Source organism: Esox lucius, chromosome 3 (assembly GCF_011004845.1).
Source record: "Esox lucius isolate fEsoLuc1 chromosome 3, fEsoLuc1.pri, whole genome shotgun sequence".
Taxonomy (NCBI): Eukaryota; Metazoa; Chordata; class Actinopteri; order Esociformes; family Esocidae; genus Esox; species Esox lucius.
Window position 1 is genome coordinate 25,024,979 of NC_047571.1, and position 244,347 is coordinate 25,269,325.

The 244,347-nt window shown below is 41.2% G+C and overlaps 15 protein-coding genes across 50 annotated transcripts in view; 6 read left to right on the top strand and 9 right to left on the bottom strand.

Annotated features, from left to right (window-relative positions):
* ptmab (prothymosin alpha b) overlaps positions 1-3,984 on the bottom strand; it is a 5,151-nt gene extending 1,167 nt beyond the window's left edge. The window contains exons 1-3 of one of the 3 annotated variants that reach the window (XM_010892144.3): positions 3,887-3,984; positions 813-875; positions 1-38 (exon numbers count right to left, since the gene is read on the bottom strand). The exon at positions 1-38 is cut by the window's left edge and continues 41 nt beyond it. In XM_010892144.3, the coding sequence (XP_010890446.1) occupies positions 1-38; positions 813-875; positions 3,887-3,910 (125 nt within the window). In that variant the 5' untranslated portion in view covers positions 3,911-3,984. Of the gene's footprint in view, positions 39-812; positions 876-1,941; positions 2,000-3,030; positions 3,201-3,886 lie in introns of those variants that run through there. The other 2 variants (XM_010892134.4, XM_010892152.3) reach the window with 2 other exon arrangements.
* Positions 3,985-24,510: 20,526 nt separating this feature from the next.
* Positions 24,511-34,111, bottom strand: phb2a (prohibitin 2a). Of its 3 annotated transcripts, none has more exons than XM_010892173.3 (11): positions 34,024-34,111; positions 33,381-33,510; positions 31,499-31,583; positions 31,061-31,140; positions 30,628-30,812; positions 30,408-30,537; positions 28,637-28,740; positions 27,779-27,856; positions 26,599-26,681; positions 25,922-26,277; positions 24,511-25,354 (listed from the first exon to the last, which is right to left on the bottom strand). In XM_010892173.3, the coding sequence occupies exons 1-10, from the start codon at positions 34,042-34,044 to the stop codon at positions 25,929-25,931; spliced, it is 1,245 nt and encodes a 414-aa protein (XP_010890475.1). In that variant the 5' UTR covers positions 34,045-34,111; the 3' UTR covers positions 24,511-25,354; positions 25,922-25,928. The 3 variants fall into 3 exon arrangements, with proteins under 3 accessions (XP_010890475.1, XP_019901150.1, XP_010890481.1); XM_020045591.2 differs by lacking the exon at positions 34,024-34,111 and adding an exon at positions 33,616-33,723; XM_010892179.4 differs by lacking the exons at positions 25,922-26,277; positions 34,024-34,111 and adding an exon at positions 33,616-33,722.
* Positions 34,112-47,489: 13,378 nt separating this feature from the next.
* On the top strand, positions 47,490-87,595 carry pex5lb (peroxisomal biogenesis factor 5-like b). Of its 2 annotated transcripts, XM_020042234.3 has the most exons (15): positions 47,490-48,036; positions 66,292-66,378; positions 72,613-72,727; positions 72,836-72,919; positions 73,161-73,391; positions 75,815-75,944; positions 76,207-76,294; positions 76,540-76,638; positions 81,521-81,637; positions 83,270-83,413; positions 83,659-83,729; positions 84,490-84,705; positions 85,522-85,687; positions 85,771-85,928; positions 86,577-87,595. In XM_020042234.3, the coding sequence occupies exons 1-15, from the start codon at positions 48,022-48,024 to the stop codon at positions 86,773-86,775; spliced, it is 1,920 nt and encodes a 639-aa protein (XP_019897793.2). In that variant the 5' UTR covers positions 47,490-48,021; the 3' UTR covers positions 86,776-87,595. The 2 variants fall into 2 exon arrangements, with proteins under 2 accessions (XP_019897793.2, XP_034147394.1); XM_034291503.1 differs by lacking the exon at positions 72,836-72,919 and having other exon boundaries at positions 47,492-48,036.
* A 6,557-nt stretch (positions 87,596-94,152) lies between these two features.
* On the bottom strand, positions 94,153-106,345 carry mfn1a (mitofusin 1a). 11 transcript variants are annotated; one of them, XM_034291493.1, is made up of 19 exons: positions 106,012-106,345; positions 105,866-105,924; positions 105,623-105,746; positions 104,527-104,662; positions 104,082-104,319; positions 103,847-103,971; positions 103,076-103,184; positions 102,654-102,761; positions 102,072-102,234; positions 101,788-101,855; positions 101,578-101,699; positions 101,153-101,279; positions 100,748-100,852; positions 97,961-98,063; positions 96,887-97,113; positions 96,410-96,541; positions 95,983-96,206; positions 94,717-94,851; positions 94,153-94,358 (listed from the first exon to the last, which is right to left on the bottom strand). In XM_034291493.1, the coding sequence occupies exons 3-19, from the start codon at positions 105,735-105,737 to the stop codon at positions 94,289-94,291; spliced, it is 2,307 nt and encodes a 768-aa protein (XP_034147384.1). In that variant the 5' UTR covers positions 105,738-105,746; positions 105,866-105,924; positions 106,012-106,345; the 3' UTR covers positions 94,153-94,288. The 11 variants fall into 11 exon arrangements, with proteins under 11 accessions (XP_034147384.1, XP_034147385.1, XP_034147387.1 ...); XM_034291494.1 differs by having other exon boundaries at positions 97,961-98,060; positions 105,866-106,345; XM_034291496.1 differs by having other exon boundaries at positions 96,410-96,517; positions 105,866-106,345.
* Positions 106,346-108,121: 1,776 nt separating this feature from the next.
* On the top strand, positions 108,122-124,057 carry si:ch1073-184j22.1 (erythroferrone). 2 transcript variants are annotated; one of them, XM_010892215.5, is made up of 9 exons: positions 108,122-108,484; positions 109,107-109,589; positions 109,842-109,958; positions 111,247-111,361; positions 117,716-117,843; positions 119,251-119,362; positions 119,874-119,955; positions 121,905-121,983; positions 122,259-124,057. In XM_010892215.5, exons 2-9 carry the CDS (start codon positions 109,437-109,439, stop codon positions 122,355-122,357), a joined length of 885 nt encoding a protein of 294 aa, XP_010890517.1. In that variant the 5' UTR covers positions 108,122-108,484; positions 109,107-109,436; the 3' UTR covers positions 122,358-124,057. The 2 variants fall into 2 exon arrangements, with proteins under 2 accessions (XP_010890517.1, XP_010890525.1); XM_010892223.5 differs by having other exon boundaries at positions 109,361-109,589.
* Positions 124,058-124,521: 464 nt separating this feature from the next.
* Positions 124,522-130,360, bottom strand: si:ch1073-184j22.2 (dual specificity protein phosphatase 18). The gene is made up of 2 exons (XM_020042526.3): positions 130,105-130,360; positions 124,522-128,642 (listed from the first exon to the last, which is right to left on the bottom strand). Exon 2 carries the CDS (start codon positions 128,634-128,636, stop codon positions 128,049-128,051), a length of 588 nt encoding a protein of 195 aa, XP_019898085.1. The 5' UTR covers positions 128,637-128,642; positions 130,105-130,360; the 3' UTR covers positions 124,522-128,048.
* Positions 130,361-131,490: 1,130 nt separating this feature from the next.
* Positions 131,491-132,552, top strand: sft2d3 (SFT2 domain containing 3). Its single transcript, XM_010892237.3, has one exon. It carries the CDS (start codon positions 131,585-131,587, stop codon positions 132,269-132,271), a length of 687 nt encoding a protein of 228 aa, XP_010890539.2. The 5' UTR covers positions 131,491-131,584; the 3' UTR covers positions 132,272-132,552.
* Positions 132,553-133,427: 875 nt separating this feature from the next.
* Positions 133,428-155,938, bottom strand: wdr33 (WD repeat domain 33). 6 transcript variants are annotated; one of them, XM_034289037.1, is made up of 23 exons: positions 155,736-155,938; positions 150,788-151,002; positions 150,098-150,166; positions 149,780-149,884; positions 149,291-149,386; positions 149,011-149,162; positions 146,240-146,337; positions 143,169-143,295; positions 142,604-142,758; positions 142,308-142,386; positions 142,073-142,183; positions 141,522-141,616; positions 141,268-141,354; positions 140,959-141,098; positions 140,731-140,841; positions 139,201-139,941; positions 138,165-138,225; positions 137,482-137,806; positions 136,712-136,804; positions 135,821-135,987; positions 135,515-135,622; positions 134,941-135,135; positions 133,428-134,749 (listed from the first exon to the last, which is right to left on the bottom strand). In XM_034289037.1, exons 2-23 carry the CDS (start codon positions 150,989-150,991, stop codon positions 134,634-134,636), a joined length of 3,435 nt encoding a protein of 1,144 aa, XP_034144928.1. In that variant the 5' UTR covers positions 150,992-151,002; positions 155,736-155,938; the 3' UTR covers positions 133,428-134,633. The 6 variants fall into 6 exon arrangements, with proteins under 6 accessions (XP_034144928.1, XP_034144931.1, XP_034144927.1 ...); XM_034289040.1 differs by having other exon boundaries at positions 135,515-135,624; positions 135,820-135,987; positions 140,959-141,092; positions 155,736-155,937; XM_034289036.1 differs by having other exon boundaries at positions 135,515-135,624; positions 135,820-135,987; positions 137,482-137,803; positions 155,736-155,937.
* A 2,940-nt stretch (positions 155,939-158,878) lies between these two features.
* dusp28 (dual specificity phosphatase 28) lies at positions 158,879-164,450 on the top strand. Of its 4 annotated transcripts, XM_034289059.1 has the most exons (3): positions 158,879-158,984; positions 159,396-159,665; positions 162,340-164,450. In XM_034289059.1, exons 1-3 carry the CDS (start codon positions 158,934-158,936, stop codon positions 162,454-162,456), a joined length of 438 nt encoding a protein of 145 aa, XP_034144950.1. In that variant the 5' UTR covers positions 158,879-158,933; the 3' UTR covers positions 162,457-164,450. The 4 variants fall into 4 exon arrangements, with proteins under 4 accessions (XP_034144950.1, XP_010890639.1, XP_010890630.1 ...); XM_010892337.5 differs by having other exon boundaries at positions 158,879-159,669; XM_010892328.5 differs by having other exon boundaries at positions 158,879-159,665.
* proca (protein C (inactivator of coagulation factors Va and VIIIa), a) lies at positions 164,441-169,179 on the bottom strand. The gene is made up of 9 exons (XM_010892350.3): positions 169,072-169,179; positions 168,539-168,638; positions 167,985-168,142; positions 167,885-167,909; positions 167,581-167,691; positions 167,184-167,324; positions 166,817-166,935; positions 166,530-166,647; positions 164,441-165,067 (listed from the first exon to the last, which is right to left on the bottom strand). Exons 2-9 carry the CDS (start codon positions 168,606-168,608, stop codon positions 164,499-164,501), a joined length of 1,311 nt encoding a protein of 436 aa, XP_010890652.2. The 5' UTR covers positions 168,609-168,638; positions 169,072-169,179; the 3' UTR covers positions 164,441-164,498.
* Positions 169,180-173,209: 4,030 nt separating this feature from the next.
* Positions 173,210-176,684, top strand: LOC105023708 (inner ear-specific collagen). The gene is made up of 5 exons (XM_010893118.2): positions 173,210-173,247; positions 174,354-174,792; positions 175,082-175,162; positions 175,323-175,403; positions 175,518-176,684. The coding sequence occupies exons 1-5, from the start codon at positions 173,221-173,223 to the stop codon at positions 176,465-176,467; spliced, it is 1,578 nt and encodes a 525-aa protein (XP_010891420.2). The 5' UTR covers positions 173,210-173,220; the 3' UTR covers positions 176,468-176,684.
* Positions 176,685-181,558: 4,874 nt separating this feature from the next.
* On the bottom strand, positions 181,559-190,792 carry saga (S-antigen; retina and pineal gland (arrestin) a). Of its 2 annotated transcripts, XM_020042245.2 has the most exons (16): positions 190,663-190,792; positions 189,954-190,034; positions 188,956-189,016; positions 188,483-188,527; positions 187,367-187,566; positions 187,069-187,128; positions 186,846-186,913; positions 186,068-186,203; positions 185,276-185,360; positions 184,892-184,964; positions 184,617-184,754; positions 184,193-184,270; positions 183,857-183,871; positions 183,688-183,740; positions 183,556-183,565; positions 181,559-182,183 (listed from the first exon to the last, which is right to left on the bottom strand). In XM_020042245.2, the coding sequence occupies exons 2-16, from the start codon at positions 189,996-189,998 to the stop codon at positions 182,075-182,077; spliced, it is 1,176 nt and encodes a 391-aa protein (XP_019897804.1). In that variant the 5' UTR covers positions 189,999-190,034; positions 190,663-190,792; the 3' UTR covers positions 181,559-182,074. The 2 variants fall into 2 exon arrangements, with proteins under 2 accessions (XP_019897804.1, XP_034144505.1); XM_034288614.1 differs by lacking the exon at positions 190,663-190,792 and having other exon boundaries at positions 188,956-189,075.
* Positions 190,793-193,832: 3,040 nt separating this feature from the next.
* cldn15la (claudin 15-like a) lies at positions 193,833-196,824 on the bottom strand. Its single transcript, XM_010892374.5, has 5 exons — positions 196,328-196,824; positions 195,376-195,540; positions 195,036-195,117; positions 194,750-194,863; positions 193,833-194,304 (listed from the first exon to the last, which is right to left on the bottom strand). The coding sequence occupies exons 1-5, from the start codon at positions 196,542-196,544 to the stop codon at positions 194,226-194,228; spliced, it is 657 nt and encodes a 218-aa protein (XP_010890676.2). The 5' UTR covers positions 196,545-196,824; the 3' UTR covers positions 193,833-194,225.
* A 7,231-nt stretch (positions 196,825-204,055) lies between these two features.
* crfb16 (cytokine receptor family member B16) lies at positions 204,056-218,433 on the top strand. 2 transcript variants are annotated; one of them, XM_010892388.4, is made up of 7 exons: positions 204,056-204,531; positions 212,859-212,982; positions 214,753-214,943; positions 215,209-215,333; positions 215,589-215,730; positions 216,108-216,259; positions 216,406-218,433. In XM_010892388.4, exons 1-7 carry the CDS (start codon positions 204,468-204,470, stop codon positions 216,535-216,537), a joined length of 930 nt encoding a protein of 309 aa, XP_010890690.2. In that variant the 5' UTR covers positions 204,056-204,467; the 3' UTR covers positions 216,538-218,433. The 2 variants fall into 2 exon arrangements, with proteins under 2 accessions (XP_010890690.2, XP_019900958.3); XM_020045399.3 differs by having other exon boundaries at positions 216,108-218,433.
* A 101-nt stretch (positions 218,434-218,534) lies between these two features.
* Positions 218,535-229,926, bottom strand: slc39a6 (solute carrier family 39 member 6). 10 transcript variants are annotated; one of them, XM_010892408.5, is made up of 13 exons: positions 229,851-229,926; positions 227,680-227,857; positions 226,618-227,233; positions 225,844-225,997; positions 224,819-224,947; positions 224,557-224,726; positions 223,676-223,873; positions 223,189-223,273; positions 222,738-222,860; positions 222,086-222,493; positions 221,640-221,720; positions 220,918-221,108; positions 218,535-220,141 (listed from the first exon to the last, which is right to left on the bottom strand). In XM_010892408.5, the coding sequence occupies exons 2-13, from the start codon at positions 227,850-227,852 to the stop codon at positions 219,989-219,991; spliced, it is 2,481 nt and encodes an 826-aa protein (XP_010890710.2). In that variant the 5' UTR covers positions 227,853-227,857; positions 229,851-229,926; the 3' UTR covers positions 218,535-219,988. The 10 variants fall into 10 exon arrangements, with proteins under 10 accessions (XP_010890710.2, XP_034147225.1, XP_019900955.2 ...); XM_034291334.1 differs by having other exon boundaries at positions 227,680-227,854; positions 229,851-229,868; XM_020045396.3 differs by having other exon boundaries at positions 229,754-229,866.
* Positions 229,927-244,347: the final 14,421 nt, after the last annotated feature.

Sequence of the window (244,347 nt, forward strand, 5' to 3'; positions counted from 1 at the left end):
TCATCATCTATCTCTGGCTCTCCATTTTCCTCATTCTCCTATTAGAGAAAAAAAATACAAAAATGTAAATACAAACCCGGTTTCTGTTTCATTGATTTTACCCTTGATTTTAACCTCTTCCGATTTCATAATGCCCAATGTGTGAATAAGCCCACAACCGTGATGCTGCATCTTCCTGAAGAGGGTCAACCAGAACATGTCCTCCTAAGTACGTCCTGCCAAGCCATTCTACTTCCTTCTGGACAGGAAGAGTAGCTAATGCTACTGTAGCGTCTAATGGGGATTTAAAAAACTAAATCATCGCACCACTTGCTGAAACAGGAAGTTACCTGTGAAAACGACACAATTGGGAAAAAAGGAGATTCTCTGGCCTGAGACTACAACTGAGCTTTCAGACACCCAACCCACCTCAAGAAGACACCATACCACCCAGTCTACAGCCTAACCCTTGTTTGCGTCACCCTCTATGAAAATCTCAGTCAATGTTGACATGCCATGATCAACATTCACACTCCTTACCACAAAGAAGCGGCTGTACTGCAGGGCAGTGGCTCGCAACAAGGCAGTATTCGGATGGTTACAATTATTTACTCAATTTACAGTATTGAACATTACAAAAAAGTATATTTCCTTAACTCAATTATAACGGTTTGCAAATATTATAAGACTGGCTTCTTCAAATTAAGATAAGACTGACCTTTGATTTGAATTTAGGTTTTTCACAGCCTTGTTTGGGACAATGTTATTGGGGGGGAAAATGATTTATAGGTCTAACAAGACATAAGTAAGCAATATGTTTATTGTAAACAAACCTTTCCATTAGTGGCAGTTTTGCCATTCTCCTTCTCTTCACTGAGTTTTTTCTCTTTCAGGTCCTAAGGGAAACACGTGAAAACTGTTATTACATTATTACAGGAATGTGTGATTACTATAATCCTTATCTCCACATCAAAGACAACACAAACCAACCTCAATTGTGGAGAATTAAGTATTTTTAAAGTTGTCATAAGCCTAACTACATATCTGATAAGATTAAAAGTCACCATGCGTTAAACACCGTGCATTTCAATTGAAAACCACTGAGCATTGACATCACATTGGTATCTGCATTGATTTTATTTTACTTTGCCTGTCCGTTCCACTCCCGCCCACTTTATATGATCGGATACTTAGATTCTGTTTGTGAACGTTTGGGTACTGTAGTTCGACAAGTTTCCAAGCACGAAATACTACTGATAGACACGCCCGGGGGGAAACTGCAATACCCAGGGTGCATAGTTAGATTTAAATACTAACGCTGATGGAAGACCAGCTTGAACGAGGTTGGCCAATTTAACTGTGGTTTAAAGGGACAATAGAAAACGACACATGGCATATTGGGGACCATGCAAGCAGTTAAGTGTGAACAGATTTCCTAACGCTATAAACCCACAAAAAAGTTGCCTTAGTAAATGTGGCCTATTTAGCTCACCAATAGTAAAGCGTCATTTATACCAACCCATGTGTAGCCTACTCTATAAGATTTCGTATTGTCTCATTATGAAATTATTACTTCATGGTGTCCTTTGTTTTACAGATGAGACTGTTCATGTCGTCTGTGCGACCGTCTATTTGAAATAGTGTCCCTGGTTCCATTTTATGTTATAGTCCTTAAGCCGTTAATCAGCATTATCTCCGCACAACCTCCTTAATACATACAGCTAGTAGTAGACAAATATACTTATGGTATCTGAGCGTACAATGTCTGTTGACAGAAACAAATGTGGGCCATTTCCCAGACAAAAAATGTATTCAGAATAGTACTACGCTATTCACTATGGGTTCATAAAATGCTATAGGCTGCTGTGAGTAAAGTCTTCACTTCCCGACATTGGCTCAGTAAGGTAATAACGGACACACATGTAGCCTAGTTGATCAGGTCATCTTTGATATGGAGCTCACCATCAATACTGGACACCAAATATAAATTCAGATTAAAGCAGCGACGGTCGAATGCAGTCATCAGGAAGCAGATTTAGTTTGAAAACAACTCGCACTACATCACACCACAACTAAACTCAATCAATTACAGCAAACTAGATCAACACAAAAAACAGGCTACGGAAACTGCGGCGAGTGGAGACCATTCTAATAATGATTCTCCCTGGCGCCCGGAGTGGCGCGTCGTCGGGAAATGATCAAAAATATAGGTCCGATAAATGAGAACATCCAATCATAATCTAAGCCGACGTCAATTTAGTATGCTAATGTTGACATGTATACCTCAAAGGTTAAAATCAATCTTTTTTTCTACATGCAGTAGACTATTAGTTATCCATGGTGATAGGTTACCCATTCAAAGGAGTAGCAATCAAAAAGACCGGTGAACTTCTCGATCAGCGAGCTCTGAAAATCATATTTGCCCTATATCTCAAGTACTGCGATACTTTCATATACTCATAAACAAGTGAGGTAAACAAGCATATTTCCTAATATGAAGTTGGACACAATCCATTTTGCTTTCATTGTAAACCCTTCAACAAAGTAAATACCTCCAGGATCGACTAACATGGACGAAATGCATTTGTAAATTAATTTAGAATACACAAGATTGCTAAATGAACACACTTTGGGTTGTTTAAGTTAGATGAACTATGGTGTGCAATTTTATTTTAATTCACAACTAACATCGTTTTTACAAACATGCCAGGTCGTTTCAGAATGAACCCAACACGCTTGTATAAACAAAGAACCCGCTCAGACTGTTGCCACTCCGGACAATGACGGCTGCTTCCTAATGCAGGATTTCATAAAGCGGACGTGAGAACGCTAGTTACGTATAATTCCACATCATCAGCTTCAAGATTATTTCAGAAGTATAGTTACTGCGAGGCTTCTATACAGTATAGTCGGTTTTCAGAACGCATTTGCTCATTTATAATTAAACACACTTTGAATGAAAGCGCGAACCAAGAAAACGTGTAAACTATAAGTCTTCAGCCTACGAAATCAAATTCAATAGGTTTATATATCCAAGAGGTTCTCTCTTACCTTGGTGGGGATATCCGAAACAGAGTCTACTTTTGTGTCTGCCATTTTTATAATCACTCCAATAAAACAGAAGAGTGGAAACGAAAGGTAAATAAATTAGGTGTTCTGTTCTCGGCTATGTCTCAAATAGTATTATACTGTGCCAGTGGCCAATCTTAGAAACCACCGAGGCTGTAATATAGTGTTGTGGGCGGAATAAAGAAGGTAGCTAAAGAGATTTCATTGGCCAGCGTTTTTGCGCGTTGGAGTGGAAGAGTGGATAGTATTTCCAAACCCACACTAGAACACACCCCTTTTACAATCTCTGACTCACTAACGGTCCATTTGTCGGATTTGTACACCACTATCATAGTCTGATATAACACGACGTTAAATCGACAATATATCGTGTGCCTTGCCCCATTTCACAACGATATAGACGCAGAGTAGGTCTAGTACTCGGATAGGCTACCATACCGCCTACAATTAAGCGTCATCGGAAAGGTTGTTCTTTGATTGATTGATATTGTGTTCGGCAATAGTGACTTTTACTAATTCCACCTGCAGAATAGGTTGGGCGCCATTGCGCGACTGAAAATTTGTCGTCACCATCCTTGACTACAGCCCTAGTATGGACAAGCTGCTTTGAACGATAATTTGTAGTCTGGTTACCTAATTTCGGAATGTATACTACAGCAGGTAAATGTTTAACAAGGTTAGAACGAACTATAGTGATAAACTCGAGTGGTCGTAGAAAACAACCTCATTATAAGACATTAACCGCGGCACATTGATTTAATGTTAACCAATATGTAGTGGGATTTAAATATAAGATATTGAAATAGGTTATATTTGGATGGCATAATATATAGCCTACACACAACCGTAGGTCTGGGTGCATCTTTCTGGAAAGCGTATTTTCTCTTCCTCTTCGAATCGATGCTCACCACGGAAAAGGTTAAGTGTGAAACCAAAAGCGATAGACCGAGTGCAAATATATTTAGAACCTTGAACGCACGCGCATTTTTTGAGAAAACGTGTTATTCTTACCGACTATGGTTATTATTACAAGCTGGTTACCCTATGTATAAGACAAAGCGGCAAACTGCCGACATGGAGCAGTCACCGTTTGAGTGGGGGGAGGGGACTAGACTGTCGGATAACCAAACGTTGCGTTCATAACAAGAAGGAAGCCGGGGAAATGACCAGGCTGTGTGCGTTCATGCTGAATTTATAATGGGAAACATGCTACATAAACCATTAGGCTGAAGCAAAGCTCACAAGCAAGTGTATCGTGTTAAAAACACGTAGATGGATACTTTCATATCTATAATGCCCTGCTATCGAGGTCAACCTTTATTGGTCACTGGCTGATTCCTCAAACGTGTCCAAACTATTCCACGGAGGGCCGTGTGTCTGCAGGTTTTCTATCTCTCCTTGTACTTGATTGACTAATTAGGTTACTAATTGGTTAGTTTCTACCCTCACCTGGTTGTGTAGGTGTAAACTGGGAACCAATTTAGAGGAAAAAACAAAAACCTGCAGACACATGGCCCTCCGTGGAATGGTTTGGACACCCCTGCTCTAACGAAATCGTTGGTCATGTGTTGATAGATCCACATCAGACTGATATACACTCACCTAAAGGATTATTAGGAACACCATACTAATACTGTGTTTGACCCCCTTTCGCCTTCAGAACTGCCTTAATTCTACGTGGCATTGATTCAACAAGGTGCTGAAAGCATTCTTTAGAAATCGAGACTCATCAGACCAGGCAACATTCTTCCAGTCTTCAACTGTCCAATTTTGGTGAGCTTTGTAGCCTCTTTTTCCTATTTGTAGTGGAGATGAGGGGTACCCGGTGGGGTCTTCTGCTGTTGTAGCCCATCCGCCTCAAGGTTGTGCGTGTTGTGGTTTCACAAATGCTTTGCTGCATACCTTGGTTGTAACGAGTGGTTATTTCAGTCAAAGTTGCTCTTCTATCAGCTTGAATCAGTCGGCCCATTCTCCTCTGACCTCTAGCATCAACAAGGCATTTTCGCCCACAGGACTGCCGCATACTGGATGTTTTTCCCTTTTCACACCATTCTTTGTAAACCCTAGAAATGGTTGTGCGTGAAAATCCCAGTAACTGAGCAGATTGTGAAATACTCAGACCGGCCCGTTTGGCACCAACAACCATGCCACGCTCAAAATTACATAAATCACCTTTCTTTCCCATTCTGATATTCAGTTTGGAGTTCAGGAGATTGTCTTGACCAGGACCACACCCCTAAATGCATTGAAGCAACTGCCGTGTGATTGGTTGATTAAATAATTGCATTAATGAGAAAATGAACAGGTGTTCCTAATAATCCTTTTGGTGAGTGTAGACTGATTATTGCAATGGTATGTTATATAGAGGTGCCAGGGCATATTTGTTCAAGTATCGCTTTAGCCATTTAGTGCAGTGTTTTTCAACCCTGCTCCTCGAGGCACACTACCCTGCATGTTATAGATCTCTCCCTGCTCTATCACACCTGATTCAAATGATCAGCTCATTATCAAGCCCTTGATGAGCTACATCAGGTATGTTTGGGCAGAGAGAGATCTAAAACACGCAGGGCGGCTTGCCTTGAGCAGGGTTGAAAAACATTGCTTTAGTGTCAGCCTGCTGTCCTTATTGAACTAAAATAACAGGTGGAATAATATGTCCATGGTAGCCATCTCCGGCATATCTGAAGAGTACAATAGTGGACATGCCCCTATATATTTTTGTTTATGGTGCCTGTAAGTGCACGGGCTGTCCCGTTGAGGGAATATGATCAGGTCTCCAACTGGGTTATTAGGAGTGATGAGACAATTAAGTTAACTGAAGCAAGATGTCCCACCCAGGTGACTACATTAAAATGTACTACGCCCTCAATGGCAATGTCCACACGAAAACTGCCTTTTGGTTACCAGAGGCCTCTATTCCTCTCTATGGTTGCCAATTTCTGTAAAAATCAGCTTGGACGCTGAGCATTCTACTGTTGGGTACTATGGATGTTCATCAGAAATAATGGTCACTGACAAGTATTGGAAGTGGATTTTTGAGGGCCATGGTCTGTTATTCGAGTTTCCTTCCTCCATTTCTTGCTTCCTGTCGTCTTATTGATCTAACATGTTACTGGTATGTACAGCATACATAAATGGAAAAAACCTGCAATAGAGCCATTGTTTCTAAATTGCCACAGTCTTATGATCATCATGTTTACTGTTTTTTTAAATGCAACATTTCCAGCACAATTTGGTCCAATCAGATTAAATGCTTAATCTAATCGTATAGGCCATAGAAAACCAAATTGAAGATTCTTCAGTACACACACCTGATTACTAGGGCCCATCCATTTTCCCAGTGATCTATTATTATTTCAGTCTTGAGTAGTTGACAAGAAAATAAATCTATGGGTGGGTTTTTCGCTGCACTGATTAACCAATCTAGTAAATGTTTAGGAGTAGTTAAGATTGAATGTCGACCTTTAATTATTCCGGTTGGATATCTCTAGAGATTCACCTACAACCTCAAGAGACAACTTCAGAGACTTTAGAGACTCACCTACATCTTCAGAGACTTTAGAGACTCAGCTACATTTTTGAAGATTTAGAGACTCACCTATATATATGAATCTCTAAAGTAAAATAAAGAGGCAGTGATGACTTTGCTCCAAACCTAAATGCTTTGCATTGTTGTTTATGTATCTTGTAGTTTCAACAGTGGTTACATCCATCCATCTCCTCTTGTTTTCTCTCATAACTACAATTAAACTCTGTTTCCGTTTTTAAAATCACCAATGGCCTCAGTTAAGTTAGACAACAATATGTTTTTCATATTCGGTTTTTAATTTTCAATAAATTGGCAACCAGTTCTAAAAACATGTTTTTGCTTTGGGGAACTGTGTGTAGATTGATAGTCCTCGGTCAACAGTATCTTTCCCAGAACATTTTAGGCCAAAATCTGGTTGTCTCAGCCTAAAACCGCTATATTGTAACAGAAAATGATCTAGTACCAATTTAACATTGTAGTTTGAGGAACTGCACTATCTGATTTTCTTCTTAACTTTTTGAAAATATATTTTTTTTGTCTTTCACAATGAGTTAGTTAAAACTATAAAAAAGTTGTTCATCCACTCCTTTTTTGTGTGAAGGAACATCTTTTACACAGGCAGTGTTCTTCCAGGTTCCTTTTTTAATGGTTCTTCCAGGTTAATGAGCCTAAAACGTTATTATTTATGACAATGATGCCTATATACCAGGAGTTTCCTAACACCCTAAAGGGAAAAACGTATGAAATGTAACTTAATGTAATTTCATTAAAACATTTTGAGGCTTGCAAAGCTGGTGGAACCGGAATCTTGAAGGACCTGACCTCAGTAAAGGGTTATACATGGAGCCAAAAAGGGTTTGCCTGTGGACAGAAATACGCACATTATTATACTATGCATCTACAAGTTTACTGAAAAGCCTTTGTTTGTTGTAACTGTGTGCAGAAGATCTAAACATTAACAAGTAAATCATTTCTTACTCTTTAGTATCTCACAGCTGCTGAGTTAAGAAATAATGGCAAACACCCATGTGTATGCAGAGAAGCAGACTTTTAGTGTGCATGTCAGAACCTGTTAAAGTGATGTCTACGGACGGCAGAAAGCTTCACGCCACAATGGTCTTGCCCCAAACCCTCAGGGGATAGTCGGCACACCTGAAAAAGTTCTAAACAACATATCTTCTTCATAATTTAGGCAGCTTGTGATGTTACATTGTCGCCCTCTATCGTAATAATGGGAGTACAGCAGCTCCTGTAAATATCCTAGAGAAAACCAGTCTGCTGTTAACAAAAGTAATTTTTCCCATTAATATGCATTATACTTTAGATTCAATATTAACTTGGATATTTTCCTGATTCAGTAGTAGCCTACTTGCAGTAGCAAATATTAAAATCAAACTTTAGTTATAAAGCAAATTTCTTACAACATGCATTTCACGGCGCTTTAAAAGGTAAAAGTCAAAATAAAAACAGTTAACATATAATGCTTTGATAAAATGTATGAATTACAGTAAAGATATAAATACAATTTAAAAAAAGAAGTTAAAACAAAGGGGATAAATGACTAGATAATATTAAGGCAAGTTGAAGAAAATCTTAGAAAGTCATGCAAAAAAGGTGTACCTTAAGTCCTTTTAAAAATATATCAATAGATGATCTGGCAAGATGGTCCAAAGGACTGGTCCATAGTGGCTGAAAGAGGCTTCACCCCCCTTGACCCTTGGGACAACCAAAAGACCAGTAACAGATGTTCTGAGGGAGCAACCAGTCACATCCAAAAACAACATCAGACATGTATTGAGGTGAAAGGCCCTGTAGTGCTTTAACATTCAAAAGGGCAATCTTTTTCTATTGATTCTAAAATTCACAGGCAGCCAATGTAGTATCTTTAAAATATGTGTTACGTGTTCTCTCTTCGGTATCGTTAAGAACATATGCAGCTGCATTTTGAATTAATTGCAACTTTGCCAATACTTTTAGTTAAGGCCAGAGTTGTAATAGTGGAGTCTGCTGGTGATAAATGCATGAATCAGTCTCTCAGTGTTTGCCTGGCAGGGAAACGGACAGACCTTTGCTATAATCCTTAATCTGTAACATAGTCACACTTGTGACTATGATTATGTCTGTATTTATAAAATGGAGCTCCCGCCATCTTATATATAATGTTTGGAGTTCATGTTCGGAAGTGGAAGTTGAGGTTAGAATCACCCACTCTCTGTCAGTCTCTGGTTCCTTTTAATGACAGCCAAACACACACAAATACACAGGGCGCAAGAGTGTTGTATGAAAATTAAGCCAAACATATTGAAAACTAGGAAACTAAAAAGGTTTTGATTATTGGTAACCAAGGTCCAAAGAGAGGAACTGAGTGCTCATTTAATTTCTCTTAAATAACACTCATCCCATTAAAGAAAAACATTTGTGATTTTGTGTCACCTGACCTTTGAGGCCCAGATCAGACAAGTGACAAAAACAGCTTTTTACCGTTTAATAAGAAGAAATAGCTTTCATCTTGGCGGGTAAACTGTATGTTTTTAAGACCAATTCAAAACCCAAGACTGCAAAATGGCAAGTACATATTAAGTTTGCTTATAGTTCTTCCATACAAATTTGGAGGTCTGAAAAACTATGTTTTGCATTGGAGCATGATCTGACCTTATTTTAGGTACCAAAAATATTAAGGCTTTTAATTTTTTGTTTATTAAAAGCCTCAATATTTCTAAGCCTGTCTCTTTCTGTGTGTTTATCTGTAAATAAACATTCAATTAAACACAATGGGATTTAAACACAGTGCAGAAACTTAGAGATTAATACATTACAAATTGTGTTAAGAACATTTGCAAGTATTTGGTATCTCTAGGGAAAATAAATCTTAATTTCTTGTTGCACATCTCATTGGAATATACAGTAACAAACAACCCCAATCCCTGTGACAACCAACCCCATTATAGGGTTGGTTGTCACACTTTCTCAGCATGTATTTCATGTCATATTACTTCATGTTAAAACACGTTATGCTGAAAAAAGTTATATTAATTCAAACCCAAGACCACACATGTTGGACCAATACAGAAACTAGTCTTCTGTAATATTCTGGTGCTGAGAAATACTGGCAAGAGTAAAAAGTGTGACATCCTTGTTTCCACACAACTACCTAAGACAGGCATGGGCAACTGGCACCCCTGACCCCCTTTTTGTGTGGCCCTCCGATTAATTTAGAAAACAGTAAAAGGATATACACACACACACAAAAATAAATATATAATGTTTAACCTTAAATTTGTTGTAAAGTTAGTATTGGAACCAAAATATATGCCTGAAACAAAACATGAAAAATACTTTTTTATCATTTTTTGCATGTTTACATATAAAACAGTAATTTCAGGGTCTCAGCAATCGGTTGTGATGTCTTTCGAAGTGTAGCTGAGGGTGTGCTGATGTTTGAGCCATAAAACACTTGATGAAACCTATTACAGAAGTCTCTGTACCAGCCAAAATATCAAAGCAGTGAAAACAGCCATAAAACCTATAGCATACAGAAGGTTTACGCATTTAATAACATGGCAGTGAACACGCTGAATCACAGGAGAAATTAACAGAGCGGGAAAAGTTGATCAATATTTAAAAATTTCCCAGATATACAGCTCCGGAAAAGATTAAGAGACCACTGCACCTTTTTCTTTCCTTTCCAAAAAAGTTGAAAAGGAAGGTTTTCAGTGAGGAACAGAAGGGTTAAAATTAAGATACTTTTCAACTATTTTGGAAAGGAAAGAAAAAGGTGCAGTGGCCTCTTAAAGGAGCTGTACATTAACTAACATTAGACATAGTGTTCCTTTAATGCATTTGTCAATAATTACATACAATACATGGACGTGTGTGTGTGTGTGTTCCAAGTTAATCTGCGGCCCCCGGATGACCAATACATAAATTGTGGCCCCCACCACCATCCAAGTTTCCCATCCCTGACCTAAGACTTGGTTGGTTTGGCACTCCTCGTCATTGATTAAGCCAGAGCACACGACTCAATAGCCACTGTAAAGAAAACATGCATTATTTTCCCATTTACATTAGATACGTCTTCATGCCATTTAACTAACCCAAGTAGCTAGCATAAAAACATATAAGGTGCCTAAAGCTGTGTTTCTGTACGAGGCCGGTTTTGCATACAGCTTCGCTGATGCAGTTTGCTGTCCACACAAGCCCTTAACATTGTACAGATTTTAGGCGTTCTACCTTTTTTGGTACTAGATAGTATTCTCTCTCAAGTGATCTACGAAGCGCACCCTAGAAAAACAGGAAAATGTCCGCATTTGGAAACCACCAACACGGTGCCACAACCTGAGTAACTTTGGCTTGTTCACTGCGTAGGGAACACGGCTACAAACAGCAAATCTGGAGCTTTTTAAGACAATGTATTATCATCTCCACATACAAAAAAACGTCTTATATTTCCTGAAACTACCAGGGCAGGCCACCTCCCTTGCCTCTTTAACTCCTCCGGAGGGGATTTCTCTGGTTAAAACCCCCTCATCCCCCTGGCTGACACCCACCGAGCTGCAGAGAACGAGCGGTCACATGACTTGACTCTGCCCCAAGGGCTTGTATAGCTGGGGTGCCAGTGACTTTCATTTTGCCGTCTTCATCTTGTTCTCTGTCTCTTGTCTCCTCCCTCCCAACAGTCTCTCTTCCTTCCTCTCTATTGTTCAATCTCAAATTCCTCGCCTTTCTCTCTCTGCTTCTGTCTACATCCTCTAACCGTCCTCTATCCATAGAGCCAGTATCGCTCTAAGCCTGTACCCCATTCATACTCAGCATACTCTAGCAGCCCCCGATCCACATGATCTATCTCACTGCACCCCTCTACAGGCTCAAAGAGCGTTCTTGTGTTATTTCTTAGAGCGTATACCAAGTACGGAAGTCAACGGTAATTGTTCATGTGATTCCAAACCTAAGAACGCAAAATGGAAAAGATGTGCTAGGTTTACCGAGTGAAATTATGTTAGCGTACCCTACTTGGAAAGTCTGGAAAACGAAGCATGCATTTGGAGCAGATTGGAGCACACTTTTTCCACGTACTTCGTTCCCATTATTCATTGCGACTCGTCTTACTCGCACGGGGAACTACTACGGAAGAAGAGTATCCGTAGCTCACCGGTCATTCACCATCGTTGATTTACGGTTAACAACGTTATTTGTAAATTCTATGTATTCAGTTTAAGAAAAAATGAAACCAACTTGTCGTTCATCGTAGCAGATTGTACTTTTTCCATATTGAAGAGAGTAGCTAATTATTGCAAGCTAGTAACCGAAAATAGTTTTCCGACCTATATATAATTGTTAAAGTTGGCTAACATTTATCTTATTTCTCTTGTGTAACATAAACGTACAATTATTAAAGGCTGTTTTGGGGGCAAGGTCAAAACCAGAAGCTCTATGCGGGGAAGAGAAATGTTGCCATGTTTGCTAGTCGTGAGGATATTATTATCGTGAGTACGTATTTGCGTTCACATTATGCTCTTTGGGTCTTCTCAGAAGAGCACACTTGACAGAACGGGACGCAAGTACTTATTTTCAAACAGCCGCTGTCTCTTCCCCCATCTACATTCTCAGTCTTCCTCTGCCTCATCCACATACTCTGTTTCTCTTTACCTCTTTCACATTTGCTTTCTCTTTTGGATCCCCTCCTCCCCACATCCTATATCTTCCTCTCTATAGCTTTTCAATCTCTCATTTCACCTGTCTCAACATGTCTCACTCCTTCCTGCTATTTTGGTACTCGGGACAGTAACTTTAATCTCTAAATACTGACATTATACTTTTAAAATAAAGGAATGTAAGTACTCAGAAAAGATGAGAAAAGAGGTCATGAAAAATGTCATTGTTTTATCTTTAACTACATATAGTGACTTTGACGCTACACTTAGCAAGTTATCAGACTCTCTCAGTGACTTATTGATTAGAGGCCAATGACAAAGTCAACAACTTTTCAGGCTGTCTTTGGGGACTTTTGTTACTGAGTTTGTAAGGTTTTGATTGTTCTGTTCTGCCACAAATGAAAGTGGGAGACGCTGTCTGTGCAACAGAAGTCACAGCAATGGAACAAAATGCGGCAGGGCTTGACAACGCTCCGGTTTTGACAGTGATGCTCCTGTTGGGAGACAGTGACACTCAAAACAAGGTGAAATCATAAAAATAAACACGTAAAAAAGCAAGCAAGCCATCTTCTAGAAATATGGAATAACAGGGCCTCGTTATAACTTAAGAACCCATGTAGACAGTTTTGCTTCATAAGATTGTTCCATATACTATTTTGATGGAAGTGTGCTCTATACACAAAATCTGAATATATTGACATCAGTGATTTACAGTACATCCTCATGCACTGTTGCAATTACTAAGTCTGGCCAGATCCATAGAACATGGTACAAACATCACTGTCTTTTCAATTGGTTGTTACCTACTGAAAAATACATTGATATTTGTTCCATGGACCTAGCCAGGGGCACAATGCTTACTACAGGAATGAAAGTTTAAGAAGACCGAACTGGATAAAATGATAGAAGGTAGTCCTTAAAGACATAAGATTAATCATCAATTATTTGGTTTAGAAATATATCACATTTTGTACAATCAGTTATTTAGTATGTTTGCTGGGACTGAACAGTATGTTAGTATGTTTTATTTTACGGTATCTCACAAAAGTGAGTACACCCCTCACATTTTTGAAAATATTTGATAATATCTGACAGCCATGCAGACCAATTTGATGTATTGTGTGGTGTATGTTCTGAGCACTGACAGGCTGACCCCCCACCCCTTCAGCCTCTGCAGCAACCTCTGGATATGACCTCTAGATAGGATGCTGAGCACGTGCTCTCAACATCTTTGGTCAACCATGGCGAGGCCTGTTCTGAGTGGAACCTGTCCTGTTAAACCGCTGTATGGTCTTGGCCACTGTGCTGCAGCTCAGTTTCAGGGTCTTGGCAACCTTCTTATAGCCTAGGCCATCTTTATGTAGATTAACAATTCTTTTTTTCAAATCCTCAGAGAGTTTTTTGCCATGAGGTGCCATGTTGAACTTCCAGTGACCAGAATGAGGGAGTGTGAGAGCGATAACACCAAATTTAACACACCTGCTCCCCATTCACACCTGAGACCTTGTAACACTAACGAGTCACATGACACCGGGGAGGGAAAATGGCTAATTGGGCCCAATTTGGAAATTTTCACTTAGGGGTGTACTCACTTTTGTTGCTAGCGGTTTAGACATTCATGGCTGTGTGTTGAGTTATTTTGAGGGGACAGCAAATTTACACTGTTATACAAGCTGCACACTCACTACTTTACATTGTAGCAAAGTGTCATTTCTTCACATGAAAGGATATACTCAAATATTTACAAAAATGTGAGGGGTCTACTCACTTTTATGAGATACTGTATATTTGCTATTTAACAAGGCTATATGTAGACCTGCAGTGATTAGAGAGGAATGTGTAACCTTGTGAAGTAACACTTCCTGTTGCTCTACTAAGCTCTTTGTGAGTGATGGATATTAGTTTGTTGTTAGTCAGCCGAACAGTAAGTCAGGGAATATTGTTACCTGTATGTTCTTGTGCACAGTTTCTTGACACTTTCAACCAGCTAACCACTGCAAGTTCACACAACAAAATAATCTGGCATCTTGAGTCTTGTTTGATATGTCTTGGAAAATATAACGTAATGTAAACAAGCCCAAAGGCAGGATTTTACTGACTATTGGTTCTGATCTTAAACATGTATAAAAAAATGTAATCTATAATCTTTAGCCAACAACAGTACTGAAATGCCTTAATTATTTTGTGGATAATAAAGGCATTTATGAATAATAAAGCATGCACAATAATTCAGAATGTGTTTTTTTTTTTTTTTATAATTTTTCTTTTTCATGCTAAGGTCAACTACCCACTTAATGGCCCGTATTAAAATATGTCTAAAGCTCTACTTAAGACAATTTAAAGTGATTATTCAATTCCAGTATAGATTTGACGTGTCAGTTTGGGGAAACATAATATTACGTACATACATACATACATGACATTCTATTGAATGAGGTGATAATAGTGTCAGTTAGTAATCTGTGAGGTGACTTGTTGCCATCTACTGCTCACAACTCAACATCACTTTACCCATGCTTTATCTTTGCCTGGTTACCCAAACTCATTGTTCCAAATAAGTGTCATGCCTACAAATGTTTCTTCTCAGAAATGAGTCTGGATCTGACCCTCTTGAATAATTTCTAGAATGTGAAGTAAAGTGGCTAAATGGCAAATAATCAGAAATAACTTCAGTGATGGCAATCTCAGACTAAAGTATGTAGCAAACATAAGGGCAGTGGTCTGTTTAAGTCATCAGATAATCCGTACTACAAGTTATAAATGATCAGGTTATAAATTATATAAACCAATAGAAAACAATAACCCTTAAACTATTCATCCATTAGTTTTCATAATAACTTTCACAAACATCCAACCATTTTTATCACCATCACAATTCAACAAATATTATATTTTGAATTCTGTTACTGTTTAATTGTAAACTAATATCTAGTTAAAATTAGCTTGCACAACATTCTAAGGCAATGCTTTTAAACATACTTGCATTCATGAAAGAAATTGTGAAGGGTCTCTGACAAATACTGGAAATGGAAAAACAAAAGAAAATCCGGCTGGACCAGTTCTGCTTCTTGAATGTGTGAGAAACTGGGTGCGAACTTTGGTCAAAGACACCTAATGAATGTAGACACCCAAATCACAGACCCCCCGACCATTCTTTTTTGATTGAGGCTGTTACATTTCTGTTAGCTCAATACCCCCACTACAAAGTGCTTTTTTTCTGTACAGAGCAGGGCAGGTGGGGATGGCTGCGAGTGGCTGTGCACCCATAAAAACATGGGTGCATGTTCATTTGATGTGTGTCTTCATAGAGGAAATCAATGGAAATAGATTTAATAGAATGGGAGTCCCAATCCATGTCAGTGATTGGCCTGTTATTCATTTTATTTCTATGCATTTGCTCCTGTCTGATAAGTGAAATCTAGATAGATACCATTTAAAAACGGGGCCTTGTTGGTAACAAACCAAGATACTGTCCTGCGAGAGTGTAGCAAGATTCTACTACTCAATGGCTCTCAAGTACTACGAAAATGATAGTCTATAAAACTCCTTTACTTTACCAATTTGGAAACATGACACCAACAGGGCTATAGCTTTGGAACATTTACATCTTAGCTGATACTCTTACCCAGAAAATCCTATTTTCTGTATATCCTTTCCCTAGAGTGCAAAATGTCTCTTCCTGCTTTTCATAATTCATGCAATCGGCTGTGAAGTGTCACACCCAGTGGGTGCGCAGAATTTGGTGCTTAGGACCTGATTTTGATGTGTAGGCAATACACACCTGGAAGCTGGGGTCCTATCAGGGAAACCACTAAGCAAGTCTATGTTTTTTGTTTGGGGAGAAGACTATCTGCAGGTAGTTTATTGTTATCTGAGTACTTGGAAAAAGGGTGTATGCCCAGCAAACAGGTGACATTACAAAACCTCCTGACAGTCCCACACATCTTAACTCATTTCATTTTTCTGGGGTACAGCCCATGGTGAAATATAGTCTACTGCACCCACATGCCATTATTTATTAACATCCATAAATGTTTTTTCCCATAGAAAGCACACAATATTTCAGTCAAATTGCATTTCAATTTTTAAATGACTTAGCCAGAACAATTGTGTTCAAACATTATCTATGATGACAAAACATTCAATGCAATGGAGTCCTTATTTATTATAATTTATTAGGTCATTGCTAAATGCTTACTTGACTTTGTTCAACAGTATCAGATTTGTATTTTGTGTTTATTCAATTGGTTACAAATTGGGTTGTCACTGTATGACATTTCCAGAGCATCTCAGGAGAGAAACATTTTTTTTTTGATTGTAATGTTTTTACTGTGCTTCCATGACACTACTTGCAAACCCCTTTCACAGCAACTAAAATGGAGGTTTGAGGTGGAGAGAACACTGAGATCTGAAGGATGGAAAGTGAAGCATAAAATCAGGAATGAATCAGAGTCAAAAACTGGATTAGGAGTCGGGATCTACAGTAATTTAAGAGTATCAGTTCCCTGAGAATCTTTTGAGTAATCCATTGTTTATCCCAGCTTTTATTTGAAGTTATTTGTGCAGGTATTGGTTTCACCATTTTGATATAACAACAATTTCTGTACATTATGTACATAATATTTAAGTGCACAAATGTTTTGAGACAGATCAATATAATGCCCAAACCAAGCAATTATGTTTAGTATTTCATAGCATATCCTTTGCAAAATAACTATTGATCCAATCAGACACATCATCCCTGGTAATGCTCGGTTAGGCCTGTACTGCAGCCAATTTCTGGCTAGATGTTTTCCTGTGGCAGCCATACCTGACCGAGCTGTAACACTCACTGCACCATATTGTACTGATGTTCCAGATGTGTGTCTGTGGCTCTTAGGCCGCGTTCTTCACCATACGCTCCTTTTGCCGTCACTATGGTATGTTAATCATTCTTATTTGACAAATCCACAACTTACCTCCTGACGAGTGTTCTTGATCGGTCGGTCGTTTGGCTCCTTCATTATGATGAGCATTCTTCAGTTATCCACTGTAGATGGTTTCCCTGGTCTACGGGACAGTTTGTCATTGCTGGGTTTACCAGTGTTTTCCTTCTTTTAAATGACGTTCCAATTGTTTTATTTTTCCTTTATTTATACTGGAAAGTCATGTTGAGAACTAGGTCTCTTTTGATCTTGCTGTATGACGGAAGTGTATCAAAGACAATGACGAGCGCAAAAGATAGCACAGTAATAAAACACAATGTTGCATGATAATATACGATGCTGATGCATGCGTATGTAACACCATAGTCAAGCACTGACATAAAAGTGTCCTGTAGTTTATTTTCTGAGCTGAGAAGACATACATGATTTTTGAGCATTTTGATGTTCAGCTTTTCACCCTACTCAGCAATAAGTGTTAAAAAGGAGAGATGATCATCCACAGCATTGGCAAAATCATTCACAACCAGGCTGATTGCGGTAATAGTTGTGTCCATGTCTAAAACCAGATATTGGTTCAATATGCAATTGTCAGATTAAAGAACCCAACTGTATGTTTACCAGCGACTCCAGAATTTTAGCAAAGCAAGACAGTTTACCGACAGGTCAGTAATTATCAAAGTCTTAGATTTTGGCTTTGATTCTGATTATTTTCTTCTTTACATATTTTTCAGCCTTATAATAGCTTGCTTGACTTTTATTGACACATCAGTAGTCCTAATTCTGACAGACATTATTAGCAGACTTCATGGGCAAATGCAAACATTTAAAGACTAAGCATTGACAGCTCTCGTAGGCCTGCAATGACATGATAGAACACAGCCGACTAACCAGAAACACACTAAGCCAATTGACAACCGTTAACCTAACCTTTGATAACCGTTAACCTAACCTTTGACAACCGTTAACCTAACCTTTGATAACCGTTAACCTAACCTTTGACAACCGTTAACCTAACCTTTGATAACTGTTAACCTAATCCTAATAACCTTTCATTCTTGACCTAACCCCAACTGTAACTTTTACCCTAAATCTAACCCCTTAAGGGTTAAGGCAGAAAATACCCTTTTTCTAATTTTGACCAGATATTTTCTGTGTTTTACATTTCTTCACAAGGATGTTTTGGAACTCACAAAGTGAACGTTTAAATCCTGTACACACACAAACATGTTTCTATTTCTAGTCTACTGGTAACTTGAAACCTAAACCTAACCCAAAAATCCATGTTCCCTATCCCCTAACCCTAAGTCTCACCCTAAACACACCCTTAACCTAACCTAACCTCAGTAACGTAACCTTTATACCTAAATTTAACCCAAACTGTAACTGGTAATGCCTAAACCTAAAAGTAATCCACATTTTAACACGTTGCCAAATTGTAGGTTATATCCTAAACCTAACCCCTAAGCCGGCAATTACACGTTTCTTTAGTGGGGACCTGCCCAAGAAATGTGTGGGGACTGATTTTTAGATCTGACAATTTATGTGGGGACTTTGGGTCCCCTGAAGACCTGGATCACTCTCTCTTTCAGATAATGCAGTATAATATGCTTCTAAAATTAACAACAGCAATAGAATCCAGGAAAACAGTCATTCCCTGTCAACTTTTGTTGCTGGAGGCTTTAAACTTCCATTGGTCCTTCCTCTCCCTCGTCCCAGAACCATACATGGGTTTGGCTGAGTTGATACTCCAAATGGATAGGCAGTCTTAGGACCTAGGGCAATGTGCCCCAGAGAAGAGGATCAAGAGGGATGGATGGGCGTTGTCCTGAACAAACAGAGGGAATATCTAATTGCATCCTCTTTGTGTCGTCTCTCCTCATCTCCTTCTCAAAACCTATTGGGGGACAATGTAAAAGGGAAAGGACTTCTGGCATTCTCATCCAGGTTTTTTTTTTAAAATGGAGATGAGGTGAGAAAACATGAGAAGTACGCGTTAGAGATCTTCCTATACACTTATGTGCTAGTTTTACAAGACCCACGGTAGATGGATTGTCAACTGACACTTCCAGTTGCACAACTTTAAAAGAGAACTCTATTTCCCCCTGAGGAGAAAACAAATATTTGAGAGAGCTTCACAGGGGTGGAACAGTGAAGAATGAGGAAATGTTGACTTCTCTGCTGCAACAGACTGTTTAAAGACTAGTGGTTAGGAATACATTCAGTAATGTTTGTTTGGTCAGTAAACGGCCAGCTATGCACTCTGACGCTTACTTAGAGCATCTGAGGTCCTGGAACCGAATTAAGGATTGGTTGGGAATACTGGACCTTCCTGTTCCAAATTACAGCCTTTCAACAACCACGGGTTTAAAGTTGCTGTTTAAATAAGAATAACATGGGAAATCTGAGTGTCTTGTCTTATGGACATCAAACATTCTTCTTGTGCATGTGGTGTCACATTGACCTCAGCTCTACTGGCAGAACTGTTATTTTCTTTGTTGCTATAATTGTACTTCACTAGACTACATTGCCTGGGGTACTGAGTCAGGTGGAGGAGGTTCACACCGGACCCACTTCCTGAATCACAGAAACAAAGCACTGAGTGGTAGTGCTCCACATGGGAGTGTTTGTGGAGAAACGGAACAGAAGATAAGAACAGTCTCACTCACTTCTTCTATGGATATGAAGCAGGAGCCCTCAAAAATGTTATAAGCCTTGAGCTGAGATCTTGCTTGTCATTTAAAGTAAAACCTTTGGATAGACTCAAGTCGCTGTGTTTTGTACTTAGGGGTTTCAAAAAAATTAAACAAATCCCTGTCATTCCTTTTTGAAAGCTTAAAGGTAATTGAGTAGTGGATGTGAGTGAACGTGCAAACTGCCTTCTCCGCGAGCAATTCTTCCATAAATATAGAAAACAAGAATAATTGAATCATGCGGGTTGCGACTTGGATGCAATGCTTGCAAGATACACTGACGGTCAATCAGAGTCAAAGAAATCAGTCAGTGGCCTCATTATCTTTTCTTCGGTGGGTAATTTGAGAACCTCCAAAGAGACAAAGTGAGTATGACAGAACACCACGTTCAGAACTAGAGCACCGGGCACTGTTGTTTAATCCCCATTGGACCTCCCTAATGAGGCTAGCAGGGAAAAAATAAGCAGGTTAATTAGCTAAATCTGCTCTGCAAATTAAGTGTCGGGCCTAAACCAGTGGTGGCTGGCACATATTCAACAATCCTGGAGGGGACGAGGAGAGACTAATCTGCATATCTCAGACAGGTTATTGATAACCGGGTGAACCCACTCGGAATGACAGGCAAATGGGATATGGAACTGGAATTCTGAGGGTGGCACTGGGATGGCCTGCAGAGAGACAGACGATTCTGTGAAGTTCCAGATGGGAATACCAGGACCCCTGCTACACCATACACAGCAATCCCCGATTCTACGTTGCTGATGCACTGATACCAATGCACACACCCAGCGTTGTGGAGGTCTTACCAGAGGTGTCGCTGGGATCACAGGACATTCGGTGCATGCCTATTCAAAACAGGGTTTTGAATATACATGCTAGAAGAACATTTCGAAGTGCATGCTAGTGGCATGTACGCAAACACTGTCATAACGTGCCCTTATGAGGCTTCGCACCAGCGGCTAAACTCCAGTCATGTCAAGCACCCAGGCCAGTCAAACACATAATTCTCCTATTTCCATTTATAGTTTTTTTTGTTTTATGTTACATTCAGAAAATACCTAGGCTTCTTTTAGAGTTAAACCCCTCAGTCACGACAAACAAAAGAAATAAACACATAAATATGAAAAACACACATTTAGAAAAGCAGTCACGTTGAAAATAAAAAGGTCATTTATCAAATATTTGAATTGTCACCAAAACATCCAGCTCAGGGTTATTTTGCAAAGCATTCCACGAGGCAGCAAAAGGCAGTTTTACCTGTCTCTGGCTGAGCCCACGGTATCTCTAGCCAGTCTTTAGAGTGCATTTAATAACTGCTGAAATTGCATTTCATATCTGAGGTAAGCATTACAGCATTATAAACAAATGTCCCCCAACGTCTGGCCCTTCTGAAAGACACAGTCCCAGTTAACTGAAATCTATAAAAAACATTGAGGATTAAAGTTTACACCAGTAATCAAACGCAAAACTCCATAATAGACTGTGTCCAGGGACTTCAGTGCTGGTTTCAGAGTGTTTACTGACTGGTTACTGACTAAGGCATGCATATACAGCACTTTTTGGAAGCCATGTCCAATCTCCAAGGACATTATAAAAATGACAACAGATTCAGTGAGTATTTTGACCACAGTGTGGAAATGTAATGAAAATCACAGAAGCCTAAAGTTTTTAAGTGTACTGGCCTTTAAAAAAGACAATACGTGGACGTCAAAATCACCATCAGCGTTTGGTCTCAATCGCCAGGGCCGGAATGTTTCGAGCAATCCCAACAGAGGGGTCAATACAGCATATGCACAGTGTTCAGGACACGCAGGGTTTACATCCACACAGAGATGAGACATGCATAAGATGCAGAATGGCCTGTGGAAAATTTTCCTCTCACAGCAAAAAACTAAAAGCCCGCCCCAAACATGTCACTGTGCTGTCTTCAGAGCCTCCGGGAGTGCCACAGCAATCACGGGATCCAGTTTGATCTAACAACGACAGCGAATCGCTGGTCACGTGTGAGCTAGCGTTTCCATGGAGATGCACCAGCTGAACGGTAATCCGTCCTTGTTTAATGCGCTGCAGAAAAAAAGGGGGAGGTGTGTGTGAGATCTCTCCGCTGTATCTAAAGCTGCAGAACACACACACACTCTCCCCCTCCCCCCACCAACTGATAGCAAATTTGCAATCATGCACATCAACACAGAGCCACTAGGAGATTTGTAATTTATGTTGATTTTTTTTTTATTAAAATGTGTTCATGACTAGAGTTACACTTAATGTTATTTCACTGACCCACAATCAGTTATGATTTTTTTTTAATATCAGCAATGGGGAAACTGCAGCATTTACTTTCCTTTAGAAGAGGAGATGAACATGATTAATAAATGGGAGGAATTTTATCGTGCCTCGTTAAATTCATTTTAGGATTTCTATACAATCTTGTAACAAAAAAACATTTGTGTTTCTTTACCTCAAGAAATCCAGAGCTTTGACAGACTAGCATCATTCAAATTGTAGAGAGAGAGAAACCTGATTGGCTGAGAAACAGAGTGGGCGGTTAAATGGAGCCAATGCCAAGCTCATTTTCTTTCCCAACCCCTTTAGCTTATGAATATTCAGTTAATCTTCCCGCTTGCTAGTCAAGAGAGAAATTCCACATTGCAATTTGACCCTGCAAGGCGCATGCTTTCAAAAGCCATTATCCACAGTTATTAACTACCCTGAAGAGTTATCTTGCTAACGCTTGGTACAGGTATGTGAATAGAACACAATGGATGAGGTGAATATGCAAATAAGAACATAAAGTACAGACCTTACAAGATGATGGCCTGTTTTTACAAAATGCATTTCTATCATTTGTGCCATTCCACCTTCCTGAACAGACCCTAGAGCCTTGTGAAATGCACACAACCTGTAAATCATCCTACTTCGCTCCCATCTTGTCTTTCATCTTTAGGAACGTGCCCTACTTTGTCTGCAGATTTGTAGCTTGAAAGACAATAAAAATGTATGTTTCAAATGGTTGATGCTACTAGCCAGTTAATAGTAGCGATTTCTAACTAAGCACTCAAACAATGATCTCTTTAAGGGGGTGAAAAACAAAACAAAATCAATCAGGAGTCAATAAAGCAACAATTAGATCTCATTATGAATACTGATGTTACTGAAAACTTAAGTAGCTTACAGCTACACAGATAAAGTTGTTTATGAGTGCAATGTTCCAATGGAAATGCATGTACTTCAGCTGTACTAAAATGTTTCGAGTATCCTCATGAGAGAAAAGCTTTAAGACAGTGCCCTCCACTAATATTGGCACCGTTGGTAAATATATGAGCTAAATGGGCTGATTGTTTTTGCTCTTGGTCTTTCTTTCAAAAATATTCACAAAAATCTTATCTTTAATTAAAAACAAATGTGAGGAATTAACATACATGTACCACAATTATTGGCACAGTGGAAATTCTTATGAATTTAATTTAACTGAATTATATTCCCATTCATGTTTTACATTAAGTTCACCTGAGTACTTAGGAGCACAAGTGGTAAGCCATGATGTTCTGTTTCACTGGGTATAAATATGAGGTGACACACAAGCTAAATTCCTATAGTCATTCGTCACTGTGAGAAAGACCTGAGAATACAGTTGTGTGACATCAGGTTCTTGAGCCTCACAAATCAGCAAATGGCTATAAAAAGAGCTCAACGATTACATTTGTCCATTTCCACTATCAGGGCAATAATTAAGAAGTTTAAAGCAACTGAAAATGTTAAGAATCAGCCTGGAGGATGTCTGTCTATGGGTCGAGTGGCCAAAGGATCACAGTTGGAGAACTGCAGACGTTAGTTGGGTCTTAGGGTCAGAAAGTGTCAAAACTACGACCAGACGCCATCTACATAAGCACATGTTGTTTGAGAGGGTTGTAGTAAAAAGCCTCTGCTGTCATCAAACTCAAGACCCTACAGTTTGCAAAATGTTACTGGAGCTTTCGATGGGACCAGGTTCTATGGTCAGATAAGAGCAAAAGGGAGCCTTTTGGAAACAAGAGGTGGGTTTGGTGTAGACAAAGATGGCAACGACGGAAAAGTAGCGCATCCCCACTGAGGTATGGTGGTGGATCATTAATGTTGTGAGGCTGTTTTTGTTCCAAAGGCCCTGGAGAGCTTGTTAGGATATATGGTATCATGGAAACCATCAAAGACCAGCAAATATTAAATCCAAACCTGACTGCCTCTGCCAGAAAGCGGACCACGGTTGGATCTTACGGCAGGACAATGGTCCAAAGCGCACCTCAAAAATCAAACCTTTTTCACTGACAGACTCAAGGTTTTGCCATGGCCATCCCAGTCACCGGACCTAAATCCCATAGAAAAACTGTGGGATGAGCTGAAGAGGAGAGTCCACAAGGGTGGATGTCAAAATCTGGAGAGATTCTGTATGGAGGAATGGTCTCAGATACAACATGTAACAACTAGGGATGGCAAGGTAAGAGAACTCAGAGCTGTCATCTTAAAAACAATTCTCAAATGTGTGCTAAGAATACATTACATTTAATTGTATTAAAAGGTTAGACTTCTGAATATTTTGAATGAAAGTTACTTAATGTCCACTGCCAGTTTTGCTCATATTTACCTAAGGTGCCAAAAGCAGAGGGCACTGAATAAGGGATTAACTTTGATACTTAAATTATAAATACAGTTGTGCTCCAAAAACACAAATGTTTATTTATCCAAACCCAATTGGAATGCTTTAGGATTAACAGAGTAATGAGGACCTCCAGAGTCAAGCAGAAGAGACCATATACACAATGTTTACATTAAGGTCAACTGTAAATTGAATACAAGAATGATTATATTTGGGTACGTTCAGCTGTAACATTTCATAACACAGGATGTTATTTTTCCACCATAAGACACTTCATTTCACACAGTCATAACACAGGAGGATCCCATTAACTCATATATATAAAAAAAAAAAGCGAGTGTTACAGAATACAAATGTAAAACTGCAAGTGATTTAGTGTCCTTGAGTCATTTCTACTCAAACCAGTGTCAGTTTCCCAAAAGCTACCAAGTATAGATCTAGAATCTGGTCTCCTTGTCCATGTGTGTTACAGTCTTCTAAAAGGCAAAACAAGATCGTAAATCAGCACTCCTACTCTCAACGGGGCCAAGAGCTAGACACTGTGTAACAAAGTTGGTTCTCAACACCAGTCCTTTCAGTCATCCTTCGTGCTGGCCCATTACAACTCCAGTTCAATCTGGTTTCAATGTATCAGTTTTTCATTCAATTTGAATACAAAGTAAAACCAGGCAACTATCTGAAACATGATATCAAACGTGACACAGGCCAATTGGACATAACAGCCTTCAATGTGTGAATAACTCTGTAGAAACTGTATACACAGCCATCTTCCAGGACGAGGGTTGAGAAGCACAGTGTCGTTGAGGAACATGAAATTGATGAAACCGAAAGTTCGGAATGCACAATTCAGAGATGCTTCCTTTTACTTCCGCATCGATAAACTGAAAGAGAAGAGAAAAAGGGTAAATGAAACAGTAGACCTAGTACATCTTAACAGACAAAGCAGCACACGATGATACACAAGACCACATTCCTGAGATACATTGTGACTTTAGCGCCTTTCTCCTCCTCTCCATGTGTTTTGACTCCCCATTTTGGATCACGCCATGCCTCGTTGCAGCAGCTCCCAGTGGGCGGGTGGGATAGTCAATCAGGAGACGTGTTCTCCTCGGCACGTCAAGCAAAGACGTTCTGCTTCTCGTCACGTCACACGCTCAACCGGGAGGTTCCCATCGAAAGCAAAGCGCTCGGAGGAAAACTCGCTCCCCAGCCAGCACCACAAAGACTCGGAGGCACAACGAGGTAAGGCGACCCGGTGAAACACCTCACCACCCACCCTGGACGTTGACGAGCCCCGGGCACTAACGTTCCGCTACCATCAAGATTTAAACTCCTGATCACAGCGACACAGCTGTACCGTTTATCAAAGTGCCAATCTTTCTTGTGGATGTCATCTATTCAAATCTCTTTACCATTTGGTAAGAAATGTAATTACCCAACCCACGCACCCTATGTTCAAGCTTCGCCATTGTCCTCCTCGTCCCCAGGGCCCGCCTCCTTGATATCAGGGGCCTGGTCTGCTCCCGACCCAAATGTCCCTGGAACGGCGACCATCTCGGGGATCTTCAACACTTGTTCCTTCTCAAACTCTGGAACAATGGTCTCTGGGGTTGTTAATTGTTCCTCAAACTCTGGAAGAGTCCCTGGAACAGCCATGCTAACAATTTCTGCGCTCTTCAAGTCTTGTTCTTCCCCAAACTCTGGAACGGTCATCTCAAGGGTCGTCAATTCTCTCTCAATCTCTGGCAAATCTGTGGGGACCATCTGAGGGCTCGACCAGCCTACATCTCCCAACCTGTTTAGACTGTTGGGGCATTTAAAGCAGGCCTTGACAGTAATCTCTACCGCTGGCTCACCTTCGCTGTTGGTTGCACTTATCTTAACATACTTGTTTATAATATTTCCATTTCCAATACTACCCTTTTATATTTTTCATGCACAGACTATGCTAATAATAGTTTAAATAATTCTGGTTTGTGTTAAAAAACATAGATAGTCAGCATTAGCCTCTTATTGGACTAAGACCAAGAAGTCCCATCCAGTTTCACACGTTTATTTGGGTGCCTAATGAACAGAACCAATGTAAACAGGAACAATTTGGGGGGGGAAACAAAAGGAAACATACTTGCTGAAGTTGTTGCTGGTGTCCTGGAGGTTCAGGACCAGGTTGTCTGCACTCAGGTAAACCTTGTTCTGTGATGTCGCCACCTAAAGGATGAGGAGTAGTCAGCTGACAAACTATGGGAGTGCTTACATCAAATCGCAGCTCAAAGCTTTGCTGAGGGCTCTATCCCATACATTACTAACCAATAGCTTTAAAGTCCTATTTATTGAATTAACACGGCATCTATGAGACAGACTTAAAAAGGTACAATCATGTACCACATGTATTTGATTGAGAATGTAAATAAGCACGCTAATTCAGAAACATTCTCCCCTCAGGCTCAAATGGTGCACTTTCGCCCAATCGTTTAACAGGGCCTGCATTCGATCTGCGTGACACACGTCATTCATGAGTCTGCGTAGTCCATCTGTGCAACACGCGTCACGTGAGCAGACAGGCATGCGTTGTCTGTGTAATGTGCATCACAAATGTCACAACAGCCCTGCTTTCTTAAATCAGAACTTTGTCTTTGGCCCTTGCAATGTTCAGCCTGATTTTGTGGCAGAAACATTTGAAGATACTCATGTATGGTTAGTCTAGAGCCCCTCCCTTCACCCAGAACACCTGTCTTCTATGAGCAAGTCCTCCTCATGACACCCCATAATTAGCCAAATGCACCATTTAATTCAGACATTCTATTTTCAAAGAGCTCTAACACAAAAAGGGCATATCATGTTCACAATTCCAACCTGGTGGAAAGACTTTAATACAAACACCAACCAGAGAAACATCAGGACACTATTAAGTGTCCCTTTTAACTAATCTGTTTAGAAACAGGGGCCACCCTTTCCACCTGTATGTACGGGATGCCCTTCAGCTTAAACGCTACATCAATAGGGCATTATCCCAGACAGATGTCCAGGAGACAGTAAATCCCATTGTTAATCTTGTTCAAACGCAAATGCTTAGGGCAAGAAAAAGTGATAGTGCGCCATCTAGTAGGGCAAGGAAAATCACTGCTACGGCCATGTTTTACTAAACTTCCTTGTTTGAGGGAATCCCAACTAACAAATTACAAGGCATAATAATGTTTCCACCAAATAGCCTCCACTAAATGTACCTGGTCCGATTAGGGAAGGGCAGAATGGAATATACATTGCTACAGTATTGAAACCATGATTAACTAACTAGATATCCTTACCGTCTTCGCAATGTTCTGAGCAGCTCTGATCTTTCGGAGTTTCAGGTAGCCAGGGTTCTTTGTCACAGCTCGGCCCAACTGTCGTTACACAAACAAGAACAGGCAAAACGGTTAATGTCGACAATCTTGGTTCCACTATATAACTTAGGATATAGCCTCGAGGAAGTCCCTGGCAGTGACAGACTTGAGAGCAAGTATCAAGATATTGATGCAGTGTCTACAAAAACTCCCTGGTAGTGTGGGAATCTAGGATTTATATGCACATTTTATAAAAGACAGGTAGATCAAATTGAAATCTGATGGATTAAGGTGAGAAGTGAAATTGGAAGCACTGTATGCCAACTGCTAAATAATGGACATAGTTATATGCATAACTCAATAATAGGACTTTAAGTGACAGACTGGCTGGCATTCCTCCACAGACCGGTAGTGGTCTGCAGACTGGGGTTTGAGAAACGGCCTCCACCCTTCTATAATGCAGCTAAGACCATAATCACATCATTAAGGTGATAGTGAAGTTACGGATGCGTTACTGGTGAAGACAACCATGTTCAACATTCCCTATGCATGATAAAGTCAATGATGAAATATAAAGAATCCGAGTGATTTGGGACCAGCTGTTCCTTACCAACATGCCTGTCAAGGCTGTCCCCGCAGATACTGTAACACTGCCTCACACTAGGTGTTAGCCCAACAAATTACCTCAGCCCTCTAAGGCAGAATCAATATGGTATAGGCTATTCTACTACACTTATCAGCACCTTTCAAATATACAGATGTACTAAGGTCAGGAAGAGATTTTAGGACGGGGTAAAGCAGCGGGTTTGTTTGACTGCTGCATTCCTACCCAGAGCTCACCATTTTAGCAGCTTCAGCCTCTCCTTCAGCCTGGATGATCTTCTGCCGCTGGTCCTGCAGGGCTTTTTCCACATAGAAGAAGGCCCTCTGCGCCTCCTGCTGGGCTGAGATGCAGGAAGAGATGGTCACATTACCAACACGGGTGTCGGCAGGGTTTCAGCTCAAACGTTCATTGGGACTGCTTTTTGGATCGTGCTTCGCGGCGTCAGGCCCGGGACACCGTGGAGTCACTGAATTCTGCACTGCATCTCAGAACTCTAAAAGGAGTGTGTCAGGCCATCTGAGACGAAGTACATGTGGGTAACGCAGCAACACTGACCCAAAACACACAAACTAGCCGGTCAGAACAGCCAAAAGCAATGATAAAAAGTACTATTGGTATGGCCTAATGTCACAGATTTAAAGCAGCTGTGTATGGATGACTGTGCCAGATTCACTCTACAGCAACATGAAACCATCAACAACTACAGGAGGGGTTTGGATGCAGTCAATGCAGCTAAAAAAAAAGGTGTCACCTTTTCACCAAAAAGCATTTGGAATTGCATAACTTTTTTAAAATTAATTAAATATAATAATTGTTGTCCGTTCAAATAGGTTCCCTTTATTTGGAATATTGTTTTGGTTGACGATCAGAGAACACACTGAAAACGTCCAAAACATCTGAGAAAAATCTAAAAGGGGACCAACACTGTCATGGCACTAATATGGTATCACTGTTGGACTGACGGACCACCCCTTGTTAAATAGCATAGTGGTTAGAGACCATTAGGGCCTGCATTCGAATCTCGTTACGCTCAAAGCAAATTATGCATTAGGATTTATTCCAGAGACAAAAACTGAGCTGGCTACAATCTTCAGTAGCGGCATTATAGCAGGCCTAAAACAAAACTTCACGGTTATATTGCGACTATTTCTGGTGGATTTTCAAAGTAAGCATCCGTGCATGATTCCAAATAAAAAGGCTAGATATATAGGCTTGATAAAAACCACTTGGCCAGTAAAAGAGGGGTTTCCACAATTATCTAATCTTTTCACTTGACGAAAAAGTCAGTTATCATCGCCTACATTGATAGTTATTGTATCAATGTAATTCACAAATGAAAAAAAGGTTTTTGTGCCGTGAAATAGCTTTGTCTGTGTTAAGCTCATATGCAGTCTCACCTAGCAAATGCTCAAATCTTATGACTGTTCCAAGTAGTAAGTTAATAGACACTAGTAAGCATATTACTGGCTAATAAACTGTTAAAACAGCCAGTTGCAAAAGCCACACATTTCATAGATGCCATTTGTGGTGGAGGTAAACTTAAATGTTAGGCAGTTTAACACAATGCTTAATGGTGTCTAGTGAAATATTCAAACTTGGCATGATGTTAATGATTGACAATATGATCTAATGTCGAGATGCTAAACAGGGCACACATATAGCACCGTGGTGTAGTGTTTAAAGACACAGCCCACTCAAGTGGGAGACCCAGCATTACAGGGCAACAACATTTATCACTTAATTGTGGGCCGGCTGAACTAGGCTTGCCTGGTTCCTTTTATGGTTCTTTGTTGTTTAGGTTTACAACAAAATTGCTTCCCCCACAAAAGAATCCCCCAGTCCATTCCATTCAAATCAGACAGGAACGTGTTCAATTCCTATATTTAGCATTTCAAACCCGACTGTAGCAACATTGTCCCTATACACTGCACTGATTCAGACCAGTGCCCGTAGGTGTCTGGTGAAAAGCAGTGCACTGCATTTGGAATTACCAGTGTGCTTCCTCACCAACTTGCTTGGCCTCCACGGCGGCTGTGTACTCCTTGCTGAAGCTCAGCTCTGTGATGGCCACATCATCCAGGATGATGTTGAAATCCTTTGCCCGTTCAAATAGCTCCCGTCGAATCATGAGGGACACCTGAAGACAAAAGAAACATTTCAATCATTAAAAAAAGGAGACATTCCTCCCCCCCCCCCCAGCATCCCCCAAAACCATCCGCCTGTATACCTGAGCTCTCTGCGTGATGAGCTGTGAGGCGTTGAACTTGGCCACCACGCTCTTCAGCACCTCATTGACGATGGATGGCAGCACCCTTTCATCGTAGTCTTTGCCTAGCTGCTGGTACATGGCAGGCAAGTTGGAGGCCACAGGACGAGACAGCACACGCAGGGCGATGTTCACCATCTGCAGGTCTGTACCAGGACAACACCAGTCAACAAACGAATCCCAGAGCAGATTAACTGAAAAATCTGTCCCGCCTTTCAGCAATTAACCCTAATTGGTCACGGGATGCCATAAAGGCTGAACGCATGTTACATGTATTGCCATTTTGATAAATATTATCTGGGAGGGGTCTCAGGATGGATGAGAGACACACATGTTAAATAGTTCTAATACAGTCATATCAGTAAGAGAGAACACATCAAAAATATGAAGTCACCTTTGCTTCCTGTTAAGGAGGATATCTTCCTTGGTCTCGCCCGTATGTCATAGATGATTGGGTACTGGAACCATGGTATCCTGTCAATGAGAACATGGATTAAGATATAGTGGTTAAGAACATTGGGCCAGCAAACCAAAAGGTTACTCACTAATCCCTGAGCTGACAATGTCAAAGAAAATCTGTTCCAGGGCCCTTGAGCAAGGTACTTCCTAATTGCTCTGGATAAGAGTGTCTACTAATCGGCAAAAATAATGACAAAAAAAAAGTTATAAATACGTAACACAGCCTTGCTTAAAGAGTCCAAAGATAACGTGTCTCCCATTGTTAGCAACCAGAAAGCATTAAAATGTTCAGCATAGACAACACTGGAAGTCCAACCCTATTGAGCCAAATAAACAAAAGGTCAAAATGTCAGCAACAAGGATGAACACCTACCTAAAGTGGAGGCCCTCAGCAAGCACCGTGTCCATCTGCATCCCACCAATCCTGTTGAAGATGATGGCCCTCTGTCCACCTTCCACTAACAAAGAGGGAACAACACATTCAAATCTGTTGCATCACAGTCCAGAGCAGGGGTCAGAAATGAGAGCTACTTTAAGAAATGCTCTTACAAATTAGTAGTGTATATGTGATGACATAACTCCTTGATTGTTATGTAGCTGAAACCAATGTAGTATTAATGTTAGATTTTCTTTCCATTGGGGAAGAACATCATTAATCAATCAGCACTTGGTGGATGCAAACAAACTGCTTTGATACAATAAAATACTCTAAGTTAACACGTAATCCAAACTGCATTCCGTAGCGAATAGCTTTAAGATGTATTTTTCCTCGATTGGTGTGTCATAATTTCCTGCTGGGTTACTACCAGCTCTGCTTTGTGGGGGGGTTGGTAGATAGCATATCAGCTCATCACCCTCTACTGACACCTAGTAATATTTCCACCCCCTTCTCAACTGAACGCAAAGTGTTTTTACACTACTACCCAGCAAGTCCACCCACTCACCAATATTGGCACCAGAGTTAGTAGATCCATACAGAACAGTTGGACAACTGCTGCTTCAAGATTAATCTGTTGAAGTTCTGTGGTGAGGCAGATAACACTGCACACGGAGGTCCTTTTATGGATTGCGCACATGCTAGAGCGGGAAAACATGCTAGAAATAATTTTGCCAGTGTGTTTCTGTTAGTGACGTAACAGAAGTGGGATTATTTGAAGACCCCTGTTAGCTTTGTTTTGAGATATAACAGCAGAACAAGTGAAAACTGCATGTACTTCAGGATTGTTCTGCAAGCAACTCAAACTGTGAGCTACTAGTAGCGTCTCCAGTGTTGTTTTGGTCATTCCTATGTCAGGAAAAGCTGTGGTTGCAACAAACAATTGGATTTGATAACTGGGCACTGCTCTGAAGCAAATGACCCCTTCTTCCATAACCATCTATCAATTAAGAAAACCAGCACAGGATATGACATGCTCTAACAAAATGGCAAGGTGTCTATACTGTACTCCTACACAGAAATAGTTCAGTAGCTAACTTCTAGAGGTGGTCCATTAATAATAAAAAATGTACTGCCATGCATGTAAAAGGTAATATATGGTTTGTCAGCAAACAAATACAAGCATTGAAGTGTGAGGATTAACTTTGTTTCTAATAATGCAGGTACCAAAATGTGCATTCAGGTCATCTCCGTTGCATTCCTCTTGGGCACAAACAGTGTGTTGTAAAGAACAAACACTGGGTGCCAACTTTTAATAGTGTAAGAACAGCTTTGATGCCCGAGGCTCTATAGGAAACCAACCATACCGAGATCACACAGAAGCCATCCAGCCTACAAATGGCCCATGGTGGTGATACTCCGTTGAAGCCTGCTTACACCATAGCCTTCTAGCCTACAAATGCCCCCTAGTGGTGATACTACACACTAACAGCTCACACCAAATTGTTCAAGTTAACGACCACCCCCTTGTGGTTATACTACATAACAGACTGCTTTACACCAAAGCCCATGTCACATGGCAATTTCTAAAGTGAAGGATGTTTTTTTTCCTATTTTATTTTTCCTTTGTTTATGCATGTACCTTTTTGTCATCTTCGTTATTCCTGTTTATACTATAGATAAAAAAACACCCAACCGTGCTTTCTATGTAAAAAGTTCTGTGTTGCCAATATGCCCGTTTGAAACACTTGAAAAGGTATCACCTTGGCCAACATTTTCAATTGATTTCCATATTACTCTACAAATTGAATCCTCATCATTTGTTGACACCCAGCGAATAAGACACTGCAAACAACAGACATTACAGCTCATCATGTACCTGTGTATGTGGCTTCCTTGACTGCATAGGCAAGTGCTCCTGCTCCTATAAGCAGCTTTAGCCCCAGACCTGCACCCCTTGGACCAGAGCCCATCCTGTCAGAATAGGCCTTGAACTGCCCTAGCAAACCCTATAAACACGGGAAGACAACGAGGAAAAAACAACTTTAGCTCAAACAGTGACAATTCACAGGACTTCCCGAGATCATTAAATAATAAAAGACGTTATCTAGTACCAATATCTTCACTGACATCTTTGCCACCGGTAACCTACAAATGCATTCAGTGATTGAGAACATGTGCACTTAAATCACAAAAGAAGGGGGTGTGGACTAGTGGATGAGGCTTGTCCGCGTACCATTAGTAAAATAACAACACGTGACATTTGTTACGGAGAAATATTTATGCCTGGTTAACATAATGTATAACAACATTTATAAAACAATATTTAACTTCAGTTTATCTCACTGTATATAGATTTTTATTTATGAACATAGACAACTTGGTTGGTCTCACGCCTTCCATTCTGACTACTGCATGATGTGTAATAACACAATACATAAGGAATCATACTGCACTGATATTATTAGCTGAAGAAATTATTTAAATGTATCTACCACAATTACATCAGAAAGTTAACTTACAGCGCGATTTTTTTCAGCCATGCTGCTGTCTTCTAGAAAACGTACTAACTGAAATCAACTCCAAGGTCGCGTGTGATGAAAGAAACACTTCCTGTAGGCGGTGCATCATGGGAAATGTAGGCTATATTTAGTTACATATTTATTTATGTAGTTTATTTTTAAGCAATGCTGAACAGCAATGCTGAACGGCAAGCAGAGGCTTAAATTGCAAACATTCTAGTATTATGCCGATCCAGTATGTTGGATTGATGTTAGACGTAAACATGAAAATAAAATGTGAATACAGCAATACCAGTAATGAAATCTTCAGATTGATTTGTTGGTAGACAGCTACACTATATTTTACACATTCCTCACACAGATCTAGGGCAGCCGGGTTGCGGTAAATTATGCATGGTGTAGATTAGCAAATGAAAATTTTTGATATCTGCAGGACACTTGAGGTTGACACTGTGGCCATATGGCGTCTAGTCTAGGTGTCTCTCCTCAAAGACGTACCTGATTAAATTAGATTACAATGCCTACATATTGTCCCCCAAGAATGTGAGGAAAAATAAGTGAATGCATTGATGAACTGTAAGGTGCAAGCGATAATGGGATTTTCTATCGAAATGACTAAAATGTACACGTTTGAGGAGAGAAAGGCAGATAGGATGACTGTAAACACAACTACAGGGCTGTTGACGTGTCATCTCACAGGAGATGGCAGCACACCACCATAGGTAGTTTGTGGCTAACTTACAGCTTACTCCTGTCACTAAATGACCCAGACTGTTGTCGTGCAAGTTAATATGGGGTATTCTGTCTTTTGTTGTACTGTCTTTAATGTGCGTCTTTAGATGCTGTTATTTTCATTCTGTTTATATTTTTGTATGTATGTATTGTGTGCATGATGAAGATGTCATTGAACGTAAGAGTTTGTAAGATTTGTTGGTCTGGATTGTCTCTTTCATCGCGGATCCCTGGTCTAGGTGTTGTCATAAATAAACAAATAAACACACGAATGGAAGTTGTTTCTTTGACATGCGGATTACTGTGTGTCAAATGGATGGACACGAGATGTGGACAGACGTGACAAATTCCCTTCGCATTTATAAACGGGAACATCCGTAATGCACAGGCATGAACATTACAACCTGTTAATTGATGTAACTGAATCGCAAGTTCAGGAGCTTGCAGAAACAACTTCTTAATGTCTGTGTATCACACTCATCCACCAAATACACATATAAATACACAATCATCAATAAATATGTCTACAATTTTGCAATAATGCACGGTCATTATGATGACTCCTAGAGTTTCCCTAGTGAACTTATTCAGATGTCATGACCCCACCACTTCTTGAGACATCTCCTCAGCACTTTCCGAGTGATGTTTGCTGAGGTCAGCAGGAGAACAGATGGTGAGGGTACAACACTCCTGACAGAGAGGGATTTTTTAAAACCATTTTATTTAACATTATTACGATCCCTATTAGCATATGCCTTTGCAACAGCTTGTCTGCCTGGAGTCCAACACAAAATAAAATAGTCTATTCAAATATATACGCTAATATTTACTTTAATGTACTGTAAATCTACATACAGTCTCTATGTTTTCCCAGTCCCCATTGTGCTGTGAAGTTTTGTTTTGTTCTTCAAAAGCAAATGCTGCAGTTTGCTTAAACATTTTTAGAGGTATTTCCTACATGTGATAATGACTCTCTATAATATCCTGCATTCATTTTCATCTTGGGGACTGTTAAAATGGCCTTGGTAGCTTGGTAGGCCTTGGTATGTTTGTCCGAGTTGTATGTTAATTGATTTTACAGACAATTTTATATATATTTATTTAACATATTAACTGATGCAGAGAGAGAGGGGGTATAAAGAGAAAGACCGGAAGAGGGCGATATAGAGAGGCTAGAGAGTGGAGTGAGAGAGGAGAAAAAAGAGAGAGTAACAAAGAGAGACGGGGTGAGGGGAGAATGGAAAGAGGGACTAGTTTTCAACATTTACAGCATACAAAAAAGACTGACCTCTACATCCCACAAACCTCCCCATCGTCACAGACACCTGGCCACCTGCCAGAGACCTTTCCTGACACCAGCGTGGGTTGCCAGATTCCAGGCGTTTCCCGAAACTTCTGACGACCGACCATTCTGGCCGTAGCATGGTACCAACTGAGCGGATTGAGTAGTTATTTGATTACTCTAAAATCCGACAGCATCAAGAGATTAGAGAAAGCTGGTCAAATCAGTGTATTTACGTTGAAACATGTTTCACAGAAATCATAGTTTTTGTCCAGACTAAACAAAAAACAATGCCTTTGCACCTGGTTCAAATGTGATGGATAGATACCGCTATAGTGGTAATATATACCGACCCATTTAATTCCATGGTTTGTCCAACAGTGAACATGGTTGTGAATTGGAAGACCGCTATTTTTCATTTGTTTACCAAAGTAGTCAATCTGTTTTTAATCAGTTCCTTTTTGATTGTATGGTACAACATGTTTTTTTTCTCATCAAGTGCATCCATTCAACAGACTTGTAATGGAGAAGCGCAGCTCTCATCATAAGCCTTACCTTTCACATGCTAAAAATATCAACCCGACCTTCACTTCTCTGATTCTATGCTCTTCATTGCACTGAGCCAAATGATTAACACTTCCTTCTTGCAAAAAAAACATTAACAGCTATGAAGAAACATTAAATGGACATTAGACCGGTCGTCCCAAAGCACACTCATCTGGTATGTATAAGTGGCATAAGCGGGACTATCATAGGCTGTGTAAGGGCTTATTTGACAATGAGAGTGCTGCATCAGATGACCTGGCCTCCACAATCGACTTCAAACCAATTGAGATGATCAGCAGATTGAAGGAAAATCAGCCAACATGTGCTTAGCACATATGGGAACTTCTTCAAGACTGTTGGAAAAGCATTCCAGGTGACTACATCATACAGTGGGTTGAGAGAATGTGAAGTGTGACAAGATGTCATCAAGGCAAAAGGGTGGCTACTTTGAAGAATCTAAAATCCAATTGTATTTTCATTTGTTAAAAATATTTTGATTTTGCTATTATTCTACAAAGTGGGACATAGTTCAAATAGAGAAATACCCTTGAATGAGTATATTTGTCCAATTATGTATGTAAACAGTCACTGGAGTTCATGGTCCACCCAACTTAACACTGTGAGGACGTCTCTGTAAGGGGAGTGTGGTCAGTGGTTTATAATACACTGGACATTAATCACTTGGACTCTAACAATTTTTCTGGGCCACATGAGCTCACGTGCGGGTACAGAGAGACAGCATGACACTGGTGACATAAACACAGAGGCTGTCTCTCTTTTTGATGAAAATATCCTGCTACACATCGGTATGGTGGAGTGCACAGCTGTTGGTGGTGATAGCAATTTCTGGAACATGGTTACAGAGATGTTCTTCAGATATTCCAAATTGGGCTGTGTCCAAACTGCATCGCTATCGGAGAGTCTTTAATAAAATACTGGTTGAATTAGGCCATGAAACAAGCACCTTTATGAGAAATTATCATCATTTATTTGGAAAAGGTCTAATAATAGAAAATGATCCAAATAGGCTGTGTGACTACTGGGTGTGGGAAACAGATTTTAAGCGTTAGGAGTACCTTTATTGTTTCTCAAGTCGCCAAGCAGGTTTATTTATTACTTCTAAAAGGATTATTAAAGTGATAAAGAAACTGAATTGGGCTAAACAGGCAAAGATTGGTCAGAAATGCAGAACCAAATGTGTCCTTTGGTCTGTAAACAAAACATGGAGGATTAACCACCAATTCCTGGAATTAAGTCAGATAATTTGCAGAGAGGTAGAGAGGTAGAGTGAAAAACAGCTGGAAAATATAAGGGAGAGAGAGAAAGAGGCTGAAAAAAGTTATAGATGGATTCATCATCCGTCTGCATTATTTATCATACTCACAACAGCCCCTAAAATGACTGGAAAACATTTATGGACTCATCTGTGGATATAGGTCCATTAATCACGATAACAAATCCTATTTGTGTAAGACCACTGTAAATTGTTCTTTCATTGTGTAGCGCTAATGGATTCATCACCTAGCCTGCACAGTTTGTGCAAGCAGTTGCTACATTTGGAGATGGACCGATTTTGCCTCGTGTGTGGGCATCACGTTCACATAACACACAACATCTGGCCAGCTGGGGAAAGCAGATTATAGACGGCTTACATCGCTCACTTACTGAAGTCCTATGTTGGTTAACACTGCAGAATCTGAAGCCTAACGCACATTGACATGGAGAGCGCATAGAAATAGAAGTACCCATGGCAGAACTGTCGAACTGCAGTGACCTTTACTATGTGTGCCGTCCTGGTATTTCTGTTTCATTTTGAGGTCTGTGCCATACAGGCTACTCCTTGTTCCCACAGCAAAAAATTGCATAAGCTTTTATGAGCCTGGCATAGCTGGATTGACACACAGTGAAAATGATCGGGTTAAATATCAATTCTGGGATCTTAAGCACTATTCTTTTTGACATGTTAAAAAAAAAATGTGTGACAGTTGGTCATGTACAGGTCACATACAGTTATAGTCAAACAGCACAACAGTTGTCTGTGTGTCAAATTGCCAGAACAGGCGGGTATATTAAAGGAATATAAAAATCCCAATTTGACTGAATTAAAATGAATTATTAAAGAAAACACACACCATGGCAGGACAGTTCACCAACACAAAGCAGGAAGTGTAGTATAGGTGCATACAACTGTGAACCAACAATACATACAACCAAAATCAAGATGCTATTAAACAACCGGCAATCAAAAATGAACACAGCAAAACACTGTGCGAATCAACTCCACTACTCCTCATGACAAACCAATAGGACAACACAAAGGTCATGAAGAGGTTATGTCATAGAATCGCTTCACAATTTGGCAGGACATTACAACATATCTGCATTGCTCGGGGAGCAGCCCTTCTGAGCCCCATGAAAAATTCCCATTAAAAACATTTACTTCAAAAACCGAGGTTTAAATATACATAAATATATATATGTGTGTGTGTGTGTAAATATATATATATATATATATATATATGTGTGCTTTTTGATGGGCATATGGAATGTTCCTTCAATGCTGTATCCCTCCTTCCAGTGTTGCCATCCTGCAGTTGAGACAGAGCAGGTTGGCACTCTGTTCTCCAGCTCAGCAGGAGAGCCACAGAGCTTGAGCCGAGCCAAGTGACAACACGTCAGAATACAGGCAACATTCAATTAAAGCAAACACCAACGCTGCCTTGTCCTCTGCCCGAAAGAAGCCGTGATATTGTTGGGCACTCCGGCAATATCTTAAGTCACTCTGCTGTTGTTTGATCATGTCAAATCTCACAGGTGCAGAGCTTTTAAAGAGGGTGAGATGCTTCTGTTAATTTCCGCTGTCATTGTGTTCTTAGGCACTTTAACCAAAATATATGGTTAAAGAGGCAATCTATGATTTAGATGTCTGTTTTGGACTATCAAACTATTTAAAATTCCAAGAGAAATCTGAAATATCAAGCACCTTTTTCTGAGATTGCAGCTACTAGTCTATTTGGGAATTGTCTCATCTTTGCACAGTCAGATGTAGCAACATTTGACATTTCTTCTGCTCAAGCTCTGTCAAGTATAATGGACAGCAATCTTCAAGTAATTCCACAAATGTTTGATTAGATTTAGGTTAGGGTTCTAAGTGCAATAGTTTTTTGTTCCTTTGCCACTCCACTGTAGCATTGGTGGTCTTCTTGATATGTTAATATCTGTTCCAGCTAGACCTTTCTTGCAGTAGGCATCAGGGATTATCTGTACCTTGCTCCAATCCCAGACTATGTGAAACATCCCCACAGCATGATGTTGCCACCATTGTTTGACAACTAATTTTATCTGGGTGATATTTGGGTGATGTTTGGTTTGCACCAAAGTAACACTTTTGCATTTATGTCAAAGTTATATTTTTGCTGAGCTGTGGTAACATTCACGGCTCCATGCAGATATGCAGCTCATTCCTGGATAGCAGGGTTCAATACATGTTACTATCCTTTACCACAAGAACAGATGCATTTTGTTTGGTCAGACCACAAAACAGTTTTCCACATATGGGTATCTAAAGCAAATTGCTAAGAAAAAAAAAGAATATGTAGAGATGTATCATCCACTACCTCGTTTTACACAATAACAAATGTGACAGCCTGGTCCCAGCTGTTTTTGCTGTCAACTGTTATGCCTATACGATTTGAGTTGAGTGTTAACTAAATACAAGAAGGAGCTCTTTAACCCGTTTCGTGATTTGAGGCTGCCTAATCTGCGTTCCACTAATCCCATTACTCTGATGTGACATGTGGGGGAAAACAGTGGGCACCTGTAGTGGAAAAGTGGACATGCCTGAGATGAGGTGACTAATTAGGGATAACATAGCTGTCAAATCTCTGGCTAATCAACCACAATAACAGCCCTGCCGAAGCATTCTTCCAAAATGGAACCTTGTATAGTGTTTTTCCGTGGTTTCCAGTGAAGGTCCTAAATGCAAGGTCCAAAATCTCAATAGAAGTTACAGTTGCTGTTCTACAAAGTTCTTTCACAATTATTTCCATTTCATAAATAAAACCACTTCTTCTGAACAAGTTGTACAATCAATCATACAGAGCTATTGATGTTTTCCAGTCCTGGTACATGAAAGAAAGGTCAACCATGAACTTCCCACGAAGCCCCTCGGTAACACACAGCAAAAACAGATTGCTAACATTCATAACAAGGGCCACTTTTTTCAGCCACAGCATCTGGATATGAGATTAACTCTCTCCGTTTACCGGCAACAGAAACATCAGACTTCAATAATTTAATGATAATCCTAATGCCAAACTGAAATGTGTCTTTAATCTAGAGGGTCTCTCTTCCAGTAGGCAGAGGGTAGACGAGCTGTACAGGTCAGTCACAACAAAAAGTCCTGCCATCTGAACAATATATTTTGATGTGCTGTGACCCAAAGCAACCATCTGACCCATAGAAACTGGTAAAGTTATGCTCACCACTTCAAGCTACCTCCAACAGGATAACTGCCAGACGAAAACAACTGTTATATCCTGCTAAATGGATGCATCACCAGAACATTTGAGAATATTATGTAACTGATAATTTCCAATTATGTAATATGCTCACTACCAATTATATTTAAAGTAATTATATATCAATTCTACATACAGACTTATTCAACTTTATGCAACCAGTTTAAACATATTAAATAATATATATGTTATGCCAGACTGAGGCATTTATCAAGTTACAACTTGTATTTCAGAGTAGATATATTTCTTCATACATACACACATGGCACGAACACACACACATACACACAGTTATGAGCACTTAAAAGAATGGGGATGTCATAATCACCATGGGACAAAGGAAAAATGGCCTGGAAGCAATTTGGCAAGTCTGTTGAGCCCTAAATGCACCTCAACAAACTAGTGCAGTTGTTCAGTAAAATTGTTGCATTCCAAGCGGGCTAAAATTGGGTAGGAAATAAAGTACGTTTCTCCAAGATTGTGAAATACTGCACTAAAAATATTGCAATGTTGTGATTGCACTAATCCGCTGTACCTACACCAAACCAAAATGTTTTCATAGCTTCATAGCTTTTGTCTTCATATACCTTTTGAATAGTAAGCACATTTGCTTTCAGCTCTATCATAGACAGGTTGGTCATTTTGCAACAAATTAATCTGCGGCAGAATAACTGTCAATTCCAACATTTAAACAGTATTTTGTCTCCAAATGTTTATTGTAACAATACAATAAGCACTTATTGTATCTAAAATTATAACACAGTTGATTAATTTGCAAGCAAAATTGCCATATTAGAATGTGTCAATTAGCATAGACCTGAAATGTCAAACAACCAAAAACAAGACATCAAGGTAGCTTAAACAAACCATCTACGATCCTGCCACATGGCAGCTTCTTGTCATTGTAACTAGCTGTATGAAATCATAACAACCCATGGTTTCTACACACAGTATTGTTGATAAAAACATGTTTACACATGGGTGTAGAAACACTGCAATACTTAATAATATTGTATTGCGAGGTCTCTGCTAATTTCCGACAGTGAGTGTTATCACTTGGTTTTTAAAGATGAATAGACAAACAACAGAAATGTCATAATGAAGGAGAACCATTAATCACAGATCATTTCTTAAGTAGCATGAGCATAAAAATATTTTACCTCACACTGCATGCAATTTATACTGACATCTCTCATGATCAATTTGACATCATCATAACATGTTCAGGTTTCGGTTTATACAACCGAAGTATAAAAACTAAAATATAATATTTATAAGATATTTTTGTTGATTTTAAAGATTAAAGTTACGTTTTGAAGTTACCTCTTTCCTTTCCAAAAAGGTGGAAAAGGAAGGTTTTGAGTGAGGAACAGAAGGGTTCAATTTGCAGTGGTCTCTTAATTTTAACCCTTCTGATCCTCACTCAAAACCTTCTTTGGAAAGGAAAGAAAAAGGTGCAGCGGTCTCTTCATTTTTTCCGGAAATGTATGTTCTGTTCATTCATCCCCACATGTCGTCTATTACCAGCAGCACCATTACACCAAGATAAGTACAATACTAAGTATGTGTTGTGTTGGCTAATTTTACCAGCCACTCTAACCTATATCCCCCCCGCCCATGCCTCACGAAGGGCTACAGCTGTGGGCCCCTTGGTGGTTCCCTTCAAACCAGCTGGGGATCCGCGTTTAGAAAACCCTCAGCTACACCAACACATTCTGCAAAATAGACACAGCATTTAAAGTTACGCTTAAGAAGTACAATTTAATAAAAGCCACATCACTAATTTCACTGGGATGCCTGATATTCTCTTGCCACTGCACAGAAGATCTTGTACAGTAAATGCAGTGAAAACCCCAGGTGACAGAATGAATAGGGGGAGTTAATTTCTCAGTTCAATGGATTTAATCAGACTATTCTTGTCTGAGCAAATTGGAGCATGATTGCTCATCTGCCCTCAACTGCTGGATGTTTTTGCTAAGTTAGATATTAGCTGCTTCTAACAAGGAAGATTCTCAAACTTTTTGTGCTTTAGGGAATAGAAAAGCATGGCTTTTTTCCTCTGTGGAAAGCTTGGGGAAATAAAATGACTTACCATTGCCTTTTAATTAATGCACATTTTTCAATATAATGTATCTGTGATTTGTACCACGCTAACACGTAATTGTTTTTAGGCAGTCATAACATGGCCCATCAAGTGTTCTTTTTCAGAGAATTGGGGCCATGAAATACAATTAAGAGATAAAAATAACAAACATACACAACACACAAAAATATGTAAAATTAGGTCAACCAAATACAGTAAAATTTAAATATGATTTACCATACCATACCATCTTATTCCGCTTATCCGGGGCCGGGTCGCGAGGGCAGCAGTCTAAGCAGGGATGCCCAGACTTCCCTCTCCCCAGACACTTCCTCCAGCTCTTCCGGGGGGACACCGAGGCGTTCCCAGGCCAGCCGGGAGACATAGTCCCTCCAGCGTGTCCTAGGTCTTCCCCGGGGTCTCCTCCCGGTGGGACGGGACCGGAACACCTTCCCAGGAAGGCGTTCCGGAGGCATCCGAAACAGATGCCCAAGCCACCTCAGCTGACCCCTCTCAATGTGGAGGAGCAGCGGCTCTACTCTGAGCTCCTCCCGGGTGACCGAGCTTCTCACCCTATCTCTAAGGGATCGCCCGGCCACCCTGCGGAGAAAGCTCATTTCGGCCGCCTGTATCCGGGATCTTGTCCTTTCGGTCATGACCCAAAGCTCATGACCATAGGTGAGAGTAGGAACGTAGATTGACCGGTAAATCGAGAGCTTCGCCTTGCGGCTCAGCTCTTTCTTCACCACGACAGACCAATACATCAACCGCAGTACTGCAGAAGCTGCACCGATCCGTCTGTCAATCTCCCGTTCCTTCCTTCCCTCACTCGTGAACAGGACCCCTAGATACTTAAACTCCTCCACTTGAGGCAGGCACTCTCCACCAACCTGAAGTGGGCAAGCCACCCTTTTCCGACTGAGGACCATGGCCTCGGATTTGGAGGTACTGATTTTCATCCCCACCGCTTCACACTCGGCTGCAAACCGTCCAAGTGCATGCTGAAGGTCCTGGCTTGAAGGGGCCAACACGACAACATCATCCACAAAGAGCAGAGACGAAATCGTGTGGTCCCCAAACCTGACACCCTCCGGCCCCTGGCTGCGCCTAGAAATTCTGTCCATAAAAATTACGAACAGAACCGGTGACAAAGGGCAGCCCTGCCGGAGTCCAACATGCACAGGGAACAAGTCTGACTTACTGCCGGCAATGCGGACCAAGCTCCTGCTTCGGTCGTACAGGGACCTGACAGCCCTTAGCAAGGGACCCAGGACCCCATATTCCCGAAGCACCCTCCACAGGATGCCGCGAGGGACACAGTCGAATGCCTTCTCCAAATCCACAAAACACATGTGGATTGGTTGGGCAAACTCCCATGAACCCTCCATCACCCTGTAGAGGGTATAGAGCTGGTCCAGTGTTCATGGGAGTTTGCCCAACCAATAAATATGATTTGGAGGGATTAAAATACTGTAAGTTAGAATTTGAATGCCAGGGTTCTGGAGAGGAGAATACGGCCGATAGTAGAACCTCGGATTCAGGAGGAACAGTGTGGTTTTCGTCCGGGCCGTGGAACACTGGACCAGCTCTATACCCTCTACGGAGTGTTGGAGGGTTCATGGGAGTTTGCCCAACCAATCCACATGTGTTTTGTGGATTTGGAGAAGGCATTTGACTGTGTCCCTCGCGGCATCTTGTGGAGGGTGCTTGGGGAATATGGGGTCCTGGGTCCTTTGCTAAGGGCTGTCAGGTCCCTGTACAACCGAAGCAGGAGCTTGGTCCGCATTGCCGGCAGTAAGTCAGACTTGTTCCCTGTGCATGTTGGACTCCGGCAGGGCTGCCCTTTGTCACCGGTTCTGTTCGTAATTTTTATGGACAGAATTTCTAGGCGCAGCCAGGGGCCGGAGGGTGTCAGGTTTGGGGACCACACAATTTCGTCTCTGCTCTTTGCAGATGATGTTGTCGTGTTGGCCCCTTCTAACCAGGACCTTCAGCATGCGCTGGGACGGTTTGCAGCCGAGTGTGAAGCGGTGGGGATGAAAATCAGTACCTCCAAATCCGAGGCCATGGTCCTCAGTCGGAAAAGGGTGGCTTGCCCACTTCAGGTTGGTGGAGAGTGCCTGCCTCAAGTGGAGGAGTTTAAGTATCTAGGGATCTTGTTCACGAGTGAGGGAAGGATGGAACGGGAGATTGACAGACGGATCGGTGCAGCTTCTGCAGTAATGCAGTCGATGTTTCGGTCTGTCGTGGTGAAGAAAGAGCTGAGCCGCAAGGCGAAGCTCTCGATTTACCAGTCAATCTACGTTCCTACTCTCACCTATGGTCATGAGCTTTGGGTCATGACCGAAAGGACAAGATCCCGGATACAGGTGGCCGAAATGAGCTTTCTCCGCAGGGTGGCCGGGCGATCCCTTAGAGATAGGGTGAGAAGCTCGGTCACCCGGGAGGAGCTCAGAGTAGAGCCGCTGCTCCTCCACATCGAGAGGGGTCAGCTGAGGTGGCTTGGGCATCTGTTTCGGATGCCTCCGGAACGCCTTCCTGGGAAGGTGTTCCGGTCCCGTCCCACCGGGAGGAGACCCCGGGGAAGACCTAGGACACGCTGGAGGGACTATGTCTCCCGGCTGGCCTGGGAACGCCTCGGTGTCCCCCCGGAAGAGCTGGAGGAAGTGTCTGGGGTGAGGGAAGTCTGGGCATCCCTGCTTAGACTGCTGCCCCCGCGACCCGGCCCCGGATAAGCGGAAGAAGATGATATGGTATGGTAAGTTAGAATATAATTGGAAAGTTTATGAAAACATTAAAGAAGATGTGTATAGAAGACATTTTGCCACAGCCCCTTTCAGTACTTCTTGCACAGTTTTTGGGCACCAGAGCGGGAAACAGAAGATACACGTGTTTCTGAGAGTCATATGTTTAAGTTTTAAGAATAACTAGTAACTCTAACTCTTTGAACACTTTATTCCGGTTTGTAGGTGTAAAATAGAAAGCCAACTGCTAACTAAGCGTTATTACAATCAGTGGGACTTTCTCATGTGGGATTTGCCGTGGAGAACAGAAAGGCACTCCTCCTTGGACCAGCACTAATCCATGGGCATGGGTTTGAGAAAGGCTTCTCTAGAACAAACCATCTTTGGGGTTGGTCAAGATAAATGAAGAGTGATTTTTAGGATGAATAAATTAAACTACACCTCTTGCAAAGATTGCACCATCCTCCTACAGAGTCCTGTAGGGTTCATAGCACAGAAAAAATACAAAAATATCTTGGGTAAATAAATCAGTGATTTAATAATAACATTTAACTAAAACCTTTACATTTAACCCATCTTAATATGTTGCTCAATGTATATGTAGCTTAAATGAGGAAAACCCAAATATTGAAAACTGAATTATTTAAATAACTTTTGACAACAGTTTTTTATTTTATTTTAGGAATGTGCCGTTTAACATGCACTGAGATTTTTAGCCAAGTTACGCTGCCACGTCATGTCTGTGTGTGAGGATAAGTGCCCCATGCCATCACAACCATTTAAACCGTTTAACCATTGTGCGCCCATCAAATTTACAACCCTCCGGACACCTGCGTGGACAAAAATGTACACGTACAATAAACTGATATAAAATATTTATACATTAATATTTTTTTCAGCTTTTTTTTCTCCATAAATCTCTTAAACAACTTGAAACCTGCTCAAAACAACCAAACATTCAATCATTTTCAGGATTTTAACCCTTTAAATGCCAGTTTGATTGTTTGAATTACCTCATTTATTGCAAAGAATCATTAAAAAAGTAATTTTTTCCATGTAATAAATAGTAGGGGCATGGGGCTTTGGTGGTTATTAGAGTCTTGGATATGTCAAAGATTAGCAACCAAATTGATTTGATTGCATTAGTATATTTTATGTAGTGCCATATACTCCCTCTGGACACCTTCGTGGACAAAAATGTCCCATTGACTTCCATAAAAAAAAAATAATAATATCACTGCAATTAGAGCATAAAACCATGCATTCTGTAATGTGAGCATTTCATTTTGTATTAAATGCAAATTAATCATTTTAAAATCATACAATGTGATTTTGTAGATTTTAGTTTTAGATTCCGTCTCTCACAGTTGATGTGTACCTATGATAAAAAGACCTCTACATGCTTTGTAAGTAGGAAAACCTGCAACATCGGCAGTGTATCAAATACTTGTTCTCCCCACTGTATTAATGTTACTGCACAGTACCATTGATTTTCTATGGTACTGCGCTAAAACCAACTGCGATCACTGGTAGGGTAATTGTTGTGATAATGAAATGTCATAAAATATGCATGTTTTTGCCGAGCCTTATCAAAAGAGCATCTCGGGCTAACGGGATCTCTCACGTGGATTCAGACTGTATTCTCGTTCATTACGGGATGGCACGTGAGCCTACGAGTTGGCTTGAGCGGTCCCTCTGGTTGAGTTAAGGAGATGGGACAAGGGAAGCTACATTCATTCTACCCTCGAGAGAAGATAGCCTCGGGAGCACAATACAAATACTGCAATTGTGAAAATATTGAAAAAAGGACCCGTGCGTCTCAGAGAGAATACGTTAGTTTGTAATAAAATGTGCCGTATTTGACAAACACGAGTGTTGAGTAGTGGCCCAACACCGAGTGTTGACTAGTGGTCCGGGACCTCTCGTCACCGATGGGGTAGCAGCTGGATTCGAAACCGAGCGTCAACTCCTAGTTCAGTACCAACGCAAGGGACAGCTCCTTATCTGTCGAAGCCTTATATGGTGAAAACGTTCACCAAGTGCTGAAATAGTATTTTCGACTTCAACAATCTGCTTCCAATTTGCCTGAACATGTACCAGGTGCAGGTAAGCATCAGATTTTTAAGAATTTCACCAAAATACAGTTTTTAACGGTATAATGTGACACGTGTAGGCTAGGCTACATAACCTAGAATACTAAAAGCGATTACAGCCTAGAGATTTTGGGACATTTTTAATTCATTTTCGTTAATAAACATGCTTTATGTGGGCATTAATTAGGTGTTTTTGAAAAAGTAACATTAAAAACCGCTCTGTGCCTAAATAACCTTTACTTTAAGAGACAAACCAAGTTGCCTTTTGGTTAATTAAACGGACAGGTTTGAATGGCCCTTTTTTTGATTGAGGGAAAGGCGTGATCTGGTTTCTAGTGGACCACTTCTGGTTTCTAGTGGACGCCTTAGGTAAGATATCGTTCATTACATGTGTCTTCAAAAAAAAAACACATGCTAATTCCTGCTCTCTGAATTATAGTTTTCTCAAAATAAAACCACCTGATTTCACAGATAGGTCTATGCTTACCTTTTAGATTTTAGCTGCACTGTGCTCTTCTGTATTAAAACCATTCGGACAAGGCAGACTTACACAACACTTGAGAAGAATTATCCTGAGCCATCCCTTAATGAATATGAAGAATCAGCTGACAAGCATGACAGGTGGTTAAGCTTTGGTTTCTATGATTGATTTTAATTTATTAAAAACTCAAAGGAAGTGCATTTTTTGTCACATTTTGTAAAATGTTATCTGGTAGCTACCAACATCTCAAACTCCTCAAACTACACTGAGGTAGAAAATATATTTGGACACTATTTGTCAGCCGTTAGATTTTATCGTATTATGGTATCTAATCAACGCAGAGTGATCAGACCAGGTACAATAGTGAGGTAGGGGAGTGGAGAAGAGGGTACAAAATAGGCTACACTTTAGGATTGAGAAAGGATACTGATGTGAGAACATTCAATTCAGTGCTGGTCATCCAAAACTTGTCTTTGATTAGTTTCTGTGTGATTTAAATGCAAAACTATGTTAATGTGGGACAGATGAACTCCTGAATGTGCTGATAAGTGAAATTAGTCAATTACTTATCTACCAGGGAGAGAAAAAAAACAATAGTTCTTGTCTCCGGACCTCAAGGCTTTGATTAATCCTGCATTACAAAGTGATGGTACAGTCCCCACAACACAACACAACACCCTCACTGATGTTGCTCTTCTGTAGCTGAAATGTATAAAATGTAATTTCTATTACAGATCCATACATACATTTCCTTTTTGATCATGGTGAAAACTCAAAAGGGAGACAGTTTTATTGCTCAGATGCACTTTTGTTGGTGTGTTGACAGGGCTAGTTTAATTCCCAGAAACTTCCACCTAAGTACACTGAGTCTGTTTAGTAAATAGATTGGGATAGATTGGATTAATCTACCATCCAGTCATGTGACACAGTAACTGCCTCCTCAGCCATCCTCCCTCTTCAAGATGTGTCCTGTCCTACCCAGACATGGGATTTTAAACTATGATTACTTTATTCAGTAAGGTGACTCCTATCACTCCCACTGAAATCTGTTTGCCTACACCAGTTTCTCAACCCTGCTCCTGGATGCCCCCCTGCCCTGCATGTTTTACACCTCTCCCTGCCCTAACATACCTGATGTAGCTCATGAAGGACTTGATAATGAGATGATCATTTGAATCAGGTGTGACAGAGCAGGGAGAGATCTAAAACATTCAGGGCAGGAGGGCGCCAAGGAGCAGGGGTTGAGAAACACTAAAGGGCCTACACCAATAACAACAAGTTTTAAATGTTAATACATAAAGGTCCCAGGCACTAAATTCTATGAAACTAATTCTATCAAATTAGCGATATTGTGATATTGTGACCAGGTCTTCTTTAAAATTTCAAACTAAAGTTTTGTTTTATTATTTATTGCTTTACCTGTCTTTTATCAAAGATATGATACAATTATTCATTTGTATTTGTTTTATTGTTTAGGAAAATATTTTTTTGACCCTGATTTCAATCGTATTTGTAAGTGCACGTGATGAGGGTGATTTGTCCACTGACTCCTTATCTCAGCGTTTGCTTGACAGCATGGCTTGTGGGCATCTTACAGCAAAACTAAGCCCATACACTTGTGCCAGAGACTCTCCAGATTTGAATGAAGTTACTTATTAGTTTGTAGCTCCAACCATATGGTCATGGCCATTGTCCACGTGACAAGACAACAGCCACTGACGACTCTGGAGAGAGTGGGCTGTACATAAGGCTCTGTTTTTCTGAGCTGAAAACGGTGACAACCAGGGCCTGGCTCGACCATTTTGATTGATGTATACCACACTTTTGTATTAGTGATGTCTCGTTAATGCAGCTCACCACCACAAAAGGGCGACAAATGACGTGTTCTGGTAATGCATTTACCGTATCGGCTTATATCGCCAGGTGTGCAAGATTCTGCTGAACAAGGTAAAAGAAAGATGGTGCGTCCAGCACAACAGAATTAGGAGTCCCACAATGACCAAACTCAATCACGCCCACGCAATGTGTATTTATCTATTACCCCCCCCCCCCCCCCCCCCACACCCCTCCAGGACACTTTGTCATGTCATGTTTGCACGCATAACTGTCAAATCCAACTTTATTTATATAGAACAATTCTTACAAAATTGCATTTCAAACTGTTTAGAGGTGAGTCTGATACATGGCCTACACTGTATAATTATAATGAACACAATAATTATAATAAGACTACAATCATTTTATTTTCAACATCTAAGTCAGACTGTGGCCTTTAAGGCTTGGTGATGTACAGTATAGAGGAGGCGACAAAGGGTGGGCAGAACACTACATCTGACGTTTGCTCTACTGTTTCTTGAAGACCAGGCTTTTGGGGGTAGAAGATAATGATACAGATTCACTGGTGTAGAGGACACATGCAGTCCCTGCAAGTTGGCTTTGTCCCGGACCTCTGGGGGCCCATGGGCCTATCATGTTGTCCTATAATCTATGTTTTTGTTGTCCTATAATCTACCTGGTTGAGTCAAGCAGTAAATATGAATATCATTTTCATGCAAATTTGACATAATCAGTCTGCTGAATAACATGTAAATGAAATTTCAAAAACCCAACCTCATTCAGGTTTGACTTGGACAGGAGAGTGTGCGCGTCACTTGAACAAGTTATTGCTAGCTAGTGGACAAAGACAACCGATCTCAAAACCTGCATTGCTGCCCGACAGACATAACTATGTCAAAGCCTAGGCTGTCATTAATGTCCTTCCATCTACAGTTTATGGAACAAGTTTGATTTTTGAAAGCGCCTTCATAGTTCATTTATGGTCAGGTCAAGGTGTTGTTGCTGAAGAAGAAATTTTTTTTGGAACAATGTTGTCTGTTTTTAAAACAATGATCACAAGAGAATAAATGCCTTTTCATTTTGACAGTGAATGCATTTTCGGAATGGTGCTTCCATAAAAAATGAATGACATATTATTTACTAAAATTAAATGTGAAAACGACTTCCGGTACTTGACTGGAGGTCGGTGGCACAGTAGTCAAAGATAATACGACCTTGATTTGATCACACAAATTTAGCAGAGGATCTAACTTCACAGCAGTAAATGAAGCGTCTGACAATTTGCCAAAAAGAAAATCTACCACTTACCTGCTAGGATTGTTTTCACATTCTCATATATGTATGCTTCTATCCTAACTGTGAACCAACTGTTAATGTTTCCATCCATAAGAAGAATATTACAATGTGGAAGTGGAACACTGCTTCTAAGTAAAAACCACTAATATGACCAGAAGTCTTTTCAGCCTTGTTCAGAGAAGGAAATGGAGAGTGAAAACACCCCATTTACAACTACATGCTGTTAAGTGCATTGGGACTCATTTTATTCCCAGAGGTCTCAATCTTCCAAATTGTCAGGACAATACAATGCATTGTCATTTGATTGTTCAGCCAATGCTTACACTTTCACACCTTTGCTGAGGAAAAAATCCCTTGGACCCACATTCCATTTGAACCAGTAAAGCATAAAAACTCTCAGACAAAACGTTCATACAACCTAAAAGCATCCAGACAGGTCTGGCACCTCCTTTTTGAGAGAATACATCTTGTGTATTTGGCTGTTTCGTAGCTGTTGAACTATTACTAGTATTGTGGACAGTGTTGGGAACAGTATTGTGGAGAGTATTGTTGTGGACAGTATTGTGGACAGTGTTATTGTGGACAGTATTATGGACAGTATTGTGTTGTGGACACTGTTGAGGACAGTATTATGGACAGTATTGTGTTGTGGACACTGTTGAGGACAGTATTATGGACAGTATTACGGACAGTATTGTTGTGATTGTTGTATTGTTATGAATTAGAATTATGCTGCCTGTTTTCTGGGAAGTGCCTGTAAGTAATCTAGTGTTATCTGTAATGCTCAATTTGGAATGATGGAAGTTATGGTAATGGAGATGAGCTAAATTGTTTTAAAGCAATCTGTTTGTGTCTCTGCACAGTAACCAAGCCCTCCCGAATAGAAGATAACATTGAGGCTCCATTCAAACTGTGTCGCTGTAGAAGTACAGATTGCGCAATGCACTTTAAAAGCACATTTACGATTAAGCTGACATATGCGGCCATGAATGAAGTCTCTGCTACAGTCAACACTGCCTTTAAATTTCAATCACACTACAACCTTGAACTTCTGTTATATGAATTCAATTAAGCCTTTAAGCCTGAGATACACCTGCATGTTAGTGCCAGTAATAACATTGTGGCCTTTGAAATAGAATTGAAGTGTTTGCTATTCACATTAATGGGGGCGTTGGCGCAGCATTGTCAGTAGTTTCAGTCTATGTGAATACAAATCCAATGACTCAACATCATTCCAAACTCCGTATTTATGGCCTCCATTGGAGCAGCGTTCTAAGCCATGCCTCCGGCACGCATATGTTGCTGCAGTGTGGCTTTGAAAAACGACCCAGTGCTGTTCCAGCAAGAAATCTGTTCATACTAAAATGCCCCACAACGCACTTTCAACAAAGGAGATTTAACATACAAAAAGCCTGAGAGATGTATATGTCATTACAGAATCAGGCTAGACTTGTATCAGTCTCTGGTTGTGTGTCTAGACAGACAGACGGACAGAGCAGGAGGAGGGAGAGGGCAGCCAGAGATGTCCTATGTAAAATATAAATGGTTTCATTCATTAGAGTCATTAACTACCCTTTGGATTAGCTAATGATAGACCAAAAATGTGTGTGTATGTGTATGTTTGTATCTATTTCATGTCTTTGGACAGAAGGGTATAGAGTTGGAGAGCTGTCAGCCTCTCAGCTGACACACTAAAGCCTAAAACACAATAAATGATTTATGATTAGTGGGTTCTTTGGAGAAAAATAAGTAAAGAATTTGCCTGTTGCGGACAATATTGTTAACAGTGTTGTGGACAGCGTTGTGGACAGTATTGTTTTGGACAGTATTGTGGACAGCGTTGTGGACAGCGTTGTGGACAGCGTTGTGGACAGTATTGTTTTGGACAGTATTGTGGACAGCGTTGTGGACAGCGTTGTGGGCAGTATTGTGGACAATATTGTGGAGAGTACTGTTGTTGACAGGGATGTTGTTGACTGTCCACCACAGTCTCCACAATACTGTCCAAACACTGTCCTATTGTGGACCGTGTTGTTGTGCACAGTATTATTGTGGACAGTGTTGTTGTGGACAGTGTTGTTGTGGACAGTATTGTGGACAGTGTTGCAGTGGACAGTATTATTGTGGACAGTGGTGTTGTGGACAGAGTTGTAGTGGACAGTATTGTGTTAAGGACAGTGTTGTGGACAGTATTATGGACAGTATTGTGTTGTGGACAGTGTTGTGGACAGTATTGTTGTCGACTGTACTGTGTTGTGGACAGTGTTGTGGACAGTGTTGTGGACAGTGTTGTGGACATTATCATGTACAGTGTTGTGGACAGTATTGTGGACAGTATGGTTGTGGACAGAGTTGTTGTGGACAGTATTGTTGTGGACAGTATGGTTGTGGACAGTGTTGTTGTGGACAGTATTGTTGTGGAGAGTATTGTGGACAGTATTGTGTTGTGGACAGTATTGTTGTCGACTGTACTGTGTTGTGGACAGTGTTGTGGACATTTTCATGAACAATGTTGTGGACAGTATTGTGGACAGTCTTGTTGTGGACAGTATTATTGTGGACAGTGGTGTTGTGGACAGGATTGTTGTTGACAGTATTGTGTTAGGGACAGTGTTGTGGACAGTGTTATGGACAGTATTGTGTTGTGGACAGTGTTGTGGACATTATCATGAATAATGTTGTGGACAGTATTGTTGTGGACAGAGTTGTTTGGACAGTATTGTGGACAGTTTTGTAGTGGACAGTATTATTGTGGACAGTGTTGTGGACAGAGTTGTGGACAGTATTGTGGACAGTGTTGTTGTGGACAGTATTATTGTGGACAGTGGTGTTGTGGACAGGATTGTTGTTGACAGTATTGTGTTAGGGACAGTGTTGTGGACAGTATTATGGACAGTATTGTGTTGTGGACAGTATTGTTGTCGAATGTACTGTGTTGTGGACAGTATTGTGGACAGCAGTGTTGTGGACAGTATTGTGGACAGCAGTGTTGTGGACAGTATTGTGGAGAGTGTTGTGGACAGTGTTGTTTTGGACAGTATTGTGGACAGTATTGTTGTGGACAGTATTGTTGTGGACAGAGTTGTTTGGACAGTATTGTGGACAGTTTTGTAGTGGACAGTATTATTGTGGACAGTGTTGTGGACAGAGTTGTGGACAGTATTGTGGACAGTGTTGTTGTGGACAGTATTATTGTGGACAGTGGTGTTGTGGACAGGATTGTTGTTGACAGTATTGTGTTAGGGACAGTGTTGTGGACAGTATTATGGACAGTATTGTGTTGTGGACAGTATTGTTGTCGAATGTACTGTGTTGTGGACAGTATTGTGGACAGCAGTGTTGTGGACAGTATTGTGGACAGCAGTGTTGTGGACAGTATTGTGGAGAGTGTTGTGGACAGTGTTGTTTTGGACAGTATTGTGGACAGTATTGTTGTGGACAGTTTTGTTGTGGACAGTGTTGTAGACAGTATTGTGGGCAGTATTGTGGAAAGTATTGTTGTGGGCAGTTTTGTTGGGGACAGTATTGTAGACAGTATTGTGGGCAGTATTGTGGACAGTGTTGTTGTGGACAGTGCTGTTGTGGTAGTTAATTGGTTAGACAAATGTAAATACCTGTGGCATTGATGGACAAATAGAATGTTTTTGCAGCAGTGAGCCGAAGAGCTTCTGACTTGGGATCAAAATGTCACAGAGTCACCTCCCAGGTGGTCTGCCGGCTGTGTGTGTGCCCTTCAAATGAAGCACTCATCCTTCATGGCCATACTTCATATCGACCGCATCAACGGAAAATTACATACCTACGGAACTCGCTTGAGATAAGAAGTATAAATGATAGATTTGGACCACACACTGGGCTTTATACTGTATGTTTTAGACGCTTCTTTGGCATGAGTGGGGATTTCTAATGAGCAGCTAGTGTGACCAGAATGGGGCAAATATGACCTTGGTGCTGAAATGAATGCAAGACACTGAAGGCTTGAGGCTAAAATGTCTTTTCTCAAGAGGCTGTGTGAGGAGAAGAGTATCCCTGTAGGACTATGCTATTTGCAATATAGTACTTTGTCTCCAGAAATAATGGATTTAAGGGCTTAGGGCTGGATTCAATGCATCAGTGAACCCATCAATTCAGGCTATAATTGTTGTGGTCCTATTGACAGTTGGTGTAGGTCATCACACAGTTTATTTGTAACAGACTCTTTCCAATCATATAATGGCAGGTGCATACTCCACTCTTAAGTTTCTGGTATTATTTTGAGAGTAGACAAAAGTGTGCTGCTTTTTAAGTGACTGTTTGATAATCAGTCAATCACTGTGTTTATGGCACATGGTGAGGTAATACATAGTAGCAGTTGTATGACCTAGGCCCTTGGAGATCATAGGCTACTAAATAAATATGGGTTAGACTGTATGTAATATAGGTAATACTGTACGTAATATATGATTAATTGATAATAAAAACGTGCTGGCTTGCATCATATGAATGTGTACCTGCTGAGAAAAGGAGTAGACATCATTATACGTTTCAATGTGTACTGCCGTTTCAATTAACTGTCGGTTTACATCTTCGTCATTTTAAATGTTTGTGTAGTTAGTTGTCTATAATTTTCTTGGCCTTTCCTCCTTTGTTATTGGAATAAAAAAAAATACCATTACGGTTTTGCTCACTGTTTGTTTTACCAAGATGCTGTACTGGACTGTATGTTCTGATTTACTTTAACCGCTGCTCTCTCTGACAGGACTTTGACAAAGCAAGGGGCACGCCAAACAAAGGCAGATTTATTTATGAATAGCAGGAGAGCAGACACAGTTCATGTTACATAAACCAATTAAAGTTTTATACATCAAGACTGCAGCAGAAAAAAACGTTTTTGATACGTAAGTTTGTTTCCAAATTACGAGTAAAATACAAATAAAAAGAGCAAATCATGTATCCCTATATTTAATTGAAAATAGTACAAAGACAACATATCAAAGTTTGAAACTGACAAATGTTATTGTTTTGGAAGAATTTCATTTTGAATTTGATGCCAGCAACACGTTGGTACAATACTGTATACAGTTGGTACAATGGCACTGTGTTGCATCACCTGTTCTTTTAACAATACTCTGTAAGTGTTTTGGAACTGAGGAGACCAATTGCTGTTGTTTTGCAAGTGAAATGTATTCCCACTCTTGCTTGATATAGGATTGCAGCTGTTTAACAGTTCGATGTCGATGTTTTCCATTGTTTTCAATAGGGAACAGGTCTGAACTGCAGGCAGGCCAGTTTAGCACCCATACTTTTTTACTAAGGAGCCATGCTGTTGTGATACATGCAGAATGTGGTTTGGCATTGACTTGCTGAAATAAGCAAGGCCTTCCTTGAAAAAAACGGCACGTGGATGGCAGCATATGCTGCTCCAAAACCTGTATATATCGTTCAGCATTAATGGTGCCTTCACAGATGTTCAAGTCACCCATGCCATGTGCACTAATGCACCCCCATACCATCATGGATGCTGGCTTTTGAACTGTGCGCTGATAACAAGCTCTCTCCTCTTTAACCCGGAGGACGCAGTGTCATGATTCCCAAAAATAATTTCACATTTTGATTTGTCAGACCACAGGAGAGTTTTCCACTTCACTTCAATTCATGAGCTCGGGCCCAGATAAAGTGACAGTGTTTCTGGATCTTGATTATGTATGGCTTCTTCTTTGCATGTTAGAGTTCTAACTTGCATTTGTGGATGCAGCGATGTACTGTGTTCAAAGACAATGGTTTTCGGAAGTGTTCTTGAGCCCATGCATTGATGTCCATTACAGAATTTTGTCTATTTTTAATGCAGTGCTGTCTGAGGGCCCGAAGATCACGGCCATCCAATATTGTTTTTCGGGCTTGTCCCTTGCATACAGAGATTTCTCCAGATTCTCTGAATCGTTTAATAATATCATGTACCACAGGTGTTGAGATCCCAAAAAGTTTAGCAATTTTTCATTGAGAAATGTTATTCTTAAATTGCTTGAACTATTTGCCCATCCAGTCTTTCACAGAATGGTGAACCCCTTCCCATCCTCACGTCTGACAGACCCATACTCTCTGGGATGCTCTTTTAATACACAATAAGGTTACAACACTGTTGCCAATTAACCTAATTAGTTGTGTGATATTCCATCAGATTTAGTTTTTTAGCATTACACAACATTTTCAGTCTTTTGTTGCCTCTGTCCCAAATTTTTTGAAACGTGTTGCTGGCATCAAATTCAAAGTGGGCATATATTTTTCCAGAAACAATAAAATGTCTCAGTTTCAACATTTGATATGTTGTCTTTGTACTATTTTCTATTGATTACAGGGTTTAGATAATTTGCGCATCATTGCATTCTGTTTTTATTTACATTTTAAGCAGCGTCACACATTTTTGGAAAAGGGGTTGTAAATTAATGTTACTCTGTGTGGTCTTGCAAACAGCCATCAATTCACATGTAAATACAATTTGTTCTACAGACAGAAATTGTACCAAACAGATCATTTAAATGAAGTATACAGTAGCTGGGTTACTAGTCGCTAGGTTTGTTTTCATAAAAGACAATGTCATCGGCATATACAGGTGCTGGTCATAAAATTAGAATATCATCAAAAAGTTTATTTATTTATTCCATTCAAAAAGTGAAACTTGTATAATGTATACATTCATTCCACACAGACTGATATATTTCAAGTGTTTATTTCTTTTTATTTTGATGATTATAACTGACAACTAATGAAAACCCCAAATTCAGTATCTCAGAAAATTTGAATATTGTGAAAAGGTTCAATATTGAAGACACCTGGTGCCACACTCTAATCAGCTAATTAACCCAAAACACCTGCAAAGGCCTTTAAATGGTTTCTCAGTCTAGTTCTGTAGGCAACACAATCATGGGGAAGACTGCTGACTTGACAGCTATCCAAAAGACGACCATTGACACTGTGCACAAGGAGGGCAAGACAGAAAAGGTCATAGCTAAAGAGGCTGGCTGTTCACAGAGCTCTGTGTCCAAGCACATCAATAGAGAGGCGAAGGGAAGGAAAAGATGTGGTAGAAAAAAGTGTACAAGCAATAGGGATAACCGCACCCTGGAGAGGATTGTGAAACAAAACCCATTCAAAAATGTGGGGGAGAGTGGACTGCAGCTGGAGTCAGTACTTCAAGAACCATCACGCACAGACATATACAAGACATGGGTTTCAGCTGTCGCATTCCTTGTGTCAAGCCACTCTTGAACAAGACACAGCGTCAGAAGCATCTCGCCTAGGCTAAAGACAAAAAGGATTGGACTACTGCTGAGTTATGTTCTCTGATGAAAGTACATTTTGCATTTGCTTTGGAAATCAAGGTCCCAGAGTCTGGAGGAAGAGAGGAGAGGCACAGAATCCACGTTGCTTGAAGTCCAGTGTAAAGTTTCCACAGTCAGTGGTTTGGGGTGCCATGTCATCTGCTGGTGTTGGTCTACTGTGTTTTCAGAGGTCCAAGGTCAACGCAGCCGTCTACCAGGAAGTTTCAGAGCACTTCATGCTTCCTGCTGCTGACCAACTTTATGGAGATGCAGATTTCATTTTCCAACAGGACTTGGCACCTGCACACAGTGCCATAGCTTCCAGTACCTGGTTTAAGGACCATGGTATCCCTGTTCTTAATTGGCCAGCAAACTCGCCTGACCTTAACCCTATAGAAAATCTATGGGGTATTGTGAAGAGGAATGCGATACGCCAGACCCAACAATGCAGAAGAGCTGAAGGCCACTATCAGAGCAACCTGGGCTCTCATAACACCTGAGCAGTGCCACAGACAGATCGACTCCATGCCACGCCGCATTGCTGCAGTAATTCAGGCAAAAGGAGCCCCGACTAAGTATTGAGTGCTGTACATGCTCATACTTTTCCTGTTCATACTATTCAGTTGGCCAACATTTCAAAAAAAAATTTTTTTGTATTGGTCTTAAGTAATATTCAAATTTTCTGAGATACGGAATTTGGGAGTTTCATTAGTTGTCAGTTATAATCATCACAATTAAAAGAAATATATCAGTCGGTGTGTAATGAATGAATATAATATACAAGTTTAACTTTTTGAATGAAATTACTGAAATAAATCAACTTTTTGATGATATTCTAATTTTATGACCAGCACCTGTAGTATTGGTTAGAGCAGTGTTTCTCACTGCTAATTAAACGCAATTACAAAAAAATAATCAGCAAAACAACTTATTTCCATGCAGACAAAACATCACAGATCATGAGTCATAATGTCCAGCTAGTTTTAAGGGGATATCAGGGTATATTACATACTTTAATATGTGAGAGAAAACAAGTTTCTTCTTCACTGAGCACCAGACTGTCATTAGAATTCATTCATATAACAGTTGTCCCCCACACAATAGTGTTATAAAACTCAGAACAGCCCACCCACCAGGGTCTTTGTAAAGCCAATTGTTTGATTCTTGGTCTTTTACAAATATTACTAGATGTTGCACCCAGTGTGTCCCAGTATTCTGATATTGGATATGGAGGAATCATAGAAATTCCAAAGTGAATACAAGGCAATGCAGTTATTTTAATTACAGAAATGCGAGACCGGAAATATAATGGTGACTTTGCCCATCTATTTAAATCTCATTCAGTCTTATTAAAAAAAAAAGAGGGAACATTTACCCAAACGTTTTCGACATAGAGTATGCAAGCTATTTCAGTGTCCCTGGATTTGTTTAGGGGCAACAAATCTGATTTCTGCCAGTTTGTCAGCAACTCTAAACCTCTCATTTGTGTTGCTTGCACCAAGACTGTTTCAGACCCTTTTTGGATCTGAATCTCAATCATAGAACCTCCTGGGACAGAGCTCTGTTCTGGATGAAGTTTTAGACTCTGTGAAGTCAGGCTCAAGAGACAGTGGTGATGAAACCAGGCCTTGTAGGCCAGGCTTTATCAAAGTAAAAACGTTGCCCTTTGTTTTGTCTGCCCTGCTGGCCTTAGGAAATGAAAGATAGTCTTGTATGTTTCAAAGAGGGCTCCACAAACAAATACTGGCAAATTAAAATTATTTTTCTTCAAAATTCACATACTTACATTTCAGGAATTTTGGAGGAGCAGACAGAAAACACATCAGTAGACTATTGCATGCCTAATGTTCCACCATTTTAATAAGATTTGTATTTTTATCCTGATTTTGTAACTATTTTATTAATTTGATCATTATTGCTTAATGGTAATGAATTATTTGAACTTGAAAATAATCTTCGGAATTAATCTTCAATGTAATTTCCTTGAGCAGATGTAATCACTGGGTGTTAACGGAGATGAATTGAGTTAAAGTGCTGTCGCAGGCCTGCAATTTATCTGGGATTTCAACCCTGGCTTTCAGTCCATTGAGCTCAACGCATTGGCCAACACTGGGAATAACGGATGATGCAGTTGAGTGCACATGTGGATAAGCAAATCTTTCTTTGACATAAAAAAATTATTTATGTAAGATTGTATGATCTACAGTGGATGGTGAATTGGAAAATGCCTCAAGGTGGTTGAACTTTTTCTTATTAAAATCCTGCATTTGCAGATTCAAAAATTGCTACCTTTGAAGAAAGCTTTATGCTATCACAAGTAACCGCTGTCATAATCATTGACCTAAACCACGTCAATTAACATTTGATTGTGGATAGTGAGGACACATAAAGGGCTGGTCTTCGGCCTGTGATTGTGCTGCCTACGATCTCGATTAGGACGCACTTAACAACAACACTAATCAGGGATATTTTTTGGGGGGATAGTGTTTATTTCTCCCTGTTTACTTCAGTTTTGTGTATTCTGAACACGACCCTGAAAAAAGAGCCTCAGTGTTTAGCTAGGAAAATGTCCTCTCCAATCTCCTCTAGGGCATCTGTACTGTAGTTACATTCACAGAGAATCAGGCAGAAATAACCACAGGAGGGATGCTCTCATACAAGATTAATTAGAATGAGTGCTGCCAGTTTACTGCTGGTTATAAATACATAAAACCTTTGGGATAAAACATTTTAAATCAACATTTTTTCACCCGACACAATGAAGAGAAGTGTCCCAACGTCTACTGTTGATCTTGGCTTGTTTTCAGGTTGTTGGAAACCATTGCCTCTTATAAACATGCTTAAGAGCAAAGTGTTGAAAAGCGTAATGAAGAATAATTTATATCAATTTCAATTATTAATTTCTCCCATAATTCATAAAACCATAGAACCTTTCAATGTCTAAAATTCCTTGAGGGAAATGTCCATCTTACTCCATCATTTGGCCTTGCAGGAAATGCACAGCAACTGAATTAAAATTCCCTTATCTTTAAACATCCCCCTCTGTTTAATATATTCCCTACAATATGACAACAGATGCCCAAATGTTTCATCAACTGTACACTCTGGACACAAACCATTTATATGCTTAACAACCAACTTCAACGATGTATTAAATATACAGTTCCCAAGAAGCAATCTGGAAAACATTGCTGCCTTTTTCCTAATCCGCCCTTTTAATCTTGGCCCACCAACCTGCCTTTGAAGGGCATATAAATGCCTACACTTAGGCCAAACCCTACATGCCTACCATTTATGGGGGTAATGAAAAAATGGCAGCACCAGCACTTCCAGCTAAAGTTTATGATACACCAAAGCCACGTGCCCAGCTCCCATTCATTTCAAATCAATAAGTAGCGTCGACAAGTGCAGCGGAAGGCTGAGCTGCGTGATTCAGGCTTGGGAAGCAGTTTACTATTTTGACTGTTATTACTACCCTTGCATATTATCAATCACCGAGGTTGCTGTTATGTTTTGCTGCAATCTCTTGCCCGTTGGACAACCAAAGTTCTATCCCAAATCATCCTCTGTAGGACAACCAGAGTTGATCACAAATCATCCTCTGTTGGACAACCAGAGTTGATCACAAATGAACATCTAAATACATGTTCTGTTTCTAAATGTGAGTATTCTGAATAATTACAAAACAGATTTAGTAATTATTCACCTCTGACTAAAATCATGAAACATTATTGGATTATACACATCACTGCCGGCTCTAGCCTTTTGGGGGCCCCAAGCAAAATTTAATTTGGGCCCACGCTGCCCTATTGGTCGATGGCTCCCTAGCATTTGGAGGCACCCTAGCAGTTGAGGGCCCTAAGCACCTGGTGCTTCTTTTTTGAGAAGATATGTTTATCAGTGTACAAGGCCACAACAGTTTTTTTGTTCTTCATTGTTCACTGCAATTGATCTATCTAGTATTGAAGTCTGTACATATACACTGGTGAATAAGCCTGGCCTGAAAATGTGGAGGCCCTTGCAATACAAAATAATCTGTGGATTTAAGAGATTCTTGATTAAAGAACTAAATCCAGATATTGTTTCTCATTATGGGATATGATTACTTGAGATAATAGGATTGGTCACTCTTGCTTTAAATGATTGATGATTAATAATTGACTGACACTGACTATGCAATACCTGACTATGGAATTATACGATATCCCATTAAATGTGTGCCTTCTGGGCACAAGTGACCAACACGTGAATATTGAATCAAAACGTAACTTATCTTAAAGACTTATCTTAAAGTAACTAAGTAACTTAATGCATTATTTTCTACAGCAAGTAACGTAAGTTACATTCCCTAACAGATCCCTACCCATGCCAATACAAAAACCACCTCTGGTCTCTTAGAATCCTAACCCCTGCTTTTCTGAATATACAGTAAACCCCCAGCTATCCTTGGTTCCACATTCGTGAACTCAAGTATCTGGGGAAATGTTTCAAGAAGTCCGAAATTCTAAAAGCGCGCAAATCTGGTTAATTGCATGTTTTTATGTATATTTTATGTATATTATTTTATATACATTTAATGTATTTATACGTGTTTTATATCTTATATATGCTAATCAAAAAAGTTATAAAGTGAAAAATATAAAGAAAAAAAAAAAAAATATATATATATATAAAGTAAACTGCACCATTACAGGGGTGCGTCACTTATCCACGATTTTCCACGTCCGCGAGGGTTGGCAGAACCGATCCCTCACGGATACGGGGGATGTACTGTAGCTAGAAAGGACAAAAAATGTACTTGAAACTTTATTAACTATGAATGAGTTGTGTGGTAATCCCACCTAGCAAGCATCAGATGAAAGCAATAACTACAGGTCACTCTGGATGACAGTGTCTGGTAAAAAGTAATTGTAAGTGTAAATGCTAACAACACTAACATGCAGTTAAGAGTTTAATTTACATCATTAGCAGACTTAGCAGCAGTGATGATAAGCATGTGTTTGCAGTGCCCGGTACACAATAAAATGGAGTATAAATTTGTAGTAATTCAGTAACGTTGTTTAAATAACTTGAGGTCAGGACTTCCAATCAAATGCAGATTATTTGATTGGCGGATTTGCTATCCAGTCTGCATGTAATTCTGACTCAGCCATTGCTATTGGGACCTATGATACGGTTGAGTTGCAAAAGTGATGCATCATTTTACGGGTGTGTTTCATTTGGGTCTAATCAGATGCTGATGGAAAAAAAGATCAGCTTGACTCAGCACTACTGGGAGTCTCAACGGTTGGAGCTAGAATGTTAGATCAGCACACGGCAGGTTTATTTTTAGGTCTGAGGTGCGACGGCTGCTCCCAAACCAAAACAATACTGAAGTGCTTCACCGATGCATCAGATGAATGCAAGGGTAAGACAGTTGGAGAGTGAGATAAAAAGGGTAAGTCACACACTGTAGACAAACAGAGAGGCATATAAGACGAAAGCCAAATATCCATCCCCCCGAAAAAGTTTTGACTATATTTAGGATGCTCACTCATCACAAGCCTAAAGTTCACATGGAGACGACCCATTAGTGCCGGCTCTAGTCTTTTAGGGCCCTTGAGCCAAATGTGTATTGGGGCCCCCTCTCCCCTATCGGTCGAGGGCTCCCAGGCAGTCGGAGGCCCCCTAGCGGTCAAGGGCCCTAAGGGACTGCTTATGTCGCTTATGCCTGGAGTCGGCCCTGCGACCCAGGCCTGAGCCAGCAAAACTGCAGAAGACTTTTAAAGTCCAAAGTAAGATAACTTTGAACAGTTGAGGAGAGGAGTAATATTGTTAGTGCAGTATTTCACAGTCTTACAGAAACATCCAGCATATCTCGCATAACTTCTTTATGTGAAAATATTTATTATAGCACAAGATCACAGGATTGGTTAGTACTTGATACACCAAGGGTAGCTCTTGAACTAGGTAAAACCACCTTTACTTTGTTTATTTTGCTATCTATAACTACTTCTAACACAATACTTTATTTCCTACCAAATTTGAGGCCGCTTGGAATGCAACAATTTTACTGAACAACTGCACTAGTTTGTTGAGGTGAATTTAGGGCTCAACAGACTTGCCAAATTGCTTCCAGGCCATTTTTCCTTTGTCCCATGGTGATTATGACATCCCCATTCTTTTAAGTGCTCATAACTGTGTGTATGTGTGTGTGTTCGTGCCATGTGTGTATGTATGAAGAAATATATCTACTCTGAAATACAAGTTGTAACTTGATAAATGCCTCAGTCTGGCATAACATATATATTATTTAATATGTTTAAACTGGTTGCATAAAGTTTAATAGACCAAATCAAATGGTCTGTGTAGAATTTTTTGGGGAGCTGTTGGCATAACTTAAACTGTTGGTTATACTTATAAACTTATACTGGTGGTGATAAACAGATGAATCAGAATATCATAGAGCCAGAACGTACAGATGTGGTTACTGATGCCTTCCTCTCAGGTACTCACACATAAAGGAAGATGATCTAGTAATGAGGTTGCAAAAAACCCAGTTGGATTTTGGTTATCTGTTTTGGATGACTTTGCTTATTGATCTACTGATACACCTGAATACCACACTATCCAGGTATTACACAAAAAATATTCTGGAAATGATATTACCTTGAACCAAGCTGGATTCAAAGGTAAATAAAAGTACAAGATAGGTACTACACTGAATGATGGATTATCAAATCAATCCTGACAAATTAAGTTGTTTCTTACATGGTTGCCTAATTCATCTTAGGATGAAAGGGTCAGTCCAACCAGTTATAATAAGCTTTGAACTCTGGACCTCGAAGCCAGTTCCACTGCTTTTTTTCATTGTTCTCCTCTAATCAGGGACCGACTTTGAACTGGCACACCAGGGGGGTGCAATTAATTATCAGGTAGAGCAGAGAACCAGCAGGCTCCGGACCTTGTAGGGTAAGATTTGAATAAACCTGCCCTATATGCCTTTTTTTCTGTCATCATCTGAACATGAACAGTATATTAAGTAATTCCTTTAAGGTGACATACATTCATTCAGATTTGTTTGGTGGACCAACATTTTAAGTTATTTCAAATTGCCTATGTAATTATTTGGAACAGCAGCCTACAATTTCCATTAAAACCATAGGAATTGAATGACTAGAATGGTCATTTACATTGAAATCAATGTTCTTTTTCACATGTACAAGCTGCTATGAAAGGGGACCCATTCGTGCACAGTCAAACTGCTAGTCTGAGGGGCTTGTTTTTAGTCTAAGAATCTATGGTTAAAACAGACTGAAGTGGAATAGAAACTATTTGTCACCACTGACACAAGTCATTGTTGATCTCACTGTTATAGGGGAAAGGGGAAAGGGCTGTTGCCATGGTGCTGAAGGAGCTTCCGGGTAAAAAGGCATCCTCTGAAGGGAACACTGTGACAACCAAGGTGGGCATGATGTCCACCAAAAGGAAGCAGCAATCAAGCACTTCCTGGTTTGGTATATTGTACATCACTGTGCTTTTTTGCTTTGATTTCTTTGCTTAGCAGACAACAGAAACTGCAAGCCAACGTAACTTTTGTGGCTTAGAAGTTTGCACATATTTTTATACAGCCTGATAGTCAGTGAACAAATGCAGGGTAAATTCCCTTCTGGATGTAGGTCCCGAAATCTAGGTTTGGATGATTTCAACATTTCTACATTGGACAGTTCGGTTATGGAATGTGTTTTGACACACAAATGCCTTGGGATTTGGGAACATGAAAATCTATCTTTTAAAACAGACATTGCTGAGTTTGTTGAGAAGCTAAAGATACATTTTTTTTCTTTTAGAGCAAGAAATCCTGTCTGTCTTCTCAGCATAGAAATGAAATAGTTTAAGCCCTCCCATCGTGTGCATAACATCTTATGATTGCTACCTGGTTTCCCACATCAAAGAATATTGTTTTTAAATACCATTTACTAATAATTTAAGGAGGTTTTATCTATTCTGAACAAATATCGTAAGGAAACATGGTGTTGAATCCATGAAAAGTCATGAAAAGTATTTATACGCACAAAAAGGTTATGTTGCACATACATTTGTTTGCATTCTGTTAGTGAGTATTTCTCCTTTGCCAAAAACATCTATCCAATTGACAGATATGGCAGAAATTGTTGCATATTGCATTTATATTCATGTTGATTGTACTGACCAGAGGTTTGTATTGACAGCTTATAAGGAAATTCATCCCTGCAGTTACAAGGCCTCACTGCCAGCTGCTGTCAGATTTAGATCACCATTGTCTTCCCTTTCTTACTCCCTTGACACTGTCATGCTGCTACTGTCACTAACATTACACCTGCTGTATCAATCTCCTCATGCTGCTGATGTCACTGTCACTAATGTTACACCTATCAATCTCCTCATGCTGCTGATGTCACTGTCACTAATGTTACACCTATCAATCTCCTCATGCTGCTGATGTCACTGTCACTAATGTTACACCTATCAATCTCCTCATGCTGCTGATGTCACTGTCACTAATGTTACACCTATCAATCTCCTCATGCTGCTGATGTCACTGTCACTAATGTTACGCCTATCAATCTCCTTGTGCTGATGGTGTCACTGTCACCAACGTTACACCTATCAATCTCTTCATATTATTTAACACCTTTGTTTTGTCAACGGCACATATTTTATTTGCTTTTATTTTGTGAAAACAGAGATATCTATGTTTCATTTTTATGTTACGTCAGATTTGAGCTAACTAGCAGGCAGTTCTAACATTATGGCCCTTCCATCACAGATTAGTTAATGCTAAATATGCATATGAAATCATGTATCAAATTCAGATGTTAATCACTAATCAATCCCAAAATGCCTATTTTTCTACACTAAATAAATAGATTTTATTGTGCTTGGGATTATTTCTTTCAATTACATGATAAACATTATCAAGGACCTCTCTTATTAGCTGCCAACTTGTTCCCAAAGCTTTTCTCATCATTCAGAATATTATTCCAACAGTTTCATTTAAAAGGAGATTTCTGTCTTTATAACTTGGGAAGGCCAAATTAAATGTAACTTGCCAAAGTCATAAGCTGCTTAGCTTTCATTTTCTGCTTCCTCGCTCTCTTTTTCTTTCTCACTCTCTCTCTGTGTCTCTCTGTCTTTCTAGTTTTACAGGACTGTACTGGATTACATTTAGAATTAAATTAATCCAAGCAATCTTGTTTTGGTTGGATATTATTTTGTGTTCATATGAAATGTGCTTTCATGCATCATACATTTTTTCTGAACATGCTATATTTGCAATCTATCTTAGTTGTCCCAAAGTCCTACTTAGAGTTCTTAATATTTTGTCTCATTAATATATTCCACTATGTACGAATGCAGTGTTCTGGGGACTAATTTTGTATATTTACATATAGATGAAGTCTGGCTGTTGACTACCAAGCATACTCTGAAGCATACTACATGTGCTGTGTATTAGCAAACGCTAGTTGTGTGAGTGTTAAATAAGTTCTACATTATAATTATATTCAAAAGGACTCAGTTACCTATATTTAGCCAATATCATGGCTACATACCTGAGAAGGTCTAGTCACCCTAATGTCCTAGCTAATTCCCTTGCGACCAGGAAAAGGAATAGTCAGCAATAATTGGCCTCACAGCAACCCACATTATGAGGCTGGCTGTTCAGATTTCTCTTGATGGACAAGTGTAAGAGAGAGAGACTATTTGGATGTTTTAAAGCTAATTTCAACCAATTCAAACCAAACATTTTGTAAAATATTTTGTTTAGATTTGTAATCTGAACAACTAAAAAAGTACAAAAAAATATAGTGGGTTTCCCCCTGAGGTTTATCTGGTGGCATGTAATCTGGCCTGATAATGTGAGATAATAACCATTATATCACATAATAAGCATTATCTCACATAGGCTGCCTGCTGATGATTAGGAAAACAGGACATTTCTGAGAGTCTATAATTACTGTGTGTTTTCATGCATTTTCTGTCAGCTCCATATGCTCAGTGAAAAACATTGAAGTGACTGCACTGAAATGGCACTGACCCCAATGATGGTGGGTGTGTATTCATCCCTTCACATAGGTGTTGACCCCATAGGCTATAAATCTGCTCTGATGTGAAATTATGATGAGGAGACATATTGTCTGGGATAATGCCAATGTTTACAGCCAGGAATTAGGCCATGATCAAGCTTTAAGAAGATAACTAGAATTTGATACTTGATAAGCCATCACAGCTTGTAATTTACTGACAGATAAAAATCATTAAATGTATTTGTGTTATGGATACTCTCACACGCACACACAACCAGCTACTTGTACCTTCTCCCTGGTCATGTCCAAAAGTCTACCCACCAATCATACTTAATAGTATTTAGAAGAGAGATGGGCTACTTCATTTCCCAGGATTCTGATTGGGGACACAACTGAAACCTTTTTAGCCATCCTGGGATTCTAGCCAATCCTAATTTTTGAATGTGATAACAGGAGCACTGGCTAGAAGGCCAGAAGAAGGCTAAGGAAACAATGTGACTGTGACTTCCTGTTGTTGCTTGCTCTTTTAGGTGTAAGCTGGGCATGTGTGTATAAGCACCTGACAGCTGCAAGTAAGGAGTAGTAAAGTATATTTGATTGATGACCCGTAACAGAATTAGACCCGTAACAAATCATTGCTGCAAGCAACAAACAATAAAATACTTGGCTTACCAAATCTGATAATGGGCCTCCTTATAAGCAAAAGTGTGGTTTGAATATTTGTTTTGGTACAGCCCTCCCTTCATTAGCCCTTGTCCATGTGGCTCTACAAAGAGGTTTCACTTTCTCAATAGCTAGCAACAAATGCAAATTTGACAAGAGGCTGAAATGGACAGCCTGGCAGTGAAAGCGTATGTAACCAACATCAAATGCACCCGACTAGGACACTCACGCTTCAGGATGATTTGCTGGTCGACAGGTTGTCTTGGCTGCAAGTCCGTGTGATGTGATTACATTCTGTTCTAAATAGCTCTGTGTGTGTTTGTTTAAGGATCCGTCTGACTCTTGTGTATCCATGGGTATAAGGTGTTCGTGTGTTGAATTGCATAGAGCTTGCGGAATGCAATGTTTGTTTGAGTAAAAAAAAAAAAAAGAGAAATAAATATGTAATTACAAAATAATCTTATGTTTTTGTTTAACAATGTGCCTCTATGCACCTTAGCAGGAAAGAACAACTTCACTTTTAATTATCATTATTTCACAACACTTTTTATACCTGCATATTGTGTGTCCACAATTCTATTTGTTAGCTTAGTAGAAACAGCAAATACATTTCAAAATAGGGCCAATATTGGGCCTTTTGTGCTAATGGGCCCACTTCAATTTAAAACACAGGCTTTCAGTTGGATTCAAGGCCAGAGACTGAGCTCAGCTTGCTCTTGCTTAGTTAAAACTCTTCAGGACGATGTCGTCTTCCTGAGCACTTTTTAACAGTCTGTTTGAGATAAAAACAATACCTCTAATTTATGCTTTATCCACAATTACAAGTCTCAGCACCACCACTGTTGTCTGTTAGCACACGTCTCGCCTTTCTGCTTCAACCTATCATCAACAGAATTGCCACTGATTGGATGTCTTTTGGTTTTGTCGTACCAATCTCAATAAACCCCTAGTCCCTGTTGTGCCTGAAAAGCCTGGGAAGATTGTCGTTTCTATAATACTGGAACACTGCAATTGGCACAGACAATCTCCCCACACTCAAAGTGGTTTAGGTCACTTGTTTTGTCCAATGTAACCTTCAACAGAACAGTAACCGAATGCCTGGATGCCTGTCTGCCTGCTTTATATAGACAGCCATGGCCATGTGACTTACGTAGGAGTGGTCCATTTTCATGAATAGAGGGTGTACAGAATAAACTGGCCCACACACATGCACACACACCTGCACACTTGCACACAGACCCACACACAGAAGTATAATGATGAATGGTGTCAGTGACTATGCTAGAGATTGTGTTGCTCTCTGCATCTTCCTGCTGCTGTCAATGTGTTTGAAGGCCATGCACTGTCACATAGTTTATGACCATAAGGGGTCTATATAACATCCCCACAAGCTCATCTGAATGGGATCTGTATATTTTGTGCCTCAGCCATGTGAGATACAGAATATCATCCATCAACATTAGAAAGCAATTCACATATTTATATTATATTACATTGTATTACTGTAGGTTGTGCTGTGTTTTTTAAGGAGTATTAGTGTTAACAATCAATAAAGAATGAAATGATGTGCAAATCATGTAACCCTTTAATTGAATATAGGACAAAGACAACGTATCAAATGACCAAACTGAGAAATATTATTGTTTTTGGAAAAATACATGCCCATTTTGAATTTGATGCTAGCAACACGTTTCAAAAAAGTTGGGACAAGGGCATGTTTACCACTAAGTTGCATCACTTTTTTTTACAACACTCTGTATGCCATGTGTACTAATGCACCCCCATACCATCACGGATACTCGGTTTTTGAAATGGTCCCTCTCCTATTTAGCCCGGAAGGACGCGGCGTCCATGATTCCCAAAAATAATTTACAATTTGGATTCATCAGACCCCAGGAGTTTTCCACTTCACATCAGTCCATCTTAAATGAGCTCAGGCCCTGATATAGCAACAATGTTTCTGGATGTTGTTCGTATATGTTTTCTCCTTTGTATGGTAGAATTTTAACATGCATTTGAGGATGCAGCGATGTACTGTGTTCAAAGACAATGGTTTTCGGGGGTGTTCCTGAGCCCATGCATTGATATCCACTACAGAATCGTATCTGTTTTTAATGCAGTGCCATCTGTAGGCCCGAAGATCAAGGCCATCCAATATTGATTTTTGGCCTTGTCCCTTTCATACAGTGAATTCTCTGGATTCCCTGAACCCTTTTCATAATATCATGTACCAAATCCCCAAACTCTTTGTAATTATACGTTGAGAAACGTTATTCTTAAATTGTTGCACTATTTACCTGTGCAGTCTTTCACAGAATGGTGAACATTTCCCCATCTTTACTTCTGAAGGACTCATCCTCTCTGGGATTTTTAAAATTCCTAATCATGTTACTGACCTTTTGCCAATTAACGTAATTAGTTGTGTGGTACTCCACCAGGTTTTTTTCTTTAGCCTTACACAACTTTTACAGTCTTTAAGAAAAGTTGTCCCAGGTTTTTTGAAATGTGTTACTGGTATCAAATTCAAAGTGAAACAATAATATTTCTCAGTTTCAACATTTGAAATGTTGTCTTGCTACTATTTTCTGTTGAACATAGGGTTTAAATGATTTGCACATCATTGTATTCTGTTTTTCTTTACATTTAACACAGTGTCCAATTTTTTTTGGGGGAACAGGTTTGTATATCTATGCTTGTGAGATTTTACTGTTTGTATATTACATTTTACTGTGCAGTCTAGAGATCCTCTCTGGCCAATAAGAAAAGTATTCAACAATACTGTTGTGCAACCAACTACAACATCCTCTAGCCCAGGGACACAGTCTGCAACACTAAACGACAACGTTCATGGGCAAAATTAAATTGGTGGGCCGGATATTACCTGCGAGCCAGAGGTTCCTGTCTTCTTTCTATATTTCCATTCTATCTTTAGTCCTTACATTCCTTACCGTTGCGTCTTTACCTCCCAGCTGGTTGGTGAGCAGCAAGAGAGCCGCCCGCTGCTAAGCCCGTCCATCGATGATTTCCTGTCAGAGAGCCGCGTTGATGGCCCCGTGGTCCGGCCAGTCACCTCCAACACAGCAGGTAGCCCTTCACCCGTCACCCCCGGCTGATTAACGTACACATCTGCTCCTCTCCTGTCTTACTCCATCACTCAGTGTCCTTTTGTCCCCTACCTCTTCCCCCAAGCAGATATGTCCCAAACCTTCTTCAGTAGCCACGTCCAGTTCCACTCGATGTACCCGAGGAACAAGCACGCCCCAAGCAATGGCAAAGGTTTATAAAGATGTTAGAATTCGGTTAAGTTGTCCTGGTTATGTCACTGTCCACAGTTGTCAAACTGCGAACCGTGTCAGTCTGTTGTTCCTGTAGTGATTTAATCAGTATCTGTTGTCCTAAGTTATTAACGTGTATTTACAGATGTCTGATAGAGCGTGCCCCGCCGAGTGTTGGGGCGGACATCGGTATTATCGGGGGAATGTATTACGAGTGGCCGACCTTCTGTGTGTTTCCTTAGTTCTGTCCACAGCCCTGGACCTCGTGGACCTGAGCGAGCCCAGTGACACCGGGGGCAGGAAGGGCACCGTCAGAGAACGGCCGAGCCCCTCGAGGCCCCGCAACGGGAGTTCTAAAAACAGCCCCCGGAGAGGGAGGAAGATGGAGGAGACGGAGCTCATCCAGGTGGAGGTGGAGCGCTCATCCAGCCCTCGGACCCCGCGCACCCCTGAAAGAGTCTCGCTGGACTCGGGTACTGACCGGCCTGGGCTGTTGTGTGTGTGTGTGTGTGTTTAATTCTTAGAACATGGAGCTGCCATCACTCCCACAGCAATATCATCAGTCACCCATGAAAAGGAGACAGTAATGCTTTCAGTAAAAATGGGCTTTAATTACTGTGTCCTGAATTGCCATTGGTTTACAATAGGCCAGGTAGTGCTTTTACCGAAATTACAACATTATTTACATACTCAGAGAAGACTATTGAAGCCGGCAGATTATCCCATATTTAATCATTTCAATAGGCTTCTTTTGAGCCTTGTAAAGCCTTCAAAAGCCACCCAACTGCTCTGTTTTCATTATGCTGTTATTTGATTTGTGCAGTGATGAAATGAAACTCTGTTGCTGGCTGATTGTAATGTCAGCTCTTAGCCGGATGAGGTAACATTTAATTGTTCCCTTACCTCGCTGTGTCCTTTCATGTTTCACAAGGTGTCAACCTGCTCAGTAAATTGTAGGACACTTAACCCTAAAATTACCTTCACATCATCCTGTCTCGCAATCTGGAGAAGGGATGGGACAGGTGGATTCCCTTGGATGGTCACTGACAGGGCTCAGAGACATTGTGCTTGTGTGGGCCAGACTGAGATCGTGAACATATTTCTACCCACTTTGGAGAAGTCACTGGCAAAGAGAATGTTTATGGAAAATTGATTTTATAATTGCTTGTATAAACAAGCTGGAAGACTAACAAGTGCATAAGTAATTCCTTATTTTGGTCTGCGTCCAAAGTTGATACCATTATGGTAATAGTTCTTTTACAATTTACACTCACCTTAAGGATTATTAGGAACACCATACTAATACTGTGTTTGACCCCCTTTCGCCTTCAGAACTGCCTTAATTCTACGTGGCATTGATTCAACAAGGTGCTGAAAGCATTCTTTAGAAATGTTGGCCCATATTAATAGGATAGCATCTTGCAGTTGATGGAGATTTGTGGGATGCACATCCAGGGCACGAAGCTCCCGTTCCACCACATCCCAAAGATGCTCTATTGGGTTGAGATCTGGTGACTGTGGGGGCCATTTCAGTACAGTGAACTCATTGTCATGTTCAAGAAACCAATTTGAAATGATTCGAGCTTTGTGACATGGAGCATTATCCTGCTGGAAGTAGCCATCAGAGGATGGGTACATGGTGGTTATAAAGGGATGGACATGGTCAGAAACAATGTGCAGGTAGGCCGTGGCATTTAAACGATGCCCAATTGGTCACTAAGGGGCCTAAAGTGTGCCAAGAAAACATCCCCCACACCATTACACCACCACCACCAGCCTGCACAGTGGTAACAAGGCATGATGGATCCATGTTCTTATTCTGTTTACGCCAAATTTTGACTCTACCATCTGAATGTCTCAACAGAAATCGAGACTCATCAGACCAGGCAACATTCGTCCAATTTTGGTGAGCTCGTGCAAATTGTAGCCTCTTTTTCCTATTTATAGTGTAGATGAGTGGTACCCGGTGGGGTCTTCTGCTGTTGTAGCCCATCCGCCTCAAGATTGTGCGTGTTGTGGCTTCACAAATGCTTTGCTGCATACCTCGGTTGTAACGAGTGGTTATTTCAGTCAAAGTTGCTCTTCAATCAGCTTGAATCAGTCGGCCCATTCTCCTCTGACCTCTAGCATCAACAAGGCATTTTCGCCCACAATTCTGCCGCATACTGGATGTTTTTCCCTTTTCACACCATTCTTTGTAAACCCTAGAAATGGTTGTGCGTGAAAATCCCAGTAACTGAGCAGATTGTGAAATACTCAGACCGGCCCGTCTGGCACCAACAACCATGCCACACTCAAAATTGCATAAATCTCCTTTCTTTCCCATTCTGACATTCAGTTTGGAGTTCAGGAGATTGTCTTGACCAGGACCACACCCCTAAATGCATTGAAGTAACTGCCATGTGATTGGTTGATTAGATAATTGCATTAATGAGGAATTTAACAGGTGTTCCTAATAATCCTTTAGGTGAGTGTACATATTCGTCATTTAGCAGACACTCTGATCCAGAGTGACTTATAGGAGCAGTTAGGGCAGGGCTGCACAGTCCTAGTGCTGGAGATCTACCAACCAGGATGTTTTCATTCATATCCTAATATAGAACACCTGCTTCAGCTGCTAATAAATAGGGCTGGTAAATTGGGGTTGAGCTGAAAGCGTAAAGGATGGTAGATCTCCATCTGAGTTAGTGTTATCGGTCTTGCTCAAGATTGTATAGGTATGATAACATTTACCTGTCCAGTTTATTGAGATCTACCCAGGTGCAGATGTGGGAGTCGGGGAAAATGTAGGATTGTTCCAAGTCGGATAGGAATATGCTAACTGTTCAGTATACTAGTGTTTACAGCAAGATTGCAAAACACTAACATATTTTCTATGCCCTTTCCTTCCTCTCAGTCAGTTCCTCCTCTCCTTTGGAGAAATGGGAGGAGGCGAATCTTCACGCTGAAGGCTCCCTGAATGGCACAAGGAGGAGAAGATATGAGACAAGGTGCACCTCGCACCATTCCTCCAGCGAATTACTTTGGTAAAAAGGCATTCTGAACCATCTAAGCCAGGAAATGGATACTCTACCACCCTTGTACATTACATTAAATATAAAGCACTGAAACAGAAGAAATATATTAATTCAACTGGCTATGTATTATAGGTCAGAGAAAGGAAGCAAAAAGTAGTCTAAAATATTAACAGTTATTGGGAGCAGATTTTTATGTTTAATCTGCTGAAGAAGTATATTACACCTTTAACTGTAGTAAGACGTTAATTTTAAGCCAGTTATTTCTCCCCAGGTCAGCAGAGTTTAAAACAGATCCATCCATGAAGAACTCCTTTGAGGTTAACAGCCTCGATGGGGAGGACCGCATATCAGCTCCACAGGTGAACACAAAGTTAGGGTGCCAAGTTTGAAAATACCACAGAGAGGTACATTTTGGCGACAAAGTCTTATGTAATCAAAAGCTGTCACAGAGATAGCAAAAAAAGTTTTAAAAAAAGATTTATATAAAGATGTCTCTACCGCCTTCTGAGATTATTAGTGAGATCTGTAAATCTGTTATGATTTTGGCCTGCCTTGCATTTTTGTTTGTGTTCATTTCATGTGCATTGCCCTCTCTGCTCGACAGGACCCAGTACCTCGACAAGTGCGTCCCAGTCTACGTCACGTGTTGGTCAGACGTCATTCCCAGGATGAGGAGTTTGTAAGGGCCAAGGCTGCTGTAGAGGTGAGGGGTTACTACACACCCAACACTTCACAAACATTTCCTGGGAGTCACTCAGAGGTGATGCCCAAAACCAAAAGGTTCAAGAAAAATTAAGATGTTTTTTTTTGGAATCAGCCATCCTGCATTGAAAGCATACTTATGCACAATCTTCCACTCCGACAGGATGCAGCTGTTATCTGTAATTTGAGACTGTGGTTCTTCTGTGTTCTATTAGGGAACTGTGATAAGATTTATGACACTGGTTGTGAATTAATCCTATTCAAGAGTATACTTATACACATTGGAACAACGGCAGTCTAAACTAGCAAGTATGTTTTTATTTACTACAAAACCTGGTTGCCTCTTTTAAAGAGTCAGAAAGATAGGAAATATGCCAGAAAGATAGGAACCTCAAGCGCCAATCCAAATCCACAAAGAAATGTTTTTTCAGCCATAAAATCTAATCGTTGCAATGGACCCCTATGGTTATGTAACTCTAACCCTGGTTATAAACTGGTTACCAATTAAATTTGAGGTGTAAAACGTTAAGTGATGTCATACTATTAGGTCTACTATTAGGTCTTCAGCCTTCAGCCAATCAGCATTCAGGATTCAAACCACTCTGATTGTAATGGATGTTGAGGAATATGAGAGGCTGAAAGGAAGAGGACATAAGAATCACTGAAGAAGACAGAGGAGGAAAGAGAGAGACAATGAATGATATAGTAAATAAGACAAAAACTGTGAAAAAGAGATCGGAGAAAAGATTGAAAGAAGACTGTGAATGAAAAAAGTTGACAGAAACTAACATACACAAACATGGGCACAAACGCACAAACACACAAACACAGATGCAGACTTGAGGAGCTCTTTACCCCGAAGGGAGATGTTTGAAGAGAGAAGAGCCGTGATGCCAGGCATAAAGCTGGGTGAAGACGGAGCAGTGTTAAACTGGTGTCCAGGGCCAGTTGACTGAGAGTGAAAAAGGAAGAGAAGACAGATGAGAAGACCAGGATGAGATGGTACAGTCATGGGGCAGGAAAAGACTTCAACACTGTTCTAGTAGACTAAATATAGTATAGACCAACAATGGGTTTCTCCTAATCCGACTGGCAGATTCACCACAATGTTTTTTAGCCTGGACACATCTGACACAACATTCAGAAGCAAATAGATTTGCACTACATAAAAATGAGCTCATGTTAGCTCAAAATAAGCATGGCACAGCATACTGTTACTAATGTGTACCTAATTTATTCATGTGTAAATGTCAAATCTGGATAGTAATGGAAATAGTTTTTCAAGCAACTCTGAAAACTATTTGAACCCAGGTTGGGTGAATTAAATGTACGGGGTTCATCCATTCTCAATCTGTATGGAAATGGGAAACATAATCCTGAGAGAATAATGGCGACAACAGCAACAACAACAAAGGCCAAAAGCCAGTGAGGAGATTTCCAGTCAGAAACAGTTTGCAACAGCCAATAACTGGAAAATGTTATGGAGGTTTGGGAATCGGAGCTTAAACAAAACAGAATGCACGTCATCAAAGTATTGGATTTCCATGTTCAGCACACAGTCTTCACCTTCCTCCGCCTCTACTTCCTCCTGGCCTCCTCCTTCTTTCCCTTCAAGTGAACCACCTTGCTTCTCCCCTTTCAGTTCAATCGGTGCATAATATCAGTTCTGCAATACCATATGTACAGCACTGTAAATATGCTGACCCTTTCTATTTGCTATAAAACTGATATGCTTTCTGCAGGTGTTGTTTCTTCCCATTGGATCAGTCCACAGTCAGTGAAACTGTTAACAGAGTTGACTTTGTCTCTTAATACATTAACAGTAGTTTTAATTTGACCAGGTCATAATATCCCCTAACTCTCATCTATATGTGTGTACAGATATAATTAAACCTATGGGGACCAGAAATCCCTGAAAGGGTAGTTCCATCTTGAGGGGTCATTTTGCGGGTCTTCACAAGAGGCGAGGTTTCGTTTATAAGGTTATCTGTCAGTGGTTTGGCAAAGGGTTAGAGATTTGTATTTATAGGCTTTGTCTCCACAAGTAAAAACAAACAAATATACAGGCCAGCCACTGGACTTAATTCTGTCCTAGGCAAAGACAACAAATTGCCACCTCTTGTTGTTACAGAACTACTGTAGAATAGTATTGACTAATGTTAGCAAGGAATTCCCATCCCTACTGATATCCATGTCCGTATTGGGCTTCCATTTGTAAAACAGCTGCATTGTTAAAGCCTTAAATACTTTTCAGGATCTTCAATCAAATGTATTTTTGTTCCCCATCTGTCTGTCATCATTTTACTGACATTAATCTAGGCCTATCACTAAGTAACTTGCAGTAATGCCCAAAAAATAGAACAAACCAATATGAAAACTACCATTGGCCACATTGATCCTGTTCCAACATCTCTGAAGGAAACATACTCAGACACTCTCATCCAGTTTGGAACCAATTTGGGCTGGTACCATTTCTATTCTAGTTGATGCCTTCACCTACTGACTCAAGAAACCATCCCTCTAATTACTCCCTTGTTTAAAAACAAACATGCATTGAATCAATCCTCCTCTAAAACTACAAGCCTATTTACATCCTCACATTTCTAAAGTTGGTTGGATCCAGAAACCATAATGGGTTGAACCAGAGCCAGAACACACGTGTGGGTTAAGAGCCACTGGCATTCCAATCACTGATTGTGACGCCACCTTAATGATATTGGAAGGAGGATACTGTATGTTGCAAACAATGAAGGAAATTATTGACCTGCTCATGGGTTCAAGTTCCCCTGCCATCCTGATTCTGCAGATTTCCTGACAGTAGATGCCACCGTTCAACTACAGTACCTTAGAGAGAGCATTGCCATCTGTAGTACTGCCCTAAACCCTCCTGTCTCCACTCGCAGTAATGCCCAACATTAGTGAGCTGTCAGACAACGGTTTTTGCTAGGACCCGTTCAACAGCTTTATATGGCCCCTCTCCAGATCTTCAGACAGCACAGTTCAGTTCCTCGGCTATACAAATCTAGAATAACATCTTCAAAGTCAACAGCAGCAAGAAGTCAGAAACAGAGTTGACAGACACCCCCAACAGATTGCAACAGCCTCTACTCTGCCTCGGTCGGCACTACAAGTCTGCAGAATTTGAGCCTGCTTTATCCTTTAATGCCCACCTTAGTCACGTCTGACATGCATAATTCTCTCACCGGTGGGACATCTCTTAGCTTTGCAAGGCCATTCATCATCAATTCTGACACAGAAAAGCAAGCATTTATTTTCACAGTAATTTATTATGGGCATGTATTACTTCAGGGCCTGTCAGCAGAGTAAATGTATAAATTACACCTCATTTAAAGGAGTGCTGCACAAATTTTGCAAACACAAAAAATAAACTGCCCACCTTCTCGCTCATCTTCGTTGGCTACCCGTCCCTCAAATAATTATCTTTCCAATTCTCCTTCTGGTCTACCAAGCCTTGATCTAGTCTCCCCATATGAACCTGTATGCGCCCTACAGGCAAGCATTGACAAGCTGCTTCCTGCAGCACGATCAAGACTTCAATCAGTGGGGTACTGGTTTCTCCCCTGAACCATGTCAGCTCGCCTTTATTTCCTCCTAGACTTTGACTGTTGTTTTTCTGACACGATAATATAGATTTGAATATATATATATATTCCTAGAGAGAGAGAGATTTATTTCTGGCACTTTGAAGTTATCTTTGCTTACTGAAAGTGGTTTACAATTGTACAGTGCCAAATTATTAATCATGAGTGATTAAGACCTGTGACACCAGATGTTTACAAAGAAGTGTAGAGTTGAAAAGAAAACCAGTGGGTTCCAGCTCTTGTTGGGTATGTTTTAAATGCTAGAGATTGTCGTCGATCCGTTTCGAGTCATCCCAAACAATTCAAATCCACTTACCTCAATGATGAGGAGAAAAGCAGACAATGGTGAGCCCACTAGGCCTGCCTTGGTAGACATCTTCTTCTCATTTCAACCATGTCATACTGTACATATGGAGATTTAGCAGTGTAAGTCTTGGCTTTGTCTTGTTTCTGTTCCCATCATGGATTGCTTCGTTCCAAATATAGCTTATCTACTGAAGCTAATTTGATCTGACAAGACTCACTTGAAGCAGGACAAGTATGCTTCAGTTCAGAGGTAAAATTATGGATTTTCATTTTTGTCCAATTGCCAATTTCCAAATCTCAGTGTGTGGTCTTGGAAAGAGGCCAGTGGGAGCAAATCAATCAATGTGACGATCATCCTATATGTCCTCTATCCTTTGTCGCTTTATTTAAAGCCTTCGCTTATTACTGTGAATGAGACCACAAACTTTTTATGAGATTACAATTGTTTTTATTTGTTGGCATGTAATCTGATGTCCTGTTGACAGGATCGCCTGAAAAGATAGAAACCTGTTTGGGTTCTGTTTAACAATTGGATTGGTGCTAAAACCAATCTGTTGTGAATTTCCCAGTATATAACACTTTCAATGCAAGCATTTAATGATCAGATAATGATACAATTTAAGATAAAAAAATTTACTTCACATGCTTTGTTTCTGGGATGTTGGGGAGAGTTAGCTTGTATCAAGAAAACACCATATTTATTACATATTTATTGTTTTCTTTAATATTATTTTAATATTAAATATCTTTAATAAAATACAGCCCAGTAATCAGGGAATCACATCTGAACAAGACTCCTGAGTAATTACTATCATTATTAACAACTGCTATCTCAAATGAACATGGCTCCTATTAGAGAATATCAGGATGTATCCAAGGCCCAGGGGAATGTGATATGTCCATTCGGACGAATACGTCATTTTGCTAATGTGAAGGAGGAATCAATTCCATCTCTTCCACGCATTTTCCCCTCAGTCGGACACAGAGTTCTGGGATAAAATGCAGGCCGAATGGGAGGAGCTGGCTCGCAGGAACTGGCTCGACGAAGAGAACGAAGGCCTGCTACCTCCCAGCGTCTCGCTGATCGAGAAGGTGAGATCCCACATCACTTAAACTGTAGTCCTGCTCTGAGCAAATCTGAATTATCCGAGACAACTGTTCCCTCTCAAACCCAAGTTGTGACTGTTCATCCGGTTAATTATCATGGGTACTGACTTAGGATTGGAGAGAACCTACAGGAATGTGGCACTCCAGGAACAGGGTTGGGCGGACTCGGTTGAGATCAGTTATTGAGCTAATTGATGTAATCCATTGTTTCCCAATCAATCTCAGACCATCATCTTCAAAAATATATTGTTTGATGCAAAATGATTACGCCCCTGAACTTACATAAGCGATGTGTAATAGTCGATTTGTTTATTGGTTCTACTGTATACCCTCCATATGGTGATGACCTCCATATGTCAGATGGTTGCCATTGTCCTTGAAATCTCCATTGAACATACGGCTGCTGTCAACAGCATCCAACAGGGCTGTAACCTTCATGACCCACATTGAGGCTGGTTATTGCTTTATGTTAAACTCCAATTCAGCTAGACCATCATGGGCCTGCTAGCTGTACTGTAGTTGCTACTGTAAATAATTTATGTATGGGGCCGATGTACGGTATGTCGTAGGTTTACCTGGGTGTATCTGTACTTTATGAGTGCAGAATGCACGGTTAACAAAGGTAAACCACTAACCTTTGGTTGTGTTGCAAAAACTGGATTTATATACATTTACAAGTATGTGTAAAATTTCAGAATGAATATGAATTACTTATTTTGAAAGTTGATACAAATATTTACTTTAATGTCTTTCATTTGAAATACAATTAATGGATATTTCAACCTAGGTCAGCTAAATTGGAGCTGATATTAAATTGCTCTATAATGTTGTATTATGGGAGAGGAATCCTTAAAGTAATATGTAAGATTTCTCCTTTACTATTTGCATAAATACCAGTATAAATGACCAGAAGACATCTGCAGTTAATGTTTTAAGTTAATGTTTCAGATATTCTTTTCTACAAAATTGTTCTGAGTGCCTGATATATTCTCAGTCCGTTTATCAGTTCGCAATAATTTTTAGTCCCTAATACTGGCTTTAGACAGTCACAATTAGTGATGGCCATACAAGGCTTCATTACCATTCTTCTAGCAGCAGGATATTATGCTAGCAGCGCTAACTGGGAATTTATTTTTCTAAATAAAAGCCATAATTGAAATATACAAAGGCAATATAGTTAGCAATCTAGTCTGTACATTTTATTTTTAATGTCCGTTCCAATATTGTTTGTGTCTGTTGTTTTTTACAGACTAAATTGTTAACTATATTGCCTTATAAATTTCAATGATGGCTTTTATTGTGATAAAGAAAATCTCATTGCTGCCAGCATAATATCCTGCTGCTAAAATAATGCTAATGAAGCCTCGTTTGGACTATCCCACCCATCCTAAACCATTCGGGACATGCCAATACTCTTCCGATCTGGTACTAATTTTAAACGATGCTACACGTTGTGAAGTAGCTCTATACATTTTGAAACCAGTGAATTATGTATGACATCGACCATGTACTTAAAGCATATTCATAACACCATGTAAGACTTAATAAATGTTTCTTGAATACAGTTCATGCCTTTCTGCTGCCTTTTTTTTAAATGATTGACTGTAAAATTTGCAGGGCTACTTCTTTCACACCAACAACCCCTACAAAGATTGTCCAAATGCTTTTGAGGAAGGGCAGCAGAAGGCTAGAGAGGGAGACCTGAACAATGCTGTCTTGCTGCTGGAGGCAGCCATTTTGCAGGACCCTTCGGACTCAGAGGTAAAAACCTTTACTCTTTAGGTGTCTTGGGTTAGCAGGTGGTTGAACTGTCATTACCATAGGAGGTTTGAAAGTATAAAATTGATCTTTACCAAATCTGATTAGTTTGTTCTGGGATTACGCTGAGTGGTTGATTGAATACTTTAGGTAACATTTTCTCTGGTTCGATGGAAAGTACAGATTGAGTGATATTGTGTGATTGTGTTAGTTGGAGCTAATGGTTGAAACCCTCTCTGTCTCTCCAGGCTTGGCAGGTTCTTGGCACCACACAGGCGGAGAACGAGAATGAGCAGGCAGCTATCGTGTCGCTCCAGAGGTATCGACTTTTAGTTGTTTCCATTTAGAAAATTAGAATATTGCTGTTTATGCTACACAGTTAATATACAATCAGAGATATGATCTGAACCACAGTCTCTAGGCGAGGGAAATCAGCAACTTAACTCCTATGAAAATTTACTCCTGTATAGATTGTGTCACTGATTGTGAACTTGCTATTACAGCATAACTGTTTTGTTTAACTATATAGCAATAACAACAAAGAGAACCATTTAAGTCAGAATTCATGATTTCTTAGCCTTTTCCATCCTCAGATAATTGAATTAACTTGGTGTCAAGTGCATTAGCAAAAGAGTCCCTCAACAAGATCTACGAAAACTGATACAGTCCCGGCTGTGAGAAAACACAGTGTGTATATGATACCATTTATAAAAGCATCTTTGAAGGATTACTGTCTCTCTTAGTGACTTTAATCTTTTCAACAGCACTGTTACATAACGTTGTCGAATACTGCGTTTTTCTGTTTTCAATTCTCTTAAACACTGTAATCCAAATTAATGTGCAAATCCTGTTTTTGAAAATATATTAAATTACAAGGAGGCTTTTCCCCCTGTTTTATTAGTGACATTTTGCTAAAATGTACAAGGGAGATCCGTTATTCTCCAGCTTACCTGATGGGACCTCCTTTGGTGTGACCTCCTCTTGATTGACCTCCACTGGTTTGACCTCCACTGGTTTGACCTCCACTGGTCGAGCACGTCCCACACGGATAATAAGAGAACATCAACATTGCATTACAGGTGTCTAGACCTCCACCACAACAACCTGCCGGCCCTCATGGCCCTGGCGGTGAGTCTGACTAACATTGGCATGCAGCAGGATGCCTGTGAGGCCCTGCACCGCTGGCTCTGCCACAACCCCCGTTACAAACACCTGCTGCTGGGGAGCCGGAGCCCGCCTCCGCTGGGGTCCCCTGCCACACCGCGCAGGGGCCGCCCACACACGCCAACCTCCCGGTACGCCTGTAGACAGAGTATATGACTTCATCACCTTTCGTAAGCATGTTAGCCTTCATTTAGCATTTCACTAATGTACTGTGAACGTGTTTGGACAGCCCCGTTGTAACAGCCTTTACCTCATCTTTATCTTTATGAAGAAGAACCACTGTTCAGTTCCACTTCCATGCCCTTCAGTAATGGCCTTGGAGCACACACAGTGCAGTGTGTTAAAGGTCACCATGATCGTACTGGTTTCTGACTAGTACAGCAACTACAGACTCGCTTTCTGTAAAGGGGCTGCAGACATGATTTTGCACCTCAACTTATTTTTGGAATAGATATAGTAATCCCCTATTCCCAATCCACTTGGTTTCATGTTCACTTGTTTTGAGTCGGTGTGTATAAAACGTACACATCTAACCATTTATGCTATAAAAATGACCAGATTGCCTTAAGCGCCACTAAGACTGTCGGCTAAATGACTGAAATGTAAATGTAGCCAGAAAAACATGATATTTTATAAATGTGGACACGTTCCCTTAGGGGTGTACTCAGCGGTTTATACCTTAATGGCTGTGTGTTGTGTTATTTTGAAGGGACAGCAAATGTACACTGTTATACAAGCTGTACACTCACTACTTTACATTGTAGCAAAGTGTCATCTCTTCAGGGTTGTCACATGAAAAGATATAATCAAGTATTAGTAAAAATGTGAGGGGTGTATTCACTTTTGTGAGATACTGTATGTGTGTGTGTATGTGTGTGTATGTGTGTGTGTGTATGTGTGTGTATGCGTGTATGTGTGTATGTGTGTATGTGTGTGTGTGCTTGCAGCAGCCAGCTGGCAGAGGTGAAAGGGTTGTACCAGGATGCTGCTCGGCTGAACACAGAGGCCGTGGACCCGGACCTCCAGACAGGCCTTGGGGTTCTGTTCAACCTCAGCTCTGAGTTCGACAAGGCTGTGGAGGCCTTCAACTCAGCCCTGTCTGTCAGACCCAAGGTATCGTTTTATAGCTTGGAGACAAACACTTACACGCCTTCACACACAAACACACTGCCAAACAAGTTCATTTGTCCTGTCAGGACTACCTGCTCTGGAATCGCCTGGGAGCCACACTGGCTAACGGGGACCGCAGTGAGGAGGCGGTGGAGGCCTACACCCGGGCCCTGGAGCTCCAGCCGGGCTTCATCAGGTCCCGCTACAACCTGGGCATCAGCTGCATCAACCTGGGAGCGCACAAGTAGGCAGGAGTGTGTGTCTGTCTGTGTGTGGCTCTCTGTGTGTGTGTGTGTGTGTGTGTGTGTGCGGGTTGGGAGGTGAGCTGAGTGGATGAGTGAGAGAGCAGGTCAGATATGGGGAGAGTGGAGTGATATAAGATTGAAGGCTTACTTTCCTATGGGCGTAGGAATATTATCTACTGTATTATAAAGTAACATGGTTAGAAGGATTGTTCAGCTGCACGACTAATGTATTGGGACTGAGGTATTCTTGAGGTCAAAATCAATCGAATTAAAAGTGAGTGTAAAGAGAAATTGACTGCTGAGTCCGGCTACTCTGATAAAAACCCTGAAGTGTCAATTACAGTCTTTCCTTGTTCATTGACTGCTTTCAAAGTAAGGGTATATAATTTTTTATTTAGCTGAACAATATTCCCTCAGGTTGCAATGAATATCAAGCTGTGCTATTAGGGGTTTTAGAAACACCAACATGTTCCTAATCACCCATTGTTTTAGAGTTATTAAACAAACCCTAATCTCTGGTCACCAAATCTCTCAGTCTATGCTATGCTTTTCATTTACCCATTAAATGAATCCGTGTTGTAATAGTTGAAAACACTATCCCCTCTTGTTCTTGTAGAAACTGTTTCTCTTTCCCCCCAATTGATCAGGGAGGCGGCCAGTAACTTCCTGACTGCCCTGAACCAGCAGAGGCAGAACCACAGTCACCAGGTCATGTCGGCTAACATCTGGGCGGCCCTGCGGATCGCCCTCTCCATGATGGACCGGCCCGAGCTCTTCCAGGCTGCTAACCTTGAAGACCTTGACCGTCTCATGAAGGTGTTCCAAATGGGGGGGCTATGTGACTAGTTCTACCTGGGACCCTCGGGTTGCTGAGCAGTTTGTTAATTGGTTAGTGGGTTGCCTGGTCGGTGAACAGGAATGGCTTCTCTATGGGAAAGACTATTCATGGTATTGACTGGGAAAATAGGCATATTATTTAGAAGAATGGTGGAATCCTAGGACAGTTTGAATAATGGAATATATAATGGAAGAACCTCTAATCTTATACAGCTGAAATTAGGCCATAGACGTGTGGACACTTTACCCTGACCCCCAACTGGTTTGGTATGGCAACATATAAAACGTCCCTCTGTATGGACAGATGCAATGTACTGGAAGTGGATGGGAACGTTTTAAAGTACTTCAAAAATATGTGCAACACTGCGGTAGGACTCTACTCTATTTATGACCCCTGAAGAGCACAACGCTGACTTAGTTTGCTTTAAAATAGAGGAAAAGCAAGCCATGACTGGCAATCTTATTGGGAGAGAACTGAAGCCTTACATAAAATGCACAAGTCGTAATCACTTTAAGAGTTGTGCGCAGTTTGACTTGTCTTCTGTTTATTTATTTGGTATATCAGTTCTGTACAATGCTTTTAGTGCAGTATGTAATTTGTGACTCAGTTGGATTAAGGGAACACAGACACACACACACACACACACACACAGATATTGAAACAAACACCCAGTGTGATGTCACAGAGTTCTGAAATCTCCTTGGAAATACATTTGTGTTCCTGTAGATGATGATCCTCTCCACCCAGTCGTAGTCTAACCTGACTACACACACACACACACACACACACACACACACACACACACACACACACACAAACACACAAACAACCAAACACACAAACACAAACTCACACAAACACACACCCACACAAACACACACACAAACACACACAAACACACACACACACTCACACAAACACACACACTAGATGTATGCCTCATGTCTGCTGGTACACAGACTGCCTCTGGCTAAACCACTTAACCATTCGGAGACTGTGTCTGTGTGTGTGTGTGTGTGTGTGTGTGACTGGTGTATAGCAGTATCTCTTTGCTCTCTAGCCTTTTCTGTTCATTTGTTTTGGCAAGACATAAAATGCTGTCATTTTATATCATGTTTGTCTATATCTGTCAATCAGAGGTATGAAAAGTACAAAGTGAAAGTACTCTGCTGTGTTCGGCTGTGTTCAACACTTTGTAATTAAGACCTAAGTTTGTAATTAAGACCTAAATTACCAGGTAAAGGGAGTTCATAATTAACCAGTGGGTAATACATTAAAAAGGAAGAGTGAAAGATTATTATTTTAAGTCACTGGTCAGTCACCAACTACTTTCACCTGGTAATTTCAGTCTTAATTAGGAACTTCCCAAAACTGGTGAGTACAGCCAAGTACTTGGTAACTTTACATCTCTGCTGTCAATAACTCTAACAGTCTCTTATTAAGGCCAACCCGATTCAGGAAGTTCATAGCCGGACACCTTCCAAGCATTTGTGGGTCACTGCTGTAGGGCCGTTTGTCTGGACCCCACGAGTGTTGGGTGGGACATTAACACTAAATCAAGGAAGCAAAAAGAGAACAGAGACTCAGTCTGATTCAGTCATTGCCAGAAGGAAGTGCAACAACGCAGAGCTGTATTTCCTTGGATGTAAAACTTGGAAAAATTGTTTTGAAGTGCTGTTTAGTTTTTCTTTGCTTTACTTGACAGCTAATTAAATGAAGAAGCTGAGGAAAAGGCCAGAGATGCATTCAAACAGTATCAACTGTGTGTGTATGTGTCCATCCCTCTACTTGTGATCCAACTTTGCCTGTTCAGGCGATTAACTGTCCCAAACACTTTCAAAAACACCCAGCTTGTGTGGACTGGCTGGAGTGTCTGTTACGCCAGTTGTGTGTGTGGCTTGATTTCTACCAATCTCTACAACAAATACTGTAAGTGTAGTATTTTCCCACAATATCTCAATACCCACCTACTACTCAAGTAATAATTTGAAAGAGAGGTTGCAAATGGTAGCACACACACACACCTGTTTGGGACACCTGTTTTATAGGTTTCTGTTACATCCGTCACATGAAAGGATGTCTGTCTCCAATCCCTACTTTCCTCTCAATAGGGACTGCCAATTTTCAAACATTGTTTTATATCACATGGCTTCAAAGAGAGGCATCAATCTCTGAAAATGAAATCCTTCCAAAAACACATCATGTTCAAAGGACCGATTAATTCAACTGCAGAAATAACAGTGAGGAAAATGCACTGAAAGGACACATGGAAACTCATGGGTTTATGAGTAAATAATGTTTCTGAGTATAAATCATCAGATTTTTCATGTTTATGTTTTTTAAGTACTTGTTTTACAGGACACAACTACCATCTTTAATTTATTATTATTATAATGAACTGGGGAGGGGTGTGTGGGGGGGGTGTTGGTATCCATCATGAATTTATGATTATATGATTGTTTAATATTGAATTGCCCAAAATCATTGTTTCTTTGCAGTTTTGAACATCTGGCTAAAGACCCTTGATTATTAGAAATCAACATGGTTGGTGCTGTGTTGAAACAGCCTCTGCCCTCTGACATTGGAGTTGCAGAACACTGATTCAGACTAACGAGTCCCCCATTTCCTAAGAACTTGCTTTAGGTGTTTTAACCTTCTCAGGTTATCAATACATTGAATGTCACCTTTGGAATTTGAGAATGTTTGCTTGTGTAATGTTGTCTAGCAGTGCTCATTCAATTTGTATGTACATTGCAATGTTCACATGTTTCCCAACTGTTTCTACACTGTAAATAGATTGCACAGTGTAAATGAAAGTTTTGGGCACATTTATCCAAACCTATATCAAATATTATATTTACAAGTTAATACCAATATACTATATGCATTTCTAGGAAAGATTGGTTCATGTATAAGGAACTGAATATATTTTGAAAGACACAATTCACAAACCGCCTGTAACCACAAGTATTCAACTTAAATCTGACTGCAATGACACTAATTAAAGGAATAGTTTGCCCAAATTACAAAATAAATGTGATGTTTTCTTATCGTGATAGCGATCTATGAGCTAGCCATATACATAGATAGTTGTCTTTTTAACCAAAGGAAGTATTGAAACATCTACTAATTTTCTTTAAGTAAACCTAAATGAATATAGCTGTACTGATTAATATGCATAATGTTTTGCATGTATGTTGTGAAGTCATATATCCTTTGTAAGTATTTATCATTAATTGTAACTTATCCTTCCCAATGTTTATGCCACTGTGTAGTCTACACAGTCTTTCTGTAAAGATGAATGAACCACGAGTAGTCAATATCTAAAATAATATTTTTGAAATTAAAGAACTGCTACATATCATTAATCCCATCTGTTAGTGACAAACCTATATAGGATTTGTTAGCAAATTCTTGATTGTAATAAAACATATGGGATGACAAAAGTTCCTGAATATGCAGCTATCATATCATATTCAACATTATCATATATTCAACATGTGTATACACTACTCAATAAACCTTAAGGGAACACTTAAATTACACATCGGAAATATACGCAAATATATTAATGATCAAAATCTTTACTGTACATTGTGTAAGTCATTGAGAACAAAAGGACGTAACAACGTTCAGTGGAAAACGAAATCACCAACCGATTGAGGGCTGGATTCAAACTCACACTGAAAAGTGAAGTAAACAATTGAAATCACAGGCAGTAGCCCGCTGGAGGTCATTTTGTAGGGCTCTGGCAGTGCTCCTCCTGTTCCTCCTCGCACAAAGGAGCCGATACTGTTTCTGCTGCTGGGTTGATGCCCTTCTACGTCCCTGTCCAGCACTCCTTGTGTAACGACCCGTCTCCTGGTATCTCCTCCATGCTCTTGAGACTGTACTGGGAGACACAGCAAACCTTCTTGCGGCGGCATGTACAGATGTGCCATTATGGAAAAGCTGGACTACCTGTGCAACCTGAATGGCCTGCAGGTACCGCCTCATGCTACCAGTAGTGACAACGACACAAGCAAAATGCTAAACTAGAGAAATATCAGTCAGGAAGGATAAAGAGAGAGCAATCGTCTGTGGCCACCACCTGCAAAACATGCTGTTGCCCCCCAGTGCACCTGTTGTCATTGTCACTTGCACCAAAACAGGTGACAGATTCACAATACCTTATGCTTCCTAACTGGACAAATTGGTATCCAAGAAGTTTAATTGACCTGGTGTTATACTGTGATGAATATGTGTTCCCGTAATCTTTTTTTGGAGCAGTGTATTTCACAGCAATTGGAATGACTCTTACACTTTTGTGGATCTGTAAGGCATTAGCGATGGTGAATGGTCCATCGTGACATTGCTTATGATAGCTGAGACCATTTAGTTCAACAAGCCTTAAAGGGTTAGGGCCCAATTCCAGGTTGGTGAATTCATGCCTAAAGGACGCCACTTCTCAGTAGTTGGCAGGCAGTAAATGCTCAACCGGCTCTGCAAGTGTGGTTCTTTCCACAATTTAAATGAATGCAATTAAACTGCTGAAAACCCTCCCACTTGCAGGCCAATAGATTTAAATAGAGTTTTCAGTAAATTACTATTACATCTAAAACCAATGTTGTTCACCTATAATTCGTATTATTTCTTCAGGCTTACTAGAATACATGTAGAAAATGTTCTGAATATTAGCAATGAAAGAAAGCCATCTTAAAACAGGCACATTTGTCTCTTTTTCAGATTCAGAAATACTCAAATCTTGTACATTTCTTTAGGGTTAGGAAGATAGTTTTGAATGATGAACAATAAAGTTTTGCACATGGAAAACAACCCTGTTTGATTAATTATAAACTCAGTCCTTCCGACATTATTTTATCTTCCTATATTGCCCTCTAGTGTAAGAAAATGGTACCCATTTCACATGGGTAAATAAAACAAGGTAGTGGCAATTATTGCAATATTTGATCAACTGGTTTTAAATGTGATCTTTGTGTGTTGGGCAATATTAATTTCTACAGTAAAAGGAAACATAAATGCAAACTCTAGGCCACAAGCCGATGGGAGCATCTTTGAAATATAAGCCCAAATAAGGAGCAGCTCATTGAACGTATTTTATGTTCTTTACTGTCTGATAAACACAAAGAGGGTCTGATCAGGAGTCTGGTTCACAAAACAAAGACCATGTATATTTGAAAACTATTCAGTGTGATGGTGCAAATAAGTTGACAAACTATATTGCTCATAAAATATTGAAGGTGGGTGAAAGTAATAAATAATAAAAAATGCTTATTTTCCTGAGAGGTTTGAACTGTTCAAAACAAGGTTGCCCTCTGTCACCATACATGTTCATTATGGCCATTTAATTATTAGCTAAAACATCTGAACTAGTCAAATTAAGAGATTAGAAATCAACAGTGATTTAGAAGCAACATTGTCAACATACAGCAATAATTCAGATTTTCTCTTGAATCGCCAATCCTCAACAATGAAGGCTCTTGGATACTTTTTCCTTTTCCATCCTCCATCCTGGGATTAAAATGTCTCTGATTACTACATTATAAATTGGTTCCCTAAAAGGCAAACACTTAAAATTGCCATGTGTTCCCTACTTGTGATTTGTATATATATTACTCTATATACTCTATATTTCAGTTGGAATTGCAGTTCTGTCTTTTTGACAAAATACATTTCATAAATGTGGTAACACTTTACAATAAGGATACAGTACTAATCATTATTAAATGCATTAATTGACATGTATTCATGACCTATTAATGCATCTTTAAAGCCTTGATTATGTGTGCATGTGTTAATAAACATATTAACTAATTCTTAGTTAACTGTTGGAACACATATCAGAGAACATTAACTAATACATTAAAACATATTGTAAACTAATAGTTAATTAATACATCTCAAATAATTAACTGTGTGTGGTTGTGTCAATAAACATGTTACCAAATGAATAGGTAACTAATAAAGGACATGTTAAAAAACATAAATCAATACATTAATATATTGCAATCCAAATCTTAATTCATGCAAATGATCATTGGTGTGCATGTGTTATTAAACATGAATATATCTAGCTAACTGTTGATTGGCCCAATAACAAACATTAATTCATACATTAATTTAAATGATTTCATGATGACATAATGCAACTACAGATTCATTATTTGGGGTCTTCATCATAGCAAATACAATTAAACGTTTATTATTGAACATAATCAGTTCAAATGAAGTCATTTCTTAGAAGGCAACATATAGAATAACCCTAATTCCTTTAACAAACAACACCTTTCCCCCAACTACTGTCATTTGTTGCTAAATACTGTCCAGTCACAGAAGCCAGGTTTTTGTCCTTCGTGAACATTACCTTACTTGTGACTTAGTGACCTGTTGCTTACTTACTTGCTTTTTCTTGTGTCCATCATGAACAATAATAGCTGTTGTCAATTATGTTCAATAATACACATTTAATTGTTTTTGCTATGATGAAGACCCCAAATCATGAATCTGTAGTTGCATTATGTCATCATGAAATCATTTAAATTAATATATGAATTCATGTTTGTTATTGGGCCATTCAACAGTTAGCTAGATATATTCATGTTTAATAACACATGCACACCAATGTTAATTTGCATCAATTAAGATTTGGATTGCAATATATTAATGTATTGATTTATGTTTTTTAACATGTGCATTATTAGTTACCTTTTCATTTTACATGTTTATTGACACAACCACACACAGTTAATTATTTGTAGATGCATTAATTAACTATTAGTTTACAATATGTTTTAATGTATTAGTTAATGTTTTCTGATATGTGTTCCAACAGTTAACTAATAATTAGTTAATATGTTTATTAACACATGCACACATAATCAAGGCTTTAAAGATGCATTAATATGTCATGAATCCATGTCAATTAATGCATTTAATAATGATTATTACTGTATCCTTATTGTAAAGTGTTACCATAAATGTTATGTATTACCAGGTAACACAAGCAATAAAACTTTACTAAATTAGTCTAAATCAAACAGATTAGCTGCAAAAATATAGCAACATTATAAATGGATGTTACAGAACAAGAACCTCCCCACCACACACACAGACACACAGACACATACACACACAGACACGCCCACACGTACATTTTCTGTGCTATGTTTGTGACTATTATCCAACAGGATGTTGTTTCACATGCAAGCAGAAACGCTTTGAATGGTCCATTTTCAATTTCATTGGATGAACCCTCCTAACATGGGATTTGTCACAATTTGTCACAAAGTTCTTTGACAGGTACCCATCCTGAAACCCCAAAGAGCAAGAAACAAGAGTTAATACACAGTGGCAAAAAGAAGAAAAAAAGGAAAGAGCACTTTTTTAATGAGGTTTTAATCAGCGACATCCTGGACATTCTTACACACTACTATATTATATCCTGATACTGCAGATAATTTTAGAACTAGTTCCATTGGCAACCAAAAAATTCAGATGTTGTCTTTGTGATGTTCCATTCAATCAGCGCTGATTTTGCAGATACTGGGCAGAAAACGCCCCCAGCTGAGACTCCAGATCTGTGGCTCTGTGTCTGTGGGAAACAGAACATTTTCCACAAAATATTTATTTTCACTTATACTTCTGATCCACCACACGTATGCTGTTGCCTTGCGATTGGCATTGTTTGTCATGTTCTACCTGCTACACCAGAAACCCACTTCATTTCCATTCACAAGACAGAGTGACCAAGCGCATCAGCTATTGAGAATTGAATCTCAGCGATTCTTGAAACATGGGCACTGCAATTGGATGTTATGCAACGCGAGTGGTATAGCAGCAGTTATTGACTTCAAAGATGGGCTGATGGCTGATAGCAACACCGGAGACTCCATGGCTCTACTGTAGCAGTGCAATCAGATGGACAAAGCAAGGTAGAGTGGCTAGCTAACCTGAGACTTTTGGAGCGTCTCTGGACGTTCTCCAGTTTCTGGATTCTGCCGCTCAGCAGTCGGATGTGCCCCTCCAGCTCCACCTCACTCAGGTCAACCCGCTGGCATAGGCGGGCAAAGGTGGTTGCCAACTCCCTGATGAAGTGTAAAGAGGGGGCACAAAAGAGTTGCAAAATAAGCATGCAGTATTATACGTATATAAAAGCATAGCTTCTGTCTCAGTGCAGCCCTTAGTACATGACACTCATCACTAAAGCAACAATCTAACCTATCAAGCTACAAAAACATGGTCTTGAATTTGGCAAGACTGACACCATCTCTAAGCAATGTCACCCACTTAGAGTCAGTGATATTACTTGCACGATTGCCGCTACAACCACAAAACGTATGTAATAGTGATTTCACATCAGCTACATGGGCTACGCATTTAGATTAAACACGGTGTAAACTAAAACAATCAAAATGACTGTATTGTAGAGAGAACACTAGTGTAACAGAGTTAAGATCGTACTGTTAGTTCACTCCACAGCAAGCTGAAAATGTTAGCGATAGGAAAATGTTGGCGATAGTACCGTTTGTCTAACTAAAACGCTTGGAACGTTGTCAAGGAGAGGGGGGGACATTTGTTGCAATGTAGAGGACCACGGGTTTCACGGCCAGTGTAGACCCAGGCAAACTGTCAATGGAGGAGGCTGAACTGTTAACAACATAACATTTGATGTTTGTTTCACTGGTGCTGTGAACCGGATATAAGTTGAGATCAACTTTTAGAAGAGGTGAGTGTTAAAAAGGCTACAAGATACACTGATCTACAATAAGATTATGTTTGTAAATTCACTCTAAAACTACTCTGGTTTTAGAGAGCTAGCATTCAGAACAATGGTTGAAATTATGAACGCCCTATCACTTGGTACAGGTGTCAGCAAAACAAAAATCTACTGCCAGTAACAGAGTTTGAGCTATTAACCATTAAGACAACATAAAACTAAATAAAGCAGATATTTTTGGCAAGTAAAAGGCTCAAAGTAAGGTGTAAACTCATATACGTCTAAAAGAAGATAGGCAACTTCAGCCAGTTAGCATGTCTACTGTTAAGATCAAACATTGTCCTGTGCGCACTCTGAACACAGAACATTTTCAGATATACAGAATGGTCAGTTGAGCAGCAGTCTGAATTTGGCAAGCTCTGACAGTCCAGAGTGAATGTACAAACACACACACAACATTATTCGCCACAGAAACCAAAATGAAAGCATATCCTCTTACTGGTGAACCTGCTGGCTGCAGTTCCCGCTGGTGAAAGGGATGATTCCTCGCAGTCGTTGGGTAGCGACCTCCACAAACTGCTGCTTCAGAGCTTTCTCCCTGGAGGCGTTGGTCCATGTCAGCTTCTCATACAGGTATAGCAGGCCATAGAGTGTTGCAGAGAGAGCGACAATCCTCCAGCCCATTGAGCGCCACACCTGCCACACAGGGGGGGGATGAGACCGCTGCTGCTTTTGAGTTAGCTGTCAGCCATTAGCCTTGTAACAGACAGGTTAGCCGTAGTGTGTCAAGAAACAACAGCTAGCAATACGCCAGTGCTAGCAGAAGCACTACATGCACATATTAGTTTTAAGAGCAGTAGCTGTAAGCAGATTTTTTTATTATATAGAGATATGCTTGGTTTGAGCAGAAAATTAATTGCACATACCACTCCGCCAATGACAAGAACAGTCATGGAGGCTCTGGAGGTGAGTGACAGAACACCTGTTGCCATGGAAAAGACCAAGTGGTTCTGTAGGCTGGACCCATTCTGAGCCTGGAATGCAGTAGGAGATGTATTCTGGAGAGGTAATATGACAGCTTTCAACTCCAACTCCATTCCTCTTCACAGAGGGCTACTGACTGTCCAACTTTTGCTCCAACCATGCTAAAACTACACAGCTTCTCCAAGACCTTGAACACAAATCTGATGTTTTAAGAGTAGCATTGGAGCAAAATGTCAGTAGCCCAAGATGAGGGTTTATCATGCCTGGCATATCACTTATTCATCCTACAGTAATCAACATACAGTATCTTCAAGGGACTATATTAAGAAAACATATCAAAGAAGAAGTGCTGACCGTATCTTATATCGAAACTCCTACTTCCTGAAAGCCTGTGAATACGGGATCTGTCCATGGCTAACCTGAAATTCTTGGTTTATGGAGGTCAGAGCTCGCTTGGCATTTCTGGGCCCAATGAAACGGGTGACAAGGGAAGACCAGCCAAGGGAAAACTGGAAGTCAATATTCTCTTTGAAGTCATTGCAGAGCGTGGCCAGGTTAAGGTCATAGGTCAGGTCAAACTTCCTGCTGGGTAGGTGGACATGGAGCTGTTCCTGCACAGCAGGGGGCAGCAGTGGCTGAACGCTCTCTGGAAAACCATACAGAATCACTGTCAGGGATCAAGCAGCAGACAGCACATGAAGAGAGAAAGCCCTGCGAACAACAATAACTCTAGCATGCTAATTGCCCCTGCCTCGTGGAATGGCTGCCCAGAGCGAGACATCTCACAGGCAAAATAAGTGTCAGTCTGTCTCTGGATGCAGCCCTTTGTATAGTGGGAACAGTAAACGGATCAGAGTGGCCAACCTAACTATCTCAACGTCCTGCAGATGTCAGTAAATGGTGAAGTCAATCTTGATGTGATCTCGAAGGCAGTCTACACAGAGAGAAAGACCGTTGGATAAGAGACAATGAGTCACTTTAAAAATGTAATATACCTTAATGGATGAAGCTGTGAATGTACAGTTTGTGTACAACATCTAAATACCTGCATCGTGATAGTAAGAGATCCCCTGAAACTGCTTGGGATACCTTTCTCAAAGTAAAATTTGGTTGTAAAAAAGGTTAACATTAAATTCTCAAATTAATTGTAGAGTGATCCTCACCAATGAGCACATTAAAATATATTTTTTAAGTGGTTACTGCTATTGGAGCAATGTATAGACTATAGTGTGTTAGCCTTGCCCCACCTGGGTAATATTTTTCATCCCTAATTTAGTTACATTAATGTAAGAGTTTAAAGATAGCGCCATTCTGGTCCATACATATGCTGACATGCTGCATGATGGGAAAGGTAGTCCAGCAGGTGGACATATCTTTAACAGGAGTGACCTGGTTCCTATTCCTGCTCTCACCGTAGGCTATAAAATAATAATAACATCATGCCCATAATCAACAGACTTTTCAGTACAGGAAACATTTTACCCTGTACCTACCAATCATGTATTTCTGGAATGACTGCACACTGCCAACGATCCCAGTTGAACAACGGAAGGTCAGAGATTTACTAATCCTCTCTTCCACATGCTTCATAAGCTGCTGCGGGTAGAACAGAGGAAGAGATAACAGAAGTGGTTCAGCAACACGCAGTCAATTATTTTACCTTAGACCTGGATTCCTATGCTAGACCCTGGGCTCTGGAGAGGCTTTAGCTCAATGAAACAAACCCAGGTTGTAATCACCTGGGTTTGAATCTGGTTTGTCAGTCACACACTAAAACCCTTTATTTCAGCACATGCTTAAACAATCAAAGGTTTGTCAGTGAAGCTTTTGTGCGACATAATTAATATAGTTTCTATATGACAATATTTATAGAAACATACACAACCAAATGCTAATGACATACAACTAGCTCCTGTTGCAACTGTTTTGCTCCAGCAACATTTGAGTACAAAGGATCAATATCATTTTAATCAAGTGGAATACATAGTAACCATGCAAAAAGGTATGTACACTGGTACATATACAATATTCAGTGAAAATTATGATTGCGACATGTCAAGTAAGACTGTATGTTAAGCTGTGTATGTTGTATAGTAAATATTTATGTAACAAATGGGTAGTTTGAATCCTGAATGCTGATTTGCTAAACACTGTGGTATATGAGACTGTGTGCCACATGTACATATGACATCACAACATATTACTTTTCAAACTGTGTTTGTAACCGGAGGCTCTCAGGAATTTTTGGTATATTGGCAATATACCATGTCTAAGTGCTGGATCCAGGCGCTCAGTGACCCATCGTGCATAAGAACAGCCTTAGCCGTCATATATTAACCATATACCACACCCGCTCATGCCTTATTTATTCAACATAAAGTGGATAGTGTCATTGTCACTCAATTCAATTAAAGTGTATAGTTAGAATGTATTTGTTGAATGGATGGAACAGCAGTGTTGACTGTGTGGGCTGTATGATGGCCTGGTGGTAGCAGTGCTTTCGGAGACAATGCTCCAGTACCGTTAGATGGATGGTAGCATGGTGAACATTATATTATTCAGGTGACTGGAGTCCTTGACACTCTTTTAGTGATTTATTGGGTCGTCTACATCACCCCCTGTAGAGCCTTGAAGGTAAGGGCGGTTCAATTGCCGTACATGGCTTTGATGCAGTTATACAAGAGCCTTTCAGTGGCATCTACCCAACTCAAGGGACCATGGCAAATGCTTGGTGTGCCTTCGTCTTCGTATTGGCGGGTCGGTGTCAGGTCTTCACTGATGTCCACACTGAGAAACCATAGAGGGTTTTGACCCTGTCGATGCGGATGGGGGCAAGCCCCTCCCAGTAATCCACTCTAGCCAGACTCTAGCCATTTCCCTGCGGGATGCCTTGTTGGTTATCCGGCCTATTGAAAATATGTGGCCCGTGGATGTGTTTGGATGATGTGGGGATTCCATTGTATCCAGGCTTCAAGATACAATGTTTGCTTGGATCCAAAAACAATACTGAACACCATGAAGCATGTGGGAACTACAGACTGTGAGTGGGAGAGGGTGACTGTGTCAATAAATATTCCAGCTAGTTGAATTCCAAATCACCTGTGCCGGCTACTTTGCAAGTATTCACATAATCAAATGTCTTATTAACGGCGGACACAGAGATCTTGATCAATACGTCCCTTGTAACATGATCAATGTTATCTCAAAGCAAGCATTAAAGTTGTTAGCTTTTTCAGGGAGAGAGGCATCAGTGTTCATCTTGCATCTAGCTTTCCCTTCATAATCTTTGATCAGTTGGGATACTTTCACTATTGGTCTTTGGAAGTCATAACGAGCAGTCTTGTAGGTGCTCATATCTGCGGACATCAGACTTCAAGTGAATGCACTGGTCTGCTCTTTTTCCCAGGGAACTTGATTGTCACAGTTGAAGCAACGTCCACTATTCCTGAAGAACACCATATCTCAGTTGGTGCTGTCATCAGTTGGTTTCCTGCTCTCCAGAATCAAACAGTCCTTAATAGAATGAATTCTTTTCGGTCAGATTAACGTCGAACAGTTCTTACCACAGGCGTTTCCTGCTTCAGATTGTGTCTGTAGATGGTGAGATGCAGAACGGATGCATTAAAGGGGTGTTACCGCTATCCAATGTCCTGTAGTCTCACGTAAGACAGAAGATGTGTCCGTAAAATTTTGGCTGTGCTTGGTTTTAGATTTCCTTTGTTCAGCAGCCATGACAAATGTGTCGTTTTGATGGGAGGCTTCTTGTTTGAAATCCTGTATGCTGTGTGTAGTTCCTTGATCGCTAACATGTAAACGTAGGTGATAATAACAGATGATAGTTCTCTCTGGAGTTTGTAAAGAGGTCAACTGTCAGATATGGTTTGATGTCAGGGGTGGCAAGGTAGCCCAGTGGTCAAGAGCATCTAATCCTTGAGCTGACAAGGTGAATTACCATATTTTTGTGAAGCACAAGGTGTTGCTGTCCCCTGGACCTTAGTAAAACCATCAATATACACACACACAAGTACCCATACAAATATGAACACACAACAATGCCCTATTGACCCCAAAGCCTGTTGCGTCCCAGCAGTACTCACATCATTAAGTGACCAACAGAACCAGAGGCTTTCCTTTTATTCCCATTCACAGCCTTGGCTCATAGCCAGCTGTTCTGATAGGATACACTGGAAGTGTGTTTATGAAGTTGTTGGGTATATAAAGGTTAAATGTCCCACCAAAGTGGTCAAACAGTCCAATGGGCTTAGTAGTCTAAGACTTACTGTTTTGTATAACGTCAGTGCATGTGGTGTTGGTATGAAGTCGGCGTTGAACTCATCAACCAGTGCAGAGAGACTGTGAATCTGTTCTGCCATATCCATGGTTACCTGAGGAAAACGTTAAGTAAAATGCACAAAACCATGAAGAGAAAACAATGTCTTGTCTGCCTGACTAAGGACAACACATTTATTACTTATTGTAATTGTGTAGTAATAGGAGACTAAAAGGCCTCTTGACCTTGCCTTTCACAACCAATCATTTGTAAATTCATTGGCCTGAATTAATGGCTGAGTGAAATATGTGCATAATCAACTGTAAATTATGCCCAGAGTAAGTCATCATTTGCTATCATCATTTGTGTTTTATTTCCAATAATGTATACCAGGATCATCTCCTTTGTCATTTACCTTGGCGGCCACCTCTTCTGTTATGACCTTGATCTTCTCGTTCATGTTGTCCGTCAAGCAGTTTAGCTGGCCCCTGACAAACTCCAGCCGGTCCTTCTGGTCCTCCCGATTCTCCAAGGAACAGATCCTACACAGGGAGATGTCCAATGGGAAAAAAAAACGTTTGTCATAGGTAAGAGCAAATCGGAGAGCTTCTCTCCTTCAGAGCTAGAGTCCTATGCTGAGATACATAGTGAATGATACCTGCTGGGTATCTGTAGACTGGGTCCGAAACCATGTAGATATCTGAACACAGTTTCCTGCTTGTTCCGACGTAATTGACCAATACAGTTTAGGGGGAGTGTGGTAGTGGCACATCACTAAGTCTCGTGAAAGACAATTGTGAGAATCAACAATAGCTCTATAATAAAACAAAGGGAACTCACTTCTTTTCAGCGGATCCAATATTAATGGCGTCCATGATTGACTTGACCGATTCTGTGATCTGCCATGCCCTGAGTGTGTGCTGCTCAAACTTGGTCTTCACTGCGGAGTGTGAGATGAACTCCTGCACAGTCGTGAATGTAGTTAGGTTAGTTTCAGAGCCACGTGAAATCTACTGTTGCTTCTTTTTTTGTGCTATGGACAATGCTTGCCTCAAACGTTCTCTCAAATCTCTGGAACTCCCTCAGTCTCTCATGAAATCCTTCTGCTAAGGCACCACCTAGCAAAAATGCCACAGTTGTTTTGCATCAAGTCTAGTTTTGTTTGCCAGAAAAGAAAATAGAAGAAGGGTGCTTTGGCTGTCCCTGTAACACAACCCTTTTCTTGTTTCCAGGGAGAACACTTTTTGGTTCCAGGCAGAACGCTTTTAGGTTCCAGGTAAAACCTGGCTTGTCTTACAGGGGCAGCGAGCCAACATCATGCAACCTTGACTCACTGGTCTCACCTGTCTCGGGCACGCCATGGGCTGAGTCGATCCTGGAGCTAAGCACCTCCTTGGCCGACACGAAGAAGATCCTCCCCGGCGCCTCTGCCTGACTGACCACCCTCAGCTCCTCCGCCAGGAAACTCACACAGCGCTCCATGTGTTGCTTACGCACCTGGGCAGAGGTCATCGCCCGTTATATTTTGGTAGTTAAAAAAGGAGGGGAAACGGACGGAGGGCTCGACAAAGTGCGCATGTAATAAGACCCAACAAGCGAGAACAAAGTAGTCCTTAGCCCAACTGCACCAAGCATGTAACTTAAGCATAGAGCACACAAGGCCAAGTGTGGGTGAAACAGAGCCAGTGTGAACACAGAGATACGCTACTACAGCCTTGCAAGCGGAGTGTGAGTGAGGGGCCGCCGAAGTGTCTACATATGTTTTACTCGTGCTTCTGAAGTGTCGTCGACTGACAAAGTGGCTTGAACTATTGACTGATGCATTGGCCCGCTGCCCCTGGGGTGGCGCGTGCCAAACACAACGGTTACGGACCTCCTGCACTATGCTTGCAGGGTTGTTTCACATTCGGACTCACTTCGTCTATGTACTCGGGCTCCCACACAGAGGCGTCCCAGCGGTTGAGCAGAATGAAGATGTTTGGCTTGGATATGCGCTCGCTCACTTTGTGGAAAAACAGCTTCTCCTTTAAACGAGTAGCAGACACACAGAGACATGCAGACACTAAATATACAGTAGGACAAGAGGAGCATAATGGCATTCACTGAACTAGAACATACATAATTATTGTAAATTCGTTTATTATGCTTTTCATTGAGTTCATTCCTATTGGTGCCCATAGACGCACCCCCGACATTTGAATTTTTGGGGTTTTATGTTGCTAATCAACATGTCATTACCTAAAACATACCTTCTGAATGATCAGAAACCGTGAGATAATGTATATGATTGATGGATATATGATTGAATAGCAGAATAGTTCCAGGTTTGATTTCTTACTGTGTTCATCAGTGTGGACTCTGCATTGCCCACCAACACAAACACGTCAGCATCCAGGCAGAACTTGTCTATCCAGCTGTCCAGGTAAGAGGTCACGTCTGTCCCTGGACTGAATGAGTCCACGTGGAATTGATCGACAACACAAAGTAAAACGTTACAACAGAAAATGAGCACATGCCTTCATTTTATACAAACGTTACAAATGCTCCGCAGACAAGAAAAGACAAGCCTGATTTTCCCTGCCTGTGTTGGATATTGTAGATGTTATGGAGTGAAAGGTAGTATGAACGGTAGATGTCTTGGTTGGTAGGTTGGTGTGTGAGTGTCTGTACATGTTTTCCAAGTTATTCTTCCAGTCAATGTGTACAATATATTAATTCAGTAGACTCAGAAGTCCCGTTAGGTTTAAGCGACAAAGATTAATTGTGTGCACTGATGTCCTTGGCCAAATTGGGTCCAAATTTCCAAGTGGCTAAATGGACAACCAAAAGAAAGATTTTGTGTAATTCCTACAGTAAATGTAATGTAAAAAAGACTTGCCCCAATGCCAGGTGATAAAATTATAGCTCAAAGGCCCATGTGAGCAGCCCGAGCCCTTTTAGTGTTCTTTGAGGGTTAGGGAAAAGTTGATTTTGAACAGGAATGGTTTTTCGGGGACCACACAAGGTAAAATATGTGTGTGTTTAACACTGCCATCTCTTCCACTGGACATAGAGTCTTTTTTTGTGTGTTAGTGTGTGTGTTAGTGTGTGTGTGTGTGTGTGTGTGTACCTGTCCATAATAACAAGGTCATCTCTCAGCAGGGCACACTTGGACTTGGGCCAGAACACCTTCACCAGACACCCCGAGTCCAGATTGCGCTCCATATGCAAGGCGTGGGCCAGCTGATTGACTGTCTGAAGCAGAAGAGGAAGGAGAGGGAGAACACATTCAATGTAGTGGCAATAAACTGGAACCCCATTGAACTATATACCCGTTTTGCGACCCGCCCGGTTTGACCCGAGACCTTGACGCTCTTCCGGTCATCAGAGCCCTCAGTGGTGAGGAAGGCCTCATCTGCATCCGTGCCCTCCACCCTCAGGAAGCAGTTGGTGGTGTGGCCGATGCCACTGGGCAGCACCCTGTCTCTCAGCATGGCGTTGATCACCGTGCTCTTACCGTTGCTCGTCCTGCCGGCGAGAGGAACAGGCAATGTTCGCTTCACTCCCTTGACAAACATGTTCGACACCACGTTGGCAGGGCTTCTGTGTGAATGACAGGGGTGTTTGCTGTCTCAACAGGGTGAACCCTGTTACCAAGGTGATCACGTCAAAACAACTTGACTGACAGTGAGAAGAATTAAACCAAACCGGCAAGTTTCTGTACAATTTTAAGCGTCCCTAATTTACATGTGGATGCTCATTGGTCCCTTGTTGATTGAAGTCGATGTCCCTCAGGCTATTGGCTCTTACCTCCCAAAAAAGGCCACCTTCATTTGCCTGCGAGCTAACACATCCCGAATGGTGGCCAGTTTCCTAGCACAGGTCTTGATCTCAAGGCACTGCTCCTCAACTGCGACCTGCTCCAGATCCGCACAGTGCCACGTCTCTGGGCAGCATAGAAATAGACAAGAAAAGATCTTATGGCCATAGATGATAATACATGGCCATCATCATAGCTGGCCATGCAATAGTTAAAAAGGCCTGTTAATAGGACCTATTATTGAATATGCAATAAAGGCAATAGAAGTTGCATACCTGGCCAGCGTGAGGTTTGCATCTCTATTAAAACTTACTAAAGTACTACAATAACAAATATTACATCAAACCACAACAGATAAATTCAAACCTCATTCTGAAAGAACAGCAGAGTGCTACTAATAGAGCAGCAGAGTAGACTTATACTAATGGAAACAGTAGAGTAGACTTCTACCCATAAAACATCAGAGCAGTCGTCCACTAATAGAACAGCAGAGTAGATGTCAACTAATAGAACAGCAGAGTAGATGTCAACTAATAGAACAGCAAAGTATACTTCTACTAATAGAACAGCAGAGAAGACTTCTACTAATAGAACAGCAGAGTAGACATCCACTAATAGAACAGGAGAGTAGACGTCCACTAATAGAACAGGAGAGTAGACGTCCACTAATAGAACAGAAGAGTAGATGTCCACTAATAGAACAGGAGAGTAGATGTCCACCAGTAGAACAGGAGAGTAGACGTCCACTAATAGAACAGGAGAATAGACGTCCACTAATAGAACAGGAGAATAGACGTCCACTAATAGAACAGCAGTGTAGACTTCTGCTAATAGAACAGGAGAATAGACGTCCACTAATAGAACAGCAGTGTAGACTTCTGCTAATAGAGCATCAGATTAGACTTCTACTAATAGACAAAAGGGTTGACTTCTACTAAAAGAAAATCACCATGCTGGATGCTCTTTTCAATTTTAATAGTCACAACAACAACAAAAACCAGTGTGCCAGGCTGGGCAGCCAGTGGGCCTGTTTCCCCTAATGTGGATCTCAGGTTCAAGTAAAGAAATGATACAGACTTTTCTTACCCTCCACAAACTCTGACCCCTCCTTGACATAGTCCAGCAGCTGATCGAAGATGCCGTTGATTGTCCTCTTTGCCACCACAAAATGCATGAGAGGTGAGGAGTCCCCAGGATCCATTTCAACGTCCTATACACAGTGTTTACATGAACACAGATTGACAAGCAGGCAGACACACTGGTAACACATAGGCCCACACACACACACACACACACACACCTACACACATAAAAACAGTCAGACAGTACCTTGGCTGTGGAAAGTAGTTAGTGAACACTTCACAGAGGTTCTGGGTAAGTTTTCATAGCTGCTGGACAACAAATGACAACACTTTTTCGCCCTGAATCATGGCCAAATATAATTTCTTCATCCATTAGATCATCTGTTTACGCACCCGTACACTCTCTCATTTCAGCTCCTTTCTGTACACTATCTTTTTCACCTTCGCTATCCTCCTCTACCAACCCAGGTCTTCCTACTTTCGTTAAAATCAGATCTCTGAGGCTTGGTTGACTTATACACCCTTTCCAGCTGGTGTGTGTGTGTGTGTAAAGCCGGGGAATCTTCAATCCTATTAGACAGGACTAAGTACCAGGGGCGACACTTTCTTTACCTGCAGCAGGAACCTGCAATGTTCTATGAATAGCGATTGAATGGCTTGATAATGCTCATTGAGTTAAAGTGTCTGTAACTAAAGACTGAGTAGTTACTATTTGCAAAGTTTTAGGCATCTTGATGTCATTTTATATATATATATATATATATATATATATATATATATATATATATATATATATATACTTTTTTTTTATTCAACCCAAGCAGGAAAACTTTGTTTACATTAGATAACTGTAAGGACCAAAAAACAAGGAAAATGTGATTCAGCCACATTTAGCCAGTCCCCATGAGAAAAACCATGAATAGTCACCAAACACACTCACTATGAATACTCACCATGAATATTCACCAAGAATACTCTCCAAGAATACTCACCATGAATTCTCACCATGAATTCTCACCATGAATATTCACCAAGGATATTCACCAAGAATACTCACCATGAATACTCACCATGAATAGTAACCAAGGATATTCACCAAGAATACTCACCAAGAATACTCACCATGAATTCTCAACATGAATAGTCACCAAGAATACTCACCAAGAATACTCACCATGAATACTCACCATGAATAGTAACCAAGGATATTCACCAAGAATACTCACCAAGAATACTCACCAAGAATACTCATCATGAAAAGTCACCAAGAATACTCACCAATAATAGTCACCATGAATACCCCACCAAGAATACTCACCAAGAATACTCACCCCTTTTCAACAGAGCTGATACATCTGTTGTGGCTTTATTAAAAGATTCATATTAAAAAGCCTCCAGTTCCCCAAATAAGTTATCCTATGCGAATAAGAGTATATATACTCTACTTTCAAGAAACTGGATATTTTTTTTCAGTGAATCTTGTAACATAGCAAGAATAAAAGGAACGAACAGGTTCATAACATACTGTGTTAACCATTATTTCTAGATGATTCATTAAGGCTTCTGATACATATATATATTATATATTAGCAGTAATTCCAACATTGTCCAGGAAATAGTTCATATTGGATGTTTACTGTATCACATCTGGATGTTGGGATCCAGAATCTGCAGTTCACTTTCTGCTTTGGCATTTTCAAACAAATGCATTTCTCCTGAACCATATGGTGTATCAATACGTTTCTTTAAAATGAACAAAGTCTCCATACATTTCAACCAATTAATTATCACACCAAACCACTCCCCTTCACCAGCCCTGTCGAATAGGATAGTGCACAGGCATTTTGGGGAAATGCATTTCCTCGGAAACCGTACACTCAACTTCTTAATAACATGTCATCATCCTGGTATTGCTATCTCATGCACCAACTTCCCTGACGAATGGCGTCATATTGGCAGCAGAGTTACAATGTGAGACTACTCCTCTCCCTTATCTACGCTGTGTCTCTCACTCTTCCTCCGTCTGTCCCGCTAACTGTTCCACCATTCTCTCTCTCTCTCTCTCTCTCTCTCTTTTTTTTTCACTGAACCTCCGTTCAACAGCCAGAGTTGCTGTCGGCTCTATCGACCTTCGTGACCATTTGTTGTTATGTATGTTCATTTGGTCTGTAAATGGTGGTTGCCTTTGAACTCACGGAAACACATTTGCGAATAAGACCAGTCAAGGGGAACGGCTGAAAGCTTTCTCCCTCTCTCTGCGACTGCTTAGTGTTCGCCATAATGCACACGTTTAGATTTTTGTCTGACTGATACACACTCGAATAAACGCCACTGGATCAGTCAAGGAGTAATGGCTACCTTGTTGGCACTAGGACCCAGCAGGCAACACGGTAATGTGGGCTGCTTTGTGAGTCAGTGCAAGAGAACATGCAGAAGAGAAGGAGAAACAAGAGTGAGGGAGAGAGGGGGTGGGGGGGGGGAGGGAGAGCGAAACCACAAACAGAGATCTGATCCAGACAATACGAGGAGGAGGAGGAGGGGAGATAGGGAGAGACATGGTGGGCGCAGGGCAGACGAGGTGAACAGTGGATGGACGGAATGACAGCCCCAGATCAAGAGACTGATAGAGAGTGAGAGTGAAGGAGGAGCCCGTGAAGGAGGGGAGGAGGAGGAGTCTTACGGGACTGGAGGAAGATAAAAGAAAAGGAGAGAGAGGTCTGAAAGCAGAACCCCCTCCAGACACAGCCACAACACTGGAGCAGCATTCTGAGACCAAGGAACATGGATTAAAGTCAAGGCAGGTTGGAAATCTATCCGGAAATAGGACACCTTCATTCAGCCAGCAATCAAAGGAACAGAAGCTGTGGTGGGGAGCCAGACCGAACGACTGACAAGCAGACACTGAGAGATCAATTGACAGGCAGACAAACACTGAGAGATCAACTGACAGGCAGAGAGACACTGAGAGATCAACTGACAGGCACACACAGAGATTAATTGACTGGCAGACAGACACTGAGAGATCAACTGACGGGCTCACACTGGGAGATTAAATGACAGGCATACAGACACTGAGAGATCAACTGACAGGCAGACACTGAGATCAACTGACAGGCAGACAGACACTGAGAGATCAACTGACAGGCAGATGGGCAGACAGACAGTAGGAGCAAGTACGATAAATAGAGTAGGGCTGTGAAAGACTAAGCAAAAACTAGAGTTGGCTAGACAGAGGAGGGCAAACGAAATAGCTGTAATCCCACCCACTGTGCCAATACCACACACAGAGTAAAATTGTTACACAGACAGACAGACAAACATACACACACACACATTCGGAGAGACAAAAACCCTGCCAGTGCCACACACACAGTATTTATGTCTCACACAGTGGCAATACCATACACACTGAGTTTCAAACATACTTTTGCATGCAACATATGCAGTAAGTATTTGACACGCTGAAATCCAAATGTTTATATCAACAGAAATGGAGAGACGAAGACTATGAACAGAGGAATGGAGAGACATTAGAGCATCGTATGGCTTGAGATTACTAGGAACAGAGACACACTGTGGCATCACAGGGCCTTGACAGGACCAGGGAACTCTGGGGAAAACACACCTGAGGAACAACTTAACCTCAGAAAAGAATTACCAGCCTTCTACACTGTCTGCCTTACACCCCCATCAGCCGTCAGGGAAGCAAAGCCACTATACTAAGGATTTATCACATCCACAGGATGGGTGCCTAAAACAGGCAAGCTGAAGATCTGAGTCCCCAGAAGGAGCACCGCCAGGCCTCCAGCGCCCACAGCATGCTGCCCAGGACACCCCAAGAAAGGGGCACCCCAAGCAGGCTCCTGCTGGTGCCTCTCATCCTTGGGCTGCTGGTGACCTTTTGTGCTGCAGAGAGTGAGACAAGTCAGGAGAACCAGGAAGAGAATAATACTGTCAGTACAGAGAGCCCGGTACGTCTCTGTCTTCCCTCTCATGCGCACACACACACACACACACGCACATATACACTACTAAAGCGTCTCTCACTTACTGTGACATGATGAACGACTAACGGAGGGTGTGAGGTAATAAATCTGAGGTAATGGCTGTAGTAAATATTGTAACATTGCTGTACAGTGTAAGGTGCCAAGTGGTTACTGTCAGCATGGTGCACTGCAATACATTTCTCCAGATACAGTAATGGCAACTCATTGTAATTGCAGGAGACTGTCTCCTCAGATGTGGCCATCGTCAGTCCTCGCAACTCCTGGTTGGTGTTCAGACGCAACTCTAACAAAGGCGAGAACAAGAAGACCAAGCCACAGAAGAGGCCATCTAAGGTACACTTGGAAACACACACAGATCTACACAGTTGGCTAGCACAAGCCTAACCAAAACAGGCATGAGCTTGTTAACATTGACACTCTAGCTAATCGGACATGAGCAGGCCTAAGGCGCAGATGACATAGGCTTAGTCTCTAAGATAACTTAGTTAATAGTTATTTGCTGAGCCAAAACCAGACCACCTAGTAACAATCATGAGCATGAAGCGTTGGTGGAACAGAGGCTGAAGATACAGTTGCTTGTTGGTTAGAGGGTTGGGCCAGCATCCAAATGATCGCAGGTTTGAATCCCTGAGTCAATAATATCATTTTGAATCTGCTGTTGTGGCTTTGAGCAAGATACATAAGCCTGATTGCTCCTGTAAGCCGTTCTGGAATAACAGATTTTCCTATAATGACAGCAATGTTAAATGAAACTTAACACAGTTTAAAACATACCGAGCAACAGGCTCTGTGTGGACTCGTCCAGGCTTATGGTTAGCAGCAGGTGTAAATAAACATACAGTACTGGCTTGTAGCAACAAACAGTTGGACACGGGTTAGAGGAACACTCTAGCTACAGAAAGACTGCGTTTACTGTGCCAAAAAAACAATGCATGCCCACAGTAATGAAGGTGTGTGTAGTATAACGAGACGCATCACATACAGGCCGACTTACAACTGTGACTTGTCAGCCGGTGAGTGAACGGGCTTTCACTGTTAGTTTCCACCAAGCCAAGGCAGGTCTCCTTATGTTCCAGCTAAGTTAAAATGCAAACACACAGGCAATATGTGCGGTCTGAGCACTGTGAGTTTAGGACACCCGTTCAGGAAAAAGTGAGGCATCCCACCAGGGGTGTGGGAACAAGCAGTGCAAGCAGAGTGAGGGCCCACAGTCATGGGGAGGGGGCCCAAAAGGACCCTGCTGAATGGGTAATGCCAGAACCGCTAGATATTTGCAGGCAGATATTTGTAGACAAGGTCCTGCATGCTCTTGCACACCAGTCTTGTCCCCAAATGTTCACACTGAACATCATGAGTACATTCTGCTGGCAGCTTTGCATTCTGGGCCCGGGGATACTTGAATGCAGGATCTAACAAAATCTATCAACATGTTGGCTAGGGGGCCTAGTGAAACGACTTGATGCTCATGTTATATAGCGGAATATTGTTTAAAAAAATTTTTTTTTAGAGGGTACACATATATCCAAAATGGTTCCCTTAAGCTTTAGATTGAATGTTTATCTGAACACTTTGAGGACTGATCATTGAGGACTGCATTTCATCAGCATCTCTGTGTCTGTAGCATGGTCTACCAGGGCCCCCCGGACCACCGGGTCCCCAAGGGCCACCGGGCCCCCCTGCCCTGCTGTTACCTGAGCAGGAAGAACTAATGCAGGAGTTCCAATTACGACTGAGAGGTACGTAAGCACAGAGACTAACAACAGACTCTGAAGTTATTAAGGGGCAGATCTGGATGTCAGTTAGAAAGCCATATCTGTGGCTGCATTAAAATGGCCGTTGGATAAACCTGGAATGTTTTTCCGTTATTTTCATCACGAGCCATGGACAAAGAAACAAAATTCCCAAGCATTAAAATTGTAAATGACTTTCACAGCCCATTAATATATTTGTTCTTCACATCATATTAATGTATCATTCTTTATGTATACCTTTGTTTTTTTGCATTTCCAAATTTTTCTCATATCTTATTGTATATATGGTACTTCAAAACAGGAAATGATAGAGCATGCTTACTCATCTACTGACTTCGGTTGGCTTTTAGCATTCGCCCAAACCACCTGAGAGAGTTGCTAATGTGTGATAAGACCAGGAAATCCCTGCTCTCAATGCCAACCCTGTCCTTAGGCAAGGCTGGCCAATTTGTTGACTTAAGGAAGATATTGGTGATTTCCTCCCACTAGTGTCTATAAAGGGAATAACAGAAACAATGTATTTACAACTCTAAATAGCCTTAGCAGTGAACCATATAACAACTATCTAGCTACAACATTTCAGTTTGGTTTGAGGCGCTCTCTATGTGTAATGCCCTAGCATTAGAATCTAACTAGATAACAACTTAGTAGCTTGGCATTCAGAGCTTCATCCCAGTTTCTTTGATACTGGCACTACACAATGATCAAACCAAAATACACAAAATAAAATGACTGGGAAGTTGCCAAATCTATGAGCGTAAATTCACAGATAATAACAAACTATTTATGAAGTATTACATTTCAAATGACATCTTTCTCCAATACCCTTTATAATATAATTAGCTTTTGTCTTCATGTGTTTGTAAATGTTTAGAAATGGCTCCTTTAAGTCAACTCTAATTTTAAATAAGGCAGTCCGGGGTTAAAGAAACCCTGATTCATGTTGTGTTTCAAAGTTTACCAAACAACACGTAAACACATGAGCAATATCCAAAACACTGTGGCTGCCTCACCGGGCGCCGACAATTACCCATAATCAGTCAGTCCCTGCGGTCTACTCTCTGACCAAGTATGGGCCTACATCAGTCCTACGTCTTCAGCAGCCGGATGGCTGGTGGAACTCCTTTTAATGCTGAACAGTGGGACCTTGTGTCTCCTCCCAGAAGGCAGCAGTTAAAAGCTTAGTTGTGTGCGGGGTCCTCTATGATGCACTTGGCCTATTTACCATGAAGGCCCTGAAGCCCTCCGCCATGCAGCCCACTGAGCTTGTTTTCAATGAACAGCCCACCATGATTGGCCCGGGAACAAAAAGGTAGAACACTCTCTATATGACAGCAGTGTGTTAACGAGCTGGTTGAGATTAAATGGAGAGCACCTGATTTAAGATATCTACAGTATGAGATGTTAACAATTCTTTTCAGGTAGCAAAGAAAGAAAGTATGACCCCGCCAAACGTCATTCTCTTTGAATCTAGTACTGCAAAATCATCAGAGATAATATAGTTGGGCGTACTAGTACTAAAATCACCAGAGACAATGTAGTTGGCGAACTGGTATTAAAATCAACAGAGATAATGTAGTTGGGCGTATTAGTACTAAAATCATCAGAGACAATGTAGTTGGCGTACTGGTATTAAAATCATCAGAGATAATGTATTTGGGCATACTAGTACTAAAATCGTCAGAGATAATGTAGTTTGGCGTCAACAGTGGCTCTTTAGATTAGACTGATGTGACACTGGGAGTTTGAATCAGAGATCAGCATGAGTGTTACAGGGGGGCTTACATCTTCGTTATCAATCACAGACAATCACAAATATGGGAACGATTGTCTGTCTAATTCTTTCATGTTCAATCCAGCTTTCGTTTGTAAAGTATGTCTGTTAAAATGACTTCTTCAAGGTTCAGTGTGTTCCCAACTCAGTCACTCATACATGGGACGCTCATTTGGCTGGTGCTAAAACGTGCACAGATCAAATACATGGCTGGAATGCAGATAAGAATTTTTAATGTTTTCCTTAAAACCATGTGTTTTAATTAGTATATGTTTATTGTGCCATCTTCCACTCATAAAGCTATTTAACACAAGGTCACCAACAGTGTGGCAAAAATCTGGAGGTATCAGAATTAATCATAAAGAATTCCTTACCTGATGGGCAAAACAGGCTGTGCTGGGACCTTGATCTTGTCTAGGAAGGAAAGCTTTGAAGTCACTCCGAAAAACACTCCTGAAGACTGATCATCATGATTGTCAGTTTTAGATGTGTGCTTGTTTGGGTGGATCTTGGTGGGATAGTAGATAAGCCATTTCTTTGTGGTTGCTTGTGTTGTCTGTTTTTTGTTCTCTCCTTGTGTGGCTGGGTATCCCATAAGGGCACTGTATGTCACCCAGTCAGTGTCGGCTTTAGCCGTTTGGGGGCCCTAAGTAAAATTTTAAAATGCTCACCTAGCGGTTGGGGACCACCTAGCGGTCTGGGGCTCTCTAGCGGTCTGGGGCACCCTAGTGGTCTGGGGCCCTAAGCAGCCACTTGTGTCACTTATGCCTAGAACCGGCCCTGTACACAGCACAGCCTTGACTGACTCGGTTAGATAGCACTGTGATAAGAAACAGCATGTATTGGAGGATGCATACCAAATCTTTGACTCTCCTAAGCCAGAGTTGCTGCGATGGGACAATGCACTACTAATTGTACATGATGAGGTTTGGGAAAATGGGGTACAAATATATACAAAAAATGTATTGCACAATTTATTTTATAATGAAACATATTTCTGTTTCATGTATTTTAGCCTTGCAAAGTCCCTGATCCTGCAAGCTCATGTTTAAACTCTTCATGGATTCATGTAGTGTTTAAATGTAAGCCTGTGGGATCAGGCAGCTTTGGAAGAGTATTGTTTTTATGTACTGCAACTACACTTTCTGGTTGTATAGTTTTGGTGATTAATGAAATGTAAACATGTAACGTTAATACTGGGTATAAGTGGTAGTTTGTCTTTGTGTGAGTGTATGTGTCATACTATATGAGTTATATTGAGTGGTAGTTTGTGTGTTTTTTAGTTCAATATTATGAGCGTTTGAGCGGTAGTCTGTGTATATACATTTAAAACTATGAGTGTTTAAGCAGTTGTCTGTATGTAAATACATATAAAACGATGAGTGTTTGAGCGGTAGTCTGTGTTTATATATGTTTAATACTATGAGTGTTTGAGTGGTAGTCTGTGTTTATATATGTTTAATACTATGAGGGTGTGAGCGATAATCTGTGTGTATATATGTTTAATACTATGAGTGTTTGAGTGGTAGTCTGTGTGTATATATGTTTAATACAATGAGGGTTTGAGCGATAATCTGTGTGTATATATGTTCAATACTATGTGTGTTTGAGTGGTAGTCTGTGTGTATATATGTTTAATACTATGAGTGTTTGAGTGGTAGTCTGTGTGTATATATGTTTAATACAATGAGGGTTTGTGCGATAATCTGTGTTTATATATGTTTAATACTATGAGTGTTTGAGTGGTAGTCTGTGTGTATATATGTTTAATACTATGAGCGTTTGAGTGGTAGTCTGTGTGTATATATGTTTAATACTATGAGCGTTTGAGCGGTAGTCTGTGTGTATATATGTTTAATACTATGAGTGTTTGAGTGGTAGTCTGTGTGTATATATGTTTAATACTATGAGTGTTTGAGTGGTAGTCTGTGTGTATATATGTTTAATACTATGAGCGTTTGAGCGGTAGTCTGTGTGTATATATGTTTAATACTATGAGTGTTTGAGTGGTAGTCTGTGTGTATATATGTTTAATACTATGAGTGTTTGAGTGGTAGTCTGTGTGTAAATATGTTTAATACTATGAGTGTTTGAGTGGTAGTCTGTGTGTATATGTTTAATACTATGAGTGTTTGAGTGGTTGTCTGTGTGTATATGTTTAATACTATGAGTGTTTGAGTGGTAGTCTGTGTGTAAATATGTTTAATATTATGAGTGTTTGAGCGGTAGTCTGTGTGTATATATGTTTAATACTATGAGTGTTTGAGTGGTAGTCTGTGTGTAAATATGTTTAATACTATGAGGGTTTGAGCGATAATCTGTGTGTATATATGTTTAATACTATGAGCGTTTGAGCGGTAGTCTGTGTGTATATATGTTTAATATTATGAGCGTTTGAGCGGTAGTCTGTGTGTATATATGTTTAATATTATGAGCGTTTGAGCGGTAGTCTGTGTGTATATATGTTTAATACTATGAGCATTTGAGCGGTAATCTGTGTGTCTATATGTGGTTTGTTTGTGTCTGCGGAGCTTTGTTTTGGGTGTCTTGATCATTTGTTGGGGGGTCTGCATGTCTCTTTGTGGGCTGGTCTGATCCCTTAATAGAGGTCATTTTCCAGAACGTGTATGTGACTTGGCTCTGCCTTTGAATTCCGCAGATTCCTTCAGACTCGCTAGTGTGTCTTTGTTACTTTGCCGCATGTGTGTGTGTGTTTGTGTGTGTGTGTGTGATTTGCTGTGCGTGTATGTCTGGGGGGTGAGGAATGGGAGCTGGCAGGCGGCCATGTGAGTAGACACAGGTCTGTTTGTGCTCTCCAGGAGCTGCAGGCTGTTCTGACAGCATTCTAAAACAAAAATACTTTTATTCACACAGCCGGGCAGGGTGACGCTGCACACATACAACACTGACACACTACACACACACACTAACACAGAAACTAAACCACACTCTTAAATACTCAGTACAACTTACACACACACTAACACAGAAACTAAACCACACTCTTAAATACTCAGTACAACTTATACACACACTAACACAGAAACTAAACCACACTCTTAAATACTCAGTACAACTTACACACACACTAACACAGAAACTAAACCACACTCTTAAATACTCAGTACAACTTACACACACACTAACACAGAAACTAAACCACACTCTTAAATACTCAGTACAACTTATACACACACTAACACAGAAACTAAACCACACTCTTAAATCCTCAGTACAACTTATACACACACTAACACAGAAACTAAACCACACTCTTAAATACTCAGTACAACTTACACACACACTAACACAGAAACTAAACCACACTCTTAAATACTCAGTACAACTTATACACACACAAACACAGAAACTAAACCACACTCTTAAATACTCAGTACAACTTACACACACACTAACACAGAAACTAAACCACACTCTTAAATACTCAGTACAACTTATACACACACAAACACAGAAACTAAACCACACTCTTAAATACTCAGTACAACTTACACACACACAAACACAGAAACTAAACCACACTCTTAAATACTCAGTACAACTTACACACACACAAACACAGAAACTAAACCACACTCTTAAATACTCAGTACAACTTATACACACACTAACACAGAAACTAAACCACACTCTTAAATACTCAGTACAACTTATACACACACTAACACAGAAACTAAACCACACTCAAAAACACTCAGTACAACTTATACACACACTAACACAGAAACTAAACCACACTCAAAAACACTCAGTACAACTTATACACACACTAACACAGAAACTAAACCACACTCTTAAATACTCAGTACAACTTACACACACACTAACACAGAAACTAAACCACACTCTTAAATACTCAGTACAACTTATACACACACTTACACAGAAACTAAACCACACTCAAAAACACTCAGTACAACTTATACACACACAGACACACACACACACAGACACACACGTTGCTCTTATTCAAACAAACCCATATCTCATTTATATTTCAAAACGTGTTGTAAGACAGTTGGAAAGAAAGTGGTGTTGGAGGAGCAGTAGTGGGGGTTCTTCCCTCGGGTGTAAAGCTCCATCCGAGTGCCCCAGAGCAGTGAAGGGGACATTGCACCGCATGGGGTGCAGTGTTTCGTATAACATGTTTAACTGGAGCCCTGACTCCACGTGTTCACAAAATAATCCACGGCACTGATCTTAATAGTAGGCTGTCATGGCCATATTTCCAATCAGATCCTCGTACTATCATGGCGACCTTATCCCCCCTAGATTCCAGACGGTTCATTCATCTCTTCTCCACCTTAACTGTTTCACAGGGCACTGCTGTAAAAGGGAATCTGTTCGCCGTCAACTTACCTGGTAAAATAATGCAAAATATAAATTGTACACTAGGAAACTGGGTGAATTATAAAGTACAATAAATCATCGCAGAAACTCTCTCTACACATATCTCACCCCTCTTTCCCCTCTCGCTCTCTAACCTGTTTCTTCCTCCCCCCTCCCTCTCTCCCTCCCTCCCTCCCTCTCTCCCTCCCCCTCAGAGATGGCGGTCAGTACTTGTCTGCTTTGTGAGCGGCCGCATCGCGTGGCCACGGCCTTCCACGGCCGGCTGCATCACCCCCTCGCAGTGCCGCGCCGAAGCCTGCTGGAGCTGCAGCCGTTCGGCAGTGTGAGTGACACGGTTGACCAAAGCACACGAGCGCGTGATTCCCTCGCAGCAGCATGCGATGCGGCCGTGTGTCGATGTAAGATGTAGACACATGGAGCTCTGAGACATGGTGGAATGCGAAGAAGGGTTCAGGTTTGTGCAGACTTGTTTAGGCACCGTCGTTTAACTGTAATTAACAGCTGGCATATTATTTCAATTTTAATCAACGTCTCACTCTAAAGCCCGTTGAGAGTCTAATCTTCCAGGTGAAATTTGAGTTGTCAGCCCGATAATATTCAGAGCTAACAATTAGTTTTGTGGTCAACGAGTTTGAGGCTCCAATCATAAATATATGATTTTTCTGGGGGAGTTAATAGACTCTGACAAACAGATCACTCCGCTTCACTGTTATAAAACAATGAACACTCAGGGATTGAGTGGAGTGAGCTGATCCTGGAGAAAGACATGCCTTGGGCGTCTTAGCCACACTTCCCTGTCTTACTCAACACATACGTTTTCATTATAAATTCCTAACAGATTACCTTCATACACGGGTGAGGGGTGAATGACACTCAAATGTTGTCAGGTCCCAACCAAAAGCCATTCAGGAAAGAACGTATTCAAAACCTCGGTGTGCCTTCCGTTGCTGAAGCCTTCTCTATGGGGATACATCCAACTGTCAAGTAAAAAACAGTTGCAACACGCTCCTACACCCAAACATACACGAAACACCGAGACACACACTTACCTCACCGGCATTAACACCCATCATACCCGTGGAGGACTCGCATGAGTCCTCGGGGTTTGGTTCCTGGCTTCATTGTCCGACGTGGGATTCACACTGCCAACCACAGACCGTGCGTTTAAAGGTCTGTCCCGCGGAGGCCGTTTCGGCAAATGACAGCAACTGACATGTCCGCCACCACGCCCGGCGATGCTCTGCCATCCACAACCCTAGACCGATCAGAGGAGGCGGTGCCTATCCCGTGTGTGTCAATGCGGTTGGGTCTTCCGCTCATCCTAAATCCGTTGTTTCGGTCTGCCGGCAGAGGGACGGCCCAGTTGTAGTTGTCAGTGCTGCGTTTCTCTCTGCAGGCCGTCCTCCCCCCCCCCCTGAAGGCGGATGGATGATGCTGCCGGTCATGTGAGTTGGTTCTCAAGGACACAGACCCGCCGGGTCACCTTCGAAACGTGTCGCAAACCCCTTAAGGTGTTGGCTGTTGTTTCACACACACACACACACACACACACACGTGTTAAAATGAACACGTGATCACGCGCGCACTTTCGCACCGACATTTGATCTGGAACTCCTTCCATCCCACCACCCGTCCCTGGATCGAGAGGTGAAATGTGACTGGGCTTCATTGGTCCATTTGCTAGAATCACTTGAAATGTGACTTTTGTCTTCCTTTGTGGCCCCTCCAGCCCTCAGACACAGAACGGAGCCTCCAGAGGGGCCAGGGATTCAACACCAGCAGCGGCCGCTACACGGCCTCCATATCTGGGTTCTACCAACTCACTGCCAGCCTCCTCATAGGTGAGACTTTTGGGGAGGGGAGACGGGCGTGAGGGGGGGGGGTTCTGGCAGTACACTGAGTCCTGGAAAATATTAAATTAAATACAATGACAATTTCTGGCGGGGAAAATGAGGAAGCAGGAAGCTGGGGGAGGATAGCAGTTAGGGAGCGATTGGATCAATGGGAGGGTGAGCCTATCAAGGAGTAACAGAAAAACTACACAATGCAAACACATCTACACAATAGATCAAATAGCAGTCAATAAAAACTCCAAATGGAGTCGCTGCCAGAAAACCTAAAAATACTTTTGAATTTGTTGGGTGTGTCATATACTTCAGAAGTGGCTCAGGCAGTGCCCTAGCCAATCAGTGTTAAGATGGTGTGAAGACAAGGCAGTTCTCAGGAACAGGGGTGGGGTCCTTTCTCAGAATGTCTGCCCATAGAGAAACCTCCCCACACCAACTGTATGAGTATAATATGTATGAGTATAAGGCAACGTGTGTGTGTTTGTGTTTGTGTGTCGGTCTTCAGAGCCCAATGAGAGGTCCCAGGCCAGGATGAGGGACAGTGTGAAGGCTTCCATCTGCATTGAGTCTCTGTGTCAGAGCAATGTGTGAGTATAAGTACATGCACAGTATATACATACACTGGTGCACTGGTTAGCTGAATACATCTTCCCCTTTGTTTCCTAAAAGGCATGATTAGCTAGTTCAGCTGCAATAGGAAGGTTTGGTAATGCTGGGAAATAACGCTCATGTTTGTGAGATTGTCAGACTTTAGAAATTCCACATACAAAACACTTTAGCTAGATGTTAAATGGTACAATAAGACTTACTCAAATGACACTTTCAACATACAGTATCTCACAAAAGTGAGTACACCCATCACATTTTTGTAAAGATTTGATTATATCTGTTCATGTGACAACACTGAAGAAATGACACTTTATTACAATGTAAAGTAGTGAGTGTACAGCTTGTATAACAGTGTACATTTGCCATCCCCTCAAAATAACTCAACACACAGCGATGAATGTCTAAACCCCTGGCAACCAAAGTGAGTACACCCCTAAGTGAAAATGTCCAAATTGGGCCCAAAGTGTCAATATTTTGTGTGGCCACCATTATTTTCCAGCACTCCCTTAACCCTCTTGGGCATGGAGTTCACCAGAGCTTCACAGGTTGCCACAGGAGTCCTCTTCCACTCTTCCATGATGACTTCACAGAGCTGGTGGATGTTAGTGACCTTGCGCTCCTTCCATTTAAGGATGCCCCACAGATGCTCAATAGTATTTAGGTCTGGAGACATGCTTGGCTAGTTCATCACCTTTACCCTCAGCTTCTTTAGCAAGGCAGTGGTCGTCTTGGATGTGTCCTTGGGGTTATTATCATGTTGGAATATTGCCCTGCGGCCCAGTCTCCAAAGGGAGGGGATCATGCTCTGCTTCAGTATGTCACAGTACATGTTGGCATTCATGGTTCCCTCAATGAACTGTAGCTCCCCAGTGCTGGCAGCACTCATGCAGCCCCAGACCATGACACTCCCACCACCATGCTTGACTGTAGGCAAGACACACTTGTCTTTGTACTCCTCACCTGGTTACCGCCACACATGCTTGACACCATCTGAACCAAATACATTTATCTTGGTCTCATCAGACCAAGGGACATGGTTTCAGTAATCCATGTCCTCTGCTTGTCTTCAGCAAACTGTTTGCAGGCTTTCTTGTGCATCATCTTTAGAAGAGGCTTCCTTCTGGGACGACAGCCATGCAGACCAATTTGATGCAGTGTGCGGCGTGTGGTCTGAGCACTGACAGGCTGACCCCCCACCCCTTAAAACTCTGCAGCAATGCTGGCAGCACTCATATGTCTATTTGCCTAAGACAACCTCTGGATATGACGCCGAGCATGTGCACTCAACTTCTTTGGTCAACCATGGCGAGTTCTGAGTGGAAACCTGTCCTGTTAAACCGCTGTATGGTCTTGGCCACCGTGCTGCAGCTCAGTTTCAGGTTAAAATTATAAAAAAGGTTTTCCATCTTTATGTATGTAGAGCAACAATTATTTTTTTCAGATCCTCCGAGAGTTTTTTGCCATGAGGTGCCATGTTGAACTTCCAGTGAACAGTAGGAGGGATTGTGAGAGCGATGACACCAAATTTAACACACCTGCTCCCAATTCACATCTGAGACCTTGTAACACTAATGAGTCACATGACACTGGGGAGGGAAAATTGCTATTTTGAGGGGTCGGCAAATGTACAGTTATACAAGCTGTACACTCACTACTTTACATTGTAGCAAAGTGTCATTTCTTAATTTTGTCACATGAACAGATATAATCAAATATTTACAAAAATGTGAGGGGTGTACTCACTTTTGTGAGATATTGCAAATGCATGCTTGCGAATTTTTTTTTTTTTGCATGTCATTTGGGATCCATGAACAGAGGTTTTGCCCACATTGATAGACACCTAATATACCATGTTCCTATGGGAGCTGGAGGGATCTATCTCAACGCATATTCAAACACACCCACACATAACCTTTGAATGTTCCAGGTCTCTGGAGTCGGTGACAGGGGTGGGTACTTCAGGAGGAGTCTTCAACATCTTACTGACAGGGACCCTTTACCTGCAGGTACCCCCCCCCCCCCCGCCCCCACACACACACACACAGTATATAGTTACATGTGTGTCGGCCACTCATTCCCAACTACCTCATATCTACAGAGACAGTCCATCAACACTTATCTTTAGATAACGACGTACATGTATACTTCAACAATTATGTGCAATTACCTATGAGAGAGGCAGTCAGAGTGATTAATGAGTATTACCAGGCCTTTTCATGACAGGCCTGAGAGGAGCGTGGAGTGACTGATGCCGTCTAATCCTCTGTGCTCTGGCTTGCAGGCGGGGGAGTACGTCTCCGTGTTTGTTGACAACGGCACGGGCTCAGCGCTCACAGTCCTCCGGGACACGTTGTTTTCTGGGATACTCCTGGGAGTGTGAAGATGTACGCGTGGAAGTGCGCGCGGGCGCGCGTGCAGACGCAAACGCACCCGCACACAAATATGCTTAGACACAAACACAGATGTGCGCACACACATATCGAAATTAATACATTCATTAAAAACATATACTGAGGTGGTTGTACTCGGGGGCTTAATGTCCCTGACTACTAGTTCATTCTTCCTTGCTTGCTTTTTTTTTATAATGTCAATGAGGGGTTTCTGGTTTTCTATAATGATGTTCCCACTTATTTAAAAAATGTTTGAAACATGGATCAGACATTAAACCTTCTGAATTTCCGTTGATAGAGACCTTATAGTCAATGATGTCCTCAGTTATTCATAATCCTCTACTCGTCCTGTGATCTGGCAATTGATTTCCATAGCTAGGATAATAGGTTGGTCTTGAAATCTATTACCATGTCTTTAGTTTTGGTCACGTTGAGGTTCTGGCTACACCATAACCTGTGGATTTCAGCCCGGAGAATGCCCTCTGAGTTGCTTACGTCCCTGATTACTGTGTCTTCCGACGTCAACTTTGGGTACCAGCTCAAACAGTCGTTGGTGTGCAGGGTGAATACTGAAGACGTTTGAAAGTGTTTCACAAAAAGGTCACTTTGAATTCATGTTCTGACAGTGTTCCAATAAAAACCACATTTACTGTATTATCTTCCCTCTGAAAGCGTATCCTTGCACCTACAACTGACCCATTAACAATGTTCAGGGCTTTATAATGCAGTCACAAGACTTCTGAAAGTGAATAAGAAAATAATTTTTCAAAATCAATTACATGGTATTTCTGTCCTATAAAAAGCACAAAGACTGAAATATGCATTTAAGATTTACTGCCCGTCTTTGTGCGTACATACAGAATGCAGGTTGCACTAAAAAGCTATGGCAAAAAAAACACTACTAATGGCAGAGAGCACAGGAAAGCCTTTCACTGGTACCTGGTGGTGGGAGGAGTGTGTCATCACCATTGACAGACACATAGCAACCATTTCAATTATCCATAACAGCATTGCTAAGACAACAGAGTCAAATTCGTTGAGGCACAATGTAGCAAAACATTTTGCAACGTAAATCAATTCACAATAAAAAAATATATGTTTTTTATTGTACAGATGTAGTTTGTGCCTACTTGTTCCAAAAATACCTTTGGGGGTCTGGGGAAGATGACCCAGGAACATTTTAACACTCAGAAACCACCATTTTGTAGATATAGATTTATTTTTAATACTCCTACTTTCATTGTTGATGATTTGCTTTAAGTCACTATTCAGAATATTTATTCGCTTTTGGATGTGAAATGAATATCGGAAAAATTTGTATGTTTGTTTTTTATAATTTTGCTTTTAATAAAATGTTTCTTCTATCAATTAAGGTTAGTATATGCTCTCAGATGTCTTGATTTTTAAATGTGGAATAATCTGTTTTCAATTTCAATTCCAAGGATAATTATACGCTACATAGAGAGATCTGTAGATATGTTTTCTGCTTGGCTTCTATGTATGTGCGTGCACAAGGGCACTCTGACAGGACGATGAATATACACATTGTTTTGGAGGTGGATTTGGGGTGAGATCATCATGTTCGTAAAGTGGCGCCTTGTGCTTGGCTTTGTGCCAGACACAGACACAGAGACAGACAGACAGACACAGACACAGACACAGAGACAGACAGACACACAGACAGACACAGACAGACACAGACAGACACAGACACAGACAGACAGACACACACACACAGCACTGGTATACCTTCCAAGGAAAAAAAAAACGTCTGGTTTTCAGTCTGGGGTACCGTATTAGGCGTGCCGTCTGTCGAGCAACATGCAGAGAGAAAAATGACTACTTCATAATGGCAGACTACTTACCTCACGATGGCCTTGGTGAAAGAATGGTCTCATTATAATCACAGAGAAACATACCATAAAGATACGCACACAAAACTGAGTTACTGTCCACATCTGAACACAGTGTGCAAGTTTATTGCTTGGCCTATTGAGCTGTCAGCCCACAATTTACTATAAACAGGTACAGTTCTCTGTCTGTCTTGATATCATCTATGCATATCATTTTCCGCCATCAAGTCCTTTTCAACTTATGTCTCCCTCTAAGACTAGGAAAGGCATGCATTTTCTTAGGCTATTGATTCAGTAAGTTTTGATGGACTTTAAAGGGTGCTTCATTATTTCTTTTTGAATATTTTAGAAATGTCTCGCTTACTTGTATAACAACGTATTGGTAATTGGATGGAAAATGTGATTTATTGGACAGAAAACATACCATGTACATTTTATTTGAGCTTTTTCAACAAAACAATGAAAGGATTCTGGAATTTAATTTAAACATATTTATTTAATCAGATTTTTTGTGGAGAATGTGACCAATACAGGTGAAAATGCTGCATTTATTTAAAATAAAAAACTTTGTGGCCTCCAGTTCATGTGTACTGATACAGCATAAGGGAGCAATTACACCCAGGTACTAGTCAGAATTATTCCTGTTCATTTGTTCTGTAAGTATGCTAAGAACACATTCGTATTTTAAGCAAAGGCCTGGGAGTAATTAGGTTACACTGTCTGGCTCAGGGACAGAACAACAGGTTTTTTACATGTTGTAGGCTCAACAATAAGAACTAGCAAACTTTCATTTTCCACATCCAAAACTCCTGGCCACTAGACCAACCTGCCACCGTTCAAATCCTCAATTGAGTAGTTGATCAACCTCAGATTTTGTCATGTGACACTGGAGGGTAGTCTGAGCATGTTGGCAGGGGTTAAGAGGTGGTTTGAAATTCCTCAGGTCTCAGGTGGGTAGTCCTGAACAGTTGCCATTGAAAATGTATTACAGTGAAGTGCCCTTTAAAGCCAGTAGGTGGCAATATTTTCCATCCAGTTCGGTTAAGTTAATACATTTTTCAGAGCCGAATAACAAAACGAGAATTTAAGGCCCTGTACGCCCTCAGAGAGGATAGATACAAATCTGTAATTCTGTTTTCTTTGATTTAATCTTAATTGTAATGATCTTCCTATTGAATTTCTTCAGTTTGTGTTGGGAAAAGAAGGGTTAATTGCCAAGAGAAATAATATCCAATCAGAATTTTTCTTTGGTAGTATCTTGGTAGAAATGATCTAGCTGTGCTCAACGCTCATTGGCTAGGCCCTCAGGTTTTGAATAGAAGGCACGAGCCATTCTATTAACACTGACTTCAGTAAGAGTATTAGAATCAACCAATCACCAATTGTCTTGTAATAGGTGGGACAGTTGTATGATGCCTCAAAGCCCTCTAGAGGGCTTAAGTATACAGAGTGACACGTTTTGGGAAAAGTTTCTTCGAAACGACACAACTATATTTTCTTCTAACCTGGTTCCTGCTATCGTTATTTGCAACCGTTGTGTACGTCTGCTGCTTCTGTGAGCCACAGCCGAGGCATGGTTTAGGACCATTTGACTATGTCATCAAAGAATTGCTTCTCCTACATAGGTCTGCAAAGGAAAGGTCTCAAGTCATGCTCTGTATACGCAGGTATCCGAGTTCTCTGTCTATAGGTATGACGTCAGATCTTTTTCAGCTACTGGCGGCCTAGCTCCAGTAGTCACTGTTCGCCACTGCTATTAATGTTTGTACCAGACACTTGTATACACTCCAGCAAAAGGCCCATTATTTTAGGATTTCATAATTACAGGTAGCCTGAATAAAATACAAGAACAGGAACTACCATTTCCATTTTCTCTTTATATACACACGACACAATCCAAAAGGACATAAGCCTGTACTACAAAACAACTCTTTGACATTCACACAGGTAAAATTCTATATCATTATGTGAAAATACACTTCTGTGCATGAGGAAGGCATATGCGAAACAGTTTTTCAATACATTTTTATAGTAATATTTTCTTCCATAAAGAATCTAAAGAATACATCCCAGAACAAATAGGCACAATGTGGTGAATGTGCAAGAAGGGTCTCCAAAAGCATGTAGTGGGGGGGAAGAAAAACGATTATTTGGTCTGTATTGTTTCTTTAAAAAAAAAAAACATTAATATGGGAAGGTAGTTATGAATGGAAAAATATGTTGCATCCATTTGTATTTGTAGAGAACATGCCTTTCTGAATAATTTAATTTGAATGTATGCCTGCAAGATAGCATTATGACTATTGTATTCTAGGCCACATATAATGTAACAAGACCTGTAGAATAGCGGAGTAAAACATCACTGTAAGATAAAAACACAACAATTGTATATAACAACTCGTAATGTTTTGCCATTGATCAGCATGTTAAACATTTGTGCAGGATCTGTTTGAATTCAAGGAGATACCTTTCAATTAAGAAACCGTAGTTCACATTCCCAATTAGGCATCTTGCTGTTGAACTTTGTCTGCACGTGTGCAGAAGCTTTGGCAAGCTTGGGATCTTGGATTTGATAGACTAAAAATGAAAAAGCAGCCATTCCATTACTAGAGATAGGATGGGGCTAAGCAGAGGCAAAATCCTAAAGGAAAAGCTACTACAATCTTTACAACAGACACAGAGAGAAATTCAGTTTTAAACAGAACAATAACCTCTAAGACCAGGCCAACTCAATACTGAATTTCGTCACAGAGTAAAAATGAAATGTTCCTCACTGGCCAGGTTAGTTTTGAACTAAATCGGCAGGGGTATCAAAAACTTAAGAACTGCTATCTAGTCATGATTCCTAACACCTTGATAGAGTTTAAAGTATCTTGAAAATAAGAATGCATAAACATCCAGGTGATTGCACGTATTACCACTCCCTCCACCATAAAAGTAGAAATCTCTCCTACTTTAACCTCTATTTGTAACTCAGTGTGTTTGTGGCGATGTAAATAGTTATGAGGTAAATATTTGATAGTCACTGTAAGGATGTTCCCTAAGTTCAGTTGTATCAATATGTTGTGTGTGTTGGAGATTGTTTAACTGACGGGGGCAACCAGCTTGCAGAAACCAAGGCTGCCGCAAGGAGTTGCAATGAGGCAAACAACCCCGGCTGAAACCATCCTTCACGGACCGGGACAGTGCTGAGGCAACTGTGCGTCTTTTGCAGAATTTGCTAATCGGAAATACCCCATTTCCAAACATGTCAGTTGACCACTTATCTCTTTAGCTAACATCTAACAGGAATGTGGAGAGCAGTGATTCATCAAAACAAAATGCACGTGTTGAGACCATTACACATTTAAAATCAGACAATTTTAAAGAATGTATTGACTATAAATGCCACAGATTAAACCTTTAACATAATAATTTGGGGATACTGCGCATGTACAATATGGTCCCAAATAGCATGTTGGTACTCATTCTGGGGTTAGTGGAAACTATAGCCACAGAAGTACTTTAAACACACCCTAGATAGGTGTGAAACCTGGTGCCTGAAGAGCAGGATATAATGATTGAGGGGGCAGATGAAATCAGCAAGGGGCACGTTTTTTTTCGATTCTAACATTTAAAGTGTATTGAATTATCATGACTACTTATCGTCACTCTACCAGAAGTAATAAAGGTAAAATGTTGTGACCATTGGTTGATTTTGGGGAGACAAGCTGGTGTGAAATCTATAGCTCAATCTCGGCTAAGCATCATGGAACGGGAACCAACAAATAAGAAAGTACTGCCTAGCCTGCTAAATTACATATTCACACATAGAAAGAAACTCCATCTCTACCATTTCCTTACAAGCCCATCCTTATTCACCCCCTTGGCCTGTGATGACGAAGACGGTGACCCAGCCAACAGTGTCAGCGACCGCTGTGTCAGCGGTGAGCGCGGTGGCCATGACAACTGGGTCAGTGGAGGCATGGGTGTGGCCACCTTCACCGTATTCCTCCCGTAGAGCCTCCTCTCGTACTCCAGCAGCTGAGCCCAGAAACCTGCGTTGAGCCGCACGTACGGCCGACACTCCTGCACCCATTTGTGGGCACGGCACAGAGTAACACCCCGGTAACGCATGAGGTACGCCATAATCAGGGCTGGAGAACGGCTCATGCCCGCCGCACAGTGCACCAGTGTACCCCCCGTCCGGTTGCCGTGAATCCGCTCGGCGACGCGGTCAAAGTGGTCGCCCAGGCGTGCGCTTGGAAGGTCCGAGACGGGCACGCGCAGGCACTCCACCCCCGGGTAGATGGGACAGGCGTGGTTGAGTGTGGCATTGACAATGAGGGTGATACCCTTTCGGGAGACTAGGGCCTGGTTGAGAGGAGCATCGGCCCCACTCAGGAACAGGGTGGGGGTGACCTGAGACACTGACATGGCAGGCTGCCGGGGGAACACAGACAAACATCATTAAACAATACACACACATTTATTAACAAATATGACAACATAATATAACCAAGCTTGTTGCCTTGACATTTGATCCAAACCAGCACTGGCTGGCTCGGCAATCACAAACAACCCAGTATGCCAAAGAAGACATTTACAGTGGATAACCAAATAAAGGTTACCCTAATGAAGAAAACAGAGAAGCAGACCACTCTCCAGAAGGTGATGTAGGTGTGTCAGCCACTACCATCCACAGAACACTTCAGTAGCAGAAATACTAACTCTACCCTTCAAGGGGGAAAACAGTAGCTAGCCTGTAACAGAATTATCAAGTTACAGTTTGCTTAAAAAAAAAAAAGTAGGGCTTGCAGGTGTTTGGAAAACCCTTATGTCTTCCACTTGCATGTTTACACTTGACACTACCATTTGACACCACGGCATAATGTATAGACATGGCTAATTATGACACATGCAAGAGTTCATGTTTCATCGAAGGTGACATGCAAAAGACAAAATACCTCCTGAATTAAACTTTTGGCAGAGACTCACCCGAGAATATACCCAGTGTATGGTGGGGTCAATAGTTTACAGACTTCAAGCAGTAACTGACTGTAAAAGATGTGACTAAACGTAAGTGTTAATCTGTCCCAATAATTTTGGTGCCCCGGATATCCATATAAAATAAAGTATTGTTTCTTCATAATTCTGAAACTAAGGTCTACACAAACACTCACTCCTAAAAATAAAGTCTGAGAATCTGTATTTTAACCTCTTAGAAACTCAGATGTTTGATTGCAAAACCAAACATTCGGAGAATAGAGACAAAAAAAAGAAACATAAAAGGTTCTCCAAAAACTTTACTGTGATATTTTTTTGTTTTGTTATTTGAAGCACATCCGCAACATGAAATATGATGTTTCTGACTGGCGTCACGTCCCTTATTTCCACTGTGGATAGTCGTACCTGCCAGTAATCGGCACAGCAGGAGTGAAGGGGATTGTTTAAATGGAATATTATTGTTAGTACACATCAATAGCTGCTGCAGGTGGAGGTTCACATTTCTCATTCTGGCTCCTATTCTGGAGGTAGTACAGCTCCTCAGGCAGAAGAAATGTGATTGGTTGTTTCAATACAGAGCGTCCATTTATCCCATGCTGCATGCTCTGAGAGGACGTTCGACTAGAGGCTTGCCCAAACTTTGAACTCTAACCTTGAACACTTTACATGTAATCAGTGGGGAATTAAGTGTTTAAGTTCTGTTGCCCTTATCATGGAGATAACCAAACGCAATTTCTGTGTCAAGAACAAGATTAATGATGAAGACAGATGTGGTTTGATTCAAAATGAGCATTTGAAAAGCCATGTCTATATGCAAGGGAGCGACCGATATGAACTCCAAAAAGAGATGTAAAACTGTCTATCACAGTTGCTGCCTCTTTGGTGTGTGTCAACATACCTGGTCTCTTTAGTAGTAAACTGTAGACTGCTTCTGTCTGGGTCTGTCTTTCAGGCTAGACTGTTTCTGGTCAAAGAGCAGCAAAGCCCAGTTGGTGTAGTATAAACACACACCCCTAAAAAGGCTTTGGGGCTGGTGGCCAATGAAGAGAGAGATTAATTTTAGACTAACTCGGCAGCTGGGGAGCCGCTCCTAAAAACTTTATGTGCACCCACATTTCCACCCCACCACACACAATGTCCAGTATGTAACTTCTAAATGGGATGAACTTCAGTCATATGGTTAGTCTCCACAGTTCTAAGAAATAATATGGATTACATTAATATTGATAGTTTGAGTTCATTATAAACATTCATCGAGTCGCAGCTGTTCAAAAATGTAGGTATCACTGATGGGTATCACTGATGCAATGTCCAACTGTGACAGCAGCCAAGCAGAAGGTTGCTTTATTCTGATTTATTCTTACGTTATTGATGGAATTTCCAGGAGAGGTAGTCAAAACAACACTGACATAACTGAGCTACAGACATTATACACATTCATTGCTGATCATATACTGCAGCAAACAAAGGACAAATGACACGGTTTTAAGACTGAACAGTACGCTGTTAGGCAACAGACCGTTACCCAGTCCAATATTTGTTTTGGGCAATATATTTTCTTTATGTAAATGCCCCATTCCAACAGTCAAGCATTACAGTGGTTTTGGAATGCTTTGCTGCTCCAGGAAAGCTACTCATGCCTACGCCTTAATATATCTTGATTGGCTAACTTCCAGAGTAAGAAATAATGAATTTCTTTCTGGTTTTCCCTGATTGAAATTTAAAAAAAAAAACATATTCGCTTCACCGAGGAATCTGTTGCCACACATTTTAAATATCTATTCCGTGATCTAGACAAAACGTTAATGTTGTTTTTATGATTAAATGATCTAATTATCTCGCAAATTTATTTTTATTCAGATATAATCGATAGCTGTCCCTTATTACGGTGGCTACTAAAACGTCTTTATTGAATATGAATGAAATAACTACGGTCTGCAAAATTCTTGAAACAGACCCGTAGCTTTTGCTTTTCACAGTGAACTATTCCTCGTAAAACGGAAAAATGTGAGAGCTGTGTACAGTAAACACACGGATTATGTGATTATGCTTAACTTTGAGGTACCCACAATGACTTATGTTGTTTGTTCAAGTCAGAGTTGGCTATTTGATGATACATGACATATGTACTTAATCCAAAGCTTTTAAACAGCAATACTGCTTTTATTTTGTCTTCAGATTACCCTCTCTTGGACTGCTGTTGTAGGTACAGTAGTGACCCGTTACCACACAAGCAAAAAATTTACTGTTGAAGTGGTCTGCCATTTTAGAAGAAAACGTGCATCATCAAAACGCGTTTAAACAGCAGTTGACGTAGTTAATCTGCGACTTCCCGTTTGCTGAAATTTGTCAACAAAAACCACGTAGTTTGATAAGTTATGGCTGAATTAAATCGAAGTCTTCAAGAATATCTTGCCCAGTCTAAAGGCAGTGCCAAGACGATATCGCAGTCCAACTCAAGTACTACCATAGACATCGATGAATCTCCTTTGGTAGCTGGGAGCTGGTTCGGTAGTTGGTCGAGCCCCTTCTCTGGTTCTGGTTCCAGCAGCAGCCGCAATGGAGGTTCGACGGGCCAAGGATCGAGCAGCGGCTTTTCCTGGCCGTGGTCTACGGAGCCAGACCCATGTTTACCGGGAATGAGTCGCTCACAACGACTTGTAGCTTTCGGTGTTTGTATTGCTTTCTCGGCGTTGTGCTTTGGACTGTCCGCTTTGTACGCACCTTTATTGCTGTTGTATGCGCGCAAATTCGCCCTTCTCTGGTCTCTCGGCTCTCTTTTTGCTATCCTGGGAGCAGCGATATTGCGGGGACCCAGCAAGCTCATAGCAAAGCCGACTCCCACTGCGGCGGTATATCTGTGCTCTCTTAGCGGTACACTTTACGCAGCGCTCAGCCTTCACAGCACCTTACTCACCGCCCTCGGAGCCATTGTCCAAGTCGCAGTCATCGTGGGGTACACTGTGTCTTTGCTGCCGGGCGGTAGCGCAGGGATTCGATTCATGGGAGGGATGGCAGCATCTGCTATCAAAAGGACTGTTACGGGTAAAACGATGCCAATTTGACCACTCGTTCATTGAATCCGAACGGACCTTTTGTGAATTGGGCTGACAAGCTCACTGATTGCACACTTGTATACTACCAAAAGATTCAGCAATGGACCGACTAAGTTGAAGTCAGGGTTTTATTCCTGCATTTCCTCTCAATTTACTTATGGACCAACAAGCCCTATGTCTTAGATTATAATACTTGTACTATACTATGTGGACAGGCCTGTAGAAAACTGAAGTCTCATGTATTTTCATTTTCCAGAAATGTTTGACAAATAAAATGTACCATGGTACAAAATTCATAAGTTTGTTTTTATTTCTGACCGCAAGCTAATGCTTATACCATTGGCCCAGAGTGGAAATTCTGCAACCATAATAGATTATAGCCCATTTGTAGATGAGTAACATTTAGTCATCAATAGAAATGTAAAAAGTAAAGACCTAAGGCCATTGATGAAAAAGGACTGATGCAGAGTGCTTACTTACGGATATAAAAATCCCATTGCCTCAAACAAAAAATTATTTGTGGGTCAGTTGCAATTTCCCATGAAACATTGTGGTTTTGATTCTCTAGGACCAGATCATTGTCTGTGAATAATGCTGGATGGCACCGCTACTCTTTGATCCTGGGGGGCCACTCTGGTCTGTTCATGTACAGATAAGAAATGTATTGAATACAGCAAAAAATATTCCAAATTTTATACGGACATGCATTTAGTTTCTACATCACAATTCTATCTTAACTTTACAAAATGTAAAATGGAACTAATTATGATTTCAGGTTCTGTCTTGTATATCATGCACACCTGTTCCCTTTATGTTCAGCTAAATCATTGTAGTTGGGCAGCAAGTTGTTGCAGATGGGAAGTAAAACAGTGTACACTCAAACATTGAGAAACATTGAGTCCATTAGAGGAATGGTAGAGGTGGATTTGGTGCATGTAGACAATGGATAGATTTTTTTTTTACAGTCATTTGCTCTTTTGATTGATGTGACAGCTCAAAACAACAATTAATAATAATAATAATAAAAAAAAGATCAGAACCAAGTGACCCAGTAAGGAATGGTCTGTGTCATACTTCTAGCCTGGTCCAGGTATGGCTCAGTACACACTTTTTGCTGCCATCTGTACCTGCACCAGAGCCCAAATAAAAAGACAACAAACAAGGGTGAAATTTTGCACAAATTTCTATTAGTCTCATACAAAAAATGGACAAAAACAATGACAATCTCATGACAAACTGTACATTTAGAAAGAGAGGAAGGCCGTCGGGATTGGTGAGGCAGTGATGCCTCTGTTCTCCATTATTAGACACCAAAAAATGAACTTAAATAAATGGAGCTGAGGTCACAGGGGAATGACATTCAATAACCTGCTTATTAACCACCAGTGACAAACAGAAATTCGAGCCTCACAAATTACATCTCATCTCCCTATATAGTCCCCTACTTTCAACAATACCACTAGGGGCCATTATCAAAAGTATTGCAGTATATGGGGAATATGGTGCCCTAGAGTCCAGGACCAAATCCTCACTTGGAATAAGAAATCTTTAAACAGGGGTGTATTCCATGTGGGGCCACTGCTGTCAGAAAACTTTCATACAGAAATGTCCTTATGTACATGGTTGTCCATTCTCAAAGAGAAGAGGTGCCTGGTCTGTGCATTTCCACTTGTACATCTTGATGTTTTGACCAACTGTGTGAGACCCTGGACTCTCTCGTGTGATTACAGTGCATGTCAGAGAGAAACTATAGGCCGTTCACATTATGAAATCAAGTGTCTAGGGGGTTTATTCAGCAGGGTGCGGCATTATATATGTCTAGTAGGACAGAATATTATTTTTAATGCCAAACAACCAATCCATCAATGCCTGTCTGAAACATTCAAAAGTAGCCCTCTTGAATAAACCCCAGGCTTCTTGTGAGTTCAAACCACTCTGCCAGAAAACGTTCATCTATGTGGCCAGTTAGGAACTGCTTCAGCTCGTCAATCTCTGCATGGGATCCATCGGGCCACCAGAACACCCGCAGCACCCAATCAGTGTCAAAAGAATCCAAATGTAAAGATATCCACTCGTCCATCTCGTATTGAGAGACATATGGCTACCGACAGAGACCTTTCCGTTTCCACAGAAGCCCGATACACACAGTAAAAAAGCCCTCTTCCAGCTGTCCAAACAGGTCTGAAGAGGTGTAGTCTGAGCCCACAGCTAACCTGCTGGTCCTGGAGGGCAGGAGCAGATGGCTTTGGGGGTGTGTCTCTGTTATTGGTTCCTGTCCTTGTTGCCCTGTCAGGCCAGGAGGTATGAGGAAGGGGGAATTGGGGGGGTGGGGGTGACAGTGTGGGGCTGGTGGTGAGTTCTTAATCCAGTCCTACCGGCCACGCCCTACTCCTCTGGGGGCCCCACGGGGCGCCCCCCTCCAGCCTCCTCTTCCGCCACGGGGTGGGGGGCCGTAGCCTCCTCCTTCCTCTCTCGGGGGCAGTCGGCCTGGAGGAAGCACATCAATAAGAGACCGGGGTTGGACAAAAAAACAATAACATCTCTTTAACTTAAAAAAAACATCTCTTTAACACTAAAAATGACAAAGATATCGTAAAAGTCGGTCAATATGAGAGAAGAAGATGAGAACTGGTCACATGACTCCCGGCCGCGGCCTCCGCCCTGGTCTCACACCGTACCTCCAGACCGGTCATCTGACCCAGGTCCCGGGGGCTCTCCGGTGCCCGGTCCGTCATGCCAAGGCCGTTTCCGGGGGGGTAGTGAGGCCATGTCCATGCCCTGGAGTGAGGAGGAGCGCTCCCGGCTAGCAGGGGACGGGCTGTCATGTGGTGGGCCGTGCTCGGAGCGCTGGCCCTCTCGGTAAGCTTCGTGACCTGGGAACACAAACAAACACGTTCGTGCACACAAACACACAGGGCTCAATTAGAGTCAACATGGACTGATGTGGATAGAATGGATCCCATTACAATATGACTGCATTGATTTCTTATCCTGTTTCTCAGCTGTCCAAACGAAACCCACAATTATTTTTATTCCTCAGTAGTCCCACTAAAGATCTTCGGGGGCTGCCATATTTGTAGACTAGTCTTTTTACTACCTTGAAATATAAACATTACATCGAGGGAGACTGGCTTCTAGTTGAGGGTTAGCCTACTATGCTATTCTTTCCTGACGGCCAGCGTAAGCATTGTCCATTTGGAGCTGTGGACGTGCCACGCTAACCAGACTCCCCTGGTTCGACAGCCCCTTTACCTTGATCTCGCCCGCCCTCCCAGGACTCCTGACTTCTGCCTCCCTCATAGTGTGGGGGGAACTCATCGGGGATGGGGAGCAAGCCCTGTCGTCCACCTCCACCACCTCCTGAGGTAACAACCGAGGAATGAAATACAGAACCCAAAGAACGATGGACAGACATGAAGAGGCCGACAGACGAGAAAGAGGTATGGATTGACGAAGGGATGTACAGAGAAAAACGGAAATAAGAAATGGCGAGAGAAAAATAGGACATATATCGACAGACAGAACCATAAAATACAACACAATCTCAGCTGGTCTTACCTCCTCCTCCTCCTCTGGGAGGCCCACCTCCTCGGGGAGGTCTGCCCCTCCCTCCGTTGTCCCATCCTCCGCCCATCTCGTTTGAGACGTCAAAGTTCTCCTCCTGCCCACCAAATTCATCAGGGAAGCCCCTCCCCCCAGGGCGACCCTGTCCACCCCCTCTGTACCTGAAGAGACAAGAAACCCCACTTCAATACAGATATAGGCTCCACATGCGCTAGTGTCCATGCTTATCCTTTACTACAGAAAAGAAATAGAGGTTCACACCTCAGGACAATAAGTAAAAGCTAGGGGAGAGTTTTGTTTTAGCAGAAACATCTACTAAGATGATGATTCGGGACAATATTCAATACAAGTGAATTATAGAAGATTTCACCAGATGGAAATGCACCAATTAAATACACTTTTCCAGAGGTTTGTGATTGCACAAGTAGAATAACTTTTAAAATTAATTAATGGGCATTTGTAAAATCACATATTCCAAGATGGTAGCAACCAACATCTGGAAAGTGTTTATTTAGACACTTGTCAACACAGTAACTTGAAACTTAGCTTCAGTTTCATTTAATCATGTAATGAAATTACATCAACTTTAAAAACGACCAAACCTTTCCCTCAAATTAGCTGCAGGTAAGCCTTTTCCTGTGTATTTTGCAAGTTATATTGAAGGATTCACATTGTGTAATACAAAGTAGTAGTGTACAGTATTGAATAAGCTTGACAGGACATAATAAATAGCAAAGTTAGTCAGGAAGCAAGTTTGTAGAACAATTAAGTTGTGAGTTCTGAAGAGTTAGCATGTTAGAGTAGGTAGAAAAAGTGATTGGCGCGAAAAAAGCTAGGTAGCAATACGAAACTTAATCGCCAAGCTAGTAGAAAAGTTCGACCCACGTGTCGTCTGAGTCCTGGCCAAGCCTTGGTGGAGGGCGTCTGTCTCTCTGCCTCTGGTCAAACTCTTCTCCTGGACCAACATAACCACCAAACCTGACATGCACACACGCACATAAGCCCAGATTTTTGAGGCGGAAGCAAATGATTGAGCCACTAATAAGTAAGACTAAACCCTAAAGAAAAAGCCTGCGGTTTTGAAAATGCAGCACAGTGCACTAACTGCAGAAACTGAAGCAATGGCAGAAACGAATTACTGCAATGAAATTTGATAGTTGCATTTTGGATGCAGTATATGTAGCATACTCCAGTTATACTGCACTCTTGCTGCAATCTTTTTGTAAGGTAAAGTAGATTTGAGTGTGGAGAAAAATGAGAAAATTGTATGAGTGGTTCAGAGGCAGGGTTTCCATTAGAAAAATGTGGCGTCGGACTACGTGATTGGTCACAATATCTGCATGGCCCAACAGTCCCCCACCAGTGTTTACATTAAAAGTTATAGGATGCCATTGTATCATCACTACCAACAGAGGCTGTAAAGAGCTACTCTGAGATACATGACAACATGTACAGTCCTCAGTTTAATTCTATAAAAAACTTATTTTGCTAACTGCCACCAATTACCAGCTAATGGAAACCCTGTGGGGAGGTTAATGAGGGGTGAGATTTAAGAAGCCACCTAGATGCAGTTTAGAGAGCAGATTGAGATGGCGGCAGGGGCAAAAGAAAAGACAGACGCAGGGTTTGATGTGACAAAAGAAAATCCAGCTCACCTGTCGTCCCTGCGGCCTCTGAACTCTCCACCATCCCGGGGAAATCTTTCCTCAGATGGGCCCCAGTTTCCCCCGTTCCCCCCTCCTCCTGGCCCTACCCCTCCTCCTCTGGGGCCTCCCTGGTATTCCTGACCGGATCCCCGCCTCCAGCTCTCCTCTCCTCGTCCGTGGAAGTCCTGGCCCCCCTCATTGAAGTCTGAAGGTCCACGGCGCACCTGCTGGGAGTCTCCCCAGTAAGAACTAGAGCCCTGTCCCCCGGGTCCGCCCTGCCCCTGGCCCCCGGGCAAAGGTCCCATGTGGTGGTTGGGAGGCCCTCTGGTATCTCCTCAGGAGAATCAGAGACAGGCAGACAATAAGGCAACTGTGCACGTAACATGCTGACAAAAAAAATGTAGGGCCCTGAAATAAATGCGCAGACTAAAATAGGTAAATGAAACCAAATGTGCATGCAAGTCCCTTGTTTTGTGGAGAAAAACAAATCTATGTTCAGAATCTATCAGTTTGCATTGACATGTAATCTCCTTATACTTGCTTTAGACACTCACAGTACTAGACATTCCCACCCTAAAGCACCCTGGACTAGCTAATACTATATCTGTCTCTTTTGAATGGGAAGATGAGGAGGATATCGTATTATTGTTTAGAGGCAGGATTCTACACAGTGCCTCTTTAAATTCTCGTACCTTTGCCATTGGGTCCTTGCTGTCCCATGCCATGCATCATTGGTCCAGAGTTTTGGCCAGCCTGTGAAACATGTATATTTTTTTTAGAATCTGCAATGTTTCAATTTAAATAAAATCTATATTATGTATTTAGATACATTCCTGTTGCAAATTGGAATTGAAAAGTGTATCACGCAAAATATTTTTTTGTTTCTTCTGGAAACGGACTAGGTAGTTGGCCAGTTATCTAGTTATTTTCATAAACTGAAGGGACTAGTCACATGGATTACTAAAATACTCAAAATGACTACAGTTTCCGGCTTTGGTTTTCAGGCTGGCTGCCAGCCAGGTAACAAACTAAAGCTAAACGTGTTAACTTCGACATGCAAAGACTCAAAGAAACAATGTTAAATTGCCTTGGGCTTCTTCACTAAGTATTACAGCTGTGGAAAGTAACATGCAAGCAAAGGGGAATAGGGATAGGGATGCTGCAAGCCAGGTTAGTGTTAAATACATCACACTAACATCTAACAACCAACTGTTGCTGAGTTAGTAACTAGCTAGTTTTCCCACATCAGCTGCTGCCACCTCCTGCCACTTGCTGTAATATGCACTGCTGTTCAAAAGTGGTTGTTGGGAAAACATGCAGACAACAGATAATTCTGAGACCGTATATTTACAATTTAATTAACAAGCCAAATACGCCATTTGTGCCAGAGCTAGTTAGCCAGCTAGCTATCTAAGTCAATAACAAGATTAGCAAGGTGTCTACAAGACAACCTAATATGTTCGTAATGCAGAGATCTGTAGGTGGTATCCATAGCAAGTGTCCTTCATTACCTAGGTAGTTGAATGACAACAGTTGGATTTTTGCCTACTTAAATTATTACAAAATGTACAGCTGAAAAATGTCTTAATCTCTTAGTGTGAATATGATAAATGTTGCAACAGTGACAGCAACCAAACTACCTTGCCTTGGTAAATATTAACCTTCAAACATTCAATACAAGCTCTTACCACACTGACACTACAACGAACGTGCCATTATATTTCTCACCTGGTGCTGCATGTACGACGGGGGGCCCTGCATATTACCAGGGGGGCCCTGCATGTTGCCGGGGGGGGCCTGCATGTTGCCGGGGGGGGCCTGCATGTTGTTGGGAGGACCCTGCATGTTGTTGGGAGGACCCTGCATGTTACCCGGTGGTGGTCCATGCATCCCACCTGGAGGAGGCCCCTGCATGTTGCCCATGCCGTGCATGCCCCCCATGTTGCCATGTGTCCTGGGAGGGTTCTGCATGGGAGGCCCCATACCCAACCCACCCTGCATGGGTCCCTGTGGGCCCATCATGCCCCCCTGAGGTGGAGGCCCCTGGCCGCGAGGAGGGGGCCCCATCATACCTCCTGGTGGCGGTCCCGGCATCCCTCTAGGTCCGGGAGGCATGCTGTGAGGTCCCTGGGGACCCATGTTTCTGTGTGGTCCCGGATGCCTCTGCATGCCCTGGGGTCCATGCAGGTCCGGGGGACCCATCATGCCCTGAGGAGGCCCCTGGTGGTGCTGGGAGCCCGGAGGGGGACCCATTTGGCCAGGGGGCATAAATGGTGTATGCATGTTGCCAGGGCCCATGGGAGGACCCATGTTGTGAGGCATCTGCTGAGGGGGCATAGACTGGGCGAAGCCCTGAGGTGGTGGGGCCATGGGTCCTCCTTGGCCAGAGAAAGGTGGCATGGGTCCCTGTGGGCCTCCAGGGGGAGGCATGTTCCCATCCATCTGATTCATACGGTCCATCTTCATTTGCTGGGGAAAAGTAAGATGTTAAAAAACAAGAAACCAGGCAAGCCTAGTTCAGCTGGCCCTCAATAGAATATGTTGCCACCTCAAGATTCGAACCCGGGTCAACCACATGAAGTCGTTAACCACTACATCAGAGAGCTGTACGTTGGCTGGGTGTCAGTGTAGCCTCGTCTCTATCCTGAACAAATCCTCTTTTGCCACTGGCCGTTTTAATAGTTAATTGGCCTTTCATGAATGACACTGATACAGTTATAAACTGACTAACGTCTCTTACTAAGGTTACCTGCCACTGGCCATTTTAACAGTGTATTAGCCAGTTAAAGTCAATAAGCTTTACCGGTATCTACTAACTTACTGGAATAGTCAATAGAATTTAGCATTTGCAAGCGAGTCTGCCAAAGCTATTTCATTTCATGGCAAAAGAACAATTTTGTCTTTCATTCGTGAATGACATTTATACAATAACAATCAATAAAGGCGACGATAACTAACTTTTTCATCAAGTGAAAAGACGAGAGAATCGTGGAATCTACCAGAAATAATTAATACATGTAATTACATCCCAGCACTAAGACATGGTGTTTAGCTTATCAGTTAAAATAAAGTAATATTATTGAATGGGTGTCAGGGAGAGGACATCTCCACTAAAAGCACGTCCTAGCTAAGTTTTAGTCACAGCACGTATTAGGATAGAAGTAAGAAAAACAATGCCAAATAGGGGCAAAAATGCACTCTACTACACACTTGGGTACGAGTTGATTTCGAAGGGGCACGATGCCTCAGATCTCTCACCTCTAGCATCATAGGGTTGGTATTGGTCTTCCCGTCCATTGTCTTCTCATCCATCCTTTCCTTCTTCTCTCCTCCAGGGGGCACTAGGGGCACCTTATTATCTGCCCAGGCCTGAAAGAAGGCAAAGGGAGCAGGGACACGAGAGCTTAAGTGATGTCACACAGCAGAGATTGAAACCGAACCGACCGTTAATTAACATTAACGTGTAGCCCGTTAACTGTAGTGTACCTGTTGGAACTGGGCAGGGATTGGTTTGGCGTAGGGGACCTTCTTCTGTGGTACTTTCTTCAAGTCTTTCTGTAAGATGTCTTCAATCCCCCAGTCCAGACCAGGGATGCTCATCTCCTCCTCAGTTGCGCTCTCTTTACCTTGAGAACACCAAACCCTGTTACCCACAGTACACGACTCTAATCCCCACACCTAATCTCCTGTACACTGCATTCCTGGGACTTCACAGCAGCCTACACGTCACAGTACACTGACCACACCAGCCCCCTGATAATTTCATTGAGCAGGGTAAAAGAATGGCCTCCTCACCGCTTGCCTCTTGTTCTATGGCAGCTTTGAGCTGGTCGGGGATCCCCATGCCAGGAATGGAGGATAAGCTGTTCGGCTCCATGTCATCTGAAAAGAAACCAACCCAGAAGCACAAGTCAAGTGAGGTAGTCACCTCAAGTAACCTTGACAAAAGAAATAAACGGTCTGAATGCAATTAAAAAGCCTGCACATGCAAACTCAAACACACACGCACACACACTCCTATGTACACACAGCATGCCAACACATCATACCATATTCCACTCCATCCTCTGACATCCCCGGTAACAAGTTCAGATTGTATCTGTCCCTCATCTTGTCCCCTGGCCGATTCCTGGTCCAGAATTTACTGAGAGAGAAATTAAGCAGGGAACATTTCAAACCTGACCAGACATCCGAAATGACCGCAGAAACTAAAGCCAATACCTATTTCAATCGACTGAGTCCTACCATATGACAATAGGAATATGAGCAAAAGGTCTATCAACAAAGATTTATATTTTACAAACATTGATACACATCTAGATACATGGGGCACCTATACAAGAAAAACATTCAGTTAAAAGCAGTTACATGCTGGAGAGGAAGCACCAGGACGTACTAACACACATATCCTTCCAAAAGGTGACATATTATGTCAGAATTGGTTTTCCAGTCAATGTTACATTTCCAGTCGGTGTATGTCACATTTCAAACAGCATGAATCTACAGTATACATCAGAATCATCCTCCTTACGAACAATATTCTACGCAGCCTAGAAATGTGTCGTTTCTGATTCCCTGTCTCTTGTGAATGGGATCTTACCTGGTGTGGTCGTTGGATCCTGAGCAGAGGATGTGCCCCAGAGGGTGCCATGCCAGGCTCCAGATCATGCCCTCATGGGCCATCTCCATACCACCTACCTCCTTCTCCACCCTGAGTAGGCGTAGAAGAGCATCAAAACATCAGGTCATAAACGGCAATTAACTATTTGTTAACATTTTGTGGATACTATAAATGACATCCTGTGTCAACTGGAGGGATGAGCTGCCACTCGTACCCTACGTTCCAGAAGAGGAGGGATCCGTCTGAGCCTCCGCTGGCGAACAGACCCTCATGGACAGGGTGCCACGCAACAGCTGCAGACAAAGAGCCAAAACATCTTACTAATACACACATTAGTTAACTAGCACGAGTTGAATGTCTCCAAAACATCCCATAAAAATGCACACCAGTAAGAATAAAGGTAGAACATTCCCATCTCAGCTACAGCAGAGGCCATTTCCCGCATCGAGTGCTGCACGGGATTGTTGTGACAGGCCTGTCAAAGCAGGAATACAAGTTTCCACAACATACCTGTGGCTTCCTTCTTGTGACCCCGGAAGACGTGCAGCTCCTCCTTGAGGTTGCGGATGTCAAAAAGCTTACACAGGTGATCACGGGACGCTGTCAGCAGCCAGTTACCGTTCAGGTTCCACTTCACCTCCATGACAGTGTTCTTATGGGCGTGACTGGGAGGGGAGGGGAGGGAAGATGCTTCAGAACGGATATGGTTTACACACGTTCATGCTGAGGCGAGCAGGGTTGAGCCGTGCTGGCCTGGAAATATCCACTCATTGTTGTAAGTTGCAGGGGATAAGAGTGGCAGCTAAATTAACGAAACGTGTCAAAAAGACAAAAGTCCACACAAGCACAACACATTTGACCTCAGCACAGTGGTGCAGGGTTTCCTTCGTCATCAAAGTTGCCTCAATCTTTGTTTTTAACAAATACTGTAATGTATCAAGAAAACACATGATAACAGTCCTTGTCACCAAATAATTGATTTCTTGTTATTGAAAAGTAATCAAGTGTTTGGTTTTTAACAACTTTGCTTTATGTCAGTGGTGTGATGCCTCTGTTGCTTCTGGGTAAAACTCACAGTGTGGCCAAACTCTGCCCGGTCTTGGGATCCCAGAATTTGATTGGCTGCTGGCTGTCTTTGCTCCCAGAGACCACCAGGCCTTTAGTGGGGTGCCAATCGACACACTTCACATCAGCTCCGTGACCTGTGGACAAAAACACCTTTAATGTGTGCATCTCAGAGGTAAAAAGTCAGAACAGGTATACTATTTAACTTGCTTGAGCATGAGAACATAGTGTGGTCTACAGGTGTATTTCAAAAACGTTGTCTGTGTATGTATGAGGGGAGTCAATTCCTTCCTCATTGACGTGTCCAAAATAAAACACAATACAGTCTTGCACATTGTGATAAAAACAGTAGATCTCAATTCAAAACAAACCACAAGAAGTGTACCAATGCCTTGCATTCATGGAAAATAACAGGCACAGGTGATAATAGAACAGAATCTTGTCATAAAATATATGGCATTGAGTCTGTATGTCAATACATTGCTATGAGTTTCAAAAGCCCCAAATATTTTTTTGAAATCATTTCGGACAAATTACATTTAAAATCTAAGCAGACTTTTCTGGGAGTCTAACACAGAAGGTTTGCCTTAAGTTAACATCTGTAAACACATGTACAGGTTTACATAACCAAAATGTCACTTTGCCATGAATCATTCGTAAATAAATATTTCCCCCATAGCGTTTATATTTTTATGAAATAATAAAAATTCTAAATAATACAATTTTAACAGTTTTTGCACAGGTAGTGATAGCATATGTTTGTGATAGTATAATCGAAAGAAAAATGTGGATTCAGAGAGGATGTTAACTTTGTGTGGTTTAAGTGGGTGCAGTCGCTCTGGGTGTGTGAAATTGAGTGAGTAAATTAGTAGGGGGAAAAATCCCAATGCTAGATTTAATACCCTGAGATTCCACCTCCCAGGGTGACAGATTATCACGGCATGACAATTAGTTCAGTTGGAAAAACTTTTACAAGCCTTCTGATTAGGCTTGAAATGATAAAAATCAAGTGCTCACACTATGTTTTATGTTCAAATCAACTACAGTTCACAGTAAATACTTGGTGGTTCCTCTACTACACCAGATCAGAAATGGTTACATTCACTTATAGGCATAGTACCATTTATGTATTTCCCCCTTGAAATACAGCAAGGATTTCTGCACTGAAAGCACATACATTCTACAATTGGACAACATATTTGTGAATGTTCAGCTATACCATCAATCGATTTCTTATAGTTAAAACACATTCACAGATTGAAATGAAATAGGAGTCTATGAAAAACTGATTCACTCAAACACAAAGCCTTCTGACCTGCCTGATCGCACAAGCATACATGATCACTGTGATGGTCCGTTCATGTAAACCAACTAAATAAGGCTAGAAAGAAAGCTAGAAAGGAATATGAACAAAACCTAATTAACCACAGCTTTTCCTAAAATATGCCAAATCATGCAATCAAGGAGGAATCTGTTTTGTTTTCATCAGGATGTTCATAGTGCCAAGACTTGATCCTAATGGTTATCATGCTGCACCGTTGAGATACTGTACCGCCTTCAGACTACCAGACCACAGAAAAGGCCAAACACATTGAAATGATGAAGGACTACACTTCTTATTAACCATATCCGTTCTTGGATTACACTTATTATGCCAAAAGAGGATGGTGTCACTAAACCAGTTCCTCAATACAGTTAACCATCACTAACAATCCTGCGCAACCTATTCAAGTTGAAAGAAAGGTTAAAGGGGAAGCACAGTATTATACAACTTAATATTAAAGGGTTCCTTGCCATTTAAATTAATCTAAGCTGTCAATAGGCCAACAAAGCTTTAAATTATAGTTTTAATTTCTTTAAACATCAACTGCAAACACTAACTTATGGGTGTATGAATATATATATATTTTTTAAATGTGTTGCCATATCACTTGAAATATGTAGTTAAAATGTGATTTAACCATTTAAAAAGGGCATGCTCACATGCTCCTCTGCCCGAGAACTTTTGGCTGATGATACGTCAACCTAACTGGAGTTTGTAATGGCGGTATAAAGAAAAACTGTTATCCACGGTTAAGTTATCTTGGCCCAAAGACTAATTTCAGGGTGAGGAACAATCAGACATCTAGTACAATTGAGGAAAACATTGAGAACAACAATCTAGCATTAAGTTGTAAAATACTGAACTTCCCTTGCCGATTTAACACCGACTTCAACATGTGATGTCATTGGCAGCACTACATTCAAAACTACTAGCTAATGTCAAAAGGAAGGAGCTGATTATTGCTGCGGATAGTGGAGAAACAAACTGCAGCTACAAAAAATGCTTTATTGAAAGTTAAACATTAGGCCAAACACAAATTGTACAATGATTAAATATTCTATAGCATGCAGAACATCCTTCCTTTCGCTTCTATACTGCAGCAACCCAATATTCAAATAGATCAACTACATAAGCTAATCACAAATAAAATAAATATGTAAAGAGCCTGTTAAGTAGCCAACCCTGCAATATATAACAATACATAGTGTATGATTTGATGTTTTAGTCTGAACACTAAACTAGCTTTAGCATTTATCCCTTGAAAATATATAAATGTATAGATTCAGGATTTTCTTTTTTTATTCTTTTTTTATAAAGGCGCTCAAGCTACGTGATTAGCTGTTCAGATATGCTTACGTACACATTCATCAAGGTTTAGAACATAAAATTATTCAAGTTTAAATTATCAATTGGCTTTTAACAAAGAAAAGTCATTTTAGTACTGAATATTCAAGTGCAGCCTAAAGCATACCAATGGCACCTCTACAGATCAAAGGGCCATTAGGCAGAAACAAGATAACGACTAAAACAATAAGCAAGTGACAAAGTCAGTATTTGTTGTCCAAAGCTACAATCCATTAACACATTTGAAAAATGAGTTCCGTGTTGGATGGCTTACACTCGAGGACAGAAATGGAATGCTGCAATGCAATCACCTTTTAGTGTCTGCGTCAGTGCATGTTTTTCAGATGTGTGACACATGGTGTTCAGTGAGGTGTATCAATTTGGTACAGATGTTTATTCAACAGAAAACATACCTCTGAGAATTCTCTCCTCATGACATCGTAGAAAGTCCCAGATGCGTACGGTTCCATCATCAGAGCAAGTGGCAAATTTATTATCCGTAGGTGAGAAACTGAAGACAGAGTGAGGCAGGAAGAGAATCAACAAATGCAGGAAGACACAGTTGGGCTCCCAGGGTTTAAAACGGGTGAACTCCTAGTACATCTCAGTATGGTACTGTACAGTACAACCACTTATCAGGGCCATTTCCTGGGCACCACAGCAACCTGTCTCTAGCAGTGAATTGGCATTTGACAAAATGATGCAAAACTTTAAAAAAACAGCCACCAGGCCTCACAATGAGTCTTCTCAGTGGTGCTAGACAGTGCAGGTTACCTATACTAATTTCCACAAGTGCTACTTCACTGTCAATATGAATGTTCTCTCATAGCGCTTGAATTAACTGTTTCTGCAGGGTGTACCACTTTTTTGTTACAAAATATATATACTTGACTGATCTGTATGTTTTGTGCCAGACCATAAATGTTTTAGGTACTGGAAAAATGTGTCTTGACAGACTGTCCATACATAAATGCCACATTATTCACCTACATCATTTGGTGTCAGAGTAGCATTGTTTTAACAACATTCAGAATTACTGGAAACCCATCATGGAAGACCTTATGGGTCACTGAGGCAAATGTGTTCCTTGTAAGTACCAAATTTCATGACTTTAGGTCAAATAACAGTGAAGTTTGCATTTTAATTGGTTGCTATAGCATTACCATCTGACCAATAACTAATTATGTCAGTTCTAGATCTCTAAGACAGAACACTTAATTTCCAAGTGTTAACAAAAATTGTGCCGATAGAATCAGATAACATGACATATGGATGGATACAAAACAACAGTCCCCTCCAAGATTTTTTTTTCAGTGGCAACAAACTACACTTCAATGTCTAAGTGTAACGCCAAAGTAATAATCTCAACAAAACCCCAAATTAAATCTTTAAAATCCAATAAATACAATAACTACATTCTTACTAGCCACTAAATTAGCAAAAGTTCCACACACCAGTTAGAAAATATATCAGTCAAAATACTCAATTCTAACCTGCCCATCTTAGCAACATGTAAACTATCTACAAGCCATTTCTTATCTTCAAATACTCTTTCCCAATCAATCCACCTGCACTAGTCCTTTTCACTGTTTAAAGAGAGGTAAACCGGAAAGGTGAAAACAATGAGGAATGCTTTGCAAATCCCTCCAAAGGGCTTGGAAAAGATTTGTGCACACAGATGTGTAGGGGAAAGGGGAAAGCAATAGTGACCATAAGGTAAGTAGACTGTATGGGGTGAGACTACAGATCATTACAAACCATAATATTTACACCCAGCCTTTTGTTGAGATATGTGGTGTAGATCTGGCAATAAACACTTCACAAAATGAATGGAATGATAAGCAGTGGCACCATATCTGTCAGATTTGCAGAGTTAAGGCCTAAGTCTGACCAGATCAAGGAGGTTGTGTGCCGGTTACATCGTTATGGGGTAGTCCAGTCCTGTATGTCAATCAGATAAGTAACAGAGACCCCCTAACCCCAGGGCTATTGGCCAAAACTTGGCTAACACCAAAAAACTACCTACATAGCCTTGCAAAGGGACGAATGATCTCGTTGACAGGCTCCTTAACTGCCATCTTCAGTTTTGGAGCATGTCCAATGCATGCATCACCACAGGGCTACAGACTTAAGATTATTTTCAACTGGTCCAGGACAATCAATGCACTTTTAACACAGTGAAACTCTCAAACATCAACAGCAAAATAAGTTATAAAGTGTGGTATTGAGAAGTTGTATTGAAAGTAATGCTTAAGAATGTATTTTATACTTCAAATGTAAACCCAGAATGGTGCCCTATTTCAACATCTTTATTGGTCATTTTTGTAAAGCGCCATTGAGGCAACCACTACCAAAGGTAGAAATATACACCAAAGGCAAACTTTTATTCCATGAATCCATCCAACTCCACAGCCCCATTTAATGGAGGTAGTATTAAATGTCAATATACCAGAGTTTGGGGTGGCGGGAAAGTGTGTGGTCAAAGCGACCTTGTGAGTTGAGTGGGAAGTGAATGATGAAAGGTGATCGTAAACACCTCTAACCCCAGTGGCAAGTATGATGCATGTTCAGTAGAAATAGTCTTTATTAAGGACCCTATGGAGGTGTTTTTTGTCACTGGGATAAATTCAAAGGCAGACAAGGTCAGGATGTCAGAAAAGGTGGGGAGAGTGGAATAAATTAGCTGACACCTCAAAAACCTTAAGTGTGTGTGTTTGTGTTTGTGTTGACCCTACGTGAGACGTCCATAAGTGGGACAATACCGTTATGTTGTGGAAGATCACGTGCACCACATTTGAAACTCCCTACATAGTAACGTCAGGTGCAACCACCCCACTTTATTATGTAGAAATCTTTCCCTCTGGGCCTATTTGAAGAAACCAGTAATATTTTAACGTCCGTCAATACCTTTTGCGCTTGGATATAGATCAACACTTTATTTAACAAGACCGTGAAAATCAACCTTTTCCGTACATAGTAGTTATGTATAGAAAGAATCCAGAAACACAACTCATTAGGAGCCACAGGCAATGATAATGGCAATAAGAAGTGGAATATCAAAGAGAGAGCAGTGCAGCGTCGCGACAGCACACATGTACATCTATCAGTCATTACGAGGGGAAACATCAGTAACAACATTAACAGGCTGGGGTTAACTACAGAAAATGGTAGATTGGGTATAGACCTGGCCTCTCTAATCGCCTCCTTGTGAGCCTGGAACATCTTGACGTTGTTCATGTTGGACTGCCAGTACTTGACGTAGCCGCCGTGGTCGGCCGTCAGCATCCACATGTCATTGTGAGACCAGGTCATTGCACGCACAGGGCTATCGTGGGCCTGGAAGGAGAAGAGGCGAGTTGTCAGACCAAAAAAAAAATATGACAACAGTTTTTAAGTCAGAAAAGCCTCTCAGATGGTTTCGTTTCCATCGTGAGGTCAAGCAAGAGGCTGGTTGCAAAGTTCACCTGTAAGATGGTCTCAAAGTTGAAGGTGAGTCCGTTCCACAAGGTGAACTCACCACTGGAAGCTCCGGTCACAAGTCGCCTCCCCTCAGGGGTCCACTAGAAAAAAGGAGATGAAAAGGGGGAATTGAGGAGGAAAAATAAAGGGGATGAATGGGTAATGAAGTAGGAAACAAAAGGAGTGAGAGAAGAGGAAGTGAGAAACACAGCTTAGTAAATGTAGCAGTCATTCAACATAGCAGGAGTGTCCAACTGGGACAAATGCCTTGACCACTAAGCTTTTGACTTTGATACATTTGTAGTTAATTAGTCAGCTACAGTCATTAAGCATTACAAACTCCTATCTTCTGGTTTTCTAGGTCTTTATTAGACACATTAAAAGGCAATCGTCAATCCCAGACAGAGCACCCCAGGAATTGATTACCACCCCTGTACTGTGTTGATTCATTGACCTCAACAACACAGGCTAAAAGGGCGTGTAATGAGCCTCACCCTTATGACAAAGACGGGGCACTTGACTTTGTTGGTGGAAGTTCGGACAAACTTTGTAGTGACTGCGTTCATGGGGTTACTCAAAATGCCCACAGGTGGAACCAGCTATGAGATAAATGGAAAAAGGGACAAGAATGACATTTATTCGCATCTACTCAATGAGTAAAAACACATCTAGCCAAAAAATGGGAACTTGCTTACATTCACATCTATCCTTTATAGCCCCCCCCCCCCCACCCCCCCCCCCACCCCCACATTTGTAAAAAAGTGTTTGTATATATATATATGAGATACACTTCTGATTCCCCGGATACTTACGTCATTGTAGCACGCCGCATCGGGTTGGATGGCACGGAAATCTCTGTGGTCGCGCTGCCACAAACGATTCTGGAGTCAAGGAAAAGAGAAGAAATCCAGCTAAATACAGTGAAGCAATAAAGCATTTTCATCCCTTTAAGATTTTATTTTTCAGCATATTTTGGTCACTGAACACTTTAAGATCTTAAACAAAAAATATATTAAGAAAAAATTAAGCCAACCTGAGGCAACAAATAATTCTTAAACCTAATTCATGAACAGTTGAAATCATGAAGGGGGACGTTTTGCTACACCTAACGACCAGGTGGGAAAAGTGATTGTCAATACACACAATAATGTGTTTTTAGCATCAACTGTTTGTTTCAGGTTGTTACAACATCTCATTCACAAAGGGTGAACCTTGTTCACTGAATAAAACATTTAAAAAGTCTATATTGGTTCACACAGGTTGATTTTATTCAGTATCAGATTTTGTAAAAATATGCAAAAGTAGAGAAATGTGAAATCATAAATATACAACATTGAGCCAATTGAAAATGTTACAATATCGTGTGCATGTGTCTAGAGATTGTTGGGTTAGACAATTTTTGCGTTTAACAGATCCATTAAATTAACAGAAGCGTCCCCAGCAAAATCTAAATTTGTGGGTCACCAAATGTACCCCCCACCCCCCAACGTCACATCCATTACCTCCAGGTGTCTGATGACCGATGGATTGTAGTCAATGGTTTTGCGGTTGACAGCCTTCCGCATGCGTTTGCCGTCGAAGGTGAGCTGCTGCATGGCCTGCTGCTGGGCAAAGTCGGGCCGCTTGTAGAAGAGCTGCCGCGGCGCCTGGTGCTGGAACCGCGGCATGTGGAAGAACCGTGGTGGGGAGCTAATGTCCGTCGCCATGGTGACCGATCCTGGGGACAGAGAGAGCGAGAGTCAGAACGGGACAGCCAGTTGATAAATAACGTTGGCATCAAACAACACAAAGCAGCACCTCCTAAGAGATTCATTATCACAATAACTACAGATGACTATTTCGGATTTGGCCCACATGACCGATTAGGCAGACTTTTGCAAGATGCAATAATCAACGCAAATGGTAGAACTCTTTGGTATTAAGTTCTCCCTTCCCCAAAACAATGACATCCTACCCTTGATTGGACAGCCATACTAAGAACAGAACCTGAGAACATCCACCAAAGATCTAGGATCAGATTACTCAACCCTATATGCCTTCACGTTACTGGACAGGCACAAGCAAAATATAAAATCAGGTCAACATGGAGCACCCAGGTGAGCTTGCAGATAATAGCATTTGAACAGCAGTGTAGCATGTAACTAGTGAGTTGCTCTGCTGACATGTCGCATCGGAGCAGCATGATGCAACACTCAGAAACACGGTTTTCTGAAAAAGGTAAAATCTTTAATTGATAGCAATTACATTAGTATGTTAAAACACACCCCTACTCATTAGGCATTCTGTTTAAAACAATGTCACATTTGCATACAGGCAACTTCACAATCAACAAGAGCAGGGCAAATGGCGGTATGCAAAGAGGCAGCCTTGGAGTTATGCAAGGAATCCAAAACTAATTAAATGACTTTTCATAAGGTAAAACTGCCACCAGGACACTGTGGGCAACATAGTGGAGTTGTATTAGTTGTGAGTTTAACTTCAAGGAAAAGATTAGGAATTCTGTTAGATTCTAAGGTAAGCATGAGAAATCTAATGGCCAAACGTTGCTTTCGCAAGTAATACCGACCTTAGTCATGTTTTTATGGTTGCTAGCCAGATTTGTTGTCATCTCATGAAAAAGCTACTTCTTGCTGAGGATTCTGTATTCATTTATTTTCTATGACTGAAAAACATTGAACACAGAATTTTGAATGTGCTTCTGTACCGACCTCTTCAATTTGAAAATACCCATTGAAAAATTAAAACCATGACCATCTGTCAATCTCTAGCAAGGGTCAAAGGCTAAATGTACCTTGTGTTCAGTCAAACTACCGTGCCCAAGCAAACATTGCACAGCAGGCTGGCCAAAACCACAATTTAAAACAAAGAGAGCAACACTATGACAAAACACTACAAGTGACAGTAAACATTTTATAGACAAACCTGACAGACAACACTAATTTCCAATATGGAGGCTAGAGAATTTCAGTGGGCATCTCCATGCAATTCTGTGATGGAACACGTATTCTGAAATACATGCAATAACCCATGCACTCCTAAACACCACTTTGATAAATGTTTGCAGTAGGTCTAAAAAATGTTTTACCGTTAGACATTCAACGTTCTACCACAGGTTGCACAATACCGACTGAAACCGGAGGTGCAAAATGTCTCAGTATCATCCAAGTTATGACAGTCGCAAGGGGTTCTCTTGCAACATACTAATCTAGCCACTAGGAGAAAAGTAAAGCGCCAACAAGTATTGCTCTACCCCAATGTGTGGTTCTGGCACATTTCCTGATTGGGCAGGCACTGTGTTACGGGGCAGGAAGTGCTTTGAGGGTGTCTCCCAAGATTGCTGGTAGTGGCTGAGACTAAAGTCTGTCACATTCAAACAGCTGAATTAACAATATGCATCCTGGTTATGTGACATTATTCTTCCTGGCCATGTTCCATGGTTTGCACATTATATCAAAAGCAGTCATTCAGAATGCTGTTAAATTTGTGTTTGTGAACGGCAAAAACTGCACAAGTAGATTTACATACAAAGGATGTGAGCAGCATCTGCGGTGCTCTTAGAGCACCTTTCCATCCAGATTATAACCCACACAGTCAAGGCCAACTATCCTAACACAAATGAAGATGTTTTACATGAGCCTCCAACAGCACACGCCCATAGGGTAAGAACAGGTTCCATGCTGTGTCTATTGCACACAGCTCACATGTCAAATGCCTTCTGTTAGAAGACTGCTTATAGCAACATTAAAACCTCAAATAGACATTAAGTTGATAGAGGCAAAGAAAAAATTATTTCCAACCCCCCCACATTTTTCTTTACATTTATGATTGCCAGTTGCGGGCGTAGTTACCCCTTAGTTTAAATGCACTGTTTTTTAGAGCTGTTTCAGTGATGGAGTTCGCTATAAGACAACGGACTGATGGAATAAATCAGGATATCAGGTTGGCATAGGCAACTTGCAGCCAGTCAACTTAATTGTTAAGGAATTTGAGAAAGTAATTTCATCTGCCAGAACACTTATTACGCAATATTTCTTTGCCGTGCATTGCTGCTAAATAAAAAGGCTTTAGAAATACCCTTTTTAACCCCTTCAACAATGTATCATAACCAACTGTATTTACAACCATGTCTATTAGCAAAACAAAATACACAGGACAGTTAAAGATGGCAGAAAGCTTTCCTCCTATGCATCATGCTTTTACTAAAGAATGCTTTTACCCAACAATAAGTCCATAATACACTAATTTCCTCAATATTAGCTGGAATCATTTTAACTGAGGATCAAAGTGTGGAATGGTTGCGTAATGACTATGCTTATAAGAGCATATTTCTCTTTAGGCTTCAAAAAGCTGTTGGAGTAGCTGTACACCATCAGCACACCAGGTAAACACAGGTGTGATAAACATAGCAAATTAAAAGCAACAAAAGTTAGACTGAACAATTAAAATTTAATATTCTATGGCATCGCTTATTAGCGGGAAAAGGACAGGACACAAGTTTAATCCAAAACTAGCTACTGGGAGGAACATAGTTCACTATTTCCCATCTTTGTTCGCCAGTCTAGTTAGAATGCGGTAAAACTGAAAGGCGATCAGTTAGACACTTTTTTGGCATTTATTTAATTTGTTGGCCTAAAAGAAGTTTGACTTGATTCATCATGCATGTATAGACAGAGTGGCCAGAAGACAATTGAATGAGTGAAAGTGAAAAGGGAATTTAGGAAGAGTGAGGATTGCTTTTTGTTGTGAACCGCTAATGCACAGGTACTGAATATGGTTTTACTGAAAATGTAGTTTTGGCCCCCCAGCAATCAGGCAACAGTTAGTGTTAACCCCGGACATGCTTACTACTGCAATGACATTTTGAACAAATATATTCAGCTCAACTACATTCACAACATTTCAGACATCACTGTAAACAAAATCACACCCACTTCCCCTTCCACAGTAAATTTGCATTTCAAATCACAAGTCAGAGATGAAGCAAACATCTTAAAAAAAAAACAAGCAACTACCATATTTGGTGTGCTTACAATTAGGTCTCTACAGTACACCGCTTTTACTTGCATGTATGGAATAGTAATTTTAAGAGCAACAACTGTCCAAGCAAAATTAAGGATTCTAGATTAAACAATGTCAGCAGTCGAGCAATAACCTACCTAATCATTGATGCAATACTGGAAATGCTGGCAACACAAGACTTTTTACTGACTGGTTTCAACAGACGCTTACATTAATCTGTTTCATTTGTAAGATCAGAAACTTACACTCAATGAGAACTAATTTCAACCAGGCTACATACAACAATCGAGCACATTGTCATGTGTCATCATTTGGAATAGGCCGAATTATTTATAATGTGTTCAAAATCACTTTATTAAGTAGATAAAGAAACCCCATTACAATTAACAAGGACACAATGGTAAACATTCGGTAAGTGAGCACATTGGGCAAATTTTTCGTGTTGATTTCTACAAGAGACTACTAAGAAATGATTTATATCCAAGGGTAATATTAATTAAGCTGATTGACAAAAAAATCCCTTGCTATCGAGTCAAGACCATTTATAAATACGTATTATTGTACAATTATACACCACTTAATCAGGCAAGAGAAATTAGAGCATTCAAACAAATATGCAACTATTCAATTAACGTTACTTTGGTCCACTGGTGAGCTCCAAAATTAAATCTGCAAGTATGCGTCTTCAAGAGCAACATAATCAGGCAATTTCTAGAACGATTAAGGTCATTTGATTACATTACTCATAGCTACATGTATTTTGCCTAAAATTCAGTGATAACTAACCGTGATAATCACTAAGATAGCGTTAGTGAATGCCTAGTTAGCAGAATTTTTTTTTTTTACTTGGGTCTGAACGTTTTTCTACACGTTAATGGATAGTTACTGTTTTAGCTCTCACTAGCAGCACACGAGGTTATGTTAGCAAGGCTAACTTTAGCCAACAGATCATGGCAATCTGTGTTCCGCTCAGTAAGTACACGACCTTTTGGTTGTTGCTGTTTGCATATGAAGTTATTTTAGTTTTTGAACAACTGCAGTAGTTGCAGAAGTATCGAATTTTGGCGGGACGAAGGCGAAGTAGCAGGCGAAGTTGGCTCTCACTATCCCTGGTCGAGAAGAGGCGACGGCTAGCCTGATAAGAAATGTAAAGCTAACCGGCTATACAGCTTGGCTCGCTAACGTTAGCGTGCAGCACGGAATTGAAACGCTAATCAATACGAAAATGTAAGCAAAACCTTTGCTAACTTGCCGACGAAGAAATCAGGGATACGTTTACAGAGTGGACAGAAACTATTTCAAGGTTTGTGGCAAAAAAAACAATATGTTCCTCTTCAAATGTATGTTTTGTTCCTCCGACTTGACAACAGAATTAAATGGCGCCCGTTGGAAGTCGTCGTTACAACCACAACGCGATGCTTAGAAACTCACCAACAATATCCACTGCAGAGATATCTAGCGCTAGCTATGGATAACTAGATTCTTCTCAAATGTACTACGTTTGAGAATCATAAGCGCCTCAAAGTTTATTGAAAATGTCTCGGTTTGTCACTTCTCGTGTTTAGCCACCTACGGCCTCCATCTCGGCGATTCCTCCTCGCTTCTTGTCGTTCCTAGTTTGTATGTTTTTTTTTTTTTTTACCCAAACATAACCAGACCGACGACGTTACGACGTAATAAGTATTTCTTCTTCTGGTGGTTTTACGGCAGGTTGGACCAATTTGAGCGTATTACTGCCTCCAACAGGTTGGGAAGAAAGACCATGCACAGTTCATCTGCGTTTTAACGCAGGAAATATCTTTAACGGGCGTTGGTCTCAAGACTGATTCTGATGAAAGGTAACAAAAGCGGTTGGGGGACTGGTTGGCATGCAGACTTGAAGTGGGAAGCGAATACATTTACACAATCCCAAATTAATCTATCGTGGAGATCCAGAAAGGTTTTACGAGTTTACCAGTAGCTTCAGGACTGTCAGACTGGGGCATAAATTCTGCCCTGGCACTGTGGGCATCAGCCCAGATCTTGAGCTTCTTGGAAAATATAAACACCAGTGTTGGCAGTGAAGGATATTACTTTTCATTGAGCTAAATACTGCACTTTTAAATAAAATGTTCCATGTTCATTTGAATCATCCTCTTTTCTGCCAGTTGCCTGCGGCCACAAATCATAAGGATATTCTAGAAAAGCTGATGGTATCTGTGGTGTCCTCCAGCTGTAAGACGTAACACAATGATCGCAGTATGAGTTTCCTCCATTTTTTATTCTTAATGGTGATAAGGAAATAATTAATTAAATAATCAGAGGATACTCTTCCTAACATGAAGGGGAAGAGAGTGCTTTCTCTGTCAATAATCTGTCTCTAATTTCTAAATCCTGAAATGTATTTTATACCAGAAATCTTGACCTATTATATGCTCAAAAGGCATTTGATTACCTTTCTGATATTAACTATGATTTCATTTAATGTAAAATGTAATCTTAAATTATTATTTACATGTGAATGTGTGAATAATTTTCACAAATTGGATGTAAAACGAGAACTTCCATCAAACAAACATGCTTTGTTGAAATACTGCCAAGTCCTCCTGCCACGGCCACAAGCAAGTAATGGTAGATCTTAGTGTGGCTATCCAGATGTTTGCATGTTATATTAGGATTAGGGCATAGCCACAGGAAAATGTTTTGGTAAGGTGGTGCTGATAGTGTTCGAGCAGGTATTGAATAGATGTGGAGGTATTGAATAGATTTCGAATGGAGGGGTGACATAAATGGATAAAGTAGCAAACTTACAGTCTAAACTCATTCAGCATTTCTAATTCTAATGTTTCATAACATCTCTGCGGGAGACATCCTGAGTCCTTCGGTTGAAAACAAAGCCTTTTGGGCATGTTATACTTCAAGGTTACGGATTTGTGTACCTATAGTGGCTTCTTTTGTCCCATCCAGCAATAAGACTGAAAGGATGTCCACAAGCTTACCTTGAATTGAACAGATGTACGGTATAGAGTTAGCACAATGGTGGACTGATTGTTCTTTTCTGAAAGCCCATCTTTTTGTTGTTAAGCAAATCAAAATTCTTTCTATGTGGACTTCAGGACTCAACATTTTAGCGATGTGTCAGCAACCACCATACACAGTATAGCACAGCAGGATAACTTCAGAAGGTACACCACCAGATGCAAATCACTAGTAAGCACGGCCGGCCCTTGGCATAAGGCGATCGTTTAGACTTCTAATGAGCCCGAACCACTAGGGGAGAGGGGGGCCCCCAAATCCAATTTTGCTTATGGCCCCCAAAAGGCTAGGGCCGGCACTGCAAGTAAGCCTCAAGAACAGAACGGAGAGGTTACTGTTTGCCAAGAAGTACCTTTCCGGTCGGCTGTAAACACAACCCTTCTATCTGGTAAAGAGGGTTCCGATAAGACCATCTGTTCGTCTGCTTAGTCAGGCCAGTTTGGGGTTGTGCACTAATCAGCAGCTGTCTGATATGACAACAAACGGCAAGGGTTGCCTGACAAGGTGCGCTCTCACTCCATTAGGGGTCTGGCGACATCCAGGGCACGGGTGAAAGAGTTGACTGGTGTATATTTGTGCTGCGGCGAGCCTCTCATGTGAGCTCCTATTTCCTCAGAGTGAAAACATCCAGCCTGGTGCATAATGTGCTGTCGGATGGGGCAGTAATGCGGACCAGACCTGAACCATTGTGATTAATCGTGACGAGCCATGATTAAATCACCTGGAACCTTAAGATTAAATGGTGTGGTTATTTTGTGCACTCAATGAGAGTCGGTACTCCCGCAATGTGTCGTACCTCAATCCCTCTGTCAGGGAGCTGTGGTGATGTGCGTAGTTTTGCCTCTTCTCTCGGTCTCTCTCACTCGGGCGCACACATAAATGCTGTAACGTATTTAGCTTGAGACTGTAATTAGAAATCGACCAGCGTTCTGAGCAATTATCCTCCCACAACCCGAAATGAAGAAGTGTGTGATAATGGATGTTTTCTTATCACTAGTTTAGGAAACACTGGGCTGGAGCATAAGCATCAGGGAATGAGACAGTCTGCTGTGTGGAACTTCTTTTCCCCCTCTGTTTGACCTCTGAATCCCAGGGATGATGGAGGACTGGGTGGTGGTGACACAGCACACAGGAAAGCTGCACACAGTGACACTATAGTCTATCAGTGTGTTTATGATTGTTTGATAAAAGAGTGTTTATGGTCATAATGAGTTGCATCACTGCTGTTTTCTATTCCACATATGCTCCTTCAAATGTGGGCCTTGGAAATCCAGTATTTAATATCGCCTATTGTGTGTTTTTCTATACAGTCCTCTTATTGATTATTATCTCATTTAATCATCGTGCTGATCTACTCCTCTGATGTGCACACATGTACGAGCATGCTGCATTCTGCCAGCACTAAAAGGGACCCAGCTCTTCACATGAATATGTTTTGCATTTGGGGACTTTGGATGTGAACCTAACTGGTGTTAGGACCCAGGGAGTGCCTGACCGTGAACATGCCTACCCTTCGAATATATATAACTAGCTATTAGGGCAGAGTCAGGTGGCCAGAACTGACCGTCACGGAAACCCCCACATGCCATATCCTCAAGGATATACACTTTCCCTATGAAGAGTGAACACAAACGCGTTGGCGGCATTAGTGAGTGGCGGTATAAGGTATCTTTTTGAAATGATTTTGGTAGTTTGATAGTGTCCTGTGTGTGTAGTGCGATTAGAAGGTGCACATGAAAATTGTGAATCTACTTTAAGCAACTATTGTTTCTTTGTGCGTGTGTATGTTGGTGCAGCTTAGTGTAATCATTTAATTCAATCTGTGCAAATGTAAATGTGAAGTTTCTCTAGGAGAGTGTTGAATGCAAGTGCATGTGTATGTGGGAAGTACGAGAAAAAACACTTCTGTGCAAGTGAGCGTTTAAACGTAGCACAAGGTTAGTTAGCGGAAGTCGACGTGTCACCATCAAAGGTCATCCGTCAAAGATGTTCCAGCCGCAGCTCCAGCTTTGCAAAGTCACCAGCGCGCTCTTCATCAGCAATGCACGCTCAGCCTGCACCGACGCCCTCATCCAGCAGGAGGCGGTGACGCTGTGCATCAACGTGTCCAAGCAGCAGCCCTTTCCCGCGGCCCCGTGCGTCGCGGTGCTGCGCGTGCCTGTCTATGACGACCCCAACGAGGACCTGTACCGTTACTTTGACAGCTGCGCGGACCTCATCCAGGACGAGGCATCCAAGGGAGGTCACACCGTGGTTTACTGCAAGAACGGCCGCAGCCGCTCCGCTGCCATCTGCATGGCGTACCTCATGAAGTACCGCAAGCTCTCGCTGTCTGATGCGTTCACGGTAGGTGAGATAATAAGGGATGAAATGACTGATGGGAGCGATGGGCGCAAGGTGGTAAGATGACCTGATCTAGCTGTCATCATATGCTCGCTATGCTTCCTTCCAGGACCTGATGGTTAGTATCCTCTGACAGTCCCCTGAGGGACTTACCAAATTTCTTACAGACTGTAATTGCCTCTAATGCGAAGTGGATTGACTTTGTCTGTTTTAGTTTGTCTGGTTGTGGATTCCAAGTGGCTTCCTCTCATTATTTTCCCCTTTTTATCGTCTACTTCATCTTCAATTATCTGAAATTAGCTAAAGGTGAACTCTGGTTACATGATCACCCCATGGAATACTTTACTAAAAAAAGTGATCTCCCCTTGTTTAAAATGAGGTTCAGGTGTGCAGCAGGTCATTTGGGAAGGGGGGTTCACTTCTATGTCTGATTCAATGGGATACAATCAGTCTTCCAAACCAAAGATTGGTTTTCAAGGTGGGCCTTTTTGGCTGGAAGCAGATTTCAGATGTATGATATGACGAGAAACAGGCTCTCCTCCACATTGTGTTACAAACTCTACAGATACAAAGTTCAATATAATTGTGTCTTCATGTGTACTGGGAATTTGACTACTGAGATACATCTAATGCGTTCTGTACTTTAGGTACTGTAAGTAGAGCATGTTTTCGTGGCTGACCATTATACACTGTTCTTACACTTATACACTGCCCTTACCATTTTACACTGCTCTTACCATTATACACTGCCCTTACCATTATACACTGTTCTTACACGTATACACTGCTCTTACCATTATACACTGTTCTTACCATTATACACTGTTCTTACCATTATACACTGCTCTTACAATTATATACTGCACTTACAATTATACACTGCTCTTACCATTATACACTGCTCTTACAATTATACACTGCTCTTCATACCATTATACACTGCTCTTCTTACCATTATACACTACTTTTAAAACTCAGCGTTACCCTTGACCCTGACCTCTCGTTTGATGAACATATAAAATATGTCTCAAGATTTGCTTATTTTCATCTTTGAAACACTGCAAAAATCAGAAACTTTCTATCAAAAACTGATGCAGAAAAATGTATCCATACTTTCGTTACCTCTAGACTAGATTACTGCAATGCTCTACTTTCCGGTTACCCTGACAAATCAATTAATAAACTTCAATTAGTGCTGCACACAGCTGCTAGAATCCTAACTAGAACAAAACAAATTGAACCTGTACTAGCGTCCTTACACTGGCTGCCTGTTAGGGTTAGGGCTGATTTTAAGGTTTTACTCATAACTTATAAATCAATACATGGACTTGCTCCTACTTACCTTCTGAAGTGATCCAGCCATACATACCTACACGTAATCTACGATCGCAAGATGCAGGCCTTTTTATTGTTCAAAGAATTTCTAAACAAACAGCCGGAGGCAGGGCCTTTTCTCATAGAGCTCCACTACTGTGGAATGATTTGCCAATTAAAGTTAGAAATGCAAACTCAGTGCAAACTTTCAAGTGTCTACTAAAAACTAATCTCTACAGCACGGTTTATAATTAGGTGTAGCCTGGCCTGGGGGCGGGAAGGTGACCAGAAGGCTTGATACTGTCCACCCTTGCTGTCTTGCCAGGTGGGCTCTCGTCGCCACTGGGATGCCCTCCCTCCAATGCATTTTGGGGGAAGAGTCACTGGCTTGTTGTTGTCTCTCTGTTGCGCACTTGTGCAATTGGGCTGTACTCTGCTGGCAATACTCGGCCCTCATTCAGGGTGGTTGCGGTTGGTGGGTGTCCCTTTGGTTGATGCTTGGCAATGTGGGTGGATTGATTTCATGCCTGTTGGGCCCTGTCCGGGGACTCCCCGGGTAGGGCCACAGTGTCGCCGGTTCCCCCCGTCTCAGTCCCAAGGTCCTACGCTGCTATACTATTGTGCTGGGGGATTGGGTCAGTTCTCCTTCCCCACTAAGTTCTCCTTATGATATGAGGAATGCATTTTCTGAATTTTCCCCAGTCTCCTCCCATTTCAAACTTTAGGAGGACATCAGGTCCTGGTCCACACCTGCGGAGTACCTGGTTTGGGGGGCCCGTTGTTGTCCCTGTCCTTGTCCATCTGGTCATACTTCTGACCTAGTCTAAATGTAAATAGACTCTGGATTCAGCCCACATGCATATATCAATTATTCCAATTGGACTCTTTATATCTCACCCGGCACAGCCAGAAGAGGACTGGTCACCCCTCTGAGCCTGGGTCCTCTCTAGGTGTCTTCCTAAATTTCGGCCTTCTTAGGGAGTTTTTCCTAGCCACTGAAATTCAACACTACTGTTGTTTGCTCCTTGGGGTTTAAGGCCGGGTGTTTCTGTAAAAGCACTTTGTGACAACTGCTGTTGTAAAAAGGGCTTTATAAATAAATGTTATTGATTGATTGCTTTTCTTACCATTATACACTGCTTTTCTTACCATTATACACTGCTATTCTTCTTACCATTATACACTGCTATTCCTCTTACCATTATACACTGCTATTCTTCTTACCATTACACCCTGCACCTACTGAGGTACACTGCTTTTCTTACATTATATACTGCTCTTCTTACCATTGTAAACTGCTCTTCTTACCAATATACTGCTTTTCTTACCTGTATACACTGCTTTTCTTCATCTTTGTCTCCAGAAAGTGAGGACTTCTCGCTCAGTGGTGGACCCCAACTCAGGATTCCTTGCACAGCTGGAAAAATATGAGCAAGAGCTGAAAAAAAGGCAGGAGGAAGTAAACAAAGTGTCAACCTAATAGTGCCACATTCTTCACCCTCCACGACTCTGCACCTCAGCACCCTTTGCCCTAAACTTTGGTCCTAATACTTTTGAGCAAGGTTTTGAGACACAGATTAAACCTAATCCTAGACTAATTATATGACCAAGGTTTTCAGACACAGATTAAACCTAATCCTAGACCAATAATATGACCAAGGTTTTCAGACACTTATTAAACCTAATCCTAGAGTAATAATATGACCAAGGTTTTCAGACACATATTAAACCTAATCCTAGACTAATAATATGACCAATGGAGAATCTCTAATGAAAAATACATAAAGTTTAAACATACATTTATTTTGGATTTATGGATTTGTTTAGAACAATTTAAAGGACCCAAAGGTGCCGCATCTGTGTTTGGGAAACCAACCACATGTGTACTGCACCAGCACTGTCCCAGCTGATGGAGCTGGTTGGTCAAGTGGCCCCTAGAAAAACAAGGCTATGGTCCGATATTTTCCATCCTCCTAATGTAGTGTGGTTGCTGTCCAGACTCTCGTGAATGTTTTAGATTGTTTTTGTTTTGCTGCTTCAGGTAGCTTTGAGATGATCTGTTTAATGAAAAGCACAATAATGGTTGACTCAGATGTTGAAAATGAATGGTTAAAATGAATACTTGTGGTTGGGTAATCTGACCCTACATCAGTGGTTGATCACTTACATACATGAAGCTCTTCCCCCTGTATGACTTTGGCCCACTTCACCTTTAGCCTTTAGAGAACTAAAGGTGCCATTTGTTTAACTAACTTAATTTATTAGACAATGTATAGAAAATAAAAAATTTAGTACATACTTAGTATGCTAGTTTCTTGTGTGAAGCTATTAAGGAAAGATTTAAGCAAAATATGTGTGTTTGTTATGTATTATGAATATCTGTATCTTTAAACTCTTGCTAAAACGAAACACGAGCAGCTATGAATGCTTATAGCAAGGCTTATAATTAAAAATAAGTTCTAATCCACAAGAGGGTTATAAAAGGTCTATACAATGTGTCATCATAATGCATTACCATCAGGGAGTTCATGGAGGAGCACAAGTGTCTTTACAGCAAAAACAAAACTCTGAAAAACACTAAAGTCAAATTGTGTCACTGTATCAATGCATCGTCATAGTAATATGTCGTTTTATGCAATGAACCACCAAATGGACAACCCAGTGTCAGACATTTGACAGTTTTTCATGCTCCTTTTTGGCTTCTATATAATGTCATGAAAATGTACGCCACCAATGGGTTGGTAGCGTTACTGTGGCTGTCTACTAATGGACAGCGCTTAGGTGCTCACTTTAATAACACAGTAGGGACTGTTGCAGTTCCACCTTTAAAATCTAGAGGGGACTATTCCAATGGTATACTGTCGAAATCTTGATAAAAAGACGCTGCTTCGTGGAGATTTATTACTGCAAGATTTTTTCTTCAGCTAAGTAACCTTTCTCCTACACACACTAAATATTTATCCAAGCAATACTGAATATTAACTCTTCAGGAACCTAGAGAGTTTTGAGCCATTAAATGTTAGTTATAGCAGCAAATGTAGAGGAGGCGCAATTACCTATAATACAGAAAGCTACAATAGAGGGATGGTGTGACGTAGAGAGTATCCCTTTTAGCCTTGCAGAGATGATCAATGAGTTGTGGTATTGCTGTATATCCATGATTTGTTTGTACTAGTGCTGACTCTTAACTGTGACATGTGGTACAACATGAGAGAAATAGCAGTAGGAAAAAATGCTTCTCTATGAACTGGATATATATATTTCAGAAAGTATATCACTGCTAATCCCATAGGAAAATGTTGAAGTACACTTTATTCAGCCAGAAAAACAGATATGCAATGCATGTACTTCATGGCCAAGTTAACAAGCCAGCAAATCATTTGAACTTCTGTATTAAAGCCATCTACTGTACCACTGTAACTTGGACTACAAATATGAACATTTGTAACAATAAAGAAAAACGGTGAAACATGACAGTGTGCTGATTTATTCCACAAGGCGTGTTACATTTCTAACAGGCACTCAGGTGGACAGCTCAGTGTCCCACCCCTGTCTAACACTATCAATCCACTCGTTGTAGTTTGACACCTTGGTGTAAATGCCCAGTTTGTCCTTGTTGCCGCACCCCTCCCCCCAAGACACGATACCAATGAGGAACCAGGTGTTGCGGTACAAGGTGACCATGGGGCCGCCACTGTCCCCCTCGCACGCGTCCTCCCTCCGGCCAATCACACCGGCACACAGCACGTTGGCTGACACGTTGTTGCTCATGTGCCGGGCGCACAGGTCCCGCTTGACCAGCGGCACCTCGATGAAGTTGAGGGCCGAGGTGTAGCCCCTGGAGTGCTGGTCCTGCTTCCCCCAGCCCGTCACCACGGTGCGGGTGCCGTTCTGGTGGAGCACGCCCTCGGCCAGGGCCCGGCCGGGGAGGCAGGCCGGAAGTATGTATTTGGAGAAGGGCACCGGGGAAGACAGGCGCAGCAGGGCGATGTCATTGTCCACCGTCTCCTTGTTGTAGTTGGGGTGAGAGAACACCTTGCTCACCGCCAGGCTGACTTCGGTGCCCTCGAAATGGGTCCGCTCATAGTCGCCTGTTATTGAGATAGGAGGACGAGTTTATTAAATATGGATAGAGGAGTGGAGCTCTATGAGAAAAGGCCCTGCCGCCGGCTGTTTGTTTAGAAATTCTAGGTACAATTAAAAGTCCTGCATCTTGCGATCTAAGGTTACGTGTAGGTATGTATAGCTGGATCATTTCAGCAAGGTAAGTAGGAGCAAGTCCATGTATTGATTTATAGGTTAAGAGTAAAACCTTAAAATCAGCCCTAAACCTAACAGGCAGCCAGTGTAAGGACGCCAGGACAGGAGTAAATTGCAATAAGTGTTATGGTATAAATGCATTGAGCAGGCGAGATACTGAGCCAAGGGGAGCAGAAAAGTACTGTTAAAAGACCTGCGTAACAACGTAATGGAACTTTATAGAGATGGAAAAGCATGTAAAAAGATATCCAAAGCCTTGCAAATGCCAGTCAGTACTGTTCAATCCCTTATTAATGCGTGGAAAATGTGTGGATCTCTTGATACAAAGCCACAAAAAAGCTCGGTTACAATATACCTGACAACACCTTGACACGCCTCACAGTTTCTGGCACACTGTAAATGGAGCGAGGAGACCAAAATAGAGCTTTATGGTCACAAGCGTTATGTTTGGATAGGGGTCAACAAGGCCTATAGTGAACAGAAAACCATCCCCCACTGTGAAGCATGGTGGTGGCTCACTGATGTTTTGAGTGTGTGTGAGCTCTAAAGGCACAGGGAATCTTGTGAAAATTGATGGCAAGATGAATACAGCATGATATCAGAAAATACTGGCAATTTGCATTCTTCTGCACAAAAGCTGCGCGTGAGATGCTCTTGGACTTTCCAACATGACAGTAACCCTAAGCACAAGGCCAAGTTGATCCTCCAGTGGTTACAGCAGAAAAAGGGGTAGGATCTGGAGTGGCCATCACAGTCTCCTGACCTAAATATCATCGAGTCACTCTGGGGAGATTTCAAATGTGCGGTTCATGCAAGACGACCAAAGACTTTGTATGACCTGGAGGCATTTTCCCAAGACGAATGGGCAGCTAAACTACCTGCAAGAATTTGGGGCCTCATAGACAACTATTACAAAAGACTGCACGCTGTCAATGATGCTAAAGGGAGCGATACACAGTATTAAGAACTAAGGGTATGTTGACTTTTGAACAGGGGTCAGTTAATTTTTTTCTTTGTTGCCATGTTTTGTTTTATGATTGTGCCATTCTGTTATGACCTACAGCGGAATGTGAATCCCATAAGAAATAAAAGACGTGTTTTGCCTGCTCACTCATGTTTACTTTACAAATGGTACATATATTACCAATTCTCCAAGGGCATGCAAACTTTTGAGCACAACTGTATTTTATAATTATGTGTGTGGTTTATTATAATTATTAGAACGAGCCTGTAATAACTCTAACACACAACTTCCCCGGTTTAGGGTAGTGATAACGGTATAATGGGACGTACCCAGTCTGACAGAAAACCGAAGACTGTTGGTCAGGCAATGAGCCGCGGTGAGGACCCAGTTCTTATCAATCAAGACCCCTCCGCAGTGAAACTTCCCCCTTGCATCCATCAACAGAGCCTAAGACACACACATGCACACAAGCACACACAATCATTTTGAGGTTGTCTGGAGCAGTGTTACACTCTAATGTACTGTACGTTTTGTCAGAGGTTTTTATGTGGCGCAGGGCCCTGTTTCTTGGCATAGATCTTTTGCACTCATGCATTGATCACTGGATGGATGATACCTGCCAGGGGCTCTCCCCCTTCTTGCCCACTTCTCCCCCGACCAGCCAGGGCTGTAGTCCTTGAATAGGTTTACTGTAGCTGGACTTAGTCACCAGCAGCTGGCCGCAGGACTGGTCATCTAAAGAAAGGAATGAAAAAATACTCTCCTGTTCACTAAAAAACAAGCAGGCACACACTAAGACACAGCTGGGATGAAGACTAAAAAACAATGTATACTCTTAGAGATTTATACAACAATTAGGAAAAAAAACCTTAGATAAATGCTGTGTGAAGGCAACTAATTGTTCTAGAGTGAGACATGAGGTCTGGTGCAGGAACAAACCAAGTCAGGGTTCTCTCTGGACAGGGTCCCAAAGTAATGTTTACCTATAGGAAGACATTGTCTAGAATTCTTTTGTAGACGGTGTCCCTGGAGACAGGAGCAGGTACGACTCAGACCATCCTTGCTTTCCTGGCACTCATGGTCACAATCACCATTGGCTATTGAACAATTGGTGGCTGTCCTAGCTGGACATAGTAGACAGTATCAGTGCCAAGGCAGAAAAAATTACTGACCCAAGAAACCAGAGATGTAAAATACTCTGCCAGACAAAACAATCCAATCCCAATTATGACAAAGGTGCATTTGACCCCAGACGTTAAAAAAATATCAAGTTGATCACAGAGAAAGAGACATAACAAACACTAAAGAATGAACAACATCACAAGAATGAACAACATCACAAGTGTAGGCATGTCATGTATAGTAGTGTCACAGGCTCACTTTGGTCGCAGAGTTTTCCCTCAAATCCTGGATTGCACTTGCATGCATAAGACTGGTAGAGATCCACACAAGTCCCGTTTACACAAGGGTTTTCAATGCACTGATTCCCATCTAGGTTATACAATAGATTGGTCACCCAAAGCAAGCCCAAAGAACAGAACAACATGTCTATCATTGGACAGAAGCAGTAAAAGTTATAAAGCATTTACAAAATTTTTTTTTGCATTTAATGTACTCTAAAGAGAGCTCTGTTTTGATCACTCAACTGATGTGTTACTTATTTGGGTGATATGAATGTACTTACCTGTATACACGGTCCAGAATTCCAACTGAAAGCAAGAAGACTGTCATTGCCTTTTTCCATTGCCATGCTACAGAATTTATATGAAATTAAAAAAGCTTACCGTAGCCTCCCTGGTTATGAAAAACTCTCTTGCCTCCTCAAAGTCACATCTCTCTTCCACACATTCTCGCTCTATTGACGGGGGTTTAAGTTCTTCTAGGAAGGAGTTCGCCCTTTTGGAGCGCAGGAGCATGTGGGCCTCAGGGCTGCTGGAAAACACTAATCAAACAAGCCTTGCGTCTCGCCACTGATTTCAGAAAGCAATACATCTCTGAAACACGGAAGTGTTGGGTAGTGTTGTGTTGTGTCTTGCGTAATTTGGTTTGCTGTACTTTAACTGCCCAAGGGAGATTGGGGCTCAAACAACTGTCACGAAAGGTCACGAAAGGTCACGAAAGGTTATACTGTCACGAATATTGCTCTAACATTTTCCTGCTACAGCAGCGAATATTCAGGAATAAGAAATTACAACAACAAAAAAAGACATGTTACAGGAATATCGAATTATATTTGTACTTGTTATTTGAAATGCAATAGCATCACATTGCTGGAGGATAATGTGTTTTATGCCCATGTAAAATGTGAAACTGGACCTGCAGATCATATGTCTATTACCTGATGTGCTCAGAGCAGATGCCGACCACACAGTTAGAGCCGCAGACACACAAAGGAACAGCCAGCCCATGACATCTATAGAGCCTACAGCCAATGGAAACTGTCAAGAGGAGAGGCATTAACCAATGGTTTCATACCATTTTATGTTTAGGTTCATCTGAATTTCCAACTTTACTTACTGTATATGCAAATATGTTAAGCATTTCTATTTGTATAAGACCTAATTCTTAAAAAAAAAAACACAAGGATATTTACCAAGAAAAAACTTGTGTCTCAAAGATGTTATTAAGACAAAGATACTCATGCAGCATTTATAAAGACATGATTATGTCAACTCTACAGTCTCCTGACAAACATGGCCCTGTCCCAATAGGAAGAGGATCAGACGTCATTAGTGTACATTTGCATTGCCTCATAACCTAGCCATTAAAATCCCCCCCAAAACAAAACATAATCGATGAAACAGACAATAGTTCCAGTGACAACATATATGCCAAAACGGAGTATTCGCCAAAAGGATTTTTATTACTTACATCTTCAGAGACAAGGCTGGGAGAGGACTGATCAGATGTGCTGTTTAAACTGTGTTAATGACTAACTACAGATGTTTACTGTGGGGTCACAGTCTGTCTCCACTGTCTATCTCAGTCAGTGATCCCTGATACAGTCTTCACCTCCCACTCTAACATGGACAGGAACACATGGGCACAAAGACAAACATGCGCACATGTACACAGATTCACATTAATTCCATTACACATGTTCTACCTGGAACCAATATGGGTTCCCTGACTGGGTAGACAAAGGGGTGTAGGAGGGGGGAAAAAGCTGGATAAATTATAAGATCAAGTGGACGATCGATTAAGATGACACTAATAACCACTTTTAAAAATCAAAACATTAAGAATGTTTGAATCATTTTTATTTGATTGTTTTAGCATGAAGGTACATTAGATTTGGTCTAATCCAATTTGCTGTACAATAAAAATTACTCACACAGCACATCATATCATGACAGATGTCCTTCATATAGACCAGACAATAGTGAAGCCCAAATAATTGGATGAGTTGTTCATTTTAAACTGCTTTTATAATATCTTTAGTACACCCTAATTCAAACATACATGCAAATGGTTTTCTTTTTACAAACATATATTGTTACCAGCAAAAATATAATATTTTGTTTCCTGCTATTTAAAAAAAAAAACAAGATGATTACTTTTGGAATTACTTTTAAATGTGTGCAATAAATAATAATTGCAACTTCCATGTTTGATCTGGATTCTATTCATTATTGCTTTAAAAGATTTTGCCTGAATGTTGACTAATTATTTTGACTGGCAAAGTAAGCCTTCAAACACAGATTAGTGACCAAAAAGCACTTGTTCAGGTTTTTGAACAACTCCGTTTTCTGGGTCGAAGGGCACATTTTTTGAACTACTGGTATTAAGTGTATGGTCAATAGGCAACAGATATCACTGGGCCTTTTAAATACAATGATTTGAAACTAAACTGCTATAATGGTTAAATGCTTTTGCAACCTGTGGACAGCCCCCGAGAAATGTTCTTTTGCAACATTTTGGATCCCAGCCTACCTGGAATGTGCGTACCTGTTTGAGGGAGTAGACTGGTGTTGATTCAGTATTCTTTTCCCACAGGATTAACAGACAGACCATTTAGAGATTTGTGTAATTTTAATAGAAAAAATTTTAATAGAATAAACAGTGGAAAGGAATGAGATATCAAAGCTTTACCAAAAATTGTTTAAACAATATAATCTATAGCAAATGCAGCAATACCTTTGGTAGTACTCATGATCAACCAAATCCATTCATTTACTCATAGCTGTGTTATTTCTAACTTGAAAAGGTATTTGCATTTCGGATACATAAAAAAAAATATATATGTTAGTTACTCAATTATTAATTTTCTTATTTTATTTGTTAGTGTAATGTCGTTGGCTACGCTCCAGCTTGACAAAGGCCTTGCTTACGTTTCTGTAACATTATCAGATGTTGATCCTATCAGCTCTTCATAATCCATCCATTGATAATGTTCACATTATTCAAATTGCAGAATTCACTGCTAAGTTGCTCATTGCTTCTTACTATTGTAAAGACAAGCTTTCAGTTCAGGTTTATCCAGTCACTTCCATCATTTACATTGTGTCTTTGAATGCAATAAATAAATCCCTTCATGGCGTCCCACAATAATTTACCATTCACAAAGACATTGTTAACCCTAGGTAGGCCAAGTGAATCAATGCACGGCTAACAAAACATGGGTAAAAAGCTGATAGAGAAAGATAATAAGGAGGAAGAAATACGTGAGTGAACTAAACTCTGGGGACAACAAGGGATCTTTTTTAGAACCTTCATTTTAAGCGTATACCAATTCATTCTCCAAATGATGTTAAGTCGGATCAACAGTTAATGGCTACATTACTGCAACATTGTATGGGTTTAAGCCCTAAAGCCACCATTGTCTCACATGAGCTTACATCTCTATGTACACAGAATTAGGTGGAATTGTTGTGTTATCTGATGTGAGACAATCCATCGTTGCCCCTGTCGCTGAAAGACATGATATTGCTGTTACTACACATTTTCAATCACTATATAAAGCAACACTTTCTCACATACAAACTCATATCTACAGGTAGAGGCTAGGCATCACGTAGACTTCTAGAAATATAATTGTTCCTGATACACAGTGACTTAGGACTCCTTGTGTTAAAGCACTGGAAGCATTATCTTGTTTAACCCAGAAATAAAGTATTGTGTAATTGGTCTCATGCTCTATTAAGATCTGGGTCCATTGTGTCACAACAGATCTACAGTAAAATGTATGTTTGTGTGATCTGTCCATGAAAGATCCCTGGAAACAAACATGTAGGCTGGCATACAAAGAAACAATAGCATGAAGAATAGCATGATGAAAACAGTCACACACACACACACACACCGATACTTTTATTTTTATACTTTTGAGGACCAAAACTAACCTCAAATGTATCCTAACTGTGAAACTAAACCTAACCCTAAAACGAATCAAATCCTTTTCCTAAATCTTGACCTCACCTTAACTCCTAACCTTTCTATACATAACCACCGAACCTAAACCTAAACGTGTCATCTTCTTGATGTAGATGGCCTGGACTGGGTTGCTCACACGTGATTGTTGGGCAAGTTAGAGGTGCTGCCAATTTCTCTCAAATGACATTGGCTTAGGGTAGAGACAAGAGCAAACAATACTGGCAAGAACCCTGGTGGGCATTGTTTTATGTGACTAAACTGCACATTTTAGATTCGAACGGGCTTTTGTTGTCCCCCGCACAGGTGCACATGTGTGATGATTATGCTCTTTAATCAGCTTCTTGATGTGCCACACCTGTTTGGTGGACAGATTGTCTTGTACATTCCTGGAAAACAGATGCATGTTGATACTCTTGTTCTAAAGGTCTGGAAATGAGGCCATTTAACAGGGTTAGCCATTCTTCCTCCAACATCCCCATTGTGCGTGACCCTTGTCAATGCAGGCTCAGGTTTCAGTGAATCCACACCATTTGATTTATGATGGAACCTTCCAGAATAATAAAGTCGGCTCTGGTTCCAGTGGGTTCTGCAGGGCGGAACCAAATGGAAGGGCATGGTTGTTACACCAGGACACTATGTGTACGGTACTTGCCATCCTCCAAATGGTCCCCCACAGGTAACAGGATTAGAGGTTTGGTCAGGGAGCTTGGAGATGGTTTTGTGGCCCCCGGTCAGTTTACTCTTCCACCCGTGTCCTGTTTTTCTGGGACGTGTGAGAAAGGCTGCACAGTCTCTTGAAATTTTAACATCTGAAACTTGTTTGTGTTCTCTACACATAGCTTTGATAGAAACTCTAGTGCACAACAGAATCCATGACTCATTAACATGTTACAATATAGTTGTCCATGTTGTTGCTGCAGTTATAACAGTGTTTGGTACAAAGTAATAAGAGGAACTTTATTGTTATTTAGTGTTATCTGTAGTCTTACCAAAGATTCCTCAGTAAAAGGCAGAGGGTGGGCGGGGGGGGGGGGGGGGGGGGGGGGGTGTTCCCACCATTTCCAATTAAAAGCCACAGTCTTTCTTCCAGAAACCAGTTTAGTGTAGAAACAAACAAGGGGACTGAAGCAAGCCCATTGTCTTTTGAATCCTGTTTTGACAGCCAGACGAAGCTTTCTGAAAGAGATCTGATTTCTCTCAATCTCTCCATCAACACCTTCTTCGAAAGCATCGAGAGACGCAGGGTGATCAGGTGCCCTGACCATTAAAGGGAAGAAAGTGGTTGGGGAGCTGGTGAACCGGGGAGGGGAAAGTAGAGGTAGACAAAAAGTTGAAAGACAGAACTGCGAGGAAGACAGAAAAGGTTTACATTGAGGGAGCGGGGAGACAGAGGGTTGAAAAGAAATGAGAGGGAGATAAAGGAAGAAGAACAAGGTCATCTTACCGTTAGAAGACCTAGTTACTCTGTCCACAGCACAATGCATTGAATACTATCCTCCTCCCTCTTTCCATTGCTCCCTTCAGTGTTTTGTCTGCTGGTCTGGAGGGTGCAAGATGGATTGAAAGAAGTGTTGTTTTGGACCAGGTCTATAAATTGGTCAATGCTTCTTTTGGCTCATCATTCCACTAACATATCTTGACCTGCACATGATGGCTCAAGACTCCAAAGGGATGGTGAGTGCAGCACTGTGAGTTGTCCGTGGGATCTTCAGGGATTTTCAAAGCGCTGAAAAGGCTCCAGACAGTGAGATGAACTGCGCTGGCGACGGGGTAGTTTTCTGTACATTTGAGTTTGACACGTTGAAACCTAGTGCCTTTACGGTGCTACAGTTGAAGGTTTTAGGGTACATCTGTGAGTCTAGATGATTGGTCAATGTAATGGATGCGTGGTACAACTGTTACCGTAAATGGTTAATTGATTTATGACATTTCTGCATTATCAGGTTGTATGGATGGTTTCGTTCTATAGTTACACTTAGTTGCATTATTTCACTCATAGTTTGTAGTCCGTGTGTGCAGTAATATGCAAGGGATTTTTGGATAATTCTTAGAAAAATGAAATATTGAATTAAACAATATTTATTGAAGTGTTGGTCAACTGAAAACATATTGTATGAGAGAGGGGTTTGTTATTGTTTGAAGACATGCAGTTGATGAAGACAGCAGTTGTCAAATGGTTTTGAGTCTGGACCCAATTCAATCAGGTTATTTCTGTCACAACCCAATATTTGTATGTTTTCTACTAGGCTTTATTCTATATTGTGAGTAAATGTAGCAATTATAATATACAATGGGAAGAAGACTCCCGCCATCCATATTGGTCATGTTCCCGATGAACAATGTTCACAAGCTCACTTTTTTAAAACCCTAAAATCTTCCAATAAACGAACATGCACAAAATCTTTAAAACTTTTTCTACGTTTTTGCTCAAATTCACAATTAGACTGTAAGACAGAAAAAATATTGCAACAGCTGCTTGGCAATATTTCTTTCCGGAGAATCAAAGGATGTTATTGAATGTCCGTAACATTTGTTAAACACGTCCTATCTTGTATATATATATATATATATGTGTGTGTGTGTGTGTGTGTTCCCAATGAGAACCGGCCATCACCCGACTTTAGATCGGGACCCATCAATAGAGAACCACGGTATTATCAAGTAAAAAATGCATGAAAACAATGAATAACAAGACAATTCCTTTCCCCTCTCATTGAAACAAACCCTCTAAGTTATCCGTCTTCATTCTCTCTGTGTCTCTCTTCCTCTGTGTCCTCTAGATGACGACCCGTCTACTGGGATTGCTCTTGTGCTCCACCCTCTCTGTGGCGATGTACACTTTGACCCCTGAAAGGGACGACAACGTGCCCCCGTTCCTGGACTTCGGTCGGGGCTACACCGCCCAGGCCGATGACAACACCGCCCCTGCCGATGACAACCTGTACCCCCCCATGCCCCCTTTCCTCCCCGAGGAGAACGTCCACAGTCGCAGCGGTCTCCCCCCGATGCTGCCTCCTGGCTTCACCGACTCCGGCATGAACGGGACCGACAACTTGCCACCCGGTGATTCTGTACTGGAACCAGACATGTCGTACTGCCTGTTGCTACAGGAGGCGCCGATCCCGCCCCCCATGGACCAGGTGCCCTGGTTCTGTGTCTGCTCCCTCTGCAAGGCATCTGTGGGACCCAAAGGAGACCATGGAGACCGGGGCCTGCCAGGTACTGGATAGCAATTCAGGTGTTTTTTTTAATCCCCTCCAATGTATTTCCAGTCAGACGAAGAGAGACACGAATAGGACTAAATGGAGTCAAGTACAGACATGTACTTTAGCACAAGCGAATGGGCTTGCTTTTTGTCATATTTAGCACCCCCCCCAACCCCGCACCGATGAAGACACTCGCCAGACAGATTTTTAGTAAGCTACCATTTTATGTTAGCTAGGGGGTGGATCCACGGGATTTGTCTAATTGCTGTTGCTGATTTAATTTTTCCATTGTCAATACATAGGTAGTCCAGGAAGTCCTGGGATGAGAGGACTGACAGGCTTCAGGGGTCGGCCTGGGTTTGTGGGTCACCAAGGACTGAAGGGTAAGTAGTTCTATAAAAAACAATCCCAGTGATACTTCAACTGTTAACATTCAAAAGAAAAGACAAAATTCTGAGCGAATACAATCCTAGAGAAATTGATACGCAGTGTTGCTCATTCATGTCCCTGTCTTTGTATTCTGGATCTACATTTCTGGTACAGGTCAGAAGGGAGACGATGGTGAGAAGGGAGATCAGGGGCCCATGGGTTTCAGAGGCCCAAAGGGTGACATCGGCTTCAAAGGTATCTTATAACGGATGCAGTCGCCCCATTTCTCCAGAATCCAAATTATGAAATTTGAATCTATCAGCGTGCGTCTCTGTGTGCGCGCAACTGTGTGTTTTTTATGTGTTTCAGGGGACAAAGGAGACCAGGGTCTGGAGGGACCACAGGGAGAAATGGGACCACAGGGAGAGGCAGGGACTTGTCCAGCATCCTGCCTAACTGTCCAGGGCCGTTCGGGAGAACCGGGGGTCCCTGGACCGGCTGGCCCCAGGGGTCTCCCCGGGATTGTGGGTCCACCAGGGGCCATCGGGCCCAAAGGAGTCACGGGAGACATAGGTCCCCCTGGAGTTCAAGGGAAAGACGGCGCTAAAGGCGACCAAGGGCTGGAGGGCCAGTGTCACTGCACAGATGGGAAAGACGGGATAGACGGACATCAAGGACCCCAGGGACCCAAGGGCGATCACGGTCAGGCGGGTCCACAGGGTGTCAAGGGCCTCGCCGGTGAAAAGGGCGACCAGGGCGAAATCGGAATTGTGGGTTTGCCCGGGCCATGCTCTCCGGCCATCCAGTCGTCTTTCTCCGCCTCTCTCACTCAGGTTTTCCCGTCACCCAACATGCCAGTGCCCTTCAGCCGGGTCATCAACAACCAGCAGTCCCATTTCAACCCGGCCCAGGGTGTGTACACTGCCCCCATCAACGGCACCTACGTCTTCAGCTACCACCTAGTGGTGTCCACTAAGGTGCTGAGGGTGGGGCTGTTCCATAACTACAACCCCGTCGTGAAGACCACGGAGCCCAACGAACTGGGCATTGCCAGCCAGCAGGTGGTTCTCCACTTGGATTCGGGCGACCGGGTGTGGCTGCAGGTGAAGGACGTCACCAGCAATGGCTTGTACGGCGATGCCGAGAAAAGCAGCACCTTTTCCGGTTTCCTGCTGTACCCCGACTCCTGCGACGTGCCCTTCTCCCGAGACTTTAATCCACCAGGTTACGGAAACGACGATAATCAGAGTTATAGCTGGGGGACGATTGAGGGGCCATTTGGGGAGATGGTGGAATCAACCCCCACCCCATCGCCTTAGTTATAGTCAGAAACAAAGACGCAATATTAACACACAAAGAAGTACACACACAATCAGCACACTAATACAATAGCTAAGCAAGCAAAGTTTTCTGAGTAAACACCAACACTATCTGTATGTCAGGGCCCGTGCTGAATGAACAGGACTGTTACATCTAGTGTAAAATCAATCCATCAATCCAAAAAATTAAGCAAAATAACTTTTCCCACTAGTTTAAAATATTTAGAGAGTCTGCTGATGTTTTTTTTGTTTTTTTTAGCATAGTGCCAATTTTTTTGCATAGTGCCAATTTGGGACATCTAGACATGTGGGTCCTTCACATGCATGTGTAAGCTTCATAAACATGAAAAAATCTTAGTTAGCTAATTAACTGCTTTTGCATGTTTCTACTAACATGTTTATAATATTAGTGCTATAAACATACTATCATAATAACAACAGCTACAGTATATATTTTGTAATCATTTCAGCTATTGTAAAAAAAAGAATTATATACACCTCCGGGAAAATATTAAGAGACCACTGAACCTTTTTCTTTCTTTTCCAAAAAAAAAGGAAAGTTTTGAGTGAGGAACAGGAGCATTCAATTTGCAGTGGTCTCTTTATTTTAACCCTTCTGTTCCTCACTCAAAACCTTCCTATTCAACTTTTTTGGAAAGGAAAGAAAAAGGTGCAGTGGTCTCTTAATTTTTTCCGGAGCTGTACTTTGCTGGTATTTTGACCTGGTGATATCAGTGACAAGAAAGGAATGAAAAGATAGAAACCATGTGTCCATCAAATAATTAGTTCTGGGGAAAAAGGAGCTTTAGGAGATATTTTTGGCCAAGATGTCTGATCCTCCACAATGTCTGAAACAATGAATGGTGCACTGGGATGCAGATAGAGGACGTTTGATGAAGCGTAGTACACCAAGATAAATTGCTTCAGAAATTGCTTGTGTTATGTTTTTTGTATTGCTCATCCTCAGCAAAAATGAAATGTAAATCCATTAAGTTTACAGGTTTAAGGAAAACCCGTAGATGGGGCCTATGTATCAAGCCACACTACGTCCACCCAGACGTGGTTACGTTTTATTTGAGTTCAGTAAGCTAGGTGTGAAATAGGAATGGCTTTCTTTCGTTTATCACCTATAGCTAAAGGGTCTGTATGTAGAATGTATTCCCTATGTGTAATCTAATTTTATCTTTCCGCAACCACATAGCAGATTTTCTTTTTAAATTAACATTCTTTGAATATTGGATATTGGTTTCTAACAGCGTTTCAGTGAGGGGCCAAACCAAAATCTACTAGCAACAAGTCTTGTCCAGCAGAGAGGTTACCAGGTGAATCAGTCAGTCAATGAGTGTATATACGCCTTCCGTATCAGTGGACTGGTGAAAATGCTGTGAATGCAGGGGTTTCGCCTTTGAGCGCCGCAAGAGTAACTCATTGCTAGGGTGAATCGAACATTTACAACAACTGATCTAAGAGTTTAGAGTCTGAGTAGGCTCTAAATCTGTGAGTCACTATAATTTTACAATTTGGTTGATATCAAAATGCAAAAAAGAAATATTCAACCTATGTTTTATATATCTTTACATATATTTGATGAGCATTGTTGCTTCTCTGTGCCCCGATGAATACAATTATTGTATGGTAATACAATGGTTTTACTATGCATTTACATTCAGATATTGTCAGGAAAAATCTGCAATATCCTTTTAGTTACGGATGTAACGCCACCGGGACGCCTATGTTTCTTGCGACAAAGTGTACGAAGTGCTGTAAATGTTATTTTTTGTTATAGGCATATTATATATGTGCAGAAAGCTTAGAATCTCGTTAATCTAACTGAAGTATACAATTTATAGTAGCTATTACGGCGACTAACTCCTATGCAAGTGTTTGAGTATAGTCAACATCCACACTTTTTCTAAGGCACCAGGGTTGCTAGTCTGACGGTACATTTTGTACTTACAATGAGCCGTCTTCTTCTGATTTCTTATCTTGATGGTCCCAGAGATATAGCAAAGCATCGTTTTGTTTGATAAAATCTGTTTTTATAATCGAAAACGATTAATGTTATGCACAGCACTGTAGAACTCGATCAACTTGGAGCAAAACTATTCATGATATTCAAAACCATTACTGTTTTTTAACACAGCAATAATTGGTATTTCTGAAAAAAAGAGTCTTTAGCATGTAACCAGACATACTTTATCCTTCTCCGTTGCCTACAGTGGGGGGAACAAGTATTTGATATACTGGTGATTTTGCAGGTTTTCCTATTTACAAAGCATGTAGAGGTCTGTAATTTTTATCATAGGTACTCTTCAACTGTGAGATCGAAATCTAAAACAAAAATCCAGAAAATCACATTGTATGATTTTTAAATAATTAATTTGCATTTTATAGCATGACATAAGTATTTGATCACCTACCAACCAGTAAGAATTCCGGCTCTCACAGACCTGTTAGTTTTTCTTTAAGAAGCCCTCCTGTTCTCCACTCATTACCTGTATTAACTGCACCTGTTTGAACTCGTTACTAAGGACAGGTTATCAGGGATAAAATTGTAGACCTGCACAAGGCTGGGATGGGCTACAGGACAATAGGCAAGCAGCTTGGTGAGAAGGCATCAACTGTTGGCGCAATTGTTAGAAAATGGAAGAAGCTCAAAATGATGGTCAATCTCCCTCGGTTTGGGGCTCCATGCAACATCTCACCTCGTGGGGCATCAATGATCATGAGGAAGGTGAGGGATCAGCCCAGCTCTCTTCAGGTCAATGACCTGAAGAGAGCTGGGACCACAGTCTCAAAGAAAACCATTAGTAACACACTACGCCGTCATGGATTAAAATCCTGCAGCGCACGCAAGGTCCCCCTGCTTAAGCCAGCGCATGTCCAGGCCCGTCTGAAGTTTGCCAATGACCATCTGGATGATCCAGAGGAGGAATGGGAAAAGGTCATGTGGTGTGATGAGACAAAAATAGAGAGTTTTGGTCTAAACTCCAATTGTTTGGAGGAAGAAGAAGGATGAGTACAACCCCAAGAACACCATCCCAAGCGTGAAGCATGGAGGTGGAAACATCATTCTTTGGGGATGCTTTTCTGCAAAGGGGACAGGACGACTGCACCGTATTGAGGGGAGGATGGATGGGGCCATGTATCGCAAGATCTTGGCCAACAACCTCCTTCCCTCAATAAGAGCATTGAAGATGGGTCGTGGCTGGGTTTTCCATCATGATAACAATCCGAAACACACAGCCAGGGCAACTAAGGAGTGGCTCCGTAAGAAGCATCTCAAGGTCCTGGAGTGGCCTAGCCAGTCTCCAGACCTGAACCCAATAGAAAATCTTTGGAGGGAGCTGAAAGTCTGTATTGCCCAGCGACAGCCCTGAAACCTGAAGGATCTGGAGAAGGTCTGTATGGAGGAGTGGGCCAACATTCCTTCTGCAGTGTGTGCAAACCTGGTCAAGAACTACAGGAAACGTATGATCTCTGTAATTGCAAACAAAGGTTTCTGTACCAAATATTAAGTTCTGCTTTTCTGATGTATCAAATACTTATGTCATGCAATAAAATGCAAATTAATTACCTAAAAATCATACAATGTGATTTTCTGGATTTTTGAAGAGTACCTATGATAAAGATTACAGACTTCTACATGCTTTGTAGGTGGGAAAACCTGCAAAATCGGCAGTGTATCAAATACTTGTTCTCCCCACTGTAGATGCTTCGCACCACGTTAGCAAAGACATGGATTCTGGCACAGATTATGCGCAAGCTCATGTCTTTGATAGCATGTAGCTTCCTCAAATGACGATGGATTTGAAACAAGCTAGGTTGAGAGCACACGAGCCACACTTTACGGCAATTGTTGAATGATCACCGTCAGACACACACACAGGACGCACCAACAGTGCGCACCACCTCAACCAAATCTTCAACCAAACCTGACTATTGCGCAAGACACATAGCTGTTGCTGCTCCTGAAACTATATTCAGCATTTAACGTTTAAATGGCTACTCCTAAGTGGAAAAGCAACATAGGAGACCAATTTGGACTAGATTTTTGGAAGAAATCATGGACTGTGAGTCAAGCCACTTGGTGAGTACAATAAGATAGATTGCCCAAGACATACAATATATAAGCATTAGCATATTAGGCTATGTTAGGCTATGTCATATAGTTTCTGAGTCTCTTACTGCCAATAGGGTCACATGTTATTATAGTAGATTTCAGTTCCTAATGTCTTATATGTAACCAATTGTCTATTTGATTTGGCTATGACATGTTGTGGCTCTTTCCTATGTCCTATTCATCCCCATATTTCTCCCTGAATCCCCAAAAGTGATTCAGGAGTTCCCCCTGGCTCTTGACCCCCACCCCACTGTGACGCCATCATCTGACTGGCCATTTCAGTGCTTTCCCAGAAGTGGATAAGTCTCCCACTTCTTTCTCCTATTCCCTTCTACTCTTTTCCTTTCTTCTCCTGCCAACTGTTTGCTAACCACTGAGAAAAGACAGTACAGAAAGACACGGCTGTGGGTCTTGCAATCATTAGTACAATCTAAATAGTGTAAATGTAAATGGTGTCTAAATAGTATTGTTTCCACTTTGTGTGTTGACTGTAGTGTTTGCACATATGATGTTAGATCAGTGTTAGCTGCTTACTTAGGCCTTATTGTAAAAATTGTATCAATGTGTGAAGAGGCATAAACACCACATATGATGTTAGATCATTGGATCTGCATCCTTGTCGCGCCTCCTGTTAGTACTTTTATGAAGGGAAGCAAATTTGACATCATGTATAACATTCCTGGGAGTGTGTAACCGTTATTTTCAATCACCTTTGCACTGTTGTTCTGTGTAGGTATGAACTTGAAAATTGTAGAAATTGACCTTTCCATAAGGTCAGTCACATTTGTAGGACCGTTTGTCCAGAGTTTCAACTCAGAGTTGACAAATGTTACCTGGCTAACTCTATCGCATTACAAGTCTACCTTACATTACAACACACCTCTCATGTACAGCCTTGCATAAAGCCTGCGTTAACAGAGTATCTTAATTAACCAAAATAAAAGAGAATAGGAAAATTTTATTCTATAGCCTTTGTAAGATCATCTGTAGCTTTTATTACCATAAACTTACAAGTACAGGATATCTGGTCTTGTCTGCAGGCCCAGGAATCTAGTTCACTACACATGTTTATCTACTAAATGACAACAATAACTTTCACTGTAACAGAGCAGCTTTTACATGCCTGAAATTCATTTAACAACATGGCTGCCACACTCTTTACTGGAGACAGGGAGGGATGTTACCATAGTCCACTGAGTGAAATCATCTAGATAATCATGCTGAAAGAGCCTTCTGTTGGTGAGGCAAAACTACTGAACCCCTAAACTTTGTTTATAAACAAAAAACAAATATGAATAATAATAACTAATATTGATCTACCCCTTAGGGTGACTCAAGCACCTAACCACAATTGTTTAGACTGCTGTCATTACACATTTTACTCAGTACCACAGCGGTTTTTGGTTCCCATTGAATGAAGTACTGGAAGTGGCCACAGGGGGTTCTGTGATCGAGGCAGCCTGGCAGTCGTCGTGAGTCCCTGCTCAGGAAGTAGCGTCATCTGCAGACACGTTTCCCTCCTCTTCATCGTCGGCCGCCCCCTTCAGGTAGGAGCGCTTGAAATCCTCGAACACCATCTCCTCCTCCAGTTCACTGCTCCAAACACATGTGTGAATGGACAGACAGAGAGAGATCAAATGGACAGACAGAGTGAGATAAAATGGAAAGACAGAGAGAGAGAGCAAATGGACAGACCGAGAGAGAGCAAATGGACAGACAGAGTGAGAGCAAATGGACAGACAGAGTGAGATCAAATGGAAAGACAGAGAGAGAGAGCAAATGGACAGACAGAGAGAGAGCAAATGGACAGACAGAGTGAGATCAAATGCACAGACAGAGTGAGATCAAATGGACAGACAGGGAGAGATCAAATGGACAGACAGAGTGAGAGCAAATGCACAGACAGAGTGAGAACAAATGGACAGACAGAGTGAGATCAAATGGTCAGAGAGATAGCAAATTGACAGACTGAAAGAGAGCAAATGGACAGACTGAGAGAGATCAAAGGGATCCTGGTACATGGTCAGAGTACGACACCACCGAGGGACCTGAGTGGCTGAGCGGTAGAGTCACTGCGTCACAGTTAGCCCTGTCACTGCCTGACCAACGTTTGAATCCTGCTGGCGGATTAGCCCAGGGGTCCCGTGGAGGGCGCTGCCATTGGTCATTGCACTTTAGTGACCCCTCTAATGGTTTCATTGCACTCTAGTTACCCCTCTAGTGGTGGGTTGTGGGCCTCTGAGGTCCATGGAAGGAGAAGGCAGGCAAATGCTTTCCTTCAGGCACGGAAGGATTCCAGACTTAACTTCCTGGTTGACAGAGCAGCAAGATGAGAACCACAACGTTGTCGGATGTGTTCTGAAACCAACTGCCCCGAGTCCGCTTGAAGTTGTAAGGTGTAAATACTGTTCATATTTTTGTGTGTTTTTTGTTGCATTGATGTTATAATTATGTTTTTATGGGGGGCCAATCTAGAGTCCTGGTTTGGGTTAGGATCTGTACATCCTGTGGTTTTGATTCTCCCAGTGGCAGGACTATGATAAAAAGGAGAGAGAGAGGACCAATACGCTCCAACTAAGTAGAGAGGAGAGAGAATTGCGCGTATTGTGTGCTGATGTCCCAGTATATTTCTGGGACCACCTGAGTTGAATCACCCAAGTAGAGGCTACCGGGTGTGGGAAGAAGTGGCTGTCTAGTGTCATATCAATGAGCTGGGATGGAGAACGTACGCAAACGATAATTAGCCTTGTTAAGGCTAATTATTAAGGTTGTGTCGGATGCTATTTGAGTGTCATCAAATGGAACGCAACGGAATGGAAAGAGACAATAACCGGACTGTCGAAATGAACGCCACTCAGCTACCTGTGAAATCAGAATAGGGCAGTGATCCTGAAAGCAACTGATCAGTCATGGAATCACAAAGGACTACAAAACAAGACATGAAATAAAAATAACCCAATCTTACCTCTCTCTCACTTCAGTAGGGGTGAAAAGAACATCAAGAGTGATTAGATGTGAATTGTGGACAGACAGTGCCATGAAATGAAATTCTTTAGAAACAAAAACAAAAGTGGTAATTTAATATTAATATGTTTACCTAGGTCAGGTTTTGGGTGCATCAGTAAGATCGGCAGCTCCACTCCCACCTCACTAAAGTAAAACAAACACAAATGAACACCAACACACACAAACAAACCTGCACATGGTCACATGGATGCAGAAACACACACACATGTAATTGTTGAATAAGGGCCGAGCATGCATACCTTGATCCCATCATTCTGCGAGAGCATAAAAAAACATGGAACATTTTTATTTTCCCTATCCCTTCATTGTAACCCAAACATTACCCCAACACTAACCTTAACCTCAATAACCTGACCTTTAGGCATAAACCTAACCAAGCCCTAACACCTAACACTTAACCTAACAAGCCTGAACATAACCCAACTATTTAATTGATACCTTGACATTAACCCTACAATCCCAATTACATTATCCCCACAATGTATAATGTTCCCTGTTTTACTCTCCATGCACAGGCCTCTGATCTCTGCCAGGGGAGTAAAATGAAAAGCACACATGTGTAAACAGGAACTCACCCGCCAACAATGAGCTTCACCATTACTCTGTATGACACCAGAATTCCTAGGATCTCCTTCAGTACCCCTTCTTTAACACTGTCAGGCAGGGTTGGGTGAGAGAAGGGGGAGCAGGGAGAGGGACGAGAAGGAGGAACAGGCGGAGGGACGAGAAGGAGGAACAGGCGGAGGGATGGGAAGGAGGAACAGGGAGAGAAAGAAGCGATACAATGTGAAATTAAATCAGCAGCATAAACAGCGTCCACACTGATCCTTCCTGGTGATGTAGTTTGTGACTGGAAGGGGGCGGTGCTCTGAGCGTTGTTGATATAAACATCATGAATATCTTTCTCCCTCGCTGTTCATTTGCTCCTGGCTGTCTAGGCCAGAGGTGCATCTGTTTCCACACAGCACCACGCTAGGTACTGAACGGGAGGACACTCACATGCTGGACGACGCCAGGTTGGTGTCTTGGTGCTTCAACTTGCCATCCAGCGCTATGCCCCGCCTCTCCTTGTTGCAGATCAACAGGGGAGTGAGGGTGTACACTTTCTTCAGGCTGGCACCGGCCACCACAGCGTCCCTAGATCAGTGGCAGAGCCCAAGTTAGATAGACCTGTGTGTGCTCTCCAGGAGCCCAAGGGAGGATATCAAGGTGCTTTTTTTTTTCATTGTGGTTTGGTACAGTCTGATAATGTATTTTGGATGATGGATGCTTACCCAGATTCCTCTAAGGCCACTGCCCTCACATAGCTGTCATTGGAATACAACACCACATTGGCCACCTGGTCCACTGAGAAATAAAACACACATCTCCTGTCACACTTGGCCAGGTGCTTGAGTCAGCCTTCATAAAGGTATTATAAGGCCTACATAGATGCTTCACAGGTACTTAAGCAATGCCATAACATTGTCATGAGGCTGATGTGATGGGTAATTTCCTTCAGCTGGTGCTTTGCAAATTGTAGTGTAAAATAATCACCACCTGACAGTTGCTATAACTTTTGTCTACCTCTAAAAAAAGCTGGCACAGAGTGTAGATATCTTGTACTTAAACGTATGTGTTGGTGTGTAACAAACTGCATTAGCTCTTTCTTTTCTCACCGGAGACAATGACGTCCTTTATATTCTTGTTGGAATTGTTTGTGATATTGACACGCACGTTGATGGGCTCTCCATGGTAGTAGGTCTGCAGGGGAATCACATTATTTAGGTTCCTCATTGCGCAGCCATTTTGTTTTTGTGGTGATGCAATCATATGGAACCATGTCTGATAACATTCCCGCCTCTGTCCCAGAAAATGTCTGTAAAAAGCCCTGCCACATGCAAAACCTGCACTTAGGTTTTGCATGTCACCTCATATCACCTCAGATCTCAACAAACACCACATATCACCACATATCCCAACAAACACCACATATCACCTCAGATCTCAACAAACACCACATATCACCTCAGATCTCAACAAACACCACATATCACCTCAGATCTCAACAAACACCACATATCACCTCAGATCTCAACAAACACCACATATCACCTCAGATCACAACAAACACCACATATCACCTCACGTACCAAAAAACATCACATATCACCTCAGATCCCAACAAACACCACATATCACCTCACGTACCAAAAAACACCACATATCACCTCAGATCCCAACAAACACCACATATCACCTCACGTACCAAAAAACACCACATATCACCTCAGATCCCAAAAAAACACTCTAATTATTTATGAGCGAAGGCAAGGTGTCCTAGTGGTTAATGTCCAAAGTGTCCCTGTTTCTATTCCACAAAGCGCCAAGGTGAATGCTATGTCGTGCTTTCTCTGAGTAATACACTTAGGCCAGTCCTGTTTAGTTCCTTTTAATGAGATCTTGCCCACCTCCTTGTCCAGACTGGCCTCCAGATGCAGTGGCTGTTCAGACATGACAAAGTCCCGGGAGATCTCCACACAAGGGGGCACCCCGCTCTTCTCAGGGGCATACTGGACCTTTCGGATCATCAGACGAACTGAACTCCTACAGAGGAAGGAGAATAGGAATGGAGGGAGGAAAATGGATGGATGAGAATAAATGAATGGTGAGGAGTGAAGGCCTGTTTAACCTTGTGTCAGTGTATTTGGTTATACAAGGCCACAGTTCTCTACGACTGGCACTGCAGACTTAGGGATATGATGGAGCCTTATGCAGGACTGACAAAACACCACTGACCATTTGGGATATGATGGGGCCCTATGCAGGACTGACAAAACACCAATGACCATTTGGGATATGATGGGGCCCTATGCAGGACTGACAAAACACCACTGACCGTTTGGGATATGATGGGGCCTTATGCAGGACTGACAAAACACCACTGACCATTTGGGATATGATGGGGCCTTATGCAAGACTGACAAAACACCACTGACCGTTTGGGATATGATGGGGCCTTATGCAGGACTGACAAAACACCACTGACCGTTTGGGATATGATGGGGCTTTATGCAAGACTGACAAAACACCACTGACCGTTTGGGATATGATGGGGCCCTATGCAGGACTGACAAAACACCAATGACCATTTGGGATATGATGGGGCCTTATGCAAGACTGACAAAACACCACTGACCGTTTGGGATATGATGGGGCCTTATGCAGGACTGACAAAACACCACTGACCGTTTGCGAACTTTGGCATCCCGGCTCTCCGCACTGAAGGCTTTTACCTCAAACTCCACGGCGCAGTGCTATCAAGACAACGACAGGGGGTGTTCAAAGTCTGACCAGAAACACCAAGCTAAGGATTCCACACGTAGCAATTCTGGAGAATGCCGAACATGCGGTTTCAATCAAACAATGAAATGAGGCAATCAGAGAGAAAACCCTGGCCATGACCACCTACCTTCCCAGTGTCCTTAGGACCCGGCTGCAGAGCCACTGAACAAGGCAGGTTATCAGGGAACTGAAACACACACACACACACAGACACACACACACACACGGACACACCCACAAACAAATGTGACCAAGAGGCCTGCATGTGTGTGTGTGTGTGTGTGTGTGTATGAGCGTTCACAGCGTGCATTCAATATGAAAAGCAGGACTTCACAGGTGTGTTTTTTCTTGGTGTGTCTATGCATTTTCCATCCGTAATGTGCACATACAACAAGGGGAAAGGGCCGGTGTCCCGTGGGACTCACCTCAAAAAAGAACGGATAAGCATTGTTTCCCAGTTTGTGTAGCAGTTTACTCTGCATCTTGCTGTGCGTGGACTTCTCCTTGTCCTGGATGGGCGGATACACCTGACGGGTAACCATGAAGATCTCCCTACGAAAGGCAATTCCCATCACATCCATGTCATCACGGCCATACCGGAAGGTGCAGGACAGCTGGACAAACGCTGAGGGGAGCAGAACATATGGGGACATCAGCGTGGTTTAGGTTTAAGCCGTCACATATCTAGTCTACCAGGCTGGAGGTCATTTCATTTTCAGAAAAGCACATAACTTAATGCATTGTGACACGGTCATAGCAATGTCATGACAAGTAATGAATGCAGACATTATTGTCCTAACCTGTTCAAATGTCGCCATAACACTTAAGTGCTAGGTAAGTGTCGTAATCCTCACAACCTACCACACAAGGCAAACCATTTAATTGCACCATTCTTGTAAATGTGTATGCTAATTCAGAAGGCTGGCAAATAGCCTGGCAGTTAGAGAAGCTGATTAGAAACGAAATGGTTGCTAGGTTGAATCCCAGAGCTGGCAAGTCTCTGTTTTTGATTGTTTTCTTACTGTCTGATATGTAATCCAGGATTTTCCATAGTGCAATCTTTGTAACTGTGTAAACATTGAAATGCCTAGCTTGATATTTTGCTGCTGATGACTGAGATTAATTCCAGGGAAGATTACAGGAGCAGGTTAATGCATAACGCTTCCTCAAGTGTCAAACAATGTGTTTAGAAATTCCAAGTAAATGTGAAAGGTGTGGTCATAATGCTCATTGAGTGTCATACAGCATGGAAAGCTATTCCAAGTTACACAGGACGTTGTAATCCTAAAATAATATAATCCTAAAATATGCACCTGCGTTCATACCAGACAGGTAAATCTGATAGCAATGTGTGCTCAATAACAATGAAAACAAAATCATTTCTGGATGAACATGCCTCATGTAATAGGGTTTGTAGGTTATGCAACTTTTATTGTTACATGTGGTTATTTGTTATGACCTGTTTATACCCGGTTATAATATAATATAAGACACTAATAAAGTGATACCCATTCTCAAACACTTATATAGAACTTACAAACCTTTATCCCTTTTGAGGATCTCAGGATCAACCAGTATGACACCATCTGTTTTAAGTTAAGAAAAGCAGTAAGTTTAAGAGAAAAATCCCATTCAAAAGCAATGCACATGTCATTAATCTGTAGGTGGTCTGTCTGCAGTTGATTGAATCCCAGCCAAACGCTATGAATAATTAATAACCTTGATGGGAGTGATTATTGCTATGGCTCTCACCTAAATTGAATGTGTGAATCCAGTAAACAATTTGTCTGATGAGCTTCAATCCAAGTGAAATTGCACCTCAATATCAAAGTGTACAGGACATTTACAGATCTCAAAAGTGGTATTTGAGAGAAGTTCACGCTCCTGTCAATGGGCTTTGCAGATCTGGCAACATTTAATTGGTCTGTTTAATGTGTGATGCCTGGTGTTGTTTGACAGACTGATTCATAGGCAGCTTGTTTCAAATAATGGTGAGAGAACAAGACGAGCATACCCACAGGGTCCACAAAGTCCACATGATCCACAAAGTCCCTCTTTGCCATGTATACTCCAACCTGTACAAAACACACAGTCACACAGTGGTTCCTGATATCTTCACCATGTATACTCCAACCTGACAGTACAAAACACACAGTCACACAGTGGTTCCAGATATCTTCGCTAGGTATCAGCTACCTACCCAAGATCAACATGTACATTAGAGATTTGTCCAGGAGGAGAAAAAGTCTGCTGTGTTACTTAAAAAACAAATTTTGCATTTAAATAGTAATAGAGTTTGAATCAATAATGAAAATAGTAATTTATTTTTAAATCCATATTTTTGGGTTTTAAGCCCAGGCCCTAACACTTTAATACGTAAGGTAACCCTAACCTTAACCTTAACCTCAAACCTAACCTTAGTACTTAACCCTAAACCTTCTCATCTATTGCAGAGGCCATGCTAATCCTCTTATCCATTACAAAAGGCCATGCTAATCTTCTCATCGTTCACTTCACCTATAGACATTTGCTTTTCACTTCACCCACATTGAAGTGAAATCATGAACAGGCGTAATATACTAACGTCAGACTGGGCTTATGTCGCAAAGACGTACCTCAGATGAGCAATGCATAAAACTTAACGAAAAAAGCTGATTGAATAGTGTTTTTCTGTGTCCCTTGTCAAGCAACTGTTTAACTAGGCCAATGAGTGAAGCGCTTCGTACACAGTGTAGAAGATGTCAATGAAGTCAATGAAGAAAAACAAAATTAATCATGTGACACAGAGATGATGGATAGATGATTCATAGTACGATGATAGTACGATGATTGTACAATGATAGTACGATGATAGTAGGATGATAGTATGATGAGAGTATGATGATAGTATGATGACAGTATGATGATAGTATGATGCTTTAATTAATTTAACAAACAGACACACAGACACAGACACACAGACACACAGACACACAGACACACACAGGCGCACAGACACACATTCATACTTACCGACTTGTCTTTGGCTATCTTCTTAAAAACAACCTTGTTACTCATGGTGAGAAACTGGAAGATCTGTGAGTATCAAGATCTCTGTGTTACAGAGAGAGATAGAGAGATAAAGAAAATGAGAGAGAGGGAGAAAAAGACAGGCGAGAGAGGAGGTCAGAGAGAAGGAGGGAGAGAGGGAGACAGAGGGAAGGAGGGAGAGAGGGAGACAGAGAAAGACAGAGGGAGAGATAAACAGGGAAAGTTAGGGAAGGGGAGGGAGAAAGAGAGAGAGATGGAGAGATAAAAAGAAAGTGGGGCCAGGTCAGAAGAGAATCCGTCATACAGAGGCAGAAGGAATGAGACACCCTGGAGGCTTTCCCTTCACTAATATTATTTTTACAGTTAGGTTCAGAAAGATTGTCCAAGTAACACCAGCACATAATACGATAACTCACAGAACACCCAGCTGCTATATACTCCGCCAATCGCCAATAAACATACGCTAAAAGTCTTACATCCCAACCGCTACTGCATGTGTCAACTCAGCCCGGCCACACACACACCGTGATATAAGCCTCTCCCTTCACCACCTCACCGCAGTCCATCGCCACAACACACTGCTTTATTCACAGTGGTCTACCCCGTGTGACCGCTCGGCCCCTCAAACAGATCGAAACGCTTCAAATAAATGCACGCAAACACACACTCGGACGCACAGACACACACTGACCTGTGTCACGGGAGCAGGAGACAGTGGGATGAGAGCAGTGGTGGAGGGGCTTCTATTTGTACCCTGTGTCCACCAATCTATTCCCCCGACCAATCAAATGACTCGGACTTGCAGGCTCTTCCTCATCGGCTCTGCAAAGACACTTACAGGCTAAAGCACACAAATACACACACACGTATACACACACACACAAACACACACACTTCCTGGGCCCGCTGCTTGTAGTGGAGTTGAGCGGATTGGGATTGGTTCCCCATTGCTCAGCATAGGGTGGGATTATAGAGACAGAGAGAGTGTGTGTGGTGTGTGTAAAAGAGAGTGAGAGAAATGCACACAGACAATGAGTGGTCCCTCCGACAAAAGGACACACACTTTCCGGTATTAGCCAGGAGTCACGCGCCAGTGGCAGGGGCGCTCCGTTCCTCTTCCTCACATTGTGCAGATAAGAACCTTCTCTCTTCATCCTCTCTCACCAAGGTAGAACTCAGCATTGCTGGATTTTCTAATCAACTCATCTTAGTCTTCAATCAAGACTCTGATTAGTAGAAATGGGTGTGTTGTTGCTCAGGCAACAGGTAGCAGATAATGTGAGTGAGGTGTTGTTGTGTGTTGCCTATTAAAGAATGGGGTTGTCCCATTCTACACTGCATTCTTTTATCCACTACGATTAATTGACAAGGCTTTGGCCCTTAGGACTCTATTACCAATACAGACAGACAGACAGACCGGCAGACAGACATACTGATAGATGTTATATAGTTGTAAATGATAGTAAGCTGTAATCCTTTGTTCTCTCCGTCAGCAAAGGGAGGGCTGAGGTCTCCAGGGAGGCAAACAGGATTAGTGCCCCCATGGGAGAATAATCATTGTTATTACATTGGGGATTACATTGACACACCTACACAGACCTACACTGACGCACGTCTAAACTCACATATCGTACATACACACCATACCAAATACACCATACCACATACACCGTACCACATACACCGTACCACATACACCAGACCACATACACCGTAGCACATACACCATACCACATACACCGTACCACATACACCATACCAAATACACCGTACCACATACACCGTACCACATACACCGTACCACATACACCGTACCACATACACCGTACCACATACACCGTACCACATACACTGTACCACATACACCATACCACATACACCGTACCACATACACTGTACCACATACACCGTACCACATACACCGTACCACATACACCATACCACATACACCGTACCACATACACTGTACCACATACACCGTACCACATACACCGTACCACATACACCATACCACATACACCATACCACATACACCATACCACATACACCGTACCACATACACCGTACCACATACACCGTACCACATACACCATACCAAATACACCATACCACATACACCGTACCACATACACTGTACCACATACACTGTACCACATACACCGTACCACATACACCGTACCACATACACCAAACCACATACACCATACCACATACACCATACCACATACACCGTTCAACATACACCGTACCACATACACCATACCACATACACCGTACCACATACACCGTACCACATACACCGTACCACATACACCGTACCACATACACCATACCACATACACCATACCACATACACTGTACAACATACACCGTACCACATACACCGTACCACATACACTGTACAACATACACCGTACCACATACACCGTACCACATACACCGTACCACATACACCGTACCACATACAGGATGGCCACACTCAAATGCATAGAATGGAGATCAACACACTCAAAGCATGTATGGTGATGTAGACACATACAGAAACACATTATTCCATCTGCCTGTTCACAGGCCCTCAAAACAGACTACTCCATCTGCCTGTTCACAGGCCCATAAAACACAATACTCCATGTGCCTGTTCACAGGCCCACAAAACACAATATTCCATCTGCCTGTTCACAGGCCCACAAAAGAACAGTGCACAACAAATGGGGCTCTACTTTAAGCTGGAGGTCACTCAAACCCAAAACTGTCTGTTTCATGAAGAACATTTCAGGAGATTTCAGACTCATTTTCAGCAGCAGTTAACTTTAACAAGGTTGTCAATGGAATTCCTTTTGTGAGCTAAAGTGTAACTTATCCAGTTGTTGATGCTCAGTTTGTTGTTTTTTGTGCTGTTAATCTCTGTAATAATAAACAAGCTTTATTAACTACATTTAAAAAAAACTTACCATTGTATCAATACAGGCTTTACGTTTTCTGTCAAATGCATTCAGCTTTTAAATAAATGTTTGTTAATTCTCAAGATCAAGCTTGGGAACAGCCAAACATTTAGTGTAAATCCTGGGTCTGGCTAGGCTATAATCTACAGTACTGTACTTCTTCATTATTTAAAGGGTTTCTTCAAAATGTTAAAATAGACAATACTCTGTGTACGAAGGAAGTTAAAGTTAGAGGTTGTTTTATGAATCAACATGCTTTAGTGTTGACTGGAAGTCAATACGTGTTTATTCCTGTAATAACTGCATGTTCTCTGTTTGGAATGATGGAAAACCAAGCCCTGCTTATGATATCTTGGCTCTGGGCCCATGCTGTAATGACAAGGGCTGGGTCCACAGTGAATTACATTTTTGGGACACAAACATATTGTCATCTAAAACAGTTTTTCATCTAAATTTGATTAAGAAACAAACATTGTTTATTTCCAGTCCTGGGTTCACGGTGTAATTTAGGAGCCTTTGCCTATTGATTAAGCGATTAAGAAATATGTTTAGAAAAATTACGTTCTTAAAAGCCTGCTTATTGTTTTTGTTGTGTTCCTTTGTGAGTAATACAGGTCTTTTGGGACCAAAATGTGACATTTCAGGAATCCCGTTGGCTGTCTGTGGTTGTGAATCCACCAGGACATGGATATGGGACTTGTGTGTAGTTGATATACTGTCTATGTGACTCATAGTCATGTGTCATTTTAAATGATTCAATTTGATATTGTGCAACTAAACAGTAGCAACATTTCCTTTCTTTCACCATCTGTTTTTTAATCACATAAATATTTCTTTTGGTTGTTTTTTGTATTTCCATTTGTAAAAATGTCAATAAAACACAGACCCCATTTCTGTATGATTCCATGTTTTTTTTTATTTATATATGTTCAATAAAAAAGTATTTGAAATGCAGAGTATAATATGTACTTTTATCGACTTAAACATGGCATTTTAGTTTTAGAAATGAAAATAAACAACCCCAAATATATCAAAATAATGTTTATTTAAGGGAACCCAAGTTCCAAAACAAACAGATCCCATTAACAGTAGCTAATAACTCAAAATGATTCCAAGTTTCTGCATCAAACAACTTTCAAAACAAGTAGCTAAAACATTGAAGGAGACAGAAATACTAAACAAAAATAGGGGTAACGACAACAAAAGATATTCGCCTAAATATTTGTGTCTATAAAGGTGGTGGTTGGGTGGTGGGGGGAGGTGGGGGAGGTGGGGAGGGGAAGAGAGTGAGGGAGGTGGGGAAGAGGATGTATTAAACATAAGCTCTGGCCTCCGGCTCGGACTTGGCTTGTGAGTAGATTGTCTTAGGCTGACCTGCTGCATAGTACCCTCTGGAAGACATCAAAACAAGATGGTCAAAGAGACAAACAAGCTAAATAAAGTAAGAAAGCGTGTGGCAGGTACGAAAAATGAATTAGACTAGACATTATGTAGGCTCAACAATATCCCAGGCTTAAGGGGAAAAAACAGAAGACAGACAAATCAACACAAAAAAACAAGTGAAAACAGAACAGAACTGAGAGACAGTGATGACATTCAGAAGGAAAGTTCTTTAAGCACATTTTCATAGTTTTTCATAATGTCCCACATGGGAATATAAGCCACAGCCCTGGCATCGCAAGTGCTTTACACTACCAACTGAAATACACAGGACCTAAGCAGTTCTGAGGAAGTGGTCGAGGCATGCATTGTCAAGGAGTGGAGCCCTGGAAGACTGAGCTACAGACTAGGTGACACTTCTGACAGGGGGCAAGGGCGACTGAATGAAATACTTACGCTTTAGGCTTGTTACTTTTTGCCCTCTTGCAGGCACAGGAGAGAAGAGCCCCTCCCAGGATGGCCAGAGTGGCTCCGCCCCAACCCATGAACAGACCAGTGCCCAGCTCAAACCTGCACAGAACAAACATCAGTAAACACCAAGACAATTTCCTTGCTTGATGTGTACTTACACAATATATAGCAGAAACCTTCAAAAGGTTTGGCAAACATGTATATTCACTTTTGTTTTGTACCATAATTTTTTGGGGTGGTTGCACAAGGCCTTGGTTCTTTTTCCACTTACCTAACACCACCAAACAGTGGGTTGTTAAAGTCCTGCACAACTCGATAACCGTACCAGGAGCAGCAGACCATAACACAAAGACCTGTTGGAGAGAAAGACAAACTTTCAAATGAGATTTAGACAAGGAGAAAAGGGAACAAAACGGAAAAAGAAAAAATAGAACGGTGTGTGACGGGACAATTCTTACTCAGATACAGCCATCATTAAATGCTAACGTATACACCACTGGATGAGATTTTACAACTCTTTGCATTTTTTATAGAAATTCTCAAGCTTTTCTGAAAACCCTATTTGGTTGCATAAAAACCGGTGCCACCCAAGGCAATATAACTAAACTCACCTGCGAGGATGAAAAGGATTCCACCAGTCACAGTAATCTTGCCCTTAGTCTCCTCTGTGGCACTGCCAATCTTAATGCACTTCAGCCCCAGCAGAGATATGATCATAGACACCAGCCCCAGAAGCAGAGCAATGATCATCAGGGCACGGCTTGCCTGCACATGGCCTGGAGGAAGAGGAGTTGGCATTCTTAGAAATTCGACCAACAATACCAATATTTTATCAAGCTTTAGACTGCGGATAACTACAATCAAAGCCAAAGACCCAAAAAGCAAGATGAATTTATTCCAACATTATAATGACTAATTAGAAACAGGCCAAGTTTCATACTTACTCTCATTTCCTTATTCTAAGAACATAAAATGGCCGCCAGTAATCTGCAATGCCACCATTACGACACACATCTCAACTCTCAGGGAACCAAGATAGTCAATTTGAAACTGAAGAATGAAGGTCAAACTTCTTTGGCAAATAGATGTAACTTAAAAGCCTTTAATATTCTATTAAAAAATAATTTTGGTAATATTTTCAGTGAGGAGGTCTTCATTTGACAAGTCACATTTGGGCGGAAAGCAGTGGGTCCAAATTCCACTTAAAGGAAGTTCCTATTAGCATATTATACTAAATATTTCTTCAACAAGAGATCATCAACAAGCTCACAGAAAACAAAGCAACAATATATCATTGTGATGGTTTCAAGTGAATAGCCACACAGAATCATTGATAACAGCTATTTTCTTTGTGTAACTATTTCATTGATGGAGGCTTGGCCCAACCTTTTGCCACCAAAATCACAATGAGCTTTTCGAAAATGTTAGAAAATGTTTTCCCACTGGGAAAAAAAATCAGTGTTTGTCAACGGAACAATTCAAATGGGTCCCGTCTGTTTCTTTCAGTTTCAAAATGTTGCGGTACCTGTTGGTAGTGAGGTTAAAGAGGTTACGGTTTCTTACCGGGCAGGGCCAGCAGGCTATCAAAGTCGCGGCACTCTGCGACACCAGTGCTGCCCTCGGCACAGGAGTGCCATAAGTTCTCATACTGACGGTTGCTGATGATGACGCCGCCGGAGACCGAGGACACCTTCCAGTAGTCATTGCCGAGTGCTGCCCCGATGATCAGCCAGCTAGCAACTCCTAATAAAAACCCGGTTGACTCCAAAGCAGTTGACATGGTCGAAATGTTTCACAGCCACACAAGATGAAATCGATTTCCGAAATACACCAGAAACCCAGAAACAATAAAGATGGAAAAATACCCCTAGAGGTCTAATTAAGCAAAATACTACCCTTTACTAGGGAATGGGTTTGACCTAAAAACAATCTCAAAATCAACCTTTGAAATATATCTATCTTAAATTTTGCAAAGTAGACTGAAACTAGAGTTGTGTGTGGTTGATGTGAGCGATCTTGTCCATCTGTCCGTTGAGCCTTGTATATCTCAGGTTCCTGACTAACAAGAGGACTTTACACTCTACTGGGGCTATAAAGTTAGCCCGCACCTATACAGGCCCTCTCTACCACTTCCCCCACATCTCTCCAACCAACTGATAATGATGACGTGATAATGATGAAAAACCTTAGTAGCCGCACCCAAAGCAGGCCATCCATGCTTCCACCCATTGCTCTGTCCCATTTTCAGCATGTTTGTGTTGTTGACAATGATGACAATGACAACAATGATGGCAACAACAACATAATGACAATGACAACATAAAGACAACGACAACATAAAGACAACGCAAAACATAATGACAACGACAACATAATGACAACAACAACATAATGACAACGACAACATAATGACAACAACAACATAATGACAACGACAACATAATGACAACGACAACATAATGACAACGACAACATAAAGACAACGCAAAACATAATGACAATGACAACATAATGACAACGACAACATAATGACAATGACAACATAATGACAACGACAACATAATGACAACGACAACATAATGACAACGACAACATAATAACATTGACAATGTAATGTTTGTTTCCTGTCGTAAGGGGCAGAATTATTTTACTGCACCTTGTCATCTTTTGGTTGTTTGTAACTGACCAATTGTCGGTAACACCTCACACACATACAAATACACAAGTCCAGAATGACACTTTTTACTATATAAGATCACTTGCTAGAAGACAAGGCTCAACATTGGTCACTGGACAAACAGTCATAAATTTCAACAGAAACTGAAATATATTTACTTATGATTGCATTGAAACTAACAATTTTATGATTGTATTTCCCACTTGTTGCTAAGCAACAGAAGTTGTATTCGAAACTGAGAGACAAAATGTTGGTGACCAATGAAAGAGGTTGCTGCATTGTATTAAATCAATACTCAATAATATTTGCGCAGTATATCCCTTCCTAATGATGTCATTGTAGTGGCAAATTAATTCAGTAGGATTAGTAGTGTTGAAGATCAGAGCTTTCGTCCACTGGCGCACATCCAGCAAGGCCCTGAATATAACTCACACCACTCACTCATTCAGGAAGTATGCTGGAACCCTCACATTTGGAGGAGAACGTAACCGACCTAAGCCAGCAGGCACAGACCCACCACAAGGAGTTGTTAGAATGCGATGGTTCTGATATGGATTAATACCCTCACATTAAAGCCTCTCAGTCTACACTTTAATGCAAAGATACATGTGTACAGAAAAACACCCACCTTTGAGATAATGTACACAAAATCGGAAGTTGGCTCAATCAACAATTTAATTTAGGATATCATGTTCTGTCTCTGCTATATCTATCAAGATGGCAATTCAGGTGGATTGACTTCCTGCCTGTTGGGCTCTGTCCAGGCAGCCCTGCCCGGGGCCCAACAGGCACCAAAGTGTCCTGTTCAAACGTAGTGCTCTATGTCAGGAATAGGGTGGAAGTTGAGATGCAGACCCAAACTAGTTTCAGGGTAAAAAAAAAGAGTTTTTATGACTTCATAGCTTTATGGCTCTAGTTAATGGTTGATGATCATTAGGGTCCAAAGTCTTACATGTCTACTGTTGTTCATCTTTTTCTCTCTCTCCCCCTCTTTCTGTTTCTCTTTCAAATAGATTTTATATAATGACAACAGAGTGCTTTTAACCACAGTGGCCCCAGTGCCCCTTTGTTTTGACCAAAAAAGACATGTTATATATAAATATAAATGAAAATATTCAAAACAACAGTAAAAATGTAATACTTTTGGACATTGAAACAAGTCTCTACCGCAGGGAGCCAAAAGATGGCACTGAAGAGCATAATAAATGACTAGTGTAGATCAGAGCTGCCCAACCCTGTTCCTGGAGATCTACTCTCCTGTAGGTTCTCTCTCTACAGGATGGTAGATCTCCAGGAACAGGGATGAGCAGCCCTGGTCTAGATGATCTCTCCAACACCAGTCTAGCACACCTGATACTAGAGAAACTACAGGACCGTAGCCAGGAACCAGCTTAAGACCTAAATATACTTCACGCTAAGTACATGTGCATCATCTTCGTTGGCGTTGCTGATGCTCTTTTTTACGTTTTCTTGACATACATTAATAACAATACCAGCCCCTCTGTCGCCATGGTCATTGTGGTTGTACAGAATCGGCAGTTGTCAACATATTTCTGGGCAGGTAGAAAATTTTTTTTCACAGACTGCCTCCTTGTGGACATAGCTTTTAAATATCTGTTTAGACCTAAAGTACGCTGTGGAGTTAGTCAGCAATGCCGCTTGCATCGCGTTCCCGTACGTGCGGGATATAATATACATATAATATTGTCTTTTCTCATGTAATGTAAGGCCATTTCATTTTGTTAATTTGGGTCCTGAAGAGGTAAGAGGTACACACACAGATGAAGAAGGAATACTGATCATAACCAGTCAGACAGACTTTGTTGTATTTTCATCTGCAAAACCATTCCTAACATTCCTAGTCTCACATTAGCACATTACGAGACTCTCACTCTCACAAATACACACTCACACACACCCCCACAAGCAACCAAAGGGGTACAGTGGAAATAACAAGTCTACACACCCCTGTTAAGGTTTTTGTGATGTAAAATAATGAGACAAAGATAAATCATGTCAGAACTTCTTCCAATTTTAATGTGACCTATAATGTGAACAATTCTATTGAAAAACAAATTGAAATTTTCAAGGGGGAAAAATGAAAAATAAAAACCTGGTTGCATAAGTGTGCACACCCTGTTATAACTGGGGATGCAGCTGTGTTCAGAATTAGCCAATCACATTCAAACTCATGTTAAATAGAAGTCATTACACACCTGCCATCATTTAAAGTGACTCTGATTAATCAGAAATAAAGTTCAGCTGTTCTAGTAGGATTTTCCCGAGCAAAAGCCATGGTCCACAGAGAGCTTCCAAAGGATCAGAGGGATCTCATTGTTGAAAGAAATCAGTCAGGCGAAGGGTACAAAATAATTTCCAAAGAATTAGATATACCATGGACCACAGTGAAAACAGTCATCATCAAGTGGAGTAAAAAATATGGCACAACAGACACATTTCCAAGAACAGGACGTCCCTCCAAAATTTATGAAAAGATGAGAAGAAAACTGGTCAGGGAGGCTTCCAAGAGGCCTACAGCAACATTAAAGGAACTGCAGGAATTTCTGGCAAGTACTGGCTGTGTGCTACATGTGACAACAATCTCCTGTATTCTTCATATGAATGAGCTATGGGGTAGGGTGGCAAGACGGAAGCCTTTTCTTACAAAGTAAAACATCCAAGCCCGCTGAAGTTTGCAAAAACAAACATCAAGTCCCCCAAAAGCACTAGGGAAAATGTGTTGTGGTCTGATGAAACCAAGGTTGAACTTTTTGGCCATAATTCCAAAAGTTATGTTTGGCGCAAAAACAACACTGCACATCACCCAAAGAACACCATACCCACAGTGAAGCATGGTGGTGGTAGCATCATGCTTGGGGGCTGTTTTTCTTCAGCTGGAACTGGGGCCTTAGTCAGAAGGAATTATGAACAGTTCCAAATACCAGGCAATTTTGGCACAAAACCTTCAGGCGTCCATTATAAAGATGAAGAGGAAGTTCACCTTTCAGCAAGATGACGACCGAAAGCACACATCCAAATCCACAAAAGCATGGCTTCACCAGAAGAAGATTAACGATTTGGAATGGCCCAGCCAGAGCCCAGACCTGAATCCAATGGAACATCTGAAGAGGGCTGTGCACAGAAGATGTCCTCGCAATCCGACAGATTTGGAGTGCTTTTGCAAAGAAGAGTGGGCAAATATTGCCACGTCAAGATGTGCCATGCTAATAGACTCCTGCTCTATTAGTGCTGTAATAAAGTCAAAAGGTGCTTCAACAAAGTATTAGTTTATGGGTGTGCACACTTATGCAACCAGGTTATTGTGAGTTTTTTTGTTTAGTTTTTTTTCTCAAAAATGTCAGTTTGTTTTTCAATTGAATTGTTCACAATATAGGTCTCATTAAAGGTGGAAACATTTCTGACATTATTTATTTTTGTCTCATTCTTTTACATCACAAGAACCTGGCATTTTAACAGGGGTGTGTAGACTTTTTACATCCACTGTAAATAAACAAGTCCTGAAAAGAAGGTAAACAAGTCCTGAAAAGGAAGTTTAACAACTCCTGAAAATGTTGGTAAACAAGTCCTGAGAAGGTAGGTAAACAAGTCTTGAAAATGTAGGTAAACAAGTCATATGATTCATACAAACCAAATGCTTGGGCCTCACTCTGAAGTTTACCCCGCCCAACCACCTGTCCCAACCATTGTCACCATAAACTATTTAACCATAGGGCCCTGTTCAAAAGCCTAGCACCAGTTTCAGGATTAAAAATAGGTTTTGCACTGAGAGTACTTTTCACTACTACAGATTAGGACTGCACTAAGCTCCAACCTACTCCTCTCTTTAAATCGGTGTATACTTCTTATAATTTTAATACTTACTACAACATTTGATGAGGAATACTGGTATTAACTGCCATTATTTAAATGGAGAGAGGGATTCTATGCTGGCCTTGTCAATCAATCAATCAGCAGAGTGGTCAGCAGAGTGGCAGCTGAAATCGTTAGGTATCGTCTTGATCTGCAACACAACCAGGAGGACTTTGGACAGGGACAGAAACAAGTCTTTCAAGCCTGGTACTCCGGAGCTGTAGGCCAAAACCTCATGCCCTCCTAAATTTAAAACAGGGAAGAAGACAGGGACAATTTAGAAAGTGCATTCCTTAGATCTACAAGGATTTACAGTGGAGAAGGAGAACTTATCCTACACCCCCGGCACAGTAATATAGCAGCGTAAGACCTTGGGGCTGAGACAGGGAGGTCCAGTGACACAGTGGCCCTATCCGGGGGAGGCCCCAGACAGGGCCCAAAAGGCAGGAATCAATCCACCCACATTGCCAAGCATCAGCTGAAGGGACCCCCACCAACCGCAACCAAAATTAAATGAGGGCCAAGTAATCAATTGCATGATAGATGCAACAGAGAGACAACAACAGACCAGATACTCTTCCCCCGAATGGCTTTGGAGGGAGGGCATCCCAGTGGCGATGAGAGCCCACCTGGCAAGACAGCAAGGGTGGACAGTATCAAGCCTTTCCGGTCACCTTCACACCCCTGGGCCAGACTGCATTTAATCATAGACCATGCTGAAGAGATTAGTCTTTAGTAGACACTTGGAAGTTTGCATCGAGTCTGCACATTGAACCTTAGTTAGCAGGTCATTCCACAGTAGTGGAGCTCTATGAAAGAAAGCCCTGCCTCCGGTTGTTTGTTTAGAAATTCTAGGTACAATTATAAGGCCTGCATCTTGTGATCTAAGGTTATGTGTGGGTATGTATGGCTGGATCATTTCAGCAAGGTAAGTAGGAGCAAGTCCATGTATTGCTTTATAGCAGTGTTTCTTAATCCTGGTCATAAGGACCCAAAGGGGTTCACGTTTTTGTTTTCCCAGGCACTCACACAGCTATGTCAAATGTTGCTCTACCACCAACACACCTGATTGACGTTATGAACCTATCATCAAGTCTTTCATTTGAATCAGGTGTGTGAGTGCTTGGGCAAAAACTAAAAGCTGCACCCCTTTGGGTCCTGATGACCAGGATTAAGAAACATTGCTTTACAGGTTAACAATAAAACCTTAACCTTAAGGTTAACAGCCCTAACCCTAACAGGCAGCCAGTGTAAAGAGGCTAGTACTGGAGTGATGTGTTCACATTTTTTAGTTCTAGTTAGGATTATAGCAGCCGTATTCAGCACTAATTGAAGTTTATTTATTGATTTATCAGGGTAACCGGAAAGAAGAGCATTTAAATAATCTTATCTAGAAGTAAAAAAAGCTTGGATTAGGTATTGACAAAAAGTTTCAGATTTTTGCAGTGTTCTGAAGATGAAAATAAGCAACTCTTGAGATATATTTTATATGTTCATCAAAGGAGAGATCAGTGTCAAGGGTAACGCAGACGTTTTTTACAGTTTTTTGGGATACATCAACCAGAGGCAGTATGTATAGTGAGAACGATAATGGGCCCAAAACCGAGCATTGAGGAACACCAAAACATACCTTTGAAAAACCATATGCCATCAACAGATACGAACTGATATCTTTCAGATAAATACGATTTACACTAGGCTAGAACATGTCCACTTATCCCAATGTGGGTTTCCAGTCTCTCTAAGAAATGGGAGGGATCAATAGTGTCAAAGGCAGAACTAAGATCAAGAAACAACAGGACAGATTCTGAACCTTTTTCTGAGGCCATAAGAAGGTCATTTGTTACCTTCATGAGTGCAGTCTCAGTGCTATGATGGGGTCTGAAACCAGATTGGAGCATTTCATAAATGTTATTTGTCTTCAGGAAGGCATTCAGTTATTGGGTAACACATTTTTCTAAGATTTTTGAGAGAAACGGGAGGTTCGATGTTGGCCTGTAATTGTTTAATATGTCTGGATCCAGATAAAACATTTTTAGAAGAGGCTTAATTTCTGATATTTTTAATGAGTTTGGTACACATCCGGAGGATAGGGAGCAGTTAATTATGTTCAACATTGGCTGACCTAGACCTAGGAAGTATCTCCTTAAGTAGTTTGTTGGAATCAGGTCTAGCTGGCAATTTGTGAGTTTAGATATTTTGAACGATACAGGATCAAAAATGTAAGTGACCCCATTGACACCAGGTCAGGGAGGTTCAGGTCATTCTCAGGACAATCACAATGCAGTTATTTGTTTTCTAATGGTGATGATCTTTTCATCAAAGAAGCTCATGTATTCATAACTGCTGAAGTAAAGACCCACTTCACTTGTTGAGCATTCCTTTTTTGTTAACTTTGGAACTGTATCAAAGAGACATTTTGGATTGTTTTTGTTCACCTCATTCAGGTTGGAGAAATAAGCTGATTGAGAAAATGTGAGTGCTTTTCGGTATTGTAGTGTACCTTCTATCTTAGCTAGTCCTGACATCTTAAGCCCATTTTAGAAAACCTACCTGCTCAATTATTACCTGCTTAGTGAGTGCTGACAAGTGTTGGAACAGCATCCTTCATCTGTAACAGTAGCTGAGTTAATTCAAGGCTGTTGCATGTCAACACACACACACTGTTGGGGGAGGAGTACAGATAGTAACCAGTCTGACAGGCTTCCTATAATTTTAGCATTCATCCAAACCACACCAGTCAATCACTTGGACTCATTAGCACATACTTCTATTCCCTCTCTATCTCTCTTTCTCTCTCTCTCATATACACACACGCACACACACAGAGACTTTTATAACAGCACTACCTACCTATTCACACACAATACGGATCATAACCTCATCGATACAGCTCTCCACGCATTAGTAACCTCTTTGTTTAAAGCCTTCTAAGCTGTGTACTGGAGACACCGTGAAAAAACCAAAGCAGCGTGGCTGGGCAACCGGCACGAGGACTGGGATGAGATGGAGCATCACAGTTTCAGGAGACCGTAGAGTACGGTCGGCAGAACAATCTTCAGAGGTCATGTTAGGGTCGTAGCAACTGGAACGATGAACGGATGTTACAGTCAAAAGAGTGAATAGGGCTGCCACTCTCCTCAACACAGACGGGCAATGAGACTGAGAAGGGGGCTTTTCCACAGCCTGTTCCTGCTGTCCCTCAACACCCTTACAAACTGTAAGTACTTCAGCCACACACTGTCCTGCTTCCCAACTGGCTACAAAGACGTTGCAACAAACCGCTGAGCCCGATTTTATTTCCCGCAGGGGTTTAGCATTGGATTGTTCTGATCCAGATTGTGTCATAAGGGAAAACGTACCTCTTGTTTTGAATTCAATTCAATTAGATTATTTAGAAGAGGCTTGATTTCTGATATTTGTAATGAGTTTGGTACACATCCGGAGGATTAGGAGCAATTTATTATGTTCAACATTGGTTGACCTAGCACAGGAAGTATCTCCTTAAGTAGTTTGTTGGAATCGGGTCTAGCTGGCAATTTGTGTTGAGCGATACAGGATAATAAAAAAAATGTGTCCCCATTGACACCAGGTCAGGGAGGTTCAGGTACCTCTTGTTTTGATCAACAAAGATTCTACAAAACCGGGGCATTGATATTTGTTAGACTTTTTCACATTTATCCGGTTAAGTCAACTGAGATTACATTTTCAATGATGACTAAAAGAAAACTTTTCACATTCTCTGCACTGTGGTTATGTAATGGATAGTTTCGTTGATTTAATTCAAAGGTGTGGCTGTTAGACTACCATCAGTACCTCATAATGACAATGTGAAAACATGTTTTCAGAAATTTGTAACAATTAATTGAAAATGGAAACTTTGTAAATAAGTATTTAGACCTTTTTGCCATGACTCAGATGCCCTCAGATGCGTCCTGCGTTTTTTGATCATCTTTGAGATGATCAAAGAACATTTGTCAGATGCAGACCAAATCAAAAGCTTAAGTGAAATGAACAGACACTGGACTGAGGAAAATTGGGTAAAAAACGTTTTATGGACAGACGGCTCTAAGAAAAATGAGATGCAGACCAAATCAAAAGACAATCTGTCAAGCATGGTGGAGGCAATGTGATAGTCTGGGGGTGCTTTGGGTGTGGTAAAGAGGGTGATTTGTATAGGGTAAAAGGGATCATGAAGGAGGAAGGCTATCATTTTGGAACGTCATGCCATACCCTGAGGATGGTGCTTGATAGCAGCCAATTTCCTCTCACAACAGGACAATGACCCAAAGCACAACTCCAGACTATGCAAGCAGAGTCAATGGATCTCAACCGTATTGAGCTGTTTTGGGAGTACCAAATCACGTAAAGCCTGTATATATGCCATAGATTTGAAGTTTCAAGGTTTATTTGTCAAATGCACCCAACACAGCAATACAATACATCCTGCAAAATGAGATTCTTGTGACATGGCACTCGACAACTATGTAGTGAGAGTTGAGTATGAACAAAAATATAGCTAGACAAGAAAAAAAAGCAACAATATACTTAGCAGCAGTAAAAAAAAAAAAAAGAAAGTACTGTAAACTAACAGCAATCTGGGTAGTATTATTGGACATTTAGATATGGCAAGTATGGCAGTAATATACATCAGGGTGAACTAGCAGCAATTGGTAGAATTATTGAATATTATGGATACATATGAATGCAATAAGCTTATGGCATGTGGCATACCACACTACAACTACATAGTGAGAATTAAGAAAAAAATATAGTTAGAGAAAGCAAAAATATTTATATCACTGCACATAGCAGCAGTTTAAAGTAAACTGTACACTAGCAGCAATTGGTAGTAGTATTGATTATATATAGGGCAAGTATGGTAGTAATATACATGAAAAAAAATTACTACCATCAATTTTGAAAGAGTAGGATGAGGGCATTGAGTGTAATATGCTTATGAATTGCACATGTCAAGGAATATTCTAATGCCCATTAAAAGTAACTGAAAGGACATCAGAGCATTTGGAATGTTCATGTGTGATCAGTATGATCATGGATCCGTGTTGCTGGTTGAGGAGCCTTATGGCCTGAGGGGAAAACTGTTTTGTGTCTGGAAGTGCATACTCCGATGTTCCGGAACAAGACAGCATGTGCTTTTGAACAAATTATTTTTATCAGATTATTTCAAACTGATAAGGAAAACTAAGAGGCCTGTCTGAGGTTGGAAGCTTGGCAGTTGGAAATGTTGCAATGAGACTTCAAGCATACTGCATACAGTATACCTGCTTGCTAGACTGGTGTACTCGATTCTACAAAACTGGGGCATTGATATTTTTTTGACTTTCACATTTATCCGGTTAAGTCAACTGATATTAAAAAATGATTATGACTGAATGAAACCTTTTGACATTCTCTGCACTGTGGTTATGTAGTGGATCAGTTTTTTCATTGATTTAATACAAAAGTTTGGCTGCGAGTCTACAATCAGTACCTCATAATGGCAATGTGAAAACATGTTTTTAGAAATGTGTAACAATTAATTGAAAATGGAAACTTTATAAATAAGTATTTAGACCTTTATGCCATGACTCAGATGCCCTCAGACGCGTCCTGCATTTTTTTTTATCATGCTTAAGATTAACTTGATTGGTCCACCTCAATGTCAAGTATCTCTAAAACACTTAAAGAACCCAGAGAGTACTAGAATAAATATATATACTCTACTCTGATGAGACCAAAGTCAAACTTTTGTTTGCCCAGTGTGTGTACAACTTATTTGATTGGAAGAAGAGAGCAAGAATGAGGGTGAAGGTTCAATATACAGAAGACGTCCTAGCAGAGACTTGAAAATCCTGTGTGTGTGTTTTGCACGCATGGGTGCCAGAGCATTTGCCCCTCTTTTAGCCCAAGGCTAAACTGCTGTGAAATGGGTTTAGAATCATATGAATGAGTTTACATGCCAGCTAAAGCATTTGGGTGATGGACACAAGTTTCTCAGTTTGAAAAAAACATTTCTACTTAATTAATGTTTAATATTCACATAGGTATTTTACACATTTTATTTTCATTACATCACATACCCTTATAAATGCTTGCCAAAATCATTTTACATGCAGTTTCGTTAGGAATGAAACAAATTAACAAAACTTTTGTTTTTGCAATTCAACCTTGGTGTGTCTCATACTTTGACATCTTCCAGCCTTCTAGCAGGCCTGAACTCAAAAAATGAATCAGGCTCATTATAAACAAATTCAGATCCAAAAAGAAATGTGCAATACATACATTTTTTATATGTATATATTTACACTATGGTTCTAAGGTTTAGGGTCATTTAGAAATGTCCTTGTTTTCTAAATATTAATTTTTTTGTCCATTAAAATAACATTTATGTTGTAAATGAATATTGTAGCTGGAAACGGCAGATTTTTTTAAAGGAATATCTACAAGGGCGTACAGAAGCCCATTTTCAGAAACCATCGGTCCAGTGTTCCAATTGCAAAAGGTTTTCTAATGACCAATCAGCCTTAAGATGATAGACTTGGATTAGCTAATAGACTTGGGTTTGCTAATCCAAGTCTATCATCTTAAGGCTGATTGGTCATTAGAAAACCTTTTGCAATTATGCTAGCACAGCTGAAAGCCGATTAAAGAAGTAATAAAACTGGCCTTCTTTAGACTAGTTGAGTATCTGGAGTATCAGCAATTTTGGATTCAATTATAAGCTCAAAATAGCCAGAAACAAACTTTTCTGAAACTCTTCAGTCCATTCTTGTTTTGAGAAATGAAAGCTATTCAATGTGAGAAATTGTCAAGAAACTGAAGCTCTAATTCAACACTGTGTACTACACCCTTCACAGAACAGTGCGAACTGGCTCTAACCAGAAAAGAAAGAGAAGTGTGAGGCCCTGAGTTACAACTGAGCAAGAGGAGAAATATAGTGTCTAGTTTGAAAAACAGACGCTTCACATGTTCTCAACTGGCAGCTTCATTAATAGTACCCGCAAAACACCTCACTGTCAACAGCCGAGGTAACTCCGGGATGCTGGCCTTCTTGGCAGAGTTGCAAAGAAAAAGACTGACATATCTCAGACTGGCCAATCAAAAGAAAAGCTTAAGATAATCAAATGAACAGACACTGGACAGAGGAAGATTGGGGAAAAAAGTTTTATGGACAGACGGCTCTACATTTGAGTTGTTCGGATCACAAAGAACATTTTTCAGATGCAAACCAAATCAAAAGACCATCTGTCAAGCATGGTGGAGGCAGTGTGATGGTCTGGGGGTGCTTTGGGTGTGGTAAAGAGGGCGATTTTTACAGGGTAAAAGGGTTCATGAAGCAGGAAGCCGAGCATTTTGGAATGTCATGCCATACCCTGAGGACGGCTCTTGATTGTAGCCAATTTCCTCTTACAACAGGACAATGACCCAAAGCACAACTCCAGACTATGTAAGCACAGTAACTGGACCTCAACCATATTGAGCTGTTTTGGGAGCAGATTGACTGTAAGTGGGAGGTGATTCAGGAAGCATTGGGTTAAATCTCTTAAGATTACCTCAACAAATTGAAAACTAGAATGCCAATGGTCTGCAAGGCTGTAATTGCTGCATTTGGAGAATTCTTTGATAAAGCAAAGTTTCAAGAACACTTATTTCAATTAAAAATCACTATTTTGTAACCTATTACTATATTTCCCATACATTTTTCAATATTTCCTATTCACTCATTTTATATATGTTTTCATGAAAAACAATTACATTTCTAGAAGACCCCAAATTTATGAATGGCCGTGTGTACATCAAGCATAATCCTTGAATACAAAAGTATCAAATCACGTAAAGCCTGTATATCTGCCATAGATTTGATGTTTCAAGGTTTATTTGTCAAATGCACCCAACACAGCATCATCCTGCAAAATGAGATTCTTGTGACATGGCACTCGACAACTATGTAGTGAGAGTTGAGTATAAACAAAAATATAGCTAGACAACAAAAAAAAGCAACAATATACTTAGCAGCAGTTTAAAAAAAAAAAGTACTGTAAACAAACAGCAATCTGGGTAGTATTATTGAACATTTAGATATGGCAAGTATGGCAGTAATATACATCAGTGTGAACTAGCAGTAATTGGTAGAGTTATTTAATATTATAAATACATATGAGCACAATAAGCTTATGGCATGTGGCATACCACACTACAACTACATAGTGAGAATTAAGAAAACAATTAGTAAGACAAACCAATAGTACACATAACACTGCACATAGCAGCAGTTTAAAGTAAACTGTACACTAGCAGCAATATTGGTAGTAGTGTTGATTATGGTAGTAATATACATAATAAATGTAAACTACCATCAATTTTGAAAGAGTAGGATGAGGGCATTGAGTGTAATATGCTTATGAATGGTACATGCAATGGAATATTCTAATGCCCTTTGAAAGTAACTGAAAGGACATCAGAGCATTTGGAATGTTCATGTGTGATCAGTATGATCATGGATCCGTGTTGCTGGTTGAGGAGCCTTATGGCCTGAGGGGAAAACTGTTTTTGAGTCTGGAAGTGCATACTCCGATGTTCTGGAACAAGACAGCACGTGCTTTTGAACAAATATCAGATTATTTCAAACTGAGAAGGAAATCTAAGAGGCCTGTCTGAGGTTGGAAGCTTGGCAGTTGGATTGTGGGCAGTCACAACAAAAAATGTTGCAATGAGACTTCATGCATACAGTATACCTGCTTGCTAGACTGGTGTACTCCTGTGAACCGTATCAGCTCATAAAACCTGGATTTCAATTATTGAGCTACTCCTTTACTTCTTTACTTTACAACATGAAATTGGGTGTTTAGCATACTATAGAGGTAACAAACATTGAACAATAGAACATTCTTATCATAAACTGTCATAAGATTCTTACCCATCAGAGAGAAAGTTATAAATCATGCTGGATTCCACAAAGAAAACAGGTTTAGCAGCTCATGAATACAGTGCCCGGTTACATTTAAAACAGCATTTTGTTTCTGATATACTGCCTCCTAATGCTCCTGCAATATTATTATAATACAAATATGTTAACGTCCAGAAACGATTGTGTCGTTGTCAAGGAGGCAGGACACTGGCACAGAGTAGTAGCAAAACATGACCTTTTTAATGTAGGCATGAACAAAATAGAAAATAATAACACCAAAGGCACCGCCTAACCAGCACACAAGGCATGGTGTGGACAAACTCAACTGATATAGGGTCCCAAGTTAGCGGCAACAATGTACAGTCTCTAATTGGGGAAAACTAAAAGCAACTGCGCAAAGTTGGTTAGAGGCCTCTCCTTTGCAAGGTCCTGACTATGTCCCCCAGACCAGCGCAGAGATGGCTTGGGCATCCTCATAGCCAGGAACTGACGGATTGAAACAAATGCTGAAAGATTACAGATTTTTGGTGCGTTTCAGGATTGTTTAGTATAATGTGAGGATCTAAAGGGAGTATAAAGAAATTACAAGTCAATGCAGACTCATAGTTACGAGTAGCTCACGATGGCATTTAGAAAGTGAAAAGAATTAGAATTAGAATATTACACATTTCTACCCAATCAAAGCCTTGCCATTATCCCACTCTTGTGATTTCTCATGATTGGCTAAAAGTGCCCAATCTAATACAAAATCTACCAGTAGGGCCTATTGCCTGATGTCAAGTAAGCTACCTATAATTAATGATGTAGGGAAAGTGGATTGTTAGGCTATCTATATTTAAAAGGAGCCGGAGAAGATTTCCCTTCCTCAACGCTCCGTTGCAGGAGGACACACGGTCACTGAGGCCTTGGTGCGCCAAAAGAAGGACAGGGAGGAACGTATCCGGCTGGGTTCCCTTCCTCTTCGGCATTCCCGGTTCCTACTTCCTCCTCGGCATCCGCTGCCCCCCCCTTTGGGTGGGAGTGTCCCCACCCTGTGTGCGTTTGGTGGGGAGCTCCTCTGTGTTGGTAAATAAGGCTCCCCCTGCTGCCGCCGCCGGGGTGGCTTGCGGGTGTGGGAGCCCGGGCGGGGTTCTGTTGGGCGAGGAGGAGTTTTCCGCTGGCCCCACTGAGGTAGCAGTTGTACTCGGCTGCGCCGCCTGCTGGAGCCTCTATCTCCATGGTTACGGCTGTATCCGATAGGGGACGATGGACTGCTCGGCCCAGGTGGCCCAGGCGTCTTCCTCTCCCTCTCAGGTTGGACCCGCCTTGGGCGGGGTGGCTGTTTGCGGACGGCCCCCCCCACGGTGGTCGGGGCTGCGGAGGCGTACAGTCAATGGCTGGCCACTGCTCCCCAGCTGCGCGCTCCACCGCTCTTTCTGTTTTACTCAGAGTGGCGTCGTCTATGCACACTGCTGGGCTGGTTTGACAAGACACTGAGGAAGGGTTATGTGCTGCAGTTTCACCGCCGTCTCTCCCATTCTCAGGGGTCATGGAAACAGTAATGGTGTCTCCACTGAAGGTCGCTGCCCTGCAGGGGGAGATTGCGGACCTTCTAGAGAAGGAGGCAGTGTCTTTAGTACCGTTGGAGCAGAGGGAGAAGGGGCTGTATTCCCCTTACTTCCTGATGCCCATGAAAACGAGGGGCGTGAGGCTGATTCTCGACCTGCGCGTTTTGAACAAATGCCTGTCGAAGAGGCCTTTTCGCATGCTCACGACGAAATGTCTCTTCGAGTCTGTGACTTGAAGAACACTTACTTTCATGACGCAATGCTACCTCGCCACAGGAAGTTCCTGCGGTTTGCCTTTCAGGGGCAGGCATACAAGTACACGCGGATTTCTCGTGAAGAAAGGTATGTTGGGAGACAGAGTGTGAGAACCTCTTTTATAGCCATGGGGCAGATGGCAATGAGAGGTGTGATTTGTATATTTACATTTTCAGTGACTGCCTATTGGCAGAGGGGTAAACCAATAGGAGCAAAGCCCCTATGGGTGAGGCTACACTCATAGAACTAGAGTTACGAAAGTAACTATCGTTCTGTTCCAGCCATGCTGTTCCAGCCAATCGCCTTCTGCAAGGTGGGCCTTCCAGCCACTCGCCTTCTATAAGGCGGGCCTTCTTCCTTGGCTTATTTTGTGAAAGTGCCTGTTACCTGGATGGTATAAATAGCAGAAGTACATCTAAGGGAGAGAAGTTTGCTTACTGTAAGAAATTAAAATGGCAGCTAGAAACCAGAACGACAAACTGTCTAATACAGCATACACTACAAAAACTGCAATGAAGCGAAAAAAGACTTAGACTAGCTCTCTATAGCAAGCAACCAGGAACCCTATGCTAACACAATGCCAAGAATAACATTGGACTCTAAGTTGGTGCATTTTTTTGGGAACTTCGTTCTCTATCAGGCATTGGCGCAGAACCGCTTTCTGACCAGTGAGTAATTGCAAAATGCTGTAATTGTTTTTTTTTTTACTGAAAAATCCTACATAGTGCAGCTTTAAAACTGCATGTCTATGCTTCACTGTGGCTTGTTTTATATACAGTACAAATCGTACACATTGCTCCTTTTAAATGTATCTGCTTCTCTGGTTAATGTCAGATGCCTGGCAGCTGCCTTCACCGCAGGGAGTTTCTATGGAGTCCATAAACATGAGGCACTTGCTTAAATGGCACCATCATCAGTGTCCTTTCAGGACGCCTGTCTACTCTGTGCAGTTCCAGGGGTGAGTGTGTTACTTCTGTAATGTAGTTCAGGTATATTAATGAAAAATACTGATTTTAAAGGAAATTGTATATTTGCCTTCCACTTTTTAGTGGCGATTGTAAATGTATTTACTAGGAAGAAAATGTGGTGTGAAATTCAAAGTGTGAAAAAATGCATACCATCCCACCATATGAGATTCACTTAGAAATAATGTTGACACAAACACCAATATCCTGAAAAACACTGTTTATTAACGTGGATCTTTTCTTTACCCGTCAGTAAAAAGTTGCGGCAGAATCAATGCGGATGGTTGAGGGATTGCAGTAGTGAGTCAATGCGGACGGTTGAGGGATTGCAGTAGTGAGTCAATGCGGACGGTTGAGGGATTGCAGTAGTGAGTCAATGCGGACGGTTGAGGGATTGCAGTAGTGAAGCTCTCGATTTACCGGTCAATCTATGTTCCTACTCTCACCAATGGTCATGAGCTTTGGGTTATGACCGAAAGGACAAGATCCCGGATACAGGCGGCCGAAATGAGCTTTCTCCGCAGGGTGACTGGGCGATCCCTTAGAGATAGGGTGAGAAGCTCGGTCACCCGGGAGGAGCTCAGAGTAGAGCCGCTGCTCCTCCACATCGAGAGGGGTCAGTTGAGGTGGCTTGGGCATCTGTTTCGGATGCCTCCGGTACGCCTTCCTGGGAGGAGACCCCGGGGAAGACCTAGGACACGCTGGAGGGACTATGTCTCCCGGCTGGCCTGGGAACGCCTCAGTGTCCCCCCGGAAGAGCTGGAGGAAGTGTCTGGGGAGAGGGAAGTCTGGGCATCCCTGCTTAGACTGCTGCCCCCGCGACCCGCCCCCGGATGAAGCGGAAGAAGATGAATGGGCAGCATAATACCATTCACAATAATAAACATGATAGCTAATAGTGTATGAGCGTTTTCACAGTCCCTGTTGGACTTTTAGGTGTTTGATTTGTTGAAGGTGAATGACTATTATAGTGAAAATGTTAGTGTTATATTATGTGCAACAACATCCCTATTGGTTACAGGGAGTGATAACAGACAAGAAAAGAAGTGTAGCTCTGGATGTGTAATTATGCATTGTCTCTGTTCTGGATGTGTCATTATGCATCGTCTCTGTTCTGGATGTGTCATTATGCATCGTCTCTGTTCTGGATGTGTCATTATGCATCGTCTCTGTTTTGGATGTGTCATTATGCATCGTCTCTGTTCTAGATGTGTCATTATGCATCGTCTCTGTTCTGGATGTGTCATTATGCATCGTCTCTGTTCTGGATGTGACATTATGCATCGTCTCTGTTCTAGATGTGTCATTATGCATCGTCTCTGTTCTGGATGTGTCATTATGCATTGTCTCTGTTCTGGATGTGTCATTATGCATCATCTCTGTTCTGGATGTGTCATTATGCATCGTCTCTGTTCTGGATGTGTCATTATGCATTGTCTCTGTTCTGGATGTGTCATTATGCATCGTCTCTGTTTTGGATGTGTCATTATGCATCGTCTCTGTTCTAGATGTGTCATTATGCATCGTCTCGGTTCTAGATGTGTCATTATGCATCGTCTCTGTTCTAGATGTGTCATTATGCATCATCTCTGTTCTGGATGTGTCATTATGCATCGTCTCTGTTCTGGATGTGTCATTATGCATCGTCTCTGTTCTGGATGTGTCATTATGCATCGTCTCTGTTCTGGATGTGTCATTATGCATTGTCTCTGTTCTGGATGTGTCATTATGCATTGGCTGACACACCTCCGTCTCTCCTGTAGAGAGTTTGAGCTGAGGTTTTTGAATGGCACCTGGGAGGATGTGGTTGGGTGTAAGCAGATCAACCAGACCACATGTGACCTGACCGTTGAGTTGGGTTCTGACTCCGACTACAACATCCGTGTGCGGGCGGAATGTGGCAGCCATGTATCAACATGGGCGGAGCTTGGGAGGCCCTTCAACAGGAAAGAAAGTAAGGCATTGTGGGACAGCTAATCTTTTTTGATGCCTTGGCAACAATTGGTCAATATATTAACTTTATAAATCCTTCCACAGAAACAAAAAATAAAAGCTAGAGATTACTTTAACAATAGGTCATTTTCACAGCATTCATAAAAACATTAGCTAAAGATGAGTGCACAGTTGCCATACGTAATACCTAAACATTTGAACAAGCTGCTTTCTAGTCAATAAAACAACAGTGAATTGAAACTCAAGTGAATTGATACTCCTTGCAGCCAACTTAACCGTGCCTGCTATGATCGTGACCACCATGGGTGATGCCCTTCAGGTGATGTTCAAAGACCTTCCCCTGACCGTAGCCATGAAGGTAACCATCTGGAAGAAAGGCGAGGAGCTCAAGGTGAGGCGATTATGTGGCCGAAACAGTCAGAAGCAGAATTCAGAGACCAAAGAAACATTGTTGTCTGATGACTAAATAAAATGTATATGCCGTACACAACTATTTGGCTTCAATCCAGTTTGAGACGTGTAATCCAATAAACATGTTGCTCTGCAGCTTAGACATCTGCTTCAAACTACAAAGCAAGTGGTTGACCACACCTTCTGTGCCTATGAATGGTGTTCTCAGCAGCATGCCTCTGTGTTCTGTCCCCAGGCCTCTACATACGTCATCTCAGGGCAACAGAACCCACTGCAGGTCAGCCCCCTGCAGGAAGGAGCGGTGTACTGCATCAGAGCCCAGGCCCATCTGGACAACAAGAGCAGCAACACGGACTCTCAGTGTGTCTCCATCACTGGTGGGGAGCAATTAATACATACCCATACACACACCTGGATATACAATACTCACCTATACACACACACTTGAACGTATAATACACACATGTAGACACACACTGTGTGCAATATGTAACTGTCCTAGCAATAGACAGGAGGCGTAATTAAAAAAAAAGAAAGATTAACATCCGTTAACACACAGCACATCAGACTCGTTCTCACAACAATACAGAAAAGACATCAGTGCTAATGTTAAGAACGACCCGTCTGTTGTGAGCTAACATTGGGGTAAAAAGAACATCTGGACACGGATACGTAGCCGCCCTTTCATGGCCGTGAAGGCTGCATATGTTTTACAGTATGAACAGTAACACAGGCATGGTCTCTGTGCTAACAGGCCCTGGAACCACGTGGCTGAAGCCCACTGCCGTGACTGTCGCCGTGGTGATAATGGTAGGCCTGGTGTTGGTTTTGTCTTGGTCTCTGACCACCTGTAGCCCTGAGTCATGCCACGGCTGTTTGAGCAAGGAGCAACTCCCAACTGCACTGGTGAGTATTGGTCCTGCGCTGACTGAACGTGATGCGCCGTTGAGTCGAGTATGTTGTGTCAATGTTGAGAGGAGACATTGGTGTTTTGAGTGTGGAACAGTATGCGGTAGTATGTTCTCTCCTTTTCTTTGCCATCTCTCTTCTAGTGGTTTGATTGGCCAATCGAAAGACTCGAGCTGTATCCTGAAAAGGAGTGTTGCGAGCCTCTCCAGTCCGTCCTGCTGATTGGCCCATCCAGCTTTAGAATGGAGCAGACAAATGAGAAAACGGTGGATTGACATGTTTCATTGAAAGGGACACTGAAGAATATATTTTGTAATTTTTATCTACGTGGCTGGCTTGTGAGGACCACCTTATAGAAAAACACTGAATTTACCCTCTTGACAATGGAGGCAGGTGTTCAAGTTGGCTGTAATATGACTAATGGACTCTCATTGCAGTCATAGGTTGGAATGAGATTCTTAGGAAAGATTATTTTACATTTTGGGAGACCATTTCTATGGCAGAAGCTGAGGAACAAATGCTTAAAGCCTATGGACTAAGAGACAAGACAGCCTTGAACCCTAGCAGTGTCGGCTCAGGGACACTTAATGCATACACCGACAGAGAAAACAGTGTTTATATAAAGTGATTACGAGATGTCAGTGAGTCCCAAAGCTCCTTAGAGAGGGTAGAATGTAATGCCCTCTTGTGTACTCTGGTGTAAGCAGACAACTCAATTCACTGATTACTTTCCATAGCTTCAAGTGTCGGTCGATGTAAACCAATTATATGGTTAATGATCAGAGATGCTATTGGAGCGCTTTTGTTCAGGAGGTGAGCTGGACATTATATTTAAACGTTAGTAATCTAGCAGACAGTCTCATTCAGAATGAGTTTCATTTAAGGCTTTCATCTCAAGACACCGTAGCTTGGTCAGACACAACTACACCACCTGATCATTTTAAGTACAATTCACCCACTGAAGTAGCATTCCTCTAAGTTAGTGCACATTTGTTCATGAAGGAAATGGGGCAGGGAATAGTGTAAAAACAAGCAGTTTTGTAGTTTTGAACAAGATTCCTTGATGTTAGGATGTTAACCATCTGGTTAACTGAAGACAACAACTCACCTTTAATAATAATTATGGTTTACCTAATATTTCATGTTAAAGGATGTATGTCCTACTTCATAAGGTTGATTAGCCTTTTCCAGGCAATCACAAATGAAAATACAAACCTCCAAATAATTCTCTCAGATTACTGAATTATAAAAAGTACATGGAAATGTCTAACTAAATTTAAATTTTTGGGATTTAATATGTGAGCAAGCACAAAGCTGGCATTTACCAATCTCAATTATGGCCTACTCTTCTTGGCAGCAACATGTTTCAGTTTTGTTTTTTACTTCCAAACATGTCCCAACATCAAACCAATGTCATCATACAATAATTCATTGAGCATTTTAAAGAAATATATCATACAATGTGATTTCAATTTGCCACTTGTAATTCAGCAATATTAACTTCTAAAATGTCTTTCTGTGAAAACAGAAAATGGTGTAATTAGTGTCATTAGCTTCAGTGCCTTTGGAAAGTATTCAGATCCCTTTGCTTTCACATTTTATTGGGATATTGACAATTATTGTGGAATGTTTTCTGGCCATTAATCTACATAATACCCCAAATGACTAAATGAAAACAAGTATTCTGAAATGTGTGCTAAAGTATTTAAAACGGACAGTATTCAGATCCTTTGCCCTAACAATGCAAATTGGGCTCAGATGCATCCTGTGTCGTTTGATCATCCTTGAGCACAAATTCCCAGGAGCACAGTGGGATCATTGTAAAATAAAAGTTTGGAACCACAAAGACTCCTCTTTGAAGCACCTTATCAGTGAAGGCATATGACATGCCACCATGCCCAGTTTAACAAAAGGCAATTACGGTTCATTGTCTGGCAGTAAGTCTCTACGGGGAAGCATGTTGGTGGGAGCATCAAGCTATGGGGACTCTTCTCAGCGGCAGGGACTGGGAGACGCCAGGATCGAAAGGAAAAATTAAAAAAAGCTAAATAGATAAGTCCTTGAAGAAACACTGATCCAGAGTTCAGAGGACCTGAAGATTCATCTTTCTCTGCCACAACCTAAAGCACACAGGCAAGACAACACTGTAGTGGCTTCAGTCAGTTAGCGGCTTGCTAAGCAGAGTGACATCCATTACATGTTTTTGTAAAATAACTGAATATAAATAACACTTCATATAATCAGCCTAATCTAGCAAGAAGAAAGCAGTGGCGGGTGGCAACAACCTTTATTTTCTTCTGGAATGTAAAGTAACACATATTACATCCAAAGCTGCCTGATGTACACAACAGTCAAATAATGGCACACAAAATGGTTCCCTTCATGATGTACCTCTTCATAGACATCCTTTTAACACAGCAAGATGATGGCACAATACTTAATACCTAATACCATTTGGAGTGACTTCATTCTGAACATTCATCAAATCTTTCTGAAAGTAGTTACCACAATTATGATCCAGAGACTATACACTCATTTCCACTTGGGCATAAAAAAACTCCAGGTAGCTAGTGTCAAATATGGAAAAAGGCCACCAAATCGCAATTTTTCAGAATTTCTATCCAGCCCCATGACAGGAAATATTGCTAATCCTGGCTAAAATGATCAAATAATAAAAGATGACAAATGTCTCTTACGGACTACTGTCATGGGGAGGAAATGTGTAACAGTGTCAAACACAATATCTTGCAGCAGCACGCAGTCTTTTTTTCAACATACTTTCGGTACAAGTGTCCTCTGTGAGGAAAACATAACCAACTTCAAACACTCAGTGTTTTTTGCTCCAACCAGTATAACACTATGGGCACAATTCCAGTTACATTAACTCCCATTAAAACAGCTTGATTGGTTTCGTTTGGGCAGTGATTGCATACTAGGAGCACTGTTACCCGGTCAGAGTGGGAACAGCAAATGAGACAGAGCAGTTCCTCAAGAAGTCACTGAATTCAGAAGACCAGAGCCAGCAATTACCACAGTCGTGTCTATAGGGGAGCCATTTAGACTCCCTGTTGACCAATTTCCTTTGACAAATAACGGCCTGAGTAAACAACCCATATATGAATCTGAATCTGTATCTCTGGTACAGTGTCCAAAATTGGCCATGACTAACGTCCCTATCCTATCCCTTGTCTCATCTATGTGCCCTAACAGCTTGGTAAAACATTTTAAATGAAAAGATTGGTCTTACAACTTGTTCTCTGACGCACAAAAAAACCAATGCAAATCGTGACCTTAAAACAGAGGAAAGACTGACAACTATGAATGACCAAAGTTTTGACGTAAACCCAAACATGCCTTTCGACATTTTGTAACAGTTCACCTGACCAAAGTAAATTCACACTAATACCTATCAGATTTCTTGTGCACTTCATGGAGGAGGAGAGATGAGAGGGAAGGACTGTACTGTATCTGTATCTTGTGATTCGGCCACTTGGCAGCCAAACACACACAGCGATTGGTCCTGTCAGTTTGAGAAGTGTTTCACAATACCGCTGTTCTTCCAAGGAACCCTGTGCATGTGGTCTTATTTCAAACGTAAGGCTACATTACGTCCTAACCAACGAACCGTGTCAGACGCGTCTATTCCGTCTCCCAGCTTATAGTCCAGTTTGGATTAAAACCGTAAAATACAGGGGTACTTAGAGATCAGGTCAGAGAGCCCTCAGCTCAGAGGTTGATTTTCAGCTGGATTTTGTGTTCGAAGACGGCAATGAGCAGCATGATGCAGAAACCCAACAGGATGCCTGCGTTCTGGAGCAGGAAGAAGCCGCAGTGGCTGAAGCCGTGGTCCCCGGCATCGTTGTGGAGCATCTCTGGAACCTGTGAAAGGGAAGATACACGTTTGTAACGAACAAAACTCGTCTGGGAGGGAGACAGTCCCGAGGTGCTTCCCTGTTCTCCAACCAGCGCCTCAAGAACATATTAACCTGCATCCCCAGAATGCATGGCTGGAGAACTTACTTTGACTTAGCCTTTGGAATACATCTGATACACGTCAATGTGGCCACAAGAGGTCAGACTTGAGGTGTGTGTGTGTGTGTGTGTGTTGAACCATATGCTTCTGAAGGCCACTTTCCAGCAGGGTGAGCAGAAAGCTAAGCAAAAATGTTTTTCCGTTGGCCTTGGTGGGACATAACAGGTGGAGTACACTGCCGCTGAACAAGGTTGGCCTGACCACTACCAGCAACACTCTGGTTACTTAGGGCTGGGTGATATCAACAATCACAGTAACGCGATAAGTCGCCCCAATTACCTCAAATAACAATAAACCTCGCAATTACTTTGTGTTTAAAACATCGGAGTACAATTGTGCATTATTCCAATGCAGTTAAGACATTCTGCTAACTAAAATAGTGTAATTAACATTAAGAAGTACCTCGATAAGATATACGGAAGCATATATACTTAGAGGCAAAGGGTCCACACATCGCGATACAGACTTTTGTTGATAACGCCCAACCCTACTCCGGTACACGACCTGGGCAACGAACAGCAACAAAAAGGCTCGGCGACAAGGGCACCAAATTCATTTCAATGTCGCTGCGGGAGCGAAGACCTACACGCGTGTAGTGAAGAGGACGTGAAAAGGGCCTCACCATGTCCACCAGGGCCACATACATGAAGAGCCCGGCCGTGAGGGCGAAGATCCACATGCAGATGTTGTCGGCGTAGTGGCCGATGAGGATGCCAGTGATCATGCCCAGGTATGCCATCATGGCCGACAGCACGTTGTAGAGGATGGCCTGGCGCACCGTCATGCCGGCCTTCAGCAGCACCGCAAAGTCACCTTGTGGGGGGAGTTGGGAATCATGGTTACCGACACAGTGACCAGAGGCACGCGTACGGAAACCTAGCCACTCAAGGTTTCTTCAAATGAGAACAGGGCATTGGAGGAAGAAACGGGCAGTGTTTATTCTATGTTAATTCAGCAGCGGCGCCAATTCCCTGTTGAATTCTCACAGCCCCATCCAAAACATCTATAATGTATGAAAATATTCTGCCAAGGCAACAGTGTCCCATTACATGAATAAGGCTTACTAACTGTAAGATCAGACAGCTACAGAGTGATTAACTATTCTATAGGTCAGCTTGTAGTGCATTTGAGGGGCTTTCACACCTCATTTTGAGGTGCAATCACTACTGCCACATGGAAAGAGGCACAAGCCCACACATTTGTTGACGCAATCTCAGGAAAAACCCATTAGTGAAAAGCAGTTTTGATGACTGTTTAACAAAAATAGAAGGGGATTCCCCTGAAGCCCAAAGTGTGCACTCAAACTGACAGATGTTAAGAATCGCCTGCAGTGTTTGGTCTTACCCAGTTCATGAGGCAGTTCATGGCAGAAAACAGCCACTGAAGTGCTCAGGCCACTGGACAGACCTTCAGTAAAAGCTGCACCTGTAAATTAAACAGAAACATAAAATTAAGCCAAATCCTTAATAACGGTTCATAAAGATTGACTTATAAGTTTAAAACAACTTTTCATAGCAGCTACTGGCAAAACTGCAGACATAAAACATTCAAGTCTATTTAACTGTTAAACAGTTTTACCACCGCAACAATATCCAAACAAAGAAAACACCTACATAACAAATAACGTAGGTCAAGATTTTTTTTTTCACGGAAACAATCGGCTATGATTGGCTATCATCTGCTCTCATCCTCAAACGCCTCTGAAAGAAAATCCCCGGCATATCGCTCCCGGTGGCGCTTTCCCCCCCGAAACAGACAGCGTTGAGGCCCGGCGGAAAAGGTACACCCACCGATGGCCAGGCCGTCACTGAAGTTGTGGAGCCCATCACCCATGATGACCATCCAGGCCAGCGTGGCCACGCCCGCCTCCTGGAAGTGCTGCTCCGAGTACGAGTGCGAGTGGCTGTGCGGGTGGTGGTTCTGCGAGTGGTGGTGGTGCAGGATGTGGTGGTACTCGTGGTGATGGTGGTGCAGGTTGTCCGCCTCGCCCACCGTGTCGTGGAAGTGTGAGTGGCACTTGTTCTCGCACTCCCCCGCGGTGTAGGCCGCAGCGACCACCGCCAGGTCCGACGCCGACGCGTAGCCCTCGGGCAAGGCGGCGGGGGCCAGCATCACCTCCTCCTCCTCGGCCACGCTCCCCCGGTGGAGGCCGTCGCAACGGTGGTCACCAAATTCACCGGCGCCGTTTGTCTCCACGTCTTTGAGGGGATTTGGACCAGACAGAAGGTAGAGTTACGTTAAACACAAGTTGTTTGTTATATATCACTTATCTTTTATTGTGGGGATTCTTCCCTGTGTTTTTAGCATTTAGAGGACAGAGAAAGAAAACAAAGGAAGACAGCATGTGTGATGGAAAGAAAATGGGCCCGATTCCAAATCGCACCAACACCAATGTGCTCCGAACGGTTATTGCCAGCCCAGGGAGTTCTAACGTTAACAAACCTTTGATATCTTCATGTTGCTTCTGGTTCAATGACACGTGGTGTACGCGGTATGGGTAAAAGTTTACCTTCTGGCTAAATCTGGCACACGCATTACAGAAATGCTGATGGACGTGCATTGTCCCTGCCAATTAGACACGTATAAAGTAAATAGAAGTGGGTTGCAATTTCCAATAAACGTTGGCAAAGCTGGAATTGTCAAACTGTTGATCTGTGTTTGGACGCACTGAGACAGTGAACACTGTGAAGAGGTCTGTTGTGGCTGGCTTGATTCCAGGGTCACGATTAGCAGAAAACAGGGCAACGTTAGAAACAAGCTACATAACGTTGTTATCCAGAGTCACATTTTCAAAGCATCTGAATGTTTTTCCATGGAAAGAATATTGCAATCAAGGCAGCACCACAGCCTTTAATTGTCTGTAAAATGCCGCAATGAACTCTTTAAGATTTACCTTCAATGGGTTTTAGGTCGTTGTCCTCCAGTGCCGATAGTTTCTCAGGATCCAACTTATCATCACTCTGGTCATATTTCTTCACCTTATCCGTTAACATATCAGAGGTAAGAAAACAGGAAAATCATTTTTAATATTTACATAAAATGCTTTCACACAGAATGACGTATTGTTTGTGCATTTACCTTAAACGTGTGAGAAAACCTCATAAGTCATTTAAGACAAATGGCTTTGCTTTGCTTTCCATAAACACCTTCTGAAGTTCACAACGTGACATGAAATCTCAATGAAAGCAACGATTCTAATTCAAGATGCGGACATTTTGCAAGCATGTCAAAATACAAGATTATTTATGTCATTTAATTTCAGCGTTAAAAAAACATTTTCACAGCTTTACTTCCACACTAAATTCATGAACGTGCCAACATTCAAGGAAACAACCACATCGGACACAACAGAAGCCTCAACGACCCCACCCCCCCCTGACCTTCTGTTTCTTGTCCTTGTACATTTTGCCCAGCGTGAGGAAGTGCTCTATGAGGAACATGAAGTAGACTCCGCCCAGCGCTGTCAGCCCCTTCCACACCCCGTCCAGGTCGTGCTCCTCCTCCTGGTCACCGTGGAGACCGAACTCAGGGGTCTGATTTCCATAGTGCTGGTGGTGGTGTGTGTGGCCTCCTTGAGACTGGCGGGGTAGAAGAGGGGTTCGGGGAGATTATCAGTGTGTGTGTGTGTGTGTAAGTGAAGCGAGGTGTGTTCTACAGGGTAAAGATAGCAACCGCTGCGTTAACTAACCTTGCCCCCAGAACATTGGGAACAGCAGGTATAAACTTGGTACATCAAATCACCTTAAGTTGGTCATAGTGGGAGTGACCATTGAATTCTGTGGAAGTGACCTACTGAGTGAAGTTTGTGTCATCATAACGTTTTGGCAAATAGGTTCCCCTTTTGGAGGTTCCCATTTATTTTTAGGTTACTGAGCAAAGACGCTTGGTTCTCTAAAAAAGCAGTGGCGCATGAAGTGCCTGTATTTCTTACTTTAAGTTCCATATACAATCAGTTGTTTCTTCAACTGCACTAACTAAAGCTTTTAATGAAGCACTAACGTCCCGTTCTGCCCGTTTTGACCCAGCTGACTAAGCTGATGATTAAGAATGTAGCGCCCATGAGGAGGTAGGCATTGTGGGAGTTTATTAGCAGGTAGATGAAGCAGATTAAGCCGAAGTGGAATGTGCCAGGACATTCTCCAGGTACGTTTGAGCATTTGTGTCAAAGTGCCTGGGTACATGTTAACCTTTCTGTTAATCAAGTGATTAAGCACCACTCTGTCCTGTCCCGGAAACTACCCCTGCGTCCCGTGAGACTCACGTGTGGTATGAGGTGCAGGAAAGCATCTCCGCTCAGCGTGCCCACAGCCAGAGCCACCAGGAAGCTGAGCAGGAACTTAAAGAAGACGCGGTTCATCAACGGGATCAGAACCACGCCTGCCAGGGACAGCAGGCTGATGATCGTGATGGAGATGATTCCGCCGGCCCACGCTGGAAAACACACACACACACACACACATTTCCATGACAGATTCATTGTATCTACCGCAGTGGTGCTAATGAAACATTGCGATTGTTCCTACCTGCTTGAATTGAGCCTCCTTTCTTGTTTTCGTTGACGGACAGATCCTCGTGAGCGTGACCATGGCTGTGGTGGTCGTGGTGATCGTGGTTGTGATGATCATGGTGATTGTGGTTGTGAAGCTTATGATCTAGAAGGGATTGAATAAATGTGACTAGGGCATAAGGGCATTTCTACAATGCGTATCCTGGCTCTCCACATCACGCTGTGGTGACTCCTCAATTATATTTGTGCAATGTGTAGCTCCTTGCACTTGTACCTGTCAGTCAGGTCGAAGCGCACAAGTGCAAACATAATTATAGTTAAAAAATAAACAGTGATTAAAAAAATTTGAATTTCACAGGACTCCACCTCAAAAGAAACCAAGCAGAGAGTCATAGAGCAATAATACTCTTCAGAGGGAACTCATGTATGCAGTCTTATCCTATTATCAACCTTAAAGTTAATATGTATCTAGTTGTACCAAAACACATGAAACTCGAGGTCAAAGTCAAGAGGCCTCAACCATTTGATTGGCAATGGTCACCCGAGCGTCCGGCAGAGTTGAATTTCATTGTAGTCGGCAAACTGAGAAAATTCGAAGAGGTCCCTGGACGCTGCTAGCTCGCACAGTTTCTCTTTTGTTCTGACAAAAAGACTGGTGTGCCAAAAAAACACTGCCATTCCAAACAATGACAGCCTTGTGTGAGAACACGTATCATATTATATATCCCAAAGTACCTACAAAAGAATCAGCACAGATTATCAAGTGAATCCCCTTCTTAAATTGTATTATGGCTAGACAGTGTAAGATGAGTATGTCTTGTGAGCGAAGATTTGGTTTCTGTTGATATTTCTTGAAAACCCATCCTGTCTTGTCTCTAGACCTAATCCTCACGGACTGGAGAATACTTAACAGATGAACACAATACAGTTGAAGCGCTTAGGCCAGTGCTGACCTGGTCAGCTCTCTCAAATTAGTAGAATGAAACAAAGTGGTGACCAGAGAACATATTTTTCAGACAATTGCGAATGAGACAGTGATACCTTGTTCAACATTCTGGAGTTGGTTGCTGTGCCGTATGCAGGACTTGGCATCAATTTGGTTGAGGAGTGCAGGACAGAGGTAGCTGAAGTCACTGAGCGAGAGGGTCCCCTTGGCCATCCCATGGGTTGAAAGGATGCTGGAGGCATTCAAACACTGAAATATACAATAACCATACAAAATGACACAGACACTGAAATATACAAAAACCATACAAAATGACACAGACACTGAAATATACAATAACCATACAAAATGACACAGACACTGCATGTGTCCAAATACGCAAAATAAATACAAAGCCAGAAAATAAAAAGTGGCCATTTGATTTGTATAGACCGGTGTTTCCCAATCCCGGTCCTGGGGACCCTAAACAGTACACGCCTCTGTTTTTGCATGTAGCACTCACACACCTGATTCAAACGTTACCCTACCAGTTACACACTTGATTGACGTCATCAACCTATCATCAAGTCTTGCATTTCAATCAGGTGTGTGAGTGTCTGGGCAAAAAATAAAACGTGCACCCCTTTGGGTCTCGAGGACCAGGATTGGGAAACACTGGTTTAGACAAAAGATGACATTGAGAACCCAACAAGTAAAGAGTATTAATAGGGGACAAATACAGTAGCTGGAAGACAGAATTGGTTCCAAACACAGATGACAGACATTTATAGGACAATGGCCAATCAGTCAGACTGGCTTGTGCTCGTAAAATGGTCAGTACGACCGTTTTTGTGTGCGGTTGGAATAGCCACATCCACCCCCACACTTACCTCGGTTTTCTCCTGCATGTGGTCTTGGCTGTGGTTGTGGAGGCTTTCCTGAAGATGCCTGTGGTCCTCATGACCATGGTCGTCTAAGTGGTCGTCATCCGAACCCTCCTGCCTGACCATGGGTAGCTGGGTTTGGTTCTTAGTGACTAAAGAGTTCTCCTGTTTATCAGGGGCCAGACCTGCAGTGGGGGCTGAGTCCGTATCCCTCCGACTACGCCCTGCCCCAGACTTCACCAGGACATGGGTGGTGTACATAGGGGTGGTAGTCATCGCATGCACCGAGGTGGTGGTTTTCTTCACGTAGAGGTTATGGTGGGCGTCCAAATTCTCCACTTTCTTTCCTACGATGGGTTCCTCGACCTCGGGCACCTTGGCAGACTCAGAAATCTTCTTGGGCTCTATGGGGTGGGAATGTGAGTGTTTTTGGTGATGCGTTCCGTTATGGTCGCCTTCGTGTCGGTGATTGTTATGGTGATGTCCGTGCCTGTGTCCCTCCTTTCCGCCTTCCCCCGGTTGTTCGTGGTGTTGCACCATGACTTTCCGTATTCGGTCGAGTCCAACGCTTTCCAACAGTCGCTTCAGGCCTGCCAGCGAAATGGTGCCATTCTCTCCATACCTGTAAATGTTTTATTAATCTGTGTTTGGTTGAAAAGTCTGTAGTTGCTTCTTAAGAAATAATCGAAAATAAGGGGTCATTCAAAAGAGCTTTCATCTAAAGGTAACACAGACTCTAGGCTCCTTTAAAACTGGCACTGAAAAAGCATGTTAGAATCAATCATGGGTGGTGTTAACATGGAAAATTAAACCTAGAACTGAAACTAAACATAGCTGTAGGATGAATTCTAAAGTGCACAGAGACATTTTCGCGGCCCAGATGAAACTAAATACCTCAAAACTCATTGGACAGCACTGCACTTTGCATCAAGATAATTACCTCAAACCAATCCAATTGCTACACCATTCAAGTAGTTTCCGGTCTCAAACAATTTTGCTACATTTCCCCATATTAATTGAAACAATCCAGGAGAGCGTGTTGACCATAATAATTACTGAAGAATTTACCTGTCAAACAGGGCTTCAAGGTGCTGCCGTTGGGTTTGTTCCGCCATCTTTGCGTCAACAGTGGACAGAAACTCCCTCCCACAGTCTGGGCCAGTGTCCCCACTAGAGTAGGGCCAGCACAAGGCAAGAGCCAGCACTGCCAGGCCAGTTGTTGCCCACCTCCTCATTGTCATCCCTTCTGCATGGAAAAGTGAGTAACATAGAAAAACACAGTCAGGTAAATTGATTACACAAATATTTGTATTTCAGTTATGATATTGATAACACGCTCAAACTGTAGTGCTGAACCAAATGTTCTCCTTTTCAGCATGGTAACTAACAGAGAACCTGTGGTCTTGCTGGTAAACTTTGGTTGTAGCCTGGATGGCACAAGGTCTTGAAGTTCTATACTAATTTTCTCTTTGCCCAGTTGTCAAATGGGTAACGTCAGCCAGGTTAGTATTTGTGAATTAAAATGTAAACCCCAAAGGCATTTACATTTAGTATTACAGTTAAGGAAATGTATTAAATTATAAGATTGACAGTTGGTTCTCACACATATAGTTGTACAAACGTGTGCATGGGTTCAAACCCTGGGACCCTAGAACAAAGAAAATATAGTATGACAGGCAGAAAGTGCTCCTAGCCAATCACAGCTGTAGGCAATGTCATGGCGATGTTAGCTTGGTAAATCCATGCATGAAAAAACTCGAAATTAATAAACTCTACATTAATAAGCATAGTGCTGAGCCATAATTGTGTGTCCAAATCAATGGCACTTGGACATAGAAAATGTTTCACAGAAATTAAACGAGTTAGTATGTAACTTTTGCGTGGTTATAGCAATAAAAGTTTCAACTACATTAATCAATCAAAAAAAATTATATCAACAGTTTTCACAACGTGCTTTTATACCCAGCCTGAGTCACTGGCTCAAATCTAGTTATTGTATTTATATTTAGAGAAAATTCTAAAGAATCTACACGTTTCACTACTGACAGAAATAGTCAACAAATCATAATGAATCATAAAATCTAGCGGCTCATTTATCCCATAAGGAATTTTAGAATCGCATAAAAAAGGTAACGTGTGTCAGCACTTGCTTCAATTAACTCTACAAAAAACAATGTGTTTGTGTTTAGCCGATATTGACAAAAGTGAGCATATCTGATGTTACATGGGTCAAAACGGCAAAATTGGTGTGCCTACACGAAACACAGACCTTATTTGAAGCGATTCTAAAAGAAAACATATGGACGAAATTATTGGTATAAGGACAGAAAAAGACACTTTTCCCGTTGTGCCACAATGTTTTGTGTGGATTATGACTCAAACTATTTCAGTCTATTCTCCCCAACCCGGATCTGGTCGGTCGAGTCTGCTTCGCAAGTTTTTCACGGAAGTCTCGTGTTGTGGCAACTCTGGGTTTAAAATCTCTTTGGCCATACGTTTCACAATGCTTCTTGATCAGATAACTTGTAATAGCTAGCTACACCAAGATTACATCGATGACTATTCCTCAATCTGTGGCATAAATCAAAAATTAGATAACCACCCTGAAATAAAATAACGATGGAATAATATATTATCATTTCTAGACAATAGGATACTGGGTCGTGGTCTCACTCGTGGTTGTTAGATCATCTCAACATCAAACAATCAAGAAACGTTCCTGTCATCACTAAAATTGATGAACTATCTGCTGTAATTGGGTTCTTATACTTTGTCGCAAATCACGAGATGTGGCAATTGAAGGGCTACATCATATACGGTATGGCGGACTAGTCGCGGGCCTTTACTCGGCCTAGTAAGGACGCAAGTGCTAAGCAAACAACCAAAAATTTCAGTACGCGTCGCTGCTATGTAACGACAACATGATTATCCGGCACGAAATACAACGAGTTTACTATCAAACGAGAGCGCCAATAACTAAATTATGCACTCTGCTCTGGTGCCGTGTGCAGCGATAGTAAAACAGCATCCGACCGGAAACTAGCTGAACAACCCTTGAACAAAAACACAAGGCAGGCGGCATGTTCCCGCATTTGACTGATATATGATAAATTCTCGCTTAACATTGTACAAAACCTCCTACCTGATGACAACCGTATATAGATAAACACGAGCTTCTTCCAAATCCTCCCTGTTATTCAACTGTGGTACAGAATAATACCCAATAGAGTATATCTCACCACGTAGCTACTTGAGCTTGGTTCTGAAGGAGGTGCAATGGATGACTAGGGATTGGATAGCTGAGTGAGGGACATGTGACGAAGCAGAAGAGATTGTTCGTGGACTGGATTAATAAAGTAATATTTCTGTGGGTTGGCGTCATGAGAAAAGCCCAGGTAGCTATTTAAAAGTGCAATAAATAAGAGTCTTATTTGTGAAGATGGGAAAAACCTTAGTTGTTATCGAAATGTTACTTGTGTTACTTATTCTTACTGAATATGGATTTGGTTAAGAATATTTGCATTCTAATCCAATGATGTTGACAGTCATTATTTTCTATTTTATTATTTAAATGCAGTTATATTGGACTCAGATTATTTCGAGTAGCCTACTAGTATGTAAAAAGCATTTTAAATGGATATTCTCCGATGTTTGTTGAAGGTTCACCGAGTCCGTCCATAAAAGCCTCTAAACAACCAGGGACAAAGTAAATTTGAGGCAAACGCCCTGTCAAAAAAACATTCTTGAAATGTTTGTGACTCTTGTAAAGCTTGGCTTTTGGAACCACCCGGAGTCATATATGTGTCAGCAGTCAGGGCAGCTGAGAGCACATTACCTACGAGCTGTAATGTGTGTCTTTTTCCTTCTCTTAATAAGAAAGAGTAATTAATTACACCCATTTGAAGAAAGAAAAAGTTCACATCATGTTCACCATGCATTTATACCAGCCTTAGGCTATTGTACTATGTGTAGGCTAAGTGCAATGGCGAAAGGACATTAAATAATAGGTTTCTATTAATGAGAGACTAGTCAAATGCTGTGATAAAATATATAAAGGCAACATATGCCACCATTTCTGTCGTACATGTCAGGTGGATGGATAACCTTGGCATTGGAGAAATGCACATTAATATGGATGTAAACAAATCTGGGTTCATGATTTTACAAATCATGCGTATGAGACATTTCTTATATCTTTTGTTTCAGTTCATGAAACACGAGACCAACACTTTATATGTAATGTTTTTGTTCATTACATCGCAGGATCAAATTGTTGTTAATATCCACCAGAGGGCGAAATTGTCTTGAAATCCGGTGGCCAATGGTTGCGTTCTTGATCAGTCGTGTAGTTGATCTGAGTGGTTATTAACAAGAATGGTTTAACGAGAGGTCAAATGGACATAATGTAGTGTTCATCAGTGGTTTCAATAGACCCAATTTCTTTATTTAACTTCAAAACCATTAAGATCACAAACATTATATCAAATCTACTGAAGCAACAAAATGATTGTTTTGAATACAAATATAACATAAAAATGACTTCAAATCATTTTTGCATATTACATTAATACCCAACGTGTTTTTCAAAGCAGTAGTTTATTATATATTATTATTAAAACATGTATGTATACAAATAAAATACAAAGCAGTAATTTAACAGAAGTATTTGCTTCTGAGCTACTTTATTCAGTGTATTTAGTGAAGGTAGAACAACAACAAGTCCAGGTTTTCTTTCAGCGTTTCTGAGGACATTGCTGTAGTTAAATTGGTCTGTTGGTTGATTCATATAGAGCTCACAAATAAGTAAGAAATCTCTATCATATCATTAGGTTGATGAAAAGCAATGTACTGTATGTAATGTCGACTGCTAAACCTGTCAGATTTAATGCAAAGTTCTATTCGCCAGTTCGTCTATTTTTATATATATATTTTTTTTATTTAAATTACAATCTTTAGAAAATACATCTCAGAATGTACATCTTATCACATCTTAATCTTATTCCAAACAGTGTTTTGCACTGCAATTTTTTTTCCACTGCAATAAATCTATGTTTGAGTGATGCTGTTGAAAACATAAAAAAAATGAATGAATATATATTTTTGTCATTTCAAACCCTCCACATTTTTTATATCATTATTGTACAAATGTGAGGACTTACACAGATTTTGTAATTCTCATTTTCACTTTAAAACAACATTTCTTGCTGCCCTATGGCAGAATAGGTAGAATTGCAGAGAAATGTTCATTAAAAGTCATAAAACAGGCCACTAGAAGGTTTTTTACTCACAAGGTTAGGGCCAGATTTTTTCAATGTGCCATTTGCATGAGTACTGCTTTATGCCACCTTCATAATCTTTCCACCTCAGTGGTGTGGAATAATTAAATGTTGCACATCACCCTCTTGTCCTGTTACCACCAAGTCAGGCCACAAGGTGGTAATCAATCATTACAAGGACTCCTAGTTTACTATAGACCAAAACACAGGAGGGCATACAGTATATTGTAATAACACTGAGATGTTGTCAATATCATGTAGAGTATCATAAGGTCTAATAATTGTATATACGATCATGCAACATCCACTTTTATCATGCTTTTTTAAAGAGTTTGTGTAATTTCAAAAGCATATCAAATATTATTTCTCTCAATTAGGTTTCTAAGTAAGAATTGCCAGAACAAGCTTCAATATCAAAATCTTTCCTGGTGTGAAATAGCCCAGCAGCCATAATAGTTCTACTTTTAATAGTTACTTATCAACAAACAAAATTGTAATGTGGAACGTTCCAGCTCCTTTCTGGGGAAAGAGACCATGGCCCTGTGTGAAAGTGCTAATTGGAATTAAAGGGCTAAAAAAAATTACTATTTATTTCTAGGGAAAATTCTAGGTGTATTTAGTCTGCACAGGATGTTCAAAATAGCATAGCTCCAACATTTTGTTATCACATTAAACCCAGAACTCAGCCTGCACATCTTCATCTTAGCCTTGTACAGTGTTTCTCCTATAAACAAATTGGATCTATATCTGATTTGTACAACAGCTTGTTGCAATGGTTAATTTGTCATCGCCTCCACACTACACAATCAGTTAGAACTGGTGGCCGAACATCAATCTAAAGAGCATCTTCCATCCTACCTTGCCTTTGTATGTGTACCGTTAGTAGACCCAGCCTCAGTCCCCACCCCCATCAACACAGACAGCTTATTAATCATCTCTGTCACCCTTTAACTAACCCTCACCCTCATGACCTTTCACCCTTGAACTCTGCACCCAACAAACATACTGTGATTGGGATCCAATTTTTACCCCCAGGGAGTAACGTCATATTTGGTGTCCCTCCCATGGGGGATGTCCTGAGTGCTCTTGTGGGGGCAGAAGGGTCTGACCTTATTCTGATTGGGGCGGGGGTTAACTCAGTAGACGCCAGACCCGTCCCGTCCCCCCACTTCATCCCTGTCAACGTGACCCTTATGAACCCCTATGATCAACAAGTGTATCAGTCACCTTAATGAATGCTTGGGTAGAGTGGACACAGGAAGTGCAGCTATTCAGTGATGACCTAGAGACAGAAGGACATGCCTAACCAGGTGTTAGGCCATGTCCTTGGCACACACAAAATTAGTACACACACAGAATCATTACGCACACAGAATCAGTACGCACACAGAATCAGTACACACACAGAATCAGTACACACACAGAATCATAACACACAAAGAATCAGTACACACACAGAATCATTACACACACAGAATCACAGAATTGTTACACAGAATCACTACACACAAACCGAATCATTACACACACAAAATCATTACACACACAGAATTACAGAATCACTACACACACAGAATCATAACACACAAAGAATCAGTACACACACAGAATCATTACACAAATAGAATCATTACACACACAGAATCACAGAATTGTTACACAGAATCACTACACACAAACCGAATCATTACACACACAAAATCATTACACACACAGAATTACAGAATCACTACACACACAGAATCACTATACACACAGAATCAATACACACACAGAATCAGTACACACAAAGAATCAGTACACACACAGAATCAGTACACAACACACAAATACATTTTGTATAATATGTCTGCATAAAAATACTAATTTTACATAATTTTCTGGGTGTGCTTGGGGGAAACTATCCTGGTGGGTAGAGTCTGTCACAACTATTACCTACTCTGTTCTGCATTGGTTTGGTTTAGATTCAGTAATGTTCATAATCTTAGGCTCCTGAAATTATAATATATACAGTGGGGAGAACAGGTATTTGATACACTGCCGATTTTGCAGATTTTTCTAATTACAAAGCATGTAGAGGTCTGTAATTGTTATAATAGGGACACTTCAACTGTGAGAGACGGAATCTAAAACAAAAATCCAGAAAATCACATTGTATGATTTTTAAATAATTCATTTGCATTTTATTGCATGACATAAGTATTTGATCGCCTACCAACCAGTAAGAATTTCTGCTCTCACAGACCTGTTAGATTTTCTTTAAGAAGCCCTCCTGTTCTCCACTCATTACATGTATTAACTGCACCTGTTTGAACTTGTTACCTGTATAAAAGACACCTGTCCACACACTCAATCAAACAGACTCCAACCTCTCCACAATGGCCAAGACCAGAGAGCTGTGTAAGGACATCAGGGATACAATTGTAGACCTGCACATGGCTGGGATGGGCTACAGGACAATAGGCAAGCAGCTTGGTGAGAGGGCAACAACTGTTGGCGCAATTATTAGAAAATGGAAGAAGTTCAAGATGACGGTCAATCTCCCTCGGTCTGGGGCTCCATGCAAGATCTCACCTCGTGGAGCATCAATTATCATTCCAAAACTACACGGCAGGACCTGGTCAATGACCTGAAGAGAGCTGGGACCGCAGTCTCAAAGAAAACCATTAGTAATACACTACGCCGTAATGGATTAAAATATTGCAGCGCACGCAAGGTCCCCCTGCTCAAGCCAGCGCATGTCCAGGCCTGTCTGAAGTTTGCCAATGACCATCTGGATGATCCAGAGGAGGAATGGGAGAAGGTCATGTGGTCTGATGAGACAAAAATAGAGCTTTTTGGTCTAAACTCCACTTGCCGTGTTTGGAGGAAGAAGAAGGATGAGTACAACCCCAAGAACACCATCCCAACCATGAAGCATGGAGGTGGAAACATCATTCTTTGGGGATGCTTTTCTGCAAAGGGGACAGGACGACTGCACCGTATTGAGGGGAGGATGGATGGGGCTATGTATCGCGAGATCTTAGCCAACAACCTCATTCCCTCAGTAAGAGCATTGAAGGTGGGTCGTGGCTGGGTCTTCCAGCATGACAACGACCCGAAACACACAGCCAGGGCAATTAAGGAGTGGCTCCATGAGAAGCATCTCAAGGTCCTGGAGTGGCCTAGCCAGTCTCCAGACTTGAACCCAATAGAAAATCTTTGCAGGGAGCTGAAAGTCCGTATTGCCCAGCGACAGCCCCGAAACCTGAAGGATCTGGAGAAGGTCTGTATGGAGGAGTGGGCCAAAATCCCTGCTGCAGTGTGTGTAAACCTGGTCAAGAACTAAAGGAAATGTATGATCTCTGTATTTGCAAACCAAGGTTTCTGTACCAAATATTAAGTTCTGCTTTTCTGATTTATCAAATACTTATGTCGTGCAATAAAATGCTAATTAATTACTTAAAAATCATCCAATGGGATTCTCTGGATTTTTTTTTAGATTTGGTCACTCACAGTTAAAGTACCTATGATAAAGATTACAGACTTTTACATGCTTTGTAAGTGGGAAAAGCTGCAAAATCAGCAGTGTATCAAATACTTGTTCTCCCCGCTGTATATATATATATATATATTTTTTTTTTTAAGTAAACGGCTGTAGTTTGAATTTTAGATGCCTGAGAATTTTCCACAATACTGTACCTGTAACTCATTTGATATTTGATATATAAAATTAAAGTATTATTGACAAAACATTCCCCGAATTACTGCCACTATCAAATTTTTTTTTAAAGTTAAACGATCTTTTGAGATATTGTTAAATGATTACTTCTGGTATAGGGGACTAGAAGTAGATAGATACAGTGTTAGGCATACATCTGTTTATTATTCTAGGCACAGTTTTCCAAAAGCATCTTAAAAATGCATTCTGGGATTTTTGCAGCTGCTTGTAAAAGTGGCTCTGTGGAGCCAAATTGGTTCACCAAATATTGTGTGCTGATGTGTGCCCCATGTCAGCAAAACCACTTTCTTTCAAACTTGGAATATTCTTGTTCATTTAGGTACAATATGAAAGGTTTTTTTCTTAGGGTTGGGACTTGGGATGGTAAACTGATCCGAGATTTGGGCCTTCCGGTAACTTGTAATGAGACTTTGGGGTGGGCCATTGTGAAAGGAAACCATTTGGGGGAAACAGGAAATGGAACTGTCAGAAATTGGGGGTGGTAAAACCTCAAACTTCAGAGCACATTAACTTGACTTGAAACAAAACATGTGGCAACAATTTAAACGAGGGCCTCTATATAGGAACCTCATTATATTAGATAAGATTAATAAGCAATGCATAATAATTTCATAGGCCATAAAAAGTAATCATATACTAGTATTCAGCAATTGTTCTGTTAATGACACTGTTTGTGATTGTTTTATGAATTGCTATCGTGTATACATTTTGTGAGGAAATTAGAAACTGATTGTTGATCAACATGTTGACGGCCATCTTGTCCAAAAACATGATTTTGTTGTTCGAATATAAAGTCTCTTTTGTACGTCTATTATGCTGAACTGGTGTTGCTGACATTATAGCAGAATTCTTGCTTAGTGATGAAATCCTCACAAAGAATTTCCTATATTTGTCTCTTTCATTTTTATTCAATTATTCCACATTGTTTTTTATTTGGCCAGTTGATGTTTGCTTGCACTGGCAGTATGTGGGCAGTAGTTAGCCAAAAAACAATTATTATGCTTGTGAGACAGGAAAAAATAGATTTTTATTTAAAGAAATCTGCCCGCAATTTGTTTTTGATATTGTTGAGATGAGTTCCCAATATGCGTGACATTTTTAACTAATTCAGAGACACTTAACACCAAGGCATGACAATACAAAAGGAAATAAATATACATGACTTTCAAGTGGCCAGTCAATCTAGATTTTGTGTGTGTTAGTTTCTTTACTTTCTATACGATGTCAGGTAATCAATGACTTTGTCTTTTAGGATACACTAGACCAATGTGTGATGGAAATATTTTTATCACAGAACAAGTATTTTCGGTGATATGTCTTGGTAAAAAGGTTTGAGTGTGATACTTTCCCCTGTGCTCTTTAGGTAATCCAGGAAGTAACCTCAGATAGTGTCAGTCAACAAAACTATTAATGTACTTGTAAATAGACCACACTTTTACTCCCCTGGTGATTATCACACCAACCGTTTATCAGCACAGTCATTCCTGGTCTGGATCACAAAGAGAAATCCTTGGTCTATTGACAGTCCAGTAGCATATCCCATGCCATATCACACTAGTGACACAAAAACTGCCAATACAATTATGTCTCAATTCATGGAGGTCGAAGATGAATACATTATGACCAACATCCCGGTCAGACATGGGAGCAGAATACAGGGCAGTGCACATCCACCAGGGACCAGCTGCAAGAACTCCCACCATTTGGAATTCTGTTTCAATTCAGGAACTACAGTGTAATTACATTTCTGTTCAATTCTTTTCAATAATGGACATTTTCAATTTGAGTTTCAGTAAACTTTTTAAACTGACCGGAGTAAAGTACCCAATGCTAATTTTTATTTATTGAATTAAATTAATTGGATTAAAAGATAAGCTGTAAAGTTAAATGTTTTATATAGAGAAGTGTTTTAGACCAAGCCCACTCAACAATAACCTAAAAGTTCATAATTTTTCTGATTTCTGTTAAATGAGAGTTCTGGTAGAATACGTTTTAGATTTTTATAGTGTATGACCACAAAAGCAGATTTCCAGTTCTCAGAGACTGGTTTCCTAGCAGTTATCCTAAAGGAAATTACCACGGTTGATCACTGGAGCATTTTATTTCAGTGTCCAAATGGATGATAATCTTTCAAGGGAACTGAAATCACTTCACAGCAGGCTGGTGGATTGTTCCAATCATTGTCAGAGTGTAATTTTCCCTCCATTTTCATGTGTATCCTTGGTCATTTTTCTTGGCACTTTAAGTGGACAAAAATGTACTATGATTGAAGTTAGAGTGGTTGAATTTGCTTTCCAGACAGGTTAACCACTCCAGCTAAAAATACCAGGAGTACATACAGTATATCCTGTAGTTATACAGCTCAGAACTAAATTACACGTTATTTCAAGCAACCACGCTTTGACTGTACTGTATATCAGTGGTTGTATTTTAGGAACAGAGTTTCTCAACCCATTCCATCTGGACCCGCTGGCCTAGTAGGTTTTCTCGCTCTAGCCCAGCAGATCCTGATGTAACTAATCACCAAGCCATTTTACAGTTGAAACATGCGTGTTGATGCCCAGCTAGAAAAAATTCATGTTTTCCTAGAGTGTCCACCGGGAAAAGATTGACACACAATTCCTACCATGACAGTTTGGACTCTGATATTGCCATCCAACCAACCGTATTATGAGACAAATATATGACCTTGATCCACAATTACTATTTTCTGCTAGTCGTTTCTTGGAGGTTAACTCTAGATTGACTTCATCAAATGTATCAGCTGGATCAATAAAAATGGGGCCTCTGCATGCTTGGTCTTTGAGCACAGGTGAATCAAATGTCATTGTAAGAACAGAATGGAGTTAAGAGGATGTGGATCAGAAAAACACAACCAGACTGTGGTAGTAGGAAGGAGATCACATCCATATCATCTCTCTCTAAATTGAGATGACATCCACCAGAGTTTGACTGTTCAACTGCATTGATTAATTGGCCACTTGATTGAGTACATGTCTAAAATCACATGAATATTTTGAGGTGGGAGATGAACTAATTTAATGTTCCAGTTGTTGTGTACTCAAAAGCATTTGTTGCTTTTCGGGTACTGATGCAGATCCCTCCTATATAAAACAAAAAGCAAAAAATCCAAGACAACAAGGAACGTCCAGGATGTTAGTGGCCACAATATGTTGCAAATGTTGGAAGGAAAAGTTTGAATTAATACAGAATTGTTCTGATAACACAGAATATAACACAGAATATCGTACAGTCAATACCAGGTGGTCTTCCTTTGTGTTTTCTCAAACTTCCCAATCCTTTCTGATACATCTCAGTCTTTACTTCCTTATGCCCAGATTAATGTGTTGTTGCGAGTCAGTGATTTTCTTTGGGGGGACAGACAATCATAGCTCCAAAGAAAAATAAACATTTGTCATTGAATATATTCCTTTTTTACATGGTGGGGTCACAAGAACCACAAGGTCACGGTATAAAGAAATGAGATCCCTTGATTTATGTCATGTTCTCCTGATGTTTACAGAAATACGTTTTCCTGGAATGTTCAAGGGACAGTCTTCTTTGATAGATTTCAAATGACTAAGCCTTGTGTCCTTTGAAATAGTTGCTGACCAATTTCATCATGCAGGAAATTAACCCTCACTACCGTGCGCACAACTTTCTTTTAAAAATGGCGGGAACATCATAAGGTTGTGTCATGGTCTCTTGGAGTTCCCTTGTTTACTGGGCTCATATACATTTTACATGACTTGAAAGGATTTGCGAGAAGGTGGCAGAATTTATGAAAGATAAATGAAATGAACTCATTATCTTGCCTGGAGGTGGAAGTAGAATAGTCTGTTTGAAATATATGATTAAAAGATAAGTTGGACTGAGGTCTCTTCTCGCTTTCTCTCTTATATGATCAGAGGCATGCAACTAATTTATACTTCCTGGAAAACAGTGACAATTGTCACAAAGTAACTGCGGACTAGTAAAGCTAGTAAAGCGATTGGATATGACGAACAGCTGACTATAAGATGACTATAGACAACAGCTGGACACCAAACAAATAACCGGATTTACAGATACTAATTACAGTATAATTTTTAAAAACAGAATTCTAAAAGAAATAATAATAATAATAAACAATAATATGGCATCCTTTTCCAAATGCTTATGTGTCTCTGCTGTTGTGTATTTCATACACTTTCTTTTCCTGACACACGAAAATGTTTCATTGATTTTCTCTTTGTTAATCTTTTTTATGATGGCATGACACAGTGAATCACATCTCATGCTGGACAAATGCTTTTGTGGTGATAAAAGACCAACATGCACACTTCACTTTTGCCACAATTAGTTTTACCTCAACCAGTTAGGATGGAGAAACAGGCACCTTTGCTGATCACCACAGAGAAAAACAGAAAAAAAATGCTGTCTGAGATTACATTTAAATATTTTCCTTTTATTTTGTTTGTGTAATGAATTACATAAAAGTGATTTTCTTTGTGGGTGTGTTGGGGGTCATGGTGAACTCTGTTTCAGTTGTTGAAAGATTCCAAATGTGCATTGTCATAGCACAAGTAGCACTACACCAGATTATACTGCATGTTTTTTTAGTTTTTTTTAGATTGTGATTGAATTTGGCCAGGATATATTTTTGGGAAAGCAATATTCTCATTTAAGCCTAAAATCTTTATTATGGCTCTTATTAGGGATGTCTGTTTTTAGAAGAACAATAACTGATGTTGAAAATGTTTCTATTTAAATCTCCCAAGATACGCTGGGTTTATTTTGTCAGCTTCCGCTTGCTATCAAAAGATTACAATTTACCTTGTTCATTTCATTGAGATTATCCCCTCAGTTAGAGATTAAAGTGCTAAATTATATTCCAAATGACCATATTCATAACTTAAATATTTTAGTATGTGAAATATTTTATGTAACTATATTAACAGTTTGAATAGAGAAATAACTTGGCCTGTTTTTACCCTAGACCCTTTTTTCATAGTTTCACAATTATATTTCTTTAAAAAGATTCATTCTCATGTCAAGATAATTTTGCTTATAATGACCCATTTGCAAGGCAAAGGTTTTGATGGGCACATTATATTGACTCATTAATCATTATGTAAACCTTCAGAATTGTATGTTTTGTTAATGAACTTGAACAGTTTAGTTGTTGGATATTATGTTTGAGGCAATTATTGACTTAGAACATTAATTACTGGGTCATTAAAGGTACAGTAGAGTTATGCACATAGTTTACAGCAGGTTTGGGCCAAAATGTCAAATTGCATTGCGTATATGGCTAAATTTTACTGATTCTTTATTGAAACAATTGCAGAAATCAAACATGCATTACATGTTAGAGTAACCCATATAATACATGAAAATGTTGCTGTAACTATGAATTCTGAACTCCCACTATAAAATAGATGACAGTTTGTAAAGATTAAGCATCTTTGTCTTTCCCTCATTTATGCCCACACATAATGACCTGTAAAACTGGTACAATTGATATACTGTAATAAATCTGCCCTGAACATGGTTCTTGTAGGAAATCATTTCAAAATAAAGTCAATGGAAATAGCACTATACGGTCTGAAAGAGGGTACATATTACTATGTAGATATGTTCTTACATTAAGGGGCCTACCTATGGCTACGCAAAGGGCCAAGTGGTCAACATAGGACCAAACACTGAACAGCCTAAAGCCCTGCAGTGTCTAACTTCTTTGAAAGAGTATCCTTCAGTGCTCTCCTGCCATTCTTCATCTGAGTAAGCACTGCTGAAGCAGTCTTAACATTATCGCTGAAGTCGTGGCATTAGGGGTCCGATTCCTATGCTCCAGTAGCGTGAGCATTACGGCATTAGGAGGTCCGCCAGCGGGACACCTTCCAAGGGCTTGGTCCGAACCACGGGCTGATTAACTGAGGGTTAAACTCCTACCCCCGGTCCTCCACGATGGACGAGGATTATCCCTACTCACTAGGGGTCTGCGGGGATTGGAACAGGAGGGCTTGTGGTGCAGATGGTGGAAGTAAATTAGGCCGTACATGCTAGGATGGATAAGGCCCGCTGCCCACTCCAAATTCCCTACACCCGCTAGTTTCGCGCCATTGACTATTTTGCTTTCATGCTAAAATGCTAGTAAAATTATGTAAAACAGTCTAGAATTCTATGTCTTTGCCTTTTAACACCAATATACAATTTACATCAATATACACAAGGGGAAGAGTTCTCTGATGCGCTGGTTTACCGATAATGGTTGCTTGTGAATTATATATATATATATATATATATAGGTAATTATATATATATTATATATTATATTATATATATATATATATATATATATATATATATATATTATATATATATATAGGTAATTATTACATGTCAATAAATGTACATTCATCTAAAACTGTTTTGTTTCAAAATAATTTAAAAAATAATGTTTTACAGACGGGTTTGTTTTCACCCACTTCTTCCGATGTGATGATAGATCCTCCTAGAAAAAGTAATAAAATCAAAATAAACATGTGTTTGGGTTAAAATAAAACTTTATATCAGAGTCATCCCTTAATATACAGTCTGCTAAATCTATCCTTAATTGTCTGACAATCACATAATATAAGGTCATGAATTTCAGGGTCACATCTGCAAAATACACATTTGTCATCTATAGCAATTGTATATCTGTATACCACAAAGTTCTATACATGGTGGACTGTGAATACTTTATATAATAAAAATTGCACTCTATTAGATGTACAATATGTCCTAGACAACAAGGACACTTTGATCCAGTTTACTGATTACAGGGCTTTATTCCAGCATATTCTAGTATAAGGAAAAGTAACACGTCGTCAGAGTTAATATCATCCATATTGGCGTTTTAAATGTATATATAGTTACAACACAAATGACATGAAAAACCCCCAACACAATATTGGTATCTCCTGTCTCAATCTCTGAGGAGAAGCGATGGTTGGCGCTGTCCATAGAGCTGACATTTTCTTTTAGGAGCAGTTATATCAGAACCCCAAGAGCAACTGGTGACAGATTTGTAGTCTGAATTTAAGTAAAAGGAATTACATTTACAATGTAACCACATTCCATGTGTATATACAGTTAAACCTAAACCTTATGTAGTTATATATAGTTATAAAGATACTTATTTCACCATTTGCTCTTGGGGTTCTGATATAACTGCTCCTAAAAGAACATTTTAGGAGCAGAGATTGGGACAGGAGATACCAATATTGTGTTGGGTGTTTTTCATGTCATTTGTGTTGTATAGCTCAAAAGCAAATCTTACTGGATGGGATTTTCCTCAAAACCTAAGAATAGCATTGTGGACAGACAATGTCCCTTCCAATCCGCCATAAATGTAGTTAACCAATTAGGCTAACTAACATGGATGTTAATTGAATTAACATTGCTTATTTGCTGAGATCTCTATCCATTTAGCCCCTGCAATCTGCACAACATCCCCTTATGTTACATTACAACCGTTGTCCTTGGCAGCGAGGGACCCGTGGCGAATCTGAGGTTTCCACACTTATTTAATGGCCTCGTACACTCAGAGCAATCAATGGCTGTCGCCAAGGATAGACTGTATTGCTCTGAGAGTTCTGCATAGTCTGTATGTTTCTGCTGTTCAGCATTTGCCATGGAGAATTGGTGGGGGAATGACAACAGCACTATAAGAGCTGATTACTGTGTCGTACTGTAGGCTTTGAAAATTGAAAATGCCACCCAAGCATAGCAGGCAAGGCCACTCTCTGTTGTGGTATGGTGACATATGGAGAAAAAAAACCTCTACTTTAAAGCTATTACACAGGGATATGAGCCAGTGAAAACGTTAAAGTGGTAGGAAATGTTGTTGTGGAAACTCAAGGGACAGTTGAGTTACTGAGTTACCCCTGGCTGCTGATTTGGAGTGGGAACACAGTCCACGAGGACGTAAATAAGACTGAGCTTATTTTAGGTTCTCAAAGGCATCAGAATCCCTCCCTAGAGAAGATGCTTCACCTCTGTTTTACTTCTTCACTGTCAGTGATTAGAGAAAGTGATTAGAGACAGTTATTAGAGACCATTATTAGAGAAAGTCATTAGAGGCACTTATTAGAGACAGTTATTAGAGACAGTTATTAGAGAAAGTCATTAGAGGCAGTTATTAGAGACCGTTATTAGAGACAGTTATTAGAGACAGTGATTGGAGACAGTGATTAGAGACAGTGATTAGAGACAGTGATTAGAGACAGTTATTAGAGACAGTCATTCCAGGACATCTGTGCCTTTCTGTAGACATCCATTTAAAATCGCCTTTTTTATTTCTACTGCTCTTTTTGCTGCTACCTCTACTGCTAATACAGGCCATTTTATTTCATACTAACTCCAAACTGTGTCTGGTCTTGTTATTCTAAAGCTATTGTTAGATGTTCAGCAACAATACTAGCCCACCAATTTTTGTGTGTGTTTTTGAATAGCATTTCTAGACTCCTGCTGTCCAATGAGGAGAACGGTCGAACTGCTCTTTGGAGTGCCCAAACACAATGGCTCTATAGACAACAGTTGCCCAGTGAAATCACTTCGTAAAAAAAAGTGTCATCATGTCCTGGCACATGTAACACAAAAGCAAACATCACTTTTGAGAGAATTGTGTGCCAGTGTATGAAATGAGACACTTCCTTCTATCTTGGTTATGAGCCAGCTGGGCTCACAAGGTGTCCACAATGGGAGCTGGAA

What these genes read in the sequence shown, in the direction of transcription:
- proca (XM_010892350.3), bottom strand. Translation starts at nt 168,608, where the DNA reads ATGGGCTGGCTGTTCCTTTGTGTGTCTGCGGCTCTAACTGTGTGGTCG. An exon ending in TCATAACCAGGGAGGCTACG is followed by an intron (nt 167,910 to 167,984) that starts GTAAGCTTTTTT and finishes TCTTGCTTTCAG; the next exon opens with TTGGAATTCTGGACCGTGTA. An exon ending in TAGACAATGTCTTCCTATAG is followed by an intron (nt 166,936 to 167,183) that starts GTAAACATTACT and finishes TCCTTTCTTTAG; the next exon opens with ATGACCAGTCCTGCGGCCAG.
- si:ch1073-184j22.1 (XM_010892215.5), top strand. Translation starts at nt 109,437, where the DNA reads ATGCTGCCCAGGACACCCCAAGAAAGGGGCACCCCAAGCAGGCTCCTG. An exon ending in GTTCCAATTACGACTGAGAG is followed by an intron (nt 111,362 to 117,715) that starts GTACGTAAGCAC and finishes CCTCCCCCTCAG; the next exon opens with AGATGGCGGTCAGTACTTGT. An exon ending in CACTGCCAGCCTCCTCATAG is followed by an intron (nt 119,363 to 119,873) that starts GTGAGACTTTTG and finishes GTCGGTCTTCAG; the next exon opens with AGCCCAATGAGAGGTCCCAG.
- saga (XM_020042245.2), bottom strand. Translation starts at nt 189,998, where the DNA reads ATGAGTAACAAGGTTGTTTTTAAGAAGATAGCCAAAGACAAGTCG. An exon ending in CTTATCCGTTCTTTTTTGAG is followed by an intron (nt 187,129 to 187,366) that starts GTGAGTCCCACG and finishes TGTGTGTTTCAG; the next exon opens with TTCCCTGATAACCTGCCTTG. An exon ending in GATGCCAAAGTTCGCAAACG is followed by an intron (nt 186,204 to 186,845) that starts GTCAGTGGTGTT and finishes CTTCCTCTGTAG; the next exon opens with GAGTTCAGTTCGTCTGATGA.
- mfn1a (XM_034291493.1), bottom strand. Translation starts at nt 105,737, where the DNA reads ATGGATCCTGGGGACTCCTCACCTCTCATGCATTTTGTGGTGGCAAAG. An exon ending in AAGGTGGCCTTTTTTGGGAG is followed by an intron (nt 104,320 to 104,526) that starts GTAAGAGCCAAT and finishes TCATTCACACAG; the next exon opens with AAGCCCTGCCAACGTGGTGT. An exon ending in AGACGCTCCAAAAGTCTCAG is followed by an intron (nt 94,359 to 94,716) that starts GTTAGCTAGCCA and finishes TGTTTCCCACAG; the next exon opens with ACACAGAGCCACAGATCTGG.
- slc39a6 (XM_020045395.3), bottom strand. An exon ending in ACAAGGACAAGAAACAGAAG is followed by an intron (nt 223,274 to 223,675) that starts GTCAGGGGGGGG and finishes TTAACGGATAAG; the next exon opens with GTGAAGAAATATGACCAGAG. An exon ending in ATGTGGCCCTGGTGGACATG is followed by an intron (nt 220,142 to 220,917) that starts GTGAGGCCCTTT and finishes TCCCTTTCACAG; the next exon opens with GTTCCAGAGATGCTCCACAA.
- dusp28 (XM_010892328.5), top strand. Translation starts at nt 159,306, where the DNA reads ATGTTCCAGCCGCAGCTCCAGCTTTGCAAAGTCACCAGCGCGCTCTTC. An exon ending in CGCTGTCTGATGCGTTCACG is followed by an intron (nt 159,666 to 162,339) that starts GTAGGTGAGATA and finishes CTTTGTCTCCAG; the next exon opens with AAAGTGAGGACTTCTCGCTC.
- sft2d3 (XM_010892237.3), top strand. Translation starts at nt 131,585, where the DNA reads ATGGCTGAATTAAATCGAAGTCTTCAAGAATATCTTGCCCAGTCTAAA.
- wdr33 (XM_034289032.1), bottom strand. Translation starts at nt 150,991, where the DNA reads ATGGCGACGGACATTAGCTCCCCACCACGGTTCTTCCACATGCCGCGG. An exon ending in GCCCCGTCTTTGTCATAAGG is followed by an intron (nt 149,387 to 149,779) that starts GTGAGGCTCATT and finishes CCTTTTTTCTAG; the next exon opens with TGGACCCCTGAGGGGAGGCG. An exon ending in GTCAGATGACCGGTCTGGAG is followed by an intron (nt 134,750 to 134,940) that starts GTACGGTGTGAG and finishes TGCTTCCTCCAG; the next exon opens with GCCGACTGCCCCCGAGAGAG.
- si:ch1073-184j22.2 (XM_020042526.3), bottom strand. Translation starts at nt 128,636, where the DNA reads ATGTCAGTGTCTCAGGTCACCCCCACCCTGTTCCTGAGTGGGGCCGAT.
- LOC105023708 (XM_010893118.2), top strand. Translation starts at nt 173,221, where the DNA reads ATGATGGCTCAAGACTCCAAAGGGATG. An exon ending in TGGAGACCGGGGCCTGCCAG is followed by an intron (nt 174,793 to 175,081) that starts GTACTGGATAGC and finishes GTCAATACATAG; the next exon opens with GTAGTCCAGGAAGTCCTGGG. An exon ending in GGGTCACCAAGGACTGAAGG is followed by an intron (nt 175,163 to 175,322) that starts GTAAGTAGTTCT and finishes TTTCTGGTACAG; the next exon opens with GTCAGAAGGGAGACGATGGT.
- cldn15la (XM_010892374.5), bottom strand. Translation starts at nt 196,544, where the DNA reads ATGTCAACTGCTTTGGAGTCAACCGGGTTTTTATTAGGAGTTGCTAGC. An exon ending in TAGCCTGCTGGCCCTGCCCG is followed by an intron (nt 195,541 to 196,327) that starts GTAAGAAACCGT and finishes CTCTTCCTCCAG; the next exon opens with GCCATGTGCAGGCAAGCCGT. An exon ending in AAAAGTAACAAGCCTAAAGC is followed by an intron (nt 194,305 to 194,749) that starts GTAAGTATTTCA and finishes GATGTCTTCCAG; the next exon opens with AGGGTACTATGCAGCAGGTC.
- crfb16 (XM_020045399.3), top strand. Translation starts at nt 204,468, where the DNA reads ATGAGACTGAGAAGGGGGCTTTTCCACAGCCTGTTCCTGCTGTCCCTC. An exon ending in CCTCAACACCCTTACAAACT is followed by an intron (nt 204,532 to 212,858) that starts GTAAGTACTTCA and finishes GGTTAATGTCAG; the next exon opens with ATGCCTGGCAGCTGCCTTCA. An exon ending in TCAGTGTGTCTCCATCACTG is followed by an intron (nt 215,731 to 216,107) that starts GTGGGGAGCAAT and finishes CTGTGCTAACAG; the next exon opens with GCCCTGGAACCACGTGGCTG.
- pex5lb (XM_020042234.3), top strand. An exon ending in AGTCACCTCCAACACAGCAG is followed by an intron (nt 72,728 to 72,835) that starts GTAGCCCTTCAC and finishes TCCCCCAAGCAG; the next exon opens with ATATGTCCCAAACCTTCTTC. An exon ending in GGGCCAAGGCTGCTGTAGAG is followed by an intron (nt 76,639 to 81,520) that starts GTGAGGGGTTAC and finishes TTTTCCCCTCAG; the next exon opens with TCGGACACAGAGTTCTGGGA.
- phb2a (XM_020045591.2), bottom strand. Translation starts at nt 33,678, where the DNA reads ATGTTCTCAATCACTGAATGCATTTGTAGGTTACCGGTGGCAAAGATG. An exon ending in TCATCACGCAGAGAGCTCAG is followed by an intron (nt 30,538 to 30,627) that starts GTATACAGGCGG and finishes TTTTGTCTTCAG; the next exon opens with GTGTCCCTCATGATTCGACG. An exon ending in CTCAGAACATTGCGAAGACG is followed by an intron (nt 26,682 to 27,778) that starts GTAAGGATATCT and finishes CTCATCCTTTAG; the next exon opens with GTGGCGACATCACAGAACAA.